This window comes from Argiope bruennichi, chromosome 3 (assembly GCF_947563725.1).
Source record: "Argiope bruennichi chromosome 3, qqArgBrue1.1, whole genome shotgun sequence".
Lineage (NCBI taxonomy): Eukaryota > Metazoa > Arthropoda > Arachnida > Araneae > Araneidae > Argiope > Argiope bruennichi.
Window position 1 is genome coordinate 120,737,349 of NC_079153.1, and position 243,793 is coordinate 120,981,141.

Below are 243,793 nucleotides of genomic sequence, written 5' to 3' on the forward strand. Positions count from 1 at the left end.
ACCCTCCATCGCTGCATCCGAAGACAGTTCTGATCTGAAAACTGCATCGGGCAGCTGACGACAGTTTTGATGTTAAACTGCGTCCTTCTGCGACCGGTATCTCACTGGAATATCCAAGGCTAAGCAGAACTGGTAGATCGCAAAGGATTCTACAACTGGCACTCCGACAGGAGCCATCCGTGCAGGCAAACCCAGAGCAGAACACAGCTTGTAGACCGAATAGGATTCTACAACAGGGATATCTAACTTCTGGGTTGCAGATGGAGCCAGTTTCGCTGGAAGTTCTAAAGCCTGGCAAATCCTAAATACCGTGTAGGAGCGAACCACTGGGACGGATTCTACTCTAGTCGCAGGTGGATCAGATGGTGTATCAACATCTTGATCCAAATCGGGATCGAAAAACAGATCTCCGATTGAGGGTAAGTGAGGGAACATGTAATATTTCAACAGTTCCCAGATCATCCATAGGACGATCCATCCAATGATGGCCGTAGCCTCATTGAAATGTTCAAAAAACGCACTAAGCATAGCTCAGCAAAAAAAAAGTCACACAACGATCAGTTGCAAAAAGAGAAATGATTCTTAACAGAGCAGCAGAAAGTGGATTCATTGTTTCATCTATTATATTGTTTGTATTCTGTACCTTTGTTTAACATTAAACAGTAATATTTCTGCTAACAACAATAATACGAGTGATTGTTGAAACCTTCTGCATCCAATAACAACTGAAATATAACCAATGATTATTACTAAGTTAACAATGGAATAAATCAAGCATAGAATACTAGAGGAGGGCAAAAAGGGGAGTTAATATTTAATTAAATTATGTGAGTTTTAATTTATATATTTTTTCGAATATTAATTAGATTTTTCATGAGGGATTTAAAACGAACACTATCGATCGAGATTGAAATTGATTAAAATCTGTAAAAAAATATGTTGAGTAAAATTTGAGAACAAATTTCCTTTTTACTTAATATGTTAAGAAATAAGTTTTTGCCCTGTGCTGTATTTGAAGTAAATTACCATCTCATATTAGTGTAGTAATTAGTTAAACAAAAGAAGTGGAAGGTAAAAGAAAAGAAAAAGAAAAAGAGAAGAAACGCTCAAAAATATGTTGAAAAATAAAATTCACGCGAAACTAATGCAGAAAAAAACAATTCAAGAAGCACCCATTTTCAAAATCTCTTACATGTGCATTTATTGCTTCGTAGAATAATGAAGAAAACCGAATATGCATTTTGGACCAAACATGCATTTCAACCAAATGAAACTCAAAATTCCATACCAAACTATTTTAATGATAAGATCAATTATCAGATTAAGTCGCTTTACTACGTTTACACGCTTGTGAACGAGCAGATCGACAGACGGTCAATCAAAGTTTGAAATTCTTTAATTGATCCGATGAAATGATTTTAATAGGCTATATTTTTTTCTACATTAAAGCGTATTTCTCAGAGTGTTTATTACATTTTTAAAAGTAAACAAACTACAAAAAATTTACTGTTTTTCCTTTATTGAAATTATTTTTCTGTCAGATTTCATTAAAAACTGTTTTGGTAATTCAAATATGACAAACTTCCCTTATTTCTACTATTTTGAAAATACTCCTATTAAAGTAAGCAATATCAAACTAATTTTTTTTCTTAACCAATAAATATAATTACGAAGGAAACAAAATCTATAAAATGATGTGGAACGCACTAATCATTCTATTTATTGGCCAATTACATTAGATTTTTTTTTTGTTGTTGTTGTTAATTGATATAGTTGTATCACTAAAACCTGAAGTTGAAGTCAAAACTTATGTCTTGTCGTAGCCTAAAAATTCAATTCCCTGTGTATTAGATATCCTATTCTATGCAAGATATAGTATTCAAATTTCGTATGTGAAAATGTTCTCTTTAGCCATCTATTTTCTTTATCTTTTTTTGTAAAACATAGTTATTTATCAGATATAAGACATTTCTTTGCATAAAAGCAGAATTGATTTTGTAAATAGAATTTACTTAATTTAAAATATGTTTTAAAAGAATATTTAACAAAAAAGGGAGTTGAAATAAACAAAAGTAGGTTTTTCCAAACTAATGTATTGAAAGAAAAAGGCAAAAGAATTCTTGAAATCTATAATATAAAACTGGAAGATAATTGGCAGAATCCTATGTTCAAATTTATCCACTTATGTACATTTTTTTTTTTTTTTACTAAAATTTCTTTTAAATAACGAATAAAATTTCAATAAATATTAAGACAATTTTACTTTATGACATAAAACATGAGTACTATTGAGATTAAAAAACATAAAATTGCTAAGTGAACTATTGTAATATATATACATACACATACATTTTTTCCCTTTTATGAGTAAAGATAATAGCGATTTTGAAGAAAATTCATTCAGAAATATGAGATTGTTCAAATATTAGTAAATAAAACAGCTATAGATTCTCTTATATCTTACTTCTTTTTAAATGCATTTAATTCCGCTATTTATTTTTCTGATAAAAACAGTCTTACTTTTCTATTAATAATAGAATTAATTATCATTTATTGCAAGATATATGAATAAGATAAATGTATGTACAAGATCTCATAAATGAAAGATCAAATAAAATTTTTACAAAAATTATCGCCATTTCATTATTACCAATTAGCCCGACCGGAAATGCAGCTATGGAAAACTAAAAACCGTCACCCGCGCCAAGTTTTCTTGCCAAAGGTCCAAATCCCAGTAAACCTACGATGCAACAGGGGTAGGGAATGATTTACCGAGCGCAAATGTTCCGATACCGTCCCACTACCGTGAGTGCCATCTTCATATAAGCTGGAAGTCAGACTTTCGCCCTCAGGTGCTCAGGGGTCTTTACCCTCAGAAGCTAGTGGACCCCTCTTTCCATTGTAACGCGGACACGTCATCATCAGATGTTAAATCTATACGTAAATATTAAAAATTGAGCGTTCTTCGTTTTGTTGCTATCGTGTTAAATAACTTTCGGACTACCGAATTGACAAATTTCCTCCGAATACACTTTGTTCAAAATTTGATAGAAATTTAAAAATCTGAAGTAGAGATCATATACAAAATTTCATCCATCAAGCTCAAAACGCTTTTGAATAATTGTGTTTACTCATAGGCGTGATTTTATTTTTAAAAAATAAATTTCTCAGATTCTGGGAGATCTAAAACGTGCTGATTCGTCAAAGTATGGAGTTCGATTTTTTTAAAACTATTATAAGTGCAAACTATAAAACTGTACGTAAACTATTATGTATAAACTATAAACTATATATTTTAACTATTATAAGTTCTGACTAGGCAGACCGTCAACACATTCTTATTTGATTGGCTGTTGACGAGTTTTCAGAAAGTTAGCAAGATTTTATCACGTTTTGTAAGTAACTGGACATTAATCTTAAGTCTTACCGAACTTTTAATTACTGTATCTTACTATAAAAAGTATCCAGAAACTGAATTGAAGCTTCAAGTGGCACAAATAATGCTCAAAACCTGGAAAGTGAAATGCAATCATTCATTTTGTTAAAATTTAATAATATGGAATGTATTAAATATAATTAGTATTTTGCAGCCTTTTTTCATTTTCTGTTAAGCTCATCTTTAATTAGAAATCTGTTTTATACATGAAAAAAACTTAATATTTTGAAAAATGATGATATAAATAATTTATATACCTTCTTCCAACATTTTTCCGTTAAGCTTTATACATGATAATATCCTTAGAAACCACAAAGACGCCAGAAAAATTGAAATTTACTCTTAGTGAGAGATTAAGAGTCATTGAAGGTGTTTGCTTGTCAGGCTTTGTGACAAGAAACAAACTATGAATTAGAGAAATGTTCCAAATACTTTGTAAAGTTTTATAACACAGATGTAGATGAAAACCTAATCCAAGAAATTTGTTTGTTACGGTATTTGATTTTGAATAAAAGAGATGTAAATAGCGCACAAGACGTATTGCAATACATACTAAATAATAATTATGAGTTATTTCTAAATGTATTAACTGTATTAAAACTTTTCGTTGCGTTGCCAGTTACTGCAGCAAGTGCTGAGCGCTTTTTCAGCAAATTAAAATTAATAAAGAATTATCTTCAATCAAGCATGTGTTCAGAACGCTTAAATGCACTTGCTGTATTAAGCATCGAAAGAGAAATTTGCAAAAAATTGTAATTTTTATGAAACAATTAATGTATTAGCAAAAAAAATAAATAATAATAACGCATTAAATAAATATGCATTAATAATAGATTCAGATTTGATTCTTTTTTGTTTTGTTTTTCAAAAAAAAAAAAAAAAATTAGGGCCCTAAATGACTTTTTGCACCCATTCCCCTTTGAAGAGAAGACCGGCTCTGATTGTAGATTCAAGATTTTAACTCATCAAAAAGGAGCTTCAAGGAACAAGTGGAAACTCCGAAATTCTAACTGCGAATAAACAGGTTCAGCAATCCTACCTGTCGACAGCAGCAACAAACGTCTGTAAACATTCCAATCGTTGCCTGCCCTCCCCGATCCCTCTGCTACAATAGGCTCCCGTTTCTAGCCCCCTCCCCTCCCCGGCTCTTCTCCTCAACACTCCTATTATTTCACATTCTGAAGTATGACATACTGTTATCCAAGTGAAAGGGACAGAATTGTGCTATACCAGTTTGACAAAGAGGCAAAAACGAATTTAAAAAGTGCTTATCACAGTAGGAAGGAAATCAAAATGTATTGAGTAAATAGGAATTGCTTAAGCATCTAAGAAAATACATTAGAGACAATATTATTGTATACAGGTTAACTGCATTAACTTGGAAAAACGCAATGCCTCACAGGAGAGCAATGAAAGAAGTGAGGGATAGTAACCCTAATAGCAATAAAATATTTGAAATACAAAAGAGTATGAAAAAAATTTAAGGAAAGAGGAAGAATATAAGTATTATTATCAGCGGCAATTTGTCTATTAGAATTGCAGTATTTCTTACAATTGTTTTTGTCTTTCATTATATTTCTTTAGTTCACCAAATCAAGAATTTGATCATGGACTGAAATGAAAAAAAAAAAAAAAAAAAAAAAAAAAGGATGTAGTAGGCACTATAGTACTACCAAATAAAAGCAAAGATGGATACAAAACTGAAATGTGAGACCAGAAAACCAACTTCAAACTACTAAATGATAATTTATTGCATTTTGCTATTTATGATACTGCACGAATTGGTGTAGTAAAGGAAATGAGAAAATGACGTATTTACTTAATTACTTTTATTAAGATAACATTTAAGCACAAAAATAATCCTCAACAAATTAAATAACAATAATCATTTGATATGCACATTACATATCTTCCAATAGTTACAAAATTTCCATAGATACTACGGAAATTAGGTAAAAACTAAGGAATAACGAATATATAATGAAGAACTATGGAAAATTACACACACAAACACAAACACAAAAAACTGATAGATATACGGAAAACTATGCTGAAAATACATTTTTTAAAATCTTCGCTCACAGCAATACGGATAGTAAAAGTATTTTTAATGTGGTTAGGGGAAAAAAATAAAAGAAGAAAAAAGAAAAGGAAACTTGTTTCAGCATGAATACAAAAACTCTGAAGATGATAAGAATATGAGAACGTAACAATATGAGAATTTGTTAGGATGTTACACTGAGCATTGAGGACTTAAGAAAAGCATAAGTGCTTGCCAGTTAATAAAGCAAAATTCTTAATGACTAACAAATTGTGTTAATTTATTTGATCGATAAAACCATGTTGTGTGATTTTTTTAAAAAACATATCATTTATATATTTAGTCGATAATAAGGGAAAAAGTCTTAAATAATTTGAATTAATCATTTTAATGTTGTGTCCTTTAATGATGATAAATATCTTGAATCATTTTGAATAATGTTTAAAAATATTTGTGGGAAGGTATGGAATTACTAGAATACTGTTGCAATATATGATTTTTGTTTCATTTTCTTAGATTTTTTAATAATATATTAGTTAATAATATATAATATAACCATAATTTAGTTAATTTTTTCTGCACTTCGAATCTACTAGATAAAATGTAAAAGGACGTAAATCATTTTGATGGATGCTAAATCTCATGGAAATTGATTTCAAATCTCAAGAAAGATCTCACTGCCGTTGCGAAGATAATTGAAAGGAAATCAGAACCGAAACAAAATTTAGATAGAATTCAGATAAATAATTTTTAAATGAATATTGTAATATTTGTATTATTTCTATTTTATAGTCTTGGAAACTCGCATTTTAAAAATTTTTAGAACATTTGAGAAGATCATCTTCAATTAATTTATATATATATATATATATATATATATATATATATATATATATATATATATACACAAAAGTATTAGAATCAAGTTAATAGGAAAAACAAAAAATCAAATGAAAATTAAACCAAAAAAAATTATAAAAAATATAAAAAAAGAATCCGGCCTGAAGACTTTTTCAAGGGTCACCCTCAGGCAGGGATTCAAAGAAAGGGATTTTTTCTGTGAGGAAATACAGACATTGTCTAATAATGATTCCTCGTGACCCGAAAATCTCCTGAAATTATGCTCAAGAGATATACCATTTTAACAGAAAGGAAATACAAAACAACAAATTAGAAGAAATTAACCACAACAAAGTAAAAATACAATAACAAAAATAACAAGAAAAACAAAAAATAGCACTAGAATTAAAAATTAAAAACGAAAAGGCCAGTACATACCATCAACAGTCAAGGAAACTTTAAACTATCGATTATCATTTATATTTTTTATAATTTTTTTGGTTTAATTTTTATTTGATTTTTTGTTTTTCCTATTAACTTGATTCTAATACTTTTGTATCAATTCATCTGTGTTTTAGAAGTAGCTGCAATTGCGCTCTCTAAATACTATGAAGTTCTTTTTTGGTTTTAGTTTAAATAGGTTATAAATTTTAGTTGCGATTTCGAAACTGTTTTGTTTCGTTTTCATTTTAGTTTCGTTTTCAAACTTTTTCTTACTTAAGATTGGTTACTGGTTATATATATATATATATATACAGGGTGTTGCCGAATTCGACCGACAAATTCAGAAGGGTGATAAGAGGCATCAAGAGAATAAAGAATCACCATACAACATGGGGTCCCAAACAACGTTTAGGAAGTAAAAATCGCAAAAATATAAGGAGGCGAACTTCTGGAAACTGTAAAAAATTAATAAAAAATTACCAAAAGGTGTTTCAACTACGAATTTTTTAAAAGTGAAAGCACATTCTTGAAGGCTATTTTTCATATAAGTAACATGCCGATTTGATGAACCAGGGGGTCGTAAATTATTAAAAACGAAAAAGTAGTTTAGAACACTTAACTGCAAAAATATTAAAACTTACGAAAAATAAAAACTTGAAAATATAAGGAATTTTATACTCCTTAGTTTAATATAAGTCTGTAGCGTGAAAATTGAGGAGGTTTTAAGATATTGAAGAAAAACTAAAATGTTTGCCAGGAAACATCGCTGCAACATCGGTACCGATGTTTACAGAGGGTGTTGCCAAATTCGAAAGGTAAATTTAGAGAAGTGATAGTAGGCATTAAAGAGATTAAAAATTATCATAAAACATAGGGTCGCAGGAGACGTTTTTCTGTGAAAATCGCAAAAACGGACATCGAAGAGAGATTTAGCCTGGCGAAGAGAATGGCCCTAAGAATACAAGGATTTGGAATAAGGTAGTCGAGAAGAAGAAGTTTTCTCGTATCTAAACTTTCCATGCGTTCGAGGAATATAAAAGCTGCGATCATTGCAGAATTGATGGTTTGAGAAATATAAAAGCACCTTATATTCATTAAAGAGCTGTGCAGAATTGATAGTCAATAAGTTTCATTCGCAAACAACATGTTAGATTTCACGAATGACGAATATGCGGATATGCATTTAATTTGCGACTGAGCGAATGGTAACGGACGGCTAGCACAAAGATTATACCAATAGCAATATCCAAGTAGGTGTTGTCCACACCACAGCACCTTTGCAACGGTTGCGGGAGACAGGATCCTTCAAAATAACGAGGTCAAATGCAGGGCTCGAACGCCTCAGTGACGCAAAATACCTTGTTTGATTGCAGCACGTCCTTCCGTATTTATTGCAGGAAATACTGGCCATTGCACACCAGAACATGTGGTTAATGCATGGTGGTGCACCAGCGCATTTTTTTAATTCTGTGCGTAACTAACTAGACGATGCATATCCTGGGACGTGAATTGGCCGTGGCGGACCTGTTGATTGGCCTCCAAGTTCCCCGGACCTTAATCCCTTGGATTTCTTCTTCTGGGGCCATATAAAATATCTTGTTTATCAGACACCTTTGGATACATTGAAAGATCTCGTTGCACGGATCGTCGTCGCTGCTGGTGAAATCGCAAGCATACCTGGTATGTTTGAGCGCGTCCGGTGGTCCTTTAAACGTCGGTGTCGATTGTGTAATGACCTTCGCGGCCGCAACATTGAGCAATTTTTATAAAAGTTTCTCATCGTCTCCTTTCTTATGTTAAAATGTCTGTGCTGCAAATGTATGCTGTATCTGTATTCCATCAAATAAATTTTCACCGTCGTTTGCGAGTTTATATTTCTTTGAAAATTCTTATCGCCTTGATGCCTACTATTACTCCTCAGAATTTTTCCAACAGAATTTTGCAACACCTTCTGTAAACATTGCAGAGGCGGCGGAAGCAGGGGGGCAAGGGGGGCAATTGCCCCCCTGTCGGCAGCCTCTTGCCCCTCCCCCCCACCCGTCGGCGAGAAATTCAGAGTTTCGTCGGCAAAAGTGTTCACCACTTCAGGATGGTTATAGAGAGCTGCGTATTATCGAATATGATTATTTAAAAAACCCCTTGAAGTTAATATATTGGAAACTGTCAAAATATCCAAGTAATGGTTAAAGTGTTTTGATTATATTTGGCAAAATAATCGATAGGGTGTAAGGTCAATAATATGACTTATTTTACGGAGAATTTTTGATAGGCCAACTAAGAGCTGAACGTAATGGATGTCGAAGACTTTTAAGTTCGCAGATTTTCAGACATCTGAATCAGATGTCGTTCCTTCAGCTTATAATTTGTACTGCTTTTGACAATATAACCGACAAGGTAACGAGTGAATAAGATATCAGCAAGGTGATAGGCTCATTTTGATGACAACTTTTGATCGGCAAGACTATGAACTCAATGCGATAAGTGTCGAAGAAGTTAAGTGCAGATTTTCGGACATCTGATTAAAATGTCGTTTATATAATTTATAATTTGCACTTGTTTAGGCAATATATCCGACAAGTGAATGAGATATCGCATTCTGCCGACAATTTTTAGGGGGCCGACTGCGAACTGAATATGATGACTGTCGATGATTATATCCACAGATTTTCAGACATTTGATTCAAATGTCGTTGATCAAGCTTTTAATTTTCACTACTTTGGACAATATAACCGACAGGGCGATATATGAATAAGACATAAGACATGTCGCATTTTCCAAAGAATTTTGATCGGTCGAGTAAGAATTTATTGCTCTTGATATCGACGACGTTAAGTCCAAATTCTCAGCCATCTGATTTAGATGTTATAGTATTCATTCAGCATATAATTTATATTATATTTTGCAGTCACATTTTTCCCGACTAATCTTTGTCCTTCGACTAAGATTTTACCATTTATTTTCATCGAGCACTTCGATGACCTGCCAGTGGAATCAGCGAAATTGAAGTCTTTACATTATTCATAAATAGGACAATAGAATTGTTTTTCATAATTCCTTCGTCTTATTCAGCTAATAGTTACTTCCTCGATAACGAATTGGTAAATTTATTTTATTCATTTCACTATGAGAATTGTCTGACTAAAATCTAGTTAATGGTTAAACTAAATTTAATCAAACATTCTTTTTTTTGCATATGCATGCTAAAATGAGTTACTTTGCTGTTGCGAAATTATGTAGCTTCATTATAAATCACTGGAGTAAGTAAATTGTATAATTGCAAATTGTTTTTTTAACAGTAAAATATCTGTTTTCATTTTCAATCTAATTTATCAGGCTACAATTATTACACTAAAAAAGTATTACCGACTACAATTGATTACAATAAATAAATGTTTATGGTATACTACAATACATGGTTAAACTCTTTAGCTACACTAACAGAGTTTAACCATGTATGCACTACATTTGTGATATAAATTACTACCTAAATTATTCAAACTTTGCATTCAATATTATGACTATGTAATCGAGGAACTTATTGTTTTTTTTTTTTTTCCTTCTTTCAGTTAATCACGGCAAAAACTATAAAATTCCAGATGCTTCTAAATTTTAAATAGACTTTGTATAAAGATGTCTTGATGAAAAGATTATTAAAATATTTATTCATAGAAAATTTATATATATAACACATTAAACCTTTGAGATACGAATTAACTTTATTTCCTAATTAAATGGTAGATCTTATTTGAGATAATTATTGTTATTTTAATCCCCAGAATGATGTAAGAGCATCTGAGGTAATGATGCGCTTTCAAGTGATTTTTGCATTTGAAATTATTTAATACTTTCTCTTAATTCCAGATTTAAAGTTAAAAATTTAGTAATTCCATAGCGAATCAGACTCGTCATTGTATTCGAAGCGGGTAAGAAAAACCAATGCATGCAACTGAGGGGATAAAACTCACTTTTTGGGAGGAATATTAGCTTCCAATAATTTCAAAAAAGTACTTCACCATAAGAATGCATGCCTAAAAATGAAGATAGGTGAATTCATATTCAAGATCTAATTGTTTCTTAATAAAATGCATTGGTTTTTTTTAAGCCTAAATATATATGGGAAAATAAATACATGGGGAATCTAATGTTTAAGCCGTCCATTTTTTCATAAAAATATTTTTCATATCTGGTATAAAATGGTAAGTTTGTACGTATATCTACAAAATATTTTCTCCAGCTTTCTTAAGAAGCAACATAATTGTATCTTTTCCGCATTCTATATTGATCGTGTCAGAACTTTTTGTTGAATTGAAATTTTTATTGTATCAATTTTTTTTTTCTTTTGCATTTTGTTGTGCATTTATTTTCCTCGGATTCGAAACACATCTGAATTCCTGCTTGTTGCTGCAATCCTGATTTAACAAATATTTTAGGTGGGGGGACTATGCTGAAAAATCGATTTTTGGTGAAAACATCGCATATTTTTATTTATTATTTCGGATTTCTAAAAACTTTCTTTTATAAAACAATTTCTTTCAACATTCATTTTATATAGATTCCACAATAAGAGCATGCATTTGTTCATTTAGAATGACACGCCATTCTTCCGCAATCTGCGTTTCTATCTATATACCACAATCTAGAATGAAATATAACCATATTTTTTCTAAAATTAGTGCAATTAAAACTCAAGAATCCCATAAAAAATAGACCCAAATATTAGTGATCTTTTGACGATCAGTAAAAAAAAAAAAAAAAAAAAAAAAAAAACACTTGAGAACATTTTTTTATAAATATCTTTGCAAATTTTTAATCATGTAAAAAAGGGTCAGTATCTGAATAAAAAAAAGCTAAATAATACTTGATTTCATTTAATTAAATGTAAAATTCCTTATTATGAGTTATTTCGAAGCAAAATTAGAGATATTGTGCTTGCCCCCCCGTCCGATTTGTCTTGCCACCCCGTCGGCAAATATCTGCCGCCGCCTCTGAAACATTGGTGCCGATGTTGCAGCGATGTTTCCCGGCAAACGTTTTAGTTTTTCTTGAATATCTTAAAACCTCCTCAGTTTTCACACTACAGACTTATATAAAATTTAAGAGCATAAAATTCCTTATATTTTCAAGCTTTTATTTTTCTTAAAGTTTTAATATTTTTGCAGATAAGGGTTCTAAATTACTTTTTCGATTTCAATAATTTACGACCCCCTGATTCATCAAATCGGCATGTTACTCACATGAAAAATTGCCTTTAAGAATGCGCTTTCACTTAAAAAAATTCATAGTTGAAACACCTTTTGGTATTTTTTTATTAATTTTTTACAGTTTCCAGAAGTTCGCCGACTCCTTATATTTTTGCGATTTTCACCCCCTAAACGTCGTTTGGGACCCCATGTTGTATGGTGATTCTTTATCCTCTTGCTGCCTCCTATCACTCCTCTGAATTTGTCGGTCGAGTTCGGCAACACCCTGTATGTATATATATATATATATGTGTGTGTGTGTGTGTGTGTGTGTGTGTGTGTGTGTGTGTGTGTGTGTGTGTGTGTGTGTGTGTGTGTGTGTGTGTGTGTGTGTGTGTGTGTGTAATTGGTAGGTACTTTGTGGTTGCAGGCAGAGCGCAGTATGTGGTCCTCTTTTAATAAAACCAATTTACTTTCACATTTCAAAATATGTTTAACGTTTAATGTTTTATTTTAAGTTAATATATTTTTATTTTGATAACTTTGTAAATGTGTATTTATATACAATGCCTCGAGACTGTACACCATTCACATTTGCAAATATTATGGAAGCAGATGTTCTGTTTTATAAATACTCCAATAGCTAGGTAAATGTAATGAAATACAACAAAGAGATCAATTAAACTTTAAAAAGTATAAGCGCTATCCTAATGTTTAATTATTCATACGATTTATATTTTTTATAAATTTATTAATTTTTCAGAGAAGGAAATAAACTTTTTAATTGTCCTTCTTGTAATCACCTCTCAGCATAGTCTCCCAAGGCAACTACTTTGTCTGCTTAGTTGAAAATCAGCCATTGGTGGCTGTTTCGATTGGGACTAGGATTATTTAATAGGCACTAGTTATCTGCAACGACTCGGAGCAACCAGTGTTGCCTGCGATTGGAAATGGATACAGATGACGTAATAATATATAGATGTACCTATATGTTAGGATTAAAATACACAAATAAAAAATTAAAAAACCGAAGCATTTTCTTTTTCCAAAATAAGACGACGGCGCGGGCCTTTGCAAAGTCAAAAACACCTCCGACTTGCCTTGCAAGCGTTCGAAACTCGTTTATTTAGCATAGGAATATGATATTAAATATCCTGGAAGTATGAATTATAATTAATTTTGACTTTCTTCAAAACGGTTTTCGCCGGGCAAAATAAATGGCGTATACTTTTATTAAAATTCGTTTTCTAAGAAAATGCTTCTGCGAGCTGGGTTAAAAGAGAAGTCTTACGAGAGTCGAAGTAATTCCAGATTGGCTTTCCGCGAAATTTCCGCATAGTTATCCTTTAAAACTTTTATCTCTAATATTGTTTTAGGAAGAAGTATTTCATTACGCATTATTTATTTATTTCTGTTGTTATAACTTTTTGATGTAATTGCTGAAATCTAATCTAGAAAAATATCATTAAGATAAAAAAAAATTGTAACATTTAGAGTTAAACGGAACATTTTAATTTATTACAAAAGTATGAATACGTATTTAATGTGCTTTATAACTTTAATAAACACTCTTGCAATTTTCATTTATTACACAATTTTGAATAAAGGCCTTCAGCTTGATTCGATCACAGGCGCAGAATCCACTTCTTCCAGGAAGGAAGATTTATGATGAATAGGAACTATGATGACTTATGACTGACTTCCTAGTAAACAGGTTAGGAAGTCCACCTATTACAATGATCGCACAGACCACTTTCGGACTTTTCTAAAAATCTACAAGAATCTAAAAATCATAATTTCTTCAAAGGTTTCTTTAATTGTATTTGAGCCAGTAAGGGATATGAAATCGGGAGAATGAAAATATTGACCGAGTTCGTAGATGGTCATTTAGCTTAATGGAGGAAGCGGTGAAAGTTATGAAATTTTCATTTCCTTATAACGATCCTCCTTAACTAATTTTTTTTTATTAACTAAAATGAAAATTTATCCAAATTAGGCAAATAATTACATCAAGCACTTTTTGAACTGAAAATATTCTCATATTTGCAACCTCCTATAAATTAAGAATCAATAACCTTAATGCTATTTAAGGTTATCTATTACTTCTAGAGTTTTCTCTAAGTTTTACAACAGATAAAGAAAAAAGGTTGGGGGGGGGGGGGCAAAATATTTTTTAAGTTTCATTACTCTTACTTCATCGAAATTACGAGGGTGTGGTGAATAGCATATAAGCCAGTTAACAACTACTCTGCACGAGCGTATGCTTTTGTATCCTGATTATGTTACTGGACTGCTAACCACAAGGTCCCAGGTTCTATCCTCGCTCATCACGTACCGCTAAAAGGGCAAGGTGATAATACCCGATTCATCATCAGGATTTTTATTTACCATCTTCTAATATTACGAGACGCATTAAATGCTAATTGTTTGATAAATTTAAAATGCAAAGAATTTTATTATCACGAATGGGAATTAATAATTGGGCGAATAAAAGGTAGCATTAGTTTTACTTTTTTTTTTGTATACAAAGAGAAAGTATTTAGCAATTCAAAAAATTCGAACTCAACATTTTGTTGACTTGTAGTGAATAGCATATAAGCCAGTTAACCACAACGCTACCCGAGCAATTGCTTTTGTATCATGGTCATGTTACTGGGCTGCGAAACACAAGGTCCCAGGTTCTATCCTCGCTCATCTCAATCCGCTACATTGGTGACCCGGACGTGATTTGAACACGCAACCTTCTATAATGGTCATGTTACTGGGCTGTGAACCACAAGGTCCCAGGTTCTATCCACGCTCATCTCATTCCGCAACAGACTTCCCGAGTTCGAAAAACAAATTTTTGGAATGATGTTTGTTTGTTTTTGGTTAAGAAGCTCAAAAAAGTGTTGAACTAGATAGGTGAAATTTAGCATGTGTTCTTAACATTAATTTTTAGATTTCTATCTATCAAATTTTGATCGCAATCCATTAAAAAAAATGCTGTTTTTCTTAGCACAAGTGAGCATGATAATTATAAAACACAAATAACCACATGGAGAATATTTAGTATAGATATTTAGCATTTTAAATGTGAATCCATATCAAATGTTGTATCAAATTAGTCGAGGAATTAATTGCCTGTGATTTCGTATGCATTCAAATGCGATAATTCAAAAACTACCAACTTGGATAAAAGAAATTTGGATCACAATTTTGGCATCTTAAGAATAGATTCTTATCTGAATTAATCCATCAGAGGATTGAGCAGCTGTTGTTCTGTACTTTTGCATATACGTAAATGCGATGACCTAAATAAATGACATTTGGTATATGATCTTGTTACTAAAATTGTAATTCTGTGTTGAATTTTGGTTTCGATTGGTTAAAAAAAAAGCTTTCAATATGCATTAGTTTTTTTTTTTTTTTTTTTAAACTATACTATTAAGCCCAAAGCAATCATGTGTGAGATCTGGAATTTTATGGAATTCAAGGCTTTACTGAAGATACACAACTCCATGCTGAAGTAATACCTTCATTAGAGAGTATCAGTGAAAGTTTCCGGGTGACCATTTTCATTGATTCAAAGCATATATTTCAATCCTTAAGAAATATATTTCTGAGACACTTATAATTTTTGAATTGATTAGCTGTCACTATTCATCATCACTCTGCAGAATTTCAATCTCAGAAAAAATGTTATTTCGTATTTATATTGCAATTCAACAGAATTATTATTTTATTTCAAATAAAGCATTATTAGTCTTTTTTTTTTTGTAAAAATTATTTCTTTTTAATATCCAGTTTATAAATGTGAAATATCTTCCATGTTAGAACAAATACTTTGAAGAAGACAATACTGAAAAGCACACGAGCGATTAGCTTTTTCTGAAATGTTTCCTTCTAAATCATTTTAACATATGATGAGGTTTTATTAAAATCATCATCAGTATTACGTATTGCTCATCTTAGAGTTATGAGGCTTCCAGCTTGGTAATTTCTATATACAGGGTGTTTATAAAGTCCCGGACCCATTTTGATGTTTAATAACTCATAAAATAATAAAGATATAAACACACTTATGACATTTATTGATGGAATAACTCATATATTTTCCTTTTCAGGTTTGAATATTTTTACTTTTGTAAATATCGTCTGCGCGTGTGGTTAATTTCAGATAATTTCATTTTCCAGTCTAAATATCTGTACTTTTCTAAATATTGTCTGCTTATTAATTGCATTTTTCTATCTTTTGTTTTTGTCAACTATTGCAATGTTATGTTTACTTTTGATGTGTTTGTTCTATGTAGTACTTTTGTATGTGATGTTTTATTCGAGCGGATATTAAGGAGAATGCATACACCACAAGAGAAAGCACAGATTTTATGGTGGTTCATAGAAATGAAATCGATAGTGCAAGCACAGAGAAATTTCAGAAGAATTTACCAAAAAGATCCTCCATCCAAAAACAGCACCTTGCGGTGGAAAAAGAATTTTCTAGAAATTGGAAGTACCGAAGATAAGAAACGTTCCAGACGTCCTTGCACAAGTGATTTTGATGTTGAGCGTGTCAGAGAGACATTTTTACACAATCCTAGAATATCTGTGAGATCAGCGGCAACAGAATTGGATATGCCAATTTCGACGGTGTACAAGGTTATTAAGAAAAAATTAAGACTGCATGCATACAAAGTTCAAATTGTTCAACTTTTGGAACCGAACGATAGACCTAGGAGGATGGCCTTTGCAACAGATATGCTAAGGAGGATAGAATATGCTGCTGATTTTCTGAAGAGCATAATGTTCTCCGATGAAGCATCCTTTCATGTTTCTGGCATTGTTAACCGCCATAAAGTGCATAAATGGCTCTGTGGATGCCGACATGCTTGTCGCTACCTGGCGTGAAATTGACTATCGACTTGATATTCTCCGTGCGACGAAGGGGGCACACGTGGAAGTTCATTGACAAGGGTCATGAAACTTTTTGAGTCTATTTAACCATTTATGTTATTAATTTAAATCTATCTTTATTATTTTATGAGTTATTAAACATCAAAATGGGTACGGGACTTTATAAACACCCTGTATATAATATGTATTTTTACAAAATATATTTTTATGAAAAAAAAAAGATAGGGAGAGAGTATATATTGATATAACAACTAGATAACATATTTACAGAATGTAAAAAAACTCTCTTCCATAAAAGAGGAAAAAAATGCCATAATGTTCCACAAAGCAATAAATGTAGCCGTTGAATTAGTGATTAATTTTTTAGCGGTCAGAGCCTCTATATTAAAGTGAAAGTTCATGCTTATCCCTTTGCTATTAACCACTTATTAATTAATCTCATTGCCCTGCCGTTACTCTATTCTCCTTCTTGAATCTTGAGTTAAGAATTCCGTCACACTCCGCTCAAATCGGCAAATCAATCTCTTAGACATTCGTTATCAGAGAGTTAATTATAAAAATTAATTTTTATTAAGTAAATTTGATATAATTGGGTCTTTACTTAATGATACTACGTTCATTTCTTCAAAACCTAGTTCTGCATTTCTGTTCAATACTTAGTTTTCACTCGCTTTTCAAAAATGTAAGATGCTGTTCGCACAACGTATTCTTTCATGAGTGTGTTTGCTGGCTTTTTTTATATATTTCCGTCCAATTAGCTTTTTCATGAATGAATAATGTAACTAATGATAGTAGCTAACAATTAAACAATCGTTTATTTTTAAACAGCAAAAAGAAAAAGATACAACAAAAATTTATTTCAAAGATCGTGCATACCTCTGCAATACAAATAACAGATTTGCTAAAGTTTTGCATTCCAAACGTTGACTAACAGTTCATTGAAAGTTGCAAGAATACCTGAAGTCATACTTTTGTACCACCCTATGGTAAAAGATATAAAATGAAATTATCTTATATTAAATCTAGCATATTGCTCACGTAAGCCTATTCCCTGAAAAATCAAAATGCATTCAGTTTCTCCCAGTTTATTCAGAGTATAAATCAATAAGGATCGAAACTGTAATTCACTGGCCAACTTAAAAGATTTATCCAAGTTCCAGAACTTGTCATCGTCACTGACTCTTTAAAAAAAAGAAAGCAAACAATAAATATCTTTTCCCTGCCCTTTCGAGTTTTGTATAGGGTAGGAAATTTGAAAGGAGACAACAAATAAAAAGTGTTTTCTATATATCTGTAATTTTGCTATGAAGAAAATGAGGAAAGATTCTAGATAGAGTCTAGAAAGAAATAATCTATGAAGAAAATGATGTACATGAATACTATTATGTGCTTTTACTACAAATCATCATTAAAAAAGTGAGGGAAAAGAATAAGAACCGAAAAGTATATTCAAAATAATACAGGAGCATTTCAAATGAATAGAGCTATAGTTAGTAAAAAAAGAACGAAAAAAAAAAAACTGAGTTTTATTAATAGGTTTTTTTTTTTTTTGGTTTTTTTTTATTACAGAAGAAGTGACTTGGTAGCCAGTATTTTCGAATTCTCAAGCAAGCAACAAGTTAGTATCATATATGTTGCAAGAAATTAATGTTTTTTTTTTTCATACTTCAGAGTTAAATTTTATGCTATCAAAAAATTTAATCATTAAGTAAACATTTAACTAAAAATATACTTCATACAGTTTTATTTTAAACAGTGGTGAATTTCGTCACCTCGCAGTACACATTATGGGTTACACTCTTTTAATAAATTGGTCAATTTAGTTTCACATTACAACATAATATTAACTTTAACAACATGTTAATGAATTATTTTAAACCAAAATTTTAGTTAAAAAGTTTATCAGAATACATATTTTTTAAAATTTATTATGATTGCACCGTACGCAGTATTAAATAGACTTTGAGAGTTCATAAATACTGCAGTAATGCAAAAAGTAGGGCCACTTTATATCTGACACAGTGTTAAATGCTTCTAAGAATTTGTATCTTTTACAAATTTATTTGGCTTCCAGGCTAATAGCTTATATTAAATCGACCTGTCTACAGCCCTAGACAATTGCCTCATTGAAAATTCGCCACTGGTTATACCAACTTTTTATTTTAAAGCATCCAATTTTTAATTAATAATTTTATTTAAAATATGCATTGAATATACATATGAATAATTGCTATTATATTCATATGTATGCCAAAGTTAATAAATCAAAGTTATTATTCATATAGGTGGAATAACAGATGTTTCAATATTCTTCTATTCCCTCTCAGAATTTAGTAACACTTCACGAATTCAATAGATAAAATAAAGCTTGGGAGATATCATATTAAAAATATGAATATGTAATTGTCCATCTATGTTTATGAAAGGGTTATTTGTGTATATTGTCTCCAGACAAATCTATTGCATTTACAGTTATAACACTTTTTAGGAGTAAAAGTAGTCACAATGTACTCTGAATTTTAAAACTTAATGTAGAAACATCTTACTTAGTTTTGCAAAAAAAAAATTTATACTTAGGTTCATTTCTAATAACTGAAAGAGAAAAGAATTTGTACATGATTAAAAAGGAAAAAGAAATTGTAATTTTAAAGAAATTTGTTCAGCATCTCTAATGTAATTTACTAAATTTTGAAAAAATTAGTAACCTTTTATTAAAAAAAATTGAAACTAAATTCTTGCATTTAAAACTCTAATTCACTAACTTTTTTAAAAATTTATTGCGACAATTGTTTCAACATCTTCATCCTAATTTAAAGCAAGTGTGATCAAAATATTATTTTGTTGATATGTAATTAATTGTTTTTTTATTCTGAGTTCACAATTTTTCTTTGCTGATCTGCAATTGCAACATGATTTGCGAGAAAATCTTTTCTTCACTAATTTGACAAGAAATCAAACAAAAAATCAAGAACCATTAAAATCATATTTATATGATTTACAATTTAATAGTATTGTTTGTAACAGACATTCTAATTTCAGTGCCTCTTCTTTTTTCTAGAATGTCTTCTCTTTCTTATTTCGATTTTTACTATCTGTAGTTCGTGAAGAAATATCATTATCATGCAGAAAAAAATAAGTAAAAACATTATTATTTCCATTTTGGATAGTTTTTTTTTTATATTATTGAGATTTTAATTTTTCTTACATTCATTATGCCACATGCAACACTATGTGGGTTCAAAAATATGAAATAAAAACAGATTTTGGAATAAACACTAAAAAAATTTTAATTTGACTAATTAAGATTTCTATAATTTTTATGAGCATTGGCATCTTTATAAGAATACAATAAATAAATATGTTTTTAAATTTTATTAGTAACACCTTTATATTAATACAATATATGTGTGGCATTTAGTAATAATACAAATGTAGTGTTTCATATTCCACTATGATATTAATAAGAAATATAAATTATTAATGTTCAAAGTTTAAATAAATAATTTATTCCTAGCTGAAAAAAAAAAAAAAGAATCATTACGTGAAAAAAATAAGATAGGAAAAGTAATACATATATATTATTAAACACTAAATTAAAACATACAAGGATCAAAATCTATAAAATTTCAAACATTTTTTCTTTGAATATGTAAAATTTACATTACATGATAAAACAATTTACTGTGACTTTTATACAAAAGTAGCAAAACAAGAAAGAAAAAAATATTTTTATTGAATATTTAAACAAGACAATACAAAAATGGGACATGTTATTTTACTTGGTGATGAGTGTGAACATATTTAGACAATTTTCCAATAGAAATAATTTTTAGAAAATTAAATCATATAAAAAATTGTATACAGTATTAATGTGATTTCAAATGTCTTTTAACCAGAAATTCCAAAATATTTTACAGAAAAATATCAGCTGAGAAATTTTACACTTCAGCTGCTTCAGCCAGATGATCTATAGTCATCTTTTGAGGTATTAAACAAGTATAAAGTTTATTAACAGCTGTTGTTACCATCTGCTGTAATGTTTCATCTTCTTCACATTTCACCTCAAGAGTCCGTACATTAACCTCTGCACTTTTATTATTAACGATCACAGTCAATTTCTCACCTCGAACAATTTTACTTACTGCATCTTCTCCAAACATTTCAGCCAGCAACTCCATCAAACACTCAGTAAAATGCATCTTATCTACTTTCACAATTGGTGGAAGTGTTTTGACTGTCATGTCTGACTTTTCTGCTTTTAGGATGGCTGCAACAACTGCATCCGCATACATATCATTGATAGGGCTGGCAGTCCATTCCATAATAACTGCTGTAGCTTCTTGAAAGATAGTTATTGTATCAAATACCAGCAGTATCATCTTACCACCAAACTTTTTATAATCAGGAATAATCTTAGCATCTCCAGAAATTTGATTAAGGAAGAAGTGAAGCACCTGTAAAGTACCAGAGTATGGTACACTAAGACGCTGACTTACAGTACTCATTACCATATCGGTGTATTTAGAAAGATCAGATGGAGCCAATAAATGATAGCTGAAATTTCTCTTTACTAACACCCCAGATAATGAGCGACCAGCAATGGGTGGTTTAACAGCAAGCGAGCCCATTACTTTTGTAGTTTTTTCACCTCTAAAATATAGTTCAACAGCTTGAGCATTCCGTGGATTGTAAACCTCAATATGAACATCTGGATCATCCTCATATTCTCTAATAATAGCAGCTTTAAGACGTCCCATTTCATTTTGTTCACCATGAACAAGAACTATATGGGGTGGTTTTAAGATTCTAATGAATTCACTGGTTTGTTGATAATCAGTATGAGCTGAAAATGATATATAGTCCACAGACATTTTGAGAGGCAGTTTTTGGCCAGTCATAGTAGCAATTTCTTCTGGTTCTGAAAGAATATGTTTTGCCAAGGTTCCTTCAACACAATAACCAGCAATTATTACACCATTTTTTGAGTCTGTGCACCAACTTTCAAAAAGTTCACGAGATAAACCACTCTGCATCATACCTGGACTTGCCATCACAACACAAGGCCCAATATCATCAAAATGATCAATGCTTTTCAAATTAGAAATGTGTTTAAACACAAATGGGTTATTAATAGCTATCTGTCTACGAATTTTCTCATTCATAGCATTTATGTATGTTTGATATACTGCCATGCATTTTTTAGCCAATGAAGATGCATAATAAATAGGAATATCATGCAATTCAGGATGATTTGACCAATATTCATCTAAGATTAACAATAACTCTTGAGCTCTGCCGAGAGCAAACACAGGGATAAGACATCTTCCTCCACGGTTTACAATATCATGAACAAGGCCAGTAAAACGTGCTTCTCGCTCATCCCTTTTCTCATGAATATGAGTACCATAAGTAGATTCTATGATAAGAACATCAGGTTGAAGGGTTGGTATTTCTGCTGCCATCAGATGCCGGTCTTCTTGTCTAGAAAAATCTCCAGTATATAAAACTTTCACACCCGCTATTTCAAGCATAAACATAGCAGCACCAAGTACATGCCCTGCATTATAACACCAAAATCGCACTCCATTAACTTCTTTTTCTTCATGAAAATTGATAGTTTCAATTTTTTCCATACTAGCTTCTAAATCTGTTTCGGTATACAACATTTGTTCTGTACCGATATTGCTAACTTTGATGTAATCAGCTAGCAAGTAACGGTATATAGCTTTTGTAGCATGAGTCATGAAACATCGGCCCTTGAAAGGGGTTTTAAGTAAAAACCATGGCAATGCTCCACAATGATCTAAATGGAAATGACTTATCAACAGTAGATCTATTTCGTCTGCTTCAATATTGTCAACGAAAGGTAATGCATCGATACCAGACAAGCCTGGATGGATACCACAATCAAGCATAATTTTTTTCCCTTTGAATTCTAAAGTTATGCATGAACGACCTACTTCTTGACCAGCACCTAGAGGTTTAATAACTAAAAGATCAGTTTCCTCAGGTGGAATTTGGCCATCAATTTTCTTTTTAGCCGCCATTATTAAATTGTTTACACGACGGATGCCGATAAAATGAATTGATGCCAATTTCAAATACAAAAGATCAGGAAATATTTTTTGTGACTTGAGCTAAGGTTTAGAAAAAAAAAATATATAAAAACACGTATAAACTGAAGATTTTCTGTCTCTAACAGGCAATTTGTGGGTGTAAAAATGAAAGATAATATTTAAATCAGGATATCTTTTTCTAAAATATAATCTCGTCCTTTTTGAAACTACTTTTTATGTAATTATTGCTATTGACAAACAATCAAAACAATGAAATAAACGTGCAAACAAATTTTATAAAATGATAGATAATATCATGGAATGGAAATTAATTTTTTTTTATGCAGTTTTAAATTATAGAAATAAAATTCACAAATTCTAAAAATGATATCATTTGCGAAGAAACCGTCATGTAAAATCTATTTTGTTTTGTTCGGTCCACAATTTGAATATAGTATATCTGTGCATATTTTGTATTAAATCTTTAGTTTTAAAATTTAAAATTTTTTTCATAAGCTAGCAAAAATATTCGTCGATTTCAGCTATTAATGTTTCGTTGATTGTTGTACCTAGACTTGAGCTTTTTCTTGTAATATTGAACGAAATCTGAAGGCATTTTTTTTTTTTTTTAATGATGATATTATTTTGTTAAGTTTTTATTTTTAAAGCTTTCCAATGATTTAGCATCCTGGATTTTTTCAAAATCATATTAAATGATTATGAGGTCATTTCTTTACTTATTTTTATACTTGATGGAAGATAGTGGTGATGAAACTTTACTCAAAGTTGTCGAAATTATTTCTACAAATGTTTTGCTTATTTTTTCATGTTTACTATTGTTATATTAGATTTGTTGTTCTTTCTAATAATAATCAGCAGTTCTGTAACGATTAAAAAATAAAAAGGAAACAGCAGATTGTTGAAATTTTTTAAGTGATATTTTGCTTAATATTTTCTTAGCCAGGCTTTTTATTCTATGCAAAAAATATATTGTTGCTTTTGAGCTTAACTTAAATTCAGTAAATATTAATAAGATTTTGAATTTAATATTTGGCTAACTTTTTTATATTAAATATTTTAATCATAAAATGCTGAATCCAGTAAGAATGCGTGCTATTATTATTAAAGTGATATTATTGAAAGCAGTTATAAAATAATCTGTTCTACACCTGGCAGTGCATAAATTTTAATAAATATATTTTACCTTTCTAGGAATTCATTGGAATATTATATATACTTTAACATGTATATAAGTCTGGAGAACTGGAATTTTACAAAAGAAATAATTGACGCTTGCCTAATAATATCTAGCTGCTCTGCAGGACTGTTATTATTGTTCCATAGTGATAAAATAAAAATGAATCTGTGTATTACTTCCCAAGGAAATGTATGCAATCTGATTTTTCTTAAGAGAAGGAAGAAATTTTTCTATACTTATATATTAGCGGCCAGCTGCATGCCATTGTTGAACATTGGTTATGAAAAAGCCTATTAGTATGCAATCTTTGCTGATTGAACTCTGGCATATGGTAAATAAACAAGTGTCGAATTTTGTACTGTTCTTTTCTAAATGAAATATATAAAAATTTACTAGTGCTGTCAGAAAATTTAAATCATCATCCATCCGTCAAAAAAACTTTTCTAAAAATGCTATTTTAAAATCTGCAATTTATTCAAACTAACAATGGAAGATATAATTAAAAAAAATGTCCTTATAATCATAGATTAAATATTTGTTCCTATCCTTCAAATATCAAACTGAAAAGTTTTCTTACCTTTCATTTACGATAATGCTACTTGTAATTCAACTACAAAATGATTTCTTGAGAAACAACTCTTGAAAGTATGATCTGTTTATGAGTTTGAAGCATTTATTTGGAGTTCTAAAGTTTATATAGTTTTAAATAAAATTAAAAATGCATTTCAAAAATTTCTAGAAGTTTTTCCTTAATGTCTTTACTTTGATAGATGACTTGTTTTATCCCTATATTAAGCACAGGCAAATGTTTCTATTATTTATTAATATTTATATATTTGTCAAGTCTATTGATCTAAAGAAGAAACAAGATTTTGCTGTTTTATTCTCTGATGACTCTTAATTAAGGTAAAATTTTAATATTTGCTTATTCATTTTTAATTTTTTCTGCTCTAAAAAGTTTTTTGGTGTCAAGTCAGATGGAGAGCAGTGGATACCTTGTTACTTATATAATTTTTCCCATTATCATATATCAGGTTAGTATATTTTTCATAAATAAATTTTATTATTCTTATTAATACTGAATTTTTCATTTAAAGGTTGTTAATTGAAATATGAATGATGATATAAATAAATTAGTTAATTTCCCTTAAAATTGTTTCACCAAATAGGTTTGCATATCTTTTTATAAGATCTTTGGAATGTTTCTTTATATTTTTAGCAATTTCCTGTAATTCATATTTGCTTATCTTTTTTTCTTCAAACTTTTGAATATGAAAAATAGACAAAAGAAAGATCTAATGTCTTTAGAATAAAGGACGGCTGCCATGTTGTTGCTGCTAATGCAATCAATATATTTTCTCTCTCGTTCAAAGATGTTCAGTTATATGTAAACTTATCAAATATGGTATTTTATTTTAAGTATGTTTAAGAATTACCATTTGTTAAATTTTGATTCATGCAGTTCAGAGCACTTGATAATGAATTTGGAGGGTGGACTGATTGCAAGAACTTATACTGTTTCTACTATTGAATTATAAATTAAATATTAAAATATAGAAAATAACTGAAATAAAAAATATATATTTTTTAGTGCACTATTTAAAGTTTTTTTTTAATTGTTTATGTCAAAATTACTTTTTTTTACTGATGTTTATTATTACATACTTAAATCATAATTTTTGATGAAAAGAGATTGCATTTGAGATTTTAATAAAATAATCAGCAATATTTGCAGCTAACAATGTATGTACAGAATAAATAAATTTTATTGAAAAAGAATAAATTTTCAGCATCCTTTTTGTTATTGTATTAGATGTTTAATAATATTCCATTTCATTTTGTGAATTTATTTTAAAATTTCCACTTTTATCTCTCTTTTTTTTTTAAATAATTTTAGCAAGATTCTTTCTTTTTTTCTCTCTCTGTGTATGAGATGATATAAATTCATTTTTTTTATTGTTTGTAAATATGCTACTTATTTTTTCTGCATTTCTCTTAATCATTTTGAACTGTTTTTTTTTTAACATTTTAAAACATTTTTTTGTTGAATTTGCATTCATTTTAATAATATTATTAAATAATTGATCACCAAAAGAAGCAGCAAATACGTTTTTAATCATCATAGCTATGATTATAATGTAAAGATTTTGCTAACATATTAAATGATACCTGATTTTAAAATTTCCACAAAAATTTAAATCTGGTTTTATAGAGATAAAATTTTTCTGTTTTTTAACATATAGCATAACTAGCTATCTATAAGATCATGGAAAATACAACTTTCTCTGTTTATCTGCAATTTCAATAATTCAATGAAGGTAAGGATTCTCATATAGTGTTCATTATTTTTTTTACTATTTTGTATATGGGTAAATAAAGACAGATTCACTGAACATAATGCTTGACTGAAATTTATTTAGTGTTTTTTATTTCACTTAAATATTTGATAACAAAAAAAGTATCTGAGCAAATATATACTTTGCCAAGTAATTATGGATAAAAATTTAGCCTAATTCCTATTAATAATTTGCAACATTCATATTGAAATAGTAATGATTAGTTTATTCTATAAAAGTAGCTTGCATCAAATAATAACCAGATTAACCCTTTCTAGGTTCATGGGAAGTATGCTTCCCATCAAATTTATCAATCTTTGTATGAATTTATGTAGGTTGGCATCAATTCTGACAAATTTTGTTAGAAAGACAGAAACTTAAATGCTTCAGTTCTTTATCTTACACAAAATGTGTCCCGATTTGTTACTCAATTATTAATTGACCTACCAAATTTATTAATTAATCAAATTAAATTTATCTAATAAGCTAAATGAATCTCTTTTCTTATTCTAATTTCAAGCCTAAAAATATTTTAACATAATATGACTAGAAAAAAATGGCCCTTTAAAGGGTTAAAGAGGGAATGTAAATCTAGTGTCATATAATTTCTTCTAATTTTATAATCTCAAAAAACATGCATGGTACTCCTCAGAAGACAATGAATGCTAAATTTGCTAGGTTCAATTTTGCTTCCCTCCACCACAGATTTTTTAAAAATTTCTTAGCATATTTTTTTGTCATTGTTTTAACCAGGTATGATACCTGAAAACTTTCCACTTATGTTTAACTACAAAAGTATAAAATAATAACTCTTCCTTTCCTTAAAAATATAAAAAGAAAGGGGGAACCTTGCATCAGCATGGAATATGCCTCCCCAGTTTTCAATATGTCTTCTTATTAACTATGTTATGTTCTAGTAATTGAATTAAAAGAATTATTGTGCATGAGATTATGAACTTCTATCAAATTTTATTTATCCTTAACTTGATAAATAAGATTGCTCTTATAAATTATTCTTTGTAATTCTCTTCTCTGATAGATTTAATACCATTACTTAAACTATAACAGCCCATATTTGATATATTTAAAGGGGGTACTAATTGTGTACATAGATATATATATTTTATTAATTTGTTAATTTAAAAATGCCGTTAACACTAAGAAAATTATGACGGAAATTACTGAATGGCTTATGGTCAACAATTAAGACTTACAGGACTAATACTGAAATGGTACTAAAACTAGTTTTTATAAACTCTTTGAGCTTAGAAAATATATCATTTGATACAAAAATCAATTTTAAAAAATAAATTTGAGATTTCTTTGCACCAAGACCACTATAAATTTATGTTTGTGGTAACTGTAAGTAGCTTCTGATTAGGCAACAACTATAAAGGCTGAGAACTGAATTTCCGTGGTAAATCGTGAATGAGGATTATATTTCGACTTTTGGAAATGTAAACATTTTAAGTACAGGTAATAATTTTTCTCACTTTTTCTTTTTTTCATGCTATTATTTCTTTATATTTCCCACTTTCCTTCTGGCTCCTTCAAACTCTATTGAATAAAAATATGTTAGTACATTAAAAAAAAGAAAAGTCAAAAATAGATAAGTTTCAGCCCCCGAAAGTATTTCACTAAGATTTGTATGAAATATTCTAAAATTAGTTAAATTTTAAAACCTCCGAATATTTTTGCGAATGAGCTTCATATCTTTGTTTAAATAGTAATAATTGATGAGAAACAAAATAGTATTACTGATTTGTATTTAAACATTTTATTATATATTTTTGAAATTAAAAAAAAAAAAATTGTTTCATCTGAGGATTCTAAAAAAGATGACTGTATAAATAATTTGATTAATCATAATTGCAGCAATTTTTGGCTATTTGATTTCACTTTAATTATTATATTTTTAGATACTTTGGTTTTCTTGCCCTGATCCCTAAAATAAGATGAAATTGTATGATATTTTCCGTCTATTATACATTTTAGATTATACTAAAAAATATATTTATGCTATTGATAGATTTTTTTCCTTCACTCAGATAGTTATTTCCTTTTAAGATATTTTCTATGTGTCAACCTCTCAGATAAGTTAAAATCGAATAATATCATTGTTGAAAACGAGATGAAAAGAAATAGCTTTCAATATTATCAAAAGATGGCAGCACGCAACTTTCTTTTTCGAAATGTAAAATACATTGAGGCCAGCGATTGATTTCCGACCAGGCAACAATTTAAAATTGTTGAAGTGAGGGAAGAGGTGCAAACAGGTTTATTAATGAATATTATTATCCAAGTAGTTACTTGTGTGAAATACAAATTCATGAATTATTAAAATCATTATTGAATAAATTAGTGTATTATTATTATTATTTTATTTATAATTTTTAATGTTGCATTTGTCTGAAATTTATTATTTCTTTATAATCTATAATAATAAATAAAGGATTTTATTTATAAATAAAGAAACTATTAATTTATTGTTATTATTAATAATTAATTATTTTTATTTTAATTAAATTTTTCTTTAAATATCCATATATATATATATATATATATATATATATATATATATATATATATATATATATATATATATATATATATATATTCTCATAAAGTTATTAAAATAGAAAATTATATTAAAATAAATCATTAATATGTTGAGTAAGTTAAAAATTCATTGAAATGTGAACTTAAGTTGACTAGTTATTAAAAATGGGGCTTCATAATCTGTACGGCCTGGAGTCGTGAAATTCCGAAATTCATCAAAGATAAAACCTTGATTTTTTTCTCTCAGGATTTTCTTATGCAAGGGTTTCCGATAGGATAGGATTTTTAAGTAGGCAATTGCCAAGAAGCCACATAACTAGGAGGGGCGGGGGGCACACGCTCGCAAGATACCTTGGGGTATTTTAAAATTTATTCAATTTTTTAATTTTATTTAATTATAAAGGCCGTGTTATCTAACTTTTTCAAAATAAAAGCAAGTACTGTTTCATTAATTTTACATCATTATTCTAGTAATAATCCTAATTAATTAATATTAGCAAATTTTTTTATGCTATTTTGTAATTTTAAAGAAATATGGTGTCTTAAAATTTTTTAAGGGCTATTATCGATCCTATTATATTACCATAATCTGAGAATCTTTTGAAAAAGAAATACAATGTTAGTTATTTTTACATAAGAGCAATACTTCATTTTTTAATTGTAACTAATAGCCTCATCAAAATGCTTTTTTTTTTCAGGTGAATAATATTAAAATAAATATAAAATATTTAAAGGAGCTTCAACTTTTTAATCCGAAATATCAGAACGTAAAATTTATTCATAATTATAAAAATGATAACGTACACGCAAAAAAAAGTATTTAATACCAACGCAATGTGCATGTATATAAATGCAAAAATGAAAAATATTGTGACAAAATATACTTAAAGATAATTTTAAAAAATAAGTTAAAATTAGAGATAAAGATTTAACGGAAATTGTTATCACTAAAAAATCAAATATTTTGAATTTTAAACTGATGTAAAAATATTTTTTATGTAGTAAGATAGATGCCTTATAGTTATGAAAAATATTAAATAAACTTCATATGAAAATAACATTATATAAAATATGGATAAAAACTTAGTTAAAAATCCAATCACAATTTTGAACAACCCTTTATTTGTGAGCAAATGATACCGAAGAAGTAACTACGTGCCCATATTTAGTAACCCTAGGTTCAATGGTATGGCCTGCAAAGTCCTTTGAAAGATACTGATATGATTCAGAAAGCTACATGTAATTTCTAGTTCGATGCCATCCAATAAATATTGTTGTATTGTAAAATAAATAAATAAATGTTGAAGATATAAAATACTGAAGGCATGACTGCTTATCATGATCATTATGAGCAAAACTGTGACTATAGCTTTTAACAAGAAATCGCCTACTAAATTCGCTTTGAGAGAAGTGAACTGTGACTATAGCTATAGTGGATTAATCAACTTGAAAAAAATGTTAATGAAAATTATAGTAACGTATATTTATCTAGTACATTTACTTTCTTTCTTTTGTTAGTGCTTATGTTTATGTGGTAAGAAGTTTTTATTTATAAAGTCCAAATATTTTAAGCAATTTTGATTTTTTTCAAGTTGTTGCAATTACATTATTCTGTCTTCTCTTTTGGATAATAGATGGCAATGCCTGATTAGGTACGCATCCCATACTGCCTTGCGATTGTAAATATGAGATGTGGTGCTGGTCTGTTAAGGTATACGCGCATTTATGTCTTGTCTTATCTTCATGTTTTGAGTGAAATATGATCATTAAAGTAATGTTCTCGAAAGCATTAATCCTCTTGCTTCCATTGCACGGATCATAATGATCTTCATTCCACCACAAAGTTAGGAAAATATCAGCAGTATTTTTATCATTTTTATTTTGCAAAACAATTTAGTTCCAGTTATTTCAAACCATAAATGTAATTTCGGAATATTATATAAATTCTTTTAATACCTTAAATTTTTACAAAGTCTTTCAAGTCATAGAATTATTTTTACTTCCACTTTTTTATTTTATTTAATAATTTTATCTTTAATAATAGGTGAAATTAAAACATAAAGCAAGATTAACATACTTATATCTTAGTTTGAATCGCACTTCAAAGTAAATGAAATTCTAAAATTAGCACTTCTAAAAATTGGATTGCATTTATTACATTCAGTGTATTGATAATAAAAATGATGCAAGAAATCATTATGGAGTTTGTAATGGAAAATATAAAGTTAAACTCTTCCGAGTTCAACCTTTGTTGTCCACACCGCACTTTGTCATGGCGTGATCTGTTTTATTACAAAACTGTTCCGGCGATTGTTTGTTCGATGTTAATAAAAAAAAAGAGCAGCAAAACACTTCTGGAGTTTGGCGATCACCTGTGTAATGACGTCAGGTTAGATTACAACCAGTTATGAGTAAAAGTTGGGCCATCAGAAAACCAGAATACTTCTTGATGAATTCGTCAGGCGATTTCTAGGAATAAGTGACGTCACGCAACATATGGTTGCCGTAGGAAAAGTTACGCACGGTTGCCTACTATTAATTATATTGTTGGCGTGCTTTCGGTGTCTTCAGGTAGAATACCCAATAAGCAAGAATGAGAAAAAAATGACAGCCATTATACAGTGATTAAAAGTTGGAAATGTTTGGTAGATTAGACTTTCCAGCTGTTTGCTGCGCATGTCATTGTTAGATTTTATTTTTTATGCATAATTTTGAATAAAGACATAAAAAAGTTTTTATTAGTTGAGTCAGATATTTTAGATGGAATGGATTTTACCATTAATTTGTTAATTTTAAACCTACTTCAAATATAGATTTATAATAATTAAAAATAGATTTAGAACACCAACTAGCATTTTCAGCTTTTTAAATAATTATTTTTATTAGATGTAACGAGAGAAATTTGCATTTGAATAATACAAACGCAAAGAGTTTAAAAAGGAAATACATAATGATTTGCATTAGTCTCGAGGGTGTGGATAATCTCTGGCTTCCATTTAGTCTCTGACATGATTACTTTGCATGATAGTACATAAATAATGTTACACTTAATGCACTTATCATTTACAAGCCAGATTTAAGCCTGAGTTTGTGCAGTAGCTTCTGAAGGTGAAGGGCCCTGAGTACCCGAGAGCAGAAGTCTGACTTCTAGCTCATATGAAAATGACACTCACACAATCGCTTGTACAACCCCCTTTTACAGGGGGACTTCTTCACATACCTCAAAGCTAGAACACATGGGGAAGAACAACCATGCCCGAACCGGGACTCCCAAATCACGGGGAAGATACGCTACCCCTATGCCAGGAAGCCTGCACGCACATTAATAATAGATTACTCATACTTCATTATTAATTAGTGTATACTTTTACGTCATAATTAAGATTTGTATAGAAAAAGTAAACATAGATTAACAAAATGCCAGCTGCTAAAAGACTAATATCAAAGAAAGTTTTGCTTCCCATCTATTAAAACCAAAATTAGGTACAAAAATATAACTGTACTCACAAAATCACGAATCAAATTTCATGTTTTAAGTCATTCTTTCTTGGGATATCATATTTACTATTTGTGAAAGTACAGGTCCAAAGACGGTTAACGCGTTTGACGGATGTAGTTCCAAATATGATACATTATTACACTTTAAGTGTTAAATAAGAGTACCAAATTTTGTCCATCTAGCTTACTTCATTTTGTAATTAATGTATTGACTTTTGTTCGGACAGTCAAACAAGTAGACTTTCTCTGAATGGATTTCGTAAGAATTTTGATATAAATATGCAAATTTTGGGTAAAATTCCATATATTAAATTTTTACGTCTAACTCAAAGTGTTTTTGAGTTACATATTCTCAGACAAATGGACGGACAGATAAACAGACATTAATTTCGTACTTATGTGGTCTGAAGCATAGAGATTCATTAAAATCTCGAGTCCCATTATTTTGACTCTTACAATGTTTTCTCTTTGTTTTCTTCGCTTATGAGAAAGAAAAGAAATCGTAAAACTGTTCATTCATAAAATTAAGGCAAATCAATTTTTACTTTCTCGTGTACGAAGTATAGTCATCGTCAAAAAGATTTAAACTCGAGATTTTGACGAATCTTTAAGTTTTAGGCCACCCTGAGCTTAAAAAACACATTTTTTGGAAATGTTCGTCTGTCTATCTGTGACAAAGATAGCTCAAAAACACTTTGATCTAGACGGAAAAAACTTGGTATAACTTTTTTACTCTAATTTTGCAGATACCTACCAAATTTTGTGTAAAATCTGTTCAGAGGAAGTCTGTCTGTCCGGCTGTTCGAATATAAGTTACCACGATAACTACAAAATGAAGAGAGCTAGATGGATAAAATTCGGAACACAGATCTAACATCTTTAGCATAGACGCCTACCAATTTTTGAGCAAAATCTAACGAGGGGTTAACCGTCTGTAGGTCTGTACTTTCAGAAACACGTAAACGTGATAACTCAAAATCGAAATGACTTGGATATATCACATTTGTTACGTGATTTTATGGCTTTAAGTGTAGTTTCATGTCAAATTCGATTTTCGAATTCTATTAATCGCCAAAATACTCCCCAGTCGCCAAAACAACAGTGTTTTGTAAATCAACAACAAGAGTAAAAATGCTGAATTCACGCCAAAGATTAATATTTCGTAACTATTTTACGCCAGTGCCATGCAAGGCATTCTCTGGGATAACATCTTTATAAGAGCGTATGCGAGAAAGTTTTAGGAAGATCACTCCCGTTGGTTTAAAAAAATTACCATAAAATAATATCTTACTTTAAGCATAAATTTTTCAAGACTCCGAAATAATTTCCTCAAAGGTTGAAGGAAGGAAACAAATTGCATCAAGTAATTATAAATCCATATGATTAAGAGTTTCGATAAATAGAGAACTTTGAAGACATATTTAAAAAAAAAAAAATTGCTCATATTATCACTTCTGGTATTTTCTAAACATGAACATTTTTTTTCTCTTCTAATGGTAATTATATCTTAACCATAAAGACATTTCTAATCGATTTTTAAGTATTTTGATATCAAATATTTAACAGAAATAAATAAAATCGGAATGTTGCCAGGTTCTACATATATTGTAAGGGATAAAACACTCGATATGCTATGTTGATTCTTTAAAATATTTTAAGTTTTAAAGAAAAGAATGGTCAAATTATATGTTTAAAATGTATGAAAAATGCAATTTATTTAAATTTTTTTAATGCTTCTGATTTTCACCAGTTTATCTATAGTACTCTCAAACGTAGAGTTTCATCAAAATATCGAGTAAGAATTTTTTTGACGGTTACAATGAAATTCTCTTTGTATATTTCGAATATGCGAAAATAAAAAATGTGTATATGTTACCGTTAAAGTATATAATGCAGTTATTTCATAGAATACCTAGTTATTCCATGAAATAACTGATCGTGTCCGTTAAAGTGTGTAATATGATATTCATTTGACACTTTAACTAGTTATTCTATGAAATAACTAGGTATTCTATAAATTAACTAATGAGAGACAGTTAAAGTATAAAATAAACAATTTATCTAAAATGAAATTAAACTAATGATAGACAATTAAAATGAAAAAGAAGCAATTTATCTAATTTATGTATCGTATAAATGGTATTTATGGAAACGTACCATAAAATTATTTGTTACAACAAGGATTACTAAAATGACACTTGGAATTACAAAGAACATTATTCCTAAAACAAAAACATTTTTTGTTGACACACTGGGCTTTACACGAACATTTTTTAAATCCCTGACCAGTACCTAAACTTTGAGCTGTAGCAACCGACCGGAGCGATATTTCTACATTCGGTACTTCGATTTTAATTAATTTTTGTTCGCAGACACTGAACTGGGATCGGGAATATAATTGTTTTATGCGGCCGTTTCTTGTGCCCAATTGGAAAAATCCTTCTTCGGTTATTTTTATGATGATAGCTAAAATAGATTTGGCATCACCTTTTCCTCTGTCAACTTCAGGCACTGGGATACGGACGGTAAACCCCACAGAGGCTTAAGAATGAGATTTATCCGACATTCATTTCATCTTTTTCGCTTGAATTTCTAAACATTTTTCAGACTTTTCTCTTTCTCTTTGAACATTAAGTTCATTAAAACACAATTTGCAGATTTTCTGCTCAACTTCATCTTCTGAAACATAATCTTCAGAACAATCATCAGAAACATAATCTTCAAACAAATCTTCAGATATATGGACAGGCTCCATACATTTGAAGCAAACTATATCTTCGCTGCATTCTTTTAAAGAGATTATTTTACACTTTAACGGGCTGCAGATCGTTATTCTATGAAATAACTAGTTAAACCATGAAATACAAGAGAGTTTTACACTTTAACGGACACGATCAGTTATTTCATGGAATAACTAGGTATTCTATAAAATAACGGATTTCATACTTTATTCATATTCATATTTTAACCGTAACATATAAAAAGAAATGAACGAAAAGAATTGTTTCTTCGTTATTAATTATTTTAACATTTCTCTTTTATTCTGCCCAGTTTGCATTCCAGCCATCTTCACGCGCTTGTGATGCGACGATTGTAGATACGCCAAGAGAAAAGAAAATCCATATTATCTCATCTCATTTATTAAATTCAGTTTCTACTTCATATTTTTCTTCATCATCTATTATACACCCAAATGTACATAATTTATACTCATTATTCATCATTTTTTTTCTGTACCATATATCATGACTTTGAATTAGTAAAGACTGCGAATTCATTTGATTTAATAGAGTTAAAAGCGTGCCAAGGTCTTTTATAAACCCTAGTGTTCTTTTTTAAAAAAACTATTTTTCTTCTTCTCCATCTTCCAGCATTTTTTATCTTAATTACAAGATTTCATCTTCAGATTCCACTGTATTTCTACTTTAATACATTTATTTCCAACTGCTTTCCTTTTAATACTTCTACGGTTTTAGCTGATTTTTCTTTATCATTAGAAAAGAGTTACCATTCGCTTTCGGAATGCGTAGTTCTACTTAAACATAAAATGCAAGAAAAAAAATGTATGATGATGAAAAATTTTCTTGTTTTGAAGTTTTAATGAATATTACGTTTTGCATTTTTCTTTAAATTTTTTTTAAAAACACATTTTAGAAATTGTAAACTTGTGCATCCGTTTATATTTTAAATGAATAAAATTTTGTATAAATTCTCGTACAATGTTAAATTTTTATATTTTTTTTCTGAGCACAAATTTAACTTTCTTCATTTTTATAGGGAATTACACGATGGGGGGGGGGTACAATTCATAGACTTTTAACCCCTTCAAATATACTTGAATGCAAACAATCAAAAAGCGATTCAAACTTGTAATTCGAAACACCGTTGGATTGTATTGGACTTGATTTGTTTGTAACCTTATTGCCTTTGAAAATTTAATCTTAGTTATAGTAAAAAAATTTTTGATATCGTAGTAACATGTATCCCATAAGCATAATAACAACAACAAAATCTTATTATAAAATATAGTTAAAGGTATCTTTTTAAAAATTATTAAAATTTGTGAAGAACCAATATAGTTAAAAAAGCCAGGTGCTATAAAACTTTGTGTGTGTGCGTGTGCGGCTGTATGTAACCCACTACTGAAAGAAAGAAAGAAAAATAAATATGTTAATATTTAGATTAACTTTTAGCTGAAAATCTAATTAAAATTTTGGAAAGCTTTGCATTAGTGAGCATCTTCTGTCCAAAAAGTAGACAAATTTGGTAGCTCTAAAAGTTTGCAAAGCATTTTGAACAACTGAAGAGCATCATTCATGATGCATGATGCAATTTACTGATGATATCGGCCTTATAAACATTATCATTAGCAATATCAACATTAATTTAAAAAATCATCCAGTAAGTGTATTATGATAAAAATTCAACATACTGTATTATGGGAAACAATTCTTTATTTCACAAATATTCCAGGAGTATCGGAGCAAATGAAACAAAAACACAGAAAACAAGTACTTAAAGAACAGCACTTATAGACACTAACAATAAAGCAGAAACAAATCGCTAAATAGGAAACTCTCAGTGTAAACAAGAAAGCTCTGCGATCAACTTTCTAAAGATAGAATGATTTATGCATGTGTGAGCTCCTCCACTTATATAGTGTTCTGGCAGGCACCATATGGAATTTTCCTGAAGCATTTCTAAATCTTGATCCCTAATAGAGATAGGGTCATCATTTTAGCATTATCAAAAGGCTTTTTTATTTGGGGGGGGGGAAGGTTACAGAATTTAGCGCTAAAAAGTAGCCGAAGTCAGAAGGAGGTATTGAATCACCTATTCAGCATTCATTAAGATTTTCTGCAAATTTATCTTCTTTACCATACGATTAACTATGCAGGGAAATGGTATTATATATTTATAACAATATAATATGATCTCTAATGTTTAGCATTTTCACTACTATCACATCGTCCTCCGTTTGATGAAGTATTATAAAAACAATAAAATAATTTTTAATAATGAATAACAAACAATAAAATTGTTTTTTTAATATCGCAGAAATCAGAAAAAGAATAGCATGACAATTAAATCGGCTGATTGAAAAGACATTTATTTGTCAATGGATAGGCAGACGTTTCAGAACATATAATCAATGAAATAACATCTGATTTCGAAAATCTTGTACTTAATCTTTAGAATTAAGTTAAAATTTTATAGATGGTGATATAATTAAAAAAAAAACAATGCAATTCCTTCACAAAGTTTAGGAACAACCTATTTTTAGACAATTATTTATGAAGTATAAAACAACAAATACGATTTGTTTGAAAAATCAACCACATTTCTTTCTTCCATTTATTCAGGCTTTGTTTAGTAGTTTCCTTTTTTTTGGGGGAGGGGCATTTCAAAAGTATGTATAATTTTCCTCCCATTTTTTTCAGATAAAACATTTCGCAAAAGGAAATAATTTATAATTAATGAAGTATAAGTTATTACTGAATTATAATCGATTCATTTATTTGCTGCCAACCTCTAACTCCTTGTTGCATTAAAAACACGCATAACCATTTTTGACAACATTAGTTACATCATTTTTGGGAGAATATCGGTGAAGTGTTTCTTCATTATTTTCCCCTCTTTACTATTTTTTATCGTTTTTTTTTTTATTTCTCAATATTATACAAGCACATTTTATGATTAAGTTTGCTTTTTGTTTGTTTCTATTAACTTAAAATTATAGAGCTGAAAACTACTTACATATTGTATTATGCGTCATGCGTGATACAAAAATTAAGATTTAAAAATTTTGGAGCATTTTTTATTGCATATTATTCTTACATCACTTTAAAATTAAATATTAGCTTTTCAGTTACATTGATTTTATTTCTATATAATTTGATCTCCAATACTCTTTCAGTTTATTTTTAAGATTTAAAAATTTTGGAGCATTTTTTATTGCATATAAATTATTCTTACATCACTTTAAAATTAAATATTAGCTTTTCAGTTACATTGATTTTATTTCTATATAATTTGATCTCCAATACTTTTTCAGTTTATTTTTAAATATATTTTAGAATAATACTTTTCATAGTTTTAATTAATTGTGTTTATACATACATGCGAATCGATAGTATCAAATAAATGCATTATGTGTATATGTGTGTATGCGCGCGCGCTCGGGCATTATAATGAATCAGAAAAATATAATTAAAGGTAAATTTTAAAAATAATCAAATGGCATCCGAATCAAAGCTGCAGCATTATTACCATGCTTTGGTGTTTCGGTCCAGAAATTCGAATCTTTTCTAATCCCCCTCCCGGCTTTTGCTCTGTTTTTGATATTATTTTTTTCAATTTAATTAGTAAATTTCATTTTTAGGTTCACATTTCGTAACTTTTAAATTACATTTATTCTAACTTTTTTTTTTTTTTTCGTTTTCCCTTCGGGCTTCTCTTCTTTCATTTATCATTTCAGGGGAAACGTTTTCATTCTTTTTCTGAAATATATATATCTCCATTTTTTGCTTCTATTCGAGAAAAGTATATTTTAGAGATCTGCAGTCATTTTGATAAATTCATGTTTCGATGACTTGCTTTTTAGGTTCGTTTTTCCGCGATGCATTTATTGATTTGCCGCATTAGGGTTGCTTCTGGAGAGGGATTTCCCGCAAAAATGCTCGAAATGATGGAATATTCGGGATAAATAAATAAAAATAATTTTGGCGGGTCTTCGCAGAGAGAGGACAGTCGAAGAAGCTTTCACGGAGAATCAATAAAAAGATGTCATAACTTTTAAAACGAATTTTACGGACAAAGAACGGATAGAAGTTTTTGAATTTCCGTCCTTCGGGAAAAACCTGGGCTGATCTAATTTTATGGTCAGTCGAACATTCCTTTTTCTTTATCATCCTTTTGCTTTTCATGTTATTTTATTTAATGCCATTTTGTTTCCATTTTAAAAGCATAATTTTTAATCATAAAAAACGTCTTTATTTAACAAAATCTGGCAAATATGAAATAGATCTTTTATTAATCTACAGTAATGTTAATGTTTTGTTTACATATTAAAATAGATTTTGTTCATTGTTAGATATAAGTTCAGATGCAAGCAAAATTAGTTCAAAGTTCTCAATGAAGTTTCTCAAATGCGTTTGAAATTTCTCAATTTCATCTTTAAAGGAAAGTGGAATAACTTCTTCACGTTTTTCTTTGTCTTCATAATGTGTCCTTTATTAATTCATCATTGTAAATAATTCTGAAATCACGATATCAACATGACAATTCATATACTTTTTATCTCTTCGACTCAGTGGTTCCAGTCTTCTTTAACAGCAATAGCAATATGTAACCGAAGTTTTACCTAGTATAAGCAAAATACTTTATAATATGCTGTAAATGAATCGGGATTGCGATGAAGGAATATAAATGAGATACGTATAAAGGTGCTTTAACCCTTTAAAGGGCCATTTTTTTCTAGTCGTATTATGTTAAAATATTTTTGGGCTTGAAATAAGAATAAGAAAAGGGATTCATTTAGTTTATTAAATAAATTTAATTTGATTAATTAATTAATTTGGTTAATTAATAATTAAGTAACAAATCAAGATAAGTCATTTTGTGTGAGATAAAGAACTTTAGCATCTAAGTTTCTGTCTTTCTAAAAAAATTTGTCAGAACTTACGCCAACCTACAAAATTTCGTACAAAGATTGATAAATTTGGTGGGAAGCATACTTCCCACGGCCCTAGAAAGGGTTAATATATTATCACATTCAAGGCATAAAAATTTGAATTATTGTCCAATTTATTTAAAAATATAAAATCTATAAATGTGCTTTAACATCTCTCTCCCTGTCTCTCTCTCTCTCTCTCTCTCTCTCTCTATATATATATATATATATATATATATATATATATATATAATACGTTAACATACGTGGAACAGGAATCGGTCTTATTATATATTGCCGAATGGCAACGGTCAAATGTAAGCAAACCATCGTAGAAACGTTTCTGACAGCTTTATTTTGAACTCTTTTACAGTTGTTCTTAATTCAGCACTTCGTTTAAAAAGATTCACTGTATTGCCGAAACTTCCATTCACTCAGAGAAAAGAAATGTAAACGAAATCAAGATTCAGGTGCCAAATAGAATGTTTAATCCAGCGCGAAATTATGCTAAGTCATCGCCAGACAGATAATCGCTATATTTACATTGTTAAAGCATGATTACCTATCCATTTATCCTTACAATTATTTCATGAAATAATTAGAAATTCCAGGATGTAACTAATAGATCAAGATCAGATATTTAGTGGAATAACAAAGAATTTTATGAAATAATTGATCCATACATGTTAACGGTAGCATCTATTTATTTTAATTTTCTGAGCAGTAATTTCCAAAACACTGATTCTGTTTGCAAAATAATTTTCATAATATTAAATGAAAAAGTGAAATTTCATGAAATGTTTTCCATATTAATAATCTAAGTCAGTATTCTGGATGAGTAAGGTGGTCGCCAAAGTCGGTTGGTATTAGGAAATTCCAGAAAATATAAGAAAAAATCGAAGTAATGAAGAATTCATTTTAAAATGTCTAAAAGTTTTCACTTAAAAAAGGTTAAACGTATAAAGGAGCTTCATCATGCTAGGAAATTCATGGAACCGGAAGAAAAAATAAAACTAATGACTAATTCATTTTAAAATGTCTGAATAAGCTAAATTTTATTGCATGTGAATAATTTTTAAATACGTTAAGATCATGTTAACGTATTTAAAATGATTCTACCGTTGAATGATTCTACCCAGTTAAGAATCATTCAACGGGGTAGTTCTTGAGCCATGTTTCTACATAAACACAGCACATTACTTTCCCTATACTGTTGCCTCTAATTCTAATGCAATTTAATAAATAATTTAATTTTCCATCTGGGTCGTAATTCAAAGCTCTGACAGAAACGTAAAGTTCTTAAGCAGTCTGCCGTTTGGCAATTTCCGTAAGAATCCTCTTTACCCAAACGAGTATTTGAAAAGAGCAATTATTTCATAAAGTGAAGTTCGCTACAAGGTTAAGAGCCGTTGCTCCAGAGCATTAGGCAAGCTCTTAGGGCTCGGATGTTAGCAATTTCCCTTTGGGATCTGATAAAGATACGCCATCAGGAAAAGTTCTGAAACGATAAGATTATCGAACGGGCGTTCGATGGAAGCCCCGGACGGACAACTAGATTGTCTTCCTAGCAGCTCTGATCAATGAGAATTAGTACGACTGGAACATGAACTAGTATACGAAGGATCGATGGGTGAAATCGAGGCCAATCAAGAATGCTGTAGTTATTGTTTTGAAAACGGAAAAGATATTTTGTAGTGTAAAGACACTCTGATGTGCGTACTCTTTTATTGGCTTTTGTCAAGCGAAAACCATTACAAAAATGGTGTTACTGTATATTCAAATTAAATGAAGTTAAAACGCCTTATTTAATTTGATTTTGTACGTGATAGTTATTCAGTCGTATTTAGATTCATGGTCAAATGAGTCATATTTAAATTGCCTTTACACTTTTAAATTATAAATATTTTAATACTTGAATATCAGTGAGTTGATGCATAAATGTAATCGAAAAAACTTATTATTAAATAAAAAAAGAAAAATAGGATTTAATAATTAACAAGATTCTATATGAGGTAAGATAAGTGCTAAAAAAATAAATGTCATAGATGTAGCTTGCATGTAGGAAAAAATTTGTTAAAATCAAATAAATTTGTTTATAAAAAAATACTAAACTTATCAATATAAATGAATTTTTTAATTTGTATTAGAAAATTTAGACAAATATTTTCATTTTTCTGATACTAAAAATTGATATTGTTGCTATCGCTACTTCCCTTCTTTAATTTTTAATTCAACAATTTAAATCCAATAAATTGCATTCAATGCATTTTACTATTTTCAGGAAGTCTGTCTGTCTAGCAGTTCCAGTACAAATGAAAGGGATAAATACAACACTCAAAAAGTTAGAGACATAAAATTTGGTAAACAGATTTGATATTTAAAATTCAGATACTTATCAAATTTATGATAAGTATCCATCATATAATAAGTATCTTTATGAACGAAATCCATCAAACGGTTTGTCTGTATATATTTCCGCATGTACGCAAACGTAAATAACTCATAAACTCAATGACTTAAATCAATGCGATTCGATTGTTTTCATAACAACCGTAATTTCTTGTCAAAATTTGGTGCTAAACGGCTGGTAAAAATCATCCAAAATACATATTCTTGCGATAGAGTCAATAAAAAATGCTAGATTCACAACAAAGATTTATCGTTCGGAAATATCGTTCTCTTATGCCATGTAAGGTATTCTCGGTCTTATCTAAAGGCCGCAATTTCATGCGGAGGTACGAGAATAAGATTTTTATGCGAGAAAATTTTGGAGATACCACTGGTGTTGGTTTGAGAAGGAATAGGATTACACTAGAAGATCGTATAATTTCAAGGCCGCAGTTGTATATAAAAGATTGAAGATCACTGCTCTAAAATAAAAGCGTTTTCAATTTCTTAGAAAATTCATGTGTTTTTTAATGCAAATTAACTTCTGGTAAATACAAGCAATAAAATACAAAAATGCAACAGGAAGGTTAAAAAAAATGCAATAATTGTATTTGCTCGTTCAGAAGAGTGTTCACCTAATCCTTCTGCTTTTTCATATATTGTCGTTAATATGAAACCTTTCTATCAGACACCAAAGCGATTTCAATTTATTATTTCACAATGAAAAATTAATTCCTACCTATCTAAACCATAAGTGCTATATATTATACATTCTTACTGTGGAGATTTTGTAGTTGCTGTTATTATGGTTGAAAAGAGGTTATCAGCTTATTTGAGGATTTCTTTGAAAATTGATGCTAAATAACGAAGAAGAAAAAAGGTTAATATCAATTTTTTTCTTAAGAAAACAAGGAGCGGGGAAGAAAAACTGACAATATAAATAGCTCGAATTGATTTGAATGTTTTTTTTTATATAAATAATACAATGAGTTTGTTTGCAGAAGTGAAAAATAGGATGTTTATAGAGTAATAATTTTTTAATACTTCATTTATAATTTAGCAGATAAACGGTCTTGCTTTAAAAATAAAATTGTGGTAATATTATTTAAGATTAGCTATATTTACTGACCAGATGGTTCACAAGGATCAATGATTGCTACAAATCACAATTGATACATAGACTCACTTCTTTATTATTGGTAGTAACGAACAATAATATGATGAAAATACAAAATCTTTGCACATGTTTTTTTTTTTTCAAATTCCTTTTTTTTTTTTTTTTAATCTTTATAAAAAATTCACGATTTATTTTCCCTAAAGCATAAGTTTAACGAATGACCATAAAACTAATCCATCATGTTTTTTAAAGAATAACTTTCGCATTTTCTTTTCTTTTACCTAAAACATATGATAATTCCTAACAACACTGCATCACGATAAATGCAAAATAACTTTCCCAATGAACAATATGAATAATAATAAAAAAAAAGCCCAATGCGTATTCATAGCTGTCACAAGAGCAGTTTGCGCTAGGGACGTGGTACCAGTCGCCGAATTCCAGAGAGCCCACAGCAAGACGAATTGTTTTCTCAGCTGGTGTTCGACGGATCCCAAATCGAATTTGATAGTGGGTGTAGGAGCTGCAAAACATTTATCTCGATTCTTATCGGGTGGGGGAAAAACATTTGATGCCGCCTTGACGTGCGTCCAGATCCCAAGAATTCCGGGGGAGGGAATGGTTTGAGTTTTGACACCTGCACTGCGACGTCACAGCTTTTTTCAAATATTTTCTCCGCATAAGGAATTTCACCATTTGCTAATGAATATTATATAAAAGCATCACGATCTATTTACAAAGTACAAGAAGGTAATAGAAGACTTAAAATATAGTAGATTCTGATATCGATCTTACTTTTGAACTAAAAAAATCCTTAGCTTTGACTTGATTCTTACGTATTTTGAAACTTAATTTTGAAATCTAATAATAAGGGTAGGGTATTCCCCCCCCCCAATGCTAAGTATAATGCTAAGCATAATGCTGTTTCTTTAATACTGTATAACAAATATTGCGTAAAGCAAATAAACCTATTGATCAAAATTACAAATTGTCATCAACTATAAAGCGAAGAATTCTTTCCTTCTTCATCTATTTCTGGTTGGTCCTTTTAATGTTTTCGCGGCTAAATTTTCGCAATAAAACGCGTGCTTTCATGAGTGTATTTTTTTCATGAATCGAAGCTTTGATGGGGAGGACAATTCGTCCAGCTTTTCTGAAGATATTTGGAATAATAAATCTGAAAGTACCAGGATACTTTTAATCATGCAGTTTATAACTTTCGAATGACTTAACAACATAACAATGATGACTTAATAATACGAAACATAACAAGCGATTCGTTCAGGAATAATCAGTATCTGTATTGTATGAATTTGGGCTCGGATTAATTAATTATTTCTAATAATAAATATGAATGGGCGTGTCCTTGTGCATTGGTGCTCTAGACCATTTGATCTAGACCTACCACACTTGGCATATAATATACTTCAGCAAATAGAAATATGCATTTCGGAGCGATTTTTTTTTTTTTTTTTTTGAAATTTCAATTATTTAAAATAAATGTTGGCGTTTTTTATCGATAACTCTCGAAAATATTACAGCTCAAAGATGATTTTTTCCCGTCGTTAAAATTAAAAATAAATGATCTTTTCATCGCAAATTTTTTTTGTCGTATAATTTTCTTTTCTATTTTTGATTAATTAAAAAATATTTTGAATAAATTTTACAAGAATATATGTGTTATTGAAATCGTTTTGATGCTTAAATCGCTTTTATTGTAGTTATTAATATCTCAACCTAGTTCCCCTCCTCTCCTTCGTTGTTGTTGAGCAAGGTATGAAGACCAGGCTTATTTTTCCCTGTTATTCTCTCCCCCCCCCTCCATATGATTGATACCCAGTTATGAGGAGGAGTAGCATTTTGTATAATGGTTAGTTCTCACTACTCTAATGGTTATAGCCACGAAATGGGGCTGAGTTAGTCATTACAGTTACAGTTTGTTTTATATTATTCAATTAAATTCGTGTTTTTTTTTTCATCTTATCAAACAATAAAGTGAAATTTTTAAAAAGATATGCAGTGTGCAATAATATTTAAAAGGCAAAATAAATAAATAAATAAAAAAAATCAATAGTCTGAGGAAATAAGCTGGTTGGTGTCCGGTGGCAGCTACTATAATTTATGATCATTGTGTTTCGACACTACTGATTTGAGTAAAATCGATCTTGAAGTCTGGAAGAATACTTTTCCCATTCAAGTATTCTGAACTTTAATACAGTGCAGTGTAGTACGCACGAGATTAAACACTCTGTGCGAAATGTTAGCAAACAACGTGCTTCATTCTTAACGACATCATTGCACAAACCTATAAACTATGCAATAGCATTTGCGTAGACTCTAAGCGTGGCAGCGATTCCGAGTAAAAGGGGATGTTAGAATTTACGGAATGCCAAAAATTTCCTCATAAAGCTGCTCTGTGAAGTAATTTAAAATCCTATAACGAAGGATTTCCTCTGAAATTCATTTTGTCAAGTTTTCTTAGTAAATTTCACTTATTCTTTTAATTTTATTTCTAAAGCAATCATAATGGTGTAATTTGAATTTCGTTTAACATGCATCAAGAAGTATTCTGCTCTAGGCTTCCTCTTATATTCTGTATAAAAGAATCATTTATAAATTCTGGCCAATAATTATTGTGCCAAGACATGATGCTTATGTTCTCTTGATTATCATCAACACGACACATCTTTTAATAATTATATTTACTTCAAAATGGGTGTCCTATATAATGGGTGTCCCAAAATGAACGCAAGATTTGAATTTGCCACTATTCGGTAGTAAAGCGATGGCAACTCTATTAAAAAACAATTTGATAGCTGATAGTTTAGGGTAGTAAAAATGGAGTGTTACACGATAGAACAACATGAAAGCGCACGATTTGAATTAAATAAAAAACAGGGTTTTTTTTTTCCTTTAAACCGTTATATTTTTATCAAATCGTAAAGTATAAAAGATAGATTATATATAGAATAACGCATAGGGCAAATGGCTTCCACGCCTTTGACGGCACATACGCCCTCTATTGTCGAAATTTTCCATGACCATTTTCATAATTGTGGCTAAATTTCGTTGACGCAGCGTTGAATTTTCTCCTTCAATGCGCGTGTGCTTGTGGGCTTGTTGACATAGACCTTCAAATAACCTTGTAAAAAAGAAATCCAGTGGTGCTAAATCACACGATCTAGGGGGGCAATTATCAAATTTTCGAACTATGGCCATTACACTTTCATTATTTTTGAAATATGGTTCAAAAATGAAAACACATTGTTCTATAGTGTAACGTTCCATTTTTACTAACCCTAAACTCAGTTGTCAAATGTTTTTTTAATAGGGTTGGCAATACTTTGATGCACGAATGGTGGCAGATTCAAATGATGCGGTAATTTTGGGGCACCCTTTATCTTTTTGCATCATCAATCAATCACATCACACATCAGGTAAATAAATACTATAATAATAAAAAAAAATTCCATAACATGAATAAGAGTGAATATAAATACATAACAGACAACTAAGAATTTCCAAAAAAGTGATAAAAATTTCAAGAATATACTATTCATCTTATTCACAAGGATCAATAAGAAAATATTTGTTAGTTAGCTTCATATTAAAATCTTTGCTGTTTAACTGGTGAAGTAGACAGTTCGTTATTTTCTAAAATATAACAACAACCTCATTTTTATAAGTTGCTAGTCTACTCTCAAATAAAAAGGGCGGAAAACACTTTCAGCATTGATGTAGTATGGGTAAATGGTGCCTTGGCCAATATTATTCTGTATTGCACCCCTCCATCCTACAATTGCAGGAAGCTCCCAACCGACGTCCATAGGTGAGAGTGGTCCTATAGTGGGTCAGATGGCAGATTTACGACCATATCCGTAAAGACAACGGGCTATGGGAACGGGGCTTTAGATCCATATTTCCTTATCCATTTCTCTTTGCCTCCCAGTCTCACATTTTGCATTTTCATGTGACCAACAAACCTTCTTATTAGAATATAAAGAAGGGAGTGAAAACTGAGAAAATGGTTCGTTTAATATGCTGCCTAGCAGTCTGAAATGATAGGATTACTCTCATTCGAAGCAATCTAAAATAAAGGGGAGGGGTAAATTTCCTCTTTGAGTAAGAACATATTCCTTTTTACGCAAGATTTATGAAGAAGATTTAGAGTAACGTCAAGCATTTATTTAAGGAAATCGCAGAATTAATTTTAAAAACAGTTCTAAAAATTTAAAATTAAAGCAAAAAGAAATGTAATGTAAAATGAAGATTTCCCGAACTGCATTTTCTAAAGTTGGCCTTAGAAAGATTAATATATAAACCTTGACCAAACAATATCCTCAAGACAGTGGCACAAAATTTGTAAATCGGAGTGTGGTGGATGGGGATTCAGATAAACCTGTCTAGAGCCTTGGAGACAAAACGTTAGCCACATTTTAAAGTCAAATACGATGGGGGGGGGGGGGGGAATCATAACATGCCCGGATACAATTTGCACTTACAAACCACTGATGAGAATTCAGAAGAAAAAATCGTATTGGCCCGACTACGCTATTGCTTTGAGATTTTCTAACTATTCAAATACCATAAGGACTTGAACAGCACACAGACAAACTATAGCACAAATTTAAAAAATATATTTTTTCGTTACATGAAAAATAAGTGCTAATATGGACTAGATTTCATATTTATGACAATTCGTACTTTTCTAAACTATGTTCTGGCCATAATTCACAAGCTATGTTGTTAAATTTTTTCAATTTCCACTACTTTGGAGATTTGATTAAGCTCTTTTAATCAAAGGAGGCTCTGTACTGTTCATTTTCGGTTTCAGATACCCTCCGCGCTTTTGCGCATGCGTCAGGAAGCATTTATTTAGTTAAAACAAGGGTGAGAGGTTTACATTTAGCAATAAGGTGAATTCAGATTATTTGCGGAAAAAGGCATAATAACTACTCACCTTTCTGCGTGCCACCCCTCCGCGAAGTGCAATCATCGAAAAGTGCTAGTTTCAGGATTCTGAAACTAACAGTATTGTAATAAATCTCATTGTTTTGATAAGTGTAATTACAAACTACTAGCAGTGATGAGAAAGCCCATGAAATCAAAATAAACATGAATTTTATCTAATGATTAATTCCTTTGGGAGGTTGGCACCTCGTAATTGAGTATGAGAAGCTTTCGGCAGGCTTGTTGGTTCTCGCCACCTTGGTGGGTTTACAGAAAGGTAGGAGTCTGGCTCCTCTCATCGATGACGGGATGTACTACCATAGGGAAGGGTTGTGTCATGGCCGGTGATGGCCCTTAGGACTTAATCACAGTTCCCACCAGTGTTGCTGTTGCAGCGGTCTGGTCATTCAGATTTTTCCTTGTGCTTTTCGGCGAGTCGGAGTAGCCAGTTTAAGGTTTAAGGATTTAAAAGTTAAAAATAAATGCTATTTTTTCCCCTCTAAAGAAAAATAAATACTTTCCAGTAAATTGGTTAGAACTCCGCCTCCCCCTCCCCAAAAAAAAGCAGTATTTGCTTCGAACCATTACTTCATAATGAAAAAAAATATATATATCGTCTCTCTTTCAAAACGGAAATGAATGGATTTATAACAAACGTTAGACGCGCATAAAAAACACGCACATGTGTTCTTACTTTTCTTTTGAAAAAGGCGAGGAAATTCTAAAGTGGTGAGTGCTGCACACATCCTTTAAAAACGTGTCAAAAGGTTGACCTTGTACTTGAAATTTCCTTCGTGTTATTCGAAATTTTCTAGTTAAGAACCATTTATCTATTTCAAATATTTGACTAGCATCGATTGCCGTAGCCAATATCCGTTCTCTGGTTTCTCAAGGGCAAGTATATGACCGATTATTGGAAGGATAATGTGGCATTTTAATTATTTTAAATAAGCCCTTTCTCTATAGTTAAGATTGATTTTTCTCTATAAAAATAAAACTACCATTAATGTATCTAGCCTGTTAGTGTTCCCATATTAAAAAAGAGGATTTTATCCTTTGAGTATAATGGCTTTTTATTGGTTGGTATAGATGACTATGTGATGACGAAATTTTATAAGCTGCCACTCCTTCCTATTTTTTCTTCCTTTTTTTTAATAAAATATATAATTGAATTTATGCTAATTTTACTCACTAATTTCTTGAGTTTTAATCTAATCAGTTCTTTTATCGAATGTTGTAAATATTAAAACTTGGGAAATTCGAAACAGAAATTTCACTCTGTAGAAATTGTATCTACTACACCACCATAGCTATCTACTACACCATAGATGTTTTATCTACTACACCATAAGATTAAAAGAGAAACTGCATCGAAATGAAAAAGAGCTGACTTACCATTCCTTTCGATGTCTTTATAACAGAGATCTAAAAGGAGAAAATACAGATGTACTGTTTCACAATCTCTTTTGCACCTTTTTCCTGCACTTTTCGACGATTGTACTTCACTAAGGGGTGATACCCAGAAGGATGAGCGGTTATTACTCCTCCTAATTCCGCGAGTAATCTGAGTTCACCCTAATAAAATGTAATTGTAAATATAAACCTCTCCTCCTTTCATCCCTCCTCTTAACTCTATTTGATGATTTTTCTAAATAAACGCCCCCTGACGCATTCGCAAAATCGTGGAGGGTTTCCGAATCCGAGAATGAATTTGAAATGAATCTTTAGCTTTCAAAAATAAAGAAGTGCATTTCAGTATTACTAACACTTGTAATATCCAATTCATTCATTCATCAATTATAATTCAGTATATTTAAAGATAATGCTTTGAAAATATGGAATTTAAATTTGTATTTAATATTTCTTTCGAATAATGGTCGATTTGAATTCATTATTATAAATATAAAGTGCCTAACAAAGTATAAACTTAACATTGATTTATATTTATTCGAAATATTTTTAATACCCTTATTTTCCAAGATATTTTAAACATCATTCGACTGCCCACTTCATGAACTATTCATGATGCAGAAGAAATTTATATATTTTTTCGGAGAATGTATAGATCGTAGTTCACAAATTGTTAAAATTAACAAAATAAAGTAAATAAATTCATACATATTTCTAAATTAAAATCTCTTTTGATATATTATATATCAAAAAACCCCTTTTACATATATATTTAAAAAAAAAAAAACCCTCATAAACTATTACATACATACACCATAGTAAACTTGTAACAAGTCTTTGAAATAAATGTATTATTCGATTATTTGGTTATAAAGTTATAAGTGAAAAAAGATTTTTTTTTTCATTTTATTAGTTTTATACAAAAAAAAATCAACGATTAAATTTACATGGATTTTTAAATGAAGTTTGTTTTATTAAACTGTAAGTTTATAATAAAATTAATTTTTTTTATAAATCAATTCATTTTCATACCGTCGTGATTTCGACTTGAATGAATAAATTTTTTCTTTTTTTTGAATTTCCTATAATAACTTTTTCTTTTCCCTCATATGATTCCAATCTCTTTTTTTTTTTTTTTTTTTTTCCATGCCAAACTTTTCTACCTCTGAACTGTGCCGAAAGCTTTACTCAAATCTTGCTTGTTCTTAAATCGCCGCCAAAAAACCTGACTCAATAAGCGCTTTCCTGCACCATTTGGTAACCCTAACTCCCCAAGACGAGCGTAGTAACGTATTACTCCTCACGGTAATCCTTCGCCGGAAATAGTAAAGTTGCGCGCAGGGGATGCGCAAACAACCTACCTCATGACAACGTACACTCGCCGTGTGGAATGACTCATAAGTAGAAAAGCGTGCAGCACTTCAGCACACCTTTGAAGGTGTCGTGAGAAAAAAAATCGAATCCCAACTTTTCAGTGCAAATGTTCTCTCCCTCTTCGATCAACCAAACTTTGGAATAACTAAGAATTGATCATGTAAGTACAAACAATTTTGTTTGGTTCTGATTCTCAAAGAATATCAGCTGTGTTCTTTCTCACGTGTTTTGTTTTGTACCTGACTGAGTTACCTTTGCTGAGATTGGAACAGTCTCTTTTCGAAGCAGAAGATTTGAGAGGTTTCGTGTTTACATTCGATTAGTAGAAGTATTCTCTCGTTTGAAAATCGCTTATTTTTAAGAATGTGAAAATAATGTACGGAAAATGTTGGTCGTTATGGCATTTTTTGAAATTCTTTGTATTTGCATTTTTGAATATTTTAAAATGAATAATTTATTAAATGGAAAAGGGCAGTTAATTATTGAAGTTAAGCATAAAGTAAATGCACTTTTCTTTCTTGTTTTTAATTTATCAGATAAATTGATTGTTTAGTGTAACAAAATATTTTTCAAAATTCAATACGGTATAATGTGTCAGAAATGCAGGCAATTGCTTCTTTTTTTTTTTTTTTTTTTTTTTTTTTTCTGAATTTAACTAATAAAGAATGAATTTAAAAAAATAAAACTACGTCCAGCATCATGTTCAGATACATTGAATTTCTGTAATTCATGCCCAATTTAACTTTATGTGGATGTTATATTATTGAGTTAGTATGAGATATTATACGTGCTATTAAATTATATGTAAATGATTTTTAAAAGTTAGACAAAACCGTGTTTACTTCGATTTCTGTAGTAACTAAATATACTATTTAATTAAAATATTAATAAATGTTTTTTTGATATCATTGATTGAAAATACATTAATTGATGGAGATATCAATTGCAAAAGTTAATAAAATATTCCATTATTATGCATGATTGAATAACATTTTTTTCTTGTAAGTTAATATTATATATATTTTACTTTAGATATTTGTATTTTAATGCACATTATTTGCTTGGTGAGCATGTGATGTAGAATATTTCGTAAAGAATTTAAAATCTTAAATGTTTTTTATTTCTTAGAATTTTATACCTTGCCGAAAAACATGAATATTTTATTAGATTTCTTGTATTTCATCTAATTGTCTATGTTTTAAAATCTATTTTTGTTTAGTTTATAATATTTTAATTTAGTTTTTTTTTTTTTTCTTTAGATAGATTTGCTTTTTTTAGATCTTTGTTTCTTCGTATTTTATGACCGATTAAACTTTTTTAACTCCATATTAATATGACCGCAATTAACACCAGATATTTCATTCCGTTTACTGATACTTAGTAATATTTTTACATTTTGATAAATTGTGAGATTTTTACACTTCAATTTTGTTGTGTGTACAGTTACTTTTTTCGCAAAAATAAAAACCCTCAGAAAATCATATTTATTCTATAATATAGATGCAGAATGAATGAATAAATAAATATTAACAATAGAGAAAAAGCCAGAAAACAAAAGAACAATAATAGCTATATCAACAAAATTTGTTTTTTATATTGCCGGCTGAATATTCTGTCAGAATTATTCTTGAGTTTAATAAATAATAACAAGCCAGTCATCAAAAGTGACTATTAAAATATTTTATAAATTGTACACAAAATTAAGTTTGAAAAATTTATTAAAATAAGAGAACTTACTCTATATTATCTTCTTTATTAAAATTATTTTCTTTAAAATTATCTTCCTCTATTAAAATTAGAGAACTTGAAGTAGACTTTTAAAAAGGTGAAAAAGTTCATTTTTTTGAATTTTTCGATGATGTAAAAATTCTTTTTTAAAATAATATTTTGGGAATATATAATAGAAAAAGGCTGTAATTTTTAATTAACTGATGCTTTAATTAGTTTTTAGACTTCGAAAAGTTAACTGAAATCATTCTCCCGTTTTCAAGAGTACCATTTTCGTCAGCGTTAGATCGTATATTGCAGAAAGTAAAAATAAATACAAGTATGCACACACGCATGCTTGTATTTATGTTATGCTTGCACGTCAGCGTTAGATCTTATGTTCAATAATGTAAACATTAATACAAGCATGCACGCACGCACGCTTAGACAGTACTTTATGTATACGTATTTATTGCTTCCGGATTTGGATCAGAACGAAATGTTTATTTTTACAGCAATTTCAATAAAATGTAAATATTGCATGCACAGCTTCAAAAATTATCTATTTTTTATCCCTCCCCCGTTAACCCAATAATAAAATATAAAATTTTACATTTTATTCTTATTTTCATGTTTTATAGAAAAGATAATGTTGAAAATGAAATAATGCGGTTGACGTAATTGAGCTTTGAAAATATTTTGTGTAGATTTAGGTCCGAAACTGATTTTCGAACTGTTCCTGGCACTTTCATTTTTATATAACCAACTAATCGCCTTTGGTGACTAGCTGATTCGATGGAAATACTGGTTGCGCTTATTTTCAATCTAATCGTTTCTGCATTATTTAATGATCGTAATTTCTCTAAGAAAATATTTTTAAACATCAAATTGTGATAATGTCAAATCCTTACTTTTTTAATAGTATTACACCTACTTTGTTTATTATATATATGAATCATCCTAATAGTTCCATGATATCTTGGTGCTATTAAAAATACAACTATCAATTCCATCTATTTTTTTTATCTTCCGCTGTACTGTAATTTTTATTTTCTTATTCCCTATATAAATCATTTGATATTAAACAAACTTCTTGTTCCTTATGAATAATGAAAACGATTCTGAATTTTACTGTTGAAAATAACGCAATAATTTTCTTTAATTGTCAAAATTCAGAAAACATGTGTACAACAGTTAAAGTGGTTAAAATTAAATAGTATTTTAAATATTAAAATAGCTTAAAAATCGTATTTGTGCTATAATATTTTCGAAAGTTATGGAGGGAAAAAATGTTGAAATTCTGCTACATCTGTGTGTAACTAAAATGTTAATTAAAACTTCAAAAAATTCGAATCCACTCTTCAGAATATATGTGTGCCAAATTTGGTAGTTGTAAATCAATCGGTCTGGCCTCTAGAGCGCCTATACACACCACTGATTCTATTATTAGCAGAAATAATAAAACAAGTTTTTTTTATTAATTTTTATTTTAATAATAAATTTATTCAGTAATTCCTGGCAGCTTATTAGTATTAAATGGAGAAAGCTTCTTTGACTAATTTAGTTTATTATATCATTTTATTTATTACGAGGTCTTTATTACCTTATGGAATGTGTACCTTGATTTAGTTAAAAAAATTATAGTATTTATTTTTTCAGTACTAATTATCTTGATTAATAAAATAGAATATTTTACCTTTTCCTGGAATATCTTCCCGCTATTACCTGCGAGGAGACAAAATGCAAATTTGTGGTCGAAAATCAATACTAATGGAATATCGGTTAATGGAGCGCCTGGATTATTGGGCTGTAATGCGTGTGATCCAAAGTGATGTTACTCGTGCTGGATAATGAACTCGGTTTATCGGAATTATGTAGGGGTTAGGGGCCGCTGATGAAGCATTCCATTAGGCTCAATAAATCTATATGTAATTTATGTGTACATTTGTAAAATCGTTACTTCTATAAAGTTCTCGAGTCATTAAATGCATGTAACATTTTTTTTTTGTCACATTCTGCATTCGTCTTAAGCATTTCTTGTTTCCCGTTTTCTTTAAAAGCTTTTGATAATCACCCCCTCCCCTTCACTCCCCTTTTCATGCATATAAGGTATAAATAATTATAAATTATAATTTACAAAATAATAAATATGGAAACATTTAAAAAAATCGCTTTTGTCAGCGGTTATTTATTATTTCTAAAGGAGCCCTCCCCCCCTGGAAAAATCTCGAGGTTAAAATAAAAATTGTAAAAGCTTGTAGCACAGATGGAAAAGGTTTAAAAGAGTTGGAATCGCAATGGTTGTATTTGTAATGTATTTTAATTTTTTTTCTTATACTATTGATTGTGGTTTTGTAGTCAGTCTTCTTCTGTTGTTTTCTGCTTCTCACGCTTTAACAGTTTTTTGTTTGGATCTACAGTTATTTGATAAAATTTTTCCCTTTCTTGCAGTACTAAAGGTATTTTTTAAATAATTATTTTATATTTATTATTTCTAATTTTTTTATTTCTTATAATATTTATTGTGATTTTAAAAAAATGCATAAAACATTTAATTCTTGTTTAGAAAAATTGAATGCAATCACGCCTTACACAAACTACAACGCCAAAGTCAACCAGCTTTCTTTAAGTTTGCATCTATTTTCTTAACGCCATGTTAAATTCGATCATCCAAAAAATGATCATCTATTAACATTCTTTGTTTCTAAAAATAATTATTTAAATTATTTCATCGCATGTGGATTAAAAAATTTCTTTTATTTCAAATATAATTCTTATTATTATTTCTTATATAAAAACAATTTGAATTCTGCACTATTTAATCAAATGAGTCATGGTCGCAGTTAAGCCATGAGCCAGAGTTGTTTTTACTCTTACAATTTCGTCATGATGAAAACGCTCTCGTAAGCCTTTCCAGTAAAAACATTGCACAATAATCTCGTTTGTTTTGAGAGACATGAGTTCATGCGTCAAAAATTTGTGATCATCATTCAGAACAGCCCTGACTAGCTAATTTCAACTTCTGTAAAATAAAGAGGTCTAGAGTTAATTTAATGAATGAAAGAACAGATGTTTAGCAGAATAGAAAAAGTAAAATATTTTGAATCGAAATTGCCGATACAAGGCTTAAAAAAAATGCAAACTGAGTTTTTACTTTTTTTTTTATACAAAAACAATTTAAATTCTGAAAAATTTAATCAAATGAGTCGCGGTTGGAGCATGAATTAAAGCATTTCTTTTATTACAATGATATAATAATACGTTATGCACTTACTAATATTATTAAATTTATGAAGAATTCTGTTTACATAAGTCTTGCTTATATTTGTTTTAATTTAAGTTAAATTTTAATGTTTCAGACAACGAATTTTTAATTGAAGATGAATCAATTTTAATTTATCTGGATGAAAATTTAAATTATTCTTGAATTTTCTGTTACCTTTTGGCAACTAACCAATATTGTGGTAACAAAAGTCACACGGCTAAAATAGAGATAGTTCATTCTTTTTTTTTTTCACATGGCTTTTACTTCTTCCTTTATAATACAAATGGTGTGGCTGTCTGATGGTGTAGTCTCAGTTTCCGGGCCAGAGGGCTCTATGTTCAAAACCCAGCTCGATTAAGGATTATCGTTATACGGATGTCTGTCTCTAAAATGCTATTGGAACATTATTCAGGGTACCATGTTCAAAATCCAATTAGAGATCCGTTGTGCGTGTGGGCTTTGGAAGGGGTTCAGAATTACGAAATCCGTCGCTAGTAAGCCACGTGGCCTTTAATATATTTTAAACTAAGCCTTGATAATACAAGTTCGAAACATTGAATTCTATCATGGCCTTTAGTGATATTGTTTTCGTGCAGAAATCAACAATGTATCAAATATAAATAAAAATGCGACTTCAGATATCAGTCATCTACCTAAACTACATTTATTTTTATGGATATTTTTTTTTTTTTTTTACATATTACCATAGAGTTATTGTAGAAACAATGATACTTTACTGCAGTTGACTCATATATATATATATATATATAAGATATATAAAGATTTTATATTTATTGAATCAAAATGACGAATTTTCGATTACAGACTATGCAGTTGTCTAGGGCCGATAGAGAGCCATAGCAGCCAGGCCGATTAAAAAAAAAAAAAAGATTAGATGCCAAATAAATTTACAAAAAGTGCAACTTCTATAATATAGTATTGGATATTCTAAACACTTTTTCAAGTGCAATTGTCCAAATTCTTATCCGTTTTATTATATTTGTTTAATTATTGCCGAATTTATATATACCAAGAGTTTACTTAAATACTACGGCTTACAAAAGCAAATTCCTCGCAGTCATGACTCATAATAAAGAAAATAAAATAAATTACTAATATGTTGTTAAAATTACGTTGAAATGTGAGAATAAATTAACCGATTTATTATAAGAAGGACCTCATAATACATACTGCCTATTTCCATACAATTCTTAAATCTGCTATTGAATTTCATATCAGTTGCAACAATGATTACCGAGTCCGGATACAAATAGGTTGAAAGCCGGACATTCAGGTTACACGACACTTCAATGTCGCTATGGTAGTGAAGTCTGTAGAACAGATATGTGTTCTACAAATCTGAGGTGACAATAGTTGTGTCTGTTTGCATGCGCTTCGTAATAGAAAACCCAGCGAACGCGGAACACGTGGCTCTCTCGACAATTGGTCTTTTGTAGCAGCAGGGTGCCATGTTTTAGATAAGGGAAAGAGGAATCGTCAGAGGGGGTGACCGGAAGTTCGCCTTCTGTGTCGCTGCAAAATTGTGTTTTTGGTACAGTTGTGTGTTCTTTCTTTTCTTAGCGGATATTTAAAGTTTTGCAAAATAAGAACTCATCATTTCGTCTTTTTTTTGTTGGTATAGAATTACCAAATCATTTTAAATATCGTTTTTCTGCAATGTGGTAGTTTATTTGTAAACTAATCGCCTTTGGTGACCAGGTTTTTCTCCCAAATTATTGAATTTTTAGACTGTTAAATGATTAATACGGAATGCATTTTTTTAAAAAAGTTTCATCTTCTTGTGTGATATACATGAAAAATATGAAATCAGTTAAATCAGTTTACTTCAGATTAAAATGTGCATATTTTACGAAATTAAAACGGAAGTGAAAATTTTATTACGGAGTTAAAACCACGTGGTTAAATGTTTACATGAATGAATTCGAATTCTGTTTTAATATTTAAAGACATTGCTTAGACTAAGTGTCAAAGTGAGTTCAAAAATTATTAAAATTAAAGGAAAAATTGTACAAGATGGAATTAGTATTATTAAAGAAAGTTCTTTTTAAGTCTTAAGGTCTCTACGAACAATTTTTGCATGTTAATTATTTAACATAAGAACAGCAATTTCCATATGGAAGTCGTAACGATTACCCGTTTGGCGATGGTTAAGTCTATTTTTGTGCTCGATTCAACTTTTTATTTGAAACTTATTTCTTGATTTCTTCTATCTTTTCCCCTTTGACGGTTTAGACTTTTAGATGTAACGACGAACGCTCATCAGAACATTTCTAATAACATTTTGCAGCATCATTCATTTACTAACCGATATGCTCAATTTAATCAATATATTGTAAAAACATTTAATGAAATAGTTTGAAATGTGTTTGAAAGTTTGTTTACATTGGATTGTTTCCATTCGACAATAAGTAATAAGAGCAATTTTTACGCCTCATGCGTTGCCGTTTTGTATACATAAATTGTAAATATGCTTCCGCAACCAAAACTGATCTAGGTACTCGTTCTAAATTCAGTGTAATGATGGAAATGCATAGAATTCTAAAGAACCCTTCAGAATTTAAATATTATTTTCTATTTCATTTTTTAATTAGTTTTAGAAATACTTTTTTAATCAAGGAAAAGTCTGTTATATTAGTTAATAAAAATTCATAAACATTCAATACATGTAAAATACTCTAACTTTGATTTTAAATCATGCCTTTTTTTATTCAAACAAAACTTATATTTCGACAAGTCTGTAAGCCAAACAAATGACAAATGAAAAGTTTTCGCTTCCAGTTTTTACTCTGTTATGTATAGAAATTCGTCATCAAACATGTATGAATGGACTTGAATCATAGGCATGTGATAAACATTTAAAGAACACGCACCTTTTTACTTTTGCCTTACGCAATCCGAAGACATTCAGGAGTGATGAGTGGCTCACGCATCCTGTGAAAACAAGACAAGAGACTGACCTTGTTCTTGAAATTTCCGTCGCGTTATTCGAAATTTTCTTGTTAATAATCTTTTATCTATTTCAAATATTTGAGTAGCATCGATTGTAGAAGCCAATATCCGTTCGCGTGGCTTTTTCAAGGGCGAGTACATGACCGATTACTAGAAGAAAAATGTGACATATTAATCTATTTACAGGGCGATTTTCTTTTTTGAAATAGTTAAGACTAATTTCTTCTGTGTAAATAAAATTTTTATTGATATATCTAGCATATAATTATTTCCGTATTAATAGGATAATTAAATTATTATTATTGGCTTGATAACATATAACTCTATCGGAATAAAATTTCATAAGATAGTTATATATATATACAGGGTGTCCCAAAAAAATGTATACACACTTTAAATAATTGTAAATTTGGGGTTTATTATAATTCGAATAATTTTCAACATGTAAAAGATTCTACAAATATCATTCTATTGTCTTGTTATCGCATGTTCTCAAACTGATGTCCCTTCTGCTCCAGACACTGCTGACAACGCGAAGCGATGGAATAGCACACAGGATGGAACAATTCCCTTGGGATATTCGTACATTCATGTTCAATGGTTGCCCTCAATTGAACAACTGTTGCAGGTTTATGGACGTCCTGAACAGTTCCATCAGCTTCAAACTTATCTCTAATTCGAGTGATGGTAACTCGTGTAGGTGGTTCTTTGTTAAACTCCCTCTTAAATTGTCTTTGCACTTCTACTGCATTTTCATACTTCCAGTAGCATTTCAGAATAAATTTCCTTTCTTCAAATTCAAGTCTGTCTGCCATCACTCGGTTCAATGGGTTCAGTCTGTAAAGAAAGAAGAAATAACTTAGTTATCAGCTGCTAAAATGTGTATATATTTTTTTGGGACACCCTGTATATAATATATATATATATATATATATAAACTATAATTTGTTCTTATGCTCATTTCACTTACCAAATTTTTGAGCTTTTGTCTAACCAAGTCTTTTAGATAACAGTATTAAAGCTGAAGAAATTCAAAACGGTAATATTTCAATTTGTAAATATTTTCAAAGCAATATATACAATAATAATAATCAGAAAAAGGAAATTGCATAGAAATGAATAAGAGCTGACTGATTATTCTTTCGATTTTGTAATAACCAAGATCATAAATGGAGAAATACGGGTTAATCAAATTGAAGCAATAATTCGTTAAAATTCAGAAAGTATAATTGGATAATGGGGAGATGTATTTTAGTGTTTGCAGATTTATCCAATCAAAGCAACTTTATCCTTTGAGTGTAATCACTTTTATAGTGGTGTTGGATAAGTGTGGCGGATTGTTATGAGCGAAGATAGAACCTGGGACCTTGTGCTTCGCAACCCAGTAACATGACCACGATACAAAAGCAATTGCTCTGGTAGCGTAGCTGTTAACTGGCTTATAAGCTTTCACCACAGACTCTCCCTCCAGTGAGTCGGTGGTGAGACGAACGATATGGCTGTTGAGTGGTGATGTAGTAGCTATTGATTCTAATGTGCCTATACCCATTTGAGTAGCCCCAAGCGTTATGGCGAGCGTGTGTGGGTGAGTGGTTGCTGATGCTGTTGCTGCTTCAAGTGAGTCTGGCGACTTTGGTTGTGGGTAGATGGCGCCACAACAGCTGTACAAAGGTTGAAGGTTCATCGTTCGAGGTCACCAATGTGGTGGTAAGAGAACCTGGGACCTTGTGGTTCGCAACTCAGTAACATGACCACGATACAAAAGCAATTGCTCGGGTAGTGTAGCTGTTAATTGGCTTATAAGCTTTCACCACATAAGCATTCTCATTTCAGGTCAAAAGCTTATAAGGCAGATAAGGATCCCATGTTCTTTTTGCTTACCAATCCCTTTGGTTTTTTTTAATCGAGTCCTTTTATGAAAGATCTAGAAGTTCAAAATTGAGAAATTTCTTTTGTCTTATAAGGTACTTTGCAATTATTAACAGCGTATTCTGAATAACAGTGAACTGAAAGAAACAAAATTGTTGGGAAGTCAGAGATAACTTGGCATTTCCTTCGATTGCTTAGTAATCAAGATTTAAATCAAAGATGTCTTTTTGTAGTAATTTTGTAATTTATTTGTAAGCTGTGATCATATTTCTACTGAGTCTTATTTTTTAGAATCTTATTTTTAACAAGTTTAATTAGAAACAGGTTGTCGAAGTGTACTGGATAAATGTAGCCCAATCATTTGAATTCGTCAGTGTTGTCATTTTTATATGTATAAAAACACTGGGGACCGCCCTCTTCTCAACTTGTGATGCTCAGTTTTAGCAATTGCTAAACAAATACTTTTATAATATAGAGAAAGAAATTCAATTAATAATTATTATGATTTATAAAATGCTTTTCATAAAGAGATCATATATGGATAGAATTTTGAAATCTTTTTAAGATTTGCAATTATAATTTATAATTTTAAAATGTAATAAAATCTAGAAATTCTTGATGCGTCACATTAATATTAATTAATGCATTAAAATTGGATAAATATTGAAAGGAATTTATATATGTATATAATATAATGCTAGATAAACGGTTTTTGTACTATAGAGTCATGAAAGACTCTTCATTGTAAAGAATTTGCAATCGTTTGAAAATATTCATTCCATTTATTGATAAGTGGATTGATAAAGATTAAACTTGAGTGCGATTTTTAATATTATTTCAGCATGTCCGAACAATGACTATTGAAAAACTGATAAGCAAGTTCGCTTCTTTCAACAATTCAGAAAAAAAGATTTCCTGTTTGCGGAAGTGAAGCAGAAACCGAAACTAAAATAATTACTTTTGCAGCAATTTTAGATTGTTAAAATTACCATTATTATATCCCAATAGGCATAAATATGCCTATTGGGATATAGGCATGAAAAGGAAATTTGAGAAAATGAAATGTTTACCTTTGAATTTATATATTTGTAAGATTTAAAGTATTTTCATTATGGTGGATTTCATACAGACATATGCTTTTGTCTTTACTTTTTATCCATAGAGAGTATTTTTATTTCATTTTAGTAGTGCTCGTGGTACAAATTGCAATAAAGAAACTATTTATGATAACAATTATATATGATAGTGCATGTTATTAAATACATCATCCATTATGTGCTACAACTAGATTCATAAAAATCATTTTAAAAAAAAACGATTATTTATTGGAAAAATATGTAAAACGCTTATTGAATTCTGTTTTCTTACCATTCTGATTACTTAGTTTTTTTATTTTATTTTTTTTTTTTATTTTGACAAATATTGACCAAAGTGGACTCTTGTTAAATAAATCGATTTTTTTTTTTTGTCGTGTCACTATTTTAAGCGAAATTTTTGCGCATTAGCTTCTGAGGGTAAAGACCCCTGAGCACCCGAGGGCAGAAGTCTGACTTCTAGCTCAAGTGAAGATAGCACATACACACTCGCTTGCACAACCCCTTTTTACAGGGGGGGCTCATTCACGCACCTCACAGAGAGAACGCAAGGAAGGGAAGAACCAAGTCCGAAACAAGACTCGAACCCGGAACGCCTAGATCACGGGGAAGACGCGCTACCCCTAGGCCAGGACCCAGGATGAATCAAATGCAGTAAAATATACAATGGTATTTGATGTAACAAAACCGTTTACAAGAGTTTTTTTTTAATGCATGTATTATATAATATATATATATGAAGAATTCATTGTTGATTTGAGCAGAAGAGAAACATGAAATTCAAAATCTAAATATAGCTGATCAAAAATTCGTCTGTGTTAGAATAATTGATATCTTTACAATCTAAATATCGAAACAATGATTGCCGTATATTAGACAAAAACATTAAAAGACATGAATTGACTAAATTGCATGCAGGAATTATGAAGTGGAAATCTTTTTTTCTTTAAAGCAAATTCTCTGACAAATTTGTGCTTGACTAAGTAATTTAATCAGGTGTACGCGTCAGGGGCGGAAGTTTATAGTAGAATGTATGTTTTATTCACAGTAAATTAATAATATTAAAAAACAATTCTTAAAAAGTGCTAAGGCAATTTAAAGGGCCTGAACTTAAGTGTAAATCTTTCTTCACCAGGTTAAATGAATTATTTTTTTAAATTAGTAGATGTTAATTAAATGTTTTTTAAAAAAGATTTTTTTAGCTACCTTTGCTTTAGAAAAAAAGATGGAAAGTCTGAAAAAAAGTCCTATATGCGTTTTCATCATCATATTTTTGTTTGTTTTCATCCTTAGGGTCAAGATCTTCAAGAAACTTCGTTTTTCAGGGTCAAATGAAGATAATACGTTACGTCATCTAAAAAAAAAGATAATGCATAAAATTGCTACCAGATTTTTTTAAAAATCATTTTTATTTCATGTCCTTCCTGTACGATGAATAATAAGCATCTCTTCTCACATATTTGATGCATCATTTTTTAAAGATCATTTTCTTTTCATTAATTGTAACTCGGCGTTGTAAATAAAATCGAATTTTACCAGCAATTCATGAAACACCTGCTTTGGGGAGGGCCTTTGCCCCAACTCCTCTTGTTATCTCTAATCTTGTTTAAGATTTGTATTATCTCCAATCAGAGATTTCTTTGATTGTAATTAATGAAAGATCAAAGTGCGCGTCCCTCCTTGACGTGCCCGAGAATATTAAGTAGCGGAATCACGGCTTTTGTGTGGTACCTTGGAATGCCTGCACACGCTGTTAGTCAAACACGATTAAGGGGCTCTTCCTCTATTTTGTTTACTTTCCGAATTTCCCAACCTTCATTTGGCTAAGCCGGCGTGACTACAGTCAAGTCCAGACCAGTTCCTTGATATCGCATCCGATTGTGCAGGTGAGTGGTGACCTACAGAGCGAGAGGTTGCCTCACCTTTCAAGTCAAGTCACTGCTAAATTTAAAATGCGAATTCACTGCCGAGGCGTTTCTTAAGACTTGAGTGGGTGTTTTCGATTTACTTTAATGCTTTTTGTCCGGCTCAATTTAAAAACATAGTTGGATTCAGATGGGACTTTAAAATGACCGAGAAAATGCATTAAAAAAGATGAAGTCAGTTTATTGTCAGAACTGACATGAATGTGAATTCGATGCTTATCTAAAGAAATCGACCTTACCCCACTTTCTCCTGCTCATTCAAGGAACGTATGCTTATTCTTTGCCCCTGCGCGGCACAGCAGCATTTTGACTATCAAGGATTGTTGAATTTGATATATTTAATTGCTATTTGCATTAGACAAAGTTCGCTTAAGGTGTACGTACACACTTGAAGATTTTTTTTTTTTAATTTTAACTTTAAAAATCCAGTTTTTTCACAGTAGGTTATTAATATATGTTTAAACTCATTTCAGTGAGAAAAAACCATATTACACTAATTATTAATTAATATTTAATGAGCTAATTAGCCTATTTTTTGAAACATATCTTAAATTCTAATTTGTACAGACGCACAATTCTACTTGGAAAATATGCCTAATATTAGTCTTCATGTTGTCTGCCTCAAACAAGTTATAAAAGTGTATAGTTTTTTTTAAAACAATTTTTTCATCATCGATGAATAGAAAAAGCGAGATTTTTTTCTATAATTTTAACGTTTAAACAGCTATTAAAAATTTATTTCTATAAATATAACTTTGATTGAGGCATAAAACATCCGCTATTTCATACAGATTATTTTGATATATAAATAACTGTATTTGGTTAATTTCTTGTTGAGTTATGATTGTTTGAATGAAGCAACATAGTGAAAAAATATCATTCTTCATAAAACGAGTTTTAAAAACACCGTAACTAGAGTTTTTAATGAAAGCACCTCAAGAAAAATAATTATAACTCGAGAAATATTTCGAATACTGACAACATTTTGGTATCGGTTTGAAAGCTAAAGGATCAAAGAACATTATTAAGCAATAAAAAAAATTCAATATTTTGAACTATTTTCGAAGTTTCAAGTGTGTACATACACGTTAAACAAAGCAACATTAAGGGAAAAAAAAAAAAAAAACACGCCGCATTTATTAGTAAAATAGGTTTGAAAACGAAATTATCTTTGACTCTTTTTAGCGCCATGGAAAGTATGTTTCCTACCAAAATCATCAATCTTTGTATGAAGTTATGTATGTTGGAAGTTCTGACAAATTTTTCAATAAAACAGAAACTTAGATGCTCCAGTTCTTTTATCCCACACATAGTGATGTGGTTTGATTTCTTACTTAGTTAATAATTAACCAAATTAATTAATGAAATCAAATTTATCTAATAATTTAAATGAATCACTTTTTTAAGCCAATCTCAATTCTAAAAGTATTTTAACACATTCGCTGCCACTGACGCGCTGGCGCGTCGCAGATAATATATAATTGTACCAAGCCATCTATATTATTAGATGACACCTTCTCTGCTGCAGTTAAAAGATAGCAAAGAAGGGATCATCTAATTAGACAGAAGGCCCGGATATCAGGCTTGAACCGTGGCAGTGAACGTGTTAATATACTATAACTAGAAAAAAAAAATGGGCTTTTAAAGAGTCAAGATATTAGTTCCTATGTTAACACACAAAAGTTTTTCAGAAATTTTATGAAAATTCCGAGAAACATATCAGATCGTAGTGTTTAGAATAGGTGAAACTCTTGATGGGAGCTATCCACTTTGTGATCACGTGACTTCCGGCTGCTCGATTGTTCAAAAGCAATTGGATTAATTAAAATACTTCATATATCTTTTGGCTGTCCATTCAGGGAAACGCTATTATCAATCGTTGTGATAACGAGATATTATCTTTATCTCGAGGAATCGTGAGAGGTCTTCATCACGGAAGGCGTTCTCTCGACTGAACAAAATTGTCTTCTGAAAGTGAAAATTTCCATACTATTTTCTTAATGTTTTTACAATGTATATTAAAACGCCAATTATTTATATTAGCATTTGCATGCTATATGATGTCAAATTACTTTAAAGCACAGCATTTGCTTTGTAGTTGATCTAAGTTTTGTGAGATGTATTAGCAATTTCTGCTGTATATGCAATTTGATGCGTGCATGCATAAAATTTGTTTTCTAATTATATTGATATATTTAATACTATAATGACATTTTCTTTTTGTCCTCGGTCAATTTCTTCTTCATTTTTGATGCAATTCCATTTTTATAGCATATCAACGTCTTTTCCTTTTATAATCCACAAAAATATCCTTTTACCATAAAACACTTGATTTGCTTAGAACTAACTAATTTTATGATGATTAAATAATCTTAATGAACTCTCGAACAATTTATCTTCGCTGCTTTGTTTTAAATAAATTATTCCGGCGTCCTGGCATAGGGGTAGCGCGTCATCCCCATCATTTGGGCGTCCTGGGTTCGAGTTCCGGTTTGGGCATGGTTGTTCTTCCGTTGTTCTATCTGTGAGATGTGCGAATGTGGCCTCCTGTAAAAAGGGTTGTGCAAGCGAATGAGTGATGCGTGAGTAGCAAAGTCGTACCCTTGGCCCTAGTTGGCACTACTATAAAAACAAGAGACGCTCCCCCACCGGCTTAAAATCGCTGTCTTCCTAACAGCGGGCTTGTCGATGGCAAGTACCATAAGAAACAACAACAATAAATAAATTTTATTTCTTTAATAGTGATATGCGAATATAAAGTGAGAAATGAAATGTATTTTAAACTTTAAGTCCACAATGTGAAGATATCTGAGTGTCACGTTTGAATAAAGGAATTGAAATTTTAAAAACTTGTCTATTCTGATTCATTCTAGGTTAATCTTCTGGTTGCGTAATTCTTTAAAATCAGTAATTGGATGTGATGTTTGCAAATAAGTTCAAATATTTTTCAAACAAAGTGAATTGATATTATATGTTACACGATAATTATATGATATAATAGAAATCTGTAATCATAAAAATAAGCTCTCTAAACTACGAAAAACAATAAACAATAACATTAAACAATCTGAATTATTAAAATGAAGCCTCCTCAATTTTAAAATCTCAAATGATTGAAAATGGTAATTTTAAAATCTATACTTTCATTAGAAAAATACTGTCAATTGAAAACGTAAATTGTTAAATTTTCTTAACCCATTGACTACTAACGGGACATCCCACCAATCTTTTAAAATTAGTTTTAATAATTCTGTGTAAAAAAATTTTCTTTGGTGGGCTAAGGGTGTATTTGACCATCATGTCCCAGTCACAGAGCCTTAAAAACATTTGGGAAAAAAATCGAACAAATTTGTCTAATACAGGAGCTATTATCTTCATTTTCTACACGATTGCAGGGAAAGAGATTTTAAAAAATTCGTAGTCAAAGGGTTAAATTAGTTTACAGATCGCAAGCATTTTAAAATGATTTGGTCTCGGACAATTTGGCATGTCCCTTTACCTCTTCTCTCTGCATTTAACAAAATAAACTTGGTTTACTGTGATTATTTTTAAACTGCGGCCAAATTATAATGAATAGTAAAATGAGTCGATTTCCAGTTGGAGGTGTTGATGCCAATCTACGTGTTAATCAGATTTAAATATTTGCATGCTTATCTTAAACTGCGAAACGGAAATGGCGATGTAAGGATATCAGCCTACTCTAAATAGTCAGCTGAAAGGAAATACCATCGATATCTTATAACGGAAGAGTGAAATGTCTAGACACAAATCAGAAAAATCTAAGTTCCTGTTCCTCAACAGGGCAGCAATTTTACGATACCAAAGAAATGAGGCTTATAATTCATAAATGAGAGTTGAAATTTGTCTCATTTGTTAGCGTGTAATTATAGTCAATGATGACTCAAGGTCACACTGTACGTGGGAATGGTGGTTTCGCTGAAAAATGGCGCGACATGCCCTTACAGTTATCGAAACAGGGCCGTAAGGTTTCTATATGCTGAGTATCAATTATCCTATTTGAGACTAAATTTTGTTAAAATGCTCGTATATTTATCAATGCAATAAGATCATATTCAGGAGTGCGCAACTGTGCGTAATGGCTAACCTTGTGATATTGTCACCACTTATATTGAAATCCATTCACTCTACACCTGGGCCGGTTTTGATCCGACCTCGATAAACTCTGGTTTCGATTTCTCATAAAGTATGCATGGCTGGATTATGCTGTTGTATTCAGGTATCAATCCGTCAAATTAGTGACTGGTTTTCATCAAAACCTCTTGCGTTCACTCATTTATATATAATTTTGCATAAGTTGCAACTCGATCTGTGATTTTTTTTAAAGCCCAAGGATCGGTTTTTGCTTTTCTATACTGATTTATACTGATATAAAGATTGATTAAAACAAGTATTAGAAATTAATTCAATAGAAGTAAAACAATGAATTTTAATAAAATTTTTTGATGCAGTTATTAAGGATCAAAATTTGACTATTCTTGGTGAATTTGCTTTCGCAACTGATTTTAATTTTTATATTTAATCTATATTTGTGATACATTTGTAGTTTTATATGTATTTTTTAATCTGTTATCTCAAAACGTATGGATAAACCTTAAAACATTTTATGCATTGAGAGATTCATGTAGAATCCTATAAAGGGAAAGACAGGATCACAGAATCTCAAAATGCATTCTCTGCTGTATGCTATATGTATTCAAATTCTCTGCTGTAAAGCTATAGAAGAAATTTCCAGCATTGTTTAATGCTGTCGTAATAAATGCTGTCACACGTTTATGAATATGCCACATGAGGTGCTAAAAAGACGAAGAAAAATCAATTCCTGTTAAAATGAGCCAAAGACATATTCACTCTTTATTTTGAAATATATTGCTTCAATATTTTGTTCATCAGATTTTTGTAATTTACGAATGAGCAGACATTTTACTCATTTATTATTCATTAATAGAGGGGGCGGTGAAGAAGATTCCAATTTCACGAGAAAAAAATGCGCCAATTTGATAGAAACAATACATCATATTTATTGCAAAAATGATTGCAGTTTTAATGGTAAGACAGATATACATGGGACCCCCCCCCCCTGAATACATATCATTTTCTAAAATGTGTTGTACTTAACAAATCTTGTAATTTTAGTGTTGAAAACAGCCATGAAATCTTGTGTATAAAATTATCAGATGTCATTTTACGGAGCATTCATGATTGTTGCACTTGTGGTGAATAGCATCTAAGCCAGTTAACAACTACGCTACACGAGCATATGCTTTTGTATCCTGGTTATGTTACTGGACTGCGAACCACAAGGTCCCAGGTTCTATTCTCGCGCATATCAAATCCCCAAATTGGTGACCTCGGACGATGAACCTTCAACCTTCGTACAGCTGTTGTGGCGCCATCTACCTGCAACCAAAGTCGTCAGACTCACTTGACACAGCAATCACTCGCCCACACACACTCGCTACTCAACTGGGTACAGGCCCATTAGACAACAGCCAATAAATACATCACCAACAGCCATATCGTTCGTCTCACCTCTGACTCACTGGAGGGTGAGTCTGCGGTGAATAGCATATAAGCCAGTTAACAACTACGCCACACGAGCATATGCTTTTGTATCCTGGTTATGTTACTGGCCTGCGAACCACAAGGTCCAGGTTCTATCCTCGCGCATATCAAATCCCTAAAACACTTCTGTAAGAGGGAGATGAGCGATGATTTCTAACAATGAAATTTGGCTTGTACTCATTTAGTGATCATGTTGGAACATTGATATCTCTTGAGACATCTTGGATTGCTATTCCCATATAGGTTTTATCAATTTAATTCTGGAACATTTCTTCAACTACACATTCATTGATGGTATTACAGTGATGTTGATTAACGATTTGTTGTATACTTCTACATTCATTGTCATCGGAAAAATAACTAGGATATCAATCGAAATCCTTCCTGTGTAGACAGACTTGCATCTATGTTGGAAACGGCTCTTTAAAAGCTCTCTATTATTGAACGTCTTTCTTTCCAGTTATGGTCAGTGACCAAATCTCGTTGAAAAAACGAATCCCATCTATGTCTATGAACACTATTATGTTACATTAGGACGGCTATTTACGTTTCATTTGTCCTGTTTACGATGGTTTATAGGATGGAACAAGTGACAAACATGCCAAGGTGATGTCTGGAACGGAAATCTTAGTTCATCAGACGATTCCTATCTATCGTACCAGAAATTCTGACTACTCGAATTTCCTCCTCCCACTCATTTTGATCGGCTATGGGCACTTTCCGAGCTTGCTGATTATTAGTTTTTCCGAGCTGTGCTTTCTTACATTAATAAAGTCATTCTTGCGAATAACTACTAGTTATGTAATTGTAATATCGTTCTTTGTGACAAAAGTTATCGTGTCATTTCCCAACATTCTTTTTGCGATGTGGCGAAATGAAAATCCTTCCTTCAGGAACCCTGCCATTCCTTCTCATGTAAAGTCATTTATATATAGTTAACTCATCTTTCGCTCCTTCAGAATTATTTAGTAGACTTTTAACTTGTACTTGCGCGAGTTTTCACTGCTTTGTCACTTCACATTGCTTACAAAAGGCGTAACAAATGCGGTTGTTTATTGTGTAATGTTATCAGCTGAGAACATTGGATTGTAACAATGAAATTTTAACAAATGTTTCAGATAGTCTAGAGCCATAAATGCTGTTTTCTAGAATAATGTTTTTTCATTTTAGATTTTTATTTTCCTTTCCCCAGCGGAATTATAAATTCTTTTTACTATGGTGAAATTCCTCTGAATTAATAATTTTAATCTAAATCATTTGCTATAAAGCTAAAATGCGATTGGTTCGATTTCAGACAGCAAATTTTACGCCCACAGTGACATTTTTCTATGAAAATTCTTCAGTTTTTTTAAATAATACATGCTCACCAGCTGCCTGATTGTGTCAATAAGAAATGCCTGTTCCAAAAACTAATCACAATCTAACATCTTCCCCTTTTTGTTTGATACTTAAAAAACTCCAATTCTATATTTCAGTGCTTTTCAGTTTTTCCAGTTTTTAATTCTTATGTGAAGCAAGATGAAAGAGTTGTAAATTTAAGCTGTGTAGCTCTAATACTGCATTGTATTCATATTTAATGGACTAGCGTTTTATACTTATGAACATTATTTTTACAAGTATATACTGTTTAGTTTGAAATATTTTTATTCGGATAGTATATCTAGCCATTTCTCTCTTTTTCTTTTTTTAAATTCTAAAACCGCCTTTCCTTCTCCTCCTATCAATTGAATTGTTTTACTAATCGATTTTTTTTTTCCTTCTTTAAACGGGCGTCCGTAGGGGAAGGGATATGCCCTTATTTTTTATGATCACAGTTGAAGTTCCTTTTTAAATTCATCTAAAGTTTCATAAAAATTTGAAGCCGAAAGTTAAAATTCGAAATATGTGAAAACTAATCAAAACCACGAAATTTGAGATTGTTCGTTAAACATTTGGGGAAAATATGTTGATTGTTTTCGCAGATGTGTTGTTCCAGGTGCGATTCAGATGTGAAAGTGGACACTGGCGGTCGAATGATAGATGTGGTTGTGCGCATGAAAAATACGTTGAGGAATTCTGAGATGCTGGCATGCTCTTTTTAACCACAACTATGATTGGTCCTGATCAGATATATATCCTCTGATGAGATATATATCTAGCCAGCACTCAGTCGCAAGGAATTTATAGTTAAGGATTAGATTGCAAATCCTTTGCAATCTAATCCTAATAAAAGAAAATCGAGAGATATTATTTACAGTTCTCGGTTAAGGGTTCATTATAATATCTCTCGATTTTCTTTAAATATATATTTAAAGAAAAGTGTTAAATATCATTACTTTAAATTTAATAAGTTAGTCTGTTGAATGTCTCTCCCTTTACCTGAGAATTCTACAGGAGCAGAAGTCGAGACATTATCTTTTTATTCGCATAAATTTATACTGAAATTATTTATTTTTCATTACGGATTGCCCCAGAATTTGTAGCTTTTATTGATTTTACATATCTGCATCTAGAGTTCAAGTAAGAATTTTGTCTAAAACACCAGAATGAAAAGCTTGCTAGTTACAAATAATCAAAATGCAGTTCTTTGTAAATATTCGACACATTTAGTTTTCATATGATCGTATTTTGAAATTTCTTCAAAGACTATTTTGGTTGACAAAACAAAATATTGATATATTATAATGTCATCTGCTGGAATTTTGCCATTGCTATGCTCTCCGCTTTCTTCCTTTTGGTCTCCTCCCACGGAAGTTGATGCATTTTTGTCAGCTTCTCAATTCACATATGGTTTGGAAACAAAAGAGGGGAAATTTATTGATCCTTTGAAGGAGTTAGCTAACTAAAAGCGATCCAGTGGGCTCAACTAATGAAGTTAAGATAGAGTGCCTCACACTTTCTTCGCTCCAATCCCTGTTTTGACAGCAGATATTTTGAAACCTTAAACTTTAAAATAAGAAAACAGGAGCAGGAAAATAAAGTATCTATCAACGATGGACCGACAAGAATGTAAATTAATGTGCAAAATTTTATTGAAATATTTTAAATCTATATAATTTTTTTAATTATGCTGTAAATGTAAATTATATTGTAAATTTAATGCTGTAAATGTAAATTATATTGTAAATTTAATGCTGTAAATGTAAATTATATTGTAAATTTAATGCTATAAATGTAAATTATATTGTAAATTTAATGCTGTAAATGTAAATTATATTGTATGCTTTTAATTTTGCTGTAAAATTGGTATAAGATGTACCTGTTGTCGATGTTTCCACGATGCATAAGATTTGAAAACCTTTTTTTAGCGCGAGACGTTTCAAGTTGTACGTTCGCTAATGCTTTGTTGCTTAGGAGAGGAAGATATATAAAAAAATACCTGAGCCAGTATATATATAAGAAAAAAATAATATACGTGTGGAAACATAAATTTATAGGAAATAAGCTACGATGCATTAATTAAATCTACACAAAAATCTTGTAACTATTTCGTGTTAAACGGTTCTAACGATTTGGATCAACTTTTATATTTAGACAAGTTTTTGCCTTTTAAGTTTATCTATATAACTGCCTATCCTGAAAAAAAAAACTCCCCAGATTTACCCCCCCCCCCTAAAAAACAATTTTTTTATAATTAACTATTAGAGCCTTTTTCTGTCTTCTCTCATGCTGACAATGTCATGTAGGGCCATTTCGTAAATTTTTGTAGTACTTGCATTGTTGCCATACGATGATAACATAACTAGTACCTGAAAAGTTTGTGAGATGGCGCTATATGACATTATCCGAATACAAATGCATTCGCGTCACACACAGTCACAGCAATGCAGTTATTGTGTTAACCAATTCGAATAACATGTTAAACTAAGCGCGTTCATGATTTTTTTTTTATTTAAATGACCAGTTCCTATGCAAGTAAGATGAAAAAAATATTAATATGTAATCAGCATGTGATTCGTATTTAAATATTTTCTATAAAAAAATGCTGAGCGAAGCTTGATTTTTTTGGAACTAACTATAATTAAATATAATTATTTAAGTTTTTTTTCTCAAATGTTTTAGAAATTATTAATCTTTTATATTTGTTTATGAATGTTATCTAATGAAATCTGAATGAAGCTTGAGTTGGCTATTCTTTAGCAACAAAAAAATTCTTGTTCTTTTTCCTCCTCCTTCCCTGAATTTTTTATTTAAGAAGATCCCTCCTTTCAGACCTATCTCTTAGTACGATTCCATTTTTTATAATGCATTTTCTTATTCCCTGTGAAACGTAAGATGTCATAAGACATCGTAACTCAATTTGGTATTTGCATGTGAAAAAAATACGCATATTTATGCAAGTTTTCCGTCATGATAAGAAATCCTCACAGGGAAGAAAGAGTAATACGCTTTAATAGAAAATTAAAATTAAAATGGGATGTAAGAATTTGCATAATTCAAATTCCTGATGCGGCACAACTTTCTCTTGAAATTTAAAAGTCCCCTCCCCCCCCGGGGGAATAAACCTTCTTTAAAATTAATTGCATTGGAATTTTAAATTGTGTCGCATCTACGCTGTTAAAGTATTCCTCTTTGTGATTTCGAGCATGGAAAAAAGCATCGAAATTGTTATACAAGTATTTAATTAGCAGTTGTTTTTATAATTTTATCGCTTCGTGTTACGCGATACACAAAGAGATAAGTTCTATGCTTGGATTTTTTTTTTTAATTTTGTTTCAGATTTCATCGCTTTTTTTCAAAGTACAGTACACTCCCGAGTATACGTTCCTGATTATCCAGCTTTCTCGCTACCCGGCCTAGTTTTCTTTACCGTAGTTAATTGAGAAAGGCATTGCATTGGCAACATTGCCAAGGCATTGGAAGCGGGTGTCTGTTACGATCCTGCTACGAGTCGTGACAATTTGCACACGACGTGACAGAAAAAGAGGAGTGTTCTGTTCGCTGTTCATTGTTTCGTCTACATGTAACGGACCTCAATTGTGGCTGCTATTCCTGATTATAACTGCACCGTAGTTCAGGATTCGTAAATTGTTCTTGTGGTGTACTTATTTTTTAAAAATATACTACAGTGAAATGTACAGAATTTGTTAAAATGTGAACAATTTATATCCTATTACTTACTTTTTCTTAAGTTTTTGCAGTGAAGTATATAAGCATATATAAATTACCAGTACAGAGACATCTATTTTAACTCGGCATGTTACCGGCAACTGCTTCTATGTTTCTCCGGGCCACGGGCACTTTGATATTCTACGTGGTTTAAAATGAATGGAGAGCTTAGTACGCAATAAGAAGTGTGAAAATACGTATTATAATAGTGAGTTTTAGTATAAAAACTTTGTTTTCTGCTATTTGTAAGCAAAGAAACGAGTTCATAGAACTCAGGCTTATCCGGCTTTTTATTATCCAGCCTGTCCGTCCGTCACATTCGATCGGATACTCGGGAGTGTACTGTAGTTCTTGAAAGAAAACCATGCTTAGAAATGTTGTTGCTGTTGTTTCTAATGGCACTTGTCATAGACAAGCCCACTGACTTTAGAAGTCAGGGATTTTAAGCCAAAGGTGCGTCTCTTGTTGTTCAGTAGCGCCATCTAGGGCCAAGAGTATGACTTCAGCTACACACACATCACAACCCTTTTTACGGGACGGACTTCATTCATGCATTTCATTCACTCATCCACAGATCGTAATTTAGACCTGATCAGAGAAAGATCACCCCTGATCCAGTACCTGAGTTCTGATCCAGTTTCTGAAAGTACAGATCGACAGATAGTTCTGTATTTGTATTTGGCTCAAACTTTTAGTTACCTGCACTATAGATGTTAAATCTGTGTACCGAATTTTATCTATGTACCTCTCTTCGTTTTGTAATTATCATGTTAACATCCTTACATACAGACTTCTGAATGAATTTTGCCCAAAATTCGATAGAAATCTGCAAAATTGTAGAGATTGTAGAGTCAAATGTCGATTGTAGAGTCAAATGTCGATTGTAGAGTCAAATGTCGATTGTAGAGTCAAATGTCGATTGTAGAGTCAAATGTCGATTGTAGAGTCAAATGTCGATTGTAGAGTCAAATGTCGATTGTAGAGTCAAATGTCGATTATATTTTCTCCATCTACATGTACGAGAAAGTAACTCTAGGCTAGTCTGTATTAGTATAGAATTACTGATATTTGATCATTTCCGATATAACTGGTTGGTTTCCTTTTGCGAAAATATCTTTTTCGTCGGAGATCCTTTATTTATATATAAACCACTCATTTCCTGCCATTGGCACACCTAAACCAACATTGATAATTTTGAATATTTTTCAAATAGTTGTTAGAATTGAAGGTATATCCAGAGAACACTGCGACTGCAACTGACTGAAGGAACGTGGGCCTTGCGGTTTAACTTTGTCGGCTCTTGCATAATAATAAACCCACTCTTCGCCTACCGAATATTTATTTTTTTCCTGACACTTTTTCTTTCCATCCTGTGATTAATTCCTTAGTACGCGTGAGATTCGGCGTCATCATGAAAGTCACCTTACTTTACGAAGGAGAAATATCTTTGAAAACGACCGACAAGTTTTTATTTTCAATATTATTATTACTTTCTCTTATAAGTACTCAAAGATAGAATATCGTAATCGTCAAAAAATTGGAATTTGGTATTTTGATGAATGTTAGCGTTTTATACGTACTTGAATCTGAAAAATACATTCTTGGAACTATGCTTCTCTATCTGTGAACTCAATAATTTAACTACATGGCATTACAAACATACACACTGAATATATTAAAATAGCAATTTTTTTATCTTTGGAATTTGAAATATTTTGTTTTAAAATTATGAATTGATATAAAGTATTCATTCCAAAATATTATTTATTATTTGAAAAGATTAAAATGTTTTTTTAAAAATAATTTTTAAGATATCATAACAAAGATTTTTGATCTTAATATTTTGGAATATTTACAATAAGTAAATAAGCCTGACCTATATATTTGTCGTAATTATATATCTCTCTATAACATTCCAGAATTGTCATACATTTTTTTATTGATTTACAAGCTGCTAAAATTATAGAATCACTATTGATTCTTATATTTAGGAATATATTTTTGCTTAACTTTAAAACTGTGACAGTGTTTCCTTTATTGAAAGTTGCAAACAATCCGGAGGTATATCATTTTATTAACAACGTTGAGATGATTGTTCTTGGTCTAATTTGAAAATAAAATAATTTGTGCTATTTAGTGAAAGGAACTGACTATTATTATCTCAAAGAGAGAGAGAGAGAGAGAGATCGCATTTATAAAAAATATGCTTTATAAGTTTACGAAACTATATAATGATTGTAGTTTAACTCTAATATTGCTATTTTATTCTTTTTTCCCTCTCCCTCTACAATTTTTATGAATTTAGTGCTTCTTATACAGTCGATTCTATTTGGATGTCAGCATGCCAAGAGTCATCTTTTCAGTTGTTCGTACTATCTTTGTGTTAAATACACTTGGAGTATTAACTGAAGAAAAAATGCCTCAAAACTTAAAAACAAAATTCATGCCTGAATTGCAATTTTCATCAAAAACAGCTTAGGTGTATAAAATTAGATATTATAGTGAGTGTCTTGGGATTTTCTAATGAATTGCCCGGTTTTAAATATAATATTTTTAATCTACACAAACACACGTAGACAATCAGGGTAAAGAAAACAGTATGGTGGAGGGATTCCACCGGTACTAGCCGAAAGCAGTCGGCGTTAGCGCAAGGGTTGTGCATGCGAAAAAGTCGACCTCAGGATGCAGATCTCTCGTTCAACTGCTTGTCTGTAAATGCTACAAGGGGCTTCTGTAAAACGCGCCCAAGGGGGCGCTCTCTGCACAAGGGGAAAAAGAGAAGCTACAATATTAAATTTATTAAATTCATTAATAAAAGGAACACTTTTTAATGGATCTCTTATTCCCAAATATAATTTTTTCTAGTTTTTGTATTAAATTCGATTGTTTTTATACTTTTTTACACCTACACAAATGACAAGATATTTTCAAAAAAAGTCTTGTGTAAATTAATGATGATTGCGAATAAATAAAGGACAGTTCCCTTAGTGCGAAATAATAAAAACATTCTACGCCCGAGCACCATTCATTTTTGTTGAATTGCGGTTATTATCGAGGAGATTTTCCGTGAAATTGTGCTATAATTATTTTTTAATCGATTTTCTTCTTCGAGGGCTCTTGTTTTCATCACGTGAGAGTTCACTTCCAATGCTGTCCGCTGATTACAATTTTTTTTTTATGCGATTCTTTGAATAATCTATTATAATGAAACAAAGCATAACAATTCAAGTACTTCATAATGCCATGCCTAGGAGGCATTATAAGGGAATGGGTTTTTTCTTTCGATTTACAGCGACATAATTAACTCTCTTGTTTTGTTCCGCTCATTCATAAGGAAAGAAAATCCATATTTGGAAAGAAAATTAATCATGAATTAAATGTGCGTGTAAAAAGCGGTAGTTGAGACTTCTTGACTAATTAGTTTTTTTTTTCGTTCACTTTTTAATCTGTTGTTGTTGGGGGGGAGGGGGGGGAATTTGAGTAACATATTGTAAATTGCTTTTTTTTAAAATTTGTTTATTTGTTTTTACTTAATGATTCTATTTTTATTTGGTTTAAATCAAAAATGAAACAAGTCTCTTCTATTTTTGATTATTCGCTTTTTTTTTTAAAGTTTTACTGGAGAATTGATAAATAATTTTTCTTTATGTATGAGTTTATCTTATTAAAACAGCCTCGTGTTGCAGATTAGAAGTGAGTGTCATTAAGCTTGTCGTTAATTCATTTACTGGAGTGTTAGTTTTCCTGTTTTAAGATGGATTCTGCAGGGAAGTATGTTTTACAGTATTATTTTTAAAACCCTTGATATTTATAAGTCATGTATACTTCATTATTTATATTGCAATCTAGAATCGCCATTCATACTAATATTACATAATATTTGTTGTTGTTTATAATGGCACTTGCCATGGACAAGCCAAAGGAGCGTCTCCTGTTTTAGTAGCGCCAACTAGGGCCAAGAGTACGTCTTAGCTACTCACGCGTCACATTCGCTTGCACAACCCCTTTTCACAAGGGGGGGGGTTAGATTCACACATCTCACAGATAGAACAGATGAAGAACAACCATGCCCGAATCGGGACTCGAACCCAGGACGCCCAGATCATGGGGAAGACGCGCTACCCCCATTGCATAGTAAATTTTATTCTATTATCAGCTGAAAAGCATAACTTCCATTTTTGAAGAACTTGTTTAATATACTTGCAACTAATATTTTTGCAGTCTAACATTTTTTTTCCTGAGAACTAAGTGGTGAAACTCTTCTTTAAAAGTGGTGGGAAATAAGGATTAGAATCTAATTTTATCAAGCCATTTTTTTTTCCTTTTAATCCTCGTATTTTTGTGTAGAAAAGTCTGCAACTTTATTAAATATTGCAATTAATTCAGATGTTTCTGTGTTTCTTTGGAGTTTAATTAAATTATTTGTTCTTTAAAAAACAATTTACAGCTTAAAACAATAAGTATAAAATTAAATATGAATATTATGTAAAAGTATAATTAATTTAAATATGTGTAAAAATTGGTATAAATGTGTAAAATGATATATAAATTATAATCATTAACTGTTTTTGTTTTATAAAAGTACTTATTGTTTGCCAGTGGATTCTAAAAATCTCCCCGCTTTTGCATGTGCGTTAGGATGGGTTTAATTCGACAAAATAAGGGGGAGAGGAAAGATGAGAAGAGGTTTACATTTAATATCTGGAAATATGCATCCGCATCTCACCCATTAATGAGATAGAATCGTCGAAAAGTGGTTGTCTCAAACTGAAACGAACAGTAATTGTATACATTTTTAATATAATATAAAAGTATTCTCTACTTTAACACTTGTTATTTTCATATTTGTTCAATTCTTTGCATTATATCCACATAAATGATTTATTATTTCAATCCGATTTTTATAAAATCATACATCATTTTATTTCCTCTCAAAACTTGCCGTTCAGCGTTTTTTCTGTTAAAAAAAAGAAAAACCGAATATGTGAAATTGTACTTGCCATTTTTGGTGGAAACTACCGTGTCCTTGCGCCAGTTCTTATATCTTTTTTCCGATATTTACTCCCTTCCACGCCTGAAAGATCAACATTTTTCGAGGGATTTTTATTACCTTTTTGATGGTTTGGGCAATAGATGACTGGGGTTTTTGACACGCACCTTGGTATAAATGGGTGTATTTTATAGCCCGCATGATAGGGGGAACAGGATTTTGCCGAACACTGAACATATGTGCGATAAAAAGGACATAAAGTCATTTAATTTTTTATTTTTGGTTATCTTTTTAAGCCTAAAATTTCTTAGGTGCATATGAATTTTGTTAAGAAAATCATCCAGTGGGTATACAGTGCAAGAAATCCAAAACAAAATTCAGAATGACTCTTAATTCTAGTAAACACGAAGCACTTGTAGCAAAAAACACAGCCAAAGCATTCACAAATAATAGCACTTGTAGAAACTAATAACGCAAGCAGAAAGCAAATCGCTAAATAGAAAACAGCTTAGCACAAAAAACTAGAGAGCTCACTCTAAGATCAACACTTCAGTGAGAGAGTTGAATTTTCGTGTAAGCTCCTCCGCTTATATAGTTTCAGTAACAGGTACAGAAATTTCTACAGTATCTCGGCTTATATTAGATATATCATCATATTCTTTGTATTTTTCTAGAACTTTATTTTTGTCACCAGATAGTCACCAAGGCTGGTTTTATTCATTTGGTATCTTATCAGCAAACATTAAAAATGTAGTAAAACTTTCTTTACAATGGGATTAACCACTTCGAGAAAAAGTATTACACATGTTTAACAATATTTTTAAATTATGCCTTTGTGAATTATTCTAATTTTCTGAAGAAACAGTTTACCTAAGCTAATAAAAATATTCATTTTATAATGAACATTTAATTCCCTGTTTCGCAGTTTGTGAAATTATTATTTAAAAAAAAGGGTTCAAAGCTGTTTCATTTCATTTCTTTGAAAGGTTTTTTTTTTTTTTTTTTTTTTTTTTCTGTAAATCTTGTGCGAATAAACAATTCGATTATTTGGAAATTTTACACAGTTCTTTGCCATATTGTGATAGTTGGGAAAGAATCGACAATCTTTTTCATTATGAAATAATATATATTGTTTTTTGATTAAAAATAAACGAATATAAAGAGAAAAAATGTCATGTCCCGCCTTAATTTTTTCTTTTAACTCAAGGCTTTCTTTTTTTTCATTTGCTTTCAAAATAAATTTTTTTAGCATTATTTAGCGAACAAAAGCATTGTGTGCCTGTTACTTTTTTCAATAAATAAAATAAAAGTTTACAGTTGCGTCGTATTGCATTTCGGAATGTAAATGTAATGACATTATGAGAGTATCCTCTGATAACGAAGGAAAAAAAATACTTCTAAAGATTTATTATGGTTTGTATTTGAAATATTTATAACTTTAGAATATTTATTCATTGTTTATATTTTAATTGTTTTATATTTGTACAATTTAATGAAAGTATTTGTAAAAAATTCTGGCATCAATGAAGAAAATTTGCGTGAACCGTTTGACGTATTAGTATTGAAATTGCTTTACTCTGCAATTACTTTACTATGTCAATATAATATTTATTATACTAATGATTTATTAAAAAACATCTCAATTATTTTATGAAAATATTTAAACACATGAAACTTAAATAAAGATAAAATATTATACCGATAAAGAAGGAGGATAGAGCGCAATTTAAAAAAATGTGCATTGTAATTTCAAACCTTCAGTTTCAAGTTGGAAATTTATGCCGTATTAAAAAAAAAAAAAGCTTATCATTGATAAATATTAAGTAAAGCACTTCAATTAATATGCACCACATTTGAATTCTCTTTTGTTTTATAAGAGCTTATTGCAGTGGCAAGGATTGCGAACAGATTCGATTACAAAACACAAACGATTTTTGCTTTCCACCTGTTTGTCGGATTCGTAGCTGCGTAAAGATATGCATATTTGCGTTGCGCTTTTGGATTCCTATCGTAGCATCCATTTTTAATGCGTAGATCCTTCTTAACTTTTTTTAATAAATCGTAAAAGAATTCGAGGAATAAACAGAATTAATTTGTGACATTCTATCTTTTTATTAGATTAAAATGAAATCGAATCGATTTTCCCTTGTCGATTCACATTTCACAGATATCGTCGAGTATGAAATATACACTTTTGGAATTATATCAGTCTCAAATAAGCTTCAAACTAGGGGAATGAAATTGGTATGCGGTTTTAACATCAATTTGTAGAATTCCATTTATTTTTTTAAACGGAATCCATTCAAAAGAAGTATGTATTTGACTGGTTGATTATACAGTAACTACTAAACATAAAAGAAGATAAATGAAATTTGCAAACATATTTTTAGTATCTAAATTGTATATTCGCATTAGATTTTGAACTAAATCTGTCAATGTATTGGCAGTCTGTTTGGTCTTCGCATTCAAGGTATGTAAACTCTATAACTTAATGGTATCTAGTCTTGTTACTGAAATCGAAACTTTTGTGTTATATTTTGGTTCAATTGTCCCAAAATAATTACTTGGTTCTCTTCACTACACTTTGAAGTAGGAGATTCACATTCACGAGATTCGGAAATTAAAAAATCTGAGCATTCGTGACGATAATAACTTTGCTCAAAATCAGAATTTTTTTTTTTTTTTTTTTTTTTTTTAGTGAGTTTGTAAGGCAATTTTGGATGACCACTGCTGCTGGTTTTTTTAAAGTCGTGATTTAAATCATTGAACCACATATGTGTATATATATTGCTTTTAAGACATTCGATTTCGGTTCCGAATAGTTTTTAGTAACGGATAATTCATATTTTTCATAACCTTATGACCAGCAGTGCGTATGATCAAGCATCTAAAGGCTTAAAAAAAGTCATAGTTGAATTTAATCAGTTTTCTTACGTCTTATTGGCATATTATCTTTTATTTGGCACATTGAATTTTATGAATCGGTTTAAAAAGATAGTATTGTATTTTGGATTTTTGCTGTGGAACGTATAAAAGTTAATTACAAATTAAATTTTTAGAAATTCTTTTTTTTTTCTTTCTTCTTTCTATTATAAAAGAGATTTGAAATTCGTTATATTATTTAAATTCTGTTATCCATGAAAGGATGTTTATTTTATAGTATAGTATTTTAAAAAGTGATTATCTTGTGAAATATTCATTTTGCGAGGACTCTTTTGAGATAACTATGACATCATTCATTCCGAAATGTTAAAAGTGGTTGTAACGAAGTAAGTCGGGCTTTTAAAGCTCCAATGCTTGAGAAACAATGTCTCTCGTCTGATTCTTACACGAGTGCCACTGAAATGCGAGGGAATTCCGCGGAGAAAGGCTTCATTTTATGCACATAAATTACATCGTTTGTCGGAATAAAGACTAAACCCTGCTTCTCGACACCTTAACGAGATTCTGATTTCCAGCGAATCGTTAATTACGTTAGCGTTTGTTGCCCCTTGGAGTCCTGTCACGTCCCTGGCCCTGTCACTCTCGAAATCCTTTGTTCCTTAATGGACAGGGAACTCCTGCCTGGCGCTATCAATTTTCTCGGCATCTGCTCTCTTTCTCCGGTTTCCACACGCTCTCCTGGCTGTGAAGTTCATTTAATTTGGCCGCTTTAAGGAGTGCGCCTCCTTCAGCGTTTTCAAATCGATGCATTCTGAAATGAATATTCGATTGTTCTCTTGACGTAAACAGAGGCAGTATGGAATATCTCTGCCGTAAGATACGGATGATCCTCAAGACTATTTGGAACTCTTATCCTGTAAATCTGTCGAGTAGTTAACAATCCGAGTGATGTAAATAATTATTTTCGTAAATAGGTATTTTTTTTTCTTTTCTTCATTCCTTCTCTTTATGTTTATTTATGTATGAGTATATATGAATGTTAAGAGGAATGATGAATTAATGAATTGTGTCGTGTCACTAAATAATAAGTCTCTTACAGATAAAAAGAACACAACGACAACAATAATATCCAGATTTAAAGCAATGTTTTTAACTAGGTCTAAACAAAATAACTACCAGGTCTCGGAGATGTAGACCACTGAGTTCAGGTGCTCCGTCCAAAACATTCATCACTGGAGCGAATTATTTTCGTTCTGTGAGTTTTTTTTCTTTGTGTAGGCGAATTTTTTTCATGATCTGCGAATACTGAAACTGAATTTGAACATTCTTTTATGAAGGATATTTCACGATGAACCCGAGAAAATGAGAGTTGAGATGTCTTATATATCCCCTCCCACTTCTCCCTCCGCATATTGTAATAAATGTTTAAATTCCTTTAATGTGTTTGAACGCTCCTTTTTCATATAATTCATTATGTATGTTATGGGAAAAGGAATTCATAAATTTTTCTTTTTTTTTAAATGTATTTAATCTTTTTCTCAGAATTGTGAGATTTTTGTAATCTTTATTTAATCTAATTTTGATGAAGTAAAAATTTTCATTCTTTTCTCAATTACAAATAAAATTTGTGATTTATAGTTATTTGCATCTAAACAAAATAACTACCAGGTCTCGGAGATGTAGAACCACTGAGTTCAGGTGCTCCGTCCAAAACATTCATTACTGGAGCGAATTCTTTTCGTTCTATGAATTTTTTCCTTGTGTAAACGAATTCTTTTCATTACTTTTTGAAACTTTAAACATGCATTTTTTTTCAGGATCTATGATACTGAAACTGAATTTGCACCTTCTTTTATGAAGGATATTTCACGATGAACCCGAGAAAATGAGAGTTCAGATGTCTTATATACCCCCTTCCTCTCCGTATATTTTAATAAATATTTGGGGTTCCTTTTATGTGTTTGAAAGCTCCTTGTTCGTATAATTCATTATGCAATTTATCGAAAAATAAATTAATAATTTTTTTTTAATGTATTTAATTTTTTTTCTTAGAATTGTGAGATTTTTGTGTTCTTTATCTAATCTAATTGTAATGATTTAACAATTTTCATTCTTTTCACAATTACAAATAAAATTTGTGATCTCATAAATTTAGAGATTTCTATGAATTATTTATTCGGCCGTTTAAATTTAAAAATATTTATTACATTTGTATATTATAGATTCCAAGTATTAAAAAATTAGGTGCAAACACCCTTTTAGTAGATTATTGCTGAATTCGAAATTATTATATCTGTTACATATTATATTGAAAAAGTTGAATAAAAAATTTGTAAAGTGTAAAATTTTACAAAATCAGAATATTGAAAACTTGAATTTTCAGCATCTAATAAAATAATCAAACATGAGACATTTCCACGAAAACTTGAATTCCAACATTTTAAAAATCGAATTTTATCATTCTTGGAGATCGATTCATTTTCTTTCATATAATGATTCTATAATATTTTTAATATTTCAAGCACTTTTTGCATACATTTTTTTCATTTTATTGTTTAATTAATCGTAACTATTTTATTTCTCTGTTTATATCTGATATAATAGATTATTTTATGACGCTCAGCTTATTATTATTATTATTTGTTATAAGCCTATATCATATATGAATAATGTTAAACTCTTTGTGTTATCAAAATTTCAAACGACTACTGATTAGAAATCGTCGTTTCAAATTTATTTCACTTATCGTGTAAATATTGCTTTCTTGGCATGGCCACGAAATTTGCGCTTCTCTATCTATGATTTTCAATCTTTGCATTGAAATTTGTATCAATCGTTTTCATAATCTATTGTTGTTTTTTTAAGTTTAAAGAAAATTAAATTCAATAAGTTTAATCTGGCGACATTTTTTCTAATATTTTTTGTGTCTTTCATAAATATCCACTTCATGAGTTAATCGAAAGTAGAGCGAATTTTGCAAATATCTCTTGCTATTCCATCTTTGTCAAATCCAGTGTGGGCGTTTGTGTCGATACGTCACTCTGCCCGTACTATTTTTAACCTATTTGTTTATTTGTTAATTTGTTTTGTATTCCTCTCATGACCTGCTTATACGCCGTACTCCTACTATATATGTGTGCCCCTGTTGCGAACTGGCCTTTTGTTCGGTACATACCAATAACTCATTCGCAGAAACCAACGCAAAAAACCGTCCCTCGTAAATTAACCCACTTTTCATCGGGCGGCTCCGTGTGGGCCGTGGCTGATCCTCAACTTCGTCTTGAAGAGGTCCATGATTTGTTTTGGCTGCCGGTCTTGCGCAGAGTAAACAGCTGAAAAGTAGGCCAGTCCCTGTGGAAGGCAGAAAAATAAGATGAGGTAATAATATTTACGGTTAACTATAAATTTTTAAAATGTGTCCTGCAGTATAAATGATGTATATGTCCTACAGTATAAAGTATATAATGTATTTGATTTCAATGAATTTTAAATTGTATCGAACGCAGGAATGGGCCTTATAAAATAATTAAAACCTTAATACTTCATTAAGGTGTACGTACACACTTGAAACTTCGAAAATCGTTCAAAATATTGAATTTTTTTTTTTTTTTTATTGCTTCAAAATGTTCTCTTATTTTTTAGCTTTCAAACGATACCAAGATGTTGTCAATATTCGGGAATATTTCTCGAGTTATAATTATTTTTCTTGAGGTACTTTCACTAAAAACTCTAGTTGCGGTGATATTTAAGCTCATTTTTATGAAGAATGATATTTTTCCACTATGTTGCTTCATTCAAACAATCATAACTCAACAAAAAATTAACCAAATACAGTTATTTATATATCAAAATAATCTGTATGAAATAGCGGATGTTTTGTGCCTCAATCAAAGTTATATTTATAGAAATGAAATTTTTAATAGCTATTTAAACGTTAAAATGACAGAAAAAATCTCGCTTTTTGTATTCATCTTTGATGAAAAAATTGTTTAAAAAAACTATTTTTATGACTTGATTGAGGCAGACAACATAAAGACTAATATTAGGCATCATTTCCAACTAGAATTGTGTGTCTGTACAAAGTAGAATTTAAGATATCATGTTTCAAAAAATAGGCTAATTAGCTCATTAAATATTATTTAATTAATTAACAATTAGTGTAATATGGTTTTTTCTCACTGAAATGAGTTGAAACATATATTAATGACCTACTGTAAAAAAATTGGATCTTTAAATTTAAAATTTAAAAAAAATCTTCTAGTGTGTACGTACACCTTAATATGTGTTGAATGTTTGTTAAAGAGCAAAATATGTTTGTATCGAATAAGAAAATGCAGTCTATTTCACCGAAATAGGTGAACTGTTTACTTTTTTCTTTTTTTAATCAAGAAATGTATATAAACATTTTACAAATTTCGCATTAAAATAAAACAGCAAGATTCGTAAAAAACAAAATCCGCCTATTCTGTATGTATTGCGAAGTAAAGTTATCCGAAAGCGATAGAGACAGGATTTTGAAACTAATGGTACATAGCAAATAGAGATAATAAATTATACATTATGAAAAATAAAGCATTTTTTTTTAATTGAAGGAATTTTAACGATAATTGGCGATTCTTCTCTTAATAAAGAATTAATATTTTGTGGTATTTTAACAAATATTTGTATAAAATAATCTTTATTATAAGTAGTTTTGTAACTTCATTGGTAATTCCTTCTGTGTATATTTACATTCCTTAGAATATACTATTCGTTTCAAAATCCCGACACTAGCACTTTTTGATGCTGGCACTTTGCTAAGGGGTGATGCGCAGGAAGATGAATGGTTATAACACCATCCAATTCCGCGAATAATATGAGCTCACTTTATTACTAAATGTAAACATCTCCTCCTTTCATATTTCCTCTTAACGCATGCGCTCTTTAAATAAACGCCTCTTAACGCATGCGCAAAAGTGTTCAGAATCCGAGAATGAATAATTATTATTTGATACACTAGAGGGCTAATAGATGCTCACGTGTTGTGAAACATTGAACTGAGCTATAGATGGTGTTTCTTATTTAATAGAAACCGGATTTATTTTAGAAAGTAAGATTAAAAATTATATTAATCATTATCAATAATTATTCAAAATAGATAATTCTTTCTACAATTTTTTTTATAATATTAATGATTCTCGTATGGAATTTGAAAACGATTAAAAATTTCATTTGTATTAGTAAGTTTAAATTTAAGAACCAAACAGAGAAAGAGTTACAATTATTCTATTTTAAAAAAAATCTAATTAGGAATGAGGTATTACTTTTTTTGTGTGTGATCTGATGAGATTTTCTGTATGAAATATTGTAACGCAGATCAAGTAATTATTTATCGATTGTTTAAATAAATTAGAAATCCGATTTTTATATTCAACCTTTTGAAATGATGAACATCGAACAAATAAAAATAAGTTTTCGAAAGATAAATTTTAAACAAAATCCTGAAGTTACATCGGAACCTTAAATATATTATTATCTTAACGACACCTTCTCTTCGCTGATTTGCGAATGGTTTATAAATACACAACTCCCGTTTCCTAAACAGAAAAATTTCCGTGCAAACTTTTGATCTCTTGCTCCTTATGAGTTTTGACTTAATGAATGAAGTTTCGAAATATTTTAATGCTGATGAGAAACCTCCATCATTCTCTTTTCATTACTTTCTGGGTCTTCAGACGAGTGGAGCCGTCTTTTCAAAAACAAGACAGAAGAGGGAGGGAAAAAAAAAGTTTCTACCAACTCCCGAAGCTTTTGCAATTTAGATACAGTGGGGAAATTTACGAAGTGGAGTGTGCCGCCCAAGAGGTGCTTCGGCGCCTAAAAGGCTTTCCCGTCATCCCACCTAATTAAAACATCTCGATCCTCAATGATCATTAAGGAGGAGGTGCGGTGCATCCTTTTTGGAACGTTTTTCTCACGCTTTTTTTTCTACTGGCATGGCCCTCCCTTGCTCTCCTGGCAGAAGGCGCTCCAATTACGGTGGAAGTTCGCTGAACGGTTTAACTAGGAGATAATGTTCCCTTATCGAGCTCGTGTTACGGCGTGAGGAAGATATGTTAAGACAAGACCGAAGGGAAAAAAAAAAAAAAAAATAGTGTGTAACCGGGATGAGATAACGGGGGAGACAGCTCAAATATTTGTCTTGGAAATTGAAGAGTTGGGGTTCTTTTTTCTGTAAGGAGAGATTGAAATTGCTAATCATCCCTACTTGAGGATGTTTTATGACGTGTTGGGGATGTCTTGGGGTTTAGGGTTTCTTATCTTTGTTTCGTTTTCTTTGAAACAGTTAAAAGCGTCATGACACTATCATTTCTGTATATGATAGTAGATGGAAGTGTGAGTGACAGAGTGGTGTAAGTCAAATGTCTAAAATCTTTTAAGTTGATAAACAAATGCATAAATTGTGTGTGTTTTTTAAGTTTATATCGAATTGCATTTCTGTTCTTGATTTCCATTCTTTGTGCAAACACGAAATATGCGGCGTATGTAAAGTGATGTATATTTTCAACAAATTCATTCTTTCATCTTAATAGTAAAATTAAGAATTACAAGAAAAAGGAGAATTTAAGAATTTAAAAAATTAATTGCATCTTTTTTTATCTTAAATTTATTTTGCTGTATAGTAAAAAAATAAAAAAACGATTTATCGATTCTTCTTCCATGAAAAAATTATCGTATTCTATTTAAGAGAGATTAATGTGATGTATATGAGTACACCTTTCTGACAAATGAAACTATTTTTATTATAATTGTATTCTATTATTTTATGTATCTCAAAAAATATTTCATGATTTCAGCTCCCCCCCCCTCCTCGTAGTATCATTTTGGCGAGTAATTCTTGGCTATTTCTCTTTAGATGCACCTTGCTTGTTATTCCGTATAAAATCTCAGATGAAAATAAAAAAAATTAAAACAATATTGATTAAAAGAAAATAAATTCCTAATTTTCGGATACATTTTCATCAACATACTCAATAGTATGTTTTAATATCTTCCATTTTAAAGTTTTCCAAAGGGGTTGTTTGGTTTGGTTTAGTTATATTAACGTCCCGTTTGAAGCAACACTAGGGCTATTTTGGGACGGACCTCGTCATTTTGAACCGCGGTCAGATGACGAGGACGACACCTGAACTGGCACCCCCTCTCCACACCGCAACACACCAGCGTGGTGCGTAAAAGGGGTTAGTAAAGACTTATAAAAACATTTAAAAAATCATAAATTGGAGTTAAAAATGTAATTTTTTTCAATTTCTACATTTAAAACAGTTTTTAATGTTTTTTGCTTGCTGCTTATTTTTTCAAGTAAATTTTCGCCAATCATAATACTTACTGAGAATTTCCCATTCCATGACACTGAAATACTACTTTAAAAAAATACTCGCTTAGAAGATGCTCTTATGCAAACGAAAGAATTATTTACTTCCCGAAGCCCCTAACAAAAACTCGAAGAAAAATTGGGAATGACTAATATTATGAATACGCAATAGGAGAGGGGGAAAAAAGTAGCGTTAATACATTTAACTTTATTGGCAGCAAGCGGCAGCGCGCGTAATATCTTAAGAATAGGTATCCAGAGTTCAGGGCACAAAAGACTCCGGGGCGCGGTGGAAGAAATCCTCGTGCACCCCTGTAATTCCATCATCACAATACCTGGATATCGCCCCGTTATACCGTTAGCCTAATGTGAAGTTAAACGCAGCGTCCGTGGAAAAGGTTCTATTGTACCTTTGTCAGCCAACTATGCAGTCAAAACATGTTAAATATGAATAATAAAGGAGAAAAAATGTGTAGAATGCCTTGGATGTGGGTTATATATTTTCTCCCTTAATAAGCCCGACCCCGCTTCCCACCAAACTATTATCCCTCTTCTGGGTTCCCTTGGGGATGAGTCATCAGAAAGTAATATTTGTTTTCTTTTTTTCTCCACTTCTAACCATCCCTCTGAATAAAAAATATTGATGGAGATTATTATTTTTTTTTTGAAATATTAATTAACTTTATTAGATTCCGACAGAATAATACTTTCCATATATAATTTTTGATAAGAAAAAGATAATTTATTTATTGTCTAGTCCGAATGTTTATTTTATTACATCTGCTAATCAGTGAATACAGTAATTCTTAGTAACACAGTGAAGTGTTAACACTGCAGTGCTTTTTTAAGAATAAATCATGAAAATGTGTTTAAATCATTGGTTATTAAAATGTGTTTAAATCATTGGTTATTAAAATGTGTTTAAATCATTGGTTATTAAAATGTGTTTAAATACTTGGTTCTATTCAAATTTGCCACATATTTTTACTCTTTTTTTTTCTTCCTTATAATTTTTAATGCAGAATGCAAGGTATTTATGCAGTGCATTATTTTTTAAGTTTACCCAATTTTAATGTTAGTATCCTTAATAATATCGGCCGCGGTGGCCTGGTGGTAAGATCTCGGCTTGTGAGCCGTAGGGTTTCAGGTTCGAGACCCGATTCCACCGAAGAACCGTTGTGAAAGGGGGTCTGTTGCACTTTAAATCCGTCATGCCAAACGTCCTCCCGCTGGTGTGGTGTAGTGTGGAGAGGGGGGTGCCAGCTCAGGTGTCGTCCTCGTCATCTGACCGTGGTTCAAAATGACGAGGTCCGTCCCAAAATAGCCCTAGTGTTGCTTTACAACGGGACGTTAATATAACTAAACCTTAATAATATCATAAATTAATGTAGTTAATAATGTAAATAATTAAATTAATAATTAATGTTGTCTCAATTAAAGTTGTGAATAATACATTTCAAAAGAAGAATTTGTAATCCTGATCCAATTTTAAAATAACATGCTGATCCTTTCTGTGAACATACATTCTATCTAATATACGAATGAGTGGTGTAAATATAACATGTCTGTTGCAGAGTTTGCTTTTCTGAGCCAGTTCTGACTAAGAGTTTTGATCTTTCTGTCATCGTAAATTTATTTGACTTTTCGGAATCAGAGTTTACAGAATACCTTTACGTTCTTGAGAAAATATGTCACTCATAATCTCCATAAAGAAAACTGCCGAGTCTATAAATTCTGTCTCTTTTCATCTGCAATTTCCTTCTGAGCTGACGTTTGATTTGCAAGATGTCTAATAAAGAACTCTTAAACGTGGTTAGTTAGAACTCACTCTCTTCTATTTACGTATAATTTTTTAAAATTTTAATCAATTCGAAACGTAAAATTAGTTTTTTTTTTTTTTTTTTGCTCTTTTACTTGTAATATTTAATGCCAGACGGAAAAATTTGAAACTTTTATAGATATATAACTCGTACTATTTTAGAAATCTTACGGAGTTCTGTTCATTGTCTATGTGTTTTCCTGTTTGATATATTTATGCATTTAACTATATCATAGGGAAGAGGATCTGTATTTAAAAATGGTCTCATTTAAATTTTTTAGTCTTAACTTGCTTCTGAATTGGATGCTTAGTTTTAAGTGGTGACAATATTTCAAAATTTTTATTAAAAACAGGCTTTATGTTGAAATTTCTTCAATATGGAAAAATAGTCTTAATCTTCGTATATTGAACATAAAAACGGGGGGGGGGAGCCTGGGTGAGGAATTAGTTCCTACAATGAAATTGTTTTGACTATTACAACAATGAAATTCACTTCGATAAGGAAATATATTGTTGTAAAATGTTTTTTTAAATATTAATTAGAATTACAAAAAATATGTGCCAAAATTTAAATGATTGAAATATTTTTTTTTAATTTTAAGTAATGCAAAAGCATTTTTGTGTTGTAATGTTTTCGGAAATTCTAAAAGCTCTAGTTTAATTTTAATTAATTAAATCTTAGAAAAATTGCTCATGTGTCCGCATTTCTACCCTCTAAAATATACATGTACCAACTTTGGTAACTCTTAGTCATACTGTTTGTCCTATAAAGGTCAAACAGACAAACACACATTCATCTTTATTAGTAGTAGAGATACTTGTAATAATCACTAAATTATATAATTTCGTAATAAATCTATATAGTAAAAAAAACTTGAAATGATTAACATAAATAGATTTCTTTTCTTATTATTTCAATAATTTATACTATAATATTTTCAATTCAAACGTCTTTCCCAATCAAATATTTTTATTTTAAAACGTTCAGAAATTACAGTTCAGAAATTCTTTTTTCCATCACTAACATATTCATTCAATGAATTTCTTCGTAACAACCCACAATTTAGTATAAAAATGAATAAAATACTCTTGGCAATTTATTCCTTTTTGAAATCTAAAACTATGTTCTTGTTTATGGATAGAATTGAATTTGCATATAAATCTCCGATAAAATCAATCTGAAAACTGCCTCGTGAAATCGAAAAAACTGCATCCTTATTTATGAAATTGGATAATGGATAACAGCGGAAATAGAATTGGGTTAGGCATGGTTGGTTGTGCATATCCTTTCTCTGAAATTTACATATTGATTGCTTATTAGGGCTTTTGATGGGTATTCAAGGCCACTTCCGCGAATATTCACGTAACCGAGAATTTATTGCATCATTCCATCATCTTGATCTGTTTCTATTTGAAGAAAAAATCGTAATCAGGAATGAAATAAAAGGAATACTTCAGTTTTACTGATTTTATGAATTATTGCATTAACAGTCATCTTGGGAGATTTGTTTCTAAATTTATTTTGTATTTTTCAGTCTACCAAACAAAAATATATTTTCAGATGAGTTCAATCCGATTGCTTAAATTGCGGATTTCTAGTCGCGAAATTGTTTTCTGTGAGTTGCTTTTATGATTGTTTGAATACTTATCTCTTATCCCTCTCCCTCATTGCTAAAAACAGAGTAAATAAGAACAAATCCATATATACAATATGAATTTTTGTATGTGCAATACATTCCCGAGTATCCGGCTTAATGTGTCCGGAAAGACTGGCCTGATAACAAAAAAGCCGGATAGGCCGCATTTCGATGAATTCATTCTTTTGCCCATCAATGCCAGAATATAAAGTTTTTATCCAAAACTCAATGTTATAATATGTATTTTCTCACTTCTTATTGAGTACTAAGCCGTCCATTTATCTCAATATGAACGCACCCGCGGCCCGATGAATCATAGAAGCAGTTGCCGGTAACATGCCGAATTAAAATAGATGTCTTTGTACTGGTAATTTGTATATGTTTTTATATACTTAACACCACACCACACCTCCGTTTCTAGAGCTCATGTGGCCCCTTTCCGGTTTGGTATAGATGTAGGTGGACTTTATTAAAAAAATAATTGTTCAAAAGTTACAAGAAAATAAACAAACAAATGACAAGAACCATAAACAAACAATATAACAAGAAATTATAAAAACTAGAATGAAAAATATCTTGAGTACAAAAAACTGGATGAATGAGTATTATAATGTACAGTATGAGTAAAAATATAAAGGAATTATAAATATAAGTAACTTGAGGAAGGTTAAAGAATAAATTATGAATAAAATGCAAGGTGAATTAAATGGTGTCCCAAGAAATGAATAGGATTAATCAAATTGAAGCAGTTCTCCTTGATCAATTAGGAATCTAATCATGTTTATGATTCTATTTCTAGAAGTTGAATTATTAACGACTCTTTTGTGCCAGAGACTTTCCTGAGACGATGAGAATATGTTTATATATTGCACTGCACGTTTCAAGAATTAATTAGAGAAAAAGTACATTAAAGGATGTAAACTATTCACAATTTAACATAAAATCTGTAATGCCCAACTTAAATGCAGGAAACATAAGCAAAACATTAAAGTAAATCGTAGGCTTAATTCTTAAGAAAATTGGTTCAGACTAATTTTATTTTTCACAGATATGAAAAGGTAACAACCCTAAGATAAGAGTCAAAAATTACAATTTTTAAATTCTGAAAAAGTCTTTGATTGATGACTTAATAGACGCCTTGCTTTCCTCATTTAAGTAAGATAAAAGAAAACTAGTCCGGATAGTACAGAAACCGGATAATCGCGAATTGGATATTCGAGAGTGTACTGTACATGAAATCTTGTATGTTTCAGAAGTGAGAAAAAATTATATTCGCCGATGTATCCAGATAAAAAAAAAAAAAGACGTTTATACAGACAAACAGATTTTATGAAAAACATAACCAAAAGAATATATATGTATGACGCTGTAAAAAAGTATAACTCTTCGTCGAACAATATTCACTAATCTAGCTTTATTTACAAGGAATTTTGATTTTACCTTAACTGCGAAACGTACTGATTTCTTCTATGTCATCATTAAAAAATGGTTAATAGAAATCTCAGATTTGAAGTCATAGATTCATGGTTGCGAGTAACGAAGATCCGCCAATTTCGTGGGTCTGGTGCAAGGCAAAGGTGGAGACGAGTACAACATCCGCTATCGTTGGTTATGGGTCAGTGTCCTCACGTTTGTGCAGTACTGAAATTGAGGGGGGCGGGAGTGGTACATAAGCCCTCTCCCGACGGCCCTTGCTTTTACAGATATGGTCATAAATCTACCATCTGACCCATTGTAGGACCACTTTCGCCTGTGGACATCTATCGGGAGCTTGCCGCAAATTGTCGGTAAAATGAATAGCCATAAAGAACCCTGGAAAATCACAAGTGAGGAGAAAGAGAGCAAAATGCTCCAGACTCAAGGCGCACGGACCGTCGAAATGGGGCTTTAAGGTACTGTCCTTATCTTCTAAATACGGTTAAAAATACCGAAATATATCTCAAAATAGTACTCATGTAGTTTCAAAACAGGCGTTTAAAAAATGAATTGCTAATAGCAACTTACATATAGCTTTTGACATCGGAAAGTTTGAAAGAAACATGCACGACTAAAACTTACAAATATAGGCAATAAAAAATGTTTAACTGCAGTTATTTATGAGTGAAATCTATCAAAAGCATCTGACTGTTATTTTCCTAAATAATTTATTACGATCACAACTGAGTAACATTTTTCATTTGTTAATTTAATTGTTCCGTTCTTATGCCGTGTTTCAACTTTTGATCATTCATAAAATTTGAAAATATCTTTCAGTGAGATGTGTTTCGTAAAACTAGCATTAAGAATGATGTTCTAATTTATCCACAAAATATGAGCTAAGAGAATCCGCATAAAATTTTGAAATAATTCTCCGATCGATAACAGCTCTTGTAACCTATTCAGTTTCATTTGCATGATCAATACCGAGAATTTCGCAGAACTTTGGAGAAAAGGGAATAGATCTAAAAAAAAATTTCCAAGGAAAATAAATGTGTTTTCGTACTTTTTGCATATAAATTTATGCTTACGGAGTAAAAGTCGAGGAAAGAATTTCTAGGAAGGGAAGAAAAAATATTCTGCTTATTTCGAGCAGTTCAGTTTGGTAAAGGATTTTCAATTTCAGATATTCTTGCGAAGAAACAAAAATGAATAGATTATTTTGTTTGTCGTAGAAAAGACACATTTTTGAAAAATGACTGAAATTTTTATGCTTTTCCGTTATTGCATATTTCTAATAACAAAATGTATAAAAAAGCTCTAAAATTTTGGTCCATATTATAAAAGTCAAGTCATACAAATTTAAAAACTGAATATTTATTGTACTTTTATTTAGTATTTAATATTGGACATTATATATAATCGAAAATAATGAATTTTGCCATCGGTTAAAAAAAGTATCTTTGTTGTTATACAATGTAATTTATGAATTTTATGTAGTCTTGCAACATCAAACATTTGAAAATATATGAAAAAAAAAAGCTACTCTTCTGTAAATTCATGGACAGGATGTGATTCTAAAAACATCTTTAAAGATTTCATAAATTGCAACATATTATTTTAATGCATTATCTGTTTTGATTAGTATGTATGTTAATTAATAAAAGGCGAATTTTGTGTTACAATTTTTTTCTTCTAAATATTACACTGAAACCAGATAAAATGCGATTTACTAATAACTTGAAAATTATAAAATTTTCGTCGTTATGTTGTATTTTTAAAAATACCAATACATAAAATAATATTTCGAATGAGATTAAAGAGATTTCTGCTAGGTAGTTAAGGAATAAGCAACTTTATACAATTGTTATCAGTATAAAAGTTTAAAAAAAAGATAATTTTTGGTGTTTTGATATGTTTTATAAGGAATGACCTGCCTTGATCTGCCTAATCTAATAATGTGTAATAGAAATTACCTATATTATCTAAATTATATAGGTAAAAAATTATATTTATTACAAAAAAAAACCTATTTTATAAAGACGCCGATTTCCAAAAATGTAGGAATTTAATCAGAAAACAACTAATATTTTCTTTTTGTTTCTAAATTATTTTATTAGATAAGTATTTTCCTCAGTTATTATGCAGACATTTTTTTCACATTTTTTTATTTATTATTCTGTTGGGCAGCCAAATAATTTAACCAGGGCGCGAAATTTTGTAAGAAAAAATTCAGATGGCGTTCATTAACTTTCAAGCGGAACATGAATCAAATAAAGCAATCAGTGTAAAATAATCCCAACAGAATAAACTTTTTTTTCTTTAAAAAAAAAGTAAAACAAAGCTTCTATTCTATATTCAGTTTCAATATTTCTCTTACAATTTTCCTCAGATGACCGCAGTTTTGTTTCAGATTTGTAAGTAAACTGAATATCTGAGAAAGTCATTCAAATCACGTAGACTGAAAGAGAAAGTCACCATGAAGCCAATCTCTCTCTTCTCCCTTACTCTCGTTTTCAATGTTTTCGTAAAATTACCCTAAAAAAATCACCATATTTCTCTCTAAATGCTGTTGGTGATCCTTCTAGAAGGTGGCATGGCAGAGTGATTTTCATAAATCATGCGTAGATGAGGAAGACACGTCGTTCATTCATAGAGTTTTTTCGATCGCATCGCTGGATCTTCGGAAGAGGCATTTCTTCTCGCTACACGCATGGCGGTCGCCAAAGATTGCCTTGGCGTGAAGTGGAAAAACAAAATCGCATCCATTTAAAGTCTTTATCGGTCACTGTACTACTGTGCTAGCCTCCCACTGATTGAATTAAATTAAACGTTTGCAAACAAAGAGAAACGATTAAAGCGAAACATTTCTGGAACATAGTATTTATTTTTGGATTTTAATTATTTTCTTAAAGATATTTTGGATAATATGGAATATTTTGGAATGTCTAAAATATATCGGATATTGTTCTTCATTGAAAAGGAAACGAGCACTATTTGAAGTATTTGAATTAATCACTGAAGAACAATTCGTTCCATTCTTTATAGTTGTAGTTCTATAACAAATACACATATTTTTTTATTGAATACCTATATATTTTTAATGTTAAATAGAAAAAATAAATAAATAAAATGAAAATAAAGTATCACTTTTGTCAGAACTTTTTCAACACTTTTTACTGAAAAAACGAATAAAAAATTCTGGAGCTAAAACATTTTATCAACGAAAAATTATTGATGTAGTTAATGCGAAAAAATACTTTTTAAAATCTGATTAACATCGCTAATTCATAATTTTTGAAAATTGATACCTAATACAAATTATTTTTAGATTCCATGATTCATGTTTCCTTTATTTTTGTGTGTAAGTCATAAAAAAATCATTCGTTCTAATTTAATTCCATTTAATCTATGGAAATGTTATAATTTGGCCTATTTTGAAATTGCAATTTAAATATTTTCCTTATCTAAAATCTGGTGTTTAAAGATTATTCTTGGTTTCTGATACTTAATTAATTTATTCTTGACCGAATAATCTAATATTCTAATGTTAAAGAATTGTCATTAAAATTTTTATTGAACAAAATGATTTAAAAACCAAATTTAATCCAGGTAATAGTTTATATGTTCTAAATCTGAAAGTTCAGTACGTGGCTATAATATTTCAAAAAAATTTGATGCTATTAAAACGGGGTAATAAATATGATTGACATTTCAATTAGATGTGTAGTATCATTAATTAATAGGTATTAGCGGTTAAAATTCTATCAACAATAGTTTCGCTATTATATTGCCAATTATTTTTTTACCAATAATTCTTGGTTTTTATATTACTGGCTGCTTTTGGCTACCAGTTAATTCAACAAGATTAATGGTTGCTAAAAATTTCAATGAAATATGTGTTGTAATGTCTTAATAATACACGTATTTAAATTCTGATAGACATATAACTTGCTTCATTTTAGAAGCCTACACCGTTCTGTTCATTTTGTTATGCATTTCCTTAATTTTCTTTTTGTATATAAACCAATTATTATAGATAATAACCCAATTATTATTATAGATCAGGTCGTTCTCTTTCAACAATATATTGCAATAATATAATAATGACAATCTCTATTACTAATAAAAAAAGAATGTGAATTTGTATGTGTGTATATTGGCTCTCTACATGGCCAGACCTTTTGCCTTCAAATCTGGCATATATATAATATTGAAGAGCTAGAAGCTATATTATTTTATAAATTTAAATTAAAAATTAAGTGAAATTTTGATTTTTTTTTTTGCAATAACTTTTGAAAATAATACAGAACAAAAAGTAATTTTTATATCATTTTAAAATACAAAAAAAAAAGTCTTTTTAATAATGCCAATCTTTTTTTAATCATAAGATTTTTTTTTCTATTTTTAATCACTTTAAAAAAAATATTTTTAGTGTATTTTACAATAATTTATTTCATTGTTGTTTAAAAGAAAGGAAGAAAAATATGTACTTACGTATTTTTAATTCACGCTTTTTTATTATTTTCGTAATATATTTCCTCAGAATGAAGTAGGGGGGGATCAGCTTTATTTGTTCAGATCTGAAAAGCACGCATTAGAATTTGCACAGATCTGAGCTAGGTGAAAACTAAAAAAAGCGTTGCTTTTTTTTTTCCCTCTGTGCTGTTTCATTTTCCGAAATGACAGACGGCATCTCGAGGACATTCTGACACGAAACTTTTGTTCAAATTTCTTTCATGATTCTGCAGACTGTGAAATACTTGTAAAACACAGTTGGCACGTGAGCTTTTATTTTTTCTTTCTTTAACTGAAATTATTTTCCCGTTTCTTCTGCCATTTTTTTTTCGTGATTTTATTTTTTTGATGGGGCCGAATAAGCAGTGTGTCGTACTGGAGTTGCAATCTTAGAATTTATTTTTTCTTTCTGAAGAACATGGAGCAAAGAAGAAAAAAAAGGGGGATTTGGAAACATTCCAAGGTAAAAATGAGGTGTCGTAACATCAGGAAACACGGATTGGCGGACTCTAAAGAGGAGGGTTCTGATCACGGGGACCTTGTCTTCAGAGGGGGAGAGGGGGAGGCAAGAACAAGGCCCTAATCCAGATCAAAGAACTGTATCCGCGCGGAGCCGCGTTCATTAGCATACAAGGCAGATATATCGTTTCGTCACTCATCGCTGAAGCGGAAATTGGAGACTGCATTTTCTGGAAGGAGAGTGAAATTCTCCTTCTTCTCTGCCTGCTATGCTTATTAGTTTAGTATGGAAAATTCCATGTCTTAAAAAAAAATGGGGATTTATCTGATGGAGACAGTTCTTTCCTGTTTACAGATATGTTCGGAGTCTTTGGCCTTGGAAAATATTCCCTTTTTTGAAGGGAATATATCTTAAAATTTGTTGTAAAATTTCAGATTAGTTTCGAAAATTTGTTGTATGATTTTATAATTAGATATCTTGCTTTATAAATTTGTATGAATGAGTATATTAAGGTAATAAATTGGAAGGGAAAAAGTTCCGTTTTGGAATAAATGACTTAAAAATTTCTGCTGTATATATATATATATACATATATAATATAGAGTATATATGTAATGTAAACATACAGTGGTGGCCAAAAGTGTCGACATTTTTTGAAAGTTTCATGTTTTTCAACTTTTCGTGCTTGTAGAATATATTAATTTTCACTTAAATACAAATGTTTATATATGTTGTTTTTATAGTTTCTTCAATGCAATCAGGATGAAGCGCTTCACCTACTCTACGAATGACGTATTTTCTACCATCGTTACCAAAGAGCGATATTTTAGTCTCATCGCTCCAGATTACTGGCTTCCATTCATTTTCTGACCATTTAATGTCTTCTTTTGCCCACTTAACTCGTTTTTAGAGTTGCTTTTGATTTAAATATGGTTTTTCCTTGGAATTGTAGCTTGTAGTCCAAATCCTGATAACCTTCTTCTTATTGTTCTTGAACTTACTGCAATACCCGCTGCATTCATTTCACATCTAATGGCATCTGATGAAATTTTTCTATCTTGAAGGCATAGCCGTTTAATTTTCCTATCGGCAGTAGCACTTGTGCATTTTTTTCGGCCTGATTTGGCCTTATTTTCCTATGATTTCATTTTTTCATAACGTAAACAGAACTTTCGTACACCAGAACAAGTCACTGAACCACCAACTTGCCTTGCAATTTCAGCATAAGAGAGGCCATTTTCTCTCAATATGGCAATTCGTCTTCTTTTTGTAGATGTCCAAATAGTTAGACATTTGATGGGTCATCAGAACAGTGTTTGTGATTGGCTAGTACGCTTTTATTACAAAATACGTCATTATTCAAAACGATTTGTGTTTGTTTGTACTACTAAAATGAGCGTAACTTTTTTTTTTGCAATACAGATATTGTAATGCTGTTTTTGTTATTAAATTCTACATTAAATTACCTTCAATTTGATATATAAACATTTGTATTTAAGTGAAAATTAATATATTCTACATGCACGCAAAGTTGAAAAACATGAAACTTTCAAAAAATGTCCACACTTTTGGCCACCACTGTATATTTTTGAAGCAGTTTCGTAGCCGAAGAGAGAAGACACTTTTGTCATTTTAAAACTTCTCTTTATCCCATCCCAGGAGGCACAATTTATGTACAAGCAAGAAGCGACGAGGTACTGTTCGTTTCAGTATTCTGAGACTACCACTTTTCGACGGTTCTGTCTCACTAAGGGGTGACACACGGAAGGATGTGAGCCATTTCTGGAATTTACTTTATTCGTAATTGTATACATCTCCTCCTTTCCTCTCACCCCTAATTTGCCGAATTAAACCCATCCTAACGCATGCGCAAAATCGTGGGGGGGGGATTCGAATCCGTTGGCAAGCGATTCCTCAATCTACATCACAACACAAGAGCGGAAAGAAAAAAGAGCGAACGAAATATCTATCTCCATGATTATATACTGTGAGATTCTGATAGGGATTTCTTTACACGTGTAGATTTTGGTAAGGGAATTATAGGGATCTTTTAAAAGAATTTTTTTAGATTGACAGATTTTTTATCCCTTCACTCGAAGTGTGGGAACCACTGATTTAAGCATTTTTATAGATCTTCTGTAGCATTGACTAAACAAAAAGATGGAGTTGGATCAGGAAATAAGAGAATGAAGTTAGTATGGGCTAAATTAAGATAAAATTTAGGAAATTAATTAGGATTTAATTTAGATTTAGAGATATCATTACATATATGTAATCATATTTTAGCAGATTCGTGGCCAAAAAGAAGAAACTTGAAATTTTTAACATTTATTTCACTACGGTGTCATAATATATATATATATATATATATATATATATATATATATATATATATATATATATATATATATATATATATATATATATATATATATATATATAAGCGATGATAAACTTACGTCTGTTTACATGTGATATAAGAGCGAAGTGACAGAAATTTTTCCGCTTTGTGATTTTACTATGGGATTTTAATAGGGATTTCTTTGATACGTGTAGACTTAGGCAAGGGAATCTTAGGTACTTTCAAGAGAATGTTGTAACATTAGGAATGTTGTAAACATTAGGAATTTTTATCCCTTCATCCTTGTCACCAGTTTTCTAGAGCGCGTGTTAAAAATAATTTAATAAAAAAAGGGAAATGGATCAGGAAATAAGAGAACATTTTAGAATAAAGTTAATATGGGCAAATTTAAAATAAAAATTAGGAAATTAATTAAGATTTTATATATATATAATATTTGGCGCTTGTTTATTTCTCTGAATCTTATGTTATTCCACATTCCTCGCCAAATTCAAACGAAATTTAATGCAGATGTTCCTTAACACCACAAACAGCGATTGTGCCAAGTATTCTATCCAGGGTAAATGGTAATATTATATCAGGGTAAAAGCTCAATATTGCAACGTAGCTTTGATTTCTGGCAAGAAGCTTTCATTTAAATTTGAATAATGATTGAAATGATTAGTTAGGCCCTGTGGATTTCAAAAATGAAGGGGGGGGGGAACGAATATAAATAGTTTTTTCAAGTAATTCAAATAATATAATTGTAATGAATTTGTGAAAATGCAAGAGTTGGAAATTAAAATTCGAACATTCTTACAGTATATTATAGGTATGATTTGCCTTCAAGAAATTTAACCAATTCCTTTAGCTTCGAAATGATTCCTTTCTATCAGAGAACGCGTAAAGTTTTTTCCTAGTCAACTGAATTTTTATTCTACAAAAATAATTTATTTGCAAAGCTGCTGCCACAAAATTTTAAATAAATGAAAGGAAATTATAAATGTTCTAATGCGTTCGTTCGCTCACTTGGTTTATCACACGATAAGCACATAAAATACAGTTACATTGTATACATTCTTTCTCTCCTAACAGCTAGTGATGACGGTGCTTAAAATGTTACGACGTAAAAATATACATATTTAACTTTTTATATTTATATATAGAGCAAATAAACACAGCAGAGTCACAGCTACAGCAATTATTAAGCAAGTTTTATTAGTTCAAATTGGGATTAAGTAAATATGAAATCTAAAATTTTTAAGTATAGATTCTAAATTTTTTAGATACTTTTATTTTCCTCCAAAACTTTGAAGTGGATTGTCGCTCATAAACCTTTTTTACTCCATATTAAATTCTAAAAATTTGAATTTTAGTGAAACCAATTTTTTTTTTCATTTTTTTCTCAAATTTTAATATATATTTCGAAATACATTTTGCATTAAATTTTTCAGTGTTTACTACGTTTTATACATATACATATTGCGACGACATTGAATATACTTTATCCCAACGTTATCATTTGCTTTAATTGAGAGTAAAGTTTTATAAATAATATAATGCGGTGAAATAAGTTCAGTCTAACACTACATAACAGAATGTGCCGAAATTGAAATGTGATTTCATTGAAAGAAATTAGTGGAAGACTCATTATATATAGTAAATTTTAACACAATATTAGAATACTCTGGAAATTTAAAAATACTAAAAGAAATGATTGGAAAGATTTCTAGTCTTTTACCAACAGTTTGAATATTCTACTTTTATTGGTCGTGGTTTTCTCGTGCAAAAGTTTGGATAGTTAATGAGCATAACACCCAGTCACAATAATCTCTGTATATATGTATATATGTATATATGTAATATATATGTATAATGTGTGCAATGTAATGTATATGTGTTATATATGTGTAACATTATTTTGGTTAAAGCAGACTGCAGGTTCGAAGACGTTGAAGAGACATGTTATATTTTTAAATTAATTTTAATATCCATTCCGGGAAAGCATAATTATTTACAAGCAGAGACGCGGACAAGGCACGTCCGCTACAACGTGGCAAAAAAGCAGAAGTAAGAAAAAGGGCGAAACAAATGATCACTAGTCTTATATAACATAGGATTTCCGGTCACGTGTCGATGGAATACATGTGTTGACCTTTGACAAGGGCAACGAAAGTATCGCTTTCATTTGATACGTAGTACTGATTATTTTTACAAAGGAATTAATTAAACCAAAAGTGGAATTATATCAAGAAATAAGAGAATATTTTACTATGGGCTAAATTAAGATAAAGTTTTAGAAATTAATTTGGATTAAATTAAGAGTTTAAAATATCGTTACATATATATATAAAGATTCGAATCTAAAACAAAATTTTAATAACCATCATGTATATATTAGATTTTTCACTTTATATCTAATGATTTTACAAATTTCACCTTATTAGATTTTTTTTATTCCGATAAAATCCTTTGATTAACTCCTTAAGTGTCTTAAACTAAATTAACTCGCATTGTGCTTACAAAGTTAATTTAAATTAATACATTTAGTGGTTAATTTATAGCTCACTAAATTTCACTATTGCTCTTAGACTTAAAACACATAAATAAATATATTCTTCCATTTTTTTTTTAAATACAAAACTTCCTTTCTCCTTACTTTTTCCTTTATGCGCTATTACATTTTATTCTTTCACGTACATTTCTCTCTATCTCAAACATTTCCACTTATCCGTTCGGGCTGCCGATAGCAGTGGAATGCTCCTCCTCTACCCCCCACATTCATCGGCAAGAGGCGATTTCATCCTCCGCTGCCTTTTCATAGAAAAATAGACGACCTGCCTTGTTTTGTTCCGATAATTCGCATGTTGTTTCTTGTGAATTCTTTCAAATTACGCGGGGAAGGAAAACACGTTTGCTGCAAACAATACCGCCAGGGAACAGCGTCCCGAAAGTTATACATTTTATGGGGGTAGTGCCTTGCTGCTTTTGCCGCTTCGCTTGGTTTTTGATTCATATGCTCTGCATCGTTTTCATCCAGATGCTCGGAAGGGATATCTGACTGTGCATCCAAGAAGATGGAGCGCAAATCTTCTTGTCGGGGGTGCAGTCGTGCAGGAAGAAAAAAAATAAACAAGCTATCTGTAGGGGTGCAATAAATTAAAGTCCGAAGCGAAGAGATCGGCAGTTTCTTTTTTTGTATCATCCTTCCAGCTCTTCCATTAATTTCTTGATTTATTTACATTGACAATCGGTGACTTCAGAAAGCAAAAATATGTTGCAAGGCTGGTTAAATGTTTCCCACGCATCATATCATATGTTGGGTACTAAAATATTTTCACGATTCATCTATGCATGAAAAAAAAAAAAAAAAAAAGGAGGAATTCCCGAAAAGGAGGAATTTGAAATTTCTTTTCATATACAGAGTCTGTGGCGAGAAAATTATTAAATACTTTTACTTTTTTATATATATCTTGCTAGCTTTCATGATTAATTTCCAGTGTTCAATCATTCCCTACTTCCCTTAATTGTTTTTATCTAATTAGATGGTATCTTCCGTTTCGATAATGTGCTGCTTTACGGATTTAATTAAGAGTCCACAGAATATTTGAGGTGTTTTTGAATTATGTGTAATTTTTGTGTTGGATTATTGCATCTAAGAAGATTGGATTTCAGCTTGAGTGATGATAATTATATATGCCTTTATGACATATGGGCACGACAATTAAGAGTTAAAAAAAGATTTATCTGTCAGTTTAATAAAACAACGTCCAATAAATATCTTAATAAATAAGAATAAAAAAAAGGAGAATTTATGAAATTTAATAGAAATAAATAAAGGTAAAAAATGGTCCATCTAGCTAGAAAACATTGAATACAAATAGCAAAGCACTCGATCCAATTCTAAGTAAGAGCTTACTAAAGAATCTCATTGTCATGATATTACTCTATTCACCAGTTATATCTGGAGGTTAAGATTATTGAGTTCAAGCACTCCGTCACACTCCTCTCAAACTGGTAACTAACAGCTGATACTGTCTAAACTTTGGACATCATTACGTTTATAACATTTTATATGTTACTGAAATATATGGAACTGTGGAAAAAAAAGGATTGTCCTAAATTAATTTATAGTTGGGGTTTCGAGCTTATTTCATAGCTTTAAACAATAATGCTTTTAAAATTAGTCATTCTTTTTGCTTTTTGTCATAAATTTATCCTTATTTTACTGATCTACGAATAAATTCACAAAATGATTTCTTCTTATATTAAGTTTGAGAAATAATAAATTTTTCGGTCTGGGACTGATTTTACTCGGAATATAAATTGAGAACCAAAACAATTTTATTAGAACATAATAATTTTGAGTTATTAACTTCAGTAGCTAATAATTTTTTTCAAAAGAATTGCTCATAAAATAAAATTAGCTAATAAAATAGCCCATAATATATTGCTCATAAAATATAATAGATTATGCCTAGTGTTTAATTTATACATCTTTGGTGTTCGAAATTATATGTAATTTGTTTCGGTCTTTAAAAAATGCGAGATGAATCTCTTAACTCACAAGTCAACCTTCAAAAATCAATCTGTTGTGTATTATATAATGTCTGTGACTTATAAAACACTTGTCATTATAACCATCATTATTTTTACTTGCTTTATGTTGCAGTTATTTTGGTGAATATATTTTTGTTTATCTTGTATGATTGAAATACAATTTTTTTCTCCTTTATGTAAGTACTTTTGTTTTTGTCTCATTTTTTTATGCTGCATGCTATAGCTTATTTTCCGGGTTTTATCTTGTGAATCATATATAACTGCAAGTCAAGCGACTTGCACATAATAGAAAAAATTATATTAAACCAAGCAATAAACTTGTTTTTAATTTTTCCGTTTGGGGAAAAAAATGGAGAGAAAAGTTAGTTATGTTGCAGTTGGCGAAGTAAAGTTCAACTATTGGATTAGGATAAGGAAATCGGCGTAAAGAAAAAAAGGTGCACTCTTTAATGCGAGCGCCAACGGTAAAGCAAACTAAGCACGAATTTGTTCCGTAATGAGATTAGTCACTCTAATTGGATTAACTTTTAGTGTCATGTTATTCATTCAGATTAAGCGCGGTCTTAAATCGCATCAAATTGTTATTAGATTTATAGAATGAGGACCGTGAACTTTGGACGGAGTTTCTTGTTGTACTGTTTATTGAGGTTCTCTGTTAGTTAGAAACTGTTTTATTTCGGCGAATTCTGCATATGTACTTTCTTAAAAATTTATTAATCAGCATTTTTGTTGTAGTTCTCAGTTCCGTTTGCAAAAATTAATTTTTATGTTGTAATTTTCTATCATCTGACTTCTGGATAGATCTAACGATTGAATTTAAATACATTTTTTGTTGTGTTTCACATGTTTGTTTCCTGAAGTCAAGGAATTAAAAAATTAAAAATAAATTATTAAAAGTATAGGAACCTTAATTTACTTTTTAATACTATAATAATGATACTTATTATCAAATTGTTACGAAAAAGTCGAACTCCATCCGGTAGCTTGTACAATGAAAAGTTCAACAAACTCACTAAAGGATAACATCACTTAATTCTATACAAAAAACACGAAACACGGATAGCAAAACATAGCAGAAACGTACAAAAGAACAACATTTGCAATAAACAGCTATGTACAAATATCGAATTGGTAATAAACAACCTTAACAATACAAAGCACTCGGAGAAAACTTGCTCAAATGTTTGCTTGCGCTCAACTCAACTCAACTCAACTACTCATTCAATATTATTGAATGATTCATTATTCTGTCTTTCAGCTTTTTATAGCGTCCGTTACAGGAAAAGAAGCTTCTAGAACAATCATTGAAATTCGAGCTCTGGTGAAGAATCTCGAATATTTTGGGTCCTTCATTTTTGTCGTCAAACCGCCAAATGGTCACAAGTTTCTTGCCAAGGGCGGGGGTTAATGATCGACATCCATTCAGCAGACATTACCATACCTGTAAGACTACCTTCCTTAACAGAAAACTTATTGCGCAGGGAAGTCGTATAACTAATTTGAAACAATATATTTATAAATATAATTATTAAAACGAAAGATTTAATGTAATGATAGCAAAGAGTCTAAAAGGACACTGGGTTTAGATATAAATAAATTTAACTTGGAAATGAACCCTTTTGAAATCTAATTTGTTAAATTAGATTGTCTTTTTAAACGGTATCAGTATTTTAAATAGAAGTTAAAAGAATTTTTAATGAATTGTCTAAATTCTGTATTTTTTCACGTTAAGAATTTCTAAAGAATCTTCCTTTTTGCCTACTTATTTAAATTGTCTATTCATTGCTCTTAAGCGTTTTGATGGTGTAATTTCTTAAAGCCTGGATGTTAAACTATTAGCTGAATTCGCAGCATACTGGGTGGTCTTTTTACAGTTTCGGCGAATAATGTAAACCGGAAATATTTTATTCCTGTCCTCAATGCAAATGCAGAAAGGCTTCCAAGAATAAATTTGTCTTAAGTGTGTTTGAACTGCCGACAATCATTTTCTTTTCCGAGAGCATCTTCAAATGAAAATTGCTGGTTCTTTATAATAAATAGTACGCGCACTTACTGTATTGTGCGGAAGACCTGACCCTTTTAACATTTATCCTCACAATGTTGTTTTGACATTGTATTAAAGTTTCTTTTTTTTATATATATCGGCCGCCTTGTGACTATCTCGTTATCCTGTTCTAAAGAAGACAGAAGACATTGGAGAGGTTTAGAGAACAAAGTCGCAATTGTCGCTTAGTTTATTGTCCAGAAGAACTTTTGTTTTGCCGTTTTGAATATGAATGACTTCTCGCATTTGCAGCGCTTGTTTGTTTGTTGTTCCGACTCTTTCTTTTCTGACGTGCCCTTCTTTATTTCACCGATTTTAATCTGTGTGTTGCCAGCAAAGAATTTTAAATACTCTTCCTCAAATTTCTAAAAGAATTGCATTGTTGGGGTAAAATAATAGAAGCTGTAATGGCGCCGTATGTTTTTAATTGTTAATTTATTTCAAGCGAACCGTTAGAATGATTAATATCTTAGAATGAAAAAGAGAAATTTCGATATCTACTCGTTCATCTTTCTGTATGGTAATATTGAATTTTAACTTCTTCCATCATTTTTATGATTTATTAATCCTTACACTGTCATTCTTTTTTTTTTTTTTAAATTTGGAAACCTTTAATTCCCCCCCCCCACCCCCCCACACACAAAATGTATTATTTTAGTTATTTTAAAATTAATCATACTTGATTATTATCATATGATGAGTAGGAAGGACAGAATTTATGGGGTAGATGGGACATACTGTTCGTTTCAGTGTCCTGAGGCGACCACTTTTCGTTGATTCTATCCCTCTAAGGGGTGAGACGCGGAAGAGCGTGCGCATTTCCGGAATTTACTTTATTTGTTAAATGTAAACATCTCCTCCTTTCCTCTTTCATATCACTCCTTTTTTTTTTGTCGAGTTAAACCTATCCTAACTCATGCGCAAAAACGCGGAGGGTTTTAGAATCTGGTGGCAAACAATATTAAGATTTTTTGTTGTTGTTTCTCTTACCTATATTACCAGTGGGATTTAATGATTCCAGTAAGTAGTACCAATGTTAATATGTATTCCATTGGTACTACTTACTGGTATCATTAAATATCACTGGTATTCTAAATATGAGAATCAGAAACAAAAGCAAAAATCTGTGAAACATTGATTTTGTTTACAGAGAATGCCTACAAATTATATCATGTGTCGTGAAATGCAAAACACGGCTTGCAAAATGAATTTTTGCAAATGGTACATAAGCTTTAGTTCTTTCTCCATAGTTTTCACTGGGCATTCAATCAATAAGACAATATTCAGCGAATTTTAGAATTGGTGAAATCCGATTAATGTTTATATTCTATTTTGTGAGGTATATGTATTCGATTGATGTTCTATTTCCTGAGGTATGTGTATCCGACTGATGTTTGTTTTATTGCTTGAGGTTTATGTTCTACTTCATTTGATATATGCATCCTGTTTGTAATCCAATGCCTCATATGTGTACGAATGAACATGTAGCACGTTATATATGTTTAGGGTGAAGCATCCTTCCTGTACGATATGCATACATATGGGGAAAGGTGTCGGCTCAAATGTTGTTCTCGTCATCTGATTACTGTCCAAAATTACTGTACTCGTCTTAAAATACCCCTCGTGTGGCTTTAAAATACTAATCTAAACGCTCCCATCATTTCATTTAAAAAATTTGTGATTTCCATAGCATTTAACGACTTTTATATACGGAGAGTAAGTTTATCTAAGTAGTTCAAATGATAAAAATAATTTTTTAATTCTGTGTTTTATGACTCTCAAAGCAAGTGGAAAATTCGTAATGTCGGAACAATAAAGTGTATAATTCGAAAATAACTACTATCACATATAGCGCTTGGCGAAATGCCATAAATTAAGTGGAAAGAGACATTTCTGACTTTCCCACTGTGTAGTGAATCATGCAAGCATTTCAGTGCCAAAGCCACAAAATGGCTCTTGAATAATTTTTACCACTTTTTCATTTTTGCTTTTTCTTTCTTTCTTTCTTTTTCTTTTCTTCTCTCTCTTTTTACTGCACTCGTAAATATTTAAATATTGTGGTTTAGCGCTTGTTCAGGACAAAGTTTTGTGACATCTTTTAAATTTATTTATTACGAATGCAATTTAAATATAAGTTTATCATTCGTAAAAAAAACGTATTAATGTAATTTAATGAAAATTTTTGAAATATATTTTTCCACATGTGCTTCGAAAATATATCCTTGGAGTGCATAAAAATATCTTGGAAAGCATGTTTTATATGCTCACCAGGATGGATGTAAAAATTTATAATTTTATTCTACTTAAAATAATTACAGTTATTTTCTTCCCGCGTGATCTGAGTGAGCAGACATATAATGTCGTTCTCTTAAGTTTAATACAATAATTTTGTAATTGTATTTGTAATAATTCTTCCATTGTATTTCGTAAAATAATAAAATATTTGATAGTGAATAAATTAGTATCAAAAGTAACTGTGGCTCTCAAAAAATATACATTTTAATACTTTTAAATTTAGGAATTAAGAGTAAAAAAAAAACGATATTTCACTTTATTATCAAATATCATTTTCAATAGGTAATTTCTGAAAATATCCATTATTTATTTCCAAATAATGATTTTTACCGCACTTCAGTTTCTAGTGATAATTTTCATCTAAAGGAAATTTTAAATCACTTCCAGTATTCTTTATTAATAATTTTAAAAAAATTCCTTTCATTACTATGTTTTAACTTGTTCGAATTCTTCTTGAGAATTATGAAAGATGTAAAATTTTCTTGGCGCAATCATCTTAGTTTATAATTATCATGTTATATCATTGTATTTCAGCAAAATAATAAAAAGGCGATTATAGCTGAATACACGTACTGAAATTTGTAGGCCGCGGTGGTCTGGTGGTAAGGTCTCGGCTTGTGAGCCGTAGGGTTTCAGGTTCGAGGCCCGATTTCACCGAAGTACTATCGTGTAAGGGGGCTGTTGTACGTTAAATCCGTCATGCCAAACGCCCTCCCTCTGGTGTGGTGTGGAGAGGGGGTGCCAGCTCTGGTGTCGTCCTCGTCATCTGACCGCGGTTCAAAATTACATTTCCGTCCCAAAATAGCCCTAGAGTTGCTTTACAACGGGACGTTAATATAACTAAACTAAACTAAACTGAAATTTGTATCCATGTTGCTTTCTAAAATTGTTTATAGTTTCTGGTCCATTAGTTTTATTACACCACTGCTGATTGGTGATCCAGTTATTAAGGAAAAATTGCATACCAACTTCGTTTGTAGCCAAATATCCCATACTAATACTCATTAGTTGATCTTTATCGAACCACAAGGCTTTAATCCTTAAATACATGAATTTTTATTTTTAATAAATAAAATTTGAAATCAACCGGGAAATGGGCGTAGTTAATGGGGGAAAAACAAAACAAAAAAAAAAACGCACACAAACATAAGAATTTTTTAAAATTTTCAAAAACATTGATGTATTTCTACGTCATCATGAACAATCACTCCTTGAGTTTTACGAATTCACTCCGTACAATAATGCAGTATTTCAAACACAATTAATACTTCTTATTACATTACAAAACATGAAAATTTACGAAAAAATTATTTTTAGCGTTTAAAAACATAAAGGAACATTGCATTTGCTACATGACCACTGCGTGATATTCCTGCACAGTGGAATTTTACACCACTACCTGTTTGAAGATATAGGCTAGTGACCAACGCCGTCTTTTCGTACATCTATAGATGGCAAAGGATGAGATGACCCTCTAGGTTTAGTAAACTTAGTGTAGAACCGATTTTGCATATTCATGTATTTTTACATCACACACACACACAAAAAAAAAGTTACATATTTCTTGCTTAAATTTACCAGTATGTACAAAAATATAAATATTATTCCTTACTCTTAATGGAAGTAAAATAAATTCCTATTCGAAAACAATTTTTCCTATGTATGTTTTTATTACTTTTTATATAAATAATCGTAATTCGTTACACCTGTCGAAATAAAATTGTACTCGGATAGCGTGCCAACATTGAAAATTGTCACAGATAAAGAAATAAACTGTCAAAATTTTTAGTAGCGTTCGAAAACGATAAAAAAAAGTTTTAGTAAAATTAAAGAAAAAAAAAAAACTATGCAAAGGAGAGAGAGAGAGAGAGAGAGAGAGAGAGAGAAGCTTCATAAGAGTGGCTTTGAACATATGATGCAGATCTATATCGCTATGCATTTAAGGGTTAAAGCAATAACATTCTCCGGGCATCATATCACTATCTCAGGAGTTACATCACTTTGGTTTTATTTTATGGCTACGACATGCACAACAATGCTTCAAAAATGAACTCCCGTCAGCGATCATTCAGATGGTCGGTGGGCGTTGTGCATTTTTCAGTGGGAAAATGTCTTCGTCTGTTGCAAAGGGGGGTGAGGAGGGAAGCCCACTTGTGAGAGAGGTTAAAAACGTTAACCTTCAAGGGTGATAGGGGCTATTTAACACACCAGCGAACCCGTGGCCTTTGAAAGGGGGGGGGGAAACCACGCAGATGTCTTGAAACCGAACACCCAGGTCTCAGACAGGCCATGTGGCTGCTCCTGAACAACAGAACGTCACTATAATACACGTACCTTGTTTTCATTAGCAAATTTTGGGATTAGGTTTTCAATTGTTCGTTCCTAACGTTTATTTGTATTTAGCCATTATTTTTTAAAGGTATGTGATGACGTTCGGAATGAATTTTTTGAAAAGTGTTCGAAAATATTATGTTTTTGAATATTTGCATAAAAAAGTTTGAAAAAACACCTATGGAACCAAAATTTGAAAATTGCAAAAATGGTTTTTTTTCTGGGGGGGGGGTAAAAAGAGGTATAAAGCAAAAATCTTCTAGTTAAGAGGCTTGTCAAATGATTTGCTTAACATTTTGTATATTGTTTAAGAAATGTATTATCTATTTCCTGAACTAAAAAATAAGCTGTATTTCTATTTATTATTTAAATATTCGAATTCGACTGATAAATAACTCGAAATTTCCTTTCTATTTCCGCATTGTAAGTATTAAAACAACTATGAAATCTTTCTAAATGAACTTATTATTTATTCTCTAGTTCAAGAACAGCAGAACATATTGAGAAATTATTATGCTAATTTTGAACTAAAAATATATTAAATTTTGACTTATGAGATTTTTTATTAGAAAATTCTATCGAAGATTAGAATTTGCGAAAATATCATCTAAAGATGCAAAATAGCATTAAAACTCTTATAAATGCAAATATAAATATCGGTGTAACTTCTCAAAAAATAGACACAGAAACAAAATTCTAATGGTTTTGTAAAGAAACTTGTTTAAACATTAAGAATATTAAATGAGAAAAATTCATAATTTCGCAAAAAATCGTCTTTTAAACCTAGTCACTTACTTTAAGTTTGTCTTTAGAAAATCAATGAATAATAATATAAAAAAAGAGGGGGGGGGATTTAGAATTTTTTTTGAAAGGAAACCAACGGCTAAGCTTTTTCCCTTTTAAAACATTTAATATCTTTTAAAACATAAATTATTCATTTTCTGTTCAAAGCACAGTCGCTGACTTTATTAGTGGGGCGTAAGGTTTACATTACATGCAAATTTTTTTGAATCTTTTATTGAATTTTTTTTTTTAAAAAATGATTTATATTTGTAGTTTATTAAAATAAAAGATTACAAATTATGATATTTGGGATCGTAATTCTTCAGCTTAATTCTTATATGCGTCATAAACTGTCATCTGCGCCCTTCCCCCTGCCAACATAAAGTTTGGAAAATTATCATAAAACAAAATTTTGGTATTGTTTCAGCCTTAACAAATAAAATATCGTTTTCATTAATCTCTCTCTCTCTTTTTTTTTTTTTTTTTTTTTTTTTTTTTTTAAGAATTAGGAAAATCAAAGAATCATTTCCCAACTTCAATCATTGCTCTGCTTTCGGCAATTTCCATTTCATTTGAAAATCTCATAACACATAAATAAGCCGCCAGTATTTGCCTTTCCCGTCCAAGTCCCATTTTCACTAGGCATCTTAAAAACTGCACTTCTCTGTACATTTCCTATAGGCGAAAAAAATGACAAAATGTTTCAGTCCTAATCACTATTAATTTTAATTTTATTTGAAAGCGCACAATCAAAATATTATTTAATATATCATCAATGGTCGTCCTCAGTATGTATTGATATTAAACATTGATTAAAAATAAACTTACTTTTAATCAATTCACTCCTTAACCTCAGGTTTAAACCTCAAGCCCATTACTACTGCCCCTATTGAGTCCATTCATTTCACCACTTTTCGTGGATCTCGAAGCAGACAGAATGCTCTGTGTTCATTGTGCAATTGTAACTTATAATATAAAATATACTTTATAACACTTTCATTTGGTCTGAGAAAGTATAATAATAATAATACTTTTATTATTATTAATAATAAAGTATTATAAAAGTATAATTTCTATAATACATTATAATAAAAACAAATAATACTTTTCATAACAATACTTTCATTTGTTGTGAGAAAGTGTTCATCAAATTGGGTTGGCATTACTAAACGAATGCTTTTAATATCGTTACGAAGGCGGCTATTATATTTCAAATTCAACAAACCTGTCATTAATTTAATTTAAGCATATGTAGAAAATTATTTAAAAGTTTGAAAATCTTGACTGGTTGTAATTTCAACATACTTGCATTTTTTTTAATAGTATTTTCTTCGAAAGATATAAATCACTAAAGAAAATGATTCTAATTGCGAGATTCTGATATATTTGAGAGATTCTTATTAACAGTTATATATTTACTTACTTTACGGATCTCTCTTAAGTGATTACTCATATTAAGAGTTATGTACATAAAATATATTTATTAAAAATTCTCATAGTTCACTTTTTGTAAGCGAGATGGCGCTACATTTCATCTACTGTTTCGCCTTTCGATCTCATGAGATCATGTTTTTTTAACATTGTTTCTTTGTAACTTCTACTAATTGGTTTTATTTCCCGTGTAAAAAAATAATTGCAATTTCCCATTAAATATTTTGTTTCCGTCACGTATATTGTAATTTTTATTTATATTTTATTCATAATTTTTATACATGTAAGATTTTTTTTTTTCGAATGGATAGCCTCTGTTTCATTTGTGAATTTTAAAATATTGGATATATAAGATTATATTATAAAAATGACTGAATATCGAAATTTCAAACGATTTATGCTGTGTTTATTTTACAGATTTAAAAGGCTCTTACTTTAGAATGTTCTGGTGTTTATAATGCGATCGTCTTCGTTTTTAATATTTTTTTTGAAAATATTCTCTCTCTCTCTCTTCCCCTCCCCCTTCTTTTGGATGAATCATTACAGGAGCTCATTTTACCTCAAATGAATTTTAATCTTTCTTATCAGAGCTTTTTATTTTATTCAATGGGGAAATGGTATCGAAATTGATTTTTTAAGAGCTTGTATTCATTCTTATGCTTCCAAAAGAAAAATGACTTATTTTAATTAAATCCTTAGAGAGAATGACCGTCAAAAGCCGCGTTAATTTCTATTTTTCAGAGCTCCGAAGCTTTAGCCTTGCAATCAATATAATCATCCATTTTTATTCCTCGTGGCCTTTGCTGAAAAATAAATTGATTGGCACTGATTCAAAACTTTATTAAATGAAATTCTATGAGTTATGTGAAGCTGTGTCTGTGCCCTATTAGTTATATGCAGCCGTCAAATGTCTTTGCACGATAAATCTGCTCTCGAGGATCAAATGTCTTTGCACTTCTTCGAATAGGGAATAGCTAAAGTGTTGTGCTTCTTACTCGACAAATATTCGAAAGCATGAGATTTTTTTGGTGCCCTAATTCCTGTGTTATACACGAAAACGGAATGTTATAATAGTAAATTAAGTCTCAATTTAATATCTTTGCAATACATTGCACTAATCGGTCAAAAGATAGGATTACGCAACTCCGTTTTACTTTCTCGCGTACAAAGTGTAGAGAAAGTCTTGTAATCGTCAAAAAAATTCGGAACCCAAGATTTTAATGAATCTATACGTTTTAGACAACCCTGAGTTAGAAAAACACGTTTTTAGAAAATGTCTGTCTTTCTGTGACAAAGATTACTCAAAACCACTTTGATGCTAGACAGATGAAATTTGGTACACGGTCTTTGTACCAAATTTTGAGCAAAATTCATTCAGAATTCTGTCTGTCCGAATAAAGGTTAATACAATAAGATCAAAACGAAGCAAGCTAGACGGATTAAATTTCTAACACAGATTTAATATCTATAGGGCAGGCACCTAACAAACTTCATACCTAATCCTATAAGGGGCTGGCCATCTGTCTGTCAGTATTTTCAAAAACTTGTAAATACGATAAATCAAAAAATGAAATGACTTCAATATATCAAATTTGATATGTAATTTTGCCACTACAAGAGTAGCTTTGTGTCAAATTCTTGTTTCAATCGTTTGAAAAAGAAAAAAAAAAAAAAAAAAAAAAAAAAACACGCCTAAAACACAAATTTGATTTTCGAATATTAATTGCATGTTAGGGATTAATTCTTTAAACAATCTCCAATACACAATAGATTAAAATGCTAAATTGACGCCAAAGGTTAATATTTCGTAATTATTTTCGCCAATGTCATGCAAAGAGTTCTCTGGAATAACAATTTTATTAGAGAATATGCGAGAAAATTTTTCGAAAAACCATAACCAACAACCGATTAATAGGCTTTATTTAGACGTGTTTTATTTTTTATAAAAACAGCTGCGCATCCTCCTTAGAAAAATATTGCTGTAGAATTATTATATTTAAATATATATGGTTTATTTTATCGGCACGATGTATGTGTAACAGTTGAATCATACATTTCGATGCAGTGGTGTATTTGATTTAAATAGTTTTACAATAAATAAATAAATATATATATTCATTTCCATATTTGTCTAGCGTTTAAAATTCATCTTTATTCCCTAATTGCCAACATAGAAAACAATCTTCCATAGCAATAAGCGTTTTTATTTGTTTTTTTAATGAAAAATTAAATTATGCATCAATTTCTGAGAATTTAATAGGACATGGAAATTAGCTTTGGAGAAAATAAATAATCTGTTTTGAATTCAAACATTCAAATTTAATTTTCCGCTACTCAACTGTTATTATTCATAGAAAATCAACCGGTGCTGACTCCGAGCATTTTAATATGAATATCCATCCATCAGATTAAAGAAATTGTCCAATGCATTTTATATTTCATATCTGCAGGCTGTGTTGAACATACTCCAGTAATGCCTGTGAACCCGAGCATGCTTCTATGTTTTATCGCACAGGAACGATGGACAATTCTAGATATATAATCTACTTTTCTTCTACCCCCCCCCCCCTCCCTCCAAATCCATTCGGAATCAACCCAATACGATTTTTATTTCGCTGGAATTCTATTTATATTAGGTCTGTGGGGAAGAAAGAAGGAAAAAAAATAATAATAATAATAAAAATGAATTGTCTTATAGAGGGGGATTTGCAAACTCTTTATTCCGTTCGCCCTGGGGTGTCTTCATGAATTATGCAGCCGTTTTCTTCTCTTCTTCTTCCAGCCTTTTGTTCCTTTCTTTTCGGGATGAAGAGAATGAGAGCGTTTTGCATAATTTTCAGTCTAAGAGGCAAGAAAGGGAAATGTAATTATAGAAGAGTGCATCGCTAAAAAGTAATATTTTATCTTGTGCGAGGAATGGTTTCTATGTTCAGCGTCTTCCCGGGTGGTTTGCGAAGGTAGAACATAATCTCGCGGAACTTATTACGTCTGTTTATTTTTTAGAGAAGAATAGTAGCGCCGCGCGTGCGTATGTTTGAGAATTCTGTGTTATTTGTTACTAATTTAATGTGCATATCTATATTTTTTGCTGCTTCTGTTTAGAATATTATTTTATTGCTCATTTTTTTTTTAATGATGTCATAAGTTTATACATTGTTTTATTTATATATTCATAACGATTTATACAGCTCCCTGTATTCTTTTTCTTTTCTCGCATTCGAAGTATATTAATTAAAGAAAAATGGATTTTTAGAGCTATGGCCTTCTGTGTGTCGGTGAACACAACTCAGAATGCTCTGAGTTAAATGGATGAAATTTGGTTTGTGGCCTTTGCATCAGATTTGTAGATTTCTGCCAAATTTTGAACAAAATCCATGTTTTGACAGTTCGAACGCAAGTGAACACGATAGTTACAAATCTTAAAGATCTAGATGAATAAAATTTGGTACATATATTCGGTACGCATTTGATGTTTGGTACGCCCTGTGTAAAATTTTGAATTTGGTATATCATCTTTCCTTACTGAAATTGTAATTCAGTTCAAATTTTGATATCATTCGATGGACAAAAAGGCGTTTAAAATATATACCGGTTTTCCTCACTATACTAAGAAATACAAAATACTGATGTGTGGGACTCTGAAAATAAAAATTTAAACTCTCATAGAGTTCACAGCCTTGCTCAAAGTCCACAATTTTATGGACTAGAGAATATTCGAGAAATGCGAGAAAAGAGAATTTTCGTTAGAGAATATGTGATAAAAATTTCGAAATGACCCCGCCACCTGGTGTTTAACATCATCCCATCATCAGTTATGTTCATGTTTAGGATTTTGTTGATTATAGCATGAAAAAGCTATTAACATAAGAAAATAATAATTTTGGAACATGCGCTACCATATAAAATAAACATAAATAAGATATGAACTCATCAGAAGCGCTATTGTTTGTCAGAAATCGCGCGGGTAATTTTGCTAACAGAAAAAAGTAGAGAAGGGGGGGGGGAGTCTGTTTATAATCTGAATAATTTTATAATTTATAATTCAATGTATACATCTGTATTATAAAACGAAGCTGGCAGCAAAGACCTTTTCAGCTCTAATTTTAAACTTGCATTTTTAGTGAAAACTTTCTGTGAGAATTAGTAATTCTCATATTCAATATAATAATAAATGACTTATAACCATCCTTTGTTTATGGAATATATATATAATACACACACACACACACACACACACGCACACACATACCAAACATACACGCATTCGAATATTCTTTTTTAAAAATCTTAAATCATTCATGTATATGATTTTTTTTCCTCGTTCCTAGGTTATATGGATATTTAAAAAAAACAATCTTTTAAAAGCTTTTAAGTTAGTTTTTCAAAAAGAGTGCTTCTTTTCCTCGGCATATTTGAAAATCTTTTACTATCAATTTTAGATTTTTATGTGAAGGGAATGTTAAAATTCTGCTCTTAAAACCGTTTTAATCCGTGCTGTAAAAGTATTTTAGACTTTAAAAAAAAAAAATTGCTTCTTTAGAGAAGTAAAAGGCAGAAATATTTCTATATCCTCTCCACTCCCCCTCCATGCCAAAAAACCCCTTTTTGATAAAAATTCTTTTAATGTTTCACTCGGCTGCTTTGTATGATTAGATGCAATGAAGCTTTTTAATGTAGTTAATAAAATACGAGTGGTTTTTTTTTTTTTAAATTCAGTTACTCTAACATTATGGATTGTTGGCCTTAATGAAATGTAATTACGGTCTTGGAAACGTGCATAACTTTCTTTTGTTAGACACTAATCATTTAAGGTACCAATACGTTAAGAATCTGTAATATTGTTATTTGCAATATTAGTCTCATTGCTGGAAAGAGAGATGTGCAGATGTGCTAAATGGGTGCCAGGACACTGAACCCCGAGCTTGGCGACTTTGGCGACAAATATGAAAATTCTAGAAAGTGCAGGAATTTTTTTTAATACATCCATTAGGTGACGGGATCACGATTCTAGAAATTTTCATACCCTGTCGGAAAAACCTGTCAAAACGCGTGGGATTGAAGCAATACTCTCTTTGGAGGGTTGATCTCAGTGCAAGCATTCTAGTTGTTTACACCGAGCTATTTTCTGTTTAGGAAGTTGTTGTTTATTTGTGTTAGCTTCTTTGTGTACACCACTATCATGTTTTTGTTACCTGTCTGTTGTGTTTTTTGGAGAAATAAAGCTATATTACCTAATACCGAGTTTAATGGACTTTTTGCACCGAACATTCAACGGAGGCCGTCAATAACAGCATATCATCGCCCCCAGTTAAAACGGCCATGAATATTATGTTAATGTTCTTTAAATTAATGATTACTTTTCAATAAATTCAAAAATTCTATTTACTAAAAATATATATTTAATTCTAAATTTGTTAATTTCATGGAGATTTTTCTGTAGCTAATATATGTAGAAAAACTATTATTTGATTCATTGGTTATTTGCTTGCTGGTAAGCTTTCTGCATATTGTTATGAATTTGTAATATTTCTTCCCAGCACAGTTAGTCTCTTGTTAAGAAAGGTAGTTTCACAGCCGTAGCAATGGCTTCCGAATAAATGCCAGGTTAATTACCCCCGGACCTGATGATTATTTGGCGGCTAGTTCGAATTTGGCGACAAAAACGAAAGTTGCAGACGAGTCGAGAGACATGAATAGTTGAGCGAAGTCCCTCCTCCTACTCTCTTTTATGCTGAGACAGTTGTTTATCGCTGATTGCTGCTTGTCTGCTGCTGTTTACTGCTAGTGTTGCTTTGTGTACGCTTTGTCAAAAAACAATACTTCTGAGAATTTTTGTTTTCTTGTAGAATGAAGCGTCTGTCTCTGTTATTCAGCTTGTTGTGGTTGTTCTCTATACACCCAATGGATTTTTAGATTTTTTTTTTGTACCAGTATTGCCAGTTTGAACTCTCATTGCTCATAGTAAAAATAGTCAATAAGTATTTTTGAACTGAAGTTTCTCTTATATATGAATCATTTGCATCTTATTCATTGTTTTATTATTATAAAATTTCGTAACCGCGTAAATTTTTCTTAACCCGAAATTTAAAAAAAAGCAACCTATGTTTAATTAATAATAAAAAGATTTGTTTATTCATTTGTTCTGTTTCTTCTAATGAAAATTCTGATTTCATTCCTGGTTGTTGTTGTTTTTTTCATTGTAATAAGATTAAGTAATCTATTCATTTGAAATGAAACCGTAGACAGCAGTTCTGGCGGAAGTCCAGATCAATTTATGCTCTTCTTTTGATTCTTTTCACAGCTGTTGTCCTTTCCACGCTCCACTCTTCCTTACAGTTGTTGGTTTATTTATTTATTTTCCTTAGCTTGACTTAAAAACATTGTAACACGTACATTTGGAGACACTGGGTTTTGTTTAAAATCACTACTCAGAGGACGGTGTACAAAAAAGAAGAGAGAAACGAAATGTTTGTCATCTGCTTATCATAAGATCTTAGATATGCAGTTTAATTTAAATCACATTTCACTTTCTGATACTAATATTTTTATATTATGTATCACTTAAGATATGTTAATAAGGATGAATTTGAAGTAAAATTGAAGTGATAATGATTCTGATTTCGTGTTCGTGTCAAAGACAATCTAATTTAAAATGTACATTGATTTATGAGCTAAAGACTGAAATATTCAATTGTGCAGATAATTGAAGTCTTTGTTTTCCGTGTTTTGGTAACAGAGGTCAGCAAAAGTGCCCTGCCTGCTCAATTGTAGCGACTCTTTTCTCAAAGGTAGCAAACCCCCGGGGGGGGCACCTCGAAATGAGGATGAGATGCTTCCGGCATGGTAATTGGATCTCGCCACCCTGGAGGGTACACTAATTGGTGGGGGATCTGACTCCTCCCATCGATGACGGAACGTACTTCCTTCGGGGAGGGTTGTACCGTGGCTGGTGACGGCCCTTAGGACTCAACCACAGTTCCCGCCAATGTTGCTGTTACGCAGTCCGGTCATTCAGTTTTTATGGTTTAAATCCTGTGCCTTCGTGGCGGGTCGGAGAGTTAGATGGCTGACTTCCCAAAGGTAGCATAATCCAGACTCCAAATTCACTAAAGATCCTCCTTGTACGCTAAATCTATCTATGTTTAAAATTTTCCTATTAATTTATAAAAAGAATTGTCGGCTGAGATGTGAATCTGATTATGTAATTATAATTCAAATAAGGAAATTCATTCCAAATTTACTTTTGTATATTTAGAACATTAATTTAATTCATCTAAAAATTCGACATTGAGATGGAAATATTGCAGAGGAGACTCGTCGTTACCCAATGTATGCTGTATATGCACTATTATTTTAATTCTGTTCATTATGAGATAAGTATTATATAAAGTATTGTTGTTGCAATCTGACCCAATTCAAAATTATGAGGTCTGCTTCTAAACTGCCCTGCAAGATAAAGAGAGTTAATTCTATTTAAAGTAAACTTGAAAGATAATTTATTAAATTTTGGTGCAACCGTTGATACTTCTTATACAAGTAATAGTCATTTTGCTTTTGTTATATTAATGAGTGCTTAATCCTCTGGCTGTGTAATTCTTTAAAATCACTGTTTAGATGCGATGTTTGCAAATAAGTTCAAATATTTTTCAAAAAAAAAAATGAACTGATACTATATGTTAATCGATAATAATATAATACTCTATAACATTGTAAACTGCGAAAAAGGCGGAATGCATCAGAAAATGGATTGATTGCCAACCCGAGAGATACGCAGCTGGAGGGTTAATGGTCCACACTGCGTATTTGGAATCCGGGGCGTCTCGAACTAAAGTTAAAAAAAAAAAAAACTGATTGTTTTAACTATCGACAGCGTAAAGAATTAACTTTTCTATAGAATACGTAAATCGCGAGTCACATCGCGAGTTTATTCTTATAAAATACGTGATTGGTTTTAGCATTTTCAAACTTCATTCTTAAACTCGCGATGTGAAATCGAAATTCGAAATACTCTTGTATAAATACGGCAGTCTTAAATACGTAATGCCCTTTAATCTGATTTTTAACAAATATTTAAGCACTGATCATTTTCTCTTTCTATAGGCGGGGAAAAAAAAAACGCTCATTGTAAAATGTATCTTTTAAATAAATTATTCCTTTTTTGAGAATAATCCTGAAATATATTTTTCGAAAGTTGTTTGTCAAAATATGTTTTCAGATTAAATGATTCAGATTAGATGATATAAACATTTCCTATTTTGCATAATGTTCTATGAAACAAGGCTATTGTAATCTATTCTCTTTCTTTGTAATCTATTCTAATTTCGTGCTGTGCGGTGATTTTTTTTCTCGTACTAAAAGTACATTGTTTGCCATAAAACAGTAGTTTTACTTTTTGTCCAGTTCATTTATTTTGGATAGATCCGTTTCCTTAAAAATTGACACAGGAACCGACCGTTTTCCACCCTTTTTATATGCAATTGGAGCACAGGAAATGATCTGATTTTTTTGTCTGCTTCTTTCTTGTTCAGAAAAAGAAATAACTGATTGGGAACGAAACTGAAACCATTCTTTTTCTAAAATAATTATTATTCTATTTACATGTTGTTGTTTTTTTCTTTTAAAGAAATTTCACCTATTGATTACAAGAAACATCATATTGAAAATTCTTGTGACATACTGTAGAGAGAGAGGGACATAGATATACTGTTTTGAATAGCTAAAAATGATCATATCAATTTTAATAATTAAAATTAATACTCTGTATTTATTTATTTGTTAACTTAATACATGATTTCAGTCAAATTTTGCTTACTGATAGCGTATCAAAATACTTATCGCATTTTCCCTAAAAATGGAGCTTTGTCTGCTCAGTTCTAAATTAGGAGAATATTGATATATATACTAGGAGCACATCAATTTTTTCATGAAATGAACCAAAATAATGATGGTTTATAGATTTGAATCAAAACAACTTATTTCATAAATAAGTTTTGTTCCCAAATTGAAATTTCATTTTGAATTATATGACTAACTTTTATTGTAAAAAAATTCAACATTATAAATAGAACTAGAAAAATAAAAGTATAAGATCTTAAAATACTATATAAATGATATATAAAATTCGATATAAGATTAAACATTAAACTGCAATTATAGAATTTATAATCTTTTTTTTTTCTCCTTCATTATAACCTTTTGGAACATAATAATCACAAAAGAAAGTAAAACTGCCATAATAATACAAAAGAAATTGTTTATATTATTCTTATAGAAATTGTAGTTGAACAGATTAATTTCGAATTTGAAAGGAAATGCTTTTATGTGCTTCCTTCGATGCCTGTGGCACTGAGAGTTTTATTAAAATGCCTGAAATATGAACTGATGCCTCGTTGCTCACATCTGGAAACAAAACTAAGCCAGATGTTTGTTTTTCTTTAAAGAGATCTCTTTTAAGAGATCTCCATCATTGTACTTGGGAAATCCTTTTTACACCTGAATGTAATAAAGATTTTTTCCGAACTTAAAAGATTAATATATTAAAAGATTAGAATATTTTTTAAGATTAAAATATTTTTCTACGATTGTTATCATTCACTTAGAAATAGCACATTCTCATTAGAGAATCGTTATCAATGAGATGATAAAAATTCTATGTCTGACAGACCTCTAATCTCAAATCCACTCGAACAACTTATCGAACCTGTGTTTATTTACGATGCTACTTTTTTTTTCACATTTTACATTAATTTGTTTAGGAAATAGTTCAAAATGCTGTAATGCATTTTTTGCTGTTTTGTTTAGGAGATGGTTCAAAATATTATGACACATTTTTTGCTGTTTTATTTAGGAGATGATTCAAAATATTATGACGCATTTTTTGCTGTTTTATTTGGGAAATGGTTCAAAATATTATGACGCATTTTTTGCTGTTTTGTTTAGGAGATGGTTCAAAATATTATGACGCCTTTTTTGCTGTTTTATTTAGGAGATGATTCAAAATATTATGACGCCTTTTTTGCTGTTTTGTTTAGGAGATGGTTCAAAATATTATGACGCCTTTTTTGCTGTTTTGTTTAGGAGATGGTTCAAAATATTATGACGCATTTTTTGCTGTTTTATTTAGGAGATGGTTCAAAATATTATAACGCAGTTTTTGCTGTTTTTATGTTTTTGAATCTACTTCTCTTCTTGTAAATGTTTTTTTTTCTGCGTTTTCACTGTATGTTGTTCTTCCTGCCTTTGTTTTTCCGGTGTTTCAGTATAAATTCGCGATTTCCCCCCTTCATCCTCCTATTCTTTTTCTCTGAATCGAAATTTGTAGAAAGGATCTCGCAAATTCAGGAATAATGTTAATATTATCGTTAAATTTGTTGAAACTATTTTTTTCGAAGAAATGAAGTGCCAGACATTATTCTACTAGATCTGTATAAAGTAGAATAAATTTCGTTATCTAATTTGGTATGCCTGCATCTGCATCAGACTTCCCTGCTTTTAAGGACCTGTCAACAGTTGAAACAGATGGTTTATAAATAATGCAAACAAAAAAAATATTTTCAGGCAGGAATGCTGATTTGTTAAAAGAGCATATTCCACATGTATATGTAAATTCAGAGCAAACCAAAAAAATTACTATTATATCTGTAGAAACCAGGTATAATGATATGCATAGAATAAATATATAATTTTGCTTTGAAGTGAGTTATATCAGTCTGCCTCAAGAAGTCACTTAACATAAAACAGAGGGCCAGGCAAATCGAATACTAAAATTGTTTAAAACTTGAAGTTGTTCAGGAATATATATGTGTTATTAATTTCAAAGGTTATTCTCAGGCCCTGTGTGTGTGTGTTATTAATTTCAAAGGTTATTCTCAGGCCCTGTGTGTGTGTGTGTTATTAATTTCAAAGGTTATTCTCAGGCCCTGTGTGTGTGTGTGTTATTAATTTCAAAGGTTGTTCTCAGGCCCTGTGTGTGTGTGTGTGTTATTAATTTCAAAGGTTGTTCTCAGGCCCTGTGTGTGTGTGTGTGTGTGTGTGTGTGTGTGTGTGTGTTATTAATTTCAAAGGTTATTCTCAGGCCCTGTGTGTGTGTGTGTGTTATTAATTTCAAAGGTTGTTCTCAGGCCCTGTGTGTGTGTGTGTGTGTGTGTGTGTGTGTGTGTGTGTGTGTGTGTGTGTGTGTGTGTGTGTGTGTGTGTGTGTGTGTGTGTGTGTTATTAATTTCAAAGGTTATTCTCAGGCCCTGTGTGTGTGTGTGTTATTAATTTCAAAGGTTATTCTCAGGCCCTGTGTGTGTGTGTGTTATTAATTTCAAAGGTTATTCTCAGGCCCTGTGTGTGTGTGTGTTATTAATTTCAAAGGTTGTTCTCAGGCCCTGTGTGTGTGTGTGTGTGTGTGTGTGTGTGTGTGTGTGTGTGTTATTAATTTCAAAGGTTGTTCTCAGGCCCTGTGTGTGTGTGTGTTATTAATTTCAAAGGTTGTTCTCAGGCCCTGTGTGTGTGTGTGTGTTATTAATTTCAAAGGTTGTTCTCAGGCCCTGTGTGTGTGTGTGTGTGTGTGTTATTAATTTCAAAGGTTGTTCTCAGGCCCTGTGTGTGTGTGTGTGTTATTAATTTCAAAGGTTGTTCTCAGGCCCTGTGTGTGTTATTAATTTCAAAGGTTGTTCTCAGGCCCAAATTGGAAAAATTATAACACAAATTCGAAAAAATATGACAAAATATGACTTGGCGCAAGGGTTATGCGCCATATACAGTGGGTAAAAAAAGTTTCCGTACGGAAGACTAAAATAAAAATAAACTAGCATAATTTCTAATCTTTGATTTTTATCTTTATAAACTACTTATATATTGTTAATGTGAGTCTTTAAAAGGGATTTTCATGATAAATTTCTCTTTTTTACAAAATTTAGCAAGTCCGTTTGCAATTTTTAAGGTAAATGACGAAGTATCATGCAAAAAACGTTTCCGTACGCAATATGCAAATTTCTCTTGATGTGCTCTACAACTAATCCACAGTAAATATTCGAAGTTTGATGGTTTGTCAGAGTGAAGAATACGACATAACAACAGTTGTTTAATTCCAATGTTTCGCTGATCGTCTTAAAATGGAAATTCAGAAATCCATTCGAGAGTTAGTGATTCGGTTGCGAAAAAAATGATTATTTATGAAAAAAATCAGTGAAATGACTTACAAACCAAAGTCTACAATGCAGTATATTATTGAAAGATACAGTGATGTGTAAAAATTTGAGGATAGAGATTGATCCGGAAGAACTCCGAAGTTAAATAGCTTGCATAAAAGAAATAGCATGTGTAAGGTGCAAGATAATCCCTCGAATTAGTGCATTTCAACTTGCAACTGATTTAATGGTTAATTAAAACATTAAATTCGCATCTTAAATTCTGAGAAATATCATTAAAAAAAAAAGGTTATAATGGATGTGGGGCCCGTAAGAGGCCTGTTATAAGTCTCTGCTACAGAAAAAGAGTCTCGAGTTTACAAAGAAGCATATAAGCAAGCCTCTATCTTTTTGAGAATCGGTCCTTTTTAGTGATGAATCAAAATTTAATATCTGTGGGTCAGATGGTCGAATTATGATCTGGAGGGAATCAAAACAGCATATATTACTTAAGAACTTATGTGGAACTGTGAAGCACGGTAATGGTTGAACATGGTATGAGGGTATATAAGTGCTGCTGGTGTCGGAAATTTATGTTTTATAGATGGAAATATGGATAAGTACATGCATCTTGACATTCTAAAACAAAATGTTTTAACCAATGCAGAAAAACTATCCCTTGGAATGGACTTTACTTTTCAATAGAACAACGATCCTAGGCACACCTCCAAGATTTGTCAAGATTAATGTCTCTATCATGTTAAAAAACAGCTTCATAGCCCTCCCCAGTCCCCCGATTTAATCCTTATAGGACATTTATTGGAAGAAATCGGTCGTGAACTAAAAAAATATAACATAAAGAACAAGGTTGAACTCAAAAGGGTCATTCAAAGCATTTGGAGTAGTATTTCCCCAGAAACAACAAAAAAACTGATGGGGGTTATACCACAACAGTTGAGAGAAGAGAAAAAGGCCAAAGGAAGGCCTACCGATCATTAAATGCAAGTTGGTCAGCATAAAAAAAGTTTTTCATGTACTATGTAAATACCGTACGGAAACTTTTTTGTTCCTTATTAGTGGCATTTTTCTTTATTCTTTCAATTTAAATATTTAATTTTCTTCATATTTTTTCCTTTATAATATTCATAAATAATAAATGAAATTGTGTTAAACCAATTTTAAGATTTTCATTTTCGTAACAAAATATTTTGTGCCAAAAATTAAATTTCTATTAATAGTCATAGCTGCGTACGGAAACTTTTTTTACCCACTGTATGTGTGAGGAATTTTATATGGACATTTTGAGCCAAATCAGTCTTCCAAATTGAAGGAAGGCATCAATGTTTCCTCATATCAATCTGACCCATCTACCTCTAAATATATATTTTCACTCTTAGAGCGCTGATATGTATCTGTAAAGCAAACATAAATAAAATTCTGAACAATAGTAATCAAATTATAAAACTGGCAGATGCGGAGTTTATTAGCTTCTAAAATTCTATTTTTATGATTGGATTCCAGGTTTGAATAATTGGCATTGTCTTGTTTGTGAAATTTTCGAGCGCGTTCCATTCACCTCGATGCTTATGACAGAGAAGCTGCACTTCAGGGGTTGTGATCGCGAAATAAATATAAGTTCACTATTTTTATTTTCTTGGATATTATGACGTATTTTATTTTGTTTGTTTTTGCGTAGCATATATTTTATAAATGTGTCAAAGGATGAAAAAGAAACATAAAAATTGTGTTCGGAATTCATGGTGGGAATCTCACTTCTAATGAATAACTATACACGTGCACTTGCAATGCCAAAAACAGATACAGACATTTTTGTGATTAATGTCTTTATGAATGAATAGTATTGGCAATGATCGTCATAAATTATGATTTTTCGAATTAATCCATTATTGTTTACTAGCTGCCTTTTGCGATCAACTGGTTCACCAAAAATAGTATTTTATTTCTAATTAAATCTCTTATATATAAATTAATGTTCATAATTCCCTTAAGGAAATACTTTTAAACATCGAATTATACCAGATATCAACAGCGTGTATCTGCATTGTTCATTATGTATATGACCCATCTGAATAGTGTCAAGTCCCATGACATCATAATGTTATTAAAAATATAACTTTTGGGATAATTCTTCTTCTAACCATCACAGTATTGTGACTTCACATTTTCATTCGTCTTCTAAATTACACAGATATTGAATAGAATTCTTCTTTTTAAGCTTACAATAATGGAAGAAATTAATGCAATTCAATATTTTACGAAAGAATAAAGACGGATTTTAAAATAAATTAGAATTTAAAGTAAAAAATATTTTTAAAATCAAAATAGACACACATTTTCCTTTATCATTTCTCTAGCCATCTTTAATGACTAGCTGGCTTGCCAGAGACATTGGTTGCATTTAATTTCAGTTAAATCCTTTAGTTATAACTTCATGCCCATGTTTGCATCAAATTATCTGTCGGAAAGCTGTGTTATTTTAATTGTTTTCTGTTATGTTTATTATGTAAATGAAGTTTTCTATGGAGACTAATTCCATTACATCGTAGTGTTATTAAAAAGGTAATCGTGCAGTTCATCTATCGTCTTAAATTACGCGGTATTGTAGTCTCGCTTTTTTTATTCGTTTTGTAAACTACACGGATATTAATAGAATCCTTCTTCGTTAGCTTTCAATAATGGGAAAAAATCACGCGACTAAATATTTCATGAAACAATGAAAACGGTTTGAATTTTTAGAACAACAAAGTAATTCGTTTTCAGAAATAAAGGAGAAATATTTTTAAAATCTGTCAGATTTCAGGAAAAATTTGCATGACTATAAAATCGGTATCATTAAAATGATTTTAAATTTAGACAGATTGTAGAATTTTATTTTTGTGCCGTGGCATTTTCGTAAATGTTTGCGAAAAAATGCTCAGATTGAGTTGAATTTTTAATTAACCAAAGTTTTAATTAAAATAAAAAAAAACTCGTTCCTATATGCACATTCACACTTTCCAAGGTATATATGTGCAAAATATAATTGTTATAGGTTAAACGACGTGGCCTGTTGAACGCTAATACACGCGCGCATGCGCGCACACACACACACACACACACACACACACACACACTTTCATCTTTATTAGCAAATATGGCAATGGAAATAACAGTAATATAATTCCATATGAATTACCTTACTAATACTGTTACAAAAAAATATCGATCGTTGAAGCATCGATTTATTTTCCTAGTTAAACTGATATGCTTCTGTCATGTCGTAGCTTTTGATTTAAAAAGAAAAGTGGAAGAAAAGATGTTAACTCTGAATTAATAGATTGAATTTTAGCACCTATTTAAATCTGTCTCAGTATGAGAAATTACATTTTTAGGTAGGCTTAATGTATTTTTTTTTTATGAAAAATATTTCCAGTCCAGTTCACTTACCAGTAAATTTAGTATCTCTGCTCCTTTCACACTTAATCGCCGATCTGTTACGAACTTGATGACTCCGTAATATATCGATTTCTAAATTGTGCTTCACCCAATCAATCTCTGTCAAAAATGCCGGCAGAATGGGAAAAAAAAATCTAGAACTTTAATACATCCACCATTGTAATTCCTTCTGGCGGTCTAATAAAAGCAGTAGCTTTATCGGAACAGAAAAGAGAAAGAAAAACGAAAAAGGAAGCCCCCGCAAAATCGACTTTGACCCAGTTTTGTAAACTTTGACTTGATGGCATTGATCGTCAGCTCTTTAGCGCAAAACGAGATATATATTTTTTAAACTTTAGTGTAGTATATTTATTAGGCTTACCCAGTCGTGCATTTAATACATAAATGCTTATTTTTTGGCTTTCATTTCATCAAAATAATAATAATAATAATGCTTGAAAAAGATAGTAATTTGCTTTATGTATGGTTTACGACTACGAAAAATGTTTAATGTTAATAAATTAACACGGCAATACTGATCTTTAATTCAGTAAAAACAACTATGAACGCTGATGAAAATAGACTTAGATATTTTACTTTCTATGTAGTAATTTTTAATTCAACATTGCAGAATAAAATATGACATTGTTAACCGTACAAGCAAAAGGAATATGCAGTCATACGTGAAAAACATGAATTTTAATTTTTCATCAGCTGTCATGAACATGTTATAAGTTATTTTAATAACATTTTCAATAGGAATCTTATTGTATTAGCAAGTATCAGCTTTAATTCATTCTCACAATATTTTAGAAGACAAAATTGAATACGTTGATAAGTCAACACATCGTATTTTGAGCTTAATATTCTTTGTGTTTCAGGCCATTCAATTTTCAGAATGATCTCAGTTTTCGTAATGAAAATCCGAATGTACAGGTGGCTCGCTTAATTGTGTCGTATACTTTACCAGCGTGACTTAATAAAGTGTATGAAGAGTTGTGGTCAATTGATTTTAGAATTTGTTAATTATTCATGTTTATTGTAATTATTATTTTATCAGATTGAAATCTCGTTAAATAAAATTGTACTGTACAGCCTGTACTAACATTAACTGTAAGTATCTATTCGTGTATATCTCTCAGTTCCAATATCTGAGTTTGATTACTCAATGAGGCAGGATTTCTTTTGTTAAATTAAAGCTGCATTTTAGGAAGCTGTGTTAAAAAGGACTTCATTTTGAATTGTGACCGATTCCCAAGGACGACTCACGAACAAGTATATTCTCCTTTTCCAAATCTTTGCACCACACCAGCGGAAGCTCATACAGCTGTGTTGCATGTACCTAGTCTTCGTGCACAGTGCACTTGTGTCCCGAATCCAGTGTGCTTTTATTTTGAACTGAGACCTCATATTATCATGTCATGGCAGCCTCATAGAAGAAGAGGGGGAAAGGGAGCTTATTTAAGGTATCGTTATGTAACGGTACCTTATTAATACTAACTGGTATTAATACAAACCAGTTAGTATTATTAATGACCGGTTAGTATTAATAATAACCGATTATTGACATTGACCGTAACAGTTATATTAAAAGACCAGTGTAGTATATTTGTTACCGTTAAAGTATGAAATCCGTTATTTTATAGAATACCTAGTTATTCCATGAAATAACTGATCGTGTCCGTTAAAGTGTAAAACTCTCTTGTATTTCATGGTTTAACTAGTTATTTCATAGAATAACGATCTGCAGCCCGTTAAAGTGTAAAATAATCTATATCATATATCTCGCACGACAAATACATTTACCTTCCACCCCTACTGCATTTATGTTTTTGTTTGTTTGTTTTAGAAATAAAAAATGTTTTTGTTTTAGAAATAATGTTCTTTGTAATTCCAAGTGTCATTTTAGTAATCCTTGTTGTAACAAATGATTTTATGGTACGTTTCCATAAATACCATTTATACGCTGCATAAATTAGATAAATTGCTTCTTTTTCATTTTAATTGTCTATCATTAGTTTAATTTCATTTTAGATAAATTGTTTATTTTACACTTTAACTGTCTCTCATTAGTTAATTTATAGAATACCTAGTTATTTCATAGAATAACTAGTTAAAGTGTCAAATGAATAACATATTACACACTTTAACGGACACGATCAGTTATTTCATGGAATAACTAGGTTTCTATGAAATAACTGCATTATATACTTTAACGGTAACATATTGACGGTTTTTATACACCGGATTTGTTAAGAAATTTCTCACGGAGAAATCTTATTTTCATTTGAACAATAGTGATCGCTATTAATCTTTCTCTCTCTTTTGCGACTGCTTGGATATTATAGCTCGGATGGCGTCTTAATCAGATTTTACTCAAAGAATATTACATTTTACAGGTCTAAACAATCTTTTTATATGCACTGTCACTGTTATTAACCTTTATTTATTTATTTTCTATAGTAATGTGATATCTGATGCGTATGGAAATTAAACAAGAAATTAAATATTTGTTTTTTTTATGTTTGAACATGGTATTTAAGGTTCAAAATATTTAAAACATCAGATTATTTTAATCTGAGATTTTATCAGTGAAATGTTTCCATTCAAGTGACCGAAAATGAAATAAAAATTTCTTCATACAAAAAAACTTGCTTAAAAGAAAAGAAAAAAAAAATGGAGACTGAATAATATTAATGATTAATGTTATATTTCAATTTATATACTATGTATATTATTTGGCTAATGATACAAATCACTGAAATGGGTTTAAAAGGAATGGAAAAGGAGAAATTATCAGGTATTCTCTATGTATTAGTTCATCCTGTTTGCATAATAGATTCGAATATTAATAACTTTCCAGATTATTTTAAAATTCTTTCGAACATTCTTTTGCTGTGAGAAATTATACTAGGCTGCTGATTTGTGATTTGTTGCTATTATCGCATGAGGGCAAGGGAAATGCAGTAAAGGAAGACGGACCCGATAACCTATATATTCCTTAAATTGCGTTTCCTGTTATTGATACTGAGCTACTAACGGTTGCCATTTCGATTCTCCTCCAATAGAAACATTTCGCGCTTTTTTTCAATCAAACGGAAAAATAGATTCGTGCGCTCATTTGTTTCACCGGAGAATCATTGCGGATGATTTAGCAAGGTAAGCGTGGATTTTGATATTTTTTTGAATTATTAAAATGAATAAAGAAGTTATAATAAATAAATGATGTTTTTTTAAAAATCTTAAAATTGCCTGATTGAAGTAAAAATTTATAAAAAAGCAAAGTAAACTGTATATTTTCATTAAAATTTTTTTTGGAGAATAAGGCATGTGTTGTAATATAGGTAATGATTTGGTTATTGAATTAATATAATGGCATATTCATAATGTATTTAAAAATGAATTAGTATTTTTAAAACAGCTTCTTTGTCAGCTGTTTATAAAATTGGTGGATTTTTTTTTTTTCCATTTTGGCATCCATGTAGGTTCGGGGGGGGGGATTTTTTCCTTAAATAATTCCTTAAATAATAGGGATTTTCCTTAAATAATAATAATGTTTATATGATTTTTTTTAAATCAATATAAGAATAAAATGATGAATAAAAGGGAAACTATTTAAATATGTATGCAAGTTTTAAAAACAAAAACAAAAAAATTTTGATGTAAATATTAGCATTTAAATACAAAAACTAGGATTGTTCTAGAGGAAATTTTTTTTATAATTCTTCATTTCCTTTTGTTGCTTTACATTTTAACTATCTTAGAGTGTAACTAAGTATCACTTAAAAATTATATTCAAAAATAAAATTTTTGTTTGTAATAAATGAAATTATCTATAAAATTTTGGAATTTTTTCAACAATATTTATATTAAACAATTATAAATCCACTTCTAGAGCATTCAACATCAAATCAATAGTTCATTACATTCAAAATAACATAATGAGAATTAATTATAAATTTCATTAAGATTTCTTGATTTTTTTATGTATTTATTTATTGAGATTTGACGATACTCGTACAATAGAATTATGAAAAAAAAAAAAAAAAAAAACGAAAAAAAAAAAGCTTTCGTTTTTAAAAAAATACATTTAATGTTTTTAAATGCTCCTAAATAAGCATCACTTAGTCAGTAGTTTGCTATAACTGAACTTTTATATGAAATTTTTATATGAATATTTTTATATGAATTTTTATATGAAATATTTTTATATGAAATATTTTTATATGAATTTTGATATTAGCATTTCAGACTCTTACCTTAGATTTAACAATAATTTTCCTATTGTCTGGTTAAAAAAATATTTAAAACTTGTTTTCAGTGTAAGGTATTTTCCATTTTTGTATGCTCAGCTTGTATGAAATTAAATATTAAGTCTAAAAATTCTTTTCGGAATCTTAAGTTATCTCTGACAAAACCTTATTTCGTTTTTCTTTCAACCAACTTTTTTTAAAGATTAAATTTTTCATAAAAATATACATAATTGACACAAAATGCTTTATTTCATTCTATTCTACAGATGTATACAGATTCTGTTAATAATTGTCTGTATAAACTTATTTATGATTTTTTTTATTACTCTTGCTATAAAACTATTTCCAAGTTCAACTCTTTATGATGGAATGCTTACAAATTATTTGAACGAACGCAATTGATCGATATCTTTAATTAAATATTTGTACAATGAAGATCAGTACAATATCTCCGTGTATCGGTTGGTCACATTCCACTTCGATTTAGACAAGATTAGGGCGTGTCGGTCAACACCCTGAAACAACAATAAGTACAAAATAGAACAATAGATGAAAGAAAGCGATCAGGTAACGGAATGTCAGAAGTTACGCGAGCCAGTAGGGAGTAAAAAAAAAAAAAAAAAAAGGACCAAGAAAGAATGAGGGGGGGAAAAAATATGAAGTAGACAATATCAAGAAATCAATATCTCACTCAACTGTTATTGAAAAGTTCGATTCATCACTTTCTCAACGCCGGTCAGTGAGAAATCACGACTCACGATGACTGGATCACGAACCTCACGAAAATGCGAGACACGTGAGAAAAAAAATGTAGCGTTCTGTTTGAAAAAGAAGGGAAAGACCCCGTGATGTAGGTCAAGGTTTTGTTACTTTCATTTTTTTTATTTGGCTCCTTTGGTTTTTTTTAAATGACGCTGCGATCTAAACAAGCCTTTCTTTCCTTTCTTGAAAGAGCTACTGTTCGGTAAAAAAAAATGTCTTGTTTTTGTTATTTTCCGGTAAAGTGTGATCCCTAGAAACATGTTTTAGTTGCATTTTTTTTTCTCAATCATTTTCCCACGGATATTTTACTCGGCGTCAGAGTTCGCGTTTGGTGTTGGATGAGTGACTGGACTCGGTGATCTTATTAGGGCATCTTGTTGGGGATTGGAAAGGAAGCTTTTTGTTTTGTGTGTTATATTACTAAATTATAAACGTACGCCTTAAAAATTTTTTTGAAAAAAGCAGTATTATAACATTGATAAATATTCTTTAGATAAATGTAGCCTGAATTATATGTCATCCTTCAAACTGGAAAAGGTCCAGAAAAAAATTTTTTAACTGGGAAAGGTCTGTTGCTTTTTTTAAGTTAATTTATCCGCTTATATTAAAATCTCATTATTGACCGAAAATCACAATTTTTTTTTTTTAAGTATACGACTAAGTTCCAAGTTTGATATTAATATATTAAAATATATAAATATATTGATAATAATTGTAATTATTGATAATAATATATTAATAATAATAATAATAATAAACCGATCAAGTATTTTAATATATTTAATATATTAAATACATATAATTAATACATATTTCATGTATGAATGAAACATGAAATTTGTGAAATAAATACATTATTAATGTGCAAAATGAAAATTTTTTTTTTATTGTTATACCAGATAAGGTTAGTATTTTTATCTCATTAAAATTTTCTGTTGAACTATATTTTTAACAATATTAAGAAAGAGGCATTATGAATATTGGTGATTTTTATGACTTAAAAATGTGTGGAAAATTTTCATCAATTAGAAGTTTAAATTGACTTAAAACGAAAATTTTACTTTAAAAATAACAATTTGATGACGATTTTGTAAGGAGAATCTGGATTTGAGCCTTTAATTTTCATTCCATGACAGAGCTGGAAATATAAAGGCATAATTTAGAAAATATGACATAATAATGGTATGTATAATAAATTTTTGGTATTGAGAAAATTTGTTAGGGAAATCAAAAAAAAAAAAAAAAAAAAGAGAGAGAGAGAGAGAGAAAATTGAGAGAATGAGCATAATATCATTTTAAATGTTTTTGCAGAATAAATTGGTTAAAAGATATACTTTTGAATTTATTAAGATGATTTTTCGAAATATGCTGACGTAAGGTAGTAGACTATATTGAATAATTTAGTAACAATTATAGGTCATATAAAAATATTTTTGTAGATTATACATGTTTTGATAGATTTCTTCTTTATTTTTAATCGATTGGAGATAATTAGCAATTATTGCTTATAAAATTGCTCTTTATTATTTCGTCTTTTGTTCGCCATCCTTTCATATCTCACATTTTGTTCGAATAAGCTAAATAAGAGTTCCCTCTCATTCAAGAGATATTTATTATGAAATAAATTCTTGTAAATTTATGAAACAAGAGAAACATTTGTGCATAATTTCAATTATTGAATTTATTATAATTTTATTTTATCGATTCAAAAGTTGCCAAGAAAGTTAATAAAACTTACGAAGCTTATTAAATTAAAAAGAGTGTGTAATTTTATTATTACTCTTTCTTATATTTATTTATTTTTGAAGAGGTGCAAATGAATGTTCCAAAAATGTAATAAAGATCTCCAAATTCATGATGCGAATTTTTTATTTCATGCTTTTAAAATTTAAATTTGTTAAATAAATTAATAATTTTTTTATTTCAAGCTTTTGAAATTTAAATATTCAATTACATAAATGTAATATCAACGATGGATTTCCGATTACGCAGATTAGGCAGCTGCCTAGAATCTTTGGATTGTAGAGAAAACGCGAATAGGCCAAGTGATTGTTGCGATTATTTTATTTTCCATATAAATAAATTTTTTGGTGCAAATTTTATGACTTAAAAAAATAGTAGGATAATACTAACACTTCATCAAGTACAGGGTGCTCATTAATTATTGTCGGGATTCCCGTACCTCATAACTTTCGAATAAAAAATATTACGCAAAAATCGATTACGTATTCGTAAATTACAACTCAAAGAATTTTATGAATGATATTAAAGTGTAAAGCTTGCACAATTTGCACTTTGAAGGTATTCAGCTGAAGGCAATTCTTTGAGTTGTACTTTACGTATTCATAATTCTTTGAATTGTAATTTACGTATTCATAATTCTTTGAATTGTAATTTACGTATTCATAATTCTTTGAATTGTAATTTACGTATTCATAATTCTTTGAGTTGTAATTTACGTATTCATAATTCTTTGAGTTGTAATTTACGTATTCATAATTCTTTGAGTTGTAATTTACGAATACATAATCGCCTTCAACTGAATGCTTACAAAGTGCAAATTGTGCAAGCTTTACACTTTAATATCATTCATAAAATTCTTTGAGTTGTAATTTACGAATACGTAATCGGTTTTTGCGTAATATTTTTTATTCGAAAGTTATGAGGTACGGAAACCCCGACAATAATTAATGAACACCCTGTATAATTGGTGTATCATCCATGTCTGTTTCGTTACATTCATTTAGTTATTACAGTGTTTATAAGCATCATGCGTCTGCTTAAATAAAATAACATACAAATATGAATGACCTGCAACCATGAGTCATAATAAATAAATTAAAAAAATACATATTCATAAAGTTGCTGAAATTAAAAAAATAACAATAAAAATAAATCTGAACATTTCAGTTGTTAAAAATGTGAAGTATGAAACTGAAGTGGGCAATTAAAAAAAGAACCGCATAACGTGCACTCATAAGGACCGCAAAATAGTTAAATTCACCTGTATGTAATATTGCTTTTAGGATATAGACGGACATAAAAAAACAGTCGCAATATGATGCACAGAATGCCCGCGGGTTTCTTTGATGACGCCTGCTGAGATACCAAGAGTTTGAATTGAAAATAAAAGTAAAAAACATGTCCGTAAACACGCAGCCACGCCATTTAGGTCAAGAGGTTCCATGTTCGTATTGCCTCTTTTCGTCATCTGCCAAATCGCTGTCAGGAAATGGCACGTAAAGTGTATTTGTGAGAGGTTGAATTTGCATCTGTCATTTTATGAGGTACTTGTATCTTCAAATGCTAAGTTTACCTTTTGGATTCGACCAATAAATTACATTATGTTCGAGAGGTCAAGCCTAGGTTTGTAATAGCTCTTCCCCTTTGCATTCGGAAGTAATACGCGTAACTTTTGCGATTTTAGTACTCGGAATAAAATAAATAAATAAAATACCTTTTTTGTAGCTTAATGAAACGAAGAATTAATTAACCCCAGAGCGATATTTTATAATTTTTAACATTTTTATGCTCCAAAATAAATATGTGTTAATTTTGATAACTGTAGCTTACATTGTGTGGCTTGTACAGTGCCAACACACGCACACACAATATTAGCACACACGCATACGCACGCGCTCGTACACGCACGCTCACACACACTATTAGTATAGTTTTTTTTTTTTTTTTTTTTTTTTTTTTTTCTCCATTGGGCCGTAGTTTAAGTAAGATTAATGAGAATTTTTTTCAAAGAAAAAAAATTTTTGGAATATTTTTTTTTAAATTTATGAGCAAAATAAAAATGTTCAACATTTAATGAAGAAAAAGGATCGATAGTTTCAATGTAATTTGTTGAATGAACTACCATACCAAGAATGCTAATAATAATTATTCAATAAAAGTTTTCTTTATATGTAACAGATCGCAAAATTCGAATCTTATTGCCATTTTGTTTCAAAAAAGGATCCATTCATTAAAAAAATTTTTTCCTTCGATTTCAAATCAGTTTTCATTTCAAGTGTATATCATGCTTTTTATTTTAGAGGAGAAAAAAGTGATTCATATAGGAAAATTCAGTTATTTTTGTTTAGAATAATGGCAATTTAAATCGGTTCTCAAAGTTGTGTCTATCAATTTTGGAGAATCTGGACTTTCTTACAGGGACATGAAAGATAATAATAAAAAAGTAGCTAAAGTTCTTCTTCCTCTTATAAATTTAAATTATATTTGCTTTTCTTCTTGTTGTACTAAGCTTATTTAGGCAATTGATGCCATAAAATCAAATAATCGAACGAAAGTTTATGTAAAAATTATTTGTGAATAGTTGTGCCCATTTTAAAACCACGAAATGATTTTACGACATAATTTGCGAAAATTTTTTTGATCAACATAATCTCTCTTCAGTATAACTGCAGACCGTTGAAGAATCAAAGTTTTAACCCTTTAAATATTTTAATTAACAGTAACAAATATTTTAATTAACAGTATTTTAATATGCGCTGAACATTTTAGACGCAGGAAAACAATTACAATAGACAAGAAAAGGGATTAAAAAAGGTTTCTGTCCTTTATAATTGAAAATCAAATTGTCAAACATGCTCATCAAGTTTCGAACATCATCTCCAATATTTCGTTTGCCAAGAGTCGGGGGAAAAGAAAAATTAAGTATTCTAACGTCACAAAACTTGACGTATTGCCATTTGATGAAACTAAAGTCCTATCCCACATTCTTAAAAATTTATTCATTGCATTTTAATGAGGCCTAAAATGCCTTGTGTTTACTTTTTATCTGACTTATTTAAAAATTACCGATTTTTTTAATAAAAGTATTAATTGAAATTATATTTAGTGTTTTAGAAAAAACAATCTGAATGATTAATCCGTTTAATTATATTAACGTCCCGTTTGAAAATGCTATTAGGTCCATTTTAGTGGACCTTGTAATTTTGAATTCCAATCAGATTACAAGATGACATTGAGTTGGCTCCTCCTCTCCAAACTTTCACACCACACTAACGGATAGACGTTTGGATCACAGCGACAAATGTAACGTACGCCAGATTCGCATGCACGAGGAATCTTTCATAGTATTGGGTTTCGAATCTGGAGCTCTCCGAACTAGACATCGAAACTTGACTAGGTCATAACCTCTCCCCCCCCCCCAAATCTGCCTGAAGCAGAATGGGGAAAAATTTGAGCACTGATTTAAATAGTCCCCCTTCCCTTCTACTTTAGATTATGCAAAAAGAAATGAGAAATAAAGTTTGCTTTTTATTTATTTATTTTGTTGAAAATTTCGTATGAATACAGAACAGGTTTTACTAAAATTAAGATTCACCATGCACTGTAATAAATCCGTTCTATAGAATTAAACTAACGCAGATTCATTTCCGAATTAACACTATGTAAATAAATCAACATTAGAAACAGTATCAAGTGAAATAATTCAAATTTCTAGATTAGAATTCATTTATTATGTGAAGTCCGTCTCAAAATACCTCTCGTGTTTATTTAAAACCATATACATCAGATTTAAATTAAACTGAGTACTTTGAAAATTCATGTTTGTTTAAATTCTATTCGCTGCTTACATAAATTATATCGTCATTTTTGTATTGGAAAATTATGTTGCTATAATTTCTATATATTTATCCATTTTCATGAATTTATGCATAATATCTTGTGTCAAACAGTAGCAAGTTTTTGGTTTTTAAAAAATACTTAAATATTCTCAAATTATTTCGATATTATATTAAAAATAGGAATTGAAAGTGAAGTTTTCTGCGAATTTTATTATGTAACATTTTTTTGAAATTTGAATTTGCTCTTGTTGGATTTTGAAATATTATATTCACCAAATGTAACTAACTATCTTCTTTAAATAGTTTATCTGAACTATTAATGCAACATATTGATAGATTTATTAATGCTAAGTATAATTATATTTCAATTTTTTTTTCTTTGTGAAGAATACTGTAATTTATTTCATTGAATTGACCGTCAGTCTGCTGCCATATTTTCTGTTCTGGTGAGAAGCAGGTGTGTTTTATGACCTTTGGATAAAAAAGGTGACTGTATCATTAAACCATTTTATCTGGATCGTAAATCATTCAGATAATAGATTAGAAAATTTAGTACCCCCTTAAAATGAACTGGAACCATATTTTTTAACACTTTTTTTGTGTGGAGTTTTAAAATTTATTTTCGACATTAATAAGAAATAAAATTGTATCTTTACTGTATGAAGAAGATCCTGCTTTTTTTGCTGTCTGATATCAAAGCAATGAAAAAGAGTCATTGCAATGAATCCTTTTTAAAAAATATAGTTCAGTGTTTGTTTGTTTTTTCTTTTTTAGTATTTCGGAAGATTTTTTGAGGTTTGGTTAACTGACTTTGCAAGATTTTCTATGGGTTTAGGACTTTTCCGTCTAGACTTATCGATAAGATTTGATTGCTAAAGGTTTTTTTGATTATTTTACTGAGAGAATATTCTATCTCCTTTGTATTATAATCATGCATATGGATTTATAATACATTTTTTAGTGTACGTGGTGTAGAGCAAATGTAATGATCATTAAAAAATTTGCAATCGAAATTTGGACGATTACGATCTCCACGTTTCTCTCTCAGGTCGAAAAACACATTTTTGGAAAATGTTTGTCTGTCTGTCTATGTCAAAAATAACTCACAAACACTTTCTCCTGGATGGTTGAAATCTGGTATACGGACTTCAGACTAAATTTGCAGATTTTTATTAAATTTTGAGTAGCTTCCGCTTAGAAAAAGTCCGTCTGTACAACTGTTCGAATATAAATCAGCGCTATAACTACAAAACGAAGAGAGCTAGATAGATGAAATTCAGTACACAAATTTAACATGTATAGTGTACACACCTGCAACATTTTGGGCCAGATCCAACAAAGGGTTTATTGTCTGTCGATCTGTACTTTCAGAAACTTGTAAACCCGATCATTCAAAAACGCAATGACTTAAACATATCAAATTTGTTGTGGGATTTTGTGCTATAAACTCAGTTTTGTATCATTTTTATTTTTTTTCAGTCGGCTGAGAAAAATGTGTCTAAAAACACAAATTCGATTTTCGGATACTGTTAATGCCTATCTGGGATTAATCGCTAAAATAACTCGCTAAGGATCACGCGATAGATTCAGTTAAAATGCTAAATTCGTGCTTAAGGTTAATATTTCGTAACTGTCGTACGCCACTGCTATGCAATGCGTACTCTGGGATAACCGTTTTATTAGAGAGTATGCGAGAAAGTTTTAGGGAGGCCACCCATCCCACTGGGTTTTTTCCCCCCCTAGGAAGTAGCAAAGTAGAAAAATGTATTTCGCTAAATATTTCTTCAAACATCATGCATTTATTCATAGTAAGTGCAATAAATTACATCTTACCATAATAAAACTTATTTTTCGATGTAAATTATTAGAAACATAGATTTTAATGCCTTTTACTTCAAATTTATCTAAGGTTTCTGAATCAACAGAAAATGTTTGCAGCTGCAATCATAAAATAAGAGAATTAATTGCATTACTTTTATGAAATCATATTTGACACATAGGAAATCGTCAAATTTAATTTATGAATGCATATCAACTTTAAGTAAACAATAACTGGTTTATTTTCAGTTGGTATTAGTTTCCTTCACGAGAAGCGTGCCGTCCATGAGTCTGATTTAAATTGACATAAATAAGACGCATCTTTTATTTGCATGACATGTCCCTTTCTTTAACATAACTTTTTATTTCTAAACGTTGCTCTTGTGTACCTTAAGATGCACCCTTGCACGCGCAGCAAGAATGAAAAGAATACTCCCCATCTCCCTCATGGGCGTTTCTGAATTCTGAACCTGATCGGAAAGAGTGATCTTTTTCTCCGCCATCCCCTCTTCCCTGAAGACGCTGTCCAGCTTATCAGACTCATCTAAGGATGGGTTTCGAGTGGGCGGCGGACTTGGAAGAAGTATACACTTTTGCACGCCACCTACTTTTCTTTTCTTGGCATGAACATCAATTTGGGTGAGAGGGAAAAAACTTCCTACTTTTATTTTCCGCAAGCCCATTAAACTGCTGGTGGGACATTGAGTCAGCTTGCTTGGCAATCCACCCTGACTCCTGCGGTGGCAGAAAAAAATGGCAACAATACAGAACGTGGTTGTTGTTGGTTTCTTCCAGTGGATGTAACTCAGGGGCATTGCCTTGCTGTTTTCAAGGCTTCGTGCCCATTTAGCTTCTTCATGCGTCTTAGTTTTCATTACAATTGTATAATATCATGGATATCGATTTTAGGTCTTGGTGCAGTTATATATTTCTGACACGTAGTCTCTTCTAAAATGACATATGATTTATTTAATCTATACTACTATTATAAATGTGAAAGTTTGGATGGATGGATGGATGGATGTTTGTTAGTCAATCACGCCAGAACGGCTGAACAGAATTGGATGAAATTTAGCTGAGAGATAGCTTATGTCCTATTCCAGACTATAATCTACTATTTATTCCGTTTAATTGAGTGGTTAATTTTTTATTAATTAAAAACTAACTTTCCCGGCAAAAATATCCAAATGAGTAAAGCTTCAGGATTTTTTTTTTTTTTTACCCACGCCAATGAGATTAGGCTTAACATGATTTTGACTATTATTTCAAACGATTCTGTTTATTTTCTTAGTGTTCGATACATTTAAAATTAAATATTGTTAATGAATCGATCTTTCAGATTCATTCTGAAGTACTTTTGAATTAAAATAAAACAGAATAAAGGAAATTAAAAATTTATGATCTATATTGCGTTACCCCAACTGGCGTAGAAAATTCATACATTTGTGTTGCCCCAATTGGCGTTGAAAATTCACGCATGCGCAGGAGTAACAAAAGATAAAGCCATTGATGCTATAAATTCCAATCTATTTCCACGTGTACGAAGTCGCGGGTAAAAGCTAGTGAAATGTAAAAGTTTATAGATCTTTGTATAGCACTTTGTATTTTAATGTAAATGAATAAATGATTTGATTTAATAGTATAATTCCGTTTCTTTTATTTGTTAAAATGAATGCGCTGCATAGTTTAAGCGGTTACTGGGGCGGAAAAATTCATAAGCCTATGTGGCAAAATTTATTATTATGATAACTCAAATAATATGATTTGTATCGAGCATCATTATGGAAATGAATGTTAGGATGGGAGATCTTTACTTCAAAGATATTTTCTTCGTGCAATGTAATAGGCGAAAGATACCGATCTTATGTGTTGGTTATCATATAAGGAAAGATTTACGATCTGAATATGCTGTAAACATATGCATCATGCATTCATTGATGAATATGCTGTAATGCTTCATCAATGAAAACTACAATTTCATTAATTCATTAACACGATGATAGTTCCTTTATTTCGCTAACAAGTTAGTAGTTAAAAATAGAAATTATTATTATTTTTTAAAAAAAGATAAAAATTGTCATCTTATTATCTCTGACATTAGGAAGAAAGCATTTTTAAAACCCATAGTTATTCTTTTGCCGGCGTCCTTGCTTAGGGGTAGCGTATCTTCCCCTTGATCTGGGCGTCCCGGGTTCGAATCCCGGTTCGGGCATGGTTGTTCTTCATCTGTGTTCTATCTGTGAGGTGTGTGAATGTCCCCCCCCCCTGTAAAAAGGGGTTGTGCAAGCGAATGTGTGAGTTTCATCTTCATATGAGCTAGAAGTCAGACTTCTGCCCTCGGGTGCTTGGGGGTCTTTACCCTCAGAAGCTACTGCATCCCTTTTCCGTGGTAACGCGGACATGACATCATCATCATCAGTTATTCTTTTAGAAATCCGTAATCCATTTTTCATTCTTTTCATTAAGTCAAAATTAAGGTAATTTCCTTAAATTGTGAGGAAAACAAATACACGGTTCTTTTTAAATCCATCCTCTTAAAATTTTAGCTATGTTTCCAGTGAATCAAAATAAGTTTTTTATTTCGATTATTGGAATAGAAGAGGAAAACTCTTTCGTTAAATTATATAATCGTCTTATTTCAGTATAAGGCTCACAAACCTATTTTTCAAGAGAAAGTTCTAGAAGTGAAAATGAAAATAGGGTAAGAGTAAATGCATTTCCTTGTGGCGTTTTTCCTTCATTAGTGTGAGGGGGATTCCAACACTTCCATTAGATCAAAGTGTGTTTAGTCACTCATCGCTGTGGTTGCTGACTATTTGATGCAAATGGACCGTGACAAATGAAGAATTTGAATGACTGTTCCGAACATTTGTGGGATTTTGTCGTTTTCTAGCGTTGAGGTTTGAGTTTGCGTAATGTTACACCTGAATTGTTTACAGTCGATGGCACTGCTGATCATTTTTGCCTTGCATGTAACTGTTTAATGTCTTTATTGAATAAGGCTTATTTTGGCATTGAATTTATTAATGCACACACAAAAAAATTTCATAGCTTTCTCAATTATAGTAAATGCTGTTTTGATTTCTTTTATTTAAAATGATTTGCTAATTCAGAAGCTATTTATAATTTTCATTAAAAAATGGCTCGCTTATATTAAAATTTTCAAACATTTTACAAATTAAATCAATTTTCAACTATAAATAGTAAAACAACTTAACCATTTATTTATTATGCAAGAACATGATGCTGTTTTGGTTTGGGGTTTTTGAAGCTTGAAAATGATTTATCGCTTTTGAGAGATTAATTTTTTCCGTTTAGGGTTGTTAGAAAATGATAAAGAAGGTTGTCACATTTGGTGACTTATCGCCAACAAAAATTACAAACTTGGAGCGAATTTCCGCTATTTACCCGATTCTCCTGTCTGGCCAATGAAAGGTTGGGTCAGAAGAAGTTATCGTTCAACGAAGCACAGACAAGAAAATGGGAATGTGCGCGAAACAGCAAGAAGAAGTATAGAAATTTATATATATATATATATTTTTAATTTCAGTTTTTCTAGCTGACAAAAAAAGTTTTGGAACTCGAACGATTTTGAGACGGAGGGGGGGGGGGATAAAACCCATGCGCTTTTCTAAATATCGTGACTATCGTAATCTCATAGTCACGTGATTGTTCAAAACCGGTTTAAACTAGTTTTTCCGGGGGGGGGAATTCTAGTTCCGAGAAAAAATTTTAGAACTCGATTGATTTTGAGATGGTCAAAAACCATCGATTTTCTAAATATTGGTGATTGTGAAACATGAGTCATGTGAAAACATGATGTTTTTCTCTCTGATTGATATACCACGTGACTTTAAAAAATAATGTTCTCTCATGACAACTTAAAATTTGCGATAGCAGATTTCTGCAGGGTTTTTTTTCCTTCCCCTTCTTGTACATTTCGTATGCAAGAAAATAAAAATAATTTCTTAATTTTAGCTGCAAGTGCACATAAAAATATATATATATATTTAACATTATTTATTTATTTCATCTAGGCTTTAGTAATTGGATGTCCTCGATGAAATATTTCGTGAAAATCGTTTCTTTATTAATTGCTGTTCTTTATGATTATACATATTATGATAAATTCCATTATATATGGGCTTTATTTTCAAAAGATTCCATCGTTATCTTTATATAAGCATTAAGTATCACTTTGTTGCTTTTTGAAAGAGCTGTTTATTTATGAAGTTGTGATATCAGCGTAAAGCGCGTGTCATTCATTCTAACGCTATTTCTAGCGGCGGATTATTTATTTATCATTTTAATTCTGACACGTTCCATCCCACTTCTTGTTTTTTGCCATAACGGGCCGAAGGATAAGGATCGTACTTTGATGTGCCTCCGCAACTGCTTGACGTCTCCTGCGAAGGATGGTCAGGGGGACTCTCGGATACTCGGTGGCGCCGAGGCAGAAGAAAAAAAGAATCATAAATAACGGCCACTTCATGGAATTGCATAAGGAACTCTTTATGCGGCTATCTCGGAAGCTCAGTGTTGTGAAAGGGAAGTCCTTGGAGCTCTACCTTCGTTCATGCACGTGACCCCCTACGAATTCCAAACCTATCTAAAGGACTAATTTGTACATAATTCATGTATGGGATTCCAGCGTCCAATTCTTATAGTATGTCCTGATGAAATGTCCGTTTTAAATTCTGTGCTCTTCATTTCTGAACTGGTTAGATTTTCCATTGAATTTTTCAACCATTATGCGCCTCAGTCTTAATTAACACTGCATTTAAATAAGTCCTACACAAGTATTAGATAGGAAATCTAATCTAATGGGTCTAACTTTAAGATTTTTGAACACAATGTATTTTTTAATATGATAGTTTTCAGGCCTAGTATCCTAACTGTGTGTTGTGAAAATCATAACACATAGAATTAACATTTTGTTGGAACGGTATTATCAAATTTAATATATTTCTTGATTAGTAGGTACTCATTAAGAAAGGAAGTTTTAAAATTGTAATTAGATTTAAATTAATCAAATTGAATCGAAATTTTAACTTCCTGAATAACTTTAGAGTATATTATAGGACAATGCGTTTTTTGAAGCTCTTTAAAATTAAAAATATTAGGTTTTCAGTAATTGCAATTTTATTTCTGAACATTTTTTTTTTATTTTAATAAATTAATTGCGTTTTTTGCTTAATTGATTGAATTGATTATTTAAAATTAATTTTAACTTTTGAACTTGACTTTGACTTGAACTTTGAACTTGAATTCGGAATAGTCTTATTGCTTCAAAAAATCCTTTATCCCATTTATTGCTTTTGAATAACATTAATATAATGGTTTTGGGTTGAATAATAATTTATGAGCACTTTTCGAATACATTTTTTATTAATTTTTTTTTCCTTTTTTTGTATATTTTTCGAATACATTTTTTTAATTTTAGTTTTTTTAATTCAAAAATTCCTATAGCAGTTTGACGTAGAATTTTGTTCATTCTCACTCGCTTCTCCTCTTTTTTTAAATCGTGAAAACAAATGGTGGATAGTAATTTTAAGGCATTGTTTCTTCAACATATATCAATCTCGGTAGTAGCTCCCACTATCTTAATACTTCGATTAGATTATGGTTAGCAAATGGTTCCGAAAATCGTCCAGTTTTATTCACTATATATATCATTTTAATCATTTTAAAACAACTGAAATACATTATTTTAACATTGACATTAAATTCTCTTTCAAATAATGTGCTTTATTTATGAAATTATTTTTAATTAAAAACTTTAATTAATGTGTTAAATAATAATTCATGTTTTTTCCCCTTTTCTTTGGATATAAGCAGAATTTCAGTTTTGCATTTTTTTTTTCTTCTCTGAATTGCAAAATATAGATGTTCTTACGAATATTAATATTATCAAATCGGATGTCTGCGATAAATGAAACAATTCCATAAAACCATCATGCTAGTATGTTTCGAACGAGAATTTCGAATTTCCTATCTTCCTTTTTTTATTTCTTGTTTATTTTCAGCTGACTTTTAATGATATGCGCTGGGAAAACACAATACCGATTTTCTATGAAAATTACGGCAGCAAATTGGAAAATATTTCACTTTTTTATTCCAACAGTATCATAACAAAAAGCACTAAAACTGGATTTACTTTAGAAATATTTTTGTCTTTTTAAAAAAATTCTGTTTGAACATTTCATAACTAACTTCCCTGTTCAGTTTATTGTACTTTACATCCTGTAATATCATTTGTTTTAAAAATAAAAAGGATTTTTATTCTGTTCTATTGCGCAACCTATAACTCTAGTTTCATCTTTTTTTTTATCACAATAATATAATAAAATTAACTATCAAATATTTTATAAACAATTACTTATTATTATTATTTTATATCAAAGTAATCCTTATGTCTAGCATGGTGCAAGCAGTTTTGTTAAGTAACACGAACTTTTTTTTTTCCATGAAACTAAATATTTTGTTTAACAAGCAAACAAAAACAACGCTTCGTCGTCCAGAATCTACATTCATAAATTTTTCCAATTCAAACGCACATAAATTTATTTTCAACGTGAAGAATTTATTCTCAGAGAAATAATTTTCCCAAAAAAAAGGGGAAAATGTGGTGGTGTCAGCAAAGTTTTTTGAAAATAATGCGTTTCTTCTGTTTCGAAATGATTATCTGGAAGAGGCAGAATAAATTTCCATTTAGGACTTTCCATAATTCAGGGGCTCGGTACACCTGAAGTTTGAAAACAATTGTTCGCCCGGGGAATTCTCTGGCAAAACAAAGTTCTTGGCAGTTATTGGATGGTATTTGCCACCAGCATCGTTAATAACTCAAGACACTTTCTCCTCTTTTCCTGGGGGATTATTATATCTCAATAAAGTAGCGCAGCTTCTAATAACAATGGGAGGAAGGAAGACAGCTAAGAAACCATGGACTTATGAGCCATTAAATGTTAATTTATAGATCCTCCTGGGTATCCAGGGGAATGGATGGCGGTGCTTTCCCCCCTCCTTTTCTCTGTGGTGATTTCGGTTTGTGTAAGTGACATTTTTATAGAGCCGTTTTGTTGGGGGTGTCGGCACGTCCGGGACGGTTGTTCTGGAAAAGAAGCAATCTCGACAAGTGAGGTTGGAGAACTTATAATTTCGGCTATAAATCAAGAGTTATGACCATTGCCGTCTCGCAAATGAACAGCTTAGAACAGTTTCAAATGATGCAAATGGATTTTCATTGATGAGGGCTTTGCTTTTCGAGGCCATTGCATTTCAGTTGCTTGCGCACAGTTTATTGGATTTTAATTGATGGTGGTATTGTCATGGCTTGAAGCAAGTGGGTATTAAAGACAATATTTGTTGCATCGTTAAAATGGAATGATTAAATTGGTATTAATTAGTTGCTCTGTGCTACAAGGCCCCACTGAATTCAGAGAGTGCCAAATAAAAAAAAAATCGATTAAACTGCACATAATTTGAATTTTGAATTAAGTATTATAATTTTTAATATCATTATACATCACAACTGATTATGAATACGGAATAAATTGTGGCATATATTTTTCATTTCAACTTACTTATGCTTTTCTAAATCTTCCCATATTTTCTTACCTCCTTCGGAATTCTTCTAATTCTACTGTATTGTGTTAATTGTTGGCAAGATTAAGGCCAATTTTTCCAAAACTACTTTCAGTTAGATACTTGAGGGGGGGAAACGCTTATTGAAAATGGCTATAAAAAATAAAGGATGGAAAAAATTAGTTTTTAAAAGTATTTGTCGTGAGTGCAACATCAGTTTACTGTTGCATAAACAAGTATATTTCGTAACATGTTTTTAATTTGCGGATTACCTGGAATTACCTGTTTTTATTCATCACTTTTGTTCATCCATCTGCTTTAAAATTTGCTTCGCTTTTTTTTATTATTATTCTGAGCCTTTTTTTTTAGTAATTTTTTTGTACTAAACTCAACACGATTAGAATTAATGATTTTTAAAAAAAAATTTCCCCTTTCGTCTTTGAGTGAATGATAACCTAATTTTCTGAATTTCTATTCATTTTATCTTTCGGGTGTTTTTGTAACACAAGGTATAAATATTTAGCTTATATAAATTAAAACAGATGTTTTACCACATAAAATATAAACATTTAATTTATATAATCTAAAGCAGATGTTTTACTACATAAAATATAAATAATTTTATGTATCATAAATATATTTTTAATAAATGTATTTGATATATATATATCAGTTATATGCTTATCAGTTTGATATATATATCAGTTATACTTTTAAATCAAAGTCACAAAGAATTTAATTTTTCTTTTTTAAAATGGATGTTTTGCCACGCAACATCAAAAATGGGACAGCTAATTTTTTTTTCTTTTTTCTTTGGCAGGTCTTCGTGCAGCACTCTCGATGACAGCACGTACAGCAGCACGAGTGAAGGCGAGGAATACGACACCGATCGAGAGACGGTCGAGGCCGAGGACGACCCTAACAAGTTGCTGGGGACATGGCTGGGACAGCTGCAGCAGATGGAGAGGGTAAGTACTAAAAAAAAAAATAATAATAATAAACTTACATTCTTCATTGAATGTGAAGTTATTTTTAGGTCACTGATAAGGCAATATGCAGGCTAAACGTGACCATTCCATTCATTTATTTGGTCGTAGAATGTCACATATCAGTCTTTAAGGTTCATCTTCTTTTACTTTATGGATATTGTTGATTTTTGTAGTTAACAAAATTTGAAAAAGTGGTGAAAAAATTAGAACATTCTCAGTTTATGATTTGCAACAGGAGACTGCTACTTATATTTATTTTTATTTATGATACGAATAACAAAGATTATTTGAAAAGTGGTGTTATTCAAATTAAACGTTCTTGTGAAACACTAATAAAATGAAATCTCTAAATAACGCGCGAGTTTATGTTTTGCATTCGGATATTTACGAATAATCCCATACAGTGCTTTAATAAAAAAAAATCTTTGTTTCTTTTCTTTCTTTCGTTTTTTTTTCTCTAATTACACCATTTTTTTTGTATTGTCTTTTCGATTAGTGAAAATTTGATGGATTTATTGAAATTTTTCCTAATTTTTATATCGAATTATACGGTTGTGAATATTTAATTTTAGTTTAGAAATTTTGAAACTAGATGCTTCGATGCTGCTAAGTAGATAACCATCGTTCGTAGTTGCATCAGTAAACGATTGTTTTGCGGATTTGTAATTTTTGTGTTAAGCATTTAAAAGCACGTGCATTGTTATTTATTACAATCGTTTCATATCCATCATTAAATTTTGCTAATTGAAAATTTCCTTAAATTCAAATACTATATCAAGCCAAACTTATCAATGCATTTTATGAAAAATAGTTTTTATTATTACGATTTAAATAAAATCGTTCTCTGAATTATCTCTGTACATCTAATTAATTCATTTGAAACATGTTTTATTGAAGAAATATGCAACTAATATTAATGAAACGTGCATACAATTCTTCAATTATATTCAAATTACAGTGTTAGTTGTCGCTCAAAATCTATTTTATCACATATTTGCTGAAATATGTAATAAACTTAATCTACTTTATCTGTTAGTTAAACAAAACAACTCTTATACTCTTGATGTTGTGATTGCGCCTTTATATAAATCGATATAAAGGGAATTGTTTGAAATAACATTTAATCTGTAATGAAACATTAAAAATTTTAAGGCATGTACATAAATATTTCTGTTACTGCCGAGACTCACTAATAGTTCCTAATCAAAGAGTTCTTTCAATTTTAAGTATTGCCCGTCAGTCGTTTGTCATCAAATAAAGTGGTTAGATAGTCTCATTTCCTGTACGTGTTTATGTTACTAGTGTTAAATCCGTATTGTCGAGACTATCAAGGTTAAGATGAGGCGAAGTCTGTAGTATTAAGAGCTATTAGAAGATTCAAATTAAAAAGCATATTAAAATAAATTAAATAAAACTTATCTATAGGAAACATTTAAAGGGAAATTTTTTTTAATTTGGTATTCATAAGATATTCTTTTTGCTTTCTGTAGGTAATTTGTAAATAAATTTATGAAGTGATATTTTAATGCGATCTAAATTTATAAGTCTTTATTTCTTTTCAAAGCCTTTATATTTTGAATTTCATAAAAATTAAATATGATTGAAATGTATTGCATGCATTCTTTGCTAATTTCCAATTAAATAAAGTTCTTATGTTTGCAAAATGCAATCGAAGATTTTTTTTTAAGATCTTCTCTGATTAATTCGGAGATCATTTGAATTTATTTCATATGATTTTTCTTTTCCCAGAATATTTCTATTAGAAAATCATTAACAATTATTGAGTTCTAAATTCTATTTATTTATACGAGGAATCAAGATTTTCAAATTAAATCAAATTAAAAATTTATGGACCTGACGCTATTAATTCTTAATGGAACACTTAAGAAATCAGTTATAGTATCAAATACAATGGATTATATTTCTTTATTTGCTTTCATTTCCAAATTTGCAAATTTTTTTTTCAGTGTCATTGAAATTGCATAGTTTAGCAAATGTCATAGTGATTACATTTTACTTCAGAATTACAAATTTATAAAATTATTTAGGTTCGGTCATCTAAATTAGAGACAGTATCCATCATTTTAAAACCATTTACCATTTAAAAAAATTTTTTGGTTGTTGTATTCGTTACTCTGAAAAGATTTTACGGTTTTATCGATTGTCTAGTATAATATATATTTGATTAAATTTAATTAGTTCATATTGATTAGAAGTTTCATGTAACTATGAAAATAACCGAAACACTCCTTTAAAAATATAGCGTACCATTTTTATTATTTATTAACGTTTTCGCTTGTCTTACTTCGTGTCAGATTTATCCGCTTTGTAAAATGAATGCACAGTGCTTACCAAAACAACATTCAGTCTTGATCCCTATTTCCTCTTAAATCCCACGTGAACGCGGCGCCACTCGTTGAGTTAAGTCAGTGCTAGCTATTACTTAATCGGCGGGTCCTTGTCCAAAAATAGCACTGAACAAGTCTGCGTGACATAAGGAAAATCATCACTTCTATAAATTGCCCTCCATAGCAGAAGTACGAGTGTTTCCGGCGACTTGTGACGTCGTCCCAGCTCCTTTAGTAACTATTTCATTCACAGCCAACTCTTTCTTTCTTTCTAATTCTCTTTTTGTTTCGCATGGCCCAAATTTTACGGAGGTTCTGTTGACGTTGGCCCAAAGTGCATTTCCTTTCTTTGAATGACGGGAAATACACTCACAAGCAGAGCACCCATTCTTGCTCTCCAGTAAGTCAAATTTTCTAATTAAGATTCTGATGCTCCTTCATACTTCCGATATTTTATCTGATACAACAATAAATATGATTTATCTGTACTTTCTCGTATATGAGTTGAATAAAGTATTGTAATTGTCAAAAGTTCGACCTCAAGGTTTTGACTAATCTCTACGTTTTGTACTTTTTTGAGTCCTAAAAATACATTTTTGGAATTATGTCGCTCTGGTAGTTAATACAACTTAAAGATCCAATCTAAATTAGATGGATGGAATTCCGTTTAAGCTCTTGGTAACTAAACATGTTAACTAAAAGGAAAAATTAGATAAAAACACTAATTCAGCATTTAACGCTTTCAAGGTCCGTGGGAAGTATGCTTCCCACCAAATTTTTCAATCTTTGTATGAAATTATGTAGGTTGGCATAAGTTCTGACACATTTTTTTAGTAAGTCAGAAACTTAGAGGCTTCAGTTCTTTATCTCAGACAAAATGACGTGTCTTGATTTGTTACTTAATTATTAATTAACCAAATTTATTAATGAATCAAATTGAATTTATCTAATAAGCTAAATGAATTCCTTTTCTTATTCTAATTTCAAGCCTAAAAATATTTTAACAAAATATAACTAGAAAAAAACGGCCCTTTAAAGGGTTAAAATATCCATATCAAATTTTCATTCATGTCTGTCCAGGGGTGGACTGTTTGTCAATTTGTATTTGTGCATACATATGAACACGATAACGTCGTAACGACTTAAATAAAGGAAATTTGGTCTTGAATCTTGTTACTAAAATTGTAATGTAATTCTATTTGATTTTGTTTTCAATCGGTGAAAAAAAAAACAATCAAAATGTTTTTACTAGATTGCGAAATACAAAATTTTCATGATTGAGACTCTTAAATTAAAAAGCTGAGCTCTTGAGACACTCACAGCTTTTGCCTATGGATGAAAGGAGTGAATGACATATTTTTCAGAGAATATGTGCGAAAGACTCGGAGAGATTCATTCACGTTGTTTTTATGGCCAAAGAAAGTATTTATCGAAATTTATTGTAAGGGTGAAAGCTTGACATTTTTTCAAAATGATAAAATGCCTTTTTTTTTTTTCAAATTGGAAACTATTAAAACATTTGCATCTATTCTCATTCAAATGGAAAAAAGATGTTTCTAATTTGAAGTATTTGTTTCCCTCTTTAATTTTAACATGTGAAAGCAATACACCTATGTAACAAATTCAGCCATTAAGAAATCAGAATTTTCACTTGTTACAATTTCTTTATTGAAATTGGAAGTTATCTTTATTCTACGTTCTTTATCTTCCGTATTAGACACCTCCACCACCACCAGAAAATGATTGTGCTTCTGTTCAATATATATTCATTTGCTCTTCCATTTGTTATCTCATCAATTTGTGAAGAATTTTAGAGAATTTCCTTTTTTTTATTATATAATCATTATTTTATAAAATCAAAATTATATATATTAATAATTTTATAATTTTTTTCAACATACCATTTTTTTAAATTTAAAATGATTAAGTCAATATTGTCTTTGTATCTTTACTATCTTTTGCGTCCCATTAATTTTCTCAATAATAATGAACTTCAGATAACTTAATAGATTTAAAGATTTCATGCCGGCGTCCTGGCATAGGGGTAGCGCTTCTTTCCCGTGATCTGGGCGTCCCGGGTTCGAGTCCCGGTTTGGGCATGGTTGTTCTTCCGTTGTTCTATCTATGAGATGTGTGAATGTGCCCTCCTGTAAAAAAGGGTTGTGCAAGCGAATGAGTGATGTGTGAGTAGCAAAGTCGTACTCTTGGCCTTAGTTGGCGCTACTAAAAAAAACAAGAGACGCTCCCCCACCGGCTTAAATCGCTGTCTTCGTAACAGTGGGCTTGTCCATGGCAAATGCCATAAGAAACAACAACAATATTTCCCTCTTTAATTTTAACATGTGAAAGCAATACATCTGTGTAACAAATTCAGCCATTAAGAAATCAGAATTTTCACTTGTTACAATTTCTTTATTGAAATTTGAAGTCATCATTTAGTCCTTTATTCCCTGTTCTTTATCTTCCATATCAGACCCGTCCATCACCACCATCAGAAAATGACTGTATTTCTGTTCAATATATATTCATTTGCTCTTCCATTTGTTATCTCATCAATTTGGGAAGGATTTTAGAGATTTTACATTTTTTTTATTATATAATCATTATTTTATAAAATCGAAATTATATATATTAATAATTTTATAATTTTTTGAACATATAATTTTTAAAATTTTAAATGATCAAATCTATATTGTCTTTGCATCTTTACTATCTTTTGCATCCCATTAATTTTCTCAATAATAATGAACTTCAGATAACTTAATAGATTTAAAGATTTCATATAATTGTATAGATCGCTCAATCAAAGCAAATTATGGAACTGTTATTGGCAATATTGTAATATTTATTATTGCTTGGAACATTTTATTTTGTAGCAGAAATTATTTTCAACTCTTTAAGGCATTTGTTTTTATTAAGAAGTTCAAGAAGTTATTTACCACAAGACCATAATTGTGGTAAATAACTCTATATATTTTCAAAGTGTTACTTTGATTCTAAAAATAATTTTCTAGACAATGTTTACTGAAAGCTTTTCTTTATTTTAATGCAACCTATTTATAATTCCCTGTTTAAAATCTGCTATAAGCATTGAAACTTGTGTCTTTTTCTTGATGTTTTGGCTAATTGCTTAAATGAATCTACAGAAAGCACTGTCAAAAAATCGGAGAGCGAGAAAATTGTGTATGCAACTTGTCATAGAAAATTCCCTTGAGATGCTGAAAAGATTCGCTTTTATCCTGTGAAAGCACAAGGTCCATTTATTTTTATTACTTTTGTATGCCTTGTAGTTATTGTATGAGATAATAAAGAAGTAGTTAAAGTTTCAGTCTTTGAGATTTTTATAAACACATTTCGAATTTTAAAGTTCATTAATTAAGAGCTTACATGCAAATGAAATTTTATCTTTATGTGGCTGTAGCAGAATTATAAATGAATGAAAACATTTGTCTTTATTTTAATGAAAGCTTTTGCTTTTTAGAATGACATTCTGAAAACCTCTAACATTGTTTTAGCTGCTTTGAAACGCTGCTGTTATTTCCATAACAACAGTCTGTTCCATCTTATCTCATTAATTTGCTCTCCTTGTTGTCTTATGATATTTATTAATTCATATGTATGCTTTAATGAAGCACCTAAATCCTGATTTTAATGGGATTTTGAGAATTGGTAGAAGCTGCTGTGTTTGTCTAAAATAAACTAGCATGCAGATGCAATTTCATTTTCCCCAAATACATCCAATTTTTTACAGTAATAGAATTTTATATAATACTAATAAGAGCAGCGGAATGGTCTCCGCGAAACTTTTCGTATACTCCCAAATATGGATGTTATCCCCCCCCCACGTAAAAGCTCAAGGTCATAATCATCACAAATGATCTAATTTTTTATTATTTATTTACATTTTTGTGCATGTGTAGTTTGTGGTACTTTGTATGTGTAGTTTGTGTGTAGTTATAATGGAGGAAACTGAGTGAGCTTTTTGGATATTCTTTTTTCAATTGACTGAAAACAAAATTCGGCACAGTGGCATTTAATTTTAGTTACAGGACCATGTGCCGAATTACATTTATCTAAACCGAAGTATTTTTAAATTATCGCATTGACATGCATGTAAATGTACCGAAAAACAGAAGGTCAACCTATGAATAGATTTTATTTAAAATATATTGGGAATCTACTCTTTAGGTCCTGAAATTGTGTACCAAATTTTATTCATCTAGCTCTTTTCGCTTCATAGTTATCGGATTCACTTGCATTCGGACAGACAGATTGACAACCATCCTGTTGATGGATTGTTTCCAAAATTTTATAGAAATCTACAAATCAGGTATTAGAACCACGTATCAAATTTCAACCTTTTAACCTGAAGCTTTTTTTGAATTATTATGTTCAGAGACAGACAGAGCGACAGACAAAATATAATCGAGTGGGTCTGTAACATTACAAATTATAGATGGGTTTGTTACGATTTTTTAAAAAAACCATTATAATACTCTCTGTTTGCATATTTCGTATAGGAAGAAGTAAATAAACAGATAATGCCTTACTAGGCAACCCTAGTACAGATAATGCTTGCTCAGAACCTTGCCCTACTAGGCTATTGACTATTTAGATATGCTTACGTCATGCACTGGCGGATTCAGGCATTTTGTAACCAGTCCTTTTAATGTGAATTTAGTTTCACATTTTAAACTTCATAAACATCTTAATGATTATTTTAATGTAATTTCCTTATTTTAATATAAGTTTAATGATATACAATAATATAAGTTAATAATATAGGTTTAATAATATAGGATAATATAATAATATAGGTTTTCACTTATTTGTTTTAAAATTATGTAAAAGTAAAGTAATAAATTTTTTATATGTTAAAAATAATTATTAGTTAATGATTTTCTTGCAATAGAAGCATTTAGTTATTATGAAATAATAAAAAGTTAATTAATAAATAATAAATAACATATTTCAAACATATATAACCACAAAAAATTATTTTATAGGACCTATCTAGAGAAATTTAAACAACAAACAAGAATTATTAATATTCCAATTTATTTTTAAAAATTATTTACCCATACTTTGATTTATTAAACAAGATTTAAATAATTCCATGTCAGCATTCATTTAATAGTTCTTTATTTATAATTCAAAGGAATTATATATATTTTTATAAATTTATATATGTGGTAGCAAGCTAGAAACACTTTTTAATCGATCTGCCTATAGACCTTCTTAAACAGAATGGCTCTAGGCAGCTGCCTAGTCTGAAAGCTACCACTAACGTTATATGAATCGATTCCATTTTGGCATATATATTTTGTAGTTAATATTTTCATCAGAAAATTTTAATTACGTGAAGCAATTAATTAATAATTGTGAAAACTGCAACAGGAAACAACGTTTAAGGTTAAAAATAAAACCTGTTTAGCGTTAATGAGAACCATCTTTAAGAAAGAAATCTCCATATTCTAATACGCACGGTGTCTGTTTCGCTTTCTAGCGCGTTCTAGCGAAACGAGGTTAAGCATTATGCTTTTTTACTCGTCTTACTTTCTGGGAAACGATACAAACAAGTCAATTATTAAGTAGGCAGTCTCCTTAGATATGTTCTCTTTTCATCCTTATCGATAAGGAGATGGTCATTTAAATATGGAATGGATAATAAGTGTCTCCTTCCCCCTGTACACATTCAACATCTGCAACACAAGCAGGTGTTTGGTGCGTCAAGTGTCAAATGAAGGGCCCAGGTGAATTCGGATTTGCGTTGCTTTTTAAATCTCTCTTAACTCATTCTGCACTTAAACCAAGCAGATCGTCGCTTTATTTTAGCCTCGAGTGAGACCACCTGCCGGCATGCTGTCCAGGAAAGAGGACAAAGAGGGTTCGACCCTTCGATTCAATCAAGAGGTTGGAGAATATATACTCGAATGGACGAATCCTGAGCATATGTTTAAATCGTTTTCAGTTTCGTCTAAGACCCAGATGTAGAAAAGTTTATTTCAATTCTTTAAAAAAAAAAAAAAAAAAAAAAATGGAAAAGTGCATTTGCTATTTGTGTAGTTAAGAAAGTAAAGATTTCTAATTTCTTTATTGAATAAATTAAAAAAAAAACCCTTCGTATTTAAAACAACGAAACCGAAGGAAATCCTGCATTTTAGCCGAACTAAGTATTTATAAGCAAGCACGTGAAATAAGAAACTGCGTGAAACATTTTTAAAAAATTAAGTAAACCTTAGTTGAATAAATTAGTGTTTGCCTGTGAAGAAGTGATATATTTCTGTTAAATTTTCATAGTTTGAAGTATATATCTATAATATGTATAACTTTGTCTATAATTTGTCTTTTTTTAAAAAAAATTCGATATAAAGTTGGTTTGAAAAGTTAAATAAATTTTAATGAACATTGATGCTTTTTTCTATGACGCTTTTTATTAATTAAGATTGTTATTTTCTATTCGAGAATAATTTATCGAATTTTAGATTACTGAAATCCAGAGAATTGGATTTAAATGAAAAAGAATATTTTATTAATGAAATGGAACTCCGAATTCGAAAAATTATGACAAGCCTTAAGCATTTATATAATGTTATGGTTTCATTAAATGAATTTTTATAACCATTCCTTCTGATTATATAAAATAAAGCGGAAAAATACAATTTGTTATTTTTATTTTTAATTTTTTAAGAAATGTTATTTCTTTAGAAACTACATTAAAATCTGTTTACAAAATTCGTGTCTAGTTTTTGCTCTCTCTCTCTCTTTCTCTTTAGATATAAATAATTTTTAGGTTTTTGCCATTTTTATAACCTGTATAATAATGGAGCTCAGAAAATAAATGTTTTTTGTAAATGTCCATATTTTTAAAAAAAATTATGTTATAAATGAGTCTCTCAAATAAATGAGGACAGTGGTGGCCTGTTGGTAAGGTCACGGCTTGTGAACCGTAGGGTTTCAGATTCGAGACCCGATTCTAGTATTTCCCATCGTGTAAGGGTCTCTGTTGCACGTTAAATCCGTCATGCCAAACGACCTCCAGGTGGTGTGGCGTGGAGAGGGGGGTGTCAGCTCAAGTGTCTTCCTCGTCATCTGACCGCGGTTCAAAACTACGAGGTCCGTCCCAAAATAGCCCTCGTGTTGGTTTACAACGGGACGTTAATATAACTAAACTAAACCCAAATAAATGAGATTAAAATAAAATATGAAATTGAAGCATATGTTCCTTCAATTATATTTAATCATTCTTTTAGTTTTACTCCTTCCCTAAATAACTTAAGAAATAAACTAGCAAAAAAAAAACACTTTTGATCATAATCATTAATTCTAAACTTCATTTTTGCTACGAATACTGTGTATCTAAATACACTCTATCACTGTAATGAACGCGAAAATTTTAGACTTACAAATAAGTAATGATTTATATCCTAATAAAATGTGACTCTTTAATTAATAGTTCGAAATTTTAAACATGTGTCTCTCGTCAATCTAATTTTTACTTTGTATATATTCTTATAAATTTCACTTATTATAAATTCTGCTACATTTTATATATAAAGTATCCTAAGTTTAATTAAGCGCTATCTACACTTAACTTTCGTCTTGCATGATTTATGAAATTTTCATTTATAATTTTATCAGTAAACATCAAGAAGATTATCGCCGAACTTTTTACAGAATGAATAGTTTATTTAAATGGAAGCCCGTCGCTAATTTTGCTTTATAGCGCTGTTCATTAGATAGGCTCTAATGAGTGGTTTGACGAGCCACACAAGGGGCATCGCTAATGCTTCCCAGTTGATCCTGGGCCATTATTTTTGTTTGCTCCATTCGGCAGTATCTAATTTGGAGGCAAAGCTCATTTATTACAGTAAATGAGCGAGAAGCAGGTGATTACGCGTAGCAGGTGTTTAAACCCGCTGTCGCGAGGCAAGTGTGAAAGGGTCAGGGTGAAGATTTAGTTCACTTGGCTTTTCTTTCGTCTGCAGGTTCTCGCAGTGATTGGCAGATGTTTTCACAATCTTGATCCTTCATACCAAGATTTTCCGGAGCTTTCACACTTCGCCCCCCCCTCCAATATGCTTTTACATTTGTTTATTTATTATTCGATGGTTTCATTTTGAAAGTGAAAATAATTCAGATTTCCCATTTCATGGAATGTACCTCTTACATTGTACGCGATTCTGTTATATTTTGTGATGAACACTTTGGTAAAATCGATTTTGAAAATCAAGAATTTCACAATTATTAAAAACAATATTTAATTAATAAATGATTTAATTTATTTAATTAATAAGTAATAAATTATCTTAAAACAAAATGGTAGTGATTAAAACAAAATTTTTAAAATAAACTTTCACTATTTTACTGTCACCATTATTCTGTGTCAATTACTCTTTATTCTTCTGATTTTGAAGTGAAATAAATTCTGATTTTCTATTTCGTGGAGCATGCCCTCTGCGTCGTTCGAGAGTCTGTTATATTTTGTGAGAAAAACATTGGTAAAATCGAATTTAAAAAATCAAGATTTTTAAAATAATTTAAAAAATTATAAGTAATAAATTGTCTGAAAATAAATTGGCAGTGATTAAAACAAAATTTTGAAAATAAATGTTTACCAGTTTACCGACTACCATTACTCTTTATCAGTCTAAGTTATTTATTTATTTGAAATAACCACAGAGACTGACTCCACTTACAGAGTGTATTAATCAAAAACACATACACAACACACAAAAAGCACACATACAAAAAAAGAATAGCAAAGAATAAGGAATTACAAAGTTCTAAATCATATGTAAATAAAAATGTAAACAACTGGCAAGAGTCAAGAAGTTAGACATACGTAAACACAATAGAAACATATGAGTACACATAAATATCATAATATGTATAGTTATAAAGCATTCGTGACTACAGATTATTTTTAAAGTCACTAAAAAAGAAATAATATCAAACAGATAAAAGTTGAGAACAAGTCCCTTTAAAAACACTTGGAGTCATATGATAAATGTGTAGTTCCCCAAAAATCCTGCTAAAAGTCTTATAAAATTTATACAAAGAGTACCTTTTAATATAGTTACTTTTAGAATAAACGTTTGGAAAAATACTCTAGTTCCTTAAAGATTTTACAGGCACGGCGAAATTTATCGAACTCAGAATATCAATCTATTAATAGCCTTATAAGAGAAAAGAACACAAGAAATATCTCCTCGACGATATGATAGACTTCAATTTTATAATGATAAATAATTGGCTGATATACTTTATGACTTATACTTTATATGACTTATTTACATATTTTTATACGATAGACTTTAATTTTTGTAAAGATGAATAATTGGAAAGCTAAGATTTTTATCGACACCATTACCAATGAATTAAAAAAAAAAACACCTCTGCTTATTTTAGCAATATCATTGTTTTCGAAATTTCTAACATAACAAGTCTAATTTCAATCATCTATATTAGATATTCGTTGTTAAAAAGAAAACAAAAGCAGTGTTACATTTTATGGAATATGTTTTTTAAAGGTTTCAGAAATTCTATTTTATCATGTATTTTTTAATGACATTATCAAATATAACTCGTTATAACGAAACTGCATTCGCAATTCATAAAAAAGTAATTGCTTATTTTTTTTTTCTGTAAATGACTATATCACCTAATTCACATTTTTTTTGTGAAGCTACCTGAGCAATATTATTTTTATTACAAACTTACTCTAGTGGGGAAGAAAAAAAAAATCACGAAGCCATATATCATGTTTGCCCATTCGACAAAAATATTGTGTGTCAGCACCATAAACGACCAAAAAGAAATTTACTAAGTGCTCCGATGTCCTTTCCTTCCCTCCCTCCCTCTCTGTATTTCGGATAAAGCGAGGTGTACTTGTTATTATTATTTTCATTTTCCTTTCCATTTACACGTTCTAATCTTAAAAAAAAAGGCCCTGAATGTTATGTGGGATGGTTTTTGAGAGCCATTACTCACACATGGACCGCACCCGCTCCATTTAGGTGGTTTTTTTCGTGTAATAATCCCGCTATTAACCTCTCGAAACGCGCTCCCTTTTTGTGAAAATTTCAACATTTGCCCCCTTTTCACAATTGCCTCGTTTGTAGGCCTCCTCCTTTCTGCATTAGAGGCAGGACACATCTAATGGGTAAGAGTCCGCCTCTCACGTGTAGGACTAATTTCCTCAACTTTCTTATCAGCGTTGCTTAATTTTTATTGAGTTTTTGTCCATTATTATGATTTTTTTTTCTTAGGGTTAGAATAGAATAGTGAAATATTTTCCTGTAATTTACTTAATAAGTTGATAAGAAGGTCAAAGGGAATTCGTATTGTCAAATCTTTCTCTTTTTTATTATGGTATTAGCGATTATAATTCGTTGTAACGAATTCATAAAGGTCATAGCATATTTCTCCCCCCCCCCAAAAAAAAAGATGTGTATATCAACGTAATTTCTAGCGACTGTGACACTGATTATAAACATTAATATGATTAAAAAAAAGGGTTTTATAATGTGGTCCATCTTTGAGATTTCTATCAATTTAATAAACAAATTATGAAATAAAAAATCGTTATTCTGTTCTAACTCTCCGAACAAAAATAGATAAATAATAACGAACAATACTGTTTGACTGTATTAGTATAGAAGTTGAATTTATAAAATAGTGACGATAAATTTGTAGCAGTTAGTTAATTCTTGGTATTTTTAGGAATCGGACCAATTCACACTGCTTCTTACTCGAATCTTTTTCTCAAAATAATGTTGCTGGAAATTATTTTAGATTTTATTTGTGTTCGAAGTGAGAAGTATGTAACCTTGACTGAAATGAAATCTGATTTTTTTTAATGGAAATTTCAGAATTATCTTCCCCAGGTTAAAACTGAAAGGAGACGCATACAAATTTCTGATATTTTTCTGAAAAGTAATGTGCCTAGCTCGAAGACTGAAGAGACGAGAAGTGTTTAGTCCGAAGAAAGCACACACTCTTATGCCTTTATATTGTAAAGTGCTGCTGCAATGGTATTTGAGGCTACCAATACTAAGCAATTCTATTATCTTTGAAAATGTTATATACATCAATAATATATTGTAGTATTTTTGAAACTGCCAGAATAAATACAAAAATTTATTGCAAAAAAATGTGTAATAAAGTAATTTGTATGAAATAAAGGGATGGCCATTGCATCATCAAGAGGGAAATATATGTATTTCAGCAGGGAATCATAATTTGTATAAGGATCGATGATAAAAGACGTCTGTTTACATTGCGATATAAGAGCAAAGTGACAAATTTTTCCCTTCACTGATTTTACTATGAGATCTTGATAGGGATTTGCCTCGTATCGACTTAGACAAAGAAATCTTAGATATTTTTGAAATGTATGTATAAATTTTAAAGATTTTTATCCCTTTTTTACTAGTGTGGGAACTTCGAAGTCAGCAATTTTGTTTAGCTCGTGTTAGAAATAATAATAATAATAAAAGATCAGAAGATAAGGGAACATTTTAGAATGAAGTTCATATGGGCTAATTTAAAATAGAAATTCTGAAATGAACTAAGATTTAAATCAGATTTAAAAAACATCATTGCATTAAAAAAAAAAAATACGTACGCTGTTTGAGCCTTTTTTCAAATATTTTTATAAGGACAAATGCATCCGAATATATCATTAAGAATTTAAGAGTGTCAAATTTATAGATAGATTTTGGATTTTCTGGTGCAATTCTTCAGTTACATTTATCATTGGATATGTTCATTGTCAGTATAGCTTAATAGGTTAAGTGCCTTTAACCTGTGAACACGCCAATCCAAATCTTCATTTTAGCTCGGTCGCTGTGTAATTTTTTATTGAATAAAAATGAAATCTTATGATTTTTGAAAAATGTATTATGCAACAATTTGTATTGTGTCCGAGGTGTATATGCATCTTCGCTTGACTTTAAAAGGAGGAGGGACTTGATGGACTTTAAAAAATAAACTCTATAGTCAACTGGTTAATTTGAAGAGATAAGCTTTGATTTCGTCTACATTTTGTAAATTTACATTAAAAACCGTCAAACTGATGTGCTGTTAGATATCTGTCATTCAGATACCAGAAAAGTTCTAAAAGTAAGTGTGCCTCTTCTGAAGAGTCTCTGTCTCAGGAAATTTGAAGAGATAAGCTTTGATTTTGTCTACATTTTGTAAATTTACATTAAAAACCGTCAAGCTGATGTGCTGTTAGATATCTGTCATTCAGATACCAGAAAAGTTCTAAAAGTAGATGTGTCTCTTCTGAAGAATCTCTGTCTCTGGAAATGATGTTATTTATTATTTGACAATTTTCATTATAGTGGCAATAAATTTGGAATATTTCCAGGAAGTTGTTGATTCTGTTTTAAATAAACTCTAGAAAAATAAATCTTACTCTACGCATGGGCAATTTTGTATTTTTTGTATTTTATCTCATGGAATTGTATTTTATCTCTTCGACTTCACAGGAATTTTGGAAATGTTTCTTGGGTATTTCTTCAATTCATATATTTTATTTAGAAAAAACAAATGTGTATTCCAAAGTCCTATGTGGTCTTTATTGGAGGTCATTAAAAAAATTCTTATTTAGAAAGTCTCCTAGAAAAAGTTATGATTAAATTTAAAAGCACTGAATTAGAAATAACATTTAATCTTTATTCGGTTTAAAATATTATTCCATAGAAAATTAAGCAGTTTCGTACTTTAAATATTTGTTTGGTACGTTTGGTTGTAATGAAAAAAATATGATTTTTATTTAATATTTATTCGGTCGCTATGTAATTAGATTATATCTAAATTATATTTTATCAGTCATTCATTCAATAATTTTTTCGTTACACATTTCAGAGAGAAAAAGAAGGAAAATATTATCTTTCGGCCTTTGACTTTTTTTTTTAATACATGCCCTTCCTCTTTTTTCGTGTTTTAAAAAATATGGCGTTGCTTTATGAAGTTTGGCGATGTATTTCTGGGCACACGCTATTTACCTAAGCCAAGAAGCTGGCCGTGTGAAGAGGAAGTCCTTCTTTGCTTCCGAGCAGGTTCTTAAGCTAAACAAGCTTTACGGTGAATAAATTGTGCCAAAATGTGCCAAAGTAAATATTCTTAAGCTTATTTCCTTGATGAATCTGACGGGCCTCAGATGAAGGGAGAAAGACAGCCTCATAAAATCCCTTAAATTTTTAGAATTTATCCTCCGATGATATGTGATGAAATATTTAAAAGCTTCCTTTCAAAACTTCATTGATATGGAGAGATTTAATGCGTCATTTATTAAATTTATTCCAGTAAGGTTAATTATTGATTATCTAGTAAAATTAAATGTGAATAAAAGTTTTAAAAATCTTCGACTCACCCCCTTTTTTCCCATAATTTTTGGAGTTAATTTTTAAAAGTCGTATCCTAAAGCTATTTGTCGTCTTGACTAATAAATTACTGCTGATTTTATGGAAATATTAGTTTTTAATATAAAATACGAGGTTACATTTTGATAAATATATGCATACACATATCTTTAGAGCGTTATTTTATCTCATAAGAGCAGAATGAATAAATTTTTATATACATGTTTTATGTAATATCGGTAGAATTAATTTTCATAAATATGCGTTTTTATTAAACAGTTAACTATTTTTGACGAGTATACTCATCTCATGGAAAAATTACAACATTTTGCGTTATGACGAGGGTATTAAATGACAATTATAATATTTATATAATAATTGTTTAATTATTATATTTATAATTAATTTTTTATTATATTTATATAATATATTTATGTTTAATACAATTTAGATAAACATTTTCTGAAAAGGTCGAAATAGTTAACTGGTTAAAATTATCAGCTAAAGTTATCGATCCTTAAAACAAATAATAGTTAAGATTTAATAGTTAACTATTCCTTAACTATTAGACTAACTAAATAATTCAAACTCGTGTATTGTTTTTCTCTCTGAACCATTCTTATTTTTGTTATTTTTGTTTGTTCTCTAGTGTTAAGGAAAAGAAATGTGTTGTTTCTTCTTTTGAAATCTTATTCATTGTTAAGAAGTAAAACGTAGATGACTGTTTTGTATGAAAAAATTGCATTTTTATGTTGTTTTTTGTAATTTTGGTTTGTGGCGTTATACGAAAAATCCGAAATCTAAGTCAAGCTATGTTAACTATATAAGTTAATTATTGTTGGAAAAAACATGGCCTACTTATATAGAAATTTTTTTTTGAAAACAAATTTCGTTTTAAACATCTGTTATGTAATTTGGAGCAACTTTTCAAAATATGAGTATTTTCTTTACAGTTTGAAGTGTTTTCGTGTTTTTTTTATTTATAAAAATAACATTTCCAATCAATCTAGCATACGATAATAAACTTTCTTCCGTTAGCAATTTATTTTATAATGTAAAAGAGCTAAATTTCAGTACATAGTAATATACCATGTTTTCTCATTCGTTATTGATTATTTTGTAACCTTTAAACACTATCCTACGAAATCGGAATATTGAACTGGCAACTAATTTACATGCAAGTCAAAATTACACGTTTCCACTGCTTAGGCAAACAATTCAAACATCTACTGTCCCCTTGCATCCAAATTTATCCGCAGTCCACCCTAAAGTAATCTCAAGAATCTTCGATTGTACACTGCCCATTCGTCACTGGACATGTGTGGGGGACAAGCTTTCTTTCCCCAGCGCTGCCCATTCCACCAACCCCTTCCTTACTAATCAGTTTGGGTCTGCGTAAATAATTGGATAGGTCTGCACTTGAAAGCTCTCGCATAGGGGACTAGCAGCAATGCTGCCAGCGGAATTCGTGTTTCATCAAAGGGACGAAGATGACTTTCGATACATTAACTCAAATATGAGGCCTCTTAAAACAGGAGTTATTGAGATAATGTTCGCTATTCTCCACAAAGTGTGGCAATATGAAGGAAATGATCTTAGGGAGAAATTGCCCTCCACTTATTATTACGTTGTGATCTTATTGATGGTATAACCATCACCATTTTCATCTCTAGTGTGCTTTTTTTTGCTTTTATTAATTTTTGAAGTATTTTCCTTCAAATTACCTTTTCAAGTACATCTATTATATATCGATGAAGAAGGTTGTTTTTAGGATAAACTTTATTCGATTGAAATAAGAATTATTATATTTTATTTATGTTTTGCTTTATTTTTTTAAAAATAAAACCTTCACTGAAAGATGTAATTATAAGAAGTTTTAAAAATCATAATTTTTTTTTTGTTGAAATAAATATTTTGATCATAATTTTTATAATTATAAATAAAAATGCTATTTAATACAATTTATTAGTTAAATGCTTATGATGCTAGGTGAACAGTTTTTGTGTTTCTTATAATTATAAATAAAAATACTATTTAAAACAATTTATTGGTTAAATGTTTATGATATTAGGTGAACAGTTTTTGTGTTTCATTGTCTTGAAAGAAACACACACACACACACACACACACACACAAAAAAAAAACAAAAAAAAAAAAAAAAAAAAAAACAGTCGTTGAAAACAGCTATTACTTCATTTACCGTTTCGAATGATTAAAGATTAATATGGTTTTCAATATTGTCAGCGAGTCCGAGTCATGACCATTGGGAGAGAAATACGGCGTAGCTTGGCCGCCTAAGAACCTGAAACAAAAAGTGGACAAAGAAACAATACTCGGCTTCTTAACAGCTTGTAAGCGGAATTCCCGTTTTCGGAAGTTGCTTTGGAACCGAAGCTAAAGAATTGCTTGCCGAAACTAAAAAGAAAGCATTTTAATACAGTTAAAATTATCATTGATATATATTGAGAGTAACCACTTCATCCCACCTAATTAAAGGCATTCGGATTAAATTTGAATGATTGGTCCACCGCTACAGCATTGGCGGGAACTGAGGTTGAGTCCAATGGACCATCACCGGCCACGGTACAATCCTCCCGTGGGAAGCACGTCACGTCATCGGAAGGTGGTAGCCGACTTCCACCATTTCTGTACCCACTCGGGTGGCGAGAACCAACCATAATGCCGAAAGCTTCTCATTCTCATGTAAGGTGTCCTCCGGTAGGAGATATACCGAGAGTAAGGGGGAAATCATTGCAACTCAGAAATTGAAGTGTTTTATAAATTAGCTGGATAAAAAACAAATAAGTTTATGAATGCGGCCAAAGTAAAATTATTGCATACATAAAGTAAAAATATTTTTATGTGTGTTTTTCGACAATATATCAAAATTTCTCATTATTCTAAATAGAATATTTTAATCATATCATGCAGGAAAAATGCTACGATAAATATAATATGAAAATATCGCTTAGAATTATGGTAAAATAAGTGATTTATTGCGCTCTGAATAGTGGAGAAAGATTATTTACCAATATTTTAATATAATACTTATAATTCTGTAATTATATCTTTCAAAAAGCATTAACTGAAACACACTTTTTTTATTTTCTGAAAGACTCCCTTAGACAACAACAACAACAAAAAGACTGAACTCCGTTATTAGACAATTTTTTCTATAATAGTATATTATTCATTCGTTCTTTACAAAATTAAAAATAATTATGAAATTAGATAAGAGAATATTTCTATTTAAACTATTGTTCCTGAAGAATATTCACAGTTCATCTATGCTTTTAATTTTTTGAAAGTCCTAAATTGATAAAACTTGCCATTACTAATTAAGACTACCATTTTTGCACCATTGCTTGTAACTAGAATTAATAGTTAATATTTGTCTGAAAATGTGCATCGTTTCCGTGTCTGAAGTTTATAGTCCACCTACTAGTCAGACATCATATGACATTCCTCCATTGAATTCGAGCATTATGACTCAAAGTGGCGAATGTCAAGGCTACCTCTATTAAGTAGGTGGCATCGTAGTAGTAGTAAAATGACTGGGCGCAGTGTAACTCGAAAGGAACGTGTGAATGGAAGCTGTAATCATGAATGAACCGCGGGATGACGTTAGAATCCGCGCGACCTTTTGTTAGCAAAGATCTCTTTGTCTCACTCGAGCACTTGTTCTCATTCGTGGAATCAGAGTGCGAGGGTACTGTTTCTTGATCCCCCCCCCATTTATAAGAATACAGTTTCATGTGTCTTCTACTATCTCTCTCTCTCTCTCTTTTTAAGACTGAAATTTCGAGAAGCACTAAGAACACTGCTTTCTTTGCAATTTAATGAATAGACAGCGTATAAGTATTTAATACAGTAAGTGAGATAAATAAATAATTAGATAAAAGCAAAAGGTTACTCGAATTTTATACCGTGCAATCTTATGCCAGTTTTTTTTCTTTCTTTCTTGAATTAAGTTTTATTGCTTTTGATTAGTGACAACCCTTGTAGATTATTTGTACCTTAGACGTTTATATGATTTTTTTAAAAATTAAAAGCTTCAAGTATTTTCAATCAATAGCAATGAAGGTTTACAATATATAGAAAACTACGAGTATTTTATGGCAGATATTTTTCGATGAAAAGATTCGATATTTACGATCAAAAACAACTAATGTTCACAATATATAAAAAGCAGTATTTTATTTTACATCATGTAATATTTATGCCATTTTTACTTTTTCGTATACGTAGTATAGAGGAAGTATTGTTGTCGTCAAAAAATTCGAACTCGATATTTTGACGTATCTCCACGTTTTAGATCTTCCTGAGTTCGAGAAACACGTTTTTGGAAACTGGTTTTCTGTGACAAATATAACACAAAAGCGTTTTGAGCAAGACGGATGAAATTTTATATATGGTCTTTACCCCAAATTTGTAGATTTTTATTAAAATTTGAACAAAATAAATCCAGAGGAAGTCTGTCTGTCCTGCTATTCGATTATAAGTGAACACGATAATTACAACAACGTAGATACCTAGATAAATAAAACTCGGTACTCAGATATAACACCGATAGTGCAGACATCTGTCATATTTTGAACCAAATCCAACAAGAGGTTGACCGTCTGTCGGTCTGTATTTTCAGAAACATGTAAACGCGATAACTCAAAAATGAAATGACTTTAATAACTCGGATTTGACATGTAATTTTGTCACTACGAGAGTAGCTTTGTGTCAGATTCTGGTTTCAATTGGTATTGAAAAATGTGGCTAAAACAAAAATTCGATTTTTGTATGCTAATAACCTCATGCCAGGAACTAATCGCCAAAGAATTCGCCAATTATCACTCAATAGATTAAGTAAAAATGTTAAATTCTCGCCAAAGACTCGTATTTTATAACCATTTCATGTCAATGCCAAGTAAGAAAATTTTGAGATCACTCCCACAGATTTTAATTTGGGATTTTCTATGTTTGCAGTCAAAGGCAACCGATATTATTAATATATAGAGAGCTTCCATATATTTTGTACTATATGATATCCATGCTTATTTTTTAACTATTACTACAAGCGATCGTATCGTAGATGAATGGTTTTATGCATTTCTCTGTACTAGAGCTACAGAAGAAAGAAGAAATAGTTGAACAACTTTTGTTTCAAATGTAAAGGTGTGTTTTTACATGCATTGTTGGCTGTTTGTATTTAAAATGAAATTATTTTAACATACTTCATTTATTTTTGAAACCATTAGAAGCATATTCAGGATTTTTTTTAAATTGGAGACAATGATACGTCATGTACTTTACCCATAATCCCACCATGAGCTGCCACTGCTTATATTTGTCCCCGTTGTATTTTTTCATCGTCTGTTCGTTTTTTGCGCGAAAATGCTTGTTTTCTGCAAAATTTTGAAATGTTGAAATTTTCAAACTTCATGCGATTAAACTTTGAATAATAAAAGCAGTAGTGTTGTTAAAATAACTTTAAAAAATAAATAAAATGAAACCTTTAAAAATGAACGTACTGATGTGAACGTACTTTTTTTTTTTTTTTCATTTAAGCAATAAAAAAAATTATAATTTGATAATATACTTGTTTCTACAGATCCTTTTTTATATGTTGAATTTTATGGCTATAGATTTTCAGCTATTTGTTAAAATATTAAATCAAGATATATTATATAATACAAATTATATAGCATAATATTATTGAAATGTTCTACTTTACTCTACCGTTAATTGTGTTCTAGGTATTAATTATCTCAAGAATATGAGATTAAAGTGATTTTGATTATTTTTTTTTTCCTACGAAATCGCATTATTTCTTCCTCCTAGAGAATTTTTTTTAAGCATTAAGCTCTTTTGCTTTATCAAAATAAATATTCTTCTTCTATCTTTGGAATGAAATGTGTTTAAGGACTCGATATAAAATACGTGCAGTATCTAATGTTGACAATTCTTGTTCTTGTTGATTTCTGTGTTATAAATACCTTGCTTTTATCACTATTGTCGAGCTATAGATTAGTATCCATACTCTGCATTCTTTCTTCCTTATCAGTCACGTTGTATTATTTTGCTATTGCCGTGTGCAATAATTGCCATTTCCTTTGTTCCCGATTATTTATATTTCAAAAGTAAAGATGGTTTTCGCTTGAAATATTTCTAAACTCTTAGTTCTTGGGATAATTCCAAAATGCAAAATTTAAATGCCCCAATTTAAAAGTTAATACAGTACGAACTATAGGGGGAACAATTTCGGATATTTATTTTTTGACGGTTAAGACATGCACCTCTGTTAACAGTTTTGTATCTAATTACATATTGTTACGAAATTTTCCCGGGGGTTCCTTTGGATAGTGGGAGTTATATGGTGTGGAGAACGCTCAATCACCAGGCGGCAGTAGAAAATAAAACAACGAACGAAGACACACAGGACAGCACAAAGACGACAACTATATACAGCACAAAAGACGATTATCTTCAGCCGAGACGTGCAGCATACACAGCAGCTCTACTCCGTCTCTGCTCCGCTAGTCCCTAGAAGACGAGTTCTTCACCGTCGGTTCACAACTACTCTTCGACTCCACTGGTTCGCGACTCCAATTCACCGTCGGTTTACAACTACTCTTCGACTCCGCTGGTTCACGACTCAATTCACCACTGGTTCACGACTCAATTCACCACTGGTTCACCACTGCCCGGCAGCTGCGTGTGCTTCCTTTTATAGGTCTCAGGGGGTGGGGCTAGAAGCATCTCAACCAATCAGGAACGTTCTAGGCGTATCTCCGTTCCTACTGGACGGATCGGGAAAATTCTCGATGTTTCGGGTATAATCTATTTTGGTGCCAAAGTCGCCAAATTCCTCACCAAGTCGCCAAGTTTGTTGCCAAGCTCTGGGACCTCCTATGGAACTGACTATGCTGGGAAGATTCGTAACAATATGTAATTCTGAAATGCTTTGAGTGTAAAACAATCTCCAAACTCTCTCTCTTCCAAACTCTCTTTGTTAAGTTGATTTTATTAATCTCAGTTTATTCGTTATCTTACGGGAATAATCGTTATTATATCTTGCTCTTATATACTTTTTTCCCCGTATACTTAGTGTAAAGAAAGCATAGTAATGGTCAAAAGATTATATTGATTCGAGATTTTGATGAATCTCCAAGTTTTAAACTTCCCTGAATTCGAAGAACACATTTTTGAATAATGTTCGTCTGTCTGATTGTGAAAAGTGCTTTGAGCTAGACAGTTGAAATTTGGTATACGATCTTTACACCAAATTTGCAGATTTCTATCAAATTTTGAGTAAATTTGTTCCGAGGAAATCCGTCTGTCCGAATATAAGTTTACACTATAATTACAAAACGAATAGAGCTAGATAAATAAAATTCGATATACAGATTCAACATCTATAGAGTAGACACCTGTTAAATTATGAGCCAAATCCAACTACCGGTTAACTGTCTGTCGATCTGTACTTTCAGAAACTTGTTAACGTGACAATTCAAAAGTGCAACGACTTAAATATTGTTACGAATCTGTAATGCTGCTTCCCAGCATAGTTGGTTCCATATGAGGTTCCAGAGCTTGGCGACCATTTGGTGACTTGGCGACTTTGGCGCCAAAATAGATTATACTTGAAACATCGAGAATTTTCCCGATCCGTCCAGTAGGAACCGAGTTACACCTCGAACGTTCCTGATTGGTTGAGAGGCTTCTAGCCCCGTCTCCTGAGACCTATAAAAGGAAGCAGCCGCAGCTGCCGAGTAGTCGGAACCGACGGTAAAGAACTGGCCTTCCAGAGATAAGCGGAGCAGCGACGGAGTGAAGCTAGTGCTGAACTAAGCTGTGTGCTACGGTCTGCAGTAGAGTCTGTTGTATGCTGCTGTGCATGCTGCACGTCTCGGCTGAAGATAATCGGCTTCTGTGCTGTATATAGTTGTCGTCTTTGTGATGTCCGGTGTGTCTTCGTGTAAATAAACGTCGTTGTTTTATTTTCTACTGCCGCCTGGTGATCGAGCCTTCTTCACACCATATAACCCCCACTATCCAAACGAACCCCGGAAATTTCGTAACAATATATAAAATTTTAATGGGAAATTTGATTTTGGTTACTATTAAGGCTTGCCAGGAATGAATCGCCAAAAAACTCGCCAAGGAAAGCACGATAGATTCAGTAAAAATGCTTCATTCACGCCAAAAGTTTATATGTCGTAAATATTGTATGCCTGTGTTATGCAAATCGTTTTCTGGCATGACAAATTTATTAAAAAGTATGCGAGAATGTTTTGAGAAGACCAGTCCCTTTAGTTGGATTTGTGATTTTAATGGTATTTCAGATAATCCAGATTTCGGTTAAGCGGTGTTTTACTGTATTAATGAAAAAAATGATGGATTACATGCTTACATCATACAAATTGTTAAGTTGTTGATTTTTCCAATGCTGTATTTGTTGATAATTTTCTTTAACAGGAAAATGAAATAACTACTGATTTTCTTTACTAAAAAATATGCAATTAACTTGCAGAATGATAATTACATTGATTATTTTAATCGAAGAACATTACATTTTAATTGAACGAATTATTTTTTTTCTTATAGTAAGCATTGTTCTTTAGTTTTGTAACACCTATTAAATACTGTGCTCTTATCATAATGAAAATTAGAAGTAATCGCAATTACCTCTCCGAACGACTTCAAAAAAATTAAATAACAAACAGGAGAATTATTTGCAATATTTTCTCCTCTAATATCAAAAAGAGCTTCGAGCTTATTTAGCATTAATTCGTTTATTTTAGCTTGTTACAGTTATTTTCTTAAATTACCTCGTGTTCAGAATTCTTCAGCGAAAAAAGAGACGGAGCATTTACTTAATATACATATTTTAAATGCTTCTATTAAGATTTTTTTTTTTTTTTTTTTTTTTTTTTTTTTTTTGCAAAACCGCTAAAATGCAAACGATGTTCAAACTTTATTAAATTTTGTTGTTGTTGTTATTGCGGTTGCAGTTTTTTTAAGTCATTTTCATATGCAGATTATTCCGAAATATTTCTTTCTTTAAGTATTTGTTCTGATAATGATCAAATAGTTCTATTACTTTAACTTCAATATAATTTTCAGATTAATGGCATTTAGAATGGAATGATCTTAAAACATGTTTAATTAAAAGGTTTTCAAAACAAGATTCATGAATTAATAATCTTTTTGTTGGCTATTATTTTTGTCGGTATAAATGCTGAAGCTGTTAAAATATAATAACTTCGAAAGTTTTTAATTTTAAAGATACTATTTGTTTTTGCATCACTCTTTTCATGTTTCAAAATTTTTAGCTCATAATTATTTTGCTCCGTTTATGAACTGGTTGCATATCTTATAAAATGTTTTAATTTTATGTTGTACTGAGTCTCGTAATTAATTTTTGTGCTGAAATCTAAAGTATTAGGCTTGATTTTTTTTTTTTATTAATTCCCTTTTTTTTTTTTTTTTTTAAATCGAGACATTTTAAATTACTGACGTATTGAACCTTTTGAAAAGATATCTTGAAAGATAATTGTCAATCAGGTTTGTTCCCTCCTTTGCATTTAGTTGAAATTGCAGTTCGCTATTTTTGTGTATACATTATTTCTGAAAATTCTTAAATTATTCATTTGTGATAAGGAATATCTGCGACTTAAAATTTCATTTAGATTATTTAAAAAAGTAATTTAATGTAACTACGCACATATTTAGTTTAAAAAAATATTTTCCTTACAGCTTTATTATTATGATGATATGATTAAAGATTATTTGATCAAATCAATATTTATATATCTTAACGATTTTTCCTATGATTTAATTGTAAAAAAAATAAGAAGGAAAATATAATTTACTGTCTTTATTTTTTTTAAAAATTGAATGTTTATCTCATATTTACTAACATTAATTTCTGTTAAATAGGAAAACAAATTTTTAAAGCAATTCCAATTTTTTTTACTCATATTAATAATCTGTCTTATCTTAACCATTTTTAACCAGCCTTTCACGTAGGTTTTATATTAAAAATATTTAAAATATCAAGTAGTTGGGTATCAAGTAGTCAAGTTTTTTAACATCAGATGGTCCCTTTTTAGTAAATGCAACATATGGGGGGGGGAATCTTTGACCTAGCTGCCTACAAATCCCACGATCGAACGACTACGGTCAAATCCAAGCAATTCAGCGATCATTTTCCATCACAGAATACCCTTTTACCCTCTCTCTAAACAAAAGAGGAAGCGCCGATTTTGTTTTCCTAGTACTTGAGAAAGGGATGAAATTCATTGTTTCTTCAGCATCCCAGCGCGAAAGCTGTAGTAACCATGAAACAAGGAAGAAGCAGAGAGAAAAAGAAAAAGGAAAAACTAAAAACAAATCTTCCGACCATCCCACAGCAAGAGCGCCCCCTGCCGGCATTCGATCTTCCCTTTCTAAAACACACCATCATCCACTTCCTTCAGCTCATAGTGAGAGATCCCGTTCCCCGCATCGTCCGCCGCGCAGATTTGTGTGAGAGAGTTTGGAACGGCAGCACTGCAGAGTTGGCCGGCATCCCTTTTTTTGATTTTTTTTTCTACCCCGTAACTCTGAATTTGCCGGCTGTCCAGCGTCACACACCCCGCATGTGTGCCTCTATTTGGATTTTTTAATATTGTGCCCAGAATGGCCAACAAGACGGTGTGGTCCCCTGCTTGTCGACGCCGGCGTTGGTGCAAGTCCACGGACGAGGCCACCACCAGTGATGAGGATTTGCTCTCCGATGCGGGAATCGACGTTGATGATGATGAGGTGAGAATGTGTTGCAGCTATTGTGTTCGACTGAAATATCTGTGCCGCGATCTCTTGTAGTCGGAAAGGGTGCATTGGGGTGCTTGCTGCATAATGAATTCATGATTACCATCTTTTTTTATTATTATGTTTTTTTATTATGTATTTTCTTTTACTGTGTGATGATGTTGCAGATGTGTTGCGTTAGAATTGGTGCAGTTAAGCGCAGTTTACCTGGAATGATTAAGATTTGTAGTCTGTAACGTATGCAAGCACTGTAATTCATTGAAAGATAAATATCTGAAATTTGGTATATTTCCAAAAAATCTAGGATGTTGTTTCATTGAAAGGTGGAGTTAATAAAGTATAGCTTATGAAATGGAAGATGCAATTTGTGAACATATTATAATATTCAGATTTATTTTAAAAGCATTTTTTTACCTAATTTTGGAAATTTTCGGTCATATTTTTTCATTGAAATTCTTAGAGTTATTAGCTCAGATATTTTTACAGGAAAATACTGTATTTGTCTGCCGAATAAATTCTTATTTCATCTGATAAATGATATGTTATTGGATAGAATAAATCAACGATAAATTCCTGTTTTATTTCTTAAATATTTTAACTGAATAGTATATCTCGTAATTATTGAAAGTAAAATGCTTTTATTGATGATGTTCTTGTTGCAGTTATATCGGAAAAATTTCTTTTAATCTTGAATGAAATTTTAATTGATTGGATTTTTGACTATTTGATTCACGTTAAAATTGTATGTGATAAGGAAGGGGAAAAAAATACATATTCCTTAAAAAAAAAAAAAAAAAAAAAAAAGACTCTTTAAATTTAATTGATGGCTCAGTTTTCCAACCTTCAATTGTAAAAACTTTTAATCGCACGAAAATTAAATAGCAGTTTAAAATTATTGTGAAGTGTTTAGAATTTGTACATTTCTAACTTATTCCTTCTTTTAATATCCCAATAAAATATAATTATTTCAAAACAGCGAAGTTTTAAAAATTAATTCAACTTTTTTCCTTTATAAGCAAAAATATTAATAACGAAAAATATTGAAAAGCTCCTCTGTAATCTCCGTAATTTTACTTATAGTTTCAGATTGAATAATAAGTCAGCAGATTCTTCAAATTTTGGCATATGATTTCTCATAACTAATGTAATTTGTAACATTTCTTTTTCTTCTGCCAAGTAATTCTTAATAATTTTATTATTATTATTTTTAATAAACCTTAACATCTTTACATTGCTGTATCCCATGAAAATTTCTTTAGAATTATTCACGTTTTTTTTTTTTTTTTTTTTTTTTTAAATGTTATACTTAAACATTTTGCATAGTCTACTATAAGAGCATTCTTTTTATAGAATAAGTTCTCTGCTCTGTCAATTCTATTTTACTGTCGTACGAATAACGAGTTTATATTTTTAGTAACATCAGTATAAATTTGTAGTTAACATAGATTTGAAAAAATGAAAATCTTTGCTTTATGGTCCATTATAACTTTCTTGTATGGAATATAGAGAAAAGTATAATAATATATTCACTCGAGATTTTGACACATCTCCGCTTTTTAGACCTCTCTGAGTTCGAAAAACATGTTTTAGGAAAATATCTGTCTATTTGTGGCAAAGAAAATTGATAAACGTTTTGAGCTAAATGGATGAAATTCGATATTTTGTCTTTATACCAAATTTGTGGATTTCTATTAAATGTTGAGCGAAATTCATTCAGAAGAAGTCTGTATGTCCGGCTATCCGTATATATGTTAACACGATAACTATAAAACGAAGAAAGCTATAACTAATAAAGCGAAGAATTTGGTACACAGTTTTGAATATCAAATGTTGAATCAAATCTGTAAAGGGGATGACTGTCTGTCAGCCGGTACTTTCACAAGGATGTGAAAGTTTCGGCCGAGACAACTCAAAAACGCAATGACTTAAATATAATGATATTTAATAAGTGATTCATTGACTACAATTGTAGTTCTGTTCTAAATTTTAGTTTCAATCGTTTGGAAAAACGCATCTGAAGCACGGATTCAATTTTCTGGCTCTCTTAACCTCTTGTCAGGAATTAATCACTAAAAGAATCAATTATCACACGCAGATTCAATAAAAATGTTAAATTAATGCCAAAAATATATATTTCATAATTATGTTCCCTTGCACAAAGTCCGCAATTTTATGTGGGGAGAATGGATAGCACCCTTATTAGAGATTTGCGAGAAGATTTTAAGGAGACCACTTTCACTTATTGCTTTTTAACCTTTTCTAGGGCCGTTGGAAGTATGCTTTCCACCAAATTGATCAATCTTTGTAGGAAATTATGTAGGTTGGCATAAGTTCCGACAAATTTTTTTAGTAAGTCAGAAACTTAGATGCTTCAGTTCTTTATCTCAGACAAAATGATGTATCTTGATTGGTTCCTTAATTATTAATTAACCAAATTAATTAATTCATCAAATTAAATTTATCTTGATTGGTTCCTTAATTATTAATTAACCAAATTAATTAATTCATCAAATTAAATTTATCTAATAAGCTAAATGAATCCCTTTTCTTATTCTAATTTCAAGCCTAAAACTATTTTAACATATGACTAGAAAAAAAGGCCCTTTAAAGGGTTAAGATGATTTTAATTTACTTCTCTGTTTTGAATTGCATATAATTTATTATATTTGAAAAGAAATCATTATAGCTTTGATAGCCTTTTAATAATTAATTATTTGCACGTAAATATTGTCCTGTGTTCCTCAAAAACTGACATTGAATATATGTTCATAATTAGAAGTTCTTATTTCATTAAAAAATTTAAATAACTGCAAAAAGCACGTCATCACGATTAATGTTACAATAAACTATTACAATGGAAAAGTTTTCACTTAAAGAAAGTAGTATCACTTTCTTTATATCATTACTGTATTTTTTTTAATAATTTAGATCCAGCCTAATTCCAGGATTAATAAATTACGTCATTCTTATAATATTGACTGTTCAAGGAAAATTTTTTTTACAAAGACTCTTACATTATTTGCATAGAAAGATATTAAGAGGATATCGTAGTTGGTAATAAGCAAACACAGAATAATTGTTTCGTAAGACTTATCATTTGTGATTTTTCATTAAAATTCATGATTACAGTGCTTTATGGTACTTATAATGAACACTATAATCATTATTATTGTCACATGAAAACGATTTTTTGTAAGGTATGTCATGACTTGCTTTTTTCTCTAATCTAAAATGAAACTTCAAAATATATTTTGATTGCCATATTTGTGAATTATTTTAGAGTAGTTAGAATTACTTTTATTTTGTAAACAAAATTTACTGTATTTTGTTGTTATGGGATGATAATTCAAATATGGACAAAGAATAAGAAACCATAAAATTAGTAATTAAAAATAATAGACCTGATTATTTTGAAGTATTCGGAAAATCTTTTTTGTTATGTATGGATAATATCTTTTTAGTTTATTTATTTAATTAATTTATTTAAAATTGATAGATTTTTAAAAGAAAGGGTAGAAAATTAATTGTGAATTCCTTTTAATTATTGATCTTTCAATAATCGTATTCTATGCCATGAAATGAGTTATATAATATCAGCATCTCATCTGCATAAAACTAACTACGAGTTTTAACTAACTACGAATATCAGTTGTTATTAAATTGCAATGATATAATTGTGGATTCTTTTTTTAAAGAGATGATTGAAAAGATTTGAATTAAAGCAATTGCTTTTAAAGTATTTTCAGTAATGCTTAAATACTTATATCAACCCTGCTTTGTTTTTTATTATCGTCTGCTCAAATTTATGTCATAAAAATATTAATGCATTTTCTCTAAATCTGAAGCATTAGTGCTTTACCAAAATAGTAATTCAGTTGACGTAATTTAATATTTATTTATTCCTTTTCCTATGTTCATTAAATGACAGTTTTTAAAATCGTCCTTTAAGATGACATTTGAATTACTTTATCTTTAAAAGAATAGATTTCACTCTTAGCTGCAACCGTCTCTCTTGGCAATCCTACCTCCCCAAATCTACTTTATCTTTCGGAAGCAATCACTTTTCTTGGATGACGGCCCAGAGTTTCCTATCTATCAATTTTTCTCTAATAAAACGATCCACTCTCCTCCTCTCTAAATGGAAATATTATGGACATTCGAGCCAATGCTTTAATTGATGGGGAGCATTTTCTTTAATTAAATTGTGGAATAAAGGAATAATGCCCCTCTTAGAGCATCCATTACTTTTTCCGCATCCAGTGACGGCTTTAATCCCAAGAAAGTGAGGCCGATAATGGATTCAGCATCGGGCAGTGGAGGTTTATTTATCTTGTCCTTCAAAGGGGGATTTCTTTTCATTAGTACGATTGGAGGAATTGAGAGTCGACGAAGGAAAACAGCTCCCCGATCTTACTTCTTTCTCCCCCCCCCTCCCCTTTTAGTGCCATGTAAGTCTCCAGATCCAAAAGTTGGATAGGAATATATTTTTTTAGACTGTCGAGGCTTTGTTTCAGTCAATGTTTTATACATTTCCTGATGCTTCATGGTTTTTTTTTTCTTGGTGTGCTTTTCTTTAGCTTATTTATTTATTGACTTTTCGTAAGTGCAATTGAGAGAGCCCTTACTTTTAGAATAGCTAGCCAGTTGCAATGTATCTTCAGAATGAATTGCATTTTAACCAATTATCATTTTAGTAATTGACTGCATTTTCATGCTATTAATTTTTACTTGCCTTTTATTTTATATAGAAAGCAATCACTTTAAATCCTTTGTATACAGGGTGTTTCAAAAGTAAATTCATGATTTTTTGTGCCAAAGTAGATACTTTAAAATATGTTCTTTTTGAAGATGAATTCCTCTTATTTTGAGATTATATAGTGCATTTTCTTATTGTGATTTTGTAAAACTTTTCTTAACAGTAAAGATTATAAGTGTTGTAAGTTGTTGAATTGAATGTCTAAGGAATTATTAATTTAAACCAATGATAATTGGCTTAAATTTTTATTGGTTTAACTATTATCTCTTATTAATTTAAACCAATAACTGACATAAACACATAATTTTTGTAATGTGTTGGTTTTGGCGCAGCGTATCCTGTGGAGGTCTTGTGCAAAAAATAATGCACATATAAAATATAATCTATTTGGAAGCCTAACGTGATTCAAAACAGCGCGTATAATTCGTTTGAAAGTATGTAGAAAAAAATATTTATGTATATTTTTTCGCAAGTGCTTGACTCTAAATATCTAAATGGGAAATGTATTATACTGCAACATATATTGCAATGTTGGTGCGTCAGAAAATGTTTTTTTTTTTCGCCTTATCATTAAATGTTAGCGGAAAAAAAACGAATTATATGACGTCTTTGACATTGTATGACATTGTATCTTAATACCCCTTCGTGCCACTTTAATGCATGATTTAAATACAATATATGGAATTTATTTATCGGTTTGTTGATTTTTTTTTTTTCCAATGAAGATATTGCCTTATTGTTGATCATTACATTGCATGAATTATTGGATTGTGTTTCAAATGTCATGTGGCAGTACTTTTTTTCATTCACTCTACTTTTATTTGATCTCAACATTGTTGAAATTCATGCTCATTATTTATCATTTTGCTAATTATATATGTTTCTTATCACGATATTTCTTTATGACCAAATCGGAGATCGTATCTTTTAATTTATAGTTATAACTTTTCTTTTTATTGAATTTTGCTTAGGAAAATCATTTGAATTCAATTATTTAAATAAGTCATATATAGAAAAGAATTTTTAAATGCGTTTCATTACTAATGAGTTCTGTTTTCATAATTCTGTTTATTTGAGCATTGTAAAAATAACGTCATATATATGAAGATGCAGCTTACTATTAAAGATACAAGTTGAAATGTATTATGTATAAAATTTTAAATAAATAACTTCTGAATTTTAAATAATAATCCCATTAAACCAAAAAAAGGTTTGGTTTTATACTGATTAGGTTATTCAGTTTTTAAAGTTTTTGGCTCAATGATTACACCAGATTATCCGAAGGCAAATCTATTAAGTGTAAATTTCTGTTTATTTAGAAAAAAAAAAGTAAAAGAATAAATAAATAAAACGCAATCGGTATATTATTTTTTTAATAGTTTCATTTGTTCATTCAATAATACTTAATTTGTCTGTGCGACTGTATTTACAGAAGTTTTTAATATGTAATATATATTAGTAAATAAGGGAATTAATTCACCACTTAGAAATGTCAGAACTTTTCTAAATTTTACATCAGCAGAGGATATTTTCATTAGATTATTCTAAACATTTAAATGAAACACATCACTTAGTCATGTCACACTTTTATTAAGTAACTTTTCAGAAGATCTAAATTTTACATCAACAGAGGATGTTTTTATTAAATTATTCTAAAATGAAACACATCACTTTGTCATTTCACACTTTTATTAAGTTACTTTTCAGAAGATTTATTTTCTATCCTAGGAAGGTATTTCGCGTGTTTCCAGTCTAATGAAGACGTTAAATAACGGAACTAGCGAACGACGATACAAAAAAACCATCTTTGTTCATCGGAGTCATGAACGCCCACCACATCCCCATCCCAGAATGATGGATGGGATTCGCTCACAACCACCTGAGTGTCATTCTTCACGGTCGCTTCCTGTATCCATTTCGATGGCCGCATCATGGCCCCCATCCGATTTTTCATAGAAGGCAAGCTTTTGAAAGAGATAGAAAACAAATAGTGCGTGGTTGTCCGCAACTTTAGATAGAAAAATCGCCTGTCTTCGGTACGGTAATCAGCACCGTCAACACCATCGATCTGTTTTCTGTATCAACCCTCCCCCTCCCCGGGATGCGCAAGTGGTCGTGATTAGGAGCTTGGGCAAATGTTGCCTCTTTTTTGCATTCATCAATCTTCCATGGCCGCCCTTCCTCCATGAAGTCAAGGACTTGGAGAGGGAAGTCTTGAACTTCGCGGATCTCTCCGTTTGCTCCTTAATCTTTTCTAGATACTGCTTGCTGCTCTCTCTCGATGCGGTGAATATCTTTGCATCCCTTTCTTATTTGAAGGAGATACTATTGAGAGTGATAAGGGCATCAGTTTGCTCTTCGGAAGCCATAACTATCGAGATGACGGACCTTTTTTTGCTGGAGAAGATATGAATTAACTTTAATATCTATACCGTGGATTGTATAAAGTGCTTTTACTATATACGTTTTTTTTTTTTTTTTTTTTTTCTTCTTTCAAATTTGATTTATATTTCGTTAGTGATATTTACAATCTATTTCTCTAAAGAATTTGGATTCTCTCATGCTCTGTAATAAAAAATTTTTATACCAGAGAGCGCCTTGCATGGCACTGGTGTACAATAGTTACGAAATATTAATCATTGGCGTGAATTTAGCATTTTTACTGAATCTATCGTGTCGCCTTTGGCTAGTTATTTGGCGATTAATCCCTAGCACACGGTTAATAGTACCCAAAAATCGGATTTATATTTTAAACATGTTTTGATTGAAATCGATTGAAACAAAAATTTGTCAAAAAGCTACATTTGTAGTCATAAAATCACATGCCAAAATTGGTATATTTAAGTCCCTGCATTTTTGAGTTATCGCCTTTACATGCTTCTGAAAGTACAAACCGACAGACGGTCAACTTTTGTTGGATTCGCATTATAATTTGATAAATATCTACACTACAGACGTTTTATTAGTGCCGAATTTTATCCATCTAGTTCTTTTCGTTTTTATTCGAACAGCCGGACAGACAGATTTCCTGTGAACGGATTTTGACTAAATTTGATAGAAATCTACAAAATTTGGTGTAAAGATCGTGTACCAAATTTCATCCGTCGAGCTCAAAGCAGTTTCGAATTATCTTTCTCACAGACAGACTGGCATTTTACAAAAATATATTTTTCGAACTCAAGGAGCTCCAAAACTTGGAAATTTTGTCAAAATCTCGAGTTTGAATTTTTATATACTTTTTTATACTATACATACGAGAAGGTAAACTTGTAATATTTCATGTTGTTTAAAAGTTAGACATCGTCGAATCGAATGCTAAGTTAAGTAATATTTTTAATTATTAACGAGTGAGTTGTTCATAAATTTCATTCTTGTATTACAAAAAGTCATTGTTTCAATTAATCTAGTTTTGTTTGGACAGTAAAATTTTCATTGAAATGTCTACAAATACACATTTTTTTCATTTGTTTGTAGCCTTGTTAATTCGATGTCACATAGTCTGACTCCTTTTGCGTTTCGATGTTAGAAACATAAGTCGGTTTATTTTATCACAAAATTTTAGACTTCGGTTTGATTTTGTTGTGACTTAAGTTGATTGTAAATGAAATGTGAAACTTGCCTTATACTTACCCTCGTTTTTCTTGTAACTCGGTTAAAAATGGCACATACTCCTAGTTCAGATTAAGTTACAGCAGCTTGCAACTGCTGTTATTATGATTGTTTCGAAATATCAATTTACATATTCCTGGACCTCCGTATTATTTTAAACGCGGTGCCTAGATTCGTTTTATTAAAAAATAATAAAAATCCATAATTTCGAAATTTTACCGTACGCTAAAATGAAGGGGGGAAATTACCGTCCCGCTGTAATTGGATTCTAATGACTGCTTGGATGAAGTTTGCTGATAAAAATGGAAGGTGCGATCAAAATTACCGATTGGCTAATAATAATCACTCCGTAATGTGGTCGCTAACTGTATCTGTTGGGCAGAAATTCATTGGGAACGGTTCTTTTCAAAGGCGTAGAGAGAGCCGGGAAAGGGCAAAATAAAAAGTTTATGTCTAAGGGGCGAATATTAATGCGAGTTTTCAGATTTTACATCAGATTAAAAAACAAAAAACAGCAGAAGAAAGAAAACAGTTCCAAAAGTTCTAATGAAACAACTCCACGCTTCTGAGAGTCATTAACTGCTTGATTTTTTCGTTTTGTTATTTTTCCTGTCCTTTTTTTTCTCCCAATGCAGTATGCGGTAGATGTCATCGTTACTTTAACGGGACATAGATGCAGTTAGACTTCTGGATCCTATTTTTCTTTTTCCAAAAGCTACTCATTAATTTTTTTTTCTTTTCTTTCCTTGTGTTTATAGGCTGTTTGCCAATGTGCAAACGATTTTTCTGTTCTCGTGTCTTTGGTTTTCCCCAAGACACTCCTTAGGATTTTTTTTTTTTTTCTTTCTCTCATGGCATGTCTTGTGCATTATCGTGACATTTTAAGTTTTCGAATGTTGGAATGTGTGACGCAACCGTTCGAATCGAATTAGCGTGAATAATTTGCGTCTGAAACGCGTTTTTAACTCTTTTTTTTTTTCAGTTTTCCCCCAGCATTTCTCTATTAATTGCATGATGCTATCTTGTATCAGTATTTTTTTACTCACTTTTTTTTTATTATTTTTGTTTATTTTGTGCATTGATTTCTTAAAAATTTTCGCAGCTTATTTTGTTATTTTTGAATTTTACAATTGGAAACTTTTTGATTTGAACAATTACATTAAAACTTTAAAAAAATTTTCGGGGGAGGGGGTTGTTAAAAATTTCTAAATTATATAAATGTTTTTTACTTCAAACAAGTAGGTGAATTTTAGATCATTACAAGAAATATTTGAATATCTTAACTGTAAAATATATCTATTAGATTTCCCAATAGAAAATTGATCTCTGATTACTTTCGTTTAATAAAAATTTAATCCAGATGTTTTGGTCTTGAATCTCAGAATATATATTGTAATAAACTAAAACCATCATCCTTAATAATGAAATTAATTTAAAAATTTAAGGTGATTTATAGATCTTAGTTACTTAAATTATAACATCCGAGTTCATAAAAGCAACATTTTCAAATGGAAGTAACTTTGCATGCATGGAATAAATGAATTTAAAATAAATTGGAATAATTTTCTTTTGTTATTAATATCTCATTTGTATTTACATTTGCATATAGCGTCGCGTACCACGCTAATGGGTGATGTAAGGTAATCCGTAGTGATTAAAATAATTTTATAAGATCCATTATCCATTTTGAATGCGGGAGGGTGGGGGGGGGATGAACTATCCAGGTCCTTTGATGTTTCATGCGTTGTAAACTATTGATATAATATCTTAACTATAAAATAAAAATTAAATTCACGTTAGAAAATTGGTCTCTGATTAGTTCCACTTTAAAAAAATTTATTACAGATGTTTTGGTCTTGAATCATAGAACATACATTAAAATAAACTGAAATCATCATCCTTAAACTTCAGATGATTTATAGATCTTTTGCGTCGTAAATTCTTACATTTGAAAATCATAAAAGCTACATTTTTAAATGAAAGTGATTTCGGCCTGCACGAAATAAATGAATTTAAAAAGAAATGGAATTTTTTTTGTTATTATCTCATTTGTATTTACATTTGCATAGCATCACGTATCGCATTAATGGGTAATGTAACATAAAATAATTTTATAAAGTAATCATTCTGTATTTAGCACGTGGGGGGGGGGGGTAAAAAAATCCCCATAAAGTATCCAGATCCTTGATTTTTCATGTGTTGTAAAATATTGATACAAAGTGGAGCAAGATTAGCGTAAATAAATAAACGTTATCACCCCACTTTGGTCCACTGCATCGCATTCTTCACGTGCCATTTTTCCAACCCCTTTTCTGCATCAATTCAATTGGAGCTTACAAGTCTGGGCCCTTCTGTTATCCAATGGGTCTCTAGAGGTTGCCCAAGATTGACTGAAGCAGCGGTCTCTCACTTCCATTCCCTTGTACTTGAATGTTTTATAGCGTCCATTCCGGCATAAATGTTAGGCGGCTTTCGGAGGGATTTATGATGCAAAGGAATCTGTTTGGGATTATGCGCTTACCAAAATTGGCGACTTCTCGCCAGACTTCTTGAAGAACCAAGGTCAATGCTTTACGAAAGTTATGTGTTTATCCCGCATGCATGTGACGATATTTCTTAGCGAGGTGGACGTTTTCTGTTGCCTTGGCCTGTTTCTTATTGGAAGATGAAGCATTCCTGAGCAGCTGATTAGGGAATGGCAGGATGTCCAAAAGTGGACTTGGTTTAGAATTCATTTGACCTCATTTGTCTGATGGTAGTTTATCTCTCTCTACTTTAAATAAATTATCGATTATACGATGTCTTTTTTTAATTGGTCGGATCTCTGATATACATATTTTTGTCCAATATCACTATGAAAAATCTATGAATTTTATGCATCATTTGGAAGTTTGCGCAAATTAAACATTCCCTGAAACTTTCACAAATATTGTTGAATAAAGATCACCTCCTTTTGTATAAAAGATATAAACTTTTTACAAAGCTGTGGATTCCAAGAGTGCTCAGATTTTTATTTTCAAAGTCCTGCCCGTGAGCGCATTTTAGAGAAATACGATGCTTCGTGCTATAATGGTAATAATAAAACCTTATATACATTTTTGTCTTCTTTTTTTCCCGACTGATTGTTGTCAAAATTTGAGATAGAATCACAATTTTAGGGAAAAGGTCGAATCAGATTTCATTTATATAAGTTGTTGTATTTTTAAGTTATTGTGTTTACTGCATGCGAAAGTATAGATCGACATATCGCCGACTCCATGACAGATTTTGTGCAAAATTTGGGACATTCTATATTTGAGGTACCGAATCTGTGTACCAAGTTTAATCCATCTAGTTCTATACGTTTGGAATTTTCGTATTTGCCTGTATTCAGACAGTCAGACTACAGATTTCGCGTAGGTGGATTTCGTTCAAAATTAGACAGAAATGTACAAATTTAGAATAAAAACCAAATACTAAATTTCTGATCCCTCAGATTTTTGTCTACTTCAAAGCATTTTTGAGTTATCGTGTTCACAGGTTGACAAATGACAGATAAAAGTTCCGAAAATGTGTTTTTCGAATTCAGGGAGATTTGGTACGTTAAAATTCCTTAAAATCTCGAGTTCGCTTCTTTTTTTTTTTTTTTCTACGATTACAATATTTTCTTTGCTGATTTGCAGAATGGGGCACGGAGCTCTTGAAGCTCTTAACCTCTGGACATAACAAATGATAAGGGTATTGGCATGATATTGAAACTGCTTGGCCATTTTCTATTTGCAGAAAATAAAATGCTCTTTTTTTGTGAGGAGAGTGTTTTTTCTTCAAAACTATTTGTTTTACCTTTAGAACTAAAATTTAATGTATGCTGATTTTTTTATTAGTTTTACGAATCACTCATTAAACTGGTAATATAAAATTTTGAAATCATACAAACCCAGTTGCTTTAATTATATCAATTACGATCAAAGAATTTTTATACAATTTCCTAAATAAAATTTTCGAATGTTCCAAGTGCATTAGCTTTGGTGAAGATTTTCATTACAAAACGTTACATGTGATAATATTAATTTTTTTTAAAGAAGGCCAAGGATCTCGTAACTTCCTCAAAATAAAAAAAGTAATAAGTAAAACTGTGAGAATTTAAAATATATTTTCATTTACTATTTAACAATATTTGAGCGATAAATGCTTTTAGGCTTATCTTCCACTATTCCTTTAACTATAGATGCAGATACATTCTTTTTTGTTGCTCAACAAAAACTTTATTTTCTTTGAAACCTTTTTCCCTTTGAATATTTTATCAGTGGATTTGAATTTTTATGTAATTGAAGAACGCATGTAACTTTCCCTGATTTCTGGTAATTAACTTCCAGATTCCACGTCATGCAATAGAGCCACATTGACGAGTCTAGAGCCTCGAATCTTTCACCATCTCATTACGTGGCATCGATATAAGCCGGGAAGGTTCATTACCGTTTTACAAAGACTTTCGCTGTGAGAAAAATTACGCTTTCATAATGAACCCATTTCTCAGCATTCCTGCCTCCTGCCGCCATTCCCGACCTCTTCGTGAGATATTGTTCCATAATCTCCTCGCTCGGTGCAACAGACCCCTCCTGAACTTGAGCAGCTCGAAGAATGTGCTGCTTGCAAAGTGGATCGGGAAGATTTATGCATCGGAAACCATATTTTTTTTTTCTTCACTTCTCTTTATAAGGACGATAAAGAGACTTCCGCGCGTATCTTTACCAGCAGTGGCAATGAGTGCACTTGACCGAGGAAAATACTTTTTACGCTAGCTGTTTCGATTTTTAAGTGGCGGTAGTGGAAAAACAGGAGGGCGGTACTCAACCCCTCGATGCATTCGTCTGGTCTGTATTTTCATAACAAAGAGGAGAGAGAGTCAGATTCATTAGTATGTAGCGGATACATAATTCTACTACCTTCTCTTTTGATACAACAGATGGCGTTAAATTATTAACAGCAAGGTATATTTCTCATGATCCTTCTTCGAGGATCTTTATTAAATTGTATTCTGAGAGTCGTGTATTTCCGTGATCTTGTTTGTTATGTTTTGTGAAATGTAGAACTTTAAATTAGAAAATAATTAAATAATGGTTTCTGAAACTCGTCTATTTTCATCTACCTCATAATGAAATTATAGAGTCTCGTCCCTCTACAAGTATTAGTTACCATATAGGGCCAGTTAATTGACTTAGTGAGAAGAAAATGCATTTTTTCGTATAAATCTTTATTCATTCATTTTCGATTTTTTTTTTTTTCTCATTATAATGCATTTTCTCGTTTCTATACATAAGACATATTTTCCCGTATGGTTAGCAGAGCTGCAAACATATAAAATTTCACATATATCATACCCGAAAATTTGCAGTATGCTTTATAAATGTAATATTCTTTAACTCTGTTTTATATCATTCCTTTTATTCCTTTTTCTTCCTTTGTTTTATCCAGTCTAAATATCTTAAAACCTAAATATTTATTATCTTGTCATAACCTCATAAACATAGGTCAATACATTCAGAATATCCTGTTGTAGGAAGCATTACATAGCTTCCTTTCTGGCATACGACTACATTTTGTTCCGCAATTCATCCGCGGGCAAGTAAATATCGGAAGGAGGAACAAGCCCTGCATCCAGATACTGGTGGCGAAAGTTTATTTAACCCCACAAACATCCTTTAAAAAAAATAGATGTATCCACCGCAAGGGACGAGTGATGAAAGCAAGATTCGGGAGTCAAAAACAACGACCGATTATTTTCCCAGGGGCTAGCTCTGACATAAACTAGATTTTCTTTTCAAATACACATCCTCAGTATCTAGTATCGGAAATGAATTATGAAATAACCTGAGAAAACGTGATAGAGAGGAAGGGGGATGGGGAAACGAGGAAAATAAATCGTCGAAGCAGGGTTTATTTCTGCCTCCTCAGTATTTCCTTGAGAAATCGTTTTGGTCCCCCCAAAAAACGATCAGCCCATCTTTTCTTATAGCCGGCGCGCGTGATTCACTTTATATGTCCGTTATAAAACCATTATGATGAGCGATAGACGGCATTGGACGATATGGAAAATCCCTGTCTCCCTGCGTTTCGTTCATAACTCGTCTTTATATATATATATTCCTTCGTTCCATTTAATCCCATTTCATGAATACTTTTTCCGATGTTTTTCTTTTCGAGTCTTTCTTTGTAAAGGAGTTTTATTTCCGATTTAGTCCCGTTTTCTTTTTTAGCTTTGTGAAAATCCAGAATGGGAATTTGCGTTTCAATTCACTGAATGCTTTCTTTGTTGTTTTCTTTATTCACAAAAATTCTTTTTATTAAAAAAAAAGTGCTTGTGTTATGGGAAAAACTTTTGTTTCAGTGAATTAAAATAATTTCGTCGAATAAATTTCACAATTTATGATTATTCTTTTTTCAAAATGTTACGAAAGATTCTTGTGCTGTGAATTTTTAAATTAATTTTTTTTAAAATGTTTCTTTTGTAGTAAACAATGAGTACAAAAAAAAAAAAAAAAAAACTGACAAGGAGCGGGCATATATAGGAAACTGATACTTATAAGGGGGGGGGAGAAAAAAAATTTATGGAATTTTAAAATTTTGCTCGTAATAATTATTTTTTAACTAATATTTTTGTTATTGTATTTTTACAAAAAAAAAAAAAAAAATCTGCTTAGAATGTTTTTTTTTTTTTTTTTTTTTTCGAAGCGCGAGTAGTAGAAATCGGATGTAAACACAGTTTGTGAAATTTCACAATGCCATTTTCGTCCCATTTTTTTCTTGGTTAATAAATTTATTAATATTTTGTCAACATTTATGGAGGGCATTTTTAATTAATTTCTAGTTTCGTAAAACTGGATTTTAAAATATTTTCATATAATTAGAATACTGATAAGTACCATAATTTATTATTTTTGTAGGATATGCATTTTATTAAAAAAATTATGATCCTTATTACGAAAATTTCTGCATTAAAAAAAATAATAAGTAACATTTATTGTTCAAAAACTATCAGTGTTTTTTTTACTCTATTTTTATGGAAGGAATTCTTTAACCTTGGATTCTTAGAATTCTTAATCCATATTTATTTACTTCCAACGCTTATAATGCATCTTCAAGAAAGAAAGAAAGAAAGAAAGAAAAAAATATAATTAATCCAAATCTATTTTGTTATTACGTGTGTAAAATATACATTCTTTAAAAATAAACTTCGATACTTACTACCTAAATTACTGCAGTCCACAAAAGGGGAGGGGGGGAATTATTCGCACTGCGTTGTTCAGAAACTTTCATATTTATATCAATGTTTTTCTTCCATTTTTATGGAATTAATTCTTAACCCTTCGATTCTTAGAATTCTTAATCCATATTTATTTACTTCCAACGCTTATAATGCATCTTCAAGAAAGAAAGAAAAAATATAATTAATCCAAATTTATTTTGTTATTTTTTGTGAAATATGCATTCTATAACAAAATTACGATCCTTACTACGAAAATTATTGCATTCTACCCCCCAAAAAATATTACATCAATGTTTTTAATTTACAATCATATTACATTGTTCAGAAACTATCATATTAGAAACTAGTTTATGGAAAGAATTTTTAACCCTTGGATTCCTAAAATTCTTAATTCATTTCTTATGCTTATAACGCATCTACAAGAAAGAAAGAAAAAATACAATAAAATCTATCTTGTTATTATTATTTGTAAAATATGCATTCTGTAAAAAATAATTGCGATACACACTATAAAAATTACTACTTTCAACCTAAAAAAAAAATTACGCAAATGTTTTTACATTAAGACTGCAGTGTTCAGAAACCAGTGAGTGTTTTTTTTTTTTTTTTTTTTTTTTTTTCCATTTTGAGAAAAGAATTCTCAAAATTCTTAATCCGTTTTAATTTACTTCTTTTGCTTATGACAGTTTTAATACTTCTTATGCTTATAACACATCTTCAAGAAAGAAAGAAAAAAATTATAATTTATCCAAACCAGAATTAATTTTCGAAGGCAGAATTTTTTTTAAAAAAGAAAATGAATGTAAGTATTTTTGCATTCTAATCACATAACCGCCTCTGATAACTTGTGCAATAACGGAACTCATCTGTTTTTCCTTCATGAGAACCATCTGCTTGACCTACACCCAGAGAGACATAATCGCGTGAAATCAACGTTGGCGGCGGAGATATGTGAGCTATGGAGCCAGATTAACATCTGGTGACCTCCAGTGGTGAAAACAAAATGCGAAGGGAACTGAAAAAGAAGAAAAAAAAGATGATTATTAATAGCGGACAAGAGGGTAAAAATAAAATAAAAATAATAAAAATCTCGAGTTGTGTGCTCTGGCAATAACACGACATGCTCCACCACCACCTTAAAACCGCAAAACCTAAAAAAAGGGGAGGAAACGAGGAATGGAAGAAGAACATAAAAAAAACAATAATAATAATAATAATCAAAAGTAAAGTGAATTTCGAATCCTTCCTTCCTCAAAAAGAATTTCCTCTTTCTGTCAAACTGTGTACAGCCGCCATATTCGGGTACTTGGCTAACTTTAAAAATTATGATTCATATTTAAATAAGTTCGTTTCGAAAATAATTAGAGAAACAGTAAAAAAGCATGAATGTACTTATTTTATAAATAATTTAAGCAAGATTTTTGCTGTAAGCGTTCGATTTGTAAGTAAATAATTCATTTAATTTTTTAAAGCATTGTGCAATGCATTTTCCCTAATTGCGGAGAATAATTTTTAGAAATGATCCCATATGGACAGAGATAGATTTTTTTTTTTTTTCCCTTATATGAAATATTTCAATTAAAAAAAGTTGGCAACATCAGCCAATAGAAAAAAAAGGGGGGGGTGCAGCGTACTCTTTTTGGAATTATTTTTCACAGAAGTAAAATGTTATCAACGTCAGTTACCCTCAAAATGTATAATATTTTTATAAAAAGGAACTTATTGCATATTAATATTAGGGAAGCAAAATCTTAATTTAAGAGAAAATGTATTTCTAAAATAGTGCCTCTGTTATCTTTTAGTGCATGATTTGTTTCTTTTTTCACATACGGTTTAAAACTGTTTATAGTCGAGTTAACTGTCTTTGTAGTGGTTATCTCGTAATTTGCATTATTTTTATTTCTCAAGTTTTTGAAATTCTGTTAATCTAATCAAATTGAAAGTAGCAAATACAAACAAAAAAAAAATTGCGTTAAAATAAAAGTAATTGTTTTTAGTTATTTTAACTCCTTAATTTAATAGTTTAAAACATTATTTTATGAGTGTGTATTTATTTATTGTTATTAAAAATGTATGAAATGGACTCCATTTTAGGAAGATTTTAATCATTATTAAAAATGTTTAGAATATGTATCGTGTTATTAAAAAAAAATGGAAAATGATAGTATCTTTTGAGAAATTTGTATGAAAGGCGACTATGAAAGAGAATCTTCTGTATTTCAATTGAATTTTCCAAAATATAATAAAGATTAAAAGCTGATGCAACTATTGAAACAAAATATAATTACGGATACATTGTTAGTTTTAATACAGAATGGGTCAATTTATGAAATAAAATTCTTCAAATCGTACGTTAAAAAGTCAAAGTCCTTTTCATGAATAAAATATATGAGCCTTTCAATATCGCATGATTTCGGTTTTTTCCCCCTTTTCTTAATATGGTGGGACTTCTGGGTAATTTTCAAAGTGAGGAAACATGATAAAATACGAGACCAAAAGGGTTTCAGATTCATTTTATTATTCTTGAAATGGCAATAAACCCATTTTGTTGATTTCTCACGGTTGAAGTGAGGTGAAATACATAAAATATTATGGTCTTAACTTCGACTAATTCTACTTGTATATAAATATTTGATAATGCATTCTTAGGTATTGTAATGCGTAGTTCATGAACTGTTGTCGAATCTACTCTTTGACATAAAAGTAACCAAAATTCTATCATAAAGGGCAAATCTTTTCCTTTAACCTCGAATTCTTGCTTATAAAATTCCAGATATATAATTTAAAATCAATGATATAAAATGTAAATTTTTATTAGTGCAACCAGAATTCTATATTTCAATACAAGATGTTCTCGAAACAGGACGCGCGAAATAGAATTTTTAAGTTAGAGGCAAGCATTAAAATTATTTTTATTTTTAGTTTGCGGTTATTATTAATTGCAATTTGAGAGAGTTATCCCAGTTAATCTTCGTTGTCTAGCCATTTTATTTTTAATCGTGTTACTATTTCTATTTTTTTATTTTTTAACCAAAAATTATATTTTCTTTCCAAATATCCATTTTGAATTTTCATTTATCTCATTTTCGAGTCATTTTTCTTGTTCTTACCGCTCAACAAATGGTTGTGGCCAAAGATGGCACCGGTTGTATGTTTGCTTCTGCAAATATCAACATACAACTCTGGCTTCGACACCGTCATCTCTGAACTCCACCCCCACCTCCGGCACGATGAATGACAGTTTCTGGCGCCACAATCATCATCCTAGGACTCCTCTCTCTCGCTTTTCTTTTTTTCATCATCCCTTCTCTTTTTACGTGTTTATTTCTTTTTCTATTTTTTCCCCCACTTTTTTTTCCACCTACTCCGCCCTCGTTGAGAGATATGCCGGCAACGCCCTGCTGTGCACCACCCCCTCTCCCCTTACTTTTGATTTCTAGTTTTGGTGGTTTGCAGATGTGACCTTATCCATTCCAAATGCGGAAACTCTCCTCTTTTTCGAAAACACCGGACAACTTTTTGCATATTAAGGTCATTATTTTCCTAGACGATGGGAGCCTGTCTCTCAGAACGGGAAATAAATCAGGAATACCTGAAGAGTTTCTTTCTTTTTTTCGCTTTCTCTTGAATTATGACTGTGATGATATTACAGTAGCCGAAGACAGTTGAAGTCAATGATGGATTTCGGTATTTTGCGGCCCTTGTCAGTGTATGTTGTGAAATTCCTCTTTTAATAAACTGGACAATTTAGTTCCCCGATTTAAAACATTATTTAAATATTAATAACTAGGGGACTTTGCCGCCTGCTACTTTCGCTCATCAACCCCGATGATGCCCGATATTGTACATGAAGTTTCGTCTGCTCTTCTGTTAGCAAGTTTTTTTAAACTCCACTGGCCATTCTTTCGTTCAATGCTGAAAGCTTAATTTTTCCATCCTTTTTCCCATTGGCCTACTTTCGATTTAAAATTCAAAGCCCCACAAGGAGAACATTATTTACTTATATTTCCAATACCTAAAAATTGAATCAATTTTTTCACATTTTGCCCGTCAGAGATGCTTTACGATCAGCTTTTCTATTCAGATTGTCAGATTCTTTCTCGATATCGCTGGACGACCCATTACTATTTAAAAAAGAACAATGCAAGATAACGCATGTATTGATTATTCAAACGATTGCTAGCCGAGGGACTAAAAATTTCCGTTAGTCGAAAAATATTTTTAAAAAACTGAAAGGTTATTTATTACTGTTGCTACAAATGATGTGCCTATGAGTAGAGTCAACAAATGATATTGTTTTATACTAAATTGCTGTTAATTTGGGGTTAATTAAGGCTTTACTTTTTTTGTTATTATTTCACTGTCAAGTGCAGTATAAATAGTTACTGTGATGCAATAAAAAATTTTTTTATTAAATATTTCAAACAATACTGACAAAATAAACCTGAAATGTTATGGGTCAAGTAACTCGCTGTCTTATCAGGCACAAATGTTATGGGTTTAATTCCTTGATAAAACTATTATATTTATAGTTCTAAGAATTAAATTTCATTTATTACATGTCTTAAAATTGCTGAGATTCATTTAGACGTTGTATTAAAACACATATATTTGTATGTTTCGTGTTTTGATTTTCTAATTATTATAAAATATAAATGAAATATAAATAAAGCAAAATATAAATAATCGATTTCACTATGCTTTAAAGCCTATTAAAACTGTAGTGCTTTTGATAAAATTGATTAGTAAAAAGATTTCTTAAAATATATACCATTTGAATGTTATTGCAGAATTACATAATCTGAAATAATTATAACTTTTATTTTCCTTTTTATTTATTATTAAATTGGTAGTCCTCGTATTTTTAAAGCAAGCTTATTCTCCCCCTTTTCGGAACTTTCTCTTTTCAGCAAAGCAGTGTCGTGATCTAAAATTCCGTAGAATCTTGAAGATTAGTTGTGAACAGTTGATGCGTATAATATTCGCTCAATTGCACCTTTGATGCGCGTGCTTTTTCCCCCTCCCTCCCTTCTTTCTATCTTCTACTCACTTTTCTCTCTCCCCCTCCTCCTCTTCTGTTATACCCAGAATCGAAAAAAGCGTGCGTTCTAGAGCGGAAGATAGGGGAAGTGATTTGAAAAATGTCACGTTCTTTTCTGTAGAGTCCTCCTCCCCCTCTACCAATATTTTTTTTATACATACTATGCATACCCCGGATTTTTTCCTCTTTTTTCACTGAACAGAGGCACCGTGCTGAGAGATCAAATGCTAGCTATTCGAAAGTTAAAAATCGATCGATTTTTCTAGTGATAAAATTTCACTAGTGATAAAAATGCCTGTCAATACTTTTTTAATTGCGGTTTTTTCCCTGTTTAGTATAAATGAGAAATGTTAGAAATTGTGCATAAATTGAGTTTTGTAGCTAAAATTTGCATAAAACATGTTAATGAGAAGTCGTAGAGATTGCGCTTAAATTGAGTTTTGAAGTTTATATAAAATATTAACATGTTTTACGTAAATTTTTTGAAGCTAAAACTTACATAAAACATGTTAATGTGAAAAATTCTGCGTAAATTGAGTTTACGCAAACTTACATAAAACATGTTAATGTGAGAAATTCTGCGTAAATTGAGTTTACGCAAACTTACATAAAACATGAGACTGAAGTTGAGATACATCTGTTTTAATTTTCGATAGTAACAATCTAAGGAAAAATCATCATGTCACATTAGGAATAGGGCTTTTTTATTCCTGGTGACTATTTTGAATTTAAAATAAAAAATTGAAGAATGAACTTTCCCTTTATCAAATTCTATGTCATATTAAGCCCCATATTACAAGCCCTTCTCCCTCAAAATAAATAAATAAATAAAATAATATAAAAATAGAAATTGTTATTAGAAAGTAAAATTAATTGTAAAGTCGATTTTTCTGAATTTCTTTATCTTAAAACTGTAACTGAAAATGCATATTACATTTTATATCACTGATGCATTAATATGAGTAAATATTGTTTTATAGCAATTTACTGAATGATATTATTGGTCTATATGTGCATTTTCTGTAAAATACTGAAAAATTTAAAACATTTTATTTCATATTTGATTTTAAAACTTCATTGTCTTTTCAACGAATAGAGAACTTAAATTGCTTTGTAAGATAGAAAATACTGTAATGCGTAAAAATTTCTTGAATAATTGAATACCATATCCTGAAAATACCGTTAATATTACCCACAAGTAAAAAAATTTAAAAAAAAGTCTCCCATATAAAGTAACGTCCCTTCGAAGAATTTTTGAAACATTTTGGATGAAAATTATTTTGAAACAATTTTTGTAAAAAAAGTGAAATGTCTTTTTATTTTTTATATTTTTTTTATGTTGTAATTTTAGAATGCAATTGTATGTGAAATTAAAAGCAACGAAAAGAAAATCAAAAATATATTTATTGTTGCCAGACTGGCATGTCGTCATATTACTTTTTGTGAAACATAATACAAAGGCAGCGTATTATTAAACCGCTTTTGTTAACTTGTCCCTCAGCCATCAGCCAACAATATCTCTAAGAGATCGCATTCAATTTCCTAAAAGTGCGCAAATAAAAACCATCGTATAAAGATACGGGTATCCGGCCCTCGAAATAGATCCCAAGTTTGACCAGCACTCCTTTCGTTCTCTTATCCTGTTGAAAATATCCACCTAGAGATCTATTTCTGAACTCCATGGCCAGTTGCGGTGGGAGTGCGGGCATATGTATTTGTGCCATTTTTTCTTACGAGCCGAGAACCTATCTAAATGGCAATCGCCTCCGTCGTTGACAAGCTTTTTCCGAGGGGAGAAATCATGTCCGCCTGCGTTATTAGCATTTTTAGGACCTCGCCATCTGTGGCGAATTTCCCGGAAAGCTTTCTTGGCGATGAAGTACTTGGCTGTGCTTCACCAGGATAAATTGCAGCGTGGGTAATAGAGAATGGTTGCGTGATTTTAAAAGTGTGTGTATCGTATTTTTGTTTTTGAGATGTAGATAGATAATAAATATTGACAAGAGAAATATAAATGTGGGATTTGTATAAGTAGCTTTAGTCATAGTTAAGACCAGAAAACCAAACTAGCATTTTTGACTTTTTCATTTGAATATTTGTATAAAATGCTTACATAGTCTTGTCTTCATGAAGAGAAGATTAGTTTGCCTCTAATTTTGTGGAAATGGCATTTATTTTTCAAAAAATTAAAATGACCTTAAGAAAATAACTTAGAGCTAAGTTCTTCATTCTTTTCCTATCTTATCGTTGAAATTTTTCAGTAAATGATTAGAGCAGATTCAGATTATTCAATTTTCTATTTTTTGAGACTGCTAACTTTGGATGAAATAAAAACTTCATGTATTTTAAAACAATCCTTGGTAGTTAATGGTGATTATATTATTACAACATATTGATTAAGTATATTCAGCCCTTTATACCTGATCGTTAAGCCCCGTTCCAACGGTCCGCGCGCTTCTTGAGACAGGCGCATTTTGTCCTCTTTTCCCTCACTTGTGATTTTCCAGAGTTCTTTGATGTCTGCTCATTTTACCGCCAATAATCGGGAAACTCCCTATCGACGTCCACAGGCGGGGGTAGTCCTACAATGGGTCAGATGGCACCGACCATATCCGTAAAGGAACGGATCATAGGAGCGGTACTTTATTCAGGCAGCATTCTTTTTAAAAATTTCATTTCCATATGGCAGTTTTCCATTAATTAAAGAGTTAATTTCATGTTCAGAATTTTAATTATAAAATTGATTTTCAAGGGAATATAATATAAAATGTGGATTCTCTTAAATAGATAAACGCATTTTCTCTTGTAATGGATTTAAATAGCAGCATAATAAATATAATAATTGCTTATACATAAGGGGGGTTCCACTAGGTAAGTTTTATCTAAGGAGGTTTAATCCACATTTTTTTTTTCAATGAATAAACTTGAAAAACATGCTCAAAAAATGTGTATATAAAAGATAGTATTAAATAATTAAAGCAAGTAATAATTAATTCTTTTTTTAATATACATTTTAACATTTTTAATTCTTTCTTCAAAATAATTTTAAGTACATTTCAATAAGTCATCCCGTAATGTAAAATCGTTGCTATAAAAATGCCATCATTTCTAGTTCAGTGATTGTTCCTAATCATCGAATGAAAGGAAAAAAAAAAAAAAAGGTGGAACGGAGCCTTGAAATTATGATCTCTTTGAAGGCGTGTCTTTGTGTTACTGAATATAATATAATATAATTGTTATACTATTACTGTGTTACTTACAAAATGTACTGCCTTCTTAATTCAAAAAGGAAATTCAATTCACAAGAAAATTTCATGAGGTTCCGTTTGTATAATTGCGTAGGATGTCAGCGTAATTTATTCTGCGCTTATGTTTGTCTATCCAAATTTGCTTTCATATTAATTAATATTAAACCTTGATCTTGGGTGTGAAAGGTATTCGCTTGTAGATCTGTCAATTTAAATAATGAAAGTGCAAAAATGCATTTTCATCATTTGAATTGACAGATCTACACGCGTCTGCCTACATTTTTGCCTTAGTTTTGCTCTTGGGAATGGTCAGTTCGTGCGTTTAACAACTATGCACTTTCGGAAATTGAAGTTATCTTCCATTATAACTGAGCCAAGAATTTTTAATCTTTTTCTGTTATATGGAAATTTCAAGAATCATTCTGTTATTCTTTTGCGTGCAACATAAGGAAAATGAAATGCATTCATTACGTTGTATAAATTTTGATGTGAATCATTTTTGTTGCCTGTTTTATTTAGAGAAACAGGGCAACTTTTTCTTCATTAAAGTTATCTTGTTATAATTTAATTCTCAGAATTAATTATAACAAGATAATTAATTGAAACAACAATTATAACAAGATAATTAATTGAAACAACAATTATAACAAGATGATTAATTATTTTGCTTTGTTTCAGAAAGAAATTTTTGTGCAGATTATTTAAAAGTATCAAGATAACTTTTGAAATAAAGGTTATCTCGTGAATTCCTTTTAAATTTTATTTTATATTTCAAAATTGTGAATGAAAATGATATAAAAATAATTATAATTATCTGCTAAAGAAAAATTGTTTTCTGTTTAAAAATTTTAAAAAATAATTAAATATCGAAATTCTAATGTATATGTCATTTGTGTTGTTCTTCCTCTTTTTGTATTTGTAGCCGCTTTTATTCTCATTATGACTCTGCCCCAAATTACGATCTCGCTATAAGTAAATTATGCATAAGATTGGCGTTTTTGAAAGAAGATTTTAAGTTTGGTTGATTAAGCAAATTCATATAAAAAGTAGATTAGCAAACATATAATCAGACGTTTAATATCTTATTAATTTGTTTTAATTCTTATTCACTGTATCATATTTACTTTTTTTTGTATGTGTACTTCCAAAAAAAAAAAAAAAATCCATGCATTGACTATTTATGATAAATGATATTCATCTCATTATAACTCATTTAATTATTTTCCCATTTAATTATGTTACTTTAAATAGTTCTTCTAATGAATTGTGTTCACCAGTACTGGCCAGTCGCAACAAAGTGTGTTTATTTTATCATTGATGTATAGAAAAAAGTAAAAGAAAAGCTCGTTTACCTGATATGGGTTTTCCTTCAAAAATAAGTAAACCAGGTTGCGAACTAATGAATCATTTTGTTTAATGGAAATAGTGTTCATCGAAAGTCATTATTCCTAAATATATTCCATCAAAACTCGGACACTCCTTTACCACCCGTGCAGCTAATTTATCCATCGTTTCCCCACTTTCCTTCGATAACAGATTTGTTTAAAATACGGATTATAGTACTTAACCTACACTTCTTCGAAGGCTTTTCGTGACAAGTTATCATTAAATTGGCCACTTCCAACACCCTCTGCTTCTCAATTCATTTGCTCCCCAGTACAAGATGGAAGGGGATGGGAAAAGGAAAGAAAAAATAATAATTCTCTCTCCCATTCAACATCAGCGTCTTTCTATTAGACTCACTTAAGCTATCGCTCTGTTCCCTCGGGTATGAAGCTGGGATCTTTTGTTAATCCACCAGGAAAACTCCCCTCTCCCGACGCAGGCAAATAATTGGGGGGAGCTAGGACTTGTTTGTGTTCGACTTATTGGCCCGCCATTGTTTGGGGACGTGGAAAAAAAAAAGAAAAAAGAAAATATTGTGGATGTCGTTGTGCAATGCTTAAAGATGGCTGGCGGAGGTTTATTAAAGGACCAGAGCTTTTTCTTCCCTCTCCTCCAATATCGGCTCGTTGTCGGTATTTCAGGCTTTTTATGTTGTTTTGTCAACTACCGAAGCAGAAATCGGTAGTTGATGGTATACGTCTTTAGTGCGAGAGGAGCGATTTTATAGTCAGCCATCAGATTCATGGGGTGTTTTTATTCGAAATCAAGTTCATGTAGCTTTCTGGATAGGAACATTAATCGTTTGTTCCAGTTTTTGCAATATTGTATTGTTTATTTGGAATGCTGCATAAGCGAATAGAATTAGTTTAGAAAATTGAAATAAATTGTAAAAATTTTGATTTGCATATATATTGCTTGTTATGAAACATATAGAACGATGTATCTCTCAAATAGAATGAACATTATTATTTCTACTTATAATAAGCAAGAATGTATGTCTGTGATATGTGTGTTCGAGCTCTACAGGCCTGATCTTTTAGCCTAAGTCTGTACCTTAAAGGATAGAAATATAAATCGATTTTTTTTTTTTTTTTTTTTTTTTTTTTGAAATTTTAAGTAAGAGTTAAACTTGAATTTTTCCATTTTTTCCACTATAACTTATTGAATAAAAATAAATTTTGCATCATTTCGAAATTTAAAAAATTGTCGTTTTATCGATATCAATTTAATAATCGTATAAATTTTTCCTAAATTGTGTGGGTCACTCCTCAATCCAATTTCCGTTAATTTTTATATATTGCATTGAAAAAAGTTTGAATTTCAGGGCAACATTTTCTCCTAATATTTAATCGCGTAACTTTTTTTATTATTGAAAAGTAAAGAAAAATGTGATTCTAATTTTTATTTTTTGCTTCATACACACAACTAAAGGCATCTCATTCTTCGTAGTATTTCAAGGCTTTAAACTTTCTCATGTATGAAGTTTGCAGAGAAGGAAGTATCGTAACCGTCAAAGTAATCAATCGTAACCGCCGTTCTCAGGATAGTTTAAACGTTTCCACGCTTTAGACTATTTTGAATTAGAAAAACACATTTTTGAAATTATATCCTCTATGTATCTGTCATGAACATGATGAATGAAAAACGCCTTAAGCTAAACGGTTGAAATTTGATACATTCTCTTTACTCCAAATTTGTATGTTTCTATCAAATTTTTTTTCGAAAGTCATTCAGATAAAAGATATCTGTCTGAATGTAAGTTCACACGGTAACTGTAAAACAAAGTTAGATATATAAGTTTTGGTATACAGATTTGACATCTAAAATGTAGATATATATCATATTTGAAATAAAATTCGTCAGTGAATTGATTGTCCTTCGTTCTGTACTTTCTCGTGTATGTAAACAAAATCATTTAAAAACTAAGTTACTTTTAAAAAAATGCAATTTGGTATGTGATCATGTGATTACAATCACAGTTCTATTTGAAATACAACGGCAACGTTGTGATGTTTCGGAGTTCCGCGATGTGACTAAGTGGTCACGAGCACCTCCACATCATAATTTGGAATAGATACTTTAATTTGTGAGTTTAGGGAAAGTTAAAATGAATTGAACTAGTTTAGACGAGCGCAGTAAAGCTCTAACGTCATGAAATTTTGTGATTAATTTTTATATGTTTAGAAATTTGGTACAATTTATTTAATTAAAATAATGAAAAGATTATTTATGGGGTAAATAAGTAATTTTAATGGATTTACGTTGCACGTGCCTTTTTCTATCGGGACTGACTTTAATTGGGCTGAATAAAAAATTACAGAAAATTATTCACGCGTGTAGCACATCGTAGCTATCTAAGGCCTAAACAGTAATAATTTTGAGAATTTTAAGCCACCAGATTGGCAACAGAGTTAGGATGTTCTCAGTTTTTTTACGGCTGGGAAATTTATGTAGACATTATCAATTGCAGCTCTAGGTCTTTTCCTAGAGCTGGGTAACGTTGAATCATATGCTGGTAATTTCAATAACTCGTTGCGAGTTTGAGTTTGAATTTTAGTGGCACAAGAGCCAAATCTGGCTAAGCTGCGCCAAACATTGATTAAAAACGTAAAACTATGTATGTAAAATGTTTAAACATACGCGCTACGATACAAGATAAACATGAAACAAATGTTAAACAGCGAAGAAGAAATAAAAAAATAGCAAAATATTAAAATTTCAAATGAAATCTAAAGTTCATATAAACATCTCAAATACAAAAAAGGCTAAAATATGAAGACAATTTTCTAAATTTTTGATAAAAATCCAATACGTTTAAGGAAAGCAAACAACTGTAGGTGGGGTCTTTCCCCCAACAGATCTTTCAGGTCTACATCGTTGCGAATTTGGGGTAATTTTTCAAAGAACTTAATTGATGTTCTTCTATTTGAAATATAGTTTCATTCGGTCGAAAAAAAGTAGTTCAAAACACATATTCAGTTTTCTTGTACTTGTGTATTGCCAGCATCTCAGTGAGTAATCGTCAAAGATCGTACTCTAATGAGGAATTTCGTAACTATTGTTCGCCAATGGCATACGATTAATACAAGTATGCGAGGAAGTTCCAGGGAGATCACCTCCAGCTGGTTATGATATGCAATTTGCACTTAATGTAATATTCATTATTACAAACGAATGTAATATTTATTAATATTCATTGTTTTGCCGAAAGTTTTGGAAAAATCTAATTAAGGTGTTTGTTTACTGAATAAAATATCTAGATCGCGTGTGTCAGATTCTATAACGAATTTAACACATTCGGAAGCGTGCCCTTTCGTTCTACCACGCCTTTTTGCGAAAATTATTCTGGACTCTCGATATGCTATAATTAATTTCGCTTGTCCGTTGAAAGAGCTCGCCGGATGATATCCATCGACGCATTCCAGGCTGCTGAAAAACGAAAACTTTGACCCAACCCTCTGAAAGGCGATAAGACGGATATTTTTGGCATTCGTACCCGCGCTTCCTGTATCGGAAAAATTCGCCTCGACAATAACACACTCTGGGGAGATGAGCATTAGCAACAACTCCCAACCTGTCCCCGTTTACAACAGTTCGGCCCGCAAAATGGCGGAAGCGGTGACGTCACCGCCCTGCGTCCGGCACGCGTCCCGCTCGTGCCTGTCACACTCCCTGCTGCCACTATTTATTTTCTGGTGCCTTCTCTTTCTTCCCTCGGATAGGGGCGTTCCTGTCGGCATCCGTTTTCTCTGATGATATGAGATTTCTCCTACGATTAGAGTCTCCGGAACCTAATTGTTGATGGGCGAGATGGGAACAAGGTGATAGAACCGTCTTCATCAGGAAGGCCATCTATTTTAGATATATTTGTTGCTGTCGAGTATTAGGACATGTTGTTAGCATAAATTGAGCGGAATATGTCTAATTTTTACTTTTCTGGTATACGTGGTATAGAGAAAATATAGTAATTATTAATAAATTGGAAGTCGAGATTTTGATGATTCTCCACTTTCGAAAAACACATTTTTGAAAAATGTTCGTCTGTCTGTAACAAAGATAAACAAACGATTTGGGCTAGTCGGTAGAAATTTGGTATACAATTTTTAACCACATTTAAAGATTTCTATCAAATTGTGAGTATAGAAATTTTTTTTGAGTATGTGAGTTTTCTATAACTTATAACCGTGTTCGGTTATAAGTTAACACGATAATTATAAAACGAAGAGAGCTAGATAGATTATAACACAGATTTAACATTTATAGTGTAGACGCCTGCCAGATTTTGAGCCAAATCCAATTATGGGTAGACTGTATGTCGATCTTTGATTTCAGGAATTAATAAACGAGGTATTTTAAAAACTCAATGACTTAGATGTATCAAAATTGTTATGGGATTTTGTGGCTACAAATGCAGTTTTGGGTCAAATTTTTGTTTCAATCGGTTTAGAAAAACGAGTCTAAATAACAAATTCGGCTTTTAGATACTATTAACGCAAGCCAGGGATTAACCGCCCCAAAACTCGCCAAGGATGACGCTATAGATTCATTAAAAATGCTAAATTCACGCCAAAAGTTAATATTTCGGAACTATTGTACATCAATGCCATATAAGACGTTCTCTGGCATAACAAATTTACTTCGAGAAAGATTTGGGGGAATAACTCCCACTGGTTAGGGATCGGTTTTGAATGTAAGACCTTCTATTTTGAATGTATTACCTTCTAACTGATTGTGTCTTAATAATGGTGGCGGACTTCAGACTTAACTAGGTAGCTGGGGTCGATAGAAAGGGTAGAGGCAGATCGATTAAAAGAAATATATATATTATTAGCTTAGCTGTTAAATGAATAAATATGCAAGAAATCAAATTGTATCCGTAATAAAATATCAGATAATCCTTTTTGAGATTCCAGGCTTTTTTGAGACCAAGATCCATAGTGTACGAAGACCCCATTTTAACACATTGTTGGAATCTTAGAAATATAATAAGACATTTAATATTATTTGTTAAATTTTAGTTATGTTAGTATTTAGAAGTGCTGATGCGTTCTGTTTGTATACAAATTAAATTTTTTTCCCACTCTCTTTATTGAAAATACAGAATAGAGAATTGTTTGTATACATATATAAACGTTATGAAATCCACGCTGAGAACTCTAATCTCTTGTTGTTTCTGAAATATTTATTTTGTTTGCCGTTGCGCCGTATCTATCCTCAATGGGGGCTGCATTCCGAGGAACACGAAAATATTTCTCCACCAGAACTTAAATGCGAGTGGGATTGCCTTATCAGAAACAAGATGTTGTCCACGACGGGGATGGAATTTTGTCCTTTATTTTGTGGGTGAAGTAGATATTACTGCTTTTCCTTTTCATCTGAAGGAAGAAGCAAAAATAAGTAAATAAATAAAATACCAGAAAGTTTAGAAGTCCTTTTTGTTGTCGTGATCCTTTCATCTTGGTTTATGATGTTGTTGGTTTCTTGTTACGTCAAACGCAGGCATCTTTTGTGGATCATTTCATTTTATGGTACTGCTCTTTTCCCACTACTGGGATTCCTTTTACTGCACACACCAAGTTTCAGGTCAAGAAATAGTTTGCTTTATCAACTCGACGAAAAGTTTCTGGATTTGTGTGAACCCGGAATGTGTTGGTAGGAAAAAAATGAATGTATTTATTTTGTTGAAATAGCAAAGATTTGCTGGACTTGGTTATAATAGTAACCAAACAATCTTGATAAATTTAATTATAATTATATAGAACTTTAGTAAATAGCGATTCTATTGAATAAAAAAATTGTTAAATTGAGTCCTGATATCGGTTTTATAGTTTTGTGGCAGATTGCATTATATTTTTTAGCATTTGTTTTCATTCAGTAATTTAGGAGGTATATCCTCATTTTTGTGTTGAAATTTTTTGGAGAAGAAGGGGGGGGGGGTCGCTTGTAGTGGAGACTAAACATTAGTGTATATTATGTCATTTTTTAAAAAGCAAATATGATAAGGGGGTGGACAATACCTAGGTTTTACGTTCCCTCTATGCACATCAGTGGCTAAAATAGTAAATGTGAATGCGAGTAAAATTATTCTACAACAATTCTACTGAATTTTGTTGGTTAATGGAAATATTTCTCTTTTTGTAGCAATTATAATAACAAGAATAATGCTGTTCTTGTAAAAACCGTAACTCTGAATAAATGTAGTTTTGTCGGGCTTCATGGTGAATTGGATGCGGTTACCCCTTTGAAGGCCCCCTTCTCTCTCTCTTCATTCTATTTTCGGGGGCGTTTTATGACTTCTACTCCACGTCGGGGTTCTTGTTCGAAAAGAGGGGGGACAGGACAAAAATAGAGCAGCTTTTTAGCGTTGGAATAACAACGCAAACATCGCATTCATAACTGGCTGTTTAAAGTGTCATCCGTATTCTCTGCGCCGTGTGCCTTCATTCTGGGCAGGCTACTTTTATGCATACGGTATTCATTACAAACGTGTGGTTTACACACGCGAAAGGCACTGAATATATTGAATGAATTATTTATAAAAAAACCCTGCGGCGTGAGCGTCAAACGTCATGGAAATGTAGATCAAACGCATGAGTCTGTTCTTGGAAAAATGCGAATGTGTATTGACTCATTTTGAGAATAACTTTTAGTAATTTATAAAATTTAAGCATATTTTTGCTTAATATTATTGAATGAGAAAGAGCACATTTTTATTACTTGTATTTGTTAAAAATAATTGATTAAAATTTAAATAGACATTAGTTAAAATATATTATTTATCTAAATAATTTTGTATAATTTTCCTATTTCTTTAAACTTAAATATATAACGATATTGATTATTCAAGGAAACATTGAGAAATAAAGATAAATTGATTAAATAAAAGTGAAATTAATTATAATTTACATGATTTCTCTTTAATGTATATTTAAACCAGTTTAATTTTTAAGTTGGATTTTTGAAGCATATGCTTACGCATGTGGGGTGAAGGAGTTTATAGTGGGTGTCGGTTCTAGTAAATGCCATTGAAGTAAAATGTTAGTGCATATGTTTATCACTTTTGTGATGAGAAGACGAAAGAGAGAAAAATCTCTTGCATTGGGCGCCTTTTTTATATGTCACCAATAATAGTTGATGGCGTGAAAAAAAGCAATAAATTATCCTCTTGTCCCCTGCAGCTATTTGAAAAAAGATACTTTAATACTGAAATACAATCTGTGAAATTAGATTCTTCATATTTTTGATATTATTTCTGTAACTTAGATGCATATTCAGTGTCTTTAAGCGTGCTTTGTGCGAAAACTTTTCGGATTGCATTTATTTATTACTGCAATGCATTAAGATAGGACCGGAATAGCCTGGTTGGTAGGGCGTTGGATTCGCATCCCTTGGGTAGTGAGTTCGAACTCCGCTGGCCGAAGACCCTCCGTGTATAAAATGGCTGGTGCACGTATAAATCTGTCTTGGTCATAAAGTCCTCCAAGTGGAGGCAATACCCCTGGAAGTACTGGTTCAGAGGTGATCGTTCTCTGATTCAGGTCTAAATTATGATCTGTGGATGATTGAATGAAATGTTTGAATGAAGTTCGCGCCGTAAAAATGGTTGTGACGCATGAGTAGCTAAATCGTACTCTTGGCCCTAGATGGCGCTCTGATCTCGGCTTTAAATCGCTGACTTTGTCAGCAGCCTTGTCTGTGACAAGTGTCATAAGAAACAACATGCATTAAGATACTTAGCTGTTGCCAGTCCCAAAAAGGTCTTCTTTTATTTTGTCAACTATTATCTCGGAATAATTTTATAATTTCTGTTAATCACTTATTTCTAAAATATAAATGTATATCCTAAATTCTGTAGTATTCTCCAATTTTTGCTATTGTTTGAATGAAAATGTTGTCATTGTGTGAAATTATTGCATATTATCATGCTTGCTTTTGTACTTATTATTTTAAAGTTGTGGTGGAGGACCAATCCGTAGTTTAGAGTAGGAAAGGAAACTTTTAGTTTGTATAATATTCAATTCCGAAACCTTCAAAAACAATAGTTTAATTCGTCTCGTCCAAAATGGTAGCCTGCTCATTTCCGTTGAATATTTTATATGTTGTGAAGCCGCATAAAAACATTTGCCCACCTGGTTTCGTGCCGCTTACTTTTATTTATCGTCTGCAGATCCCGAGGGATGGGGGGACACGTCATCCCGTTACCCAGGCAATTGCTAGGCTCTATCAAGTGCGTGTGATTCACTTGGTGCCAGGCCCACCACCCCCTCCGTCCTAAAAGCCCCGGGTTGTATTTTCAGCTTTTGCTGTGCCAGCTTTCTTTTTAATCTCTTCGCGGGAGAGAGCCAGCCCATCGTCAAATTGCCCGAAAGGCAGCAGCATTTCCTGAACACAATGCGGCCTTTCATTTGAAACTCCATTTACTTTGTGGCAAAAGCGATTTCGGGCTGGAAGATGCGTTGCCTGCAACTTTTATTTTGTTGTTTTATGGAGGAATTTCGGTACAGAAAGAGTCTGTCAGCCTTGATAAGGTTATTAAAAAAATTTGGGATCCCAAGCTATTGTGAGAGGAATCAATGAAGTATCATCGTAATGTGGGAAAAAAAGGGAAGAAAGAGATGTTGGATGGACAACCGCTGAACCAAACTAGCTATTTTATCAGGTTATAATAATGTAAGAAATTTGTATTCAAATAAAATTATATATTCTGCTAAATAGTTCTTCTTACTGACAGCTGATTAGTTAACTTATTTCTTATCATTTAGTTATAAGCAATAAACTCATTTAATTTATGTTGTACCGAAATGTAGTTTATGTTGTAAATAAAACGTTAACCAATATTTTTTCCTTCGAAATATTTGATAGAATAAGTTATATGTATGCACAAAAAGTTGTGTAACAGTATCATTATATTCAAATTATGTTTTGTTATGAAAATATTTGGTATTTTTGATAAAGGGTATTTTTATAAAATGATCAATAAAATCATTTCAGTAAAAAATAAAAGACTGAGTAAATAACTAATCGTTTTCTGAATTCTCTAAATTACATATGCATGTACAATATTTCATTGTAATATAAAAATCAAATCAAAAATATAATGCTTCAATTATGACAATTCTGTCCCGTTTAGCTTACAGACGAATTTCAATTCAGTTTTTCAACTTGTTGTAAAAAAAAAAAAAATAAAGCACAAAATGCATACTTTTTGCTGCAACAATATTGACTAATATACATAAAGGATGGAATTAAACTGTCATGCGTATCTAATATATTTTTGGGATCGAGCGGTGTACGTATAATTCCAAAATAAACAAATAGGGATCGTGGGTTAAATAAGAATATTTTTATCACAAAAAATTGAAATTTATCCCTTAATTATTTTGGTATATATTATCATCAGAATATGTAAAAACACATCGTAAATGAAACAAATATTTATTTTTTACTTATTTATTTTCACAAACCTACTTTCAAGACAATCATTTCTTTCAAATTTAGGCGAGACAAGGCAGATTTTCAAATGAGCCGATGTGCGATTCAATTCGTGTGAGGCAAATCTTTATATTCATAATCGAGATAAAATCAGTGAGATATCACTTTTTTTTTTTAATTCTAAAAATACTTTTCTATTCGAATGAGAAGCAGTTTTCTATTTAAAGAATGATAACTGTTTCTTAGCAAAAATACGAATTTTTAAATTTTCCTCAACAAGTAAATGATTTTTTAAATAAAACTATTGTAAACAAAACTGCTTGTCTTGGTACAATCACAGAAACAGAAAGAGGGAAAAGTTGAATGCACGGCTTTTGGTCTTAGCCTGCTATTTCGGTTTACTCTTCTTGTTTTTCTTTCTTCTTCGTCTCGCAGTCAAAGGTTATCAAATATCTAATTTTCACACTCGTAAAGTTATATATATATATATATATATATATATATATATTGTGTATAATACTTTGTTCTATCTACTTTGATTTCGCATGAATTGTTAAAGGTCAAAATAACAATTGGTAGTAACTGAAAATGCAGGCAGATTTTTTTTTTTAATTTACTTTTTTACTAACCGAGTTAAATTACCATTATTTTGATGTAGAAACTGATTATATTTAAATAGATTGTTCTTACAATTTTTTCCCCTAAAAGGAAACTTTATTTTGAAGTAGAAAAAAAAAAAAAAACTTTCGTGACATTGATTACTTTAAATAAATTTTGTAGTATTCATAAAATTTGAAAATCGTTTAGAAAATGAGACAATAACGATTTGCAATTGCGTGAAAATTGAGTTGAAAATAATTATTTACGAATTTTTAATAAATTTTTTTGAACCAGACTGATTTTTTGAACTTTTTTTTTTTTACTTGCAAACAGTGATTCAGCTAAAAACAAGAAGGCCCTGTATGCCTTTGGGTTTCTATTTTCTATTTTTCTTTTTGAATCCATTTGCATTCATGAATCCGTTATTCAAGAATTGTTCAAAATGGTGGTGTAATAAATATCTTGAACTTATTTATTTAAAAAAAATGTTATGCTAGCGCATTTGATACTGAATATTGTGGGACTTCATCCCTGTGAAGAGATTATAGGTATTTACTTATTACGTGTAAACGTAAAAATTTCTCATCTAATACTGTCTTCAAAGAAAAGTTTATATTTTAACAAGAAAATATTGAGGTATCAAATATGCAAATACTGCATAAATATATAAGAATTATATATAAGAAACCTGCAGTGTTTCCTATTCAATAATTTAATGAAACAGTGAGAGTGTTTTCCTGAAACTTTCTCGCATATTCTCTAATAAAAGGATTATTTCCCTCTTCTCCACTTAAAAATTGTGGACACTGAGCAAAGCCGTAAATACTTTAAATCTTCGGATTTTATTTTCAGAATCCCGCACATGAGAGTTTTGTGCTTCGTACTGGAAAGAGTTAAACCGAATATAGATTTTGAAATGCCCCTCACCCTTTTTTTTTCCTCGTGTGATTGTAACCAAAATTTAACGCAGCTGCAATTTTAGTTGCTGCAAATCAGCTGCCAATCACATTAACTAATTTCATTTAGTTAACTCATTCCGCTGAGAAGCATACTGATTATGCTTAGAAGCATACTGATGCATCAAACAACAGGCAGTCGACTTAGTAAAAATTACTGAGACTTGATTAATGGATTTCATTCAATGATTCTGAGATGATAATTAAGGAAAACAACCTAAATGTCATGTCGTATACCTGTAATAACTTGTATGAATATTATGCAATTTCGCATTTGTAAGTTATTTCCTGCATTAAAAAAAAAAAAAAATTGGTGAAAAATATCACCTTCTTTGTATCGGTTTTCTTTTTCTTCTCTCTCTGGTTGACTTTGCAGTCGTGCGGAGTTCAATGGTCTTTCATCTCCAGAAGCTCCCGTTTCCAAGGCAACCGCCTCCTTTCCACAAAAGCGGATAGTTCCGCTACAGTATCTCTTAGTGTGACAAAATTCTGCCGCAAGTAAGAGCCTGATCTTCATTGATACATTTCCTGACAAAAGAAGCTGATAAGCGAAGCTTCGCTTGGCGAATGAATTTCTCTCCTTGTCTCTGGCTTTTTTCTTGACTCATACACTGCAGTATGAATGGAGACTCTTTCTTCCGACTTCTTGATATTTTTGTTATATGTTTCCAGGCATTATTGATACTCTTGTAAAAAGAAAATCACACACACTAAAAGATTTTTTTTATAACAATCTTGTTTTCTTGGCGAACAATGTGCGCCGACTGATACTCTTCAATTTTTAACAATGTATCTTTCTTGAGACTTGGCGCTATTGATTTAATATCTTGTAGCTTCCTTTTATAAGTCGTTATGTCTTTAGAAATTAAAAAAGATAATAAAAAAGTGGAGCGACTTTTATTTAGAGAAATTGTTACTGTTTCGATTATTCCATAAAATGTTTTTAAGAAAATATAATATTTTTTTAAAATTCTGATGGTCCATTAAACCAATGGAAAGGGCCTCCGAAAAACTTTCTCGCATTTGCTCTGATAAACTTGTCATGCCAGAGAACATCTTACATGTTATTAGCATAGAATAGTTAAGGAATATTAACCTTTGGCATGAATTTAATTATGTCAAATTACCATATTATCCTTGGCGAATTATTTAGCGATTAATCCCTGGCATGTGTTAAAAGTATTCAAAAATCGAGTTTCTGTTTTGGATACGTTTTTCTGAATCGATTGAAGCAAAAGTTTTGACACAAAACTGCACTTGTATTCACAAAATCTACCACATTTGATATGTTTAAGTCTCTGCGAGTCTTTGAGTTATCGCATTTACACTTTCCTGAAAGTACAGACCGACGGACAGTCGACCCGTAGTTGGATTTGGCTCAAAATTTGGAAGGTATCTATATTACAGATGTTAAATCTATGTACCAAATTTTATCTAACTTTCTTCGTTTTGTAGTTATCGCGTTAATTCATATTCGAACATCCGGACAGACGGATTTTCTATGAACAGATTTTACTCTAAATTTGATATAAATTGGTAAATTTAGTATAAAAACCATATGCTAATTTTTAACCGTCTAGCTCAAAGTATTTTTGAATTTATCTTTGTGATAAACAGATACGCATACATTTTCCAAAAAATGTGTTTTTCAAACTCAAGGCTGTCTAAAGCGCGGAGATTCGTCAAAATTTCGCTTTAGATATTTTTTACGATTACTATACTTTCTCTATACTAGATATAAGAAAAAATGAAAGAGAAGAGTTGAGAATAAAATGAATTTATTACCAAAATTTAAGATTTTCTGATATAATCGTCGTAAAGGTTTAGGCATTTGAACCAGGTTTCCTCTACCTTCTTCGAAAAACGCTGCCCCTAATGATGTGAGGCGGGTCTTTAACATTCCTTTGAAGCACCTCATTAGTCTAGCAGTTCTTTAAGGTTTCTTTTAAGAAAAGAATAAAAAGAAATAACATTCAGAAATTCACCCTCCAAATTCTCAATTTAGGCATGCTGGTCGGTTAGTAGTTGCTTGTGATTTCCGCATCTTCCGTTTCTTTCAGATGAGTTGATCAACTAGAACAAAATCCAATGTTGCGACGGTCTTGCGCTCTTGCACCTTTTTTGGAGAATATGGCCTAGAGCCGAATGATTTTCATTCGTTGAAGAACTCATCATTTTGTCAAAATAATAATTTCATACTAATGAGGAGTTTAAAAAAAAAAGCGCCAAAGCCCATCTCGCATCTTAGTTAAAAGTTCAGTTTCAAATGAGATTTTTTTGGTTATTTTTCTTGCAATCCTAGTTCTTGTTTGCAATGATCTGTGTTCAGCTACGGCTGAACAACAAAAGAAAATCATGAAGCACTGTCAGTTTGAAGTTAATATTTCTACAACGATGTTAATTTAATATTTATTAACGATAAACTTTAATAATAAGATAATTTTAATTAATTTTTGTGTATCTGTTACGGTCAATGAGTATAATCCGCTATTATTAATACTAAGTGGCCATTATTAATAATAACCGCTCCTTTGCACAAATTGAGAAATATCGCAACTTATTCACTTTAATCGGTTATTATTAATAATTCCCAATTTAGTTTCGTCAGTGTGATTAAACGGTTTAAATAAGAGTGGGGCATGAGTGTGCTTCTTTATATATATTTTTTAAACTTGCTATTCTCCTCCAAACATGTAAAATAAACAAACGGATCTTTTAAATTTTGCATTGGAACAATGAGTTTTTCAACACTACCAATTCTAACAATATCATATCTCGATATTCGTTGATAATCTTCTGGTGTTTTGACATAAGTCTTCTTTTTATTTTCCTTAACTTTTGCGAGAAACGAATTATATTCTTCTCTTGTGAATAACTGATGCCCCCCCTTTTTTTTATTTGTGCTTGTCTAAATAGTGTTTGAAACGTCACTTCATGACTTCTAAATCATCCTCCATTGTGTCGTAGTAAAAATTATTAAAATAACTATCTTAATTTGTGAAAAACTATAATATAAACGCCAAAACTTGACAACGAAAAAAATCGGGACAAACTTCAATGACATGAGCAAAACTTCATTGATTATTATTGATAATAACCGGTTAATGCGATAAATGCTCATAAATTATTCATTTTAACCGACTTATTTGGTTATTATTAATAATGACCGGTTAATATTAATAATAATCGATTTTTCACATTGACCATTACATATCAACAATTATCCTTCATTTCATTATTTATATTCAAATTTAAGGTTCTCAAAAAAAAAATTCTACAACAGAAATTGTTTAAAACTGCCCTTTTAACATTACTTAAAGGAAAGAAAGTACTATATTCCCCGAAAATATCTTCCTCCTTTCAAATGCTGTGAAGCGGGACGAATGCGTTTTGCTAATGCTCATGGGCAATAGCAAAAAGTGATATTTTTCTGACAATAGCAGCTTCTTTCCTTCATACACTGGGTAACTGAGCAGATGCATTTTTCTACAGCGCTTGCGCCATGGAAGCAATTAGTACTGTTTAGAAGTTTTCTCTTTACGAAGAGAGAGTATACTGTTTTTGCTACATTTCTACTGAATATTGAAAGCTCTTAACGGAATGCAATTAGATTTTTGATGGATTTAGATATCGCTTGCAGATTTAAATTAGTGATTCCATTTATATACTGAAAAGAATGGTGGGAGGAATGGAGTGGTATGCTGCATATCAAAGTGCCTAGATACAAGCCGCTCCGAACACCTCTAAGTGCAAGTCAAAGTGCTTCAAAGTACCTCTCAATAAATTCAAAAACTCCTATTAAATAAGAATTCTTTGTGGACTGATTTCTCTTACTGTCGTACATTTACTACACAGCTGATATCATTCGGAGCAAGTTTCACCACCTGAATTAAAATGATTATCCTTGCGAAATCCCCTTCTCCTGTGATAAGATAGACCTGGAATGTTCATTGATCGTAAAATTAAGCTCTCGCTTATTAGCTATGGAAGGGAAACGAAGAAAGGTTGGGTGAAATGCAGGGACTCTCTGCGCTTATGGGAACTGCTTTTTACTGCTTTCTTGATTTGAGGGTTGTGGACCGTAAAATTGAGACTCTTAAAAATTAAATTCTTGATGGAAATGTTCATTGCTTAAATGAAATGCTGTTTTATTGGAGTATTTAAGAAAAGCTGACTTACAATGTGGCATTCCGCATTTGAAGGGTATATGGGGAAAGGTGAGGATTAGGCAGCTTTTATTTTTTTATACACAAGCCATTTTCTAATGATTTCTTTATCATAAAGTTTATTTAATGCCTTAATAACGCTCATGTAGGAATATTAAAGGACGACTTACTTAATGGCAAGTTTTCTTCTGATTATTAACATATTTAGGTATTTTTTAATTAAATAAAAGAAACATGTATGATTTGTGTGAATTATAATGGCATTCTTTTGTTTTAAGTTTGCAAAAGATAATTCTTAATATGAGCCACAGAAATCATAAATTTTTGTTTTCTGTGCAAACTTGACTGCAAACCATTATAGGAGCATTCTCTATTATACTCATTTGGATTTAGTAGAAAAATACCTAGAATTCCGTAAAAACCTTATTACTTTTCATCTATAAAAGATCGTAAATAATTGCCCAATGTTTTATTAAATTTCTATTGAGCATTCAGTACTGAAATCAAAGTTAAGGCATAAATTACTTTATTGAAGAGTGTTGTACTTAAAAGCTATATCGATATTTAATAATTGTTAAATAAGATTGATGAAAATTTATATTTGCTCTTTAGGAAATAGAATACAAATTGGATTATCAATATGTATTTCATAAAAAAACGGGTTTTTTTTTTTGTCCCCTTTAGTTATCCAGTAAGCCCCTTTCTTGCTAAATTGAAGGGGGAAAAAAAAGGAAAAAAGGATTTTACTAAAATTGTCAGTCAAATTTAAAAAAGAAAAACTCGTTTAAGATAGTTGATTGCATCACTTAACTTGCGAAACTTAACAGTTGCGCATACTTAATCGAAAATGGAAATTATATTGCCAGATTTCGTTTTGTTTTCTAGTTTCATAATTAAATTGGTTTCCAGAATAGAAAAAGTTTGGCAATTTTATAAGAGAAAAAAATCATAGAAAGAACTGAAGTAATAAAAATTAATGGAATTATTGCCTATGGTAAAATGAATGGACATTCATAATCAAAAATAACGCATCACTGATATATCTAGTTATTATATTTTATAAGCAATATTAGAACAGCCAGTTAATTTTATTATGATTCATATATTTAGAATTAAATTGAGATTAATGTTTTTTTTTTCTTTTCAAATTAGACCTGGTTTTGGACAAGGAATAAATAGTTAATTGGGCAACTAAAGTGAAATCGATAGGGTATAAAAAAGAAATATTCTTCTGTGTAAGATTTCATTTAAAATGTCATTGCTCACATCATATACCAAACAAATGTTATGGAATATGCTTTACTGAATCCCTAGATTAAAAAAAACAAAACTCCATAGTGAAGAAACAACTATTTCACTCATGCTCAAATACACGAAGCAATAAGAAGATGTGTTTGTATATCTTAAGGGGGAAATCTAAAATCTTTTCACTTTTGTATTCATGAAACTGATAAGAGACAGAGAGAGTGAGAGAGACTGACTTTTTAGATCTCTTCCACTGAAGGCAAGCAGATGAGGTTCTTTATCCGGCGTTTAGTCTTGTGATTTTTCAGTGTTCCGGCTGTCGTGAGAGAGAGAAGGATTCTTACCTCCCCGAAGAATTTCGCTTTTTTCGCATCGCACTTCCCGGTAGCTTGGCATCTTTATGCGAGCTCCTTCTCTGCGATGACATATTTACGAGTCTCTTTGTCGTGGCTTTGGCGCTGTTTGTAACCCATTGATTTAGTACCGAGTGTCACTGTCATCGCCGAGCGGCGTTGACGTGGGCGGATTCCAAAATCCCGAGAGACACTTCAAAGCCACCCTGCCCAATTTTTTCCTCTTCATTCTAGGATTTATTAAAAAAAGACAAAAAAAAAAAATCTAAAAAAAAAAAAAAAAAAAAAAAAAACGAAAAACCGTGTCGATGAAGTACTCCGAGAATTTGTCATTTTATGAAGTATTACTTGAAGAAGTATATTTTTGAAGACCCGGAAAAAAATTACTTTCTTTTTCTACATCTCGGTTTGAAGAATGAGATCAGCGTCACTGCACCTTTGGTTTTGAAGAAAATGTTAACACTATTCGTTTAGTGCACCTTTCCGAAGAATTTGTTTAAAAATACACAACAAGGCATATTGTTGAAGAATGTGGTTTTTTCCTTTCTGTGTGTAAATACTATAATGCAGTGTTTATTTCTGATTTATTTATAGGCGTTCTTTGAATACTTTTTGTTAAAAGACAAGTATATATTCAGTATTGGAATTATTTTTCATATATCTCTTCGCATTTCGAAATTCATACATAACTGCCATTTTCTACTTTCTGTTGTTATAATATTTCAAGAACTGGCTCCTCCTCTTTTCTTGTATGGATTCCATGGTGCTGTCTCGAATTCGTATGCATATCTTATGTATATAAATTGTATATATATTCTATTGTATGTATATTTATCTATGTTTTTAAAACATGATATAAAGGAAAATTTAAAGGGAGTGGAACATATGCCTTTCTTGTCATCTGCCCTCATCTCAAGATAGTCCTCATTTAGCTGTAAAACATAACTTTCACTACATTTAACTTTAAAATGCCATTATATTCAATGATAAAAATATGTAATTATTTCAATAAAATAAATTATCGAATATTTTTCTCCTTTATTATTCCACAGTTATGTTGCTAATCAGAAAAGAAAAAAGAATGTCATTTGTATTTTCCGAAATTTTTTTGAAACTAATTATTTATTGAGATTAACTCATTACCATTCAGGTTCCCATAATAATCGACATATAATATTTTTTGAATTAAAATTCATAATTCTTAGTATGAAATGCATTATCATATATAATATTATGATGAAAACTCACTACTTTTCTTTTCGATAGATTATGAACTTTAATAAATATTGCAACACCTAGCACATAAATCTTGCCATCGTACAATTTAAATCATGGCTTTTTTAAATTCTGGGACCTCACTTCCAAAAAGGGCTATCTAGTATAATTGCTTTACTTTCCGAATAGAGCTGTCTTTATTTTCTAGTGCAATAGTAGGATCCTGGATACTTTGACATTCCTCCAATTCATTATAATTAAAGTAATTAAATAGACATAAAAGTATATTTCACTGTCCACCATTTTTTTGAATATTAGTTTTATATGTAAATGTATATTTAGGCTTGAGAAACAAATCTTGAGTAAAAAAAAAAATGGAACTTGAATGTATATCACTCGAAGTTCTGAGGGTTCTTATTTTTCCATATTAAGTCTAAAGCGCCCGGAAATGCTGCTTCATCAAAATTCTCTCCTGAAGTTATATAAATCCTGATTGCTTTCTAAGTCTTTTTTTTTCTCTGTCTCTCTCTCTCTTTCGACATTCCTATTTGGACTACGTCGATACTTCGTCATGTTTCTAACAAAGAAGTTTTAAAACGCGTCCTAAAAGTTTCTTTCCCTAATGACGACGAAAATAAAGTCTTTTTAAAGAATTCCACGTCTGTTCTTTCTTTTACAAGAATACCTTTATATATATCTATTCCTCAGAGTATGCAAATGTAAGAAGTTCAAGAAACCTGGTTAAAATGTACTGAATTGGAAAATCTGCTTATATAGCCAGAATAGTTCGTGCTACGTAAAATCCGTCAACCAGTGAACCTTCTTGTAGGACTTCAAACACGACTTTGGAAAAAAAAAAAATTCTTCTGTGGAGTAAAAATAATTAGATTATTCCCGAACCTTAGACCCCTTGTCGTTTCGATGCTCTTTGCCCGGTGAGCGATGCAGATAGTTTGCGTCATTTTCAAAGATCGGCTCCATCCCTTTTAAAGTGTTTGAATGGGGGGCTTATTTGAGTTTGACCTACATTCTCTTGAAGCAATCAATAGGAGATTTGGGTCGGGATCTGCAGTTCGCCTCACCTCATTTTCTCCAGGATTTAAAACTTGCCCAGAGAAGGAAAAAGCAAAAAAAAAAAAAAAAAAAAGTAATAAGCCTTCCGAAAATTTAGTTTTGCTTAGTTGTTTGGTGGGAAAACTTTCTTCTTGGCTTCCTTGGCACGTAATGCAATTAAATTTTTTCCTCATTTGATCATCTAATTTTCTCCTAGATATATACATTAAAAAGAATCTAATAGTACCAACAACATTTTTTTTAGACATAGGTGTTTTTTTATTGAGTTTTTATTTTGCTACATCTGATAAAATATAGAGTTAACATGTCATTTTAAATGATCAAAAAATTGATAAATTCCTACCATGCCCTTCGTCAATGTTTTTTAATTTCTGAAAACATACTATTCCAATCTTGATAACCAGTACAGTTTTTCCTCTCAAAAATATGAAATTATTAATAAAAAAAAATTTACATCGTGCAAGTAAGCAATCTATTTTGAAAATTTTGTAGCAGATTTTGAAGAATATTTTCGGTCAAAGGTTCGTTGTAAAATGTTGTGTTGAAATACCGGAACAAAACATTTTTCCTTACGAGTTTTAATTTGTGAGATGTACTTTGCTTGTTCCAGAAGAATCTTTACATACAATAAATACAGAGTTATCCAATAAGTACATTATATTATTGGATAACTTTATCTTCCTTTTTCTTTTTATACAATTGCAGAAAAATTATTTTCTTACGGCTTAGATAATGTTTTCCTCTCAAATTAAAATCTGATAAAATATTTGTATATATTTTATTAAAAATATTATTTATTTTCTCAATTTAAATGTTTTTTTTAATTTCTAAATAAATGCCATTTTAATCTTGATAATCAATACAGTTTCCCCCCCCCAAATTATAGAGTTATTATTAAAAAAAATTAACATCATAAAAGAAAGCAGTGCATGTGCAATTTAAAAGTGAAAACAGTGCAATTTTATATCAGATTTTAAGGAAACATATTTTCGATAAAAAGGTTCATTGTAAAATCTTATGTTGAAATACCGGAACGAAAAATTTTTCTTTATGAGCTTTAATCTGTGACATCTACTTTGCTTGTTTCATAAGAACTTTACATACAATAAATACAAAATTATCCAATAAGTACATTATATTATTGGATAACTTTATCATCTATGTTCTGTCTATACAATTGCAGGGGCATATATTTTCTTACGGATTAGATATTGTTTTCATCTCAGATTAAAATCGGATAAAAATGTTTGTGTTTCTTTTAATGAAATTATTATTTACTTTCTCTCCTAATTTAAATGTCTTTTGGGATTCATAAAAAAAAAGTTTATTAGCTGGAATATTTTTTGAAATTTAAATTGATATAATTGATTTTTCTATCCATATGCGACAAAGATCTAAATCGAATTGATTTGTATTCAGGATAATTTTTAAGAATACAGCTATGATTAACAATTAATGATTAAATGCATCTATTTTATTATAAATGTTATCGACTTTAAAGTAGTTGCTAAAATTGTAGCTGTGATTACGACATATTATACATTCAACTTCATAATGTTATAAATGATGAATCAGTTTTAACCCTTTGCACTTAGAAAAATAATTCTATTTGACAAGGACTTGTTCATTGCTCCAATATATATATATATATATATATATATATGTGTGTGTGTGTGTGTGTGTGTGTGTGTGTGTGTGTATGTATATGTGTGTGTGTGTGTATCATTGTCTTAATTTATATTTCACCGAATTATTTTCCACATCTTTTTATAATTTTGTAGGTATTTTTAACAATTAAAATTGAAAAATAAATAAACATGCACCGCCTTTAATGGTGAGTGAGAGGCACCATAAATTTTACAATCTTTGTAGATTCGAAAATGCTTAATTTTGATTCTTCTTTTGTTGTCGTAATCTTATTTACTCGGTATTGTGAATGAAATCTTTTTTTGATATCCATCCTGTCTTTTTTTTTTTTTCAAAGCTTACTTGCAGAATTTAATTCGATTTGATTCAAGTGCCTTTCCTTATTTGTTTCCATTAGGTGTATTCACCATTTTTTTTTAAATTCGGAATTACCTTTCCCGGTATTGTTCTATATCATTTATCTTCCCCTCGTTTTTCTGTTGGCAATTACTTTTTCAATTACCACCAAGTCTTGTTTTGAATTATTAGAACACCCGTAAGCTTTTCTTCTTTTCTATTATTTTTTTTCCTGCAATGGTGTTTGATCTTATTGCAGTTTTTTTTTGGGGGGGGAGAGAAAGAAAAAAAACCGTTGACTGCAGGAAAAACTGCAAAGTAGGGGGGATGGGAAAGTCTCATATCTATGAACATGCCACCGAAAGCTTTTTCTTTCTTGCGAAATCCTCTCTTCGACTACTGTCTTATTTTAAGTTTTTCTTTTCTTGAGATCAATACTGAAAAGTAGGAAAACTCAAATGGATCCGACAGGAAGTATCTGGGAATCCGCGTGTAATGCTCTTTCTCGAAAAATGGATTTTAGATAGAGATGGTGAAAAGGAGGGAAAGAAAAAAAAATATGTAAGAAAGAGAAAAGCTTCCGAAATCCATTTACCGGCAGTTTCCCAATCATTGAATTTCATTGAAAGTTTATAAAACCTCCTTTTCCATGCTAAGAAAGTTTTTTCCCATCTAGCATCTCATTTCTCATTTTTCCACATAATTGTGATTCATTGCAATTATATTAGATTGAATAAAACATTTATTTAATTTATTTTGGTATATTTAAATGGGCGCCGCTATGCAATCGGAAACAACCATCCTTTCAAAGCTTTGGAGCTTATTATGGAAAACTTTACCTAATTGTGCAGAGTTCGTTGTACAAAATTATATAAAGCTCAATTTGCTAGTAACAGACTACTTATAATACTATTATTAATTTTGGAAAATATGGCATTGCATTTTAGGTAGATTCTTTGTAAGATGATTACACATTGCAATAGTTCTCATGACAAGACTTGGGGAAAGTTTCTGCTGTTCTTCATCGATCATGATTCTTAGAACTCAAAACCATTCTCAGTTCAAAAATTTATTTCTTTCTTCTGAACTAAGTTCTGAAAATGTGTTCCCAAAGTCCTATTCTTAAAGCGTAGTTGAATATGATAAATAAGTTTAAAATATTTCTCAAAGATTATTCAAAGAAGAAAGTATGAAGAATTTTTTTTTTACCTTCATTTTTCAAATTTGATCAAAGTGCATAAATGAAATTTTTTTTAAAAAAAATGTTTGATTCGTGTTGTATTTATTAAAATTTTTTTGAAATATATGCTGAATATTATTCAATATGAAATATATCTTAGTCATGCTCGAATACAAAGTATTCTTCTTCTTTTTCTTTTTCTTTTAAGAGAAGCTTAAAGAGTTAGTATTTGAAAGTTTTAAAACTATTATTTGAGCAAAATAATATACCCTGACGTATGAATTATTTTTCTATAATTTTTAATTTCGCTTTGTGTTGGTTCACATGAGATGTGTTCTATTTGAAATCTCTTAGTACAATTGCATTTTTTATATTTTTTTGCAGGGCTTGGAAAGCATTCCAGTTTCTAAGTTACCCAGTAAATTAACAATACCTACACCTAGAATGGATACTTACAGATTTTCTATGGCCAACATGGAAGGTGAGCTTATTTTATACATTTTATACATTTTAACATTTATTAGTATTCGGAGTTTATTTTAAACTAATCATTTTTTAAAAAAATGGTCTTTAATTTATGTTGAGATGCGTAACATAAATTAAATGTTTTTGTTGAAATTAATTTATGTAAAGTGAAACAACTATGCCATAATTGTTACTTATAAGAGATCATTTTTACCTGAAATGCTACTACAACTGGGAAATGTTTTATTCAAGGCATTTATAATCTTAAAAAATGTGTTGCACTTCCAAGATATACTACACAACAATGTGCAGTAACTATTATATTGCAATTTGACGAATTAAAAAATTAAGTATATTTAAGTATTTTTTTATGAACTTCATGTATTAATCAAAAAACAGGCCTTGTTTTAAAAAGTGCCACAAAAAGCATAGTACTCTATACAATTCTTTTTAAATTTTTGGATGATGAAATTTATTTTAGAAATGTATGAAAGTGTTTACTAATTTTAGCAGATATTTTTTTATAGTATTAATTTATGATGATAATTTAACCAAGAATTGGCGAATATGGAGCATCCCTGCATCCGGGACTCAATAATTAATTTGACAATCATTAATGCTACCACAACTGAAAACTGTCACAAGTTTAGATAAACTGGAGATACAATAATATATTCTTCCAATTAGCATATATAATATTCATTATGCTGCGTTGTTTCATGCGCTAGATTTTTCTATTTAAGTTTGCTATGATGATACTATAGAACTCAGCTAATATGAAATTGACAGGACCACAATGAAAACTCGATTTATCGATACAGATTTCGATTAAAAAATTAATAAGAAAATGAGTACATCAAAAGAAAAATGACATCTTTTAAAACTTAAAATGGGAATTAAGATTTATTTTAATATTTATCAATTTTATAACAATGCTTAATTAATAAATAATCATTATATAATTTAATACATTTTTTACTTTAATTTTCTGCAGTTAATTAAGAATTTTTTAAAAAATTAATCCCATATACTGTTACTTAGGTTTTAAGGTATAGATTTATTTAACTTTTATTAAATAAATTAAAAAATTTTTATATTGATTTCGAATTAACAAAAAATAAATTCCAATAATAAAAGATATAATTTTATATATTATAATTATTTCAACATTATGTCAGTATAAAATTCAAAAACTAACAAAAGTATTTGAATCATCGATGATTTCTAGTTAGTTAACTTTGGCAACATTTTTTGTAAGATCTATATTGATTTTTATAAATTTTTATTAGTAAAATTGTGTTATATCAAATAGGACTTTATGAAAAATAACTACGATTATGTTGCCATTTTATGTAGACCATTTTTTTAAAATTTTTTTTAAATTTATTTTTTGCAGATAGTCAAGATATAGAACTCGACGCTATTTTAGGAGAGCTTTGCGCTCTAGAGGACAAATTGGATCGCGAGATCATGCCCAAAAGCCAGTCGGCCAACCAAGCATTGGGGAATGCGTGGATGAATTCCAGACCATCCGGTGGAAACGTTCCCAATCAGAATTCTTCTAAAAGTCAGCTAGAACCGAAACTCAGTTCTGGACATAATCGATCGAATTCCGGCGGGAGTGGATCTAGACCAAAATTCGAGATTGGAGGACTTCAAGTAAGTCATTATGGTTTCCATCACAAGAAATGAATTGGAATTATTTGACTGAATTTTCAGCTGCTGATCTTGCGAATTATAAACTCTTTTCGAAAATAAATGCCACACATTGGGTATCAACAACATTAAAAAATATATCTGTTATATATCTATAATTTTTATTTATATTGAAAATAAAAATTAGTCTTAAAATTTTTATACATTTTTGATATCCATAAGAATTTTTTATAAAAATTAATTGTAAGCATATGAGTATAATTATATAAAATATAATTAGTTAAATAAACTGTGATTATTAATTCCCTATAAGATTTTTTTCTATTATAATGCTTTATTATTAGTAAATTTCATGGACAAACGTCAAATGATGAATGTATTTGAAAAAAAAATCATTTTATTCATTATTTAGATTTTAAAACTTGATCACTTGATACATTTCTTAAAACATCAGAATAAATTCATAAAGGCTGACGACTGGAAATTTTGTCTAATAAATTTCACTGGCTATTTATAAATATTAGACTTACTGAAGTAACGTGCACTTTTGAAATGACTCAATGGCCACTGGAAATTAATTTGTGCTAACGAGGTATACAAGAATTAGCGTGTTAGGTTCTAAACTTTCACCTCAAACATTATGAAGTTACTTCGTATTAAATTAGATTTCCACATTAATCCAAACGCTTAGTCGGAGAATTGAGATTGAAACCCATTGTTTTCGATACGATGGCATCGCTGCGCATATTGTTTCGCTCATCATGAAAGTATTAATTGCAATTTCTTTTCGAAGCTTAGTAAATGAAATATTAAAATAACGGTACTGAGCGAAGAAAGCATTGAAATATCGATAACAAACTCAAATTTCGTTTTAGTCCTGAATAGTTTTTAATTAGCTTAGTAACGCTTGGATGTCTTTTTCGACATTTTTAATGCGCTTACATGTGCATTCAAAATTTGGGACCATGTTCATATTTTATAAATGAAACTACTACGCCAGTATGTTGTAGTAATCTAGCGAGAGTTAGTGCTGTCTGAGGAATGATGTGATATTTTCATAATTCAACTTTCATCAATGGCATAACTAGTATTAGTCAATGGCGTAATGGAAATAAATAGCGCTTGGGATAAAATTATTTTTTCGCCACTAATCACCATCATTGGTTTTACAAGCGTTAGCAATGTCCGGTGGCATGGCATTATTTTTTCGACCCTTCTTCACATTTTTTTATAAAAAGTGACATATATATACAAATGCCGCTTTTAAGAAAATGTCGTGGCACTTCTAATGCTCTGATTCCCCCGAAGACTGGCGCCCTGACATCTATCTATATCCCCCACCCCCCACCCCTCTTTATCCTGGTTGCTACACTTTGTTGTCATTGTTGGGGAACGATATTATTTTTTTAGATCCCCTAGCACATTTACTTTTAAAAAATGGATGTAAATACATTAATGTTTTGTCTCTATGGCGTCTCCTAAGATGTATGCCAGGAGCATCTATTGTCTCTTTCCCCATTTCTAGCGATTTTAAGCTTTGTTGTGTATTTTTTTATGTCTGTACATGCATAAATATACATTTCCTAATGTTTTTTTTCTATTGATTTAGGTGGACATGTACTCCGAAGAATTCCTCCGCTCGCAAAAGAGCGAACTGAGTCTTCGCACTGAGAGTCCGGATAATGATTCTGCTTTCTCGGACAACGTTTCAATGCTCTCTTCCGAATCTTCTGCTTCATCCGGGGGAGTCAGAGGAGAGGGACACTCCTCCAGGAGTATGTCCTCCCAGAGCAGTTGCATGTCTCTGGCCTCTTCGCCTACCCAGGTATGAAGCACATTTTATTATTCATTTATATTATATTTGCCGGCGTCCTGGTCTAGGGGTAGCGCATCTTCCCCTTGGTCTGGACGTCCCGAGTTCGAGTCCTGTTTGGGCATGGTTGTTCTCTACCCTGTGTTCTAACTATGAGGTGTGTGAAAGAGTCCTCCTCTGTAAAAAGGGGTTGAGCAAGCGAGTGGGGAAGTGTCATCTTAATATGAGCTAAAGTCAGACTTCTGCCCTCGGATACTTAGGGGTCCTTACCTGCAGAAGCTACTGCACCCCTCTCTCCCCGCTATCTTCCTTGGTTTGAATTGGAGTTTAATTCAAGGGGGATAAGTAACTTGTATATAAGTTGTTTATTCAAAATATATAAGTATTATATATTTTGAATTACATTTCTGCATAATGACTTGCGACTTTTTGAAGTTAAAAAATGAAAATAAATCTGTCACAACATTTTGCGTGATTATTTATTTATTTTTTCCTCTTTCTAATTAGAACATTGCAGTGGATTTTATGTAATTTTTTTGTGGCATTTAAGAATCTACTTTCAAAAATTGAAGAAACATTTATTCAATCAACAGTATTATAATATATTCACTTTATTACAAAAATATATTTGGAGAACACTAAAAAAACCTTTCACTTAAAAATTGAATGGTATCGGAAAAAAGAAAAAAAATCATAAACATTTCGAAATTTGTATTTTTTGCAGGTTGAACAAGCTGCTCGTTTAAAAGCAGAAAAAATAAAAATTGCTTTAGAGAAAATGAAAGAAGCAAGCATTAAGAAGGTAAAATATCTCGCTCCATTTTTATTATTTTTTTTTCATTCTTGATTCAAAAATTTTAATTCTATTTTGTTCATTTTAAGAATACGAAAATATGGCCATATTTGCCCATTCTTACTTGAAATTTTTTCCTTTTGCAGTTGTTTATCAAAGCATTCAGTGCCGACAACAGTGCCAAGAGCTTGCTCATCGACGAGCGTATGACCGTTGGGCATGTATGCAAACTTCTGGCTGAGAAGAACCATGTGACAATGGATCCCAAGTGGGCTCTTGTAGAACACATTCCTGAATTATACATTGGTGAGTAATATTATACATGTAGCACCTCTTTTTCCCCTTGAGAGAGAACGTACTCTTGTGGCATTTTGCAGAAGACAACCAGTTGAACGGCAGACCTGCACCCTGAGGTGCCGACCCCTAACACTGAATGCTTTCGGCTGGAAACTGTGGAATCCCTCCACCATATTGTTCTTTAACCTAATTATGTATGTGTGTCTGTAGTAATAAGTGTTTGTGAATTTTGTAGTGTATCTGTGTTTGTGAAGACTAAAAATAGTGCATTTAAAACCGGGCAGTTCCTTAGAAAACCACAACACGCCACTATATACATTGTTTTTGTATCACTGCTTTGAAACATTTGAAAGAAAGTTTCAAAAGTTTCTTATTGCAAAGAATGTTTTGAAATCTCTGTATCGTTTATTTTTTTAAAATGCTAAGCATGTTTCCATTATTTATTATCTTTATTCTTTAATTACAGAGCGCGTGTATGAAGATCACGAGCATGTCGTGGAAAATCTACTTTTGTGGACGAGAGATTCGTGCAATCGCCTGTTTTTCTTGGAGAGAGAAGAGAAATACGATCTCTTCATAAATCCACAGGTTTTTATGTTTTTCATTTTTATGTTTTGTTTAACTTAAAATAGATAGATTCTGGCTGATGTCATTCTCATTAATACTGCTTGATGATGACAGCTTCATTGTGTATGAATAAGGGAATCAATTTTTTTAGTTAAGTAAATAATATATTTAGTAATATTGTTAAAAAAGATTCATCTAAAAAGTTTTTATCCAGAAATGTTTTTGACAAATAGTGAATTCTGAACAGAAGTTTGTTGATAAATCTTTTGTTTTTATATTATATAAAATTATTTATGAAAGTACCGGCAGAAACGAAAATGAGAACATATTAAATTAGAAAATAACTTATTTGAAACAAAAAGATAATTTAAAAACTGCTGCGTTTGAGTTCTTTTCATGTAGTATTAATACGAATCGTTTTATATAGTAGCTGTATATAATTTAAAAATATATATATATTTGTGCCTAATTCTTGATTCAATGCTAGACTGAAGTGCAGGAAAGTGTTCATTCGCCTCAAATTTACGTGAGCTGCACAATAGTTAAACTGTTGCACATCTGATAATTTTCTTATGCTGTCGCGAATTATATATATATAATGTTTTCCAATTTTTCTGTGGTGTTGTAATGCAGGGAAAACCTACTTCCAACATGATCTGAACTCTGAGAAACTGTTTTTGTAGCAATAACGCTAGAATAGCAGGAAAAGTATATTTCAGGCATTCTTACTTTTCAAATTAGCAAATCCTAATTTTTATCGACGCTCAACTAGTATACAAAAGCTTCACAAATGTTATAAATTCATTGCATCCACGCATGTATATCTCTGTTGATTAAAAAATATGTAAAAACTTTCTTTTCTGCGTTTAGGTTTTAAAATATTTTCTCTGTCAAAAACTCAACTTTTTTTTTTTTTTTTTTTTTTTTACAAAATCAATTATATTTTAAACCTATTTTACATGTTATTTTTACTACATCGATTTAATAATTAATGTTCTCTATCATTTGACTTTAATAGATTAATGAAATAAATTATACTATTTAGTGATTATTATTTTTATATAATAATTGAGTTATTACGCGAATTAATATTTATTTTCTCTTTAAATTCAAAAAGTAATTACTTATTCCAAATTTATAAATACATTTGACTAAACATTAAATGTATTATTCAATTTTTTATTACAATAATACTTTTAAATAAATGGATAAATTTGCTAATATTGATTTATTTAGCATTGTACATGTAAGGTGAATTTTTTTTTTTAATTTATCATTGTGAACTTTTTAAGTTTTAACTTTTAGTTATACTTTCTTTGTTACAGAACTATCTGCTTGGTGGTTCGTCTTCTGAGAAGCACGCTGAATTAGATGATGATGCTAAAAATAATTTATTAGAAGTAAGTTCTGATATAATGCAATGTCATTTGGTTTCTGCTGTGATATTTTTGGTTCCGAATCTTATTAGAGTTCTGTTTTTCTAGGAATTCTTTTCATCTAATGTCGGTGTGTCTGAAGTTGAAGGGTCTCTTTATCTGAAAAGTGATGGAAAAAAGGCCTGGAAGAAACACTTTTTTGTTTTGCGAGCTTCTGGCTTATATTATTGTCCAAAAGGAAAATCAAAGGTAATTGTTTGACAAATTCATTTTTATTTATTGGCAATTCTATGTTTTTTTACTTATATAGTAAAAAAAAAAAAAAGGTGCTTTTCGATAAGCTTAGAGCCAATCATCGCCAAACTCAAATATTGGCACTATTTTGTAGTACTAATATTCATCAGTAAAAGTTGATAAATTATGACAGGATTTTGTTGTGAAATGGAAAGTTACCAGAATTAATGGTGGGATGTTTTGATCTATTCCGATGAAGCCTATTTATTCGATGGATAAATTTCTAAGAAATTTCTGTTCTATAAAATGCCATCAAGCTATGTATATTTTTTCTCTTTTGCTCAATATATTATTTAAATACTTAACAATAAATATATATGTTCTGTCTTTTAATTTGTATATATTTATTTTTGTCGGCACATTAGAGACATTCTACAAAAAAGTAATTCATATTTTTATGTTTTGATCGTTGTAACTTATTCTAATTTAAAATTTCTTTTGTACAATGCTTCTTAATTTACATTTTCAACATTTATGTAATTTTTTTGCAATTATAAATTGTTTTATTTTCGCAAGTTTAAAAGAATTTTTTTTTATTGTTCGTTGATCAGACTGCACAAGATACAGAATATTATTCTATGTAATATTCCCATTTTTAATTTGCAGTTTTAACGAAAGTTTCTGTAAAGTCAAAAGTAATAAGCAACTGTTTCCAACTATTAATATGTGTGATTTTAAAATGTATCTTCCAATTTTAACTAGCCTTCATTATTTGAAATGCTAGATAAAATTATAAGTTTATAATATATGTGATAACAAATATCATTGAATTTATAAAATATTTGAACAGTACAGGCAGTATTTTTAGTTTATTTTTGTACAAGCTAGGTTTTTTTAAATAGTTATTTTAATGAAAGGTTTTCATTTTTTAATGTTTTTTACATATTATATCTATTTATACAAAAGCATAATAGCGTTGTAATTTATTTTATGACTTTCCTAAAGCTATCGAAAGATCTGCTTTGTTTGACAACGTTTGATATGAACAATGTATATCTTGGATTTGGCTGGAAAAAGAAATATAAAGCACCAACAGACTTCGGATTTGCTATAAAGGTAAATTTATCCCACATCTCTTTGATATTCTTTAGATTACATTCGTAAAAAAATTGACGCAATGAAAAATAATTTTATCCATTTCATTCAAAACATTTAACTATGTTATATAATTCTTTATATTATAATATGTAAAATATCTTTTTACAGCATCCTCAAATTCAAACGAAATCTTCGAAATACATAAAGTATTTATGTGCTGAAGATGAAAAATCTTTGAAGCAGTGGATGATGGGAATTCGTTTAGCAAAAGTGAGCCTTTTTATAGTATTTTCTAAAATAATTCTGATTTAGTATCTTCATAAATACCCCCATTTTATAAATTTTGCTTAAAATTTTCTCAGTATGTTCCATTTTAAATTTACTTAAATTTCTTGCATTGTTCTTTTCTTCTCTTCAAGTTCTATATTAAGGTCTCGGTTGTTACTAAGTAAGCTGTATTAGTATTACTAATCAAAGTTTTTAAACAGTTGGAAGTGTAAACTTTTCAGAATGCAAAATTAAATTTCAAATGAATATATGGATGATAATGAAATATTTTATGAATTGCATTGAGCTACTTTCTCAATGCATAATAGAGATAAATTCTAAATATTTAAGTTGAAATCTGCCAATTATTTTGCTTATATGATATGTATAACTTAGGTTTCTAAAACAAGTTTCTTTCTTTCTTTTTTTTTTAATTTACATGTAGTTTAATTTTAAGATTTAAAGCTTATTTATAAATGCAGTAACAAAAAATATTTTAATTTTTTTTTATTAGTGTGTATTTTACTGACAGGTGTTTGTGATTTTTTTAACAACTACTATGCACTCTTTGATTATTAGTTTATTTTAAATATATATATATATATATATATATATATATATATATATATATATATATATATATATATATATATATATATATATATATTGTATAAAACTATTCCTAACTCATGTTTTGCAGTATGGATCTCAGCTGAAAGATAATTATGACAATCTTTTACGAGACATAGCAGAGGAGGATTTAGAAAGTTTGGCAAATGCTCGAAGCTTCTCCATACAATCCATGGCAAAGCATGCCAACACCAACTCTGAGAGTTGTTCCAACTTCAAATCTGGACCATCTAACCAGCCTCTAGATCTAGACCAGATTGATGACGAACCTCCCACTACTCTGGAGAAATTGCACAAACTGAGAGTTATCAGCCGACAAGATTCTATCAAGTCCAGCAAATCCAATACCAGTAGCAGCAGTGGTTGTCCATCTGAACGGTCTAGCAGTGGCACGCCAACAACAGATCATTTAGTTTTTGATACTGACTTCCCAATGGGTTAGTTGAACTGTCACTCTATGCAAGCTTTTATCAGCATTTATAGCACATTTGTGATATATTTTCAGTGGTTACGGGTTTGTGAATCTTTTAAATGTTTTGTAACTTTTTATGGAATTGAACTTTTTAAAAAAAAATAAAGTTAAGTTTTAGCTAAACTGTCTTCGTAATTTTTGCGTGAAATAGTAGAAATCAGTATTGTGATTTCTATCATAATTTGGTTGCTGAATTGAAAAGAATAAAAGACAAAAATTCTCACTTACGCATTGAAACTAATATGCATATTTATGTTAGATTTTCCAAATGATTCATTTGTATGCCTTATTTTATTCAAAAATTTTATAAATTAAGGATTAATTTGAAAAGAATCATAGATTTAGAGCTACAAGTAATAATTTAATTAGTATTTGAAATGCTTATTTCTGAAAATTGAAAGTACATTGGCATTTTTATGTCTTTTTCTATTTTATCTCAGTGTACTCTTATTACATGAAAAAATAGCATTTTTGTTTTTTAAATATTAAGCAAGAATAAGATGCATGGCTTTATTTTCCTCTCGCAACTTCCGTATCTACAAGTTCACCAAAAATATAAATAGCCATGTTTAAACCAGTTGTTCACAAACTGTTCATTGCTAATTCCACAAAGTATTTTTAAGTATTAAACTGTGAGATATATAAAGTCTTGCTGTTTTAATATTAATATGTACTGTGTATTGTGCACATGAATTCCTCATTCAAATCGAGCACATACTTAATATGATTTCTTTTTTATCTTTAAACAACTAAAAAAATAATTCGATTAAAATTTGATGAAACAACAAAAATGGTTTGAATATCTTGGCAATGATGAAATTTATTGTTGAAAATTATGTAAAATGTTTTTGAAAAGATGCTGAAATTTAGAAAAGCACTGTGTAGAAATAAATCAGTACCATTAAAACGATTTTAAATTTTAATATTGTGAAAAAAATTTTTAGTTATATTTTCTGAAGTCATTAAGGAAAAATGCCAATTCTCATTTAATTTTTAATTAAAATGCCAACAAAAAATTATTTTGAAATACAAAGTTTTCTATCCAAAATATTATTTGTGACAAATTTGATGGTTCTAGGTGAGACTTATAAAATACCAATTCTTATTTTTGTATACCCTTCTTTGTATATAATGTATCATTATTATGAATCAATGTTGCATTTTATGCAAAGATCATTTCCAATTTTCTCATGTTATCTTATATAATGAGTGAAATTTTAATCAGTTTTGAAAAGTCATCATATTTGGTTATTTTATTTATTTAAACATTACTAATATTTTTTTGGAGAAATAAAAATTACTATATTTCAAAAAATAACTTTTAAGTGAACTTGGAACTCTTTATTTTTTTAAATAGGATTCATATAATTTGTTTTTGAAATGAATTTTTAAAATGATGAAATTAATTTTGTGCTTTGTATTTTCTATTTTCAATTATCTCTACTTTTTTCCTTTCATGTTATCAATTACATTCCATAATCAGACATGCACTTAAATTATTTTGCACCGTTTACCTTTGTATTCTGTATCTTGAGCACTGCACATGGTCAAAAGAAGCTGGTAATTTTTTTTGAAGCACTCTTATATTGTGGTTTGCTGTGCAGGCACCATTAAAAGAAAACCAACCATGACTCCGAAAATCCCCCTGACCAGCACCACCCGAAACCTAGCGAAGCAGTCCGGCGAAGATGGACCTCATCTGGACTGCATGAGCAACGGGAGCGGCGGAAGCTGCAATGGCAGTCTCAATGGGAGCCTTGGGAGATCCACTTGTGGCCGTTTCAGCTTGAGGAGGTCCAAAACGGACGACAGGATATCACTTGGCAGTTTGTCCAGGAGATCGCCCAAGCAAAATGCCTACCTAGTACGAAATTAATTGTTTCGTTTTCAGTGTGAATGCATGCAAGCATGTGTGTTGTGTTGTTTTATAGATCGTGCCTCGTTTTTAATTGCATAAGCATTGCTATCGTTGGTTTTTAATTTTTCCATTCCATTTATAATTGAGTCATTTAAAATATCTGTAAATATGCAAAAGTTATTAGTAAATTGTTATATTAAGGCTGAAGTATTACAGATAAGAAAGGGATTAACATTCTATGTTTGGCATAAAAATTAAGAAATTAAGTAATAAAAAGAATCAGCATCAAGATGTGACAAACTCCATACTTGAAATGAGTTACATCATGCTAAATAACGTATGAAATGAGCATTTTTAAACAACATTTTTATACGGTTTTCAAATATATATTGTTCGACGGCCGATTTTTTTTTCCATGCTTGCGATGCTTCTAATTGTATAATGAGTGTGCTGCATGATATATAAAATAATAATTGGATTGCTGTTGTTTAAAGAAAGCTTAAGCAAACCGAGATTAAGTTGGCATGAAGAGTGCATAAAAAATATCGATATGCGGAGATGCATGTGCGCATTTGAAATATTTATCTGTCACTAATCTTTTAAAAATTTACATTAAATGACGGGTGCATTCTCAATCTTTCGAATGCATAATTCTGTATTAATGTGAAAATTCTATGTTGCACGAATGGCCTCACGATATAAATTTTTTTGAAATTATGGTGAAAAGAAATGCATGAAATTTATGAAAGCTTGCTATCAAGTAGATATATTCCGATAAAGTCTTAGCTTGCACTTTTCAATCGAATTGTGCTTAATTTGTCTTCTCTTTCCAAGGACACATCAAATTCGACTCTTCTTCGAGACGATTTACCACTTCCTCCTCCGCCACCGGAGATCACCCACATGACTGAATGTATGAACTTCGACACTCTTCCTCCACCTCCTCCTGAAGCCTTCAGGAACGGGACACTTGACCTGGAATCTCTACCTCCCCCGCCAATGCAGGACACTTCAGAAGAAGACCTCAAGTGGTTAAATGACTCGAATATCACCAACCTTCCGCCACCGCCATCTTTGCAGAAAGACCATTCCACTCCGGAGAAAAACTGTAAAAATTCTGTCAGGGCTTCTCCAGCTGTGCCCCCCAAACCGAGGAAGGGAATCAGACGCCGGCAGTCTGAAAGTGACGCTCATGCCACACCTCCTAGACTATCTGAACACAAAAACAAACTCATAGTAATTAAACCAAAACCATCTAGGGACTTCAATCTAGCGTTATCCGAATCAAATCCCTGTGATGAAAACGCTTATAGTTGGAGTGATGTCCAGACTCCCGCATCACCACCATGCACACGTTCCAACAGGACTTCTTGCTGTGATGATTCTAAGTCTCCAGCTTTATCTCGGAGTAGACGAACCAGCGCGCCATGTGTCGCTAATGGCAAACTCCAGATCCACACTGTGGTGTCGCCAACCGGACCCTCCAAGCCAACAGCGTCGGATAGGAAATCTAGATCTCAGTTCAAACCATCCCCTCCAAAAAGGAGTGAGAACACTAAGCTGTCTTCAGCGTTTACAGCACCTCAAAGGAGGTCTGCCTCAGCTTCGGCTGCTCCCTGCGATACAGATGAATATCCACCAGAATCTTTCTTGCGCAATTTGCAAAAGGTGATGGTCAAAAAGTGGAAGGTAGCCCAACAACTGTCGAATGATAGTGCTCCTAGTTCTCATCAAATTTTGGGGTTTAGGGATCCGAATTGCTTGCCTTCCGTTGAACCGTCACGCCTTCTTCAAAGGTCACCGTCTTCACCCCCACCATTGCCGACTCACATGGAGAAAAGTAAATCCTCCCGATCGTCATCACAGTCGCGTGACACCAAAGTGACCGCCGTGAACTCAAAAAAACATCCTCCTCCTCCACCTCCCAAGAAACATGAAAATAAAGCTCCCCTGTGGTGAGAAGTATGTCGGTGGAAACGAACATGCTCAATTTGGTGCTGTGAATATGCTCTTGTCTTGAAGAACTTGGACAAAGATTTTAGTCTTTTCAATACATTCTACGGGAGATTTTTTTCCTTTAAACTCACTTAAGAATTTGTTTTCGTGAATTTTCTATTCATTAGTAAGTGGCTTCAATATTGTAGTGTGTTGATGCAGTATTGGGCTGTTATTAAAATTCTATGGAAATATTTTTACACATTTGTAATGTGTGTTCCCCGATTGCATTGACGTTCAAGGTGCAGATATCAATTTTAAACTGCTCAAGTAGTATATCATTTGGCAGTTTAAATGGGATTAGTAATCCTTACTCTAATATATTTTAATTGCCTTGTTTCGTCTGTTTTTCTTTTTTATAAGTTGCTTTAATTAAGTCAACCAAAAGTTTGATTATTTCTATTATTTCGAGTGTGATATGAGATATCAGCTTCAAAATGTTTTGTTATTGTTTTTAGATATTTATACTGACCTACTTTTCTCCTTGACTTAATATTTTTTTTTTCAAAGACAAACTGAAATTTCCTACCTCCAGAGTTCATTTATTAATTTTTGTTATTTGTTTAAATGTATCACTTAAATGAGCTTGAAAAAAAAAAAAACAAGTTAAATATTATGAGCAAAAATATATATAAATTGATTTTAGTTGATCTTTTAATAATAGGCCTGCTGTTTATTAAATCTTATAATATTAAATTACCTTTCTAAAGCAAATGAATAGGTATGTATCAACAAGTATATTTTTAAAATTTAGTTTTGAATTTTAGCAAATGGTTAAATGGCAAGGTTACTGAATGCTACAGAATTAGCGTCTTTGAATGTTTCTTAAGCGTAAAAAATTATCTACATTATTTCATCAAAAAAAAAAAAAAGAGGTATTGAAATTTACTTTAATATACCCATTCATATCGCCAAGGATCTACAACTCAATCACTAGCAAAAGGGCTGACAAACTAAACAATATTGTGCATAAGACTGTTACTCCTCTTAATACCTTATGTTACCATTATGGCAACAAATTCGAGGATTATTAAAGCAAGTTTCAACAACAAAATTCTCTCTATATATATTTATATATAAAATATTTACCGAAGAACGCCACAGATTCAGTGTTTCGATATTGTGCAAAATGAGATGGGAAAACGCTAATTTAGAAGTTATGATGAATTTAGAAAGGGCGTTTCTTTAACTTTCTCTTCTTGAAACAGAATCTATTCTGTAAACATTAATTGAAAGATAATATTGATGAGAAGTTACAATGTTGGCTTTTGGGCTACGTTGAAATTTAATGTACGGTCGCCAAAGTTGAATTATTTTGTGGCAATTTCTTGCCAAATGCAATCATGACAATTTAATTGCGACCTGAAAGCCTTTTGTTGGTATTTCTGGTAATCAATCAGATGGCCATTTTTAACCAATTTTTGGATGATTGGCATGATTTTCACGTACTTGGTAAGAAATTGTACATTAATCTTCAATCTTATTAGTTGGCTGTTGCACGAGAGAAGATGAAAATATGTTCTAAAAAATAACATTTATATTTTTCATTCAATAGGAAAATAATAACAAAAACAAAATAAAAAGCAAAATGGAAGGAAATAGAATTCCCACTAAGAAATATAAAGTGCAGTACTACGACAGGCTGCTTTGGGTAATTGACCTGGAGTTGTTTCTCATCGTATTCTTCTCAATTAGAAGCAGGGTTTGTATTTAACATGCATTTGTGGATGAACAGAGTCGTTTTCTGCAATTCATTACTTTCCAAGTTTATACTGAATTGAGTTTCCGGAGTTCTGCTTAATATTAATACATTATTTTAACTATTTCTTTTGATGTATAATGTGTAATCTTCATTTTCGTAAAATTTATTTTTGTAGTTTTTCAGTAAAAGGCTCTGAAGCCTATTGTACTTTATTACTTAAAGTAAAATGTGTTCTTAAAATTATACAAATCTGCACTGATCATTGTAAATGATTCATGATTTAAATGAATGAATCATAATGTTTTCATTTCATAAATGTTCTGTATATTATCTATTAGCATACTCCCCCCCCCCTCCCCTTTTTTTTCGTAAGGTCATTGATATAGTGGTCCCAATTGAAGAAATCATTTATTGGATTTGGATGTTTTTCATTTAGTAATTGAACAAAGAAAAGCTGTTAGGTGTAATTCTTGTTGGATATATATCTTTTTCTTGTATAGTATATTGTAGAAAGCTTTATAGCTACGAGCTTATGACATCCTGCACCGAAACCAAATTTCTAGACTGTTTTTTTATCTCTCAAATGCAGTCAAACCTCGGTTCTCGAACTGAATTCATTCCTGATAGTCCGAAACTATCTTTCCCATAGGAATTCATGAAAAATGGATTAATCTGTTCCTTTACAACTGTACACTGCACATCATTTTCTAAAAGAAAATCACTGAAAATCCATTAAATGTGTCATACATGTACACACAAAAATAAAATAAAAGTTAATAAAGTTTTCATGCATATCTATCTTTTTTTTAGTTTTCACAGCACTTGTGCATAGAACTATGCGGGTAGAAAGGAGGGAGGAAATAAAATTGTATTGAATATTTTTGACAATCTCGACTCTGTTTCAAATTCACTGAATGATTATGCAGTTTTATTTATCTTATTATGATCAGACATGCATCATCAACTCAGATGCTTTATGTCCATGAAGAATTTTCGTAAACCGAGATTTGACTGCATCCGCTAAATGCGACCTCTTAATGTTTACTATAACAATTTCTAGCGCACATGTAGTGTATATCCTGTACTTATATTTGTGTTAAATTATTTGTGCCAATACAGATAGATTCTAGCGACCTGCGTATGGAATTGGCTGGTCCAATTGTCATGACATATTCATAATTCTCCAGTTTTTATTTTTAGATAATTCTTTTGATATGGGTAGGTGCATTTTGCAATGTATTCACTGAGGACATTTCAGGATTGTGGAAAAATTATTTTTAAGCAAATGCTTGTGGAATGAGCTTATTTGTAAGTGAGGATAAGTGTTGCAGCATCAGAAAATTAAAGAAAGAATTAGGGAGAATCAATCAGCCAAAATTAACCTTATTGAAAGAATTTTGAAATTTTTATGATATGCTGGGTCATATTTTGAAGACGAATAAAAAAAAGAATTGCAAATCGATTAATTAGAACAAAAAAGAGCAAATTTCGATTATAATAGCATTGACAATCTGTCAAAATTCCACATACAAATTATTTTAAAAGTACTCAGTTGAATGTTGAAAATGTGTACAGTCTTTTACCTAATCATATATATAAATTGTTAATATTACTTATTTGACTGTAGTACATAGATATTTAACGTATATACGTCAATATTGCAATAAAGCTACACTCATTTTCAGTGTTTTATCTGTTATTTTACTATTTATTCAAAGTCAACATTTTTATACTTAATTGAGTTGACAATATGCTTTAATTTCTTTAGTCTTGATTCTTGTCAAGTTAATGTTTATAACAAAAAAATAAGGTTCTACATTTTATATATATATAAACACTTCTGGTATTTTTTAACTCGACAGTAATCTAAATATAAGCTTAAAATATCGAGAAAAATGCACGACATCAGTACTTTTATAACATAAAATGGTTGGTACATATTTCGCGAGTGTCTTGCTAACAGAAAAATTGTATTTCCTGCTAAAATTAATGTTTAGCAACAACTAATATCTAACCAAAAGAAAAGTAAGATTTTTATGCTAATTTTGAATTTTTTTTATATATTTTCTTTATTAAAATGCGAGTGAAATCGAAATAATGAAAGCTTTGGTACTGATATATGTTGATACTGAAAGAATGATATATGTTGTACTATATTAAGTTTTATATTAAATTCACAAATTTCAAGAAAATTAAAAAAATTTTAGAGATTGGATTTTAAGAAATCAATCCCTCAAGAAATTTAATCAATTTCATTCA

At 30.7% G+C, this 243,793-nt stretch overlaps 2 protein-coding genes across 3 annotated transcripts; one reads left to right on the forward strand and one right to left on the reverse strand.

The window, feature by feature from the left end:
* Positions 1 to 20,568: 20,568 nt before the first annotated feature.
* On the reverse strand, positions 20,569 to 22,912 carry LOC129964125 (cleavage and polyadenylation specificity factor 73-like). Its single transcript, XM_056078814.1, has one exon. The coding sequence runs from the start codon at positions 22,880 to 22,882 to the stop codon at positions 20,774 to 20,776; it is 2,109 nt and encodes a 702-aa protein (XP_055934789.1). The 5' UTR covers positions 22,883 to 22,912; the 3' UTR covers positions 20,569 to 20,773.
* Positions 22,913 to 51,402: 28,490 nt separating this feature from the next.
* LOC129963026 (abnormal cell migration protein 10-like) lies at positions 51,403 to 243,216 on the forward strand. 2 transcript variants are annotated; one of them, XM_056077031.1, is made up of 15 exons: positions 51,403 to 51,553; positions 152,126 to 152,273; positions 226,696 to 226,792; positions 228,173 to 228,435; positions 230,042 to 230,257; positions 230,970 to 231,047; positions 231,185 to 231,344; positions 231,802 to 231,923; positions 233,228 to 233,302; positions 233,387 to 233,527; positions 234,518 to 234,628; positions 234,779 to 234,880; positions 235,578 to 235,944; positions 237,584 to 237,843; positions 238,672 to 243,216. In XM_056077031.1, coding segments are annotated over exons 1-15 (3,267 nt in total). In that variant the 5' UTR covers positions 51,403 to 51,551; the 3' UTR covers positions 239,797 to 243,216. The 2 variants fall into 2 exon arrangements, with proteins under 2 accessions (XP_055933006.1, XP_055933007.1); XM_056077032.1 differs by lacking the exons at positions 51,403 to 51,553; positions 152,126 to 152,273 and adding an exon at positions 178,493 to 178,815.
* The last annotated feature ends 577 nt before the right edge of the window (positions 243,217 to 243,793 follow it).

Bases quoted from the DNA above. Each gene is read 5' to 3' on its own strand.
- LOC129963026 (XM_056077031.1), top strand. The intron at 234,629-234,778 runs GTAAATTTATCC...ATCTTTTTACAG, and splicing joins ACTTCGGATTTGCTATAAAG to CATCCTCAAATTCAAACGAA. The intron at 237,844-238,671 runs GTACGAAATTAA...TCTCTTTCCAAG, and splicing joins CCAAGCAAAATGCCTACCTA to GACACATCAAATTCGACTCT.
- LOC129964125 (XM_056078814.1), bottom strand. From the start codon at position 22,882: ATGGCGGCTAAAAAGAAAATTGATGGCCAAATTCCACCTGAGGAAACT.